This window comes from Molothrus aeneus, chromosome 10 (genome assembly GCF_037042795.1).
Source record: "Molothrus aeneus isolate 106 chromosome 10, BPBGC_Maene_1.0, whole genome shotgun sequence".
NCBI classification, from domain to species: Eukaryota; Metazoa; Chordata; class Aves; order Passeriformes; family Icteridae; genus Molothrus; species Molothrus aeneus.
In genome coordinates this window covers 4478945-4754064 of record NC_089655.1, presented here as the reverse complement: position 1 = coordinate 4754064, position 275120 = coordinate 4478945, and the positions used below count along the sequence as shown (strand labels likewise).

Genomic DNA, 275120 nt, shown 5'->3' with positions numbered 1-275120 from the left:
GGATCCCAAGGCTGGTACTGACATTGATGAGTAATAAAACTTTAAACAAACAGGCTGGTATAGCCTAAAATTATATCCACCATCATTAAAGCATTCATAAGAAGCTTAATTACAAATACATTCTGTTAATCTCAGTAAAACACTGACACATTAACCCTTTCAGATACTCTTGCTATCAAAGGTATAAACTCATGACAGGGAAAAGGGGGGAAAAAAAACCCAAAGGTTTTTTAAAAGTTTATTTCTAGCCCTGAAAGAACAGTTATTAAACAAAGTCAACAAATACAGTAGTTAATATTGCAGTAACAATTAAATAACATAATGGGATTAAATTACACAAAAGGCAACATTAACATCTGAAGACAGTTAAAAAAATAAAAAGAAAGCTTGCACCTACTTCCATTCCCATCAACAGCATAAGGAACAGAGGGAAAAACAGACCAGAGAGATTTATTGACTCAATTCCAGCTGGAGAGACCCTTAATCACATTTTTGCTCTCTCCCCAGCCCCTCTGACAACAGGACCCATCTGCTGTAGCCAAAACTTTGCACCTCCCTGCACAGAGAGCCAGGGGGGAAGGCTCCAATTAATCTCATTAACACCTAAGGCAGGGCAAAGTGCTCATTCCCATGGTTATTTTTAATAAGAACTCTGGTTTGTTCTATGATAACATCCCAGGAATCTCACACTCCCTGCACACTTGTACCTCAGCCACAAGCTGCCCAGCTGACACTTCACAGGGATCATGTGCACATCTGATCCCCACTCAGATCTTGGGTGGGCACCCAAGAGATGCACAGGAATCCCCACATTTGGATGCAGCTCATCCCTTCCCATCATTTCCTCCAGCTCTGGCTGGTCCCCACCTGCCACAGCAGAGCTGTCAGCCCTGCGCCCACCCCAGGACTCTGCTCTGCTCCCAGCAGGGAAAACCCATACCTTGGAGCTTCTCACCTTGCAGACACCCTCAGAAAAGTGATGCCTGACCCTCCAGACACAAAAGCACAACACAAAAACCTTCTTCTCCTGGCTCTCCTCTCCTGCCAGCCCCACCTCTGATCCCCATGGAAACCTCACCACAGAACAGCTGCTGCGTGGGGCCAGGGAGATGCTGGCACTTCCCAGCCTTGGAGCTGAACATCATCCCAGGTCACACACACACAGTTTGGGAACTTGGGACTGGGCCAAGTTTTGTGCATTAGGATGGCTGAATCTTCAGAAATCGTCTCCAAAGCAGGCTAAATTGGACAAATTTTGCAACATATGTTTTAAACCGTTCTCATTCACCAGTCAAAGTGAACTAATAAGTTAAAAATTACTTATGATTTCTTGTTTTCTATTTAAAAAAGCTAAATTTATCTAGATTGTGCCATTAAAAAAAAAAAAGATGAAAGAAAGAAAAGCTCCCATTTTAACTCTGGCACAAGGAGTTTCACCAAGTCCATTGCCAGCAATGGACAAAGAGGGAACCACTGGTACAACAGGTTTTTTCCTCAGCCAAGCCTCCTCACTGCTCCATTTGACCAGGGAGCCAGGACACACTCAAAACAGGGTGATTACAGTGCCCATGGCTCATAATAAACTTTTTTCCAGGCAAATGCACTTGGATTACCTTACCTGGCATGAGACACTTCCTTGAATTTAAAATTTGAAGCCATAACTGTTCTCACACTTACAGCAAGAGAGATATATCCCTGTGAGGAACAGTTAAGATAATTAACGCAACACAGATATTAACTGCCACACAGGAGCAGAACACAAGCTGAACCTGCCCAACAAGGCACAGCCTGCTGGCCCCACAGGAGCTGTGAGACCCCAGCCCTGCTCCTTTCCACCATCCCCCCCCCCCAAACTGCCTCTGCCATCCTGCCCAGCCACTCTCACCTGGAAGTTTGTTTTGTCATACCTTGGCTACCAGTCCCCAAAATGTCATTCTCTCTAGAGAGATACTGAAATTCTCCGAAAATTATTTCTATCCCCCATAGCCAGCAATGTTTGGAAAAGTGTGCAAAAATTTTTATTCAGGGTCCTCTGTCCATACCCAACCGTAGCTCTGTCTGTCCCAGGCCCTGCCCCACTGGGAATGCAATACAATCCCACTAAAGTCACGGTTATTCTTTCACAGACTCATTTGGCACATTGGTACTACTTGGCTCTTCCTTAAACACTTGGGGAGGTTGAAATGCATAGACTGTAGCATTAGAAGGGGCACAGGCTCTGCTAAACTCAACCCTGGCAACACCCCAAGAACTCAACCGCTCAGGCTGTCGCTGTCCTTCAGAAGGAAGCCCTTATTGTTGTGTTGAAGGGTTGGCTGCAGCCATCCTGGCTAGCACAGAATCCGCAGTGACAAGATCAGAGTGACACCAGCCAGTCCAACAGGCCCCACGGTGGTCTGACAGCACTGCTTCCCCTCTGCTTCATCTCACAACTTTGGCATCTCCAGGTGTCATCATCATCTGTTCAGATCATGTTTCCAAAATCCTGTATCGTCAGTGTCCTCAGATCTGGTTATTTGTTCTTCTGGTTGCATTAGTACAAATGGAGCACATACAAAACTGGAAAAAAATAGCTCTAATACTTTAAACTCTGACAACTCCATAGGTTGATGCATTATTTGCTTGGCGGGGGGAGGAGGGGGGAAATTACAACATATACAAAAATGTATTTGATACAAAGAAGGGAAATGTAAAATAAAAAAGTCAAAGGCACCAGCATAACTTCCAAAGCCCAAGTCAGAGCACAGATACAAGTTTGTGAACCACCCACTGCACCAAGCACGTTATCCCTCAAGCTTCTGGCCAGCAAGTCTAACAGGGGAAAAAAGAGCAGACAGGAAGACAGCTGGAATTTTTTCTTGCCCTGACTAGAACTGATCATTTGATCATAAATAAAGTATCTGACCCCAACCTACACATCCATAACCCACATCCAAAGACTTGACCGATCATTAAGGTTCTACAAAGAGGCCACATTTTTGATTTAAAAAAATGTCCACAGAGCACAGGTATGAGAAACAGCTGAATACTTCTCTTCCCCCTCTCTCTCTTGCTCTCTCCTTTTTCATCATAAAAAGTGAAAAGAATCTCCATACATTGTGATTCCTTAAGTAACCGAGTTGTTGATTCTACAGTACAGCGACAGCTAATCCGAAAAAGAAATGAGGGGCAAGATGTACCTTCACATTCGCCACACCTGCTGTGAATCTGGTCACTGGGAGCTTCCCACAGGGATTGCAGGTAGAGGGGAGGAAGAGGAGAGTCAAAGAGATCAGCAGGTAAAATTAGTACTGCCCTCTGAAAGCTTGAATCTGTCATTCAAGTATTGAAAGTACCCAGAGGGTACAACGGGAGCTGTTACAGCGAAGTCGTTAAAACCCCTTAAAGCCCCGGGCACAGCAAGTGGTATTTCTGGGCTGTCTGGGAAACAAAAAAATCAGAATAAAAAAACCCCACAAAGGCCAGTAATTCAGCCCTCAATACCTTCTGGACCCCAGACAGGGATCTCTAGAGTCGCCACAATGTATTTGGGTGTCTTCTGGATGAGAGTTTCTTCCCTTTTGCAGACGTTTCCCACCCCCACAAAAACCCCTTCCCTCCCCCTCCCGAAGTGTAACAATTTCATATATTATAAAGATTTGTAAAATACAAACAAAAAAGGAAGAAGGCTGTGGCAGGATGTTAGCGGTTACTCTTCATTGCTTCTTTGGCTGCCAGGATCAGTGGCGTCAAGCTGGACAGAGGTTTGGCCAGTTTCAAGAAGGGATGCTGCCAGGAAGACAGAAACATGAGGAATCAGTGAAAGACACACTTTTAAAGGTTTTATTTCCAGCAGGATTCATGTTTCCATGGAGCTTGGCAGCAATGAATCTGCATTTTAACTGTTCAATTGTGTCATTTGTTTCTCCTGATGGTTACAAGGACAGCACGATCCCAAGCTGGCTGGGACCACACTGCCTTACCCAACAGAGTTCCTCCTGGAATATCTCACTGGTTTTGGAAAAGGTGAGTATTGAAACCACACTTGCCATGAGCAAAACAAAGATCTAAACAAGGAATAATCAGAGAAAGGCAAGAAGCAGCAGCTAGCTTTACTGGGAAAGCCTCTACACCATCTGCCTCAGAGCTACTCCTTGCTCTCCCCAGGAATGGCATCAGTGGATTCTCTCACACCTTCACACAATGCTGCCTACAAGCAGATCTCATGTAACAAACCAGCCTTTTTCCAGTGCACAGAAAGAATTTAAAAATCAAAACTAAAAGGAGAAATAGTGTCACTGCTCCAGCTGCTTAGCTCGTAGGGCAAAACCCAGCAGGGAGAAAGGAAACTTTTCTTTTCAAGGCTTGAACACTGATGTCAGACCAGCAGATTATTTCATCAGGAATTCTGAGGGGGACATTTGCAAGTGGAAGTACGAAAAGCAAAGCAAATGCTATCAGTGGCCACCCTCTAAAAGGAGTTCCTAAACTGCTGGACACTTTGGCAGTGGCAGAGTGAAATCACAGATTATGATGGAATAACTTTGGAGTATATTATAAATCTTTCCTGCCAACTGCTCTCACTACAGCACCCAGGAGAAAACACAAAAAAAAAAGAAAGGGTGCCAGTCTATAGTGCAGTTCATCACAGGCTGACCTTACTCTGCCTTCCGGACCTCACTGTGAGAAGAAGTGGAGTCTCACCTGTAGCAATTCTTTGGCTGATCCTCTTTTCTCCACATCCATCTCCAAACATCGGTTCAGGAAATCCCGGAATATTGGGGACAGTTTCTCGGGGTTCTGGAGTTCTGGTGTGCCATTAGTTGCTATCAAATATAAAGCCTGTAAAATGAAGAATAAGATGTAGCCAAAACCAAGCTTTAAAAGATCCCAAACTGACCTGCCTTGTGGCAAGCCCTGAGATGAGAGTGCTCTGTAGCTACTTGTCCTCAACTTCAGAGACTACAACTGTAAAAATGCCACACATGTAGGCACTCATGACCTATCCTTGCTAGCAGCAAAATAATGTTCAAGATCTTTAGGCAACAGATACTGACCTTAGCAAAGAAAACATCAGTTTGTGACACAGCAGCACTTTCCATAATATCTTGGGTTTACTTTCCACAGGCTATCACAGAGGCCTGAGGTCAAAGTCCTGCGTTTCATTTACAGGCAGGCAAATCTTCTAAGTACCATCACAGAATCCCAGACTGGTTCAGGTTGAAATGGACCTTAAAGCCCATCTTGTTCCACCCCCTGCCTCGGGCAGGGACACCTCCCACTATCCCAGGTTATTCCAAGCCCTGTCCAACCTGGCCTTGGACACTTCCAGGGATGGGGAGTCAGGGTAAGGCTGATTGCAAATTCAAGACAGATGTCTTCCTTTGGAAGAATTTTCTTGTACTGCTGAAGCTTGTTGGCTTTTTCATTTAATTTTCTTTTTAACACAGATGTAATTAATGAACAATTACTGACAGTGGTGAACACCCAGTTCCAGCAACACCAGGAGCTTCTTACCCTCAGGGGGTTCTCGTTGAGGTATGGGGGCTCTCCTTCCACCATCTCAATAGCCATGATGCCCAGGGACCAGATGTCCACTTTGGGGCCGTAGGCTTTCCGTGTCACCACCTCGGGAGCCATCCAGTACGGAGTCCCCACCATGGTGCTGCGCTTGCTCTGCTCAGGGGTGATCTGGGCACAGAACCCAAAGTCAGCTGCAGGACAACAGAAGTTTAACAGGTTAAACTGGTGCACCCCAAGAAGTGGTTTTTCTAGAAGACTTTTCTATTGCTACACATACATTTCATTGAGAGGGGTTTGGGGGCAGTTTCTTCTTTCCTCCCCCACTACATTCTCCGTATTTAAAAAGCCAACGTGCAATGAAAATACAAAACCTGAAAGTGCTTAAGCAGGGCAGAATTCCGTGGAGTGAAGACAAGGCTTTTGTCCTCTGGAAACAAGAATTACCCTGCAGAAGAATGGTGTTTTGCCCAGTCCTTCCTTCAAGAGTTCTACAATGGTAACAAGCCAAAATAAGCAATCGGGCAGAACACAGGCAGAGTGTTCTGCATATGGTGTGTTATATAGCCTGAATTAGAAGAAATCCATCCACAATCCATGGCTTCTGCCCTGCTAAACAGATTGTACTTGTGCAGCTACTGAGGTCAACATTTCACAGCACTTTGGCCATCTATACAGGTACTACAGCTGACAGACACGGAAACAAGGCTCCAGGGAAGTGCAGTGCTACCCCACTCAGCAGCAGGAACCTGGACAAACAAACCTTTCCACAAGGTAACTACCAAAGAGAACAACCACACTCAAGAAAAGGAGAAAAGTCACCTATTCCTATAGCCTTCAGGTGCAGCAGCAATGCATGTCCCATCATGTTACTTTATCCAGCTGCAGCACTCCCACTTCCCAGGCATGTAAAGCATCAATAAGAACACAGTTAAGGCAGGAGACAGATATTACCTTATCATTGACACTAAGTTAGAGAAAGAGAGAGAGAAAGAGAGAGGGAGAGAAGAGAGAAATTTAAATTCCAGGGTGATTTTGGAAGTGTTATGCCAAGCAGTGCTAAGGAAAGAGCCAAGGCATGGAAGTGCCAAGTTGTACCAAGACCATTTAACACAGAACTAACCCACCCTGACAGTCAAAAGGATGCCTTAAAAAAAAAACATACAACAAAACCAAACAAAAACCAACCCTATAGGAGTCACCAAGTTCCTCCTGCACTTTTTGGCTTATCAAGGTGTCACAGTCACCTCCCAGCATGGCCCATTTATGTGACCAGCCCAGGCAAGCAGCAGCATTGTGTTCTCCTGACCTTCCAGCCAGGCCTCCAGCACCAGCCACCAGCACAGAGGAAGAAGACAGGCAGGAGCACAGTTTCACCCACCAGCAGCATGTGTAGCTGCAGTGGTGACACCTGTCCTGTGACCACACTCCTTCAGAGAAAAGTTCAAAAAGAAGGTGCAGCTTCTCCCACCCTAAACTTCTGCTAAAGCACTATAACCACACAGCCCCAGAACAGCTTGCTCAGCACTGATTACACCACCTCCCCTTCACACAGGGAATTTTTGCAGCTGACTCCTGTCTTCTCCTGTGTCTCCTTCCTCCTCATCCTCCTCCAACCTCCTGGCATGATGATTTTGACTCAGATATTAACTCTGTCCTTTGGCCACTTTGCTTTGACACCTCTTTTGCAATTTTGATCCTTCTCTGGCTAACTCTTCTCAGCCACATCCTCTGCTGTAACTGTTCACTTCTCTTCAGCCTCTGAATCCACAGCTTGTGCACAGACACATCACATCCTTAAAATAAAATTCCCTATGCAAGCAAGCAGTGCATCCAACAATGCTGGCATGCAAATAAGATTGCTGGTAATCTTTCTTCACACTCCATCTCATAAATAAAATGAGACTGCAAACCATCTAGAATAGGAATATTGCTAAGACACATTTTCATGGCACTTCAGATTCCTACTGAAAAAACATTTTTGCTCCACACCTTTTTGCCTTAACTCTTTGATTTTTATATGCTTGGTACATTCCTACATACAAGAAGGGCAGATAATGCACCTGTTTCTCAACAGTCCTGACAGATACCAGTACTTTCACATCATTTTTATATACACACACCAGAAAAGGATTTATTGTCCAAGCCCATGCATGCATAACCATTACCTGAAAAGCAAGTGGTTTGTTTTGTCATGATTATATTAATAAAAGTGCTACACTTCCAGTCCAAGAAAAGGTACACAGTTAGACTAGATTGCAATAAATGACCAATATTGCCCAAGTTTCTTGTTAGTGGCCTTTTCATGAATGGGGCAAAGCATTAATATCAACTCCTGACATCCTAACAAAGCCACTGCAGTTTGCTGCAACTTTGCTCTTGCAATCATTCCCATTTTGTTTCACTGTCTGTGCCAGTTACTTCCTATTTACCAACGAATTCATGGGGCCACAGGTTTGCTTCATCATCCTTCTGGGCTAACACATTCACAGCCCCTGTCTGAGGTCCCTCAGAGTATCAACACCTGCTGTCTGATACATATTTTATAACAGAATTGGTTTCTATTACTCATAATCAATAAAAACCACCTTAAATTTCCCTGCTAATTCTCCTTCTACCAATTTACACACTCCAAGGCAGAGATTCCTGGAAAAGGGAAAACAGAACATGAAACAATTGTCTGCTACTCACTTAATTTAACTGATCCATCCATTCCTAACAGCACATTGTCACTCTTGATGTCCCTGTGGATCACCTGGTTGGCATGGAGGAACTCAAGCGCTTGCAAGCACTGGATAGGAGAGAAAAAAACACCACTGAACATCCAGGAACAAAACTGCTGCGCTTGAGCACAAATTCAAAGCCAAGTTCACACCCTCAGCCAGCTCTGAGTGCAAGAATAGAAAGGTATTATTGAAAATAACCAGCAGAGGAAGCTCTTGGGCTAAAAAAATACACTCTGGATTTCAGGAGCTCAAAAATCATTTCACCGTGGAGTTTCTCTGTCTTAACAAATGAATCCTTTAAACTCCTCATCACCCAAGATGCTCTCAGAAATCCCTGATGGTAATTTTGGTACATCCCACAGATTCTGCAGTGGAACCATAAAGGATTAAGTGAAAGCTTCTCAGGCTGAGGTCTCACCAAGAAGAACTGGTGAGGCTTCATGTCCAACATCCACACAACTTCTACAGTGAAGGCTGTAAAACATCTTCATTCTGAAAGGCACTAATACTGGTTTGCATTGTTTTCAGATGAAAACCTTTCACACTAAGTTGCTGCCCAAAACCATAATGCAATTTACTTTTGTTATTTGAGAATAAAAGGCAAAAGAACAAAAGCCAGATTTTTCTCTTTCTATCCAAGTAGAACATTTGCCATTTGCAGCTTGGCACAGATGTCCCCACTGAGTTTTCTTTTTAACCTTGGTTTGCTTTAGCAAAGTGACACTGATTTGCAAAACTAAATGTATCTAAAACACTGGGCAGCAGAGTTTTGACAGAGAACAATAGTTCAGTATTTGATTTCTTCCTCAGAAAAGTTGATTACTGTCACAGTAAATAGTTACTCTTTTGGTTCTTTGCTTCCAGCTCTGGTTTCTCTGGAAACCATTCCCTGTCCATACACGTTACTGTGCAAGTTTGCTTTCCCTCCCCTCCCTTGGGGTGAGTCACAAAACCTCTCGTCATGCTGATGGAGTCAGATGGGCTTTTCAAAAGCCTCCAGTTTCTCCTGCACAGCAGATAACACAATTCTCCTTCTGCCATGATAAAATCAAGCCTGAGCTGGATACTGGCACTTGCTCAGGGCAGAAACCACTGATAAGATGTGATATCAGCTGCTTTTAACACTTTCATTTGAAATCTTACTGCAACCTCCAAGTTATTCCATCTACAACCTTCTGGAGCATTATTTTCCTGAGAAATCCACAAAGAAAGCTTAGCTGGCACAGAACTATGGATGCCACACATTAAGGGAATGACTGAAGTGGGAAAGGGATAGTCTGCACTCAGTTCATCTTTATTTTAGTGTATGTTTAACATACTCCTGTTTCAGCAGATCCACTTTCAAACTGTGAGCAAACATCATTCCCCTTCTTCCTTCTGGAAAACACTTCAAAGCTTTCAGGAGTTTTTATTTTTCTTTCTTTTTTCTCCTTTCTACATTACCCATACATGAATATGCAGATTTTGTCTTAGTGCTCTGAATGTTCTTTGTTAGTCCAAATTAAAAAAGCCATTCCTTCCAGCTGCTAAACTTCCCTCTTGCTCCTCCCTGAACTTTATTCATATTATTCTGTTAATAAGAGTCCACATTATTACTATCTTTCTGTTAACACTGTCAGCAGGACGAGGCACCCCAGGTACCAAACCACAGATTTTATTTGCTCCATCACCAAACATTCTCAAAAACCACTGTAGCTCTTTTGTCTTACAACTTGCAAAGCCCCAGTTTTCTGAGTTAACCTAATTTTGTTATTTTCTGCACTTCTGATTTCTGCTCATGGTACCATTCATTCTTTACTCAACAGCTTCAGCAGCAATTGTGGCAATTAGTGCTAACCTGAGCATGCCATAAAAATTTAGGGAATAGGGAGCACCTTGATTCCTCCACCCAGCCCCTCACACTCACCTCTCTGCAGACAGCAGCAATCTGTGCTTCATCCATACATGTCTCTGTGACCACATCTGTTAGAGAGCCTCCAGCCAGATACTCCATCACCACAAACAATTCATCCCCTACAAGGTAACTACAAAGAAAAAACCAAAAGCATGTCCCTGTGCCACCAGGGTGACAGTCCAGAGAGAGCCTCACCTGCTTCCAAGACCCTCAGGTAGAGAAGAGCAGGTGTGAGCAAGGGATAACCTCCTGTAACCCTTGGGATGAGGAATCAGCCAGCTGGCTGCATTTACCTGTCCAGGAAGTTGACTATGTTGGGGTTCTTTAGCTCCTTCATTACCAAGATCTCATTAATTATCAGCTCCTTCTTGGGCTGTTTCTGCAAATTGATCTGTTTAATAGCCACCTGAATAGGGCAAAATAAAACAGCAATCTCAAACCTCAGCACCCAAACCTTTCAGTCACACTTAATACAATGAAAAGGCAGAAGGAATTATGTAACAGGATTAAAGGAGTTTAGAACAGTTTGTGGCTGGCAAATTGTTAATTTATCAGCATACAACTTAAAAGAATTCAGCTTGATCAGCACACAACTTGCACCATGGCCAACATCATCCTCTTGCAGCTGAAAGGATCCACAAACAGTGAGAGAGGCCAGACCACACAGGAAAGGGCATTCAGGAGACAGAAGGACATTCACTCAATTCCATATTAACAGGCCTGAAGCAGAACAGAATCCTGTAGCAACTCAGAGATAAAATTTGAGCCCACCAATGCAAGATGAGGCAATTTATTGTTCGTTATTCTGACCAAACTGGTGTTTGGATATAAGGAATGCTGGGAGGCAGAAGGAATTCCTCTCAAAGCCATTAATGAACTGCCCAAGACAGAAAAGGGAAGATAAAGGCCCACCTCATCCAGGAAATAAGCTAACAAGGACAAGTACAGAGTTTACAATGGAGAAGAATCATCCCAGCTCTGTTAACTCCAACACTCTGAGGAGGCAGTTTGGAGTTCTGCAAGGCAACCTGGGCTGACTCCAAAACCAAACACAAGAACCAACATAAACCTGTAAAAATGATTGTTATTATATTGCTAAGGACTTTGAAGGAAGAAATTCTCATAATTCTGCAGCACACAGTGACAAAATAACTATGACTGGTGGTGGAGCAGGTTGCTGAGGATCTTGTGGGAGTTTGGAATGGAGACCTCAATGAGCAGATATTCCACAACCCCTCCAGAGCTCCTGCACCATGCCCAATCATCCTGTCTGAGAGGGAAATAATTCTAATATCTAACTAGAATTTCCCTTATGGCAATTTTTGTCTGTTCCCTCCTGTCCTGTCACTGTGTAGCTCTAAGAGGAGTGTTCTTTTTACTGAACAAACCTAACTCTGTGCTCAGGCATTAAGCAGAGGAAACCTGAGCGCTGCATGAAGTGGCAAAGTGCAGAGCAGGGCACAGAAAGGCCCTGGACCCCAAAATTCACTCTGCAATCAGAAAGAGGACATGAATAGTGCAGTGTGTAGAGAGTAAATTAAGAGACACTGAGGTGATGGCAAGGCTCATGTTGCATCAAGATGTAGTGCTCCACTGCAGGACTGCTGAATGTGGTTACTGCTGAAAGGACATTTATTTATCAGTGACCTAAAGAATGCCTATTGTGGATTTTTAAAGGAAAATTTAGGAAAGAAAGGAAATAAAAACTGAAAGAATATTAAGGAAATCTGAAGTTAAATAGAGACAAATAATTCCTAAAATCTGAGTCCCAAAAGCCCTCTGTCTCCCAAGATATGGACACTGGGTGACAAACATGCAGAGTACTGCTGATGCCACCAGTTCCACTGGAGAAACCAAGGGATGAAAGCAAAGAGTAGGATATGGAGAAGACATTCTGAGGGCATCCCATGAGACAAGCTTGCTTCCCTAGAGACAGACACAGCCAAGTGTGCCAAGACTAAACAAAATTTTATTTCTTGTTCTACAACAATGCCTGCAATTCTTGAAGGATAAGCCATTTTACAAAGTCACTTCTGGAACACCTCACTCTCTCTGCTTTTCATTGGAAAGGCTGTTTTTAGCTTTCACCCTCTGATTACTATAGAACAAGGCACATTGTTAAAACTGACTATGACAAACAGATCTGAGAGGTGACAGCAGCAATGGGAGCCACTGAAGGAAATCACTCAAATCACTCTGGCCACCAACAGAAGAACATTTAAACAAAAAATGAACATAGAAATCTTACCTCCTGCCCTGTTGCCACATCAATAGCTGTGAAAACTGTACCTGAAGCCCTGTGAAGAGAAAGAAATATCTTACAGCAAGTTGCACAGCCAAGTCACAAACACAAAATGGTTTCAGTTTTCAATTCAAAATTTCCACCACTTTTCCAGTGATGCCTTCACTGTTTATTTACTTTACTGTTTGCTTCCCAGAGAGGTCACAGCTGCCTCATCCCTGGAAGTGTCCAAGGTCAGGTTGGACAGGGTTTGGAGCAACCTGGGCTAGTGGAAGGTGTCCCTGTTCATGGGAGGGGGTGGAACTTTAAGGGATGGGCTCTAAGGTCTCTTCCCACCCTAAATAGGGTGGGATTCTGTGATTTATCTGCTCAATGCAGCCAACATCTCTGCCTGCACAGGCAGTGGTGTGAGGCAGAGAACAGCACCCTGCTGCTAACACTGGCCCACTGGGGATAAAAGTTGGGGTCAATACTTACCCCTGCCCGATTTTTTCATATCTGGTGTATTTTTTCTTGGGATCTCCTATGCTTACAATAGTGCCTGAAAGAAAAAACCAACCAAACAGTCAGTCCAATCCCACTGCCCCCCAACAGCAGGGCTGGCCTGGCCAAGATAGGCACAAGAGTGGGTCAGCTCAAATAGCAAAGCTGGTGCACCAACAGCCAAAGCTGCAGGGGAGCATTAACACAGTGAAAAATCATCACCAAGATGATTATGGAACAAGCAACAGCAGAAACTATTTTGTTACTATGGTTTGATGGAAATACAGTTGTGACACTGTGATGTGCATGTATGATACAACCCCAAACCTGCTCTATCCCTGTTGTCCACCCCACAGGGCTCCAAGCATTACAAACCTCCCCAAGCCAGAGCTCTCAGCTGCTGCTGCACACAAAGCCACCCAAGCACTGCACACAAAGCAAGGCTGAGGCCAAAACTCTCATACTGCTCCCCTGCTTATCTGAAATGAAGGCACCTACGTAGTTTCTCCATGATGTCTTCATCTGACATCTTGGTTTTCTTTTTCTGTTTATCCCCTGCTTTGGAGGCGCTGTCGGCGCAGGTGTCACCGGCCGGGGCAGGGATGGGGTCAATGACAGAGCGGGTGTAAATCTGCAAGGGACACCAGAGACCTCAGCAGCTGCTCTGCCACCACTGACCTGCAGCTGAAACCCACCACAGCCCTGCAAAGATCCCCAAGCAACATTTTATAACAGGTATGAGGCAGAAATTAGAGCTGAGACACATTAAAGCTCCATCAAACAAGATGCTGGCAACATTACTGACCCTTCAAAGAGATCCAGGCACCTCCTGAACAGAGAGGATGCCAGGAGATTCCACAGTGGGTTGCTCAGATTTTTATCTGCTTATTCTTTATAATCCATACCGGTTAACAGAGCAGAAAGCACTATTTAATAGTGAGATCAACTTCTACTAAGATCTAAAGGAAAAAGATGTTTGATTGCCATAAAAAGAAGGACGAGATTCTCAAATACTTCCCAGTTGTCCCCAGTTTAAGGTTTTTCTAAAGGGATTTAATTTCTTGGAGCTTTATTTAATTTCCTCCTGAGCTGTTCACAGATCTACACAGCTACTCCAGAAATATCCAGCTGTGGATCTCTCACCTTTTATATGTCTAAATCCCAAGAGTGGGAAATTATCAAGCAACATCCCTAGACAAATAAACATAATTCACATTTGCACTCCTGGAAAAAGTGGGCAGCAGAGAGGCAAAATGTACAGCTCCCACAGCCAAAAGAAAAAGCTGGAGTAAGTGGGATCCCTGGGACACCATTACCAAGGTGTGCAGATGAGGGCTGCCCTAAAACTTAATTAACATCTTCTCTAGCATTTCCTGTAGTAATTAACATCTTCTCTAGTATTTGTTCCTGTAGTGCTGATGACTTTGTGAGTGAAATAAGCTTTTAAATCTAAAATTTGCATTGGCTGGGGTTTAGGTGGTGTACTTGGGAGGGGCTACCACACTGCAACCCAATCAAATAAAGGAAAGCAAATACATTACACCTGTATCACTGTGCTGCACAAAGTTCCACAAATGGCCTACAGGTTTTATTTAGGAGTAAGAATCCTCCTCCTCCTCCTCCTCACATGTTGGGTTGAAGGATAAGCATAACTGGATATCTTCAACACAAGCTGACAAACAAACTGACAAATTTCAGTGATCTGAGACGTTTTTTTCAACCTAAATGATCCTATGATTCTATTAACTACAGGACTTCTAATCCAACTGATGTTCAGAAATTAGGTATTTTCTTAGCAAATTCAAAAACCAGAACTTTTCCCTAAAAACTAACAGCAGCTTATTGCCCAAATAAAACACTTCCCTAAAAAGCAGAAGTTCTGCAATGCTGAGAAATGCAGGTCTGTCAGTTTTCCAGCTGCTCACCGATTTTGTGTGATCTGGCCGTGGAGCAATCACAGGAGGAGGAGTCTCTTCATCATCCTCATCATCATCTGCCACAGCTGTTGATGGTTCTGAACCTTTGGCATTGGTCTACATTTTTACCAAAGTTTAAAAAAGACAGATAAATGAATTCTCTCCCACAGAATTAAAGACTTTACTTTTTTTTTTCTTCACATGAAGAGAAAATAATTCTTACCAATGTCAAAAGAAAATAACTTAAACCACCAGTCTACCACTCAGTTATTATATTTTATTATCAGACTCAAACACTGTTGCTGCAGTAAAATATGTGATTGACCACCCAAATTTATGTTTCTATTTCACAAAAAAAAACCCTCTTAATTTTTATACTTTTAATCTTTACACAGTTTAATACTTCAAGATTCAGGATATAACAAGTATAGAAAACCTGAACTTGTATGCAGCACAGAATAGCCAAATAATAGTAAACACACTCACCATTGGTGTTCCTGAAGGGAAACCATCTTTTTCTAAACAGGACAAATAGCAGAATACATAAAATCATCAGAAAAAAAGTAATACAAAGTGAACTTGTCAAGTACAGGGTAAGAATATTACAAAGCCTTACTACTAAGCAACTTTTGCAAAGAATTTGGAAGAAAAGTTGTAAAACTGCACCTGTTTGTGGGACAGTCCTCTCAGCCCCCAACTAGGAATCACAAATTATTCTGCACTGCTGATGTCACCAGCTGGTGACATCAAGTTCAGAGACAGCTGTGAAGAGCAAGGCCTCCAGCACAAAACCAGTTCATCCCAGTCCCAGAGCCCCAGCTTGATAAACACAGCCCATTCAAGCTCATTTTGGCTGCTCTTCTGAATGATGCAGTTCCCTTTCTTCCCCTCTCCACTTAAAACAGGAAATTAACTGGACAACGCCAGTTTCCAGTCAGTTTTAAATCCATCTTTGTGTATTTGTGCCTCATTGAAATGCACCTTGATTTTAGCACTTGAACCTCATTTATCATTCTGACACAGAGGAAGACAGTGCTCCAAATTCCAACTCCAGTGTCTTGCACACTTGGCTCTCACCTGGAGCAGAAAAACTCAGATATTTCTGTTTTGCTGTGTCTTTGGAGTCGTAGAATTTCAGCACATCTAGTACCGCCTGGGGGTTTTTCTTCTGTTCTAGCTTGGTGATATTTGAGGTCTGCAGCAGCCTAGCCCATTGTTCTGGCATTCCCTGAAAAAAACGGGATTTAAAGCATCCTTTTTGTATTTTAAGGTTTTTTGAAAGCAAAACAAATTTCTTTCCTCTATAAAAGTATAACATGCACAACCTTATGCACACAACTGAGTAGGATGGGGAGGCAAAGGTGGAAATACAGATCACAGGATACAACTCCTCCAGGTGAGGAGTGGGAACACAAAAACACTCAACAGATCCAGTGTTACCCAGGAAAGAGAGCAAACTGAAGTGGGTTTGTCAGGGAGGGCTCTCCCAGGTGACACAAAGCATTCAGATGTGACACTGGCATTGCAGAAGAAATAACAGGTCACAGTGCACTGTACAAGCACAGAGGGAAAACAGTTCCTTGGTAGAAACAAGACTCAATTGCACTTTATTCTAAAGCTCTGCCTTGGCTTCACTGCAGCACTGACCTATGGTGTTCCCTGAGCTGCTCCAAGGCAGGAATACTCACAGTGAACTCTCCAGTGACAGCATCAAAGCCAACATGGATGGTATGTTCAAAATCTGACGGTGGGGAGATTTCTGGCCTTTCCTTTTCCTTCTTCTTGCTTCCTGAAAAAGATATTCAAAAATCTCAATGTTAGAAAGAAATCCTTCCCTGTGAGGGTGCTGAGGCCCTGGCACAGGGTGCCCAGAGAGCAGCTGTGGGTGCCCCTGGATCCCTGGAAGTGTCCAAGGCCAGGTTGGACAGGGCTTGGAGCAACCTGGGATAGGGGAAGGTGTCCCTGCCCATGGCAGGGGTGGAACTGGATGGGCTTTAATTCCCTTCCAACCCAAACTGTGCTGGGATTCTGTGATTCCTTGTTCCATTCAAATAATTTATACTCAGGTAGCAAGAAAAGAAAGAGATTAAGAGCACCAGAGTGATGAAATCTAAACATATTAAATGTTTACAATGCAAAAAAGGACATTTTAATATAGATTAAGAACAGCAGAAGAGACAACTTCAGTTCAACCTCAAGTTCACCCTAAAGACACTTAAAACTCAGTTGCCTCACTGCTTCAATTCAAGGTAATTAATGCAAACTAAGACTTCCTGTGATGAAGATAAGAGTTTATAGCCTCAGAGCAATTACCTAATTTAAATTAAAGGTGGGGGAAGCATAATAAGTACCAGAAGCAGGAACAAATAATTAGAGGGACCACATGCACAATCCAACCTAGAGTCAATTGAATTTATAAGATATTTTCTAACACCTCGGGCTTTGGATTTTTGTTTGTTTGTTTTGGGAGTTTTCAGGGTGTGGCTTGGGGGGGGGTTTATTTTAATTTAATTTTTCTGCTTTGTTTCTAAATTCACCTTAAAAGTCCTGTTGTTTGAGTATAGAAAAAGCAGGTAAAGCAGCACTCTCTTGGTTACTACACAGCAAGCAAAGCTGGTGCTGCTCAGAGGCAGGAATCCATGTGAAATCCCCTCCTGCTGGGAAGGGAAGCACGGGGAGTGAGGACAATAGTCAGAATGAAAAGCCATGTGGGCTGCCTGCAGCTGAACAATGCCATGGAAAGACACGGCTGTTATAAACAGGATATCTTTAATATGGCTGCACAGGGCAGAGCCAAAAAGCAAACAGGCTGTCAGATGTTTCATTAACACACAGGAGAAACTCGTTGCTGTGAGAAGCAAGGGAAGCACCATTTCTGATCTATTTCTTGCAGTTTTTTATGTGGAAGCAAGGGAGAACATGATATACATATATAAAGTTGTATTTCTTAGGAAAGCCCCTGTTTGGGAGCACTTGACACGCAGTGAACAGGAGCTGGTGCTCAAGCCCTTCAGCATGTGCTGGGTAAATAAACCCACTCCTTCCAAAAATACACAGATCCCATGAGTAGGCAAGGCAAGGAGACTGAAACCCATTGCCTCCCAGCCCACAGGAACAGCAGAGCAGCACTTCAAACAAACAGCCCCAGCCAGAGGCAAGCCCGGTGAGTCATGTGCTGGCAGGACATCCTCAGCTCTGAGAACAAGGCCATGGTGAGGCTACGCTGCCTCCCAGCCCTGGGACTGAAACAGGAATCCTCCCAGTGCAAGGCAATGCTCCTTCCCAACTGCACATGGTGAGCCCCAAAGTACAAAGTCTGTAAGGAGAACATGAGAAGCTACCACAGGTTGGTGGCTGCACCCCAAAAGAGACTCCAGCTCGCTGAAGGTGCTGAATGTGGCAGGTCTGGGTGCTGTGCAGTGCTCTTTGTCTGGAGGAAGTTCTGCCTTACCCCTTCAATCCTGCAGAAATGGGTGTTTGACCATTTTGTTATTGGTTATGGGACCCAGAATTTGGCCCTTGGCCCTGCAGAGACACACAGGTCCTTTGGAAGGATTTGGTGAGCTGGAGAAAAGCTCTGTCTGGTTAAGAAGGTGCTTCAGATACAACTGGACTCTTCCCCCAGGGTAGCCACAGGCACTCAGTACGGTGTCAGCCTCGGTACTTCCCAGGGCCAAGTACCTCAGGGTGCCCTTGCTTGCCACCAACCAAATTCCATACACAAGGCAAGAAACACAGCTGTTTCCCAACAGCTGGAGGCAGCAGGCAGCTGATTCCAGATGTGCACCTGGAGTTGCTGAGCTCCAGCTGAAACCACACTGAAATGTGCCCCCAAACACGTGATGTGCAGGATCTGGGTGATGCCCTCAGCATCAATGCTTTCTGCTCAAAGACAAACATTTCTGGTTTTAGGGGACTATTTTAAAGCTTTCCAAAACCACACAGAGGTTCCTTTCACTTCAGAAGTCAGGCCAAGAAAATTCATGGCAATAAAGTGCTCTAGTAAGAAGATGACTATCACTCCATTTATCCTAAACAATGGAACCAGGGGGGGAAAAAATCTTCCATGACTGGTGATTAAATAATCCCTTCAAACCCTTAGGATTATTTCAGCACAGAACTAGCTCAGACTTGGGACAGAAACTGTGTAATTGCTAAATCTCTTCATCTGCAAGTCCCCCAAAGCACAAGAACCTCCCAAGAGAGGATCCAGAAGCAGATGAGGCTGGCCAGGAGGGACCTTGCAAAATCATATGGACAGAGATGTGCAGACAAAGCCAAACAACATTCCTGGATAATTTTTTCATTTTCTGAAAAGGAACACTGAACATTTCTGTAGTGATTTGTTAAACTTACTCACTGCCTGGAGACATTTTTCCCATGACAAAATTTCTACCCCAGGTTGACAGATTATTTTTCATTTAGTCCCAATGTATTTTTTAAATCTGAGCATGAAGTTAATATTTCTGTAAAGCTTCCCAGCAGCTGAATTTAAAGAAAAGAAGGATTTAAAAGGGCATTTCTGGGGAGGGTGCGTCCCAGCCATGCTAATGAACAAAACAACTAACATCTGACCATTGTGTGAGTGCCAGAAAGACACTGGGCCCACTTCTGCTCTGCTTACATTCAACAGCCAGTTTTGCAGACTTGAGGGCCAAAATCCCTTCTTTGGATATTTATATTAGCCTTGCTGCAGGTCATGCAATAGACAAGTTTCTTCCAAATTGAAAAAAATACAACTTCCAGATAGTTTCTCTAATTTGGGTAATTCAATTTCCATTTTTCCTAATATCTTGCCATGCAGGAAAGCCTACTTTTCTTTCAGGAGGACATTAATTGAATTACTTTTTAACATCTAGAAAACACAAACTGACACTAATTTCCCCTAAAATGCAATTTTCTCAGAAGAAATCCTTTCTCCTACTTTCAGTTTGCAACACAAAGTATCAGCAGGTAGATGCTAAATAAATATGCAGATTAATTTGCCTAAACTTGGTACTTGTCAATATCTAGAGTGGTCTGAATAATCATCAAAGGACTCCAAAGCAACTTTAGATGAGCCAATACAACTTTAGATAATTCTTCAATCACCTCCCCATTCCAGCAATGAACAAACCCACCATCAAAATGAAAAGAGAAAATGTCCCTGGAGAAAAAAGGTGTCATGGAATGTCACAAAGCTCTCACTTGCATTCATAATCATTTGTTACTAGTTCAGAGCAAGGACAACCTTCCTTAATGTGGGATTTATGTTCTACTTCAACATGTCCTATTTCATCCCCCCCTGTAAAAGGGCTCAAATGCTCTGATGAGCCACCAATGCAACAGCATAAAGACAAGTGCCATCCCAGCTCCTAAACTATTCTCCTTGCCTGAAGATGGACAGATTTGATCCTTCCATGTGATTTTCTTCCAGTATTTCCTTGTGAGACCAACAAGAACATGGTCAAACACCCACTTCTGCAGGACTGAAGGGCTAAGGCAGAACCTGCTCCGGACACAGAGCACTGCACTGACCTGACAGCACCAAACCTGCCATCTTCAGCACCCAAATTCTGCACCCCAAGGGCTGGAGTCTCTCTTGGGATGCAGCCACCAACCTGTGGTAGCTTCTCATGTTCTCCTTACAGACTTTGTACTTTGGGGTTCACCCATGTCAGTAGAGAGACCATCACTGCTACAGCCATGGACAGGCTATTTCACAATAAATGACCTTGTGAAAGAACTAATCTGCCTCCAGAAATTACACTGGCCAAATCCTTCCATCCCCCATAAAAGGAAACACACCTTCTACTGCTGAGAGCAGAAAGCTAGGCCTTGGGAACAGAGGGAAACCTGTCTCTCTGGGTTTGATCTGCAGGGAGAGGCAGACTGCAGAGCTGCTCACACAGCTGAGAGAGAGTGAAAACCAGCCCTGGGGAAAACACTGAGCCAAGAGAATAATCAACCAGAGGAGCAGAATCTCTTCAAACAGCCAAACCTGTGTCAGCATGACTGAACCAGTCCTGCCCAGCACACCAGCAGTGAGGCACAGGGAGCCAAGAGCACAGAAGGCATCAAGAGCAGCAGGGTCCACTCCAAGGTGCATAAAAAGTCATGTTAACCAGTAGACTAATAAAATGCTGAGCAGATTCAGGTCAGGCTTAAGTTCCTGTGCAGTTTTACCATCTCAGATGTTAGGAGGTGTTTTTATCTGTTTTGTTGTACATGGACACGTTCTTGAGAGCCAGAAGCAAGAGCTCCACTGCTGTACATGCACTCCCCATACAGAAAAGAGGACAAATAACACACAAATACAGTCTAGTATTCATTATAGCAACTTTCTTTCTCAGAAATAATCTTTTTTACAGCAAATCAGGTTTATCTATCCATTAGTAATCAATCCTAACAGTGCAGTTCCACAGACAAAAATATGTAATTTCTCTGAATTTTCTTTCATGCAACTGCACCTTCACCACTACTTCTTTACTGACTTTTTTTCCTCCTCAAGGTGCCACATAAATGACCACCAACATGAAGTAACTTCCAAACCAGCTGGGTGCTCAGTTTGAATCAGAAATCTGCATCTAAGTAACATGATCCCCAGGAATGCCAAACATGGATTAGGGCTGTTTGGAAATGCATTACTTCAAGCTGGGCAGCAAACAGGGGCTGTTCTTCCAATCCCCTACACTTGGACAGGCTGGACTCTGACATGTAAAGCACCACCAAAACTTACAAGGAGAGTAAAGAATAGGAGTGGATAAAGGAGGCATCTTACCTTTTTCATTATAGAATATGGAGATGATTTTATGCCTGGGTTTCCTCTCTTCTGGGACAGAGGGCAGGGGTTTAAAGCTGTTGTTGGTTGGTAACTGGTCTTTGCCCCCTGCACTGAAGATAGCGCTGCTCATCCGCACAGGAGGGGCAGGGGGCTTGTCTTCCAGTTCTCCGTTGTCAGACATGGTTCTCAATAGCTAGGGGAAGCCCTGGAAGAGAAAAAAAATGTGATTTGAACACAGGAAAAGAGCATGGAGCACATGAATGTACCGTTCCTTCTGCTGGCACAGGGGAAGGAGGCGTGAATTCAACTCTGAGGAACGCAGACACTGCCGCCTCCACCAAAGGAAGCAAATCCCTTCCTCATTCCCACTTCTGGGCCACCCATTCATTTGTGCCAGCAGCAGCATTTGTGGGATGGAGCCACAAACATTTCCAGTGATAAAAGTAATCCAGACCAAATGAACAATTCCCTGATCTGGCTCTCTGTTCACACAAAGGGCCTAAGTACAACATCCTTTGGGGGTAGCTCTAGTCCAAAAAGCTTCATGCTCTAGTACCAAACAGTTTTAAAAGCCTTCCCCTTCTTGTCATTTATCAGACAAAAGAACAGCTTGTGTTTGTAAGCCATAATTCAGCACGCTATCCACATTAAGTGGCACGCAAAACATCTCTACCAAATCACACAGTCTACATTAAAGAGCTCAGCACTGAGATCCACAGGATCCACTTCTGAATGAGGCTTGCTTTGCTTCTCCAATTGGTGCCAAACTTTCTCCACTTGCAGAAAATAACACATAAGTATCACCACAATGCTCTGAATCCTCAACAAAACCATGAGTGAAAACACGGACAAACAGCTGCTAGAGCTGCAACCACAGCACAATAAAACATCTACGTGACACATTCCCCATTCAGAAAGATCTCTGCTACCATTTCCTCCCTCCTTGTAGTATTTCAGGGATTTTTTTTCTGATCACCAGGAAACAGGCAGCCTCTCTGCTACAGAGTAAAGAGCAGAAAGAAAGACTGAAAATACTTCTCAATGACAGGTAACAAACAGTAACAAATGTACCCTCAGTTCCTCTGTTCACTCAAATGACAAGTTACTTCTTTGGGACAGGAGCCAACACATCTTTGTGTTGACTTCCTTCTCCTCTCACAACAGTTGGAGAGGGAAATGGGAATCTCATTGGGAAATGAATGGCCTCCTGGTGCCCACCAGCTTCCCATCACATCTCAAGGCATGACTCACATGGTCAGTGCCATTCACGAGAGCCACAGCAAGGCAGTGCCCTCCCCTGCCAATTACTGTGCTCCAAACAGCACAACACCTGCATCCTGCCCAGCAGCACAACTAAAACAACGTGGGCTGTCATTCCCTGGCATTTCACAGGGTGGCTGAATGCTGCCAAATCCCAACAGAGAGACACAAGCCAGGCCAGCAACCTGGACTGGAGCAGCACTCTGGTTTATGTTGTGAAGCTCAAGGAGATTAACATTAATTATCCCCATAAATGACCATGAAGGAATGTAATTTCTGTAATATATCATCAGAGGCACAAGCAGCACAATGTTCTGGCAGAGCAGCAAAAACTGGACATGTGCTGGTTGCTCCATGACTTGGAGGGCAGGGGGAAAACCAATCCAAACTGCACAGCCCTGCCTTGGAGCCTTCTCTGCTGATGGAATTATAAACAGACCTGACACCTGAACGTGGCTGCAGGGATGCACCTGTAAATCAGGCACTGATTCCCAAGTATGGAGGGGCTTGACAGCTGGCCTGCAAGCAAAGCTGAGTTAATAGAAGAAATAACAATTAATGATTTTCAAGTGTATCCATAGCTAAGAAGAAGACAAGGTCATCTGCATGGAAACAGATTAGAAAAAATAAATGAAAAATTTTGTAAGCTAAACTACGTGCCTAAGTAGATGTGCACAGGTGTCTTATTAAATTTCTGTAAAACTTTTGCCAATTATATTGATGCAAATTGCTTTACACCAATGAGTATAAGAAGTTATTGTGATGTAGGTAATGACTTAAGATCACGGTTTGTTAAGAGTATAGAAGCTAAAAAACACGCAGAATAAAAAACTTTTTTCTTCTTAAACCCTGATCACGTGTGTGTGTCACATCCAGCCTAACAGTAACACCAACACTCTTCCAAATCCACTTACTGATTGCTATTTCAGTTGTGGCAAGTTATCTGCAAGATTGTCTTTTTTCCACCACAATATGGGGTACAAAAATTAAGTATCCTACAATCCAACAGCAGGCTTGAGCAGCCAACCCATATGGATTTTAATTGCAAATGCTTCCCTTACAAGACATTGCAGCAAGGACATGCCACCCATTTCAGATGTATAAATCAAATAAGGTATTTGCTTTATTAACATATAATAGATCCACCAAATCCAACTGATATATTCATATATATGTATATATTCCTATACATGTATATTTATATATACAGATATATATTGAAGTCGAGTCTGGAGTGATGGTAATACAGGGAACCATAATCTATGTCCCTTCTGTTAATCAAACCTCAGAGAAGAGGTGGATATAGGGTCATTAGATACCCAAATGGGGACAGGTAAAACAAAAAATCTCCTCTTTACAGCCAAATAAACCACAGCAAGTAAATAAGTGCATCACATAACTTGAAACCCAAATTGGTACACTGGGCAAAGAAAACAACATAATGAGTGGCCTTTTGTATTTTTCTAAAGGAAACCCTATTAGTACCTCCATCTGTGCAGTTCTTCTGAGGTGTCTGATAAGAGCAAGAGGAGGATGGAAGGATAAACAACCCACCTGCACCTGAAACTGGACAAGAACAGACTTGGCACTCCAAACCCACAGCAATTCCCCACACACTCCCTCAGAGAGGCAGTCACTAAATTAACAACACTGCCATGTGATACTCAGGCTACAGATTTAAAAAAAAAAAAAAAGCAACACACCAAAAAAAACAACCAACTGCACTTCCGCTGATTTTTTAAATAAAATTAAAAATAATTTAGAATTTTATTTTAAAATAAATTTATTGTGTTATAATTCTAAAATAAAATTCTCACTCTAGCAAAAATCCTTCATTTTCAGTGACAAGCAGCTCATCACATACTCAGTCTTGAGCCAAAACAAATTATTCCTTAGTATCTTGTGTGCTCAAGAGGAGAGACTGTGAAACAACAAGTTGGAAGGAAGGATATGGAAATCCAAATCTGTTTCTGGAGAAAATCAGCACTCCAAGGAACTGGTGTAGAGCATCTGAGCAGAACCCTGAGCTCTGAGGAGCTGCTGACTGTTCAGAGTGCTCACCAGAGATCCTTGACCTCGCTCAAAGTACAGCCCAGGAGCTCCACAGCAGGAAAACAACCTGTGGGGCTGGTGGGGCAAACTGCAGTGACAGAAAGAGCTCAGGCATCAGCTTCCACCTAGAGGACTGCCTCCAGCACCAAAACCCTTCCAGCTCAATAAATCTGTGGTCTAGGAAAACCTCAGCTGCAAGGAACAATTTAAACTGTGATTTATTTAACAAGACATGGTAGAATTTCTCAGTGGCCGTTTCAAAGATCATTAATAAAATAAAGTGCTGAATTCAAACCTAGTTTGCACAAAGGCCTATTTCAAAGCTTTCAATTCATCATTTAAATAAATGACAACAGATCCACTCAGGCCAAGAACATCATGAAGCACAGTTCTGATTCTTCAGTCATCATGGGAAGTAAAAAATCAATCATTTTGTCCAGGTTCAAATTCAAATAGCCCTCTTTTTTTCTGCACTCAGCTGTAGAAGAGAGCAGTTCCCCTCTCCTTTATCCTTATCCTGTCTTTATCACGCAAAGAAAGTTTCCACAGTGTCAGGAAGTTTTTGGAAATGGCTACAGAGGTTTGGCATTATAGGCAATGACTGGAGCAGGGACTGAAAAAGGAAAAAAAATTAAAAGAAGAGTGCAAATACCCCCCAAAGCTGTTCCTGCTCTCTCAGGCTCCAAAGAGGAGAAGGAGCCTGTTCAGAGCAGCAGCCAGACAGAATCACTCCTGCACCATCACCCACTGCCTGCCCTGCTGATTTGCAGGGAATTGCAAAGACATGGGGGATTTTTTTTCCAGTGTCTGCCAGGAATCTGTCACCCAGCAAAGGGGATGTCAGGCTCATATTTCTCTGACACAATCAGACAACACAAGTAAGTAATGGTTGTTTTTTTAGCTTGGTTGAAAGACATTCAGCCAAATGGTGAACCTGAATTTGAGCAGCCCTACAAAAATAGGCTAAAGGTAATACATGGAAGAGGGATTCACTTTCATCTTTGCCAGTGAAGGAAATACCAGTAATAATAATGTATTCAAGCACATCAGCAGCTCCCCCACAATCACTACTCACACTACATTTCGTGCAAGAACTAGAAAGCAATGGATTGAACCACAGAGAGCGGAGAAGCTGCAAATAACACTTGACTACAGCCTTCACACAGGTTCAGTCCCACCACAGGACACAACTGCAGCCCAAAAAGACAGACAAAAAAAGCTAAAAGCTTTTCTCCCCACAGTTCTGCTGCTTAACCCACAAAACACAGTCACAGGTGCCAGTGCCGGTGACCACGGTGCTCTGATTCTCAGCCCTCATCCCCAGGACATGACACTCCTCTCTCCTTTTGACAAAAGTTTCTTGCCCTGCACTGGGGCAGTGAAAATGAAGTGCTCTCTCCATCCTACACAGCCAAAGAACAAATGTGCTCTTCTGCAGAGGCAGCAGAGAGGGTCCAGAAGGGTCTGGGTGTCCTGAATCCCTCACCACCAACACTCGGAGAAGCTGGAGAAGTTGCTCACAACTGCAACTCCTCTCTCCCATCAGATCACTGAGTCCAACAGTTAATTCAGCACCATTACCTTTCCCACCTTTGCCCAGAGAGGCTGAGGCAAGACAAGCACAGGGAGCTCCTTGTGTGGTTGAACCCACCTCTGGTCCCTCCCAGCTCCTGCAGGGACCTGCCCACCACGTTCACATGCTCCAAGTTTCATTTTTACAATCTACATCCTGCTGCTCACTGTCTTTCCTCTTTTGGGGATGGAAAGGGCCCCAAAACTCAAGGTCATGGCCAGGTCACAGAAGAGAGACAGCCATTCCTGTCCCTGGTGGGGAAACACCCAGAGAAACGTAACCCTGCCAGTGAGTAAAAGCTAAAGTGAGGCTTGGGCAGCGCTTTCACAAAGCTGACAAACACACACTGCTGCAGCACGTCAGTCTCAATGCTTTGGCTTTGACTTGCCCTTTTTTGTTGTTTGTCCCCCCCAGTTCCCCTTGTGTGAGCATAAAGCTGGCTGCTTCCTGAAGGACTTCCTAAGCACAGCTCTGGTGCCAGCCCAGCTCCCTCGTGATAGGGATGGAGCGTGACACGCACTCCCATCCCAGCTGAAGCTCTGTGCTGCCCTTCAGGCCCCCTGATTCTGGAAAAAAACAAACATTTTTCTTCTCCAACTTGGCTTGCAGACAAGGAAAGGAAATAAAAGGAAAATTGAATAAAAGGATGAAAGGAAATAAAACAAAATAGAAGTCAATCATTCTGCTATCTGCTATTAGTGCACACTCACATTTTCCCTGGAGCACTTGTATTTGAGCAGATTCAGTTTTAAATCTGGATTACAGTGCAAACAAATGAGCTTTACAAAGCCCTGAGCAGGGGGAGGAAGATGGCACTGTGTGCCAAACCAAACAGCTGGTGTAGAAAGTTCTCACATCACAATGACCTGAATTTGTCCTCTTAAGATGTTCAAATTAATGAATTTGAGCAGTCCAGGCTGCACCTGTATTTCACTGCCTGGGATGCAATGCAAAACTACATCAGGCTACTGCTTGGAAAAAGAAACCAAAACAAAACAGATCCAGATTAGAGCTGCTTGATAGCATGTCCCTAAATTCCTGCTGCTGGCACACAATACTGTGCTTTACACTGCCACTGATCTCTGAGGAGTCAGAGCTGAATCAGTGAAATACATCAAATAAATCTGTCACAGGAGCCACAGAGAGCTGCAAACTGAACTCAGCTCTTCACTGCAGGTAAATATTACTCAGCTCATTTACTATCAGCAGCACAACACAGAAGGAGCAGCACAAACATCACATTTAAGTCCATTTGGCAGGGCTGATCAAAAAAGACGAGGAACAAATTTGAGGCTAGTAAGGCATTAAGAAACAACCACTTTGCTTTTAATGTGCCACTACAGCTGCAGGATACTTTTGGGACAACACCTGAAACACTTGGGCCATGCACACAGCTTGAGGGCAACACAGCAAAACTGTCTGTGGCCTGGCAGAAGGAACTGAAGAAAAGAGAACAGGCCAAAAATGAAGGAAGGGCTGCTGGTGGGTGCAGTCCCTGCAGAGGACACCAGGGTTCCACTGCAGATCCCCAGGCAGAGCCTTCACCACTTCCCCGGGGGCCTCAAGGGGCCACTGGCCACACGTGTCACTGCATCAGAGACAGCCACAACCAGAGCAGGGGAAAAGAGCAAAGGAGGCGTCCAGGAAAGAAATCTCCAAGGCAGAAGGTGCCACGTGAAAAGGAGCACAGAGCACAGAACAATACAAGAGCCAGTGTGTGATGCTCCAAGGGAAGACTGACTCGTGACAAGGCAGATTTAAGGTAGTCATGTCCCACTCTGGCTTTACATTCTAAAAATCCTTGCTGAAAATGCCTAGGGACTCATTCCCATCCCCTCAGGACTCCTGTGCTAGTGGTAGTTTCCTTAAACACAGCCTCCCCACACCACCACCTCCTAATACCTGAAAATCACCACACTGCAAGAGAGGAGGCTTGATGCTTCATTATTCTGGAAAAGAGGTGCAGTTTTAAAGTGGAGATTGAAGGGTTGCTTGCTTCATCAGATATTCCATTTTCTTAGATCAAACAGATTTTGGTGTCCAAAAGCAGAATGAAAAATCTCCATGGGTATTCTTCTTTTCTCCCTGCCCCCCTCCTTTTTTTCAAAGGCTCCTGTTGAGCAATAGATTTCCTGTGATTAGCTCACTTAGTGCTGATTATAGCTCACTTCCTCCCAGGGATTAGCAGAGAGCAGCTTTCTGACAAGTTTTTATTCAGATGGTGCTACCTAGCCACAGCTTCCTGCCCCATCACTAACAGCCTCTTAGTTCAGCAGCTCAAAATTATTTCACTGCTGCAGAAAAATTCACAAAACCAGCACATCTCAGACTGCCTTCTCCATGAAAAACAAAATAAGTCTTTTGGGATGTCTAGCTTTCCAACTTGAAGCATTTGGATCCACGAGATTTATTTAATCAGCTCCAAAAAGGAGTTTTTTGGAACAGAACGAGACTACCTTCAGAGCCTGAAAATACTTATCTCATCATTTCAACTGAGAAAACCGTGCAAAAAAAAAACCCAGCAGAGGCAGACAAAGAATTGCTTTCTTGCAGACTTGGCAAACATAGTCCCAGATCTTCTGCCTGCCAAGAGAGGACTCGTGCAAAAGCACGGACAAGAGTAACTGTGAGAGTGGCCAGGAAGAGGCAGAGGGATCATCTGTTCCACCTACGGTTATTGGAAACAGCGCGGATGCTCAGAGCCAGCCCGGGAAAAGCAGGTACCCACTTCCAAGGGACGTGCTGGAACCTCTCCTTCCAGCTTTAGGGGGTCTCAGAAAAGAGGATTTGGTCAATGCCAAACCACACACCCGTGAAAACCAAGTTATTTTTATTTAGTTTTCTTTATAGGGAGCATAGAGGAACCTACGCTGACCTAAAATACTCCGACCAAGCTCAGATTTACAACCACAAAAAGGCAAGATACTCACCCTTACAAATGATGCAGCTAAGAAAACAGCTGAAAAAAAAAAAACCCCAGAAATAAAAAATATCTGAGCCAAACCAATCTGTCATTAAGATTTACAAAGGTGCAGAGTAACCAAACCAACTACCATGAAGTTTATAGATAGGTCAGGTCCCTCCTTGCCTCTTCCCTTTACTGCTACAGGTGGCAGAGAAAACACACAATATTCCCACTCCTAACAAGGGTGTAGGAGAAACTCAGCCTGACTTGGCAAAATCCAACTGGATGACACACAGAACATACCCAGCTAAATTCTTTCCAATTTGTCTTTTTCCAACCCATTAATTTCCTTAGGATTTTTGCTGAGTCACACAAACAGCAGGAAAACATAGCACAAACAACTGTTAATTGCCAAGTGATAAAGAGATTTAGGGGAAAAAAAAGATAAAAATCACAGTTGAGTGGAAGGAATAAAAAAAGCAGAGAGGAAATTATCTTTAGCACAGAACAAGGAATAGCCAAAGATGTAATAAATGTGCTTACCATGAACTGAGTTACACAAGACAGATGTGTATTGAGGGGTATTTGAAAGGGTTCCTAAGCTTTCCTAAAGGAAAATATTCTTCAAACCCACTGCCAAAGTTCATTACACCCTGAAGCAATTATTGACTCTGTAAGGTGCTGATCAGATGTGCAAAGTCTTGCACGAAAAATGAGTGACCAGACTGCAAAAATGTCATTTTTGAAATCAAAAAGGGATCTCAGTCTTTTGAGGAGGATCATGGCTGAAAAAAATAAACAGGGAAAATCTGAATTGGCCCAGATGCGCAAGAGTCCTGGTAAAAACCAGTAAGTTACTAGCTATTAGTAATAGCAAATTTAAGCAAATTAATGATATTTGGCTCACTGAATACTGGAGCCACCTGTAAGCAGTGATTCATCTTCACCTTGTCCCTTGAACCCTGCAGAGCACTCAGCGCCCACCCGAGTCATCACTTCTGCTTCATGAAACAAATGTGGCTCCGCTGAACTGTGGTGGCATTTCACCATCAACAAACCAGGAACCTCTTCTCTGCTTTATTGCCTCTGAAAGACCTCAAACACTACAGGTGACAGCACCAGATGGGCCTTAGAAGTGACTTCCTGACTGCCCCGATTTCCCATTTCCCCTAAATTTGGCAGGAAAGCTCACTTTGGAAGGCAGCTGATGAGAGCAGCACACAGAAACAAGGCAGAGGGATGTGCTGATGGACACAAACACCCATCCCCACCTTCCTCTGAGGCAGCCCTTGCAGGAATACAGAGCTCTGAGCAGTGTGGTGGAGGAGGAATGAAACCAGAGGGATCCAAGGGATCCATTCCCAGCCTGTGCCCCAGGGCTGGGGAGTTGCCGCCTACCCACCAAATTCAGGCCACGCTCTGTTTTTATCCAGCCCCGCAGCCAGAGTTTTCCCTTCAAGGAACCATTGTGCAAAGATGCATAATGATAACACGTGCTCCAAGGTGTTTGAACCAGCCTGTTCAGCAATGAACAAGGAAATTATCCTTCTTCTGCCTACTGAAAGTCCTGAGTCAACTAAAGGCAGACAAGGCAGCCGGCGGCGCATGCAAATCCGTGAGTCGAGTCGGGGTGTTTGTGCTTACTCATATTTCACCACCTAGCAGACACTTTTCAGTTTTTATTTTTATAGCTGAGGTTTTCTAAAGATCAAAGGAGAATAGGGAAAAGGGCAAGTATGGAAAGTTTACAAGAAAATGAAAAAAAAATAATAAAAGGTTTGCATCTCATTGTTGAGATTCTCTCTTAATTAAAGCTGACATTTACAGGCAGGGAGGGACCACACATTCCAGAGCAAAAGTTATTTGACTAAAGGCTGCCCTGCATGAGGCACCTGTACAGTTTGGTGCATTTCTGTGTTAATAAGAGCATTCCCAGCTCTTAAACCTGGAGATTCACCATGCAACAGAGCTCTAAAAACCTCAGGCTGCTGGCAAAGTGCAGAAGGGTCACCAGTAATGCCAACGCAGAATGAAAGTGCTTTTTAAGCTTTTTTTTTTAACCTCTAGAAATATTATTGGGCAATGGTAAGACAAGGCCATGGCTTCCCCATCCAGATTAGAGGTAAGTGGAAAAAGAAAAGGTAACATCAAGTGTTTATGAGGGTGGCAGAACCAGAAAGAATCCAAGGTTAAGGGATCTTGCACTCCCCCATCACACTGGAAGAGCTGTCAAATGTCAGCTAAGGGAAAAAGGAGTAACAAGGAAGAAGACAAAGGGGAAAGATGAAACACCTCCCTCCAGAAGAGCTGTCTTTTTCACAGGCATGCAGAATAGAGCTCTTTGTTTCTCTCTAGTGGCTGCCCAAGGCTGCTCCAACCACAGTAACCAGAGGATACTGGGAACTTCAGCTTGGCAGAGAAGTCCTGGGGCCAAACCTTGATTCTTCCAACAGGAGTGCCAACCTGCCACACAATGCCACAGGGGAAAATCCCAAGGGACATCAGTACAGCTGCTGACCAGGCAGTCACAGCCCCTGGGAAAGGTTCACCAGTTTGCTGAAACCCTTGCATGACACAAGTTCAAGGTGTTTCCTTTCTCATAGCCACACTGGACACAAATCTGGCAGAGAGAGAGAAAAGGCTTCAAGAAATCAAATGCAGGAGCTGAAAATACCAAAAGCACTTGAGCATGGCAAAAACAAATCCCTTCCAGAGATGGCTCTGGTGGACACAGCTCATTTCCAGTGTATTCAGCAGCACCACACAGAAACTAGAGACCATTTCTCCTGGGAGAGCTTTATTCCATTTGTGTCACAACAGACCACACTGGCTTCTTCACACATGGAAACTTCTACAGGACTTGGGTTCCCTGCAGCATCCCACTTCTGCACCAGGAATTTCACTGCTGATAGCTGGGAAAGCTGTTTGTGGAAGGGACCATAAAGCTCAGCTCATTCCATCCCCACCATGGGCAGGGACACCTCCCCCTATCCCAGGTTGCTCCAAGCCCTGTCCAGCCTGGCCTTGGACACTTCCAGGGATCCAGGGGCAGCCACAGCTGCTCTGGGCACCCTGAGGACAGGGAAGAACTTCTTCCCAACATCCCATCCAAATCTCTCCTCTTTTATTCTAAAACCATTCCTCACTGTACTGTGTAAAAAGCCTCTCCCTCCTTTTTGTAATCCCCCTTTAGACACTGGAAGGTCTTTCCTGGAGCCTTTTCTTCTCCAGGCTGGAGACCCCCAGCTCCCCCAGCCCAGAGCAGAGAAGCTCCAGCCCTTGGAGCATCTCCACAGTCTCCTGTGGACTTACTTGAACAGGTCCACATTTCTTGTGCTGAGGACTCTGGAGCTGGATGCAATATTCCCAGTGGGATCTTTTCATTAAATGAGATTGCAACACAGGAAGGATCATCCCAATATTTCCCTGCCAACAGCAGCTCAGGATGAAATCAGATCTTAGTAAAATACTCTCACAGAGCTGGGTGGTGAAACCTCACTCACATTTCTGCACAAGTGTTTCAGGACTGCCACATCTTCCTTACACTGCTGAGGTTTGAAGGTTTACAGATTTTATACAAGGACACAACCCCTCATTTTGTTTTTTCTTGGCATCTTTAGGTCTATCAGGAGAGGTGAAGTACCTAGATGAGGTATACAACCGATTCTGCAGCCTAGGCAACCCCTTCCCCATTATTTCAAGACAAAATAAACAGTACAAAAAGTACAAAGCACAGCTGCCACAAATTCAAATTATCCTGAATACTCAGATACAATTCTGAACATTAGACCTGGATTCCTCAACAGAAAAACTAAATACTGTAATCATGTTTTCCTTAAAAAAGGGGGGAAATGAGCAAGGCAGAGGTGATCTAGAAATCACACACTGCAGTTCACACCCAGTACTCCTGTTGTGACATTGCCAGAGTTTTCCTTGTGTGCTCTACAGATTTTCTACTTTAAAATTACTTGCACACATATAAGCAACATATTCACTTACAGCCTGATGCAGCAAATTCCCTGAAATTTGGGGTAATGTTCCTGTATGCTTTTCAGGGAGCCAGAACACTCATTTGGACACTGGAAATAACAATTTTCTCTTAAAATGCTGGCTGCCAGAATGAGTTTTTAAACTAACTTTCTGATTTTTCTTTTTTAAGTCATTCCTTGTAAAACTACCTCTCTCACTCTTCTTGCCCACAAACAGGTTTTATCTGAAGTGCCAAAGGAAACAAATCCAAACCAACTAGAACTGTACACAGGCTACACATCAATATATATTAAACAGTCAGGAAAAGCCTGAAACTATATCATCATTCAAAATATATAAATAATTCTTATGCTGATGTGGAAATTGATTTTTGCCAAGCCTACAGGACAAGTACAAGAAAAAATATGAAAAGACCCAACATTTGTGTTAAAATGACTACCCTCTACTTACAATCTGCAAATCAAATATATGATAAAAATGCCCTAAACATAGATTTTTAAATAAATGTACAATGCTTTAAACACCAATTGTGAGTGGTTAAACAAACTGAATTTTCAAAGTGATTTAATACATCCCACCAATATTAGTACACTTTGAGGGAGTTACTATCTATGGCTGTTTATATAGGATGCAGCAGCACCACAGCCACAAAAATTGATTTTACAGCTCAGGAATGAAATGCTTTTTAAAAAATAAAAAATACAAAATGAAGAACACAGTTACCAATTGAATAGACAGAAGGCCTGTGAATACTACAACCAGCACCCTGGGAATCTGAAGAGCTTCCAAAGGAAGCTGTCAAGTTAAAATAATATTGAAACAGTTGACAAAACATAATACTGCATTTAGAAAGCTGCAAAAGGCTTGGAAAGATCTACTGATATTGTTGCACAAATTCTGAGTTTAACACATAAGCATAGGTAACTGTGCCTGCTCATTAAACAATAAATGGCATTCCTATAGGCAGAATTAGAAGATTTCAGTGAAATATGACAGAGCAGGAGTAAAGCTCCATAAAATGCATTTTCATGAGGCTCAGGCATTTACACACCAGAAGAATGCAGCTCTCAGACCTTGCTCCACCTTATTCTCTCGCCCCAATAACAGCTGTGCAATTCTAAAGCAGATGAAAATATTTGTGAGAGACTGAATTAATGTCAAACAGACCTCCAAGACCAATGTCTGACAGCCACAAAACACAAACTCGGTGAGGTGACAACACTGAGGTGTCTGTCCATGATGTCCCCACACACAGACACCACCCCAATTCCAAATTAGAGCTGTTTATTTTAATAGAAATAAGAGAGACAGCACTTATCTGAGTGGTCTAATTCCACTGCAAGGGATGCATGATGATAATTATGGAAAAACATCAGACAGCACTGCCTTCACCTCCAGCCTCACTGAGCCCTCATCACAGGAGGGTGAGTGGAGGCAGCACTAATGATCCATTCCTTCAGCCAGAAGAACACAAACAACAGCCCAAGAAAATCCTGGGCCACATCCCAGCTCCAAAAACCAATCTAACAGAGTGCTCCCACTAAGCTGGTACCATCCCAATGACACTGCAGTCACCACATGGGGCAACTCACGTCACCCAGCACAACAATTTGATGCCTTCCAAATCTTCCTCTTTTTAATTCAAAATACCAGTAGCTGCTACCAGCAAGGGTGAACATAGAAACAAGGGCATAAAACATTTTTGCTGCAACAAATGAGCATGGAAGGCTTACACTTTCTGTGTTTATGAAAATTCAAATGTATATATTTTTTAATTTTAAAAAAATTATTCTCTTAATAAATTTTATTGTAACTAGGGAAGAAGGTCATACCTTTAGAAGTGGTCAGCTTTCCAAGAGTTTGTCATCTAAAGGAAAATTTTCTCAGGTCCTTTCAGTTGTTAAGAAAACAGGAAGCAAATTTCAGCAAGCCATTTCAATAGAGTAAAACAAGAGATAAAGATCTCTATTAAACTTGGCAGCAAAGATAGAAGCCACAGAGTATCAGTCTGAGCAACCCCTTGCCACCACCCTGTCCCACTCTGCTCACTAGGGAATGAACCATCATCCACTGCCAACCAGCTGTGGCTGCCCCATCCCTCTGGAAGTATCCCAGGCCAGGTTGGACAGGGCTGGGAGATGCATGGGATAGTGGGAAGTGTCCCTGCACCCAGCAGGGAGTGGGACTGAATGGCCTTTAAGGTCCCTTCCAACCCAAACCACCCTGGGATTCTACAACCAGGTATATGTGAGAGCAGAGGCAGTGAGTGAGAAACCAAAAGAAAGCACTGATGACATCCTCATCTCATTTATGAAATAAAAACATGGCTAAGAGAAAGGGAAATAAAGACCCCAAGTGCTGAGGATTATTGGCAAGTTATTTGACAAAACCCTTCAGGGTTGGGCAGCAAAAGCTGCTGCAGTAGTGCAGGACACATGGTCACCTGTGTGTGGAATGAAAGTCACAGCTACCTCAAATCTTGACCAAGATCCTGGAAACAAAGAATTCTCCAGTTCAGATGTGTTTGAAATTAGAAAGCTGCACCTCTCACTCTGGTCCATGGGCTTTGGAAGTGCTGAGGAAGTGAAGTGCATCCAGCATCAGTCTCTCAGCCAAGCACGAGCAGGCACAAAGGTGCTGCCAAAGACTTACGGCCAAAGATCTTCAATCCCAGAGCAAGAGAGATCTCCAAGGAGCCCTGCCCAAAGTGTTACAAGATAAAACCCAGTGCCAACCATTGTGTCTGACAAGTATCTCTTAGGAGCAAGGAGGGAATGAAAAAAAAAAAAGTCATTTAAATCCTGACGGTGTTCGTAAAAAATTTGTTTTGCAGGAGTAACAGTCATCACTACCATGAATTAAACCAAATTAAAAATAATTTCATCTCAGTATTTTCACTTATCTTTCATTCTTTCAGTTTATTCCCTAACCCTTCATTCCAATTCTTTTAAGACACTAAAATTTTATTATATGAGATGTTCCAAGTTGTAGTCAGATTGATGTGGATGTATAGGTTCACCAGAAGTCTTAACTTCTTCCACAGCAAAACTCCATCCAAGTTTACCAAGACTGAGTACATTTCCTTTTGCTGCAAAAAGACTTTCCAGCATGCACACAACAAGCCAAGGAGAATGAGAATTATGCCTCTCAGAAGTAAAATATTTTACAATGGAATAATTATTAATGAACAAGGAAATAAAAGACATCACAACTACACATTAAAACACAGAGCCCTGCTTGTGAAGAAACCACCCAAACCAGCTCTACTGAACTATCCTGAATTTTTATTTTTCACTTCCAGCAGCTACCTGGGAAAATAATCTACATCTAAAAATCTCAACAGCAATTCCCCCTAAAAATATATCTATAAAAATATAAAATCCCTGTAAATAGGCCCAAAAGGGCTGAAAAGAAAAAGCAATGAGTCCTCAGCCAACACATGCTTTGGTTACTGTAAAATAGCTTCATCCCAAAAATCAGGAGGAGGTACTTGCCTGAACTTCCTGGCTGCAGCAGTCAAGGCTCTCTTCACCACAAAGAATGAATTCCTAAGCTTGGGCACTGGTATCAAAGAGCCTTAGCACATTGGCATCAGATTAAAATTAACTGTTCTTGCTGCTGAAGAGCTTTGAAAATCCCCAACTTCACTCTCCTCTTTGCTTTTTCCACTGAAGGGGTAGAAGCAGAAAATATTTCACACTTGGTGATAATGCACCAGCTCTGACAAATCAAAGATTTCACATAATTTATTTTTATAGTAGTGACAGCTAGCACTTCACACATTGGAAATAAAAGGCTGTTGCAAAGCCAAAAATCATTTAACAACATTAGGGACCTATTTGCTAGGCCACAGAAAATGATGGTGGTATTTTGTGAGATCCTGCTCATTTTTATGTGTTTGATCTGAAGCAAAAGCTCAGCAAACACCTGAAAAAGGCAGGAAGAGCAGAAAACACACTCCCAGGTTGTTACAGAGAATTAGTGTCAGATCACTCAGCAACATTCCCAAGCCAAGTTTAACATCAGGGATTCCTTTTCCAGCAGCCAATTCCCTGATGTGGATCCCCACAAAGGGACTTTGGGATCACTGGAATAACTGGTTTGGGGCCAGGGGAGGGCAAAACCCAAACTGTGGCTGCTGCCACCTGCCCAGGTGGCCCCAAGTAACAAATTCATGGTCACATATTTTTGTCTCAATTAATGCCAGCAGGTGGATTTAATGTCCTGGTAAAATCTCAAGCATTCAGCTTATTTAACACAAGTAGAAAATACCAAGTTTACCTTTTAAGTAATGTTTTTGGATTTTAAAAGTTGCTCACTTTCAAACATTAAGATATTTTTATTTTATTATTTTGGTTATTTTATTTGGTTTTATTTTATTATTTTGGTTATTTTTCAGGGTAAAGCAGATAACTCACAAGCTGAAGCCCCTGCCAAAGAGCTATTTCCACAAAAACCTGCCCAGCCAGGTCCTGCCTGGAGCCCAAATCCCCAGATCCCTTTAAAGAGCCTTTTGCTGCAGACAGGCTTAGGGAAAAGATACTGTCATTCTTCCAGGTTCTCACTTTACTGGAGACCTTTTCAACAGGAAATGGGTTAAATATTCAAAGGTGACTTTAAAAAGCATCTTCCAGAAGCAGTTTTTTCTTGCTCTTGTGCAGGAGATACCTCTGCTAGCTAAAGCAGTTCTAAAATGACTGTAAATGAAAAACTAATGCAATGTAAAGTAGAAACCATCCCATTTCTAAAACCCCACACTATCAGATAACTCCAATTTTACTCATTAAAGAAGCTGTGGGAAAGCTGACAGTGGGTACACACTGAGTCAAACATCCAGCACCTAAAACAGGAAGCAGAAAACTTTAGGGGGAAAAAAAAAAGTTGAACTGGAAAAACTTTTCAGTGTATTTCCATTCCTTACTACACCTGCCAGCGGCCCTCTCTCTGATTCACATGATGTTAAATCCCTCTCTTAACACTGAGCACCACTGAAATCACACTCAGCACTGCCCCAGTATGCTGGCTCCTTCCCACAGCTGCTTCTGTGTTAAATCAAACTGCAGAATTAAAAATAATTCAACCTGTCTTATCAAAATCATTCCTTTCAAGATATAAACCAACTTTTGCTAATTAGCTGAGAGAACAGCCCCAACCTAATGTGCAAATATCACTCAGCTTTGGGTTACACCACCACCAGTGCTGGGCTCCGATCTTTTGGGGAACAGTGATCTATCAATTCTACAAAGCCCCCAGTACTTCCATGAGTATTAAAAATATTCTATTTCTCTAGTAAAATGTATTCATTCAAACAATTTTAAGCACCAATACATCATTAGAGGCTGAAGATTTTTAAAAGCATTTTCAAATTCAGAAATATAAACTAGATATATCCATCTGAGAACTTCAGAATCCACTTGTTTTGCCTGAAGGTAAAGAGCTGCCTCACCAATTTTTGGAGCATTTCAGTGTACTGTAACCTTTAGAGAGCACAAGGAATTCCTACTATGAATTCACAGTGTATCTAATCAAAATTTATCTCAACAGAAAAACTGAAACTCAGTTTTAAGTCATCTTCTTAACACTTACATCCCTCCCTGCCAGGTGAGACATTTTCAAAGCCTGGTTAATCCCCATTTCCAGCTGAGAAAACAGAAAAAAGCTGAGAAAACATTAAGAATGATCCACTTAAAAAGCCAGCAAGTCAGATAGAGAACTAGGACCAAAACCTGCATTTCCAGCTCTCAGTGACACTACATCAGTGAAAATACAAACACTGAAATGTGTATTTTCCCTTTAAAGGAAACAACTTTAACAGCTTTAGGTAAAATTATGCTCTGAGTTCTCACAAACCCTAAATAGTGAATTAAGGCTTGAACTAAGCTCCATTTGCACTTCATACCTAGTGGGTCACTAGGAGATTTCTTCTCACCTGCAAGCGTCTACTACCTCTTACCACCTGCATTTAAATGCAAATAAGAGCTTTCAAAAGTCTTATCAAGCTCAAGACACGGGAAAGCAGAGCATGATAAGAATCCTCCAGGAACACTGCAGATTTTCCTTGCTAAAATGAACCAGTGCCTTGCCCAAGGCCTTCTTGTCCTTTGCCCCCAGGTGAGTACTCTGGACTCTTCTCTTCCCCACCTCCTCCTGAGAGCTGGCAGGAGATTCTGCCTCCTCCAATGGTGCCTTCCTGGTCAAACTGCCCTTGCCAAGAGGCAGAACCAATCCAGCTCGGCATTAACTGGACTTTTATCTTTCCTTGGAGCCAGCCTGGCAGCTCAGCCTGGCACCCAGCTGCTTGGTTATCTCTGGGAGGGCAAGTGGCAACCGGGGGGCAAGGCACCTGCAGAGGTTCAGTCCCTGGCACTAAAACCTCTCTGAGAGGACACTGTGCCCTCCAAGCCCAGGGCCAGACACATTTTGCTCAGAGAAAAGGAGACTCAGAGGTGCCCTCATCACTCTCTACAGCTCCCTGAAAGTGACTGCAGTCAGGTGGGGCTGGGCTTTTTCTCCAGGCAGCACTGACACAACCAGAGCACACAGCCTCAAGCTGTGCCAAGGGAAATTCAGGTTGGATGTTAGGAAAGAGTTTTTTACAGAAAGGTGATAAAGTTCTGGAATGGCTGCCCAGGGAGGTGGTGGAGTCCCCATGCCTGGGTGTGTTTAACAAAGCCTGGATGCGGCACTGGGTGCCAGGGTTGAGTTGAGGTGCTGGGCCTGGGTTGGACTCCGTGGTCTTTAAGGTCTCTTCCAACCTGCTCATTCTGTGAATTCAGATTTAGGAGGGAGGTACCTGCATGGAAACTGAAAATGAAGCACTGCTGAATTAATCCCAGCCCCAAGGAGTGCCTTTGCTTTGATCATGCTTCCGGGGAAAGAAGGAGAAGAATAAAATCAAAAGATCCACCACCACCTTACTTCTGCCTCTTCCCAGCTGCCAGCAGTGGCCAGGATGAGTTTAACCCACAGGATGAGTTTAACCCATGAGTTTAACCCACAGCAGGTGCCTGGCTGCTCATGTCCCCTCCTTGCCCTGGCTCCCCCCAGCACCAGCCCTCTGCTCCATCTCCCCAGGGATTCCTGGAACACTCAGCTCCCTCCCAAAGCTGTGTCCCGGTGTGGGAGGCAGGACTGGGAGCTGTGCTGGTGCTGTCCCTGGGCTGGGCCATCCAGAGCAGCCTCTGTGACTGGGGCTTGTTTGCAGAACAAAGAGCTGCTTCACAGGCACGCAGGAACTGTGTGTGTTGTGAGCAACCAGAAAACACTGGCACAAACCTCAGAGCACAGAAACCTCCTCATGCACAAAACAGATAAAAGGAGGGAAAACCCAAACAAAACCAACCCAAGACAGATGTGAGGGCTCTGAAGCAGAAAATCTTACTAATAGCACACAGACCTACACTGGGCTCCTACAGCTTTTCTTGTCACAAGAACAAAACCAAACCTGCAGCATCAAGCAATACCCTGAATTATGAAGTTATTTTGAAATCAAAGGTGCTTGAATAATTTCCCTCTTTAAACACAACCAGAATTTTGACCAACAACAACCCAAGTTTTAAAACTTGGGATTTTAAGAGGGTATTAATTTAAAATGTGCCCAAGATTGGAGCTGCCTCACGTGGCTGAAGCATCCACCCACCTAGGCCAGCATCCAGCCCAGAGAGGCAGCACCAGCAGGTGCCTGCAGGAATCAACTCCCACTGTTGGTCAAAGGTCCAAGATGTATCCCAGCACAAACTTCATCCCAGTAAATCTGCCTCTGACAAGCAGCTGCCCAGCAGAGCACAAGCCTCAGATGCACTGAATAAGCTGTGTGGTGATAAAAAGTGCAAAATATGCAGACAGAGCCAATATTCCACAGTTAACAGCCTGGTATTTTTGTTTTAACAACCACTTCTGTACAAAGACCAGCCAAATTCTATATGCAATTTAGCACAGAAAATCCAAGTTACCCTCCCTCAAGCATTTCTGTTCTGCCCTCCAGAACTGCAATATCCGACCAATGAACTTTAGAGTGAGGTTTTTCCTGCCTCTGAAATACATTACCCAGAGCATTTTGTTTAAAATGCTTTTACTAGCTCAAAGATTCTACTCAAAAACTCGTAAAACAATGACTTTGCATTTTTGTATTTCAACTTTTCTTCTATTTTATTTCAGTCTGTAATGACCAACCAGATTCCTATGCTTTAACCTGCCTACATAATATCTCTGTAAGGTTAATTACTTCTGTCTCTAAAATGAACAAACCTAAGCACAAAGTAGCTAACCCCAGGGTTTTTTAAGGAGATACCACACCAGAACTCACATTATGAGAACACTCCAACTGCATAGCAAATCCAGACTCTTTAGAGCAGGCATTGCTTTAGGAAGTATAAAAAAAAAACACCAAAAAAAAAGGCAAAACCTGAAAAGACAGAAACAATAAAAACTTCACAATATACCACGTCTGAATTGCACCTTACATTGCTATTACTGCAGGACCTCCAGAGCAATGTTTATATTCCATATCCAGACATTGCTGGCCGTAGGGCAGCTGGTGAACTGGTTTATTTTGACTACAGCAAAGCACAGCCTTGCTCCTCGAAAGCAGCAGATGAACTCTCTGCTCCCAAATCAGCCTTTGGGCACCTGCCACATGGACCAGGCTACATCCAACTTTACTTTCCTGGCTCCCCACTGCCATTAACCTACTAAGAGTATATTTAAATCAGATATTAGCAAGAAATAGTTCTCTGTGAGGGTGCTGGCACAGTTATCCAGAGAAGCTGTGGCTGCCCCTGGATCCCTGGAAGGGTACAAGGCCAGGTTGGACGGGACTTGGAGCACCCTGGGATAGTGGAAGGTGTCCCTGCCCATGGCAGCGGTGGAAATGGATGAGCTTTAAGGTCCCTTCCAACACCAACCATGCTGCATTTCTGTGACTCGAACACACTCTGCTTGGCTTTCACGGGATAAACACAAAAAGCAACCACGGAAAGCAGGCAGAAGCACAGGGAGCACTAAAACGCGGTGGGTGCGGAGCCCAGGGAGCAGCAGCAGCTTTTCGCAGGGACAGACAGACGGACAGACGCGGGATCGCCAGCACCGGGGGCCGGCGGGCTCTGACAGCGCGGGGCCCGGAGCGCGGCTCTCCGCACTGACTCCCGGCGGGGCCCGGAGCGCGGCTCTCCGCTCTAACCCCGGCGGGGCCCGGAGCGCGGCTCTCCGCACTGACTCCCGGCGGGGCCCGGAGCGCGGCTCTCCGCACTGACTCCCGGCGGGGCCCGGAGCGCGGCTCGTCCGCTCTGACCCCCGGCGGGGCCCGGAGCGCGGCTCTCCGCTCTGACTCCCGGCGGGGCCCGGAGCGTGGCTCTCCGCTCTGACTCCCGGCGGGGCCCGGAGCGCGGCTCTCCGCTGTAACCCCGGCGGGGCCCGGAGCGCGGCTCTCCGCACTGACCCCCGGCGGGGCCCGGAGCGCGGCTCTCCGCTCTGACTCCCGGCGGGGCCCGGAGCGCGGCTCTCCGCTCTGACCCCCGGCGGGGCCCGGAGCGCGGCTCTCCGCTCTGACCCGCGGAGCGGCCCGGAGCCGCGCTGTCCCGCCGCTGCCGGGGCTCGCCCCGCTGCACGCAGCGCCCGGCGCGGCGCTCCCGGGGGCGGGGGCCGAGGCGGGGCCGGCGGGGCCCGCAGGAAGCGGGGCCGAGCGGCGGGGCCGCGGCCGGGGCGCGCGGGGCCAGCGGGGCCGAGCCGGAGGGAGCGGCGGGAGAGCGGGGGAAGGAGCGAGGGGCGATCCGCGGCCCGGGCGCGCCCGCCGCAGGCCCGGCCCGGCCGGGGCCGCACAAAGGGCGGGGGGCGCGGCCGGCAGGTGTTAGCGGACTCACCGGGTGGGGCGGCGCCGCCGCCTCGGCGGACGGACGGAAGGACGGACGGAAGGAACGGGGCTGAGCAGGGCGGCGGCAGCGGGACCGGGAGCCGGCGGGGCGGCGGCGGCGGCGGGGCCGGAGGGGAAGCGGAACCGCCGCGCGTGGCCACAGCCCGCGGGGGCGGGGGCGGGGCGGAGCATTGCCGCGGGGGCACCGCCCGCCGCGCGCCGGAAGCTGATTCACCGCGGGGCATGACGGGAGTTGTAGTCATCTCCAGACTGGTGGGGAGCGTCATTTATATCTATAAACTATATCTAATATTTATGGATCTTTATTTATAAATATATATTATATAAATATATATTATGAATATATATTTTAATATATAAAAATATATATAAATGTATATATATATATATTGGTTCTTTCTATATATATTTTATATATATAGAAAAAATGTTATATTTCTCTGGACCAGAGTCACAGAAAAAGAAAAGAGCCTGACAGCATTTAAAAATTAATTTTATATATATATATAGTATACATAAAAATATTTATATTACGTGCTTTATAATAAATGTTATATATATCATGTGTGGTATAGTAATTAGATTGTAACTATAAAATACATATATTTAATGTATATATGTTATTTAATTTACAATGCATATTTTTTATAATGAAGGTTATGCACAATATATGTATATTATATATTATATACATATATCCAAGAAATCCAGCAGGAACACACCATATATGTGCCCTCAAGGCTTCTCCCCCAAAATTCCCCTGGTCCATTTAATCTTCCATGATTTCTCCAAGCTTCCACCTGCCCTGGGGACTGGATCTCAGCTCCTCTATGCACCCAGGTTTGCAGCAACATCTGATTTTCCCTGTGGAAGGAGCAGGACAGCAGGAGTTTCCCTTCCCCAGCTCTCAGGGAAAGGATCCACAGACACCCCAATCCTCCCGCAGGTCCAGGCACATCCCAATTTCCAGCTTGTGGCTTCCAGCCAACACCTGTTGGCTGTCTGCTCCCTCACTCTGCAGAGCCACAGAACCCCTGTCCTGCAGATGTGCCCATTTTCTAGGAACATTCCCAAGTGACCCCCATCCAATCCCCTGCAGGCACAGCCATGCTTTCACTTCTCTTCCCACGTTTGCTTTTCCCTTTCTGACTCAGCCCAGCCACTGCTAATTCACCTCTGCAACACCCCTGGAGAAGCTCCAGCTGGTTTGTGGCTTCACCCTTCCCTTGGCCTTCCTCCCCATCCCTCCTCACCTCTCCGTGCTGCCTTGGCCTCCTACCCCCAGCCCCTCTCAGCTCAAGCTCCATTTGCAGGATCCTGACTCCCCTCCCACCCTTCTGTCTCCCTCCCCAGGGAGGTTTTTTTTATTTTGTTTTTTTCTTGTTGTTGTTGTTTTATTGTTGTTGTTGTTTTGGTTTTTATACCCATTTCTTTGTGATTCAGAAAGCCTTAATTCCCAACACAGCCTTTAATGCCCCATCCCCTTTTCTTTCCCTGCTCTGATCCAGTCCTTACACATATTAAGGATGGGGATGTTTGTGTCCAACCCTCCTTGTGGTGATTTCTTGCCAAGAACTCCTGAACACCTCATTCCTGTCTCCAAAACTGCCAGAATTTTTGCACAGGACTTACAGCTCCTCCTCTGATCTCTGTGATCCCTCTGGAGCTGGCACTTGAATACTCCTGCATGGCACACCTGCTAAATTCTGTGCTGCCTCAGTGACAGCAGTTTCTGCTCTGAGAGAGAGATTCACTGGCAAATTCCTTTGTAATTAACACTGCTATGATTATCAGATTATTTACAGCTTGTAAGGAAAAATGTATCTGCTATATTTATAATACAAGTGCAGTGGGTTTAAAAACAGCAAATATTTGCCACAACAAAACCCACCCCTTGTGAAGCTCTGTCATTCCTCTCATATTTCACATTAATCAGAATCAATTAGTTAGGTTCAGTTGAAAAGGTGATTGATGGAAATCTTGATATACACTTTACCTCCATATTTTTTCCACCTGCAATAATTTTTGTTCCATTGCCATTCCCCTGCCCTAGGTTTTGTCAGGGAGATTGATTTAGCTGAGGGATTCAACCTATGATTTTCAACTAGTGTTTAAAAACAGGCAATGAAATCCTGTCCCTCAGCTCTGACAATCTGAGATGTTGCCATTCCAAGGGTCAGGCTCCAAACCTACAGAGCACAGGAACAAACTGAGCTCTGGGAATGAAACATCCCACTTGGAGACAAGTGACACAGTGCTGGCAGGGCTGGACAGCCCAAATCTCTCTTTGATTGTTTCCCAAGGAATTCACTCTGTTCAATTCCAGCAGGAGAAAGATGCCCAAGGGACATGGATGAATTTTCATTCACCCCCTCAAACACACACACTCACCCAGATTCCCTGCTTTGATTAATTGACTCGAGGTTAATGGGGAATAAAATCTCTTTCTCCACACGGGGTTACCGTGGGCTCCCAGTGCCACCTACCGACAGCTGCAGACAGTGCCCGAGCTCTGCTGCTCCAGAGCCTCTCGGCTTTTCCATTAGCTCATTTCCTCTCCATTTCCTTCTGTTTATCAACTGTCCTGGAGACTGAATGTACATCTTCTAAATATTTGCTTCTGGTCACTATCCTGTCCCTCACTTTCATCTTCCAAGGGTTTCTTTGCACTCATGAAATAGGGTGAAATTTCTTCAGATTTTCTAAACTCTCAATTCTGACCAATTGTTCAGCCTGGAGAAAAGGAGGCTCAGGGGAACCTTCACTCTCTCCAGAACTCCTGACAGGACATGGAGCCAGGTGAGGGTCAGGCTTTTCTCCCAGGAAACAGGGACAGGACAAGAGGAAACAGCCTCAAGCTGTGCCAGGGGAGGTTCAGGTTGGATATTGGGAAAGGTTCCTCTTGGGAAGGGCTCTCCAGCCCTGGCACAGCTGTCAGGGCAGTGGTGGAGTCCCCTGGAGGGGTTTCACAGACCTGTGGATGTGGCACTTGGGGACATGGGTTAGGAGTGGCTTTGGCAGCACTGGGGGAATGGTTGGACTCAATGACCTTAGAGGGCTTTTCCAACCTTAATGACTCTGTGATTCTAATTAGGACAAGAGCAGCCAATCCCTCAGAGTCATTAGGATAGGAGAGAATATTGAGGTGTCCCAGGTAGGCACAGAATGTATCTTCACAACTTCATACATAACCCATCTGCACAACAAGCTTAAAATTCAAAAATTTTAATGACTCGATGATGTTTTTCATACCTTAATAACCAATCCCTGAGTGAAGAAATACAAACACCTCTGCAAGAGGCAGCACTATATTGGAAGCAGGTTCTGGGCCAGGAGGAGGGAAGAGGAGCCCCAAACCCACTCCTGATTGTTGCCTCATTGCCCACAGCAGTGCTTTCAGCTTTTTGAGGCTTTTTCCTACTCTCCATCTGCTTTGGATATTGATAACACACCCAAAATGTTTTGTGGGCTGTGAAAGGCATTTGTAAGCATTATGAGCCAAAGGAACCATAATCCATTATGGGACCCTGGCACCCCCTAAGAGATCACTAACAGCAGAGCAGGATCCATCCAGAATCCCAGTGCAATGTGCAGTCAGTTGTGCTGGAGGGAGCTCAGCCATCCCACATTCCTCAGGTCACTGTGAGAAGTGTCCATACTTGCAGGCAGCAGCCAGGATCAGGCCAGAACAGAGCCCTGTGGTGAGCAGGGTCAGGGCACACACCAGGGAATTGTGCTCTCTGAGCCCCACAGGAACCCTCAGCATCAATTCCTCATATGCCTACAAAGAAAAATAAATATATAACACTCATTTGGCCAGCTGTTTCTTTTTGACAGGATGAGGAACCAGAAGAGCAGCCATGCTAAAGAGCCAGAAGACCACAATCCCTGTAAACACAGCAGAAGGGCGGGATGACCCCCACTAAAAGCCAGTCAGAAAGGGAAAAAGGATTAAAAATTAATCCAGAAAGGTGTTAATCCCAGCAAAAAGGCAGCAGTTGTTAAAAAGAACCAGAGGGAGAACTCACAGGTCTGTGTTTTGTGGTGTGCCACTGACAGGAACTGTTGGTGTCAGATGAGCAGGGAGTGTCCACTTCAGCAGGTTCCCAGCACTCAGCAGACAGCTGACCTAGGGAAAGCATTCCTGCATCACCAGGAGCCAGGCAGGATGAGCAATCAGCCTGCAAGCTTTTCCAAATAAGAGATTTTCCCCTACAACAGCTCAACAGAATCAGTTCCCTGGGAGCCAAGTGGTGAAACACCTCTGCATGGCCAAAGTGACACTGGGCAGTCTGTGCAGTGGACTTTACAACTCTTCCCTTCCTGATACAGGAGGAACCCAAGAAAGAATCTCACCTGTGAGGTATCTTGGCCCTTCTGTCCTTAACAGGGCAAAGAATTCCTGGTTAGCCTGCAGACCCCTCAACTTTAGCCATGTAGTTAGAATTTCCCCCAAAATAAGTAATGCCATTTCTCTTCTTGGCCTTCTGTCAGCACATAAAAGATCTCCCTTCCAATACTTCAAATGCCTCCCCATTAATCATTAATAATAAATATTTTCCTGCTTATAACTGTAAATGTGCCAGGAAGATTTAACACCCCTTTTTTAAGGGACCAGGTAGTCCTGCCTGTCCCTATGCTTATCCAGAAAATTATTGCTCAAATTATGCACAAGTAAAGAAAAAGGAGTTGAAAATCATGAGTGTGCTTGACTTGGCAGGAATGATTCTGTGAAGGGACACAAAATTTGTAACAAAAATATAGGATTTCATTGTTCACATAACTTGAAATACTAATTGTAGTGGATATTAGGTTCTTGTTTCACCAGAGTTTGAGACTCCAGCCATTCCAAGCTTCAGGCACAGTTTCCTACATTCTCCCTTTATATAAAGGGAATGCAGCAATAGTGTCAAAAGCCATTTGAACACTTTGATTACTATGAATAGGTGACAGTGGCTACTGAACACACCCTGCACAGCTCTAACTGCCAAGAGAAAAGTGGTCAGAGCAGGGGGCCTTTGGCAAACCAGGATCATGACAAACACAGGTTGTGACAACTGCCACATCTTCCAGCTGGAAGACCCCAATCAGCACAAGGATACAATGGCAGCAGCACAAGACAGAGCAACCTCTGACAAGCCCCTGCCTTTGGCCAGGCAGCAGTACTCAGTGAGAAAGACCTTTATCATATCACAGAGGATTCACAAGAAGAAGGATGGGAGGTCACAGATCAGCAGTCATATAATGCCTAAAAGGCAGGTTGACAGTGAGGCACTGCATGGGATTTTTTTTCCATATCATTAGGGCTATCCAGCCAAAAAGGAGCAGGAAGGAATCAAAAAGAAGGAACCAAAAATTCACAGAACTACAAAACTCTCTCAGCAGTGCAAACGCATCTTCACAGTAAGCACAGAGCAAGTGAAAGGTGTCAAGGAGCTCAGTGGGGTGCAGAGGGAAGGCTGAAGGGAAAAGGATGCTAGGAAGTTGACCATAAGGGTTTCTCCATTCCCTCATCATCCAGAGGACCGCAGCAGCCTTTTCTAGTCCAACTTCCTCCTCAAGGATCCAGTGCATCTGCCTCTACCACTTCCTCACCTTCCAAATTCCCTTGGCTTTGGTTATAAAATGTGGTTATAAATTGGGGAAATAGGATCACCTGATCAAATTCTGACAATTGGAATGATGCTGACTTAAAAGTATCCAGCAAGATAATCTTTATCATGTTCCTGAAGGAGAAAAGTCTCTAGATTTTAGCATCAAAGGGAAGAAAGGTCTTTATCAGGGCCATGCCTTCTGCTTATGTTCACTACCAAGAGCCCCATCTCAGACACAACTGTTGGAATTCAGGACATCCCTCTGGCTGTCCTGGACTGCCAGGACCCCTGCCAGGGGGCTCAGAGACCCTGGCACAGAGCCCAAGATGTCTGTGATTTTGATTATGACCCATGGAGAAAATTACCAACCTTACATGAAGATCTGCAAGCCATGACAGTTTAAGTAGAATGATAGTGAATTTATCATGGGGTGAAAAACAGATGTTTGGGGTTTATAGAATGGGGGCTCAGAGGGCAAGATGGAGGGATCTGGGTGTGTCCAGCCTTTCTCCTTCTTCCTCTTGGCCTCCATCTTCTGCTGTGATGTTGGCACTTTTGGATTGGTTTAGAGCAGAAGCTCATTGTCTAACATAGGTGATAGGTATTGGAAAGTAACTGCAAACATTGTACACATAATTTTTAGTATAACTTCACTATTATTCTACCTAAACTGTCATGGCTTGCAGATCTTCATGTAAGGTTGGTAATTTGCTCCACGGGTCACAATCAAACCCACAGGTGTTTTGGGCTCTGTGCCAGGGCTTCTGAGCCCCCTGGCAGGGGTCTTGGCCGTTCTGGACAGCCAGAGGGATGTTCTGGGTTCCCATAGACAGGAGAAAGAATTTTATAGATAAGACACAATAAACAACCTTGAGACCAAGAAATTAAGAGTTCTGACTCCTTCTTCAAGCGCTGGGCTGGGAAAAGAGACTTTCAACGCATCTTGGGGTTACTGTAACCAGCTAGAGACCCCAGACACAGCCAGATTTGGGACTGCCCAAGAGCACCCATGAGGATCTCACCGTGGCAGCAGCAGAGCAGCACCTCAGGGCTCTGCAGAGCCACCAAGGCCTGGTGTGTGGCCCGGGCTGGGCGGTGGTAGCGGGCGTGCACGGGCACGGCGCCGCGGAAGCAGCGGGAGCAGCGCGCCTCCGGCTCCAGGAACAGCAGCAGGACAACAGCCTTGGCCAGGTACTCGGGAGCCTCCACGTCTACGGCATCAGGGAATAGCACTGCCTGCAAGCAGGGAGAGACACAGCAGTGGTGGTGATGGAAATCAGAAAGTGCTTCCCCCCCCTCGTTCTGACACTGAGAGTGATTCTGTGGTCAGGATGATCAGGTTGGGAATTCCTTAATTCCCAGCCTTAAGCTGTTCCAAAATACCTTTCCAAGACTGTCCTCAAGGAGTGTGGAGAAAGTTCACAGTGCCACTGTGTCTACAGCCAGACCTGTGAGGTGTCAGCTCAACAATGGTGCCCACAGCCTTTGCACCCATGTTTTAGACCAACTAAGCACCTAAGCAGATAAAAGCCACAACCTTTGCACATCTCCCTAATGTGAAGCAAAGACTGGGCAGCAGCACAGAAAGCTGGGATGAAAATGAAGCTGGGATGAAAACCAAAGGAGCTGGGAAGCTCCTCAGTCCAACCACAGCACACGACTTAGAGCTCACCAGCACTTCTCTGGGCGTTTCTGTGGTGGTGTTCATAGGGGTCCCAGGATGAGGGAAGAGATGAGAATCTTGGCTCCATGTTTCAGAAGGCTGATTTATTATTTTATTATATATATTATATTAAAACTATACTAAAAGGATTTCATCAGAAGGCTAGCAAGGATAGAAAGGAATGGAATGATAATAAAATCTTGTGACTAACTAGAGTCTGAGACAGCTGGACTGTGATTGGCTATCAATTAAAAACAACCAACATGGACCAATCAAAGATGCACCTGTTGCATTCTACAGCAGCAGATAATTATTGTTTTTCTTTTCTTCTGAGGCTTCTCAGCTTTTCAGGAGAAAAATCCTGGCAAAGGGATTTTTCAGAAAATATCATGGCTACCGGTTTCCCTTTCACCTTCTGAACTCCAGGCCCTTTTACCACAGCTGCTCACCTGGGGCTAAGAGACGAGCAGCAGCTCCCTGGTACATCCCCTGTGTGTGACAATACCAGCAGCACCAGGGGATGCCAAGCAAGCTGGGCTACAAGGAGACACCAGGAAGATTATATTGTTTGGCACCTCCTTCCAGGAATAACCACCTTGGTTCAATGAGCCAGATAATGAGCAGACATTCCAAGTCCCTGAGTCCTTCCCTGACTCACTGCCACATCTCCTGGTGCTGGGGCCATTACCTTGGTCAGGTTGTGCTGCTGCAGCGTTGCCAGCTCGTAGGGATCCACGTAGATGCCAGGTGGCAGATGCACCTGAGCTGCCACTGCACATCCTCCTGCATCCTCCCCCAGCTCTACCTTCACCAGCAGGTCCCTTCAAACAGCAACAGGAGCAAAACATTTACACCCACACTTTCAAAAGTAGGGCACAAGTCCCGTGAGAGACATTTCTCAGAGGAGATGAGAGATCTCACACTGAGTGCAACTCATTCTGATCACATTTCCCTGTCCAGCCTTCTTAACCTCAACCCCACATCCACGGCCAAAATGAAGTTTCACTTCTTTGTTAATGTCTCAGAACCACCAACGGCCTCCACAAAAGCTTTAGAAAGGGGCCTCCTATTTTCCCTCCACTACAGCTGGTTAATCCCTTGGTGCTGTTAATACATTCCCAGGGATCATGGCCCAGGGAGTTGCTACAATTCCACATGAAAAGAAGAGCAGTTTCTTCCAACAGACAATCCTGGGGCACGTTATGGTGATGGAGGGCAGGGAGAGGACTCACCTGTGAAACCCCTCCTTCAGCAGCTCCTGTGTGACAGAGGTGACCCGACAGGCTGCCTGCACATCTAAGGTGACACAGAGCCAACAGTGTAACAGCACAGCGACCACAGAGGCTGGAGAAGTTTTATAACTCACAAATGCCTCATCTGCAAACCCTCTCCCAGAAGAAGGGAAGCAGTACTTGACTGTGACCAAAGAGCAGAAGAGCTTTCTGGGTTCACTGGCTGAGCCATAGTTCCCAAATCCAGAGTCACAGGATGGTTTGGGTTGGAAAAGATCTTCAAGCCCATCTTGTCCCAACTCTCAGCTTTGGGCAGGGAGGGATCCCCAAGACCAGGGTGCTCCAGGTCTGTCCTTCAACACCTCCAGCCACAGCTGCTCTGGGCAACCTGTGCCAGGGCCTCACCACCCTCACACGGAAGAATTCCGTCCCAATATCCCATCTAACCCTGCCCTCTGGCAGTAGGAAGCCATTCCCTTTGTCCTGTCGCTCCATTCCTTTTCCCTGGTCCCTCTCCAGCTCTCCTGGAGCCCCTTTAGGCACCGGCAGGGACTCTGAGCTCTCCCTGAATCCTTCCCTTCTCCAGGCGGAACACCCCCAGCTCTCCCAGCCTGGCTCCAGAGCAGAGTGGCCGGACCCCTCCCACCCCGCGCTCCTTTCGCGGCGCGGTTCCCCGCGGGCACTCACGGAGGGCGCAGAGCAGCGCGCCCAGCCCGGCCCCGACCCGCACCGGCCCCCGCCGCCCGCCCGCCATGGCGGCCGCTCCTCACGGCCCGCACGGGCTGCCCCTCGCGCCGCCTGACCGCGCGGGGCCCGCCCATCCCTTGCTCTGCGGCGCCGTGATCCGCAGGCGTTGATGAGGGCAGCCCGAAGGGGGCCTTGAGTAGAGGGGGCCTTTACCGCCGGGCCTCGGCGGCGGCGGCGGAGCCATGGCAACCGCCCGGAGAGGCCGGACCGCCCAGGGGGAGGAGCGGGAGCGGGAGATAGAGCTGGAGGAAGAAGAGGAGGAAGGAGAAGAGGAAGAACCGGGTTTCTGCGCCCCCCGAGGTGAGGGGACGGGGCGAGAGTGTAAGGGAGACAGGGAGTGCCTGGAGCAGGGCCAGCGGAGGCTGTGGAGGAAGGGCCTGGAGCATGTGGGTGCCCAGGAAAGGCTGAGGGAGCTGGGGCTGCTCAGCCTGGAGAGGAGCCCCAGCTGAGAGGGGCCCTCAGCCCTGGCTGGCCCTGGCTGCAGGGAGGGGCAGAGCAGGGCCGGGCTCTGCTCCAGGCCCAGCAATGGCACCAGAGCCACGGGCAGGGCCTGAGCCCAGGCAGCTCCACCTGGACATGAGGAAGAACTTTCCTGGGCAGTGCCTGAGCCCTGAACAGATCCCAGAGAGGGTGTGGAGTCTCCCTCCGTGGGGATATCCCAGAGCTGCCTGGACACAATGTGTGCCATGGGCTCTGGGATGGCCCTGCTGGAGCAGGGAGGTGGCACCAGATGGACTCACTGTGCTCCCTCCTGCCCCTCCCAGGATGGGCCCGGCTGGGAGGGACCAACCCAGCCCTGCCCCGCTGCCCCTCGAGCTCAGAGCTCGGGCTTCGGCCATTCGTGCGGCTCAACAGCGGCTCTGAACGGCCCCAGCCCTGACCCACACCCGGCTGTGCTGCCGGAGCCGCCGGTGACGCCGGCAGGGAAGGGCTCAGCCCGGTTACCGGGAGATCCAAACGCTCTTTGCCGCAGATCCGAAGAGCTGCTCCCGTTTGTGCTTCTCATCTTCGTAGAATCCCGGAATGGTTCGGGTTGGAGGGACCTTAAAGCTCCTCTCGTTCCAGCCTCTGCCATGGGCAGGGACACCTTCCACTACTCCATGTTCCTCCAAATCCCCACCAGCCTGGCCCTGGAAATTTTCACTATTAAGGACATTACTGCATGTTCGAACTCTTTCCTATGTGATTTTATACAAAGGAGGAAGTGTTTCCAATTCTGCCTCAAAACAGCTTTTCAACATTAATGCGATTTTTCTTGATGTGGAGAAATACATTGTTTTTTGGGGGTAAAATATGTTACTTTGCCTTACTACAGTCTGGAAATCACATTCTTGTTTGACATATTTTCACGCATTTAAAACCAAATTTTTCTTTGGTTTTAAACCAATAAAAATATTTAAACCATTAAAAACATTGGGTTTTAACCAATTTATTTTATTCAAAATAAAAATAACACCTGCACTCAGTGCTGCCCTCTGAGCTGGAAAACAGGATCTGCAACTCATTTGGATTTTTAAGTCCCCTCTAATTTAATTTCATAATTAAATTAGAATAGGTTTTAAGCCCATTCTGACCCAAGCCACTCCTGACAAAAGGAGCACCACTGAGTGTCACTGCCATATTTTCTGGAAAAATCCCTTCACCAGGATTTCTCTCCTGCGAAGCTGAGAAGCCTCAGAGAAAAAGGAAAACATCATTATCTCATTTGCTTCTCCTGTGTTTTGCTGCTTTGGAATGTGGTTGGAGATTGTTTATCCAACGTGTGAATTGTTTTTACTTAATGACCAATCACTCTCAAGCTGTGTCGGGACTCTGGAAGCGGTCATGAGTTTTTCATTAGTATCTTGTTCTGTAAGTATCCTTTCTCTATTCTTTAATATTGTTTTAGTATAGCATTCTTTAATATAATACCATAAAATAATAAATTAGCCTTGTAAGAACATGGAGTCAGATTCATCATTTCCTTCCTGCCACAGGGTACCCCAGAAAATACCACAACTGAGAGACTCTGTTCCCTGTTTTCCTTTTTCCCTGTTTCCCAGGGACAGCTGCTGGGGACTCTGATGGAGCCAGGATGATTTTCAGTGCACAGAAATGTGGGGTCTGCTTCCAGCCCCCCTCCATCATCCTCATCTACAGAGACAACGTCCAGGACAAGACTCGCCAGCGCATCATGCCCATCAGGAATTTCTCCAGGTTCTCAGGTGAGGGGCATTCCTTCCTGAATGCATTCCTTCCTGTCTGCAGGAATGAATTCACTCCTTTCCTCCAGCTGCATGCAGAGGAGCCCATTGGTAGCAGCACACTGAGTGCCCTCCCAGCACCCTGCAGGGAGAGGCTGTGCTGGGGTTGTTGTAAATCAAAGGCAACTCCGACATTGGTGAGGGAGAGAGAATGATGCTTGACTCCATCATCAGAAAGCTAATTAATTACTTTATTATATTGTACTATGTACATTGTATCTAAACTGAATCTGCCATGCACTCACAACTGCTTGCACTGCTTAGAACTGCACTCATCTCTGGTTCTCTCGTGACTGTCCCATGACAGTCTGACACACACACACACTCTTGGCCCTGATAGGCCACGGGAACAAAACATCCTCACTTTGAGTAAACAATTTCCATATTGCATTCTACTTCGGCACAACACAGGCACAGCAAGTGATAAGAGTTGTGTTAAGTTCAGAGAATGTGAATCTCAGAAATCTTTGAGAAGAATTGTGCCTTGCTTTTCTCTGTGAAGAGAAATGTGGCAATGGGGTAATGTTGCCTCTCCCAGGAGCCCACATTTCAATGGCTCTCTGAGCCTGGAGGGTTTGGAGACACCCCTGGGGAGGGTTTGGGAGGAGGTGTGTCAGTGGGAAGAGGTTTGTTGGAGCTGTGTTGGCTCTCCCCAGACTGCTGCAGGGCTGCTGAGCAGCTGAAGAACAACCCTCGGCACAAGCCCTACCTGGAAGGGGTCTCTCTGCGCCAGCTAGAGAAGCTCTACAGCTTGCTGAGAGATCATCTGGAAGGACAGAGCCTGTCTGAGAGCTTGGGAAGGTACCACCACGAACACACCATTGACCCAGAGGAGGATATGAACAAACTGGATGACAAGGAACTGGCCAAAAGGAAGAGCATCATGGATGAACTCTTCGAAAAGAACAGGAAGAGGAGGGATGACCCTGACTTTGTTTACAACGTTGAGGTGGATTTCCCACAGGATGAGCACCTGGAGGCCTGTGCTTGGGACACGGAGTCAGATGAAGAAATGTGATTCCAGACAAAGACAGGATGTTCAGAGACAAGTCTCAGTGTCCCAGCAGAGAGAACAATGTCACCATACACTGGCTCAGGAGAACCCGAGGTGCCACAGCAATCCCAGGCTTAAGTGAGCTTTAATTAAGAAGCCAGACTTGATTAAATGGAAACTGCATAGCTGAAATTGTTGGCTGGTTTTAGTCTTTTTCTACATAAAAGAATTTTGAATTATTTAATCTTTCCATTTTTTACATTTCAGTCAGCTTTGGCTGAAAATGAGGTGTTAAATATTCATGTCCTGAGGACACTGTTAAAGCTGTACTGTACAAATAGGGTGATTATTTTTGCCTGCTGGGAAGTTAAATATGTATCAGTCATTCTGGATAAATCAACTCTGCATTGAGAATATTACTCTCACATTTCCCTAGCATGATTAAATCTCTAGTTTTATCTTACACAAAAATAAGTCCTTACATGTAAGAGAATAAGAATATCTTGAAAATGAATTAGTCTTGAAAGTACTTTTGAAAACACAGTCATTTCAAACTGCTGAAATGGGATGATTGGATCCTTACACTCCTGGGTGATGCTTCCTCATAAGTGCTCAGTTCTGGGAGAATGTGCTTAAAGTATCTGAAAAACCAGAGTGGTAGAAGGTCAGAGGCTGGGGATGGTTCTAGAGTAAGACAAACTCGTCCTACTGAAGGTTTTAATCCAGCTGTCTACCTTTGCTGGCCTCTACTACATCAGTCTTGCTCTCATGTAATACCTGGAGGACTAAGATTAGGATTCTTTGGGAAATTTTACAACTCCAAAAGCTTCCTGGGTTTTGGCTTTCTGAACCCAGGCAGCTGTGAGGGCTGAGGGTGAGATGGGCCTTCATCCCAAACTGAGGGGCCTCAACACACTGCTGAAATAACTAAGAGGAGTGGCTGGAGGAGCAGCTGGAAAAGCTCTGCTCCTACACCCCAAAATGAGTCACTGCTGTGAAAAACATGGAGCAAGTGTCAGTTAAACCAGAGTGCTTTACTAGAGAGGACAAGGGAGCTCACACTTGGCCAAGGGGGTCTTCAGTCAGGAGAGAAATGAAAGATGAGGCCTCACTTGCCAAAATTTAAAAAAATGTAAAGGCTGACTCAGCTCTCCCAGGACAGGAAAGGGCGTGCAGGGGTCTGGCACAGGCCTTGCCTCAACAATTGCAACGTAACAACACAGAAAGATCTCCCACTTGGGAGGGAGAGGGCCCCTGGGAATTTCTCCTCCACTTCCAGCCTCCCCCAGCTTCATCCTGCCCAGGACATGGCCTGTGCCCAGCCCCAGGCATGGCCCCCTCTCCAGTGAGGGCTACATGAGGCCAAAGGAGTGCCTGGATTGTGAGGTTCCTCCTCCCCATTCCTCCAGCCCAACCCAGACCTTCAGCAGGGAGCCATACTGGTCTTCCCAGTTTGGGATCCTCTGGGAACATGACAGGAAGGCTCTTGACAGCCAGCTTTAGATCATGCATAAAGACATGACATGGGACAGATCCCAAAACAGTCCCCTCAGCAGCGTCCTGGTGAGCACATCCCACCAGCCACAGCCCTCTGCACTTCACTTCCACCGATCCTGACCTGCCTGGCTGCCCACCCATCCTTGACAAGTACAACTTGTAGGCAGAACATTGTGGGACACTGTGTCCAAAGCCTTGCTGAGGCACAGGGAATCCACCACTCTGCCCTTGCCTACACACTCATCCATTTCATCCTGAGAGGAAAGGTTGGGTCATCCTGAGGGCAGGTTGGGCAGGCATAACTTAGCCTCAGCAGCCCATGCTGACTTCTGACTTTTCCAGCCACCCTCTTTTTCTAGAGCTGTGCTCCAAACAAAGAACATTCCTTCCATGGGTTTCCCAACACGAGGGTGACTGCTCTGTTGCTCTCTGGGATGGCCTTTTGGCTGTTACTGAAGTTGGGTGGGACCCCTGGGTTCTCCAGTCACCAAGGACCTTCCCTGATCACCATGGCCTGGCAAAGATGCTGAGAGCAGCTTTGTAAGGACACCTCAGAAAGTGGAATCTCCTCTTGCTGCCCCAACATCCCCTCACATCACAGCTCCAAGTGAGCCATGGCCTTCCAGGCAGCATGAGGGAATGTTGAATATCCCCATCAGCTCCATACAATTAAGAATCCCTCCTTCTTATCCATGCCCTGGGCAGTGCCAGGTGCCTGGGTTCCTCCCTGTGTATTCTCCCACAGCTGCACCCCATGCCAGATGGAGCAGCAGCATTGACATCCCTCTCCAGCTGTGGAGGTGAGGAAGGACACACATCCCTCTCCAGCTGTGGAGGTGGGGAAGGACAGACATCCCTCTCCAGCTGTGGAGGTGAGGAAGGACACACATCCCTCTCCAGCTGTGGAGGTGAGGAAGGACACACATCCCTCTCCAGCTGTGGAGGTGGGGAAGGACACACATCCCTCTCCAAGCCCAGCCCCAGAGAGAGGGGAGCTCGCAGGGGCACCCGCTCACCCTGCCAGCAGGGAGACACCAGAATGCAGCTGGGGGACGGTGTAGGGATGTATTTATAGGTCACTGCTGTCCCCCAGGGTGCAGCTTACAGGCAGAAGGGTTGAAATAGGCTGAGGGATTCCCCACTTGGGGCCTGCTTTGGTTTTGGCTATTTCAGTCTAAAACTGGGGCAGAAAGCGGTCATTTCCCAGCCAGATCTGACAGATGGGTCTCCAGAGCCTGTACTGCTCTCAGCCCCAGTGGAGCTGCTGGCTGGTCTAGCAGGGTCTGACCCATGCATTTTCCAGCCTTGCACAGCCAGCAGCCACACCAGGCTCCCCCATGAGCCCAGTCCCACACCCGTGCCTGGGAAGGGTTTGCCCTGCTGCCAGCCGTGGCTCCCCTGCCTGCACCATCCCTGGCATCCTCCCAGCTTCAGACCAGCCTTGGGCATCTCCCTCCATCACCTCACAGGACAACTCCACCAGGCTTGATCCCCAGCACACCCCATATCGCTGACTGAGCCCACCCACACCCAGGCAGAACAAGCCCCCAGAATTCCACTCCAACTCTGCTGCACACTTCCCTGTGCCCTGTTCCCATTAAACACGTTTCACTAGAAAAATCCCAACAGTGCCACAGGAATAAAGCCACTCCTGTTCTCAGAAGGGTTTTGAGTTAGCACAAACCACCATCACTTCTCCTTTCCCCTCAGTGACCCCCGAGGAGCAGAGCAGCACTTCCCCAGGTAGTGCTTGCTGCTCTGGCAGAGGCAGAGCTGCTGTGAGCAGAGCTGGGTGGAGGAAACCCCCGGGCACTGCCCGCCAGAGCAGGGCTTGCAGAACAAGGAGGAAGGATTTCTCGTTTCCTTTGTATGTTTAATCCAGCAGTCACTGGAGAAATATAAATCCACGATAAAATATCGCTGAGGGATGTAATTTACTCTCCTGCTTTTCAATCGATATTTCCTGTTGCTGCAACTTGGGCTGTTTCTAATGGACTTTTCTAGCCGAGACTGTGACTTAGTGGAGAAACAACACCCCAAAATGTGTCTTTGAGCCCTGCTGACAACACCTGTCTTTATCAGCACACCCACATGGTGCATGAGCAGGGTTGCCTGCAGTGCTGGCAAGAGCAGCGTGGAAAGCTGTGGGTACAGAGACCCTTCTCCACAAGTGATGTTTGCTCCAGCCTGGGGCACTTTATGGAGGCTGGTTGCAGATCTGGAAGACTTTTTGAGCTGGCTACAGGTGGGAATAAATAAAAGGAACTGCTGGAAGGTCGGGGGCAAAGCAGTGCTGGAGAAAATTGTCACAGAATCCCAGAGTGGTCTGGGTTGGAAACAACCTTAAAAATCCATCTGGTTACAACACCTTCCTCTAGATCACATTGCTTCAAGCCCGCTCCAACTTGGCCTTGTACACTTCCACACATGAGCATTCAAAGATTTTCTGGGCAACCTGTCCTTTCAGCCAAGGCATGTTTGATGTCATGTCCACCCAGCTCTCACCAGCACCAGCTGAAGGTTTCTGCTGCAGACACGTTCCTCGAGGATTCCCAGCGCTCCATCACCAGACACAGCTCTCACCCTTCGGTACCATGAGGGCAGGAGTGGCAGCTCTCCCAGCACCTCCTGTCCTGCATCCATCAGCTTTCCATCTTGGCCACCTCGGAGGGGTTATCACCTGCACTCCTGACCACCCCCTATTATTGACTCTTCCCAAGCCCTTCCTCTTCCTCAGCCACTAGTAAGGGCTGGACACCCCACACCGATTTTTCACCATTTTCAGCAGCTTCTCCTTGAGCATGAGGAAGACAACCACGAAGGCCACCAGGAGCGTCAGGCAGGTGGGCAGAGCCAGCACCAGGTAGAGCAGCTCCATGTTGGCCGTCTGCCATTGGCAGCTCTGCAGGACGGGCTGGGGCAGCGCGCCGGGGCTGAGCGCGCGGGGGCCGTGCCTGCAGGTCACCTCCTGCCTGTCAGGGACATGCAGGCCCTGGGCCTGCTGCAGGGCGTCCCACCAGCCCAGCGTGCAGCAGTTGTAGGGGTTCTGGCTGAGGTAGAGCTCCCGCAGGCTCCTGCCCAGCGGTGCCTGCTGTGGCAGGTCCCGCGGCAGGGCCGGCAGGCAGGTGTCCCGCAGGTCCAGGCTGCGCAGCCTCAGCGCGCCCAGCCAGGCGGGGAACGCGGCCAGGCAGTTCCCAGAAAGGTCCAAGCGCACCAGGCTGCTCAGGGCAGAGAAGTCTGTGGTGGAGGAGAGGCTGGTGTTCCTCAGAGACAGCACCTGCAGTGTCAGGACGAGGTCCTGCAGCCAGCCCAGGTCCCTGGACAGCAGCTGGCGGTTGTCAGAGAGGTCCAGGTGCATCAGCGATGTCCCCTGGAAGGGGCGGCCACCCATCCCCTGCAGACCACAGCCAGCCAAGGAGAGGTGGCTCAAGGTCTCCAGGCCCCTGATGTCCACACAGGACAGACTCTGGGCCTCACCTGGCTGGGGACAGAGGTCAACCCGGTTGTAGCTGAGGTCCAGTGTAGTGATCTTCCTGGTGTGGGTGAAAATCCCAGGAGGAAGAGCCTGCAGCCTGTTGGAGCTGAGGTTGAAGAGCTGCAGCCTGGGCAGGATGTCCCCAGTGCCCACCTTCACCCCCAGCTCCACCAGCTGGTTGTGGCTGAGGTCCAGCTCTGTCAGCATGGCCAAGGGGTCCTCCTCCGACAGGTGAAATGCCTCCAGGCAGTTCTGGTTGAGCTTCAGGTGGGTCAGGGAGGGCATCTGGGCAAGGAAATCATCTGGCAGGCCCCAGACCTCGTTCTGGCTCATGTCCAGGAGGCGCAGGGAGGAGAGGTTGCTATGGCAGAGCTCATCCCAGAGCCTGACCGTGGTGATGTTGGTGGAGTTGCCATCAATGATCAGGAACTGCATGGTGACGTTGGCCAGGGAGGTGCCGTTGGGGAGCCGCTGGTAGAAGCTCATCCTGTTGTCCTGCAGCAGCAAGGAGTGCAGCTTGCTCTGCCTTGGCAGCACAGGGAAGAACAGCAGGCGGTTGTGGGACAGGTCCAGCACCTCCAGCTCAAAGAGGTCATCAATTTCCATGGTCAGAAACCACTCAATGACATTGTTGCTGAGATTGAGCACCCTGAGCTGGGTCAGGTCAAACCCCACCAGACATGGGAGGTAGTTGTAAGCTAAGTTCAGCCTCTGCAGCCTCTGCAGCCCTTCAAAGGCATTGTCAATCTCAAAGATGTAGTTCTTCTCCAGGTTCAGCTCCAGCAGCTCTGTCAGGTTTGTGAAGGTGGACGAGTCCAACCTCATGATGATGTTCCTGGCCAGAGACAGGGACTCCAAGGAAGAGATGTTCGAGACTAAAACTGATACCATGTCCTCCCTGAGCTGGTTTCCAGTCAGATCCAGCATCCTCAAGGCTGGCAGAGCAGAAAGAGCAGCAGCTGTCAGCGAGTAGTTGGTGAAGAGCAGGTTGTCTGTCAAGGAGAGCACCTCCAGGCCTTGGCTGCTGAGGAAGGCACCGGGCTCAATGAGCTCCAGCCGGTTCCTGGTCAAGCTGAGATGCCAGAGCTGGGGATACAGTAGCAGGGAGGCATTGCCCAGGACCTGGATAGTGTTGTCATCAAGAAACAACTCCTTGGTATTGCCTCGAAGGTTTCCTGGGATGGAACTCAGCCATCTGCCAGTGCAGTCCATGATGCTCTGCACCTGAAGAAAGAGGAGGATATCTAACACCACCTGGGAGGCAGGAGATGAAGAGGGAGCAGTCTGGGGAGCACAGGAGGGGGGGAGGAGGTGGCTCTTTGCTTGTAGCCTTGGCACACCAGTCCGCTCCAACCAGTAGCTGGGATGGAGAAGGTCTGGAGATGCTGAGCTGCCTGGGCTTTGCCAGGCAGGACCAAGCACTCAGACGGGTGAGGGTTCACAAGAGAGGACTTACAAGCTCACAGCCCCCAGGAGATGATGCCCAGGCTGCATCCATCCTGCTTCCCCATCCCACTGCCAGGACGAGAAGAAGCAGGGAGAGACCAGGGAGCGGGGCCTCCATCTCAGTGGTGGCACTCCTGTGGAGAGGGAGGCAGAAGGGAGGAGGTCAGGAGCTGCAAACTGTCCACCCCAAAAGCCCCAGGTGATGCTGCCCGTGGAATAAGGGGCACAGAGCCTTGGCACTGAGCCCACCCACCCCTGCAGAAGCCCTGGTGGGGCTCCCCCAGTTTGGGGAAGGGCAGGCATGGGGGTGGCAGCACACGGGGGGAAGGCACCGTCACTGCTGCACAGCTGCTCGTGAAGGCCACTGAGCTGCATCCTTCCAGCAGGGTGTCCCCCCAGCAGGGCTCATGTGCCCCCTCTTGGCACCAAACACTCCCCCAGGGGACACCAGCCCACCCCCCCACGTCCCCCCAGTGCCCATGCCTGCTGGGGACCCTTCCAGGGAAGCAGAGGCTCTCCAGCAAGAGCTGGCCCATCACTGACCTGGTGGGAGCGGAGCTGACGGCATTTGCATCTGGGGAAAAGCTGAAACTCAGGCAAATGAGCAGTGAGGGCTCAGCCAGTGTTTGACACACAGCACTTTCACAGCTGCCACTGCATGAAGGAGAAACAGGGTTATTTTGGGCAGCCCAGGGAGCCAGAGCCTCACAGCACAGAGGGAGCAGGGCATGTCCTGGGCTGTCTCCTTCCTTGGGACAGCCAAAGTGTTGAGCTGGTGCCTTATCAAAGCAGGATTTATTTCTCTGGGGGACATGGATAGGCAGTCCCCTTTCCCCAGGCTGCAACAGACACACAGCACCTTTCACCCTCTCAAATCCTTGGGGTCCAGCAGCAACTCCTACCCAGGCACGGTGGCAGGAGAGGAACCCTGCTGTCCTGGACCTTGGTCCTTGCTGCACCCAAAGAACACAGTTTTGGTTCTCTGCAGAAACTCCCACTTTCCTTCACCCACCTCAACCTTCCTCAGCTTCTCCCAACACCAGAAGCACCTCCATCCTCCCAGTGCTCCCTGGAGCTGGTGGGATGGCACCTGGCCAGGCGGGAGAGGAGGCAGCAGCCCCAGCAGGAAACCCTTGCCCGCAGCCCTACACCAGAGCCCACATCCAAGAGCTCTGGGAGCTGCCGGGCTGCTCCCCACACTTCACACCAACCCCTGCATGAGCCCACGCAGCCACAGCCCTTCGAGCACGGCTGTTGGTGACACACAGGTCCCCAGACGGGCTCAGGAACCCCCACGCTGGGTGTTTCCCCCAGCACAGGTAAGGGGTGCAGTTACTCACCGTGTGGGCTTCGGCACGCTCCATCCTGCAGCCCCTCAGCTGCTCTCAGGGGGTCCTGGGGACAGGGCTAGGGGTCTGTGTGCCACCCTCAGGGTCTGCGTGCCACCCTGGGGGTCCGTGTGCCACCCTCGGGGCCGTGTGCCACCCGCCCTGCGGCTGAGCACCAATTTAGGCTTTGCGGAAGGAGCGACGGAAGCTGCAGTCACATGGAGGCAGCGAGCGGGCCCTGCTGCTCTGCTCACTGAGCACAGCACTCCCTGCACGGGTCATGCACTCACTCACACCCTGCAGGGAGGAACCACGGGGCCCAGCAGGCAGCCAGGGTGTCACACAGCTCCTGGGGACAAGCCTTGCATGGTGACTCCTCTACGCAGCTCCAGGGGTCTCAGCCCACAGAGATGGTGACCAGGGTGGTTCTGCCCTGCACAGCCACGCCATCACTCCTGCAGGATGGAGAAATGCCACCCCTGCATGGCATCTATTGTGTCCCTCCAGACCCCTCTTGCCTCCAACCCCCAGCTCAGGTCTTTGAGAGGAGCCAAGGGATGTGTGTCCCATGGGGGAAGAAGGTGCTGGTATTTCCTGTTGCATCCCAAGCCAAGCTGGACATGTCCCATGTGTTGAGTCTCCAGTAACTTTGGGAAGCCAGTGCCTGTCCCTCACATTGTCTAAGTGAGATTCAGGACACTGCTATCCCCCTGCTCCCAGACCTTTGGGTGTCCTGGGGCTACTGGGGATTTCAGCAAACCCAAGTCAGAGACACCCGGATGCAGCGACCTCCTGAGCGCTAACCCCGGTGTGAAAGTCAGCAGAAATGGCTTTTCAGGAAAGAAAGATCCACATTCCCAAGGCAATATGCACAGGGAGGTCCCCTTCCTCCTCAGCCCCATCTACCCCTGCTCTCCATTTCCTCACCCCATGCCTCCCCCTTCCCAGGGTCCTCACACACCCCCAAGTCCCCAGCAAACCCAGCCTCTGAGGAGGAAAACTTTGCCCAGATCTACCCACCTGGGAAAGGGTTCAGAACTATGGAGAAAGGATCCAGCCCTGCAGCAGGACCTGTCTGGGATCAGCAGGTCCATGCTCTACATGCCACATGTTCCATGGTGCCCATGGGATATTTGCAGAGTCAGGAGATGAACTGCCAGACCACGTGGCCCCCAAACTCCTGAAACCAGCAAAAATGACCAGGGAGATCATTTTCTTGCCTTCCCCCTAAATTTCATTTCTTCTCTGGAAGGAGGCTGACCTCTTCCTTGTCACTCACAAAAAAGCCCTGTGGTTTCATTTCCTCCATTTTCAAGGAAGTTTGATGTATAAAAATCAAGAAGGAGAAGAGAGAAGCGAACAGGAGTTGGCAGAAGCTCACAGAAGGGCAAAATTCCCATGGCATTGCTCAAGGGCACACAGAAAGCTGAGAGCAGCTGATAAGCACAAATTCCTCACCCAAACCCTGCCAGGAGCCCACACTCAAACCCCTCACCTGGTGCTTGGAGACACAGGAGCTGGCAGAGCTGTAGCACCTGGGTATCCTCCACCCTCTGGATCAGGAGGCTCTGGGAGACCTTCTGGTGGATTCTGATGGATTTGGGAGGCTTCTGATGGATTCTGATGGATTTGGCAGGCTTCTGATGGATTCCTTTCTGTGGTGCCACCCTCAAGGTGATGCCCTGGGGGGTCAAACAAGCTTCCTCCTGCAGCCCAGGAGGAACTGGGAGACAAAACAACCTCCTTCATGCCCTGCTTTGCCCCCAGCCCATCCCGAAGGCCAGGGCAGTGCAACCCCCATCCCCAGCAGCTCCAGGGGCTGGCAGAGCCCCTGCAGGGCCCATCCAGGTTTTCCCCACGCTGCTGTTCCTGGAAAGCAGCCCCACTTCAGGGCTGACCCCACGGCTCTGTGCTGCTGCTGCTCTTCACACTTTCCCCACATCCTGCAGCCGGATGGCTCTGAAAAGGTCCTGAAGCTGCTGTTGGGTCCCCTCCTTTTCCTCCCCTCACACCCCCACCCAGCCCTCTCAGCAAGGATTTGATGTGTGCTTCGAGAGGGGGTGTGAGAAACACCAATCACTTGGTTTTAACATTTTAAAAGTTTCATAGTAATAAAATGGTTATAAAAATAGTCATATAATTAGAGTAATAATTTTTGGACAATTTGGATTAGGACAATATGAGACAATAAAAACAAAGAGTTACAGAGAGTCCAGGTACCTCTTTCTGGGCAACATAAGCCAGAAAAAGGACCCACGTTAACAGAGGATTAACCCTTAAGAGCAATAACTTGTTGCATATTCATACACCTCAAACATGATGCATAAATTCCATTCAAACAAAAGATTCTGTCCTGTCAGTTTCAGCTTCTTTCTCTTAATCCTGACAGCATCAGTTTGTTTCTTCTGATAAGTGAGCAATAAATTCTCTTTCTCTGAAAGATTTAGGTGTCCTGTGGCTGCTATCTCAGTGGGAGTCCCTCGTTCCTCTCTTTTAAAAAAAGTATCCTACAGAGCATAGTTTCTATTTTAACATTATGTTATAACCTAAAACTATATTTAACACACTACTTAAGAGAATTAATACAGCATTAGTTTCTAACACAACTCATATAATATTCATTTTAATATTTGCAAAAAGCCAAATCATAAAATACGCATTTTTCACAGGGGGTAATTTATTATTTAATACCAGCACAGGGAAGGGACAGGGTTTGAGCTGCTCCTCTGATCAGCCCTTCAGGAAGCTCCAGTGCAGCTCAAAGGCACGGGTGGGTTAAACTGAAGGAGATTCAGCTGCCTGGAGCCATGTCCAGACGCGCAGCTGCAATTCCTGCAGCTGTAGGAGAGGACTGGGAATCCCCTTATGGTTTTACACCCAGTGAGCTTCTTCTGTTCCTCCCCCCTCCTCCTCCTCCCCCAATCTTTTTCCCTTAACAGCCTTCAAGTTGTCAAACCCAGCCCAAGGGCAAAGCTGTGATAAGAGGGCAGGTTCCCTTCTGGTCTCTCCTGGAATGCACCCAGCACAGGACACAGGAAAGGGGAAACTGCAACAGGAAACAGCAGCCCCATCACTGAGCATGTGTTTTCCTGCAGGAAATGTGATTTATTCCCAAGTGGAAGCAGCAGAAGGGTCACTCATGGTTCACTCAGCAGCAGGACCTGTTGAGTGGGGGAAAAGGGAAACAGGAATATTTCTCCATGGGCTTCCTTGACTCCCAGTGGGATGGAGAACTGGCAAGAATTTTAAAAATGGTTCTGCAAGGGATGATGGTGCAAAGCATCATTAATTTAATTTATTTTATTTAATCACCTCTCAGGATAAAACAAGCCTGAGGTGTCCTGTATTTCTGGAGCTGCCAGCAGCAGTAGTTGCCTTCAATTTAAGAGGAAACATGAACACAAAAAAGAAAACAGAATTTGATCCATGGGCAAAAGGGAAAAGCTGAAATGGACAGATCGATGCCTGAAGCTTAAACTTGAGCTCTGGAGTTTCATCTGGCTGAATTTCCCAAAGGGAATTTAACCTCAGGGGTAGCCAGGGATGTGTCCCATCCCAGGATGGTGCATTGCTGACCAGGACTGTGGGCTCAGAGAGCTGCAGCAGGGCTGGAGCTCTGCAGGAAGCACAGCTCCTCTGGGGCAGTTCCTGCAGGGCAAACCAAGGGACAAAAACCAAGGATTTGTAATCAGCCTCAAAACCAACTTTTCCCCCAAGCTGTGCCCAAACCACCTCCCTGCTGCTTTACCTGGGTCCGAGGAAAGGCACGTGCCAGCTCTTACATCTGTCAGTAAAGCTCCAGGCTCTGCTTTTGCAGTGACTTGTGTGTCTGGGAGCCCCTGGAGCCCCAGCACCCCCCTCTGGGAGGCCTCCATGCCACCCCCTGCCATGGGCAGGGACCTTCCTACAGCCCAGGCTGCTCCAAGCCCTGTCCAAGCTGGCCTTGGACATTCCAGGGATCCAGGGGCAGCCACAGCTGCTCTGTGCCAGGGCCTCACCTCCCTTACAGCCAGGAATTTCTTCAGCATATTTCCAGCTGTCAGCAATCTCCTAGCTCTTGCCAGGTTTTCTGATGGAAAGCAGGGCTCAAAGAAGGCTTCTTTGAAGCCAGGAGTAGTTCTGGGTTGTTGTGAGCAGAGCCCTGGGCTGGCTCAGCCACCCTTGCAGCATCACACTGGCTGCCAACACCAGAGGAGTTGGGGCTGTGGGAGATCAGGGAGGAGAGGGAGACAAAAATGCCCCCAGACTGACAACATGCAACAAGCCTACAGGGATCCAGGTGAGCTACAGCAAAAACAATTGGGAAAAATCATGTCTTTGGGCTTGGAGGACATTTGGTGAAGGATCTAAACACCGATCAGGATCCCACCTTTGACCCCTCAGTGCCCAAAAGGTGCCCATTTCCTCTGTGGGACTCAGAAGAGAGGGAGGAACAGGATTAGTGGGAGTCAAACCCACGTTCCTGAGAGCACAGGGTGGGAAGGGGAGAGGGATTTTTGACTGAACACTGGTATGGATGCTTGGGAGAGCTGCCTGCAAAGGGAGTGGACCTCCATCTGCTGAAGCCTCAGAGGGCTGCGGAAGGCACCAGAACTCACCCAGCCTTCACAGTTAGCACCAACATCTTCATGTTGTTTTCTTTATTACCTGTTTATTAACAGTTTGGTTTCTCAGATAAGGGTGATGTTTTTCATTTCCTCAACAACTGCTTTTCTTGCACATGTAAAGCCACAGCAAGGACATTCAGATATTCACACACAAGAACAGGTTCTAAAATCTGCTGTTAACAGCTCTGGCCTGGCATTACAGTGCTTAACACATCCCTGTTCCAGTGAGCCAGGGATGTGTTAAGCATCCCTCTGCTTCACCCTGATTCCTACAAGCAGCTACGGAAGAAATAACAATTGATGATTCTTGATGGATACACTCATCATAACAAATGATGAGTGTATCCATAGCAAGGAAGAAGACAAGGCTGTCAGCATGAAAACAGATTAGAAAGGATACATGAAAATTTTTGTAAGCTAGACTACGTGCCTAAGTAGATGTGTATAGGTGCCTTATTAAATTTCTGTAAAACTTTTGCCAATTATATTGACGTTAATTGCTTTGCACCAATGAATATAATAAGTTATTGTGATGTAGTTAATTACTAAAGATCACGCTTTGTTAAGAGTATATAAGCTGGAGAACACACAGAATAAAAAACTTTTTTCTTCTTGGACCCAGATCATGTGTGTGTGTCACATCCAGCCTAACAGTGACATTAGCCAGCACTGGAGGGCTCTGTCCTGAGATGGCTCTGTGGCTCGGTTTGGAAAGACAGGAGGCTGCTAAGGAAGGAGCCTCCCCTGAAATGGAGAATGTAAACCCTCTCCACCCCTCCGAATTGCTATAAATTTTAAATTAAGGGGCTCTCAGGAAAAAAATATGGAAGCAGGAAATAGCAGTTCTTTAATAGGGAAGAAAATAAAAGGATAAAATAAACAATGCAGTACACTGGAACAACACTGACAGAGTCAGAACACAACCTGACACCCTGTGGGTCAGGGTGTTGGCAGCAGTCCCATTGGAATTGTGGCTCAGCCCTCCTGCAGTGCCAGGGCTGGTTCTGCTGGAGCAGGGATCCTGTAGAAAGGTGCAGTCTCTGCCTCTGAAGATCCAGGGGAAGAGGCAGCTGCTTTTCCTCTGGAAAACCCGGTAGAGAAGCTGTGCTGGTGTTCCAGAATCTCCAGATTATATCCAGGTAGGAATGCTTGGCTCCTCCCTCTGGCCTCACATCTCCCAATGGGATGCTGTAGTTCTTATCAGCCATGCAGGGACATTCAATAGCTGCTATCAGCAATGTCCCCTCCTGAGGGAGGAGTGATCGTGATCACTCAGAGAGGGAGATAAGGAAAATTGCCCACTTGACAAGACAGCAGCCGTACAGATGGTAATAGAATACATCTTGCCTTGCAATCTGGAACACTCAGTCAGTGGCTGGGCCACAGCCCCTTCCCAGACCCCATGCAGGGGGTGAGGCTCTGCCCAGTTCCCTTCCCACAGGCAGGTCCAGCCCAGGCAGCTCCATCCGTGGTCATGGCTCTTCCTGCTGGGGCTGTAAATGAGGAGGAAGCGGCTGGAGAGGGAAAGCTGCAGCAGGGATCTCATTTCCCCTGCCCCTCCCTGCAGCACTGCTCGCAGCCCTCACCCTCCTGCTGTTCCCAGACTGGGGTCTGGGGGCTCCTCAGGATCCACATCACGAGGATGAGGTGAATTTCTCCTGGGAGAGCAGGAGAACATCTGGATCTCTTGGTCCCCAGAGTGCTGTGGTATTTTCTGGGGTCCCCCGTCGTTGGAAGGAAGGAAAGATGAATCTGACTCCATGTTCTTAGAAGGCTAATTGTGGGAATCTACAAAATTAGAGGGTTTTGGGAAAGCTGCAAAAGGCAGGCCTCAGATACAGCAGAACTGTGAGTAGAGCTAAAGCAGCAGCCATGAGATTGGTCAGCAGAAAAAGTATTTAAACTGTAGAAAAGCAAGAGCAAATAGAACAATGGCCTGTGTATTAATGCTTGTCTGAATAGCTCTCTAAGCTGCAGAAAGTTTATCTAACAAGATATTAGGAAGGTTGAAACTTAATAATGGAGCTCTCTGCGTTGAGGCTTACAAGCAGGTATTGTATTGGAAATAAGCAAGCATTGTTTAACCAAAGGCACGAGTGCTTATGGTGATTGATAGAATTACTGCCAATGTGCTTTTGCTTTGTGTGATTGGTCAAGAAGCTTATGAAGTAAGTTGTAACATTAAGTTTTTTGGTCTGCTACCTGGAATGTGAGCTGCTGGCATCTTCCCATTGTCATAATTATGGAATGAGACTGATGCTGAAAAATGAACAGCTCGAAGCACTGTCCATAGCAGCCCCGTCTTGTTCGCGTCTGTAAATAGCCCCTGGCCGGCGTCACTAATTCATTATTTTATGGTCTATATTATATTAAAGAATACTAAACTAAACTATACTAAAGAATAGAGAAAGGATACATGCAGAAGGCTTAAAGGTAATAATGTAAATTCGTGACCCTCTCCAGAGTCCCAACACAGCTTGACGGTCATTGGCCATTGAGTAAAAACAATTCACCTGTTGGATAAACAATCTCCAACCACATTCCAAAGCAGCAAAACACAGGAGAAGCAAATGAGATAATATTGTTTTCCTTTGTCTCTGAGGCTTCTCAGCTTCCCAGGAGAGAAACCCTGGGCAAAGGGATTTTTCCAGAAAATATGACAGTGACAGAGCACAGAATGCAGCAGGATGTGTTGGACGCTGAAGCAGCAGGACCTCGTATTTCTGAGCAGCTGGAAGCCAAGTGCATCCCCTCCCTTGTGATCCAAGATAGTCCAGATGCTCTGGAGAACATCTGCAGGAGAAGCCAGTGCCCAAAGTCAGAAAAGACCTCTGATCCTTTGCCAAGAGTGGCTGTGGCTGCCCCATCCCTGGAAGTGTTCCAGGCCAGTTTGGACAAGGCTTGGAGCAGCCTGGGACAGTGGAAGGTGTCCTTGCCCACGGCAGGGGGTGGGACTGGATGGGCTTTAATGTCTCTTCCAACCCAAACCATCCTGTGATTCCTCCTAGATCTCCTCAGGGGCTGGAAAGTCCCAGAACCAGGTTGCTTTCATCTAGTTTGGACTTGGATTGCAGTTAGAGCTGAAGGAGCTGCCCAAGCTTTTCCCACAGGATTGCCAAACGTGTGGATAAATTGACCTTTGTTGTACTGTACAATAAAATAAACACTGAAAGCAACAAATCCCCCTGACCCAGCTACCCCAGTACATTAACCAGTCTTTTATCACAGAATCATGGAATGGTTTGGGTGGGAAGGGACATTAAAGGCCATCTTGTTCCACCCCTGCCATGGGCAGGGACACCTTCCACTATCCCAGGTTGCTCCAAACCCCTCCAACCTGACCTGGAACATTTCCAGGGATGGGGCAGCCACAGCTGCTCTAGGCAACCAGAGAGGGAAGAATTTCTTCCTAATATCAAATCTCAACCTCCTCTCTGTCAGTTTTCAGCCTAAAACTCTCAAGACTGGAGACTGTAAGTCACCAGAAGGAGAAGGTTTGGACAAGTCACTGCTGTGACATCATTCAGGAATGCAAATTTTGACCAAAAAAAAAAATAATACCCCCATCTGCAGCCCCACAAACTCCCTCCCTGCTGCCTTTCTGCTTAAGAGAAGTGAGGAATTCAGTCACAACCCCAAAGGGAAGTGAAACTCTCTCAGCTCCTTGCAGAGCTCAGCATGTCCCACCCATCTTCCTCTCTGGCCACAAGGGCCAACATCCCTGTGCCACAGCCTGGTGTGCCAGGCAGACCTGCTGGAAGCAAATGCACCCTACAAAATTCTCTTTTCTCAGCTTTTCAGCCATGGGACACAGCATCCCTGCATTTCTAGCAGGCTTCCTGAGGGACCAGGACAAAGCCTCTCTGTGGGTTTTGGGTTTGGAGCTCGCTCTAGCACCTAGGACATATCCCTTGGTCTTGGGTAAGAAAACAGGAAAACTGCCAGGATATTTCTGTGGGGTTTTAAAACAAACTCAAACATGTGACACCAGTGTAACAGAGGTGACATCACTGCTGTATCTGAAATGCCATCTCTGGGAGAGACTGAAAGCAGCTCCAGCTCTCGGTCGGGGACCTGAATCAGCACAGGAGCTCAGGAGGGGGAGGTTCAGGCAGACTCAGGATCAATATCACATCTCCCTCCTGCTCTCCACCTTCCTGCCAGGAAGAGCAGCTCAGCAGAGGCACATCCCAGAGCTCCAGAGCACTGTGGGGTGAGGTGGGCACTAAAAACCACCTGGTTTCCATCCTGCACCCTCTCCTGAGCCCCACTGATGTTCCAACTCTGATCCACTCTGCTCATGTTGATTATTTACCCAGGAATAGATCAAACCTTATGCTGAAGCTGAGATAAAGTCTTTTGGCTGCTTCCAAAGCAAGATGCCACCCTCCAGCTCTGCTCTTGCCCAAGAGCCTGTGGAAGGGGTCAGGTGCCCAGTGTCAGATGGGACCTGGTGTGAGGAAAGTGGCCTCTGTCACCTGAGCACAGAAAAACAAACAGAAAGCCATCAAAGAAGCCCAAAAGGTGATTTGGGACTGGCAAAGGCTGTACAGCCTGGTCTAGTGGAAGGTGTCCCTGCCCATGACAGGGGCTGGAGCTGGATGAGTCCTTTCCAGACCAAACCAATCTGGATTCCACGAAAAATGTTAACCCCTGCAGTATTTGAATGCAATAAAAAAGCATTTTGGCCAACATCCATTTTCCTTACTAGAAGGTTTGTGCAGCACTTTATAAAGCCACACATTGGGGCAGGCAGAATTTACTCTCTTAGATTGCTATTTAAAAGTGATGGGATATGGCTGAGTTCTCCTAAGCAAGGGAAGCTCCACATTAAAATAAAAAAGTCAAAATAAATCAAGCAGACATGAAACCCACTGCAGGTAGCTCACACCACACCTGCCAGTGCAGGCATGAAGGGAAAATCCCTTCAATTCCTGACTTGGTAAAACTGCAGAAGAATGAACAACACTTGTAGCATACGAGTTTATTTTCAAAATTCCCTTTCAATAACTCTGATTTTTTTTTTTCAATTGCAATGGATTTTTTAAAAATAATCTTTTGCTGATATCACTATTTCTTCATCAGAAAGGCCTGAGGGGAAGAAAACCAAGTCTTGGGAAAAGTGGACCTTGAACAGCAAATCTGACATTTTGCTTGAGCCTCTCAAATCCCTTTCAGTCCTTTAAGGTGATCTTGGAGTTTTGGCTCACTCTGGTGTCACTAAAAATAATTTTCTGAAATGCAAATATTTGCTCAGCCTATTTCAGGACGCAGGGCTCAAATGAAGGAGTGAATTTTAAAAAATTTTATGTCCATCACCCACTTCTGTTGAGGTTTTTTAGTTTGGTTTGGTGTTTGAAAAGAACAGGAAGTAATTGTTAAGGGGGAAGGTTCCACATTAAAAACATTTATTGTACTCAGCACTTGTCTGAGCACAGGTCAAGGCTCCCACAGCTTTGCCCTCTCGTGGGCAGATGGGAGAGTTCCTTTGGTAGTCACACAGCCTCACCCAGCTGTAGGAAAAAACTGCTTAAGGGATGAAACAGCAAGTCCAGCAGGAAAAGCTTTCTGTGGTCATTCACTGCTTCATTCATTTTTTCTTTCAATCATACTTTAGCACAAGGTGGGCTACTGTCACTTACAGAGTCAAGCATGGCCACTGCCAGCCCCCTGAAAAGCAGCTTTTTAAGTGTACAAAGGATCATAGTGCAATTTCAATAATGCTGCTTTCTGTCTGCAGATTTCACTGCAAGTAAGTGAAAAAAATTCACTTGCACATCTAAGAGCTATTTATAACATGTAAAAACTGAAATATTCACATGGAAATACATAGCTCAAGGAATGACTGAGGGCTGCTCACCTCTTAAATACTTTGAAAAAACCAGTTTTGCATGATCAGACTATGATCAGGCCCAGGGTTATTTTAACTCAAGGCTGCTGTCATCAACCCAGCCAAAATGGAAGAGGAAAAAAAAATAGAGGCAGCCATCTGGAAACACACCCAGTGTGCTCAGGGAGTTTAGAAATGTAGATCAGAGACAGGCAGGGAGAAAAGTTGGATTTCTCACTGTCACATTGGGAGGCAGGCAGGGAAGAGCACAGCCACAGCACCGGGGCCATCTGCTCCTGCCTGGGTTTGTCACCTGAAACGTGGCCAGGAGGGACAGGACCAAGGGGCCTTTGCCAGGGGAAGAAGCACACAGGGCTCCCAAAACTGTACACCCACTGCAGCCTTCCAGCTGGGATCAAAGCATTTTGCAGCAGGGAGTTTCCCAGCCCACCTTGATTTATCAGTGTGTCAGCAGCACCTGAGGTGTCACACAAGTGGCTTAGGGTCAGCACAAGGTGCCACCAAGGCCAGGAACAGCCTTTGTCCCCAAACCAGTGACCACATGGAGCTCCTCGCCTCCCCAGAGATATGGCAGGGACAGAGGACTGACTGTTCAGCTCCCAACAGATTTCCCAGCACACTCAAACCACAAGGAATTTTGGATTTTATTAAAACGACAGATAAAAGGCTCACTTATCCCGAAATCCTGTAAGAGTCTAAAGCCAAGACCTGTTAATCTGACTGATTTCTGTTATGGGGGTTGTGAACACTTGATGTTCCCCCTGACCAAAGCCCTTAAATCCCTTGTCAGGGCAGGAAAAATAGCCCAAACAACTGCTCAGCTGACTCTGAGGTACCTCAGGCTAAAAAAACCATCTCTGCCTTCTTGGCAAACCAGCACAAACCTCTCTGCTCCTGCAGGAGGTGTGTCACAGACATCTTTTATGGAAAATCCTTCCCTTAGGATTTTTCTCCTGAGAAGCTGAGAGGCCTCAGGAACAAAATGTAACCAATGGTTATCTGCTGCTGTGGAATGCAACAGGTGCATCTGGGATTGGTCTCATGTGATTGTTTCTAATTAATGGCCAATCAAAATGAGCTGGCTCAGACAGAGAGTCCGAGCCACAAACCTTTGTTATTCATTCTTTTTCTATTCTTAGCCAGCCTTCTGATGAAATCCTTTCTTCTATTCTTTTAGTATAGTTTTAATATAATATATATCATAAAATAATAAATCAAGCCTTCTGAAACATGGAGTCAGATCCTCATCTCTTCCCTCATCCTAAGACCCTTGGGAACACAGTCACAGAGGTGTCAGCCAGGATTTACTGCTTAAAAGCAAACTCTTGGTGCAGAGAGTTTGGAAAGTGCCTCAGAGCTCAAACCCACAATACTTCTTCCTAAAAGCACTGTGAAATATTGAACTTTTACAGGGAAAGCAAAGCAAAGAGCAGGAAGCTGAGGGGGAAGGAGACCCCTCGGTGCAGCAGTGGTGCCCACACCACCCCATCTCCAACCCAGAGGTCCCCAGCAGGCAGGAATGTCTTTCCCACAGTCAGGAGAGAGCATCCCTGTTTCAGAGGAGGCAATTTCCCATCAGAGCTATCAGATCCCTGAGTTTCCAAGCCCTCCTTAAGCACTCAGACTCTGTCTTTCCCAGCAGTCACACAGCAGATCACACACCCCCAACACCTCTGTCCTCTTGGGGCACCAAACTGCAGCTCCCTTCTTCCCATCTGTGGGGTTCTGCAGATGCCATTCCAACAATCCACACCAATAGATCCTTCTCAATGATAGCAGAGTTTATTTTAATATTTTGTACAGCCAGCATTGGTCTCCAGGAATAAGTTATAATCACATAAGTGAGTCAGCCCAAACCCACCCTTAAGGAATGTTCAACTTTCAGCATTTCTGATTTAGAGGGAAATTATTTAGAGGGTAAGATGCAGTCTGAAGAATGGGAATCAATCTGAATTTGTGATTAAAACTCCTCAGAATTCTCAGGGTTTCCTTGCCTCTAACTGGATCTGGACAACAGCAGAGGTTGCATCTTTCAGGACTGCACTGAGGATACATTCATCCTGGGGACTATTTATTTTCCTACACTGGGCAGGGTTTTGTTTCCTTTATCCCCAACTCTATGCCCCACGGTTCTGCTCTGCAGACACTTCACAGTCCAGTACAATCAATGCCTGTAACAGATTTGTCCAGGGACTTGGATGCCTGTCCCACATCCTTTATTTGGCTGCTCTCAGCACCACCCCAAACACCTCCACTGCTCACAGCACATTCTGTCTGCTGCAGCAAGAGGAACACACCTTGATTTGCCTTTCAGCAATGAACACACAGAACAAATAAATACTTTAAAATCCTTTAAATTGTAACAACTTACACAGTTCCAGGGCAGAACCTGGTGATCTACCTGGCCAAAAGCACTCCAAGGCAAAGCCTCACTCACTTCCTTGAGGAACAGGGAAGGGGATGAGCAACAGCCCAAGAGGAATTCCTCTTTCTTCCATGCTCAGAGAATTGCCAGTGTCTGGTACCAAGCAACTCACATTCTCTAGCACAAAACAAAAAAAAAAAACCAAAAAAACAAGCAAAAGAGGTTGTATAAACATTTCCTTTCCCTCTCTGAAAAGCAGCTCTGAAACAGCCCAGGCAGCTCTGGGAGATGCCAACCAGCACCAAACCAGAATCAGGAGCCATGGGTCTCACAGCCTTCCTGCCCTGCTAAAGGGCCCTCCCAGGGCTCCCTACAGACCTTCCAGCCTCACAGCAAAGTGGTTTCACCAGGAATTCCCTCCTCACTACACCTGGCAGCTTCCCAGCCTGCACAGGCCAGCACACAGACACGCCTGGGGGAGTCTGGACATGGCTTTGAGAAAATCAGTGAAGAGCACAAACACTGAATGTGACCCAGAATCCCCATCAAAGGGCTGGTGAGAGTATTACTAGTCCTGGGCAGGTGAATGTGGGGGTGCTGGGGGATTTCATTCAGTTAAGAAAGGTTCAGGCAAGCCTTAAAGCTTTATAAAGCCACTGAAGCTGAAAGTAAGGTCTGGTTGCAGAAGCCAAATGCTCCTTCCACATTAAGTTGAGACATCTCACAACAGTGATCAGCAAGTGAGAGAATGCTTTGAAAAGGTGGCATTTTTGACATGGAAAGGAAGGCAGGCTCAGTGCTGTGCTCAGCCTTCCTTCCTGAGGGGAGCACGAGCTCTGTTGAAAGGAAACTCATGGGGAAACGTTTTTGTTTCCTACAGAGAACAAACCTGTCACTGAAGCCATGGAAACTTTCACAGGAAACAACCCAAAGCAGCACCTCACTCCACAAGAGCATCCCAAAACACATTACAACAGAACTGCACTGACATGAAGGCTCTACACCTGCCCCAGCTGTGTGTTCTGGTGCCAGGGAGGGGGGGTGATTTTTTTTTTTCCCCTTTAAGAAATTCTGTCCCAGTTAGAATAAAGCAAACCCTTTCTTTTAACTGTTCTTTTCAACATTTTCTTTATATACAATCCTTAAAATACACTTAAAAATAGCTGCACACGTGTTGTATGGTAATACCAGAGAAGGGCAGTTGCACAGACCGTGCCTCTGAGGACACTAAAAACTGTAAATACCCCCAGCTCTACTCCAGCCCCCATGCTGGCCCCAAGGAGGGAAGGAGGGAAGGAAAGAAGGAAGGAACAAGCAGTTTGGAAATGGGAGTCTCTCACAAAACACGCCACTTACAAATCCCAGGGTAATTTCCTCAAGCATTTTTGTATCAAGTCCTTTTATAAATGTTTGAGGTCACACTGCCATTTTAGCAATAAAATCTGTTGCGACATGCATGTGTCAGCTTCCCACTCAACCAACTGCAGCCCTGAGGATTTTTCTGGCCTGGTAGAAAGAGGAAATGTAACACAATTTCTGAAGTACGGCTGGTCCTCCGTTTCCAAACTCCATGTGGTTCCCTTGATGGCTCTTGGACACACACCCACACTTTTTTGTTCTTTTTTTTTCCTCTAATACACGTTTCCCTCTAACCAACATGCAGATTTCTCCTCCCAAACATCCACATCTCGACGTCCCAAGGAAACAATCCATGTCATCCATCCAGAGGCTTTCCCAGGTAGACCAAAGTCACTTCTGTGTTACCATACACAGCAGACACTGCTGGATACAGGCAAACTTTTGGCAGTCCTCTGAAGGCAACTCCCAAGAACTCATAGCCCCTCTCAAACGCTAATGTTTTGTCTTCCATGTCCAGGATAACTCGAATCCTTTCACCTATCTGGAAACAGAGACGGGAGGGAGAGTAAAAATAACACAGAGAGAGTCAGCATGTTCAGATGGAAACAAAAATAATGCAAAGTGTAACATAGCAGAGAAATGTAAAGCAGGACTGTCCTGTGTCTCATGATTGATTGCTCTTGTGATGGGAATTTCTCAATTTCATCATGATCTGAAGCAGGACAGCATCCACCACCTGTTTATAGTAATAAAGATGATCTTTCCCATATGAACCTGTGAGAGCACTGAGAGCAGGCACTATGTGCTGTGTGCTTTGGAAATACTGCAGAGCTCTGGAATCTCTGCAATGGGCTCCAAGTTACCTGAACTCTGTGTTCAGCTGCTGCTATCACTGAGCAGCAACTGCTCTGTGAGGAGCAGCTTTAAAGACAATGGGTTTAAGAAAGACAAGTGCCACCTACAAAAAAATCCCAGAATAGATTGATATGCAGGTGCTGTCGCTGACAGAGGTGTTCCCTCACCAAGGTAAAAGGAAATTTCAGTACAAAATGTAAAATGAAACCCCCAAATATATATATATACATACAGACACACAAGTGAAACCAGCACTGACCACAGCAGGAGCCTTAGATCCAGGCAGGCCCAGAGCTCCCTGCATTTATCCAGCACACATTATTTCAGATACCAACAAAAGTCCCAGACAACAGCCACAAACAGAGCAGGCACCACACAAACTTCTGACTCTTCTCCAGCCAGTCCCAGCACTGGGAATTTCTTCTAGCCAACTCTAACACACACATGTGTTTCCTGCAAGCACGTTTTCTATGAGCAGATCACTGCACAGGGCTTAATAAACACAAAATACATCAAAGGGTCACCGACTTGAACTTTCACACAAAATTTAGGACTATCAGATGCAAGGCACTACACAGATCTTCACTCACAAGTGAAACAAAGCCACGGCACTGGGGGTCACGCTGGATTATTTCTGAAGTCCCTCCTAACCCATTCTCTGAATATGAGATGGAAATAACAATGATCCAGTTTAAGTTGTAACACGAGCAAATCCAGCAGTGAAAAGGCAGTTGTGTGAGCAGGCAGAATGACAAGACAAGCACTTCTACAAAGTCAAAAAGGTAGGGTGGCCTCTGCTCTTTAACACCCTGAAGTTATCTGAACATCAGATTCCAGATAAGAAATGTCGCCCACGGAAGGTGGCCAGTGAGCAAAGCAGCAGCAATCAGCACTGCTGCAGGTTTTTGGAGGAAGAATCTCACCTAAGCACTAACTTCAGCTCACCCTGCCAGACAACAAAGCCCTCAGACACTCACCTTGCTGTGGGGCAAGTCGCTACTTCAGAAAGCTACAACAGTCTTTCAGGTTTTATTCCAAAAAGCACCACGATGTCTAAGCAGACAGCCACAGTACAGGTTTCACACTCAGTGTTTGAGATTAAAGTTGGGAACAACCCAGGGTCAGGTGCACTGAACACCAGACAGGTGTAGCCTGCACAAGCAGTAAATGAAGGGGGGAAAGAGTTCACAAGGTAGAATCATTTGCCTTCTGCAGGGAAGGCAAAGAGACCTTTGAGAGTCACTTAGGAGCAATTCAGCAGCCAGCCGGGACAGTGAGGGACAACCAGCACCCACCCCAGCCCACTCCAAACCCCCTCACCTGGTATTTGGGCGCGTTATTGCACTGGGGGAAGCTGCCGTTCACCTCCCCGTTATGCAGCAAGTTATTGTCCACCAGGTTCCAGCCCCAACTCTGGTCGTCGCTGCCCAGCAGGGCCACGTAGCCCTGGCACTGCATGGGGGCGCGCTTGGTGGCGATGCCGATGACGGCCACGGTGCCCAGCGGGCCCTCCCACCACACCTCCCAGGCGTGCCGGCCCTCGCTGAAGCCGATCTTGGTGCGCGCCCCGTCCGTGCTCTGCGCGATGGGGTTGCGGTGCAGCGTGAAGCCGTTCTTCTTGATGTACACGTTCCTCGAGCAGTCGTTGGTGCTGAAGGCGTGGTGGAAGGCACGGACCTGGGCGAGACAAGGCGGGAGGGGGAGATGGACGGGGCTGGGAGCAGCCTGCTCTAGTGGGAGGCGTCCCTTCCAACCCAAACCATTGTGGCTCTAGGAGATAAAACCCTGTCGTGTTCCCCAGCCTCCCGCCCCCTTCGTTTCCAATGGCGGGTGGGCCGGAGGGCTGCGGGGGTGTCCCCAAGCGCCGGGGCAGGCGGTGAGGGGGTGTCTCGGCGGGGCGGGGGTCCCGGCCTCACCTTGCCCTTGTAGGTGGGCACGTTGCAGAGGATATCGGTGCGCAGGGCCTCCTCGGCCAGGCAGCGGGCGGCCAGGCTGCGCCACACCTCGCTGTTCTCGTCGCCGTGCAGGACGCGGTGCCACAGCTTGCAGACCAGCGCGCAGCTCCGCAGCTCCCGCAGCTCCAGGTACGAGAACACCAGCTCCAGCACCCGCCCCGGCAGCCGCCAGCCCGGCCCTCCCCACGACGCCGCGGCCGCCCCGGGGCCGGGCCCGGGGCCGGGCCCCGCCGCCATCGCCCCCCGCGCTGCCCTCGCCCGCCCGGTGTGGCCGGGGCCGCCCGAGGCCTCACGGCGCGGGGGCGCGCGGCGCCGCCATCTCGGCCGCGGGCACCGCCCCGCGCGTGCGCGGCGGGCGCGGGGGGCCGGCGAGGGGCGGGGGCGGCGGCGGCGGCGGAGCCGAGCGGAGCCCGGGGGAGGCGAGGGGAGCGCGGCGGAGCTGAGGGGAGCTGAGGTGAGAGCTGCGGGGCCCGCGCCTCCCGAGCCCCCCGGGACGGGCCCGGCAGCGCCGCGCCCCGCGGGCCCGGCCGGACCGGGCCGGGGGGCGGCCGCAGGGCCGGGCCTGCCGGGGCGGGGGCGGTCGGACCGAGCTGCCGCCGGGCCCGGAGGTTGGCAGGGTACGACTCACCTGGGGCTCCCGGGGACCGGCGGCCGCGAATCGGTCCCGATACGAGCTGCGGGGAAGTTATCGGCCTTCTCTGTGGTGTTATTTGATCGCCAAGAGCGAAGTTCCTTTGGTGGAATGAATGGGAGAGCTCTGGCTGCTCTTTAGATCTGGGTCAATAAGAACCACATGGAAAACATAACGTGGTAAAAAAACAAAAGAAGGTAAAACCACCAGAAACAAGCCGTTTGTTGCCCAGTAGTTAAATTAATGCACGGACCTTAGGGCAGCGAAGCGGCTGCTGGGCTGTCACACAAGCCCCATGTGCCTCTCTCCTTTTTTCCGAAGCGTCCCAGTCCTTCCAACACTTTTGTGCTACCCTTTTTCGCCCTTCACTTAATTTTCTGCTGATGTGCTGCCCTAAGCAGTGCTGTGACACAGGCGCTGCGGGCAGTCACACCAGGGAGGGTTAAGGTTGGTGAGCGCCATGGGTGTGCTCTGAGAACCAATTAAATATGTTGCAACCTGTTTTAAGTTAGTAATACTTGTGAAAAATGCGTATTTTGTGATTGGCTTTTCGCAAATGTTAAAATGAATGTTATGTGTGTTGTGTTAGAAAGTAATGGTGTATTAATTCTCTTAAGTAGTGTGTTAAATACAGTTTTAGGTTATAAGAAATGTTAAAATAGAAACTATGCGATGTAGGATACTTTTTTTTAAAGAAAGGACTCGCAGTGAGATAGCAGCCACAGGACACCTAAATCTCCCAGACAAGATGAATTTATTGCCCTCTTATCAGAAGAAAGGAACTTCTTCCTGCCTCGAAGGCGCTGTTAGGATTCAGAGGAGGAAGCTGACATTGACCAGACAGAATCCTGTGTTTGAGTGGAATTTGTTCATCATGTATGAGGTGTATGAATATGCAACAGGCTATTGTTTTTAAGGGTTAATCCTCTGTTAACGTGTGTCCTTTTTTGGGCTTATGTTTCCCAGAAAAACGTACCCAGACGTCCGTAACTCTTTGTCTCTATTGTCTCATATTGTCCTAATTCAAATTGTCCAAATTATTGTTACTCTAATTGTATTAATACTTTTATAAGCATTTTATTACTATTAAACTTTTAAAATTTAAAAAAAAAGTTTGGTTGGCGTTTTTCACAATACTTCTTTTACAAAGTCTCATTGTATTATTTAGGTTGGAAAAGACTGGTCAGCACCGTGGCTGTGCCTGGTGTCGCGAAAACTCCACTTGGGTACTGAGCTGTCCTGAGCTGTCGAGGTGCCCGTTTTAGCTGGACACCGGAATTTCAGGATGATCTTCTTGCTTGATAAGTTTCTGCTGTAACCAAACAACCACCACCTCAGCTCAGGGCTTGTTTTCGTTTGTTTCAGGGTGTCCGTGGAGCATGGCAGTGAAGTGGAGCGGTGGCCATTCCTCCTCTGTGCTGTGCCTGACCGTGAGCGCGGAAGGGCTGGTGGCCTCCGGCGCGGAGCGGGGCGAGCTGGCGCTCTGGGACGGGGGAGGCTCGCCCGTGGCTCAGCTGCGGCTCCCGCAGGCGGAGGACGTGACCTCGGTGCTGTTCTCCTGCCGCCGGCCCAGCACGCTGTACACGGCCCACGGGGAAACCATCAGCGTGCTGGATGTGCGCTCCCTCCAGGAGCCCCTGCAGCGCTTCCACGTGAACGAGGAGGAGATCAACTGCCTCTCGGTGAACGACACCGACGGCTTGCTGGCTGCGGCCGATGACTCGGGGGCCATAAAGGTTGTGGACTTGGAGAGCAAGAAAGTCAGCCGGTCCTTGAGACACTCCAACATCTGCTCATCTGTTGCCTTCCGACCTCAGCGGCCTCAAAGCCTGGTTTCCTGTGGACTGGACATGCAGGTGATTTGCATACGTTTGCACGGGTATTAATGAAGTGAAACAGTAATTACCCACCTGTGTAGTGAGGTGCCCAGACTTTCACTGAGCACGAAGGTGTTCAGCCTGCAATCACTGGAAAGCTCCCTCACTATTCTGAAGTAATTTTGGCCTAAAACCTTACTGTTGGGGCTGTTTGGGCTATGTTCCACTGAGCAGCTTCTGCCCCTGTTTTTATCTTCGTTGACATTTACAATTCAAAAGTGAGTGGGGTGAGGGGCAATCAGAATACAGTGCAAAGCTCACCTGTGCTGTATTAGCTCTTTGATGGACTGAGCAAAACCAGCAGCTGTCCCTAGGGATCAGTTGTGGCTGCAGATCAGATGCAAATGATGGTGAGGAAAAGGCACAGTGCTTGAGGCAGGCAGGTAGAGCAGCATCTTTCCAAGTGGAGCATATCACTGTGAGGACAAGTGATTTGTATAATTTATCCTTTGTTCTGTTAGCATCTTGGAAACGTGAAATGTTCTTTGCCTTTTAAACTTTCCTATCCTCATCAGGAGGAAACTTTGTCCTTTGCATTCTGAGAAAAGCCATGCTGGTAGTTAAGCCCAGAACAGATATTTTTCAGTAATTTCTTTCCAGTGGTTGAGGTGTAACCACATTCCTGGTTTGGCCCAATATGAAAACTGTCACTTCTCAAAAGTTTCTGTGGTTCCAGCGGTGTCAGGGTGAAGTTTGTGTGACAGCTTTGAGCAGTTTCACCCTGTGTTCTTGAAACCAAAGTACATCTCACAACCATTGGAGCAAATACATGCTAATACTTAGTTTAAACTCTATTTTTCTGTGTTAAAGCCACGATGATAGATCCTCTTTGGGAGGAGTAAACACTCAGTCCCTCAGCTGGCTTAATTTTGGTCCCTAAAATACAGATACACAAGCTTGTGGCTGGAAATTTTTAATCAGAATTGTAAACATTTATGTACAACTCAGTACAAGTGAGCTGATTATTTTTTGTGACTTTTTAGTATTAGTTTCAGTTATTGTAGCTCAGCAAGTTGGTTTTTAGGTGAAAGTCAGTATCCCAAACCAGGATTTCATTAGTGTGCTTTTGTACAGTGAAAAGAGCATCATTCTGCATTGAGGCTGCATTTAAGATACATCATTTCCCAGAGGGGAGCTTTGCTGCAGAACTCTGAAGCCCTGTGTTGCACCATGCCTTTGGACAAGTTATGAGCTCTACAAAACATGTTCTGGGCTTGTCAAACCCTCAGGGAAGCTGTGGCTGATGAGAATTGAAATTCAGGTTGCTGGAGTTCTTTCAGGAGTTTTGATGAAGCAGGGGAAATGCCGTGAGGACAGAAAATACTTAGTTTGCAGAAAACTCTTCAGCAGTTGATGGATTCATCAGATTGTTGCAGTCCTGTCTCTGATGAAAGCAGGAGTATTTTCTGTAAGCATCACCCAGCCCCTCTGATTTACAGTAAATCACAGTTGTTGTGGAAGTAGTTTTAGTGCAGCAGCAACAGCAGTAACTGAAACAGGAAAGTGACAGGAAATATGTTTCAGATGTTTTAGTGTGATTTGGATTCCAGAAATGCAGAGCCAGGCTCTTTTGTGAACTAAATTTAAAGACTCCTGTACTTCTTATTGGTGTTTACTACTGAAGGAATATTTTTATTAATAACAAATTGAAGCTTAGCTTTATGAAGCAAACAGTACACCAGTGCTGCATTAGACTGACTTGTGCTTTTTTATTTGTTGGCCTTGAGAATGCTCAATGTCAATTCAGATCCTACAAAAGTCTTGAGAGCATTATTTTTAATTGCTCAGTATAAATCTGTAGTGCTTGAACTGCTGTACAAGAGACACAGGATTCTTCACTTGGAGGTGTGGTGGCATTGGAAAAAGAACTCTAAAAGCACGACCTGACCCCATGGAGTAGGTAAAGCATGCCCTACTCCATAGCACAAACCAGATCTACTCACTGGATATGAAAATAAATACAAATATGCCTGTTTAAAAACCACAGCCTCAACTGCTGTTTGCCTTTTGCTGTCCCATTTTTCAGACACGTTCGTGGAAGTGACTATTATAGGCCAAGTAGCAGAGACAGAAATCCAGAATGATAATGATCTCTATTCACTGCTAGGGTTTCCCTGTCCCTCCTTCTCAATAATTGATGTGCAGTATGTCATGATTACTACTGCTGAGATGAATGCAAAAGCTTTTAGAGCAGTGTTTGCATCTCTTCCGTGGTCTAAAGGTCTGAGTCATTGACTGCAGAGTGTGGTGGTGGGGCTTTAGAAAGCAGGCCAGAAAGATTTGCTACATTTATTAGGGCAAGTTTAACCACATACCTTACACCCCTTGGAGTCACACACAGCCTTTGTTCTGCTTGGACAAGAACTGTGGTTGCTTATTTTACTATTAAACATCCAATTTGAAGTAAAACACACAAACAATTGATTTTTTTTTTCCAGGTGATGCTGTGGAACCTGCAGAAAGTTCGTCCTTTGTGGAGCACCAACCTGCAGGAGTGTGAGATGGAGGAAGAGAGCCCCCAGTCAGCCGGGCAGTTCTTCAACCCACCTCTTGCACATTCCCTGTCCGTGGCCTCTTGTGGCAACATCTTCAGCTGTGGAGCTCAGGATGGTAAAGTCCGACTGTTCCGAGTCACTGGTGCCAGGTTTGAGCAGGAGCTGGAGTTCCAGGCTCACAGCCTGGGAGTCTCACAGGTGCTCTTTATGCCTGAGGGCTACTGGTTGTTGTCTGGAGGAAACGATGGGAAAGTCTTGCTCTGGGATCTCAGCAGCAACCTTGGGAAGCAGCAGAAAAGTCCAGCAAAATCTCTGCACAGGAAAAAGGCCCAAGCAGCTGCTTGCAGCAGAAAAGATGGGAAGCTCAACAAAGCAGCCTCAAATGAACACCCTGGAGTTGTGCCAAAGCTCAGCATTGAGCACGGAGAGAAGGTGAACTGGCTCTCGTGTGCAGAGATCAAAGGCTCCAGGAGAGTGTTGGTTGCTGACCAGAGCAGCTCTGTATCAGCCTATCCATTGCCAGAACCTTAAGGCACCCAGGTGCTTACAGAAGTTTGGGGGATAAAACCACTTCTGAGAGCTAGTTACATGCACTGACAGTGAACTGGACAGTGAACCCCTCTGGGTCCCTGGGAAGGGAAGGGGTTTGCTGTGCACTCGTGATGTCCCTGGCCTCGTGCTGGTTCTTTGTGGCTGTTGTGCTCACAGCCACTCTCTCTTGCAGGGTTGGCAGCTTGCTGCTTGAATTTAAGTGAAACGGGTCTCTATATTTAGGGGTAACATTAGTTCATGGCTAAGCTGACGTAATTAAGGCTGGAGGAGAAAATTAGTGCTCAGGAGACACCCACAGTGCCAAGTGAGGCTGCTGAGCAGTAGCAGGGCTGTCACTGGCTCAGCCCTATGTGGTTTGGGCTGTTGCAGTGCTCTGTGTGATTTCTCCCATGAAGCTGTGTCCCAGTTGGCTTAAACTGGTCATGGTGGAATCTGGTTTTCATCACACTCTGTCAGCAACTGCATAAACTAGAGATGCATCAATTAACCAGTAATCAAATGACTTTCCCTGTGGTTGCCAACTGAATTTTTTCACTGCAGTAAAAGAAGGAGCAGGGGAGCTGTTACACCTGTTTGCTTGGTCAGCTGTCAGTTAGTTGTGTATCCCAGGGAAAAAGAACTATTACATTTGTCTTAATAAATGCTTTCTCTCTCACTCTTCCCTTGTCCTTAGAATCACTCTAATAGTGCCAGACTCACACAAAATTGTGTCCAAAAGTTTATTTTACCCCCATCACAGGGTGAATCTGAAGGGCCAAAGGCACAGCTTCTCCTTACCCAAATACCTCCTGTCTTCCCAAAGCTTTGAAACACAATGAGCAGAACTTGGCTTGCTAGAAGCTTCCCTTCACTTGCAAATTGAAGGTAGGAAGACCTAAGTGGAAATATTACAGCTCTGGGCATGTTCAGTTCATGCTGGATTTCCCATGAAGTGGGCAAATAATTTTTTTAAAAGGGAATTTTTCCTGGGTTATCCTTATCTAGTCACAGAACTGAATTCCTAGTGCTGGCTGAGGACCTGCTGCACTGGTGGCAGGTTTGGGTTTGTGCTGCTGTGTTTCACCAACTGGGCTGTTACCATACTCATATTATATTGGAAAAATTTCCAGCTCAATTCTTTTACATACTCAGCTCTGGAAAATCATTATCTGGTTATGCTGCCTCTTTCCATCCTTTACGGAAGAGATTCCAACTGTCTTGGCTTTGCTTAAAGCAGCTCCCTGCAACCAAACACAACTCATTCTCATCCAAATCAGATTTTACCTTCATACCTTTTTAATTAAAAAAAAAAAAAACAAAGGCAATCTGCTTGTACAGCCTTTCCCAGCAGGAGACTTTGGCCCAAGACATGATCTGGTGGGTGCAACAGCAAATCGAAGCCAAAACACAGCAATAAAAAAAAAAAAAAGCAGAAAATTGTGGTTGCTCCCTTTTGTGTTAGCTGTGAATTAGTTCACGTGTGAAGCCATGGGATCAGTGGGGCAGAGGAAGGGGCTGTGTGGTTCAGTGTGTGACATGTCCATGGTGCATCCATGACCTATATTTGGATATACAGGCTATAAAAAGCCTGGAACAAACAACCTCCTGCGGGACTCGGATCCCCTGTCCCTGCTGCCGGCTGCAGCAGAGAGCAGCGAGCCCACTCCAGCTTTTATCCCTTCTCTTGGTGTTCTCCAGGAAGATGGCGAAAGGCAGCATCTCCCTGCGGTCCCTGAACGAGACACTGAACAGGTGCTGGGGGGCTGGGGAGGGGACAGGGAGGGCTGGGACATGGGACACCACGCCAGGGTAACCTGTGCTTCTCTGGAAACTTCTGTGGGCAACGGGGTGGGCTGTAAACAGGGAGAGAGGAGCTCATGAACAGGCTTGATCTCTCCTTCGCTCACTGGGGAGGAAAGAGGGACAGAGCCATCAGCTCCATGGTGGTGTTCATTCCCTGGCTGCCATCCTGGCTGTTTCCTGCAGGATTTGGGCAGTTGCTCCATCACCCATGGCCTGCAGCTGCATGAGGGCATTTGGTCTGTTCAGCCTGGAGGAGACTGAGGGGAGACCTCACTGAGGTTTACAACTTCCTCATGAGGAGGGACAGACACTGATCTGTGGTGCCCAGTGACAGGACCTGAGGGAATGGCCTTAAGTTGTGTCAGGGGAGGTTTAGGTTGGATATTGGAAAAATGTTCTTCTCCCATAGGGTGGTCAGGCACTGAAGAGGCAGGGAATGTCACAGCACCAAAGCTGCCAGAGCTCAAGAAACATTTGGACAATGCTCTCAGGCACAGGGTGGGCTTGCTGGGGGAGGCAGGAGTTGGATCCTTTCCAACCCAGCATATTCTGTGTTTCTGTGAAATTCAGGCTTGCTGTTCTAATTGGAGATTTGAGGTGAACTTCTGATTTTCAGACCATGCCTCAGAGTCTGGAGGGTTCAAAGATAGGGAGTAAGTGGTTATCATGAGCAAAAAAAGACCCCTAAGAATGGACCTTTCTTAAAAGTTTCAGGAAAGCAAATCACCACCACTGGGGAATCAGGTGACGCTGATTCACCCTCCATTTCCAAAGCCTGCACTTGGCAGAGCAACGTGACCAACAGGTTCATGGACTTCCTGAAAAACAATCCAGCCTCAGCTGCCCCCACTGGCACTGCTCTGTGCTGGGCTGTGCAGCAGCAGGCACCAGTGGTGGTGGCTCAGAGCAGACATAAAGATATGAGTATGGATCTTCAGGAAAAAGAGTCAAAAGAGGGTCTGAAATTCTCAGCAGTTAGAGGCAGGCAGGATACTGTCCCCACTGTCTGGATTTTCACATGACTGGGAGGGAGGTGAGGCCCTGGCACAGAAGCTGTAGCTTCCCCTGCATCCCTGGAAGTGTCCCAGGCCAGGTTGGATGGGGCTTGGAGCAACTTGGTCTAGGGGAAGGCGTCCCTGCTCATGGCAGGGGGTGGAATGAGCTGAGCTTTAAGGTCCTTGGTCCTTCCAACCCCAACCATTCTGGGATTCTGTGACATGGTACATTTAAAGGCAAACTATGCAGTGTTGAGACATTTAAAAGTCAAATCAGGTGTCAGACATACAACTGTGGTTTACCTGCAGTGAAAAGGATCCCAGTCCAGAGTATCACAGCTGATGGGATGCAGTACTTCTGCTCAGGAAATGAATGATTGTGTTGACAGACAGACAGCTGACAGACTTGGAAAGAATCTGCTCCTCCTGTCGAGGTACTGCTCATACTGTTGGTTCACCCACAGCCTGGGTGACTGATTCACACAATGGTGAACACAAAAGTAGCAACTGGAGACCTGACCAGAGGGACAGTGAAACAACTCCTGAAAGAAAAAAGTGAAAATTAATTCTGTGGGAAACTGCTTGAAGAAGTGTGTGTCTGATGTACCATGGAGTGAGGGAATGGGGAGAGCTTGGAGAAGTGTGGGATGCTGCACTGGCCTGGAAAATCAAACCCACAGAGTGACAGCTCCAAAATGTCATTTTCTGTAAATGCCTGAATAACAGAAATAAGGTTTCACATAGAACCACACTTGCAGAGAATTGGGAATGCTGGAGCTTCTACTGCATGGCTTCCAAGTATGTTCTGTGTGCTAATGAGAGGAATTTTAAAAGCTTTCTGGTAAAGAATGGGGATGTGGTTTGTGTGTACACTAGTCAGAGTCAGAGGTCACTGACTTAGTGGTAACTTCACTTACACCAAAGGAAAAAGTGTTCAGAGGTCATGATGGAAATGAAAACAGGAGGTTTAATCCATTCTTCCTCTTTTCATTCCAAACTTAGATCAAGAGGCAGCAGCACTCAGTCTATCAGAATTCACTTAGAGCTGTGGGAATTCAGTGTGGTATAACTGAACAGACATTTTTAGATCCAAAATCGGCAAATGCTGAAATGTTTGTTGCAGATGCTTAAAAATACAGAAGATTAATTTACAGACAGGCAATAAAAACAATGTTTGAGAGACAAAACTGGTCAAATAGTAAAGTGATGGATTGAAGGCTGCTGAGGAACTACTGCTGCACTGAGAGTAGCGTTAGTGATGAGATCTTAGATAACTTCACTCTTACTTACAGAGGAGGAAGTTGGAGAATGGGCTGTGAGGAAGCTTATTTACCATGATAAAAAGCTGCAAACCAACAATTCACCGGCAAGAACACTCATTATCTGACAACCCAGCTCTGAAAGTCACTCATAGCAAACCCCAACTCACCTCACCTCAGTTTCTGCACTTGCTCTCTCTGTACTGACAGATTCAATCCAATTATGACACATCAATCCTTCCAGCTCTTCTCAAGTCCTTACATTTCTACATGTCACCAGCTTAGTTTTCCAATTAAAGTTCTATTTTCGTCCCAAAATTCTTGCTGAAGCGAGAGGAGTCCTACATCAGTAAGAGGAACTTCACCAGGCTGCAGAGGAAGCCTCTAGCCTCAGGAAACAACAGAAAATCGTTAGACAAGCATCTCCACAATCGGCCAAACAATGAATTAAGGCCGGGGATACTTAGTAAAATATGCCACTGTTGAAATATTTTTATTTTCTCCTCATTCAGGTCAGCTGCAGACAGAATCCAAAGAAGGGTTTGGTTTGGAAAAGGGGGAGGCAGGAATAGAGACAGGCAGGGAGAGGGAGGAGCTGCTGCTAAGAAAAAAAAAAAGGCATTTTTGGTCCATCTCTTATGACAACAGGCATTAAAATACTGTGGGATGTATGTGAAAGAATGGGAAAATATTTGAAGGGTTTTGTTTTGGCTTTTTATCTTTTAATGTCATCACCAGCTGCTGTGTATTTTGTCCTTACAAAAAGTTCATCCAAAGATACAGGCAATGGAGTGTTTAACACAGGTAGGTCACAGAAGCAGTGGAGCAAATTAGGAATGAAAAAAGGAAAAATATGTAGGTAATAATATTTGCTGATAGTGTAGTTATTGTTAGCTGATACAGCCTGATGTTTTGCCAGTAAAATAAAAAGGAAAATCACAAAAAATTCTATAAGGAGTAGGTGATGTTCTGCTAGTAAATCACTATTGACTACATGGTACTGAGATAGTTGTTTAGTGCTTAGGAAGGAACTTTGAATTATTTACATTAGCTTTCAGATCCTCAGGATTCTCAATAACACACCTTGATGTCAATCAGGTAACTGAGGAAAATGTGGAGAAAACTAGGTTTATACAAACCACCCACAGTGACAGAAGCCCAGCACTGCCTGTATCTCCAGGAAAGAGAGAAATGGATACAAAAATAAATACTGGCATTGCCTTGTACCTTGTCTCAATACAGCAAGTTCTTTTAAACAAGGCAGTTTTCTTCAGCAAAAGTGGAGTGGCTTAAAACTCAAAACCTCATCTTTATAATTTACAGTTTTAAATAGGCAAAACCTCAACAGATCCCAAATAATGAAAAAGCAGTTAATAAATACAAGCTATGAAGTAGTTTTTATCACAGTCATTCCGTGGAAGGAGTTCTATTTAAAAAAAAGACTGCTGGTGGCTTGTTTATTATTTGCATAATTTTTAACCAGAGGAATAATGATAAGTTCTGCTCAATGTTAAATGAAAATGGTTCAAAAGACCATGACATTACAAATAAAAACATAAATCCCCTCAAAATGTGTTAGAGAAAAACCTATGCCACTGATAATGCGTATGGTTGAGAGCCACAGATATGTCTACATACTAATTTTGCAGCTGTATTTGGAGATGTCAGGATCTCTGCACCAGCAAACTGCCAAAAAGACCTGACAACAAACCTTGACTTTTACTGTTGTTTGTTCTCACAAACCGTGGGAGGACCCCCAGAACGGGGTCTGAAGCTGTTCACAATGCAATGCCACAGCAGAAAGCCCCAATTCCTTCTGAAATTCCCTTACTCTCGTTTTCCACCGCCCAGAGTAGAAAGCAGGCTGCTGTCCCTGGAGGCTCGGTTCGCTCAGCTCGACTCCAGCCTGCAGAGCCTGGAGCACGAGTTTGACCGGCAGGCGGAGATGCTGGAGGAGGACCTGAGGCGGGATGTGCCCTGGGCACCTGCGGCCAGGTGAGCTCAGCCAGGGAACAAACCGGGAAAAACGCCAATCACTTGGTTTTAACATTTTAAAAGTTTAATAGTAATAAAGTGGTAAAAAAATAGTCATATAATTATGACTATAATTAGAGTAATAAGAATTTGGACGATTTGGATTAGGACAATACGAGACAACAAAAACGAAGAGTTACGGATGTCAGGGTACCTTTTTCTGAGAAACATAAGCCCAAAAAAGGACACACATTAACAGAGGATTAACCCTTAAAAACAATAACCTGTTGCATATTCATACATCTCATACCTGATGCATAAATTCCATTTAAACATAGGATTCTGTCTGGTCAGTGTCAACTTCTTCCTCTTAATGCTAACAGCATCATCCTGCCTGAGTGAGGCAAGAAGTTCGTTTCTTCTGATAATGGAGCAATAAATTCATCTTGTCTGGGAGATTTAGGTGTCCTGTGGCTGCTATCTCGCTGCGAGTCCTTTCTTAAAAAAAAAAAAATCTTCCATACCATAGTTTCTATTTTAACATTATGTTATAACCTAAAACTATACTTAACATACTACTTAAGAAATTTAACACAGCATAGCTTTTCAACATAACACATCTAATATTCATTTTAATAATTGCAAAAAGCCAATCATAAAATAGGCATTTTTCACAAAACCAAGGACCAAAGCCAGGGAGCAAAGCCCGGCTTCAAGCCCGCCCGGCCGGCCTTGGGCACTGTCGGGCATGGACCGGCCACGGCTCCCCAGGCCAGGCTGTGCCGGGCCTCAGCAGCCTCACAGGGCAGGATTTATCCCGGCCACGGCTCCCCAGGCCAGGCTGTGCCGGGCCTCAGCAGCCTCACAGGGCAGGATTTATCCCGGCCACGGCTCCCCAGGCCAGGCTGTGCCGGGCCTCAGCAGCCTCACAGGGCAGGATTTATCCCGGCCACGGCTCCCCAGGCCAGGCTGTGCCGGGCCTCAGCAGCCTCACAGGGCAGGATTTATCCCGGCCACGGCTCCCCAGGCCAGGCTGTGCCGGGCCTCAGCAGCCTCACAGGGCAGGATTTATCCCGGCCACGGCTCCCCAGGCCAGGCTGTGCCGGGCCTCAGCAGCCTCACAGGGCAGGATTTATCCCGGCCACGGCTCCCCAGGCCAGGCTGTGCCGGGCCTCAGCAGCCTCACAGGGCAGGATTTATCCCGGCCACGGCTCCCCAGGCCAGGCTGTGCTGGGCCTCAGCAGCCTCACAGGGCAGGATTTATCCCTCCCATCGCACCTAACGCTGCTCTCGGGCTGCGCGAAGCCATTCCCGCCCGACCTATCACAACAGCCGAGCCCGCCTTCCCTCTGAAGGCCTCTGTCTCCCAGCAGGCTCGGCGGAGCAGGTGGAAGAGGAGAAGGAGGAGACAGAAGAAGAAGAGGAGAAGAAGAAGGAAGGAGGAAAGGAGAAGGAGGAGAAACAGGAGGAGGAGGCGGAGCCCTGGGGCGGGCGGCGGGAACAGTCCCTGAGTGAGGGGCGGAGCGCAGCCCTGCGCCGCCGCCATTGCGGGAACCGCGGCCTTTGCCGCCCTCCGGAGCGGTGGGTGCCGAGTCCGCGCTGGGACCCTCAGGGGCTGGGGGTGACGGGGGGGCCGCAGGGGGACCAGGGGCTCCCTTTTCCCTGGGCGCCGACCTCCTGGGGGTTATTTTTTATCAATAAAAATAGCGGAAATAATAAAACTCGCCTTAACGTATATTTGTCTCCATGGAGAGTTTTCTGTGAGGAATGGCAGCCTTTTTTTCAAGGCCTCCTGTCTCTAAAGCTGCCTGTTTAAGAAGTTTGTAGCTTAAATATCAGTGGGTTTTTTATTTTGCTGTATGTGTCTTTTGTTTTGTCTCCCACAGTATTGCTGGGCCAAGTGGAAAAATCGTGTGAGGAGACAGATGACCCCCACAGTTTCAAGTCGTACAAGAAGGTAGAGAAGTTTTAATTCTTCATTTGTCTTAAGAAAAAAGGAATTTTAGCTTTATAGTCCTAGCTTAAGCAAGCAAATGAATGAGGAAGAAGCTGCTCTGCTCTGTTGTATTTCACCTTCAGAACGTGCTGGGATCAAGCTTGTGCCAAAAGCAGCTCTCAAAGGATGTGCATATACTGAAAAAAAATGAGTGAATGGAAAGTTAAGGTAACTGGAGTAACAGTTATATCCAGCATCTCTTATCATAGATAGGGAGAACAGGGGAGTAACAGAGGTGGCTGGAAGAACTCTCACCTTCTTTTCCCCCCTCTCCTTACCACCTCCTTGCTATTCCCTAAAGCATCTGTTACAGCTCACAGGGAACTGCAGTAGGAAAACCTGGTACAGTTTTTCCATGAGTTCTGTAAAGCTCTGCTTCCTCCTCAGGAATCTCTCAGGCCCAGAGAAAAGCAACCACTTAAGCAGGCTTCTAAATCCACTAACATTTTCTTGAAGTAGCTGTAAAACATTTTGTATTTTCCTGTTATATTTTACTTCCCGTAAGGAACATAAATGTTTCTTTTTGCTCTCAGGCCCTGATGTTGTCCTAGTGCTGTTCCTCTACCTCGAGTCAGTATGTCGAAGAAATCCAAGGCCCCACTGTCCTTGTCCGACTGCCTGTGCCAGATTTGCATGGAGATCTTTGTGGAGCCTGTCACGCTGCCGTGCAGCCACACCCTGTGTAACTCCTGCTTCCAGATGACAGTGGAAAATGCCAGCCTTTCTTGCCCCTTTTGTCGGCGTCGAGTCTCTTCCTGGGCACGGTACAACACCCGCAGAAACACTCTGATCAACTGGGAGCTCTGGGAGAAGATTCAGAAGGATTACCCAGAGGAGTGCGAGCGCAGGATGAATGGACAGGATTTGGATGAGGAAAGTAAGTGAAATGTCACTTGTCCTGGGATGTCTGTGCTTTGTCACAGGAATTGCTGTGGGTGACTTCAGATGTTGGGAAATACAGAGCTGTGGGTATGCAGGTGTGTTAGAAACTGGTAGAAACAGAATTCTCCTGCAAAAGGGGCAGGGGAAAGGTGGGGAATGCCTTCTTCATTTGTAGCACAGAGGATAAGAATTACATTGGCTGGTGATTTCAGTGGGTACTTGTTCATGCCTTTGGTGTGGGGTATCAGTGCCTGGCCTTGTTCATTGCTCATTTGCAGCTGTAGCATCTGCATGCAGTGTGTTTGAGTCTGTGGGTGTGTTTCTTTATCATTGTCAAGTGAGTGAAGTGGTTAAAAGATTTTCAGGTGTTAGTTAGTTTGGTTGAAATTCCAGGTGTTCAGTCAATGCAAGAATCTGTGAGCTGAAAATTGTGGTGTCAGAAGGAAGTAAAATCTGATTAACTTTTTGAAGAAGGATTTTGGGGTTTATGATGTTGCAAGCACCCTTGGGGGACATTTTGATAGGTTTCCCTTAGGGCAACTTGTTCCACTTGCAGTGTTCTGAGGTCTTTTTAATGAAAGAGAGGGAAATACACAAATTATGGTCAGTGTACCAACAGAGAATGAATGAGGGAATGGTTTGGGTTGGGTGAGACCTTAAAGTTCCTATTCCACCTCCCTGCCATGGGCAGGGACACCTTCCACTAGACCAGGTTACTCCAAGCCCTGTCCAACCTGGCCTGGGACACTTCCAGGGATGGGGCAGCCACAGTTTCTCTGGAGACTTGTTCCATTATATTTGCTTTATATACAGTGCTTGGGAAACACTGCCTGTTCCTGCCACTCTGTAACACCACACTTTTCTACTGTGTAAACTTTATTCCTTGGTACTTTTTGCTTTATTCCTGCCTTTTTTCAATCACAGCACTTGATTTAAGTCAAGTCATTCTCATGACAGGGTATGGAGTTAAAATCCTTTGTGGTTGTTAAAATCCTTTGTTGTTGACTGTCATGACTTTGTTGACTTTGGTTTTTTCCTCTCCTTCCAAGTCTGTCTCCCCAAGCCACAGCACCAGCTGAGCAAGCCTGGGGAACTGAGGCAGGAATATGAAGCAGAGATTAGTAAGGTAAGTCTAAAAATATGTTTAAAAAGCATAAATGCTTTTTATCCAGTTATTTGAATCGTTCCTACAAACAGCTGTAATTTTCTTTAATAATAAAGACACTTAAAAGGGCACTGCAGCTGCAAGAACATACTGGTCACTCCTGAATCATGAATTAAATTGGTGGAAGAGATTTCTTTGTATTTGACATGAGGTGACATTCTTGATCTATACTTCCTACCTCATCTCTCATTCAATGTACATAAAAGTAGCAAATGTAGAAATTTGAAACTGTTTGGGCTTTGGTTTTATATTTGTCTTTTTGATTTCCCTCCAAGTAAGAGGCTGCAACTAGATAACTTTCAGTAATGACCATAGAGCATTTTCTCTGTTCTTTGTTCACTCTGTTACCTTTGCATATTTGAAAATCAGTAAAGATTTTAAAGAATTCTCGATTCTGGCCTATTTAAGGATCCTTCCTCCAATTCAGACACAGTAGCATTAAGATTTAGAGCTGGAATGTATGGGAATGCACCTTTCCCTGACAGCCCCTTGCTGGTGATTGCAGGAGCACATGAAGCAGAGGACTGGGGGAATTTCCAAAGACAGCTTTATTCTTGAAGTACTTTGCTCTCCTTGTGGAGTTGCTGGTACCTGATCTCCCAGCATGTCTGCTGTAAGAAAGGCAGATGTAAAATTCCTGGCCTGCTGCTTTGGGTTTTGCATGTTTCAAGAGAGCAGCACTCTTCAAGAAGAGAGATGTGCTGTCTTTGGGATGTATAATGATAAAAGCAGGTTGAGCAAATGCTGTGGGACAGCTGGCATCCAGCCTTAGACAGAATTCTAGTCCCACTTTCTCTGTAGATCCATGTACTTGGAGATCTTAGCTTTGTTACTAACACTTTGAAAAGGTGAAGAATGGAGTTTAACCTTGCAGTTTGATGGTATAATCTTAGAGAAACCAAAAGGTTTGCCACTGTGGTCAAACCCAAGGCTCTACACACAGCATCCATGTGATCCCTACATCTTTGAGACTCCTGCAATGAAATGCTGCTGAATTTTGTGAACAGTGAGTGGTTCAAGTTTAAGCAGTGTCAGCTGAGAGGTCCTGGTGTAAAGTGTGGCCCTGCAGTAGTAACCAGGTGGGTTTTTTCAAACACCTGCTTTAGGTGGAGGCAGAAAGGCGAGCACATGAACAGGAGGAGAACAAAGCGAGTGAGGAGTACATCCAGCGGCTGCTGGCAGAGGAGGAGGAGGAGCACAGGCTGGCAGAAGAGAGAAGGAAGGAGATGGAAAAGCAGCTGAAGCAAGATGAAGAGCTGGCCTGGCAGCTCAGTAACAGCCTGGTGAGTTAGGATCGAGTGGGACAGCAGCAAATATCAATATAGTGCAAGTAACTTGGACTTCTGAGAGCAAATGAAATTTGGAATAGTTCAAATTTATTTTAGTTGTAGTTGAAAGCTGTTGTCACCCCCCAGTACTTTAAAGCCTTGATTGACCATTGATTTTTGAAGCCTGTGTAATACACACTTGAAATCCAGCACCCACCATGTGTGCTGCATGTTTTCATTGTGAAACATTTTAAAGCATTGATTTTCTGCTGTATGCTTCCTTTTCCTCATCTTTTTTAAAATCCTTCTTTGGAAGAAATGAATATGTGTAACCTGTACTGGCAGAAAGGAACATACAGTGAAAATGTACCTTACCTCTTGGAGTTTTGGTTTTGGGGGTTTTTTTTGTTCGTTTGTTTGGAATTTTTTTTTTTAATTAATTTGTTTTGCTTAGTTGAATTTTTACCACTCAACGATGAAACCTGTGTACTTATTTGAGCAAAGCCTCCTGTCCCTCAGTGCTAGATCCAGGAAAGGTAACATTTCTTTCTCCATAACCTGTGTTACTCACAGTTCTAGAATTCTTTGGACAACAGTAACTGATTCTGCAGCAAAATGTAAGCAGTTCCCTGAGGTTTCTGCAGTTAGTGTTGTGTTTTGTTTTACCTAATGCTATTTTTACTTGTCTGGAAGAATGAAGATCCTGAGGGACACGTGCCTGGCAGCCTGTCACCAGCACACAGCCTCTCCCTTCCAACATCCCCACTGAACCTGAGCAAGGCAAAGAACAAACCAAGCAACTCTGGAGACATTCAGAAGTAAGGGATTCAGCCAAGTGTTTCTTTAATTATTGGCCTCTGCCCCATTTGCTTTTTTGGAAAGCTGTAAGCCAGCCTCCTGAGATAACTGGGGACAAATGTGAAGTTTTGAAGTTTAAAACATTTCCTCATAGGAGGAGAAGGGAAACACTTGCCTTCTTGGTTTTTTTTTGTTTGTCAGAATGAACCTGATGACCTTGAATAATACAAAGGACTGACAATTCAAGGACAAAATGCTTATCCTTTTTTTCTTTTGAAGGTATCTGTCTCCAAAGAATTATGGTATGTTTGGATCAGTATCATCCTCCAGTACCACAGGAAGAGGCAGGAGCAACTCCATCTCTGGGGTAACAAGAATCATTTTGTTACAAATCTCAAAGTTACTAATGATGGGATATTTTCCCCTTGCCTGTAGGGTTCCAGTCCTCTATTCCCCTTGCACAGTGGCACTGGGCAGGTTATATTGCCCTTTTTAAGCTACCTTTGGTATTCATGATTGGCAGTTCTGGAGCCTGCTGGAAGAGGGTGCACCCTGATTTGCATCATTCCATGGCTGTCTGATCATTCCTGTGAGGCCTCCAAAGAAGATGAGCAGGCTTGCACATTTAGTCTGAATCACTGATAAGAGGAAAATGCTGTGGTTGTGGTTTCAGTCCTTTAGCTGGGCTTCTGCAGTTATTTTAAATATTTTCATTGTTATTAAACAGGTATTTTTAAAAAGAGAAGTATCTGAGTTGCTATCCCAGAGCACTCAGGCAATGCAGCCATGAGAAGTGAGTTTGGTATTTAATCACACCCATGGGCTTTTGATAAATTTACTTCATTAGTGGTGTCCTCCTTTTCTTCAGGAGACCAACAGCAATGAAGGCAGCAGTTCTGCAGTGCAGGATGAGCAAGAAGAAATGCCAACCCTGTCTCCACAGCTGACCAGTGTAAATAAAGATTCTGGAGCTAAGGATTCATTTTTGGAATCATGCATGAACTATTTCAGTGCCTCAGCTTCAGGTGAAACTGCCACTGTCAAGCAGGAAAAAACACCAGGACCAAATGGTTTAGAAGATGGAGTTCCAGATGCACTTCATGGAACCACAGAAGGGGAAGGGTCTAGGACACTTCTTCTTAGATCCAATGGAGATGATGATGGAATTGAGTCAGACAGTGGCAATTTGACACATGTCCAAAGGGTAAACCTTGAAAAGGCTGGTGGAACTTGTACCTCTGGTCAGTTAGGAATGAATTGTGTGATGTCTGTGTTGTCTGGTCTGGGGAAGGAGGCTGGATGCTCACAGGAAGAGACACCAGAAAAGCCACAGAACTCTAAGGAGACTCCCAAAAGGAAGTTAGTGGAGGTCCCAGCTGATGCCATGATTGACTTGGACATGCTTGATAAGAGGAGAAGAACCTTTTCAGAAAGTGTAGAAGACCAAGGAGAGCAGATGAATGATTTTAACTTGCAGACACAAAGAGCCTTTGAGCAGGAGTTCTATGAAAGGCGCAGGCAGGAGGAGCAGGACAGGCTCTTGGCTCTGCAGCTGCAGAAGGAGCTGGACAAGGAGGAAAGGACACTGAACAGACAGAAGGGCTCTCCTGATGAGTACCTGCTTCGTACCAAACCACCTCGCTCTGGGAAAGACTCTGCTGCCAGGAAGGGAAGCTCCAAGGGGGCAAAAGACTCAAAGGGATCAAAAAGTCAGGCTGAAAACAATCACCACAAGACTAGGAAAGGTTCCTGCAATGAAAACTGGCAGACCCCTGCCAGGGTCCGGGTGAAATCCCCCAGCATCAAGGAAGGAAAGGTTTTGAATTGTGTGGTTAATACCAGTGACACAAATGATATTTGTTCATTGCCTAAGAACAAGCAAAAGACAATCCTGCAGATGTTTAAAAGCCCTGTTGCAGAGTAGATGAGAGCCATGGACACATGGTGGAATGGGAATGGGAATTGTGGTGATGTTCTCCTGTGCTAGACAAAGCTTCCCTAAGCAGTTTTGAGTGGTTGTCTTGGAGGGGAACCACTTTGGGCAGCAGTTCTGTGAGTTCTGAGAAGTTCTAGCAACATACACCACCAGAATTTGCCATTTTTTAATTGTTCCTTTCTTGAATATTATTTTCTAGCACTTGCAGCACTTCTTGCAGGTATGGGAGTATTTCTTATTTTCTAACTTGAATTTACATGGTTTGGAGTGTGAATACTGGTAGTGTTGGAAAGCATAAGTGATGGTCTGATCTGGAAATGAGAATCCGAGGCCTTGAATGGAAAAAATGCCCATTCCATGGAGGAAGCAAATGAAAAACGAGTTTGTATTCCCAGCTGGCTGTCAGCTGCAAGGTTGAAGCTTCCCTCAGCACAAGCACTGTTCTGTAAATTGAAGCACCTTGCTGGAATTTAGGCTGTTGCTGCAATTGCATTGTTGGCACACCCATTAACAGGAGTGTAAGCAGACAGCCACTCTTTCCCTCTCATGTGCTAAGCCCTCCCTTCAACAAAAAGGAAACAAACAGGTCATTCTCCCCTGGCAAAGCCAAGGATCCTTCATGGATGCCAAGGCTGTGGGCTCCCATTCACCTCTGTTCACAGAGATCCCTCCTGCAGATCCCATTTTCCCTGTTACGAACAGGATACTTTTGTTTTCTTGTTAATATCCTGTTAATGGTACCTATGAATGTACAATGGTGTTACTATACTTAATGCTGTTTCATTTTCATATCAAACTGGTTTGAATGTGATTAGAACAATAGTCCAGAAGCCAGTTATGATGGAGTAAGTTGAAAGGGAAAGAAGCAACTGAAGGCTGGAGTTGTCAGTAATGATAACTGTAATTAGAAATTCACATAACTGCCCTGCCTGGCTGTAACTGTTCCCCTCCATTTTTAGAGGCACTACTAAATACTGTTCCTGTTGGGTTTAAAACTAAACACCTCAAAAATTATAATTTAGATGTGGAAGTGCTGAGGCCTGTAGGAAGTTGAGGCTGGGGAAGAGGCAACCAGATCCTACTATGCAGAGGAAGTTTTCTTGTTTCATCTGTTGTTTTATGAAGTCATATTTTGGCTTTTTACTTCTTTGGAGCTACTTTTGCACTGTCTGTGTTTGAAATGGAGCCAAGTGCCAGCTGCAGTGCTGAAGAGTGTGTGCTAGTCATCAAAGTCAGCAGATGTTTGAGTTCTGTCCTTTTTTTGAACCCCATTGATGACTTTAATTCTGTTCTAGGACGTTCCTAACAGACTTGTTTCTTCAGCAGCATCTTCTGATGGTTTAAGTTTTTAAAAAACAAATTTTATGGAAAGCATGACCAGCACACTGAGCCAAAAATATGAATTGTTGGGATTTTTTTTTTCCCCAATGCCTGCACATCTTTATCATTGGTGGGCTCCTCATAAATAAATAAATATATGTTCTGTTCAGAGATGTTTTTTGAGAAAGTTACAACAGGTGACCAGTGGCAAATAATTTGCTTTTTCTCCTGCTGCCTCAGCCATTGTTCTGGAAGCTTTCCTTCAATATGGGTCTGCTTTTCCTTAATCCTTAACACAGTTGGGATTATTTTCTGGTTTACCCATGATGTCAAAAAAAACTTAATTAAAGGGTTCTTTTTTAAGGCAGAGCTACTGACTGTTTCCATGCTGGTGACTCAGCCTGTCCAGTCAGGGTAAACCTGTAAAAAAAACAAACCCCATTTTCAAACCAGAATGCAAAAAAAACAAAACAGGACTAAAAATTGATTGTTAGTTAAAACTCAAACTTAACTGCAAAATGTACAAAACCTGTCACCTACAGCAGCAGCCTTATCCGAGGTGGGATGCTGCAAGCCCCCAAATGATCCCATTCCTCACCATATCCATGGCACAATAATCCTCACCAGGCATAATTTGGCTTATTCTTTTAGAACTTCATTGTTAGAGGGTGGAATTTGGCTGAGTTGATTTTGGTTGTACCAACAGCTTTTTTCTGACCCTGTGTTCTGGGAGCTTTTTGAAGGAGGTGAGATCAGCTTTGTTTTACTGGTGTTGGTGAAGCAGGAGTCTGTATTTGAGATGGCTGAGCTGGTGTAACAGTTCACTGCTGCTCACCTGCCTTCAGCCCTGGTGATTAATTTGTCTTGTTTGTGAACAAGCTCAGCTCATCCAACTGCCAGGAAAAACAAAAGTGCCAAAACCCCAAATACTTCACAGGCTTGGTTGCGTCTCTGAGCACCAGAGCTGCTGTGGGGATGGGAGACAATAAGAGAGGGAACAGATGGACCTGTTTCCATGGCAGTGAGGTAATAAATTATTAGAATTCTTGGGAAATCTCAGCTTTTTGTGGTACTCAGAGTTGACAGGTGTTACTGGCAAGGTGTTCAGCCTCAAGGCAGCCACATTCCTGCTGTGTCAGGAAACTGGAAAGGAGTAAAACATTCCTTTCCTGACATTCCTTCGGGGGGGCCTGGGGATCAGAAACACCTGGTACAGTAGGTGGGGACAAATCCAAGGGTTTCCTCCTCTGGCTTTGTGACTGTGATGGCAGGGATGCCCTATGGGTGCAAATGAGCTGTTCCTTGACCACCTCAGGTGCTGCCCCACAGAATCCCAGAATGGGCCAGGCTGGAAGGAACCTCAGTGGGTCCATCTGCTCCAGCAGGGCCATCCCAGAGCCCATGGCACACATTGTGTCCAGGCAGCTCTGGGATATCCCCACTGAGGGAGACTCCACACCCTCTCTGGGATCTGTTCAGGGCTCAGGCACTGCCCAGGAAAGTTCTTCCTCATGTCCAGGTGGAGCTGCCTGGGCTCAGTCCCTGCCCGTGGCTCTGGTGCCATTGCTGGGCCTGGAGCAGAGCCCGGCCCTGCTCTGCCCCTCCCTGCAGCCAGGGCCAGCCAGGGCTGAGGGCCCCTCTCAGCTGGGGCTCCTCTCCAGGCTGAGCAGCCCCAGCTCCCTCAGCCTTTCCTGGGCACCCACATGCTCCAGGCCCTTCAGCATCTCCACAGCCTCCCCTAGACCTGCTCCAGCAGCTCCACGTGTCTCATCTCCTGAGGGGCCCAGAGCTGGACACAGCACTGCCAGGCTGGACAGAGGGACAGGATCAGTTCCTGACCTGTTGGCAGTGCTCTTCCCAGTGTCCCCCAGGGTCCCACAGGCCCTTATGGCCCCCAGGACACTCTGCCGGCTTGGGGACAGCTGGGTGCCTGTCAGAACCCCCAGGTCCTTCACCGCAGCGCTGCTCTCCAGCGGGTCAGTCCCGGCCTGTGCCGGTGATCCGGGCTGTTCCTGGGTGGCTCCCTGCTCACAGCACTCGGCCCGCGGCCTGCCCAGCCCCTCGCTGCTGTGCCGCGGGCCCCTGTGATGGGGAAAATCCGCGTGGGAACCCAGGTGCGTGTCCTGGGAGTGCCGCTCCGCCTCTCAGGCCCGTGTCCCCGCTCGGAAGCGGCGGCGGGCCGGGAATTCCGCGGGCATTCCCAGGGAAAGTCGCAGAGGCGGCGGGGGAAGGAGGGCGTTGCCACGGCAACTCCCGCCTCCCGCGCGGCAGGAGGGGGCGGGGCTTGTTCCCACGGCAACCGCGCCCTCCTCCCGGCCCTCGCGGCGGCGGCGGGCGGGGGAAGGGGCGCGCGCGCGGGCGGGCCCCGCGCATGCGCAGCGCGCGCCGGCCGGCGGCGCGTGTGTTGTGGTGCGGCGGCGGCGGCAAGATGGCGGCGCCCGGGGGCTCGGCGGGCGCCGCGGCGCTGAGGGCGCTGGTCCAGCAGTTCACCGCCATCACCGGTGGGTTCGGGGCGCGGGGCGCGCCGAGGTCGCGGGGCTCACGCGGGAGGGTCCCGCCGGTCCCCTACCGCCGGCGGGCCGGGGCCGGGAGGCGCGGGCCGAGACGGAGCGGTTCCGGGCGCGCTGCCCCTGCCCTGAGAGCGCCTCCCGCGGGGCGCCGGCGGTGCCGGGGCCCGTCCGCGGGCGCGCCCCGGGGCCGGCCCCGCTCCCTGCGCGGCGGAGAGCTCGCCTCCCTTTGAGCGGCGGCTCGGAGGCTCCTGTCGGTTGTCCCGGTGGCGCGGGTGCGCGTCCTGCTCCCTCCTGCCCCTTCCCTCCGTCCCTCCCGCCCGCGCTCCGCCCCGGCAGCCGCTTCCCGCTCCCGCCGGTGACTCTGACCGCCGGGAGGGACCCGGGAGCTGAGCCCCGAGTCCGCCTTTGAAAAAGCAGAAACGTCCTACAGCGCGGGCGGCTCGAGTTGGGGAACGGGGAGAGCTGGTCGCTTTTCCGTGGAAGTTCGCGTCAGGTGACAGCTCCTGCTTCACGTTGTGTGCTCGGAGCTCTTGACCCACTTTGTGTTTAATCTGCTTCGCCGTAGTTACTAACCCCTGGCTGATGGCTTTGCGTGTCAGATGCTGCGGGAGTGGTTAATAATATGTGTCAACTAAACAGCCAAAGGGAAATGAAACTGCTCTAATTCCGTTGTCCACACCAGCTCCGTTTCAGATTGTGTCCCTGTACTTGGACACACTTAAAGCCTCGACAGGATGTAAGCAGGGAAATTACTGATCTCTTAGCTATTCCTAAAGAATCTTTATAGAGTAAACCCTTTGAACAAAAAGAACCTACAGCAATTCTATATCAGTAGTATGTGCCTGTGTGGGAGATTTTTGCTAAAAACGTGACCCAGAGCAGGCAGAGCTGTGCTGGTTTCCTCCTCCTGACGCCTTTTATGTTTAGACACATATTTTATGCATAACACAAGAGAACCCTTCTATGCTTTCAAAACCAAAAAAGAAATACCCTGCTGGGCTTCAGCCATCCACTATTAAGTGGAGTTTTGAAGTTTTGTTTTTACCTTTAACAGAATTTAAGGTTGCATCTAGGAGTGTGTGGAGCTTGTCTGTGGTGTGACAGGTGCTCACACCTCAGTGCTTTGTGTTAGTAGCTTTTTCAACTCAGAGTTGTAAGTGTTTCCAGTCACTCCTGTCTGTGGGGAAAAGGCTGAGGGAATAATCTCCAGCATCAGGGATGAGGAGAAATAGTCCTTGATGCTTTTCTTTGATCCTGGTGGCAGAATTGTGTTTCTTTGGTGCTCTCAACCAGGAAAGTACTGCTAAGAGAATGTAACTCCTGTGTGTCTTGCTGCCTTAAGTTTCAGTTTTCACATTTTCCAGATTCTGTTCTGCATTAGTATATAACTCTGAACTGCATATAAAGTGTTAGCAAGTTATCCTCACAGTTTAGTCAGACAAAACAATCCTGTTCCAGCCCAAGAACCAAGGACACCATTGCAGCTTCAGGCCCCAAAAGTATAAAGAGCAGTGAATTGAGGAGAGCAGGCTGAGAGGATGGGACTTCATAACCTGCAGCTGTAATTGGACAATTAATCCCGGTATGGAAATGGACCAAAACTTATAAAAGTGTGGAAACTTGTGATTCTGGATCCATCTTGGATGTAGCCTTGGCCAGGCTCTTGTACTCCCAAGGTGTATCCTTTGAAGGCCTTTTAATAAATCCCTACTTTATGCCTTTAACTCTGCCCAGCCTCTGTCCTAGGTAGCCTCTCAAGACATGAGTCTTCCCCAAGGAAATGATGGGATATCTGTGAATTTTGCTTTGAAACTTAACAAATATTTAGAATTTTCTGTTTTCCAGCACGAGGACTGAAAGCTTTGATATGCTGGCCCTTTCCTCAGGAATGATGAGGACTCAGTGAAGGCACTTGCTGTGTCAGTGTCTCTTTTAATAACAACAGAGGGTTGAATATCATTTTTCTTCCAGTTCTTGCAAATGAATCTTTGCATGACTCTGCAGGGAGGTGTAGAGTGGGGTCTGTGTGCTCCAGGCTCACAGGTGTGGTTTCATTGCTACAGCTAACATTGAAAAGTGCTGAAAATGCCAAAAAATCATTTGAGTGAAGAACTTGAACTTCTTGGTTTTTTGGGATGTTACTAGTTTTTATTTTGTGCTTTCTTCAGCTCAGTTAAGGTCTTAAAAATACAGCTGCTTGTCATCCCAGTGTGCTTGTTGTGGCAGGTTGGGTGTTTTGGGAAACCTGTTCCCTCAGTCAGTTTGGCTTTCTCCGTGGTTTGATGTGCAGGTTAGTTAGAACTGATTGACCTCCACAGTTTCAAAGTGTATTCTGTGCTCAAACCAGAGCTTTTTGAGTCTTTCCCAAAAAATCTGAGAAATACCTGAAGATGTTTTGCCCACACTGACGTTGTCTGTGAGCCTGATTTTGGGCAAAGTGTTGGTGTCATTTTGGTGACTTGCTGTGAAATTAGGAAGAGTTCCTACATATCCCAAAGCTGCTCCCAGACTGGTTCAGCTGCATTTTACCACTCTTCCTCTCTACCAGCCTTTCTAAAGGAAAAGAAGCTCTTTGGCAGTCCACCACCTAGGGAGGAGATGCTGTAAAGAATTGGGTTGCAGGAGAGCTACTCCTGAGGGAACTTCTGCTGATGGGATGGTTTTTGAGGAGAAGTTGGGGCATAGAGGCTCATCCTCTGAGGAAAGATTTACAGGTTGGGAGCAGCAACATCAAAACTGGGATTAGTTGCACTTTAGATGTTCAAAGCCAGTCTGGACAGGGCCTGAAGCAACCTGGGGTAGTGGAAGGTGTCCCTGCCCCTGGCAGAGGTGTAGAACTGGATGAGCTTAAAGTTCCCTTCCACCCCAAACCATTCCATGATTCTGTGATTTGAATAAATCTTAATCATTATACAAAGAACTCTGTAGAAAAGTATTACTTTCTCCCTCTTGGCTGCTTTTTTCCCCCCTTCTTATATAAAGTGAGCTTCTGCTGGTTTGATTTTGCCTTTCAGCAGAATCAGTAAATCAGAGTGTCTTTTCTTCCCTCTCTAAATGTCTGTTACAAGTGGATAAAAATTTTTAGCAGTTGATTTAATATTCTTCCTGTTAAAATGTTAAGTCAGGTTTTCATTTTTCTTTGTGTATGCCTACTTATGTTGGAAAATCCACAGAATCATGGAATGGTTTGGCATGGAAGGGACCTTAAAACTCATCTTGTTCTACCTGCTGTGGTGGTCAGGGACACCTTCACTGTCCCAGAGTGCTCCAAGTCTGGCCTTGGACACTTCCAGGGATCCAGGGGCAGCCACAGCTTCTCTGGGCACCCTGTGCCAGGGCCTCCCCACCCTCACAGGGAAGGATTTCTCCCCAGTATCCCACCTAACCTGCCCTCTATCAGCCATTCCCCTTGTCCTGTCCCTCCATCCCTGGTCCCTCTCCAGCTCTCCTGGAGCCCCTTTAGGCACTAGAAGGTGCTGTGATGTCTCCCTGGAGCCTTCTCCTCTCCAGGTGAGCACCCCCAGCTCTCCCAGCCTGGCTCCAGCCCTCACAGCACCTTTGTGGTCTCCTCTGGACTCATTCCAGCAGGTCCATGTACCAGGAAAATGCCTGACCTCTAGAAGAAAATCCACAACCTGCTCAAACCCCTCAGATGGTTTCCTGTAGGTTTTCAGTTGCTGACAGGAAGAAGCCTGGCAGTCCTGACTGCAAACATCCCCTTCCCCCTGAGCTGTGTACGTTTGTCTCCTTTCACAGTTGTGCTTCAGGGATAAATGGCAGCTGATGAACTGTTCCTCCTAATTATTAATGCTTTGAGAGAGAAAGCTGTTCTGGGCACTTCCAGTCAAAATGCTGTTGTTACTGCTGTATTTTATGAAAAATCCCTCAGCTAGGATTTTTCTCCTGATAAGCTGAAAAGCCTCAGAAAAGAAATGTAAACAATAATTATCTGATTGCTTGGAATGTGGTTTAGAAGTTGCTTACCAACAGGTGCATCTTTAATTAGTTCCATGTGAATTGTTTTTACTTAATAACCAATCCCAGTCCAGCTGTGTTGGGACTCTGGTCAGTCAGGGGATTTTTATTATTCATTCTTTTCTCACCTTCTGATGTCTCCTTTCTGTTTCTTTAGTATAGTTTTAATAGATCATTTTCATTTCATTTCATATAGTATAATATAATACAATATAATGTAATACAATGTAATGTAATACAATGTATAATATAATATAGTATAATATAATATAATACCATGTAATATAATACAATATAATGTAATACAATGTATAATATAATATAATACAATATAATATAATACAATACAATATAATATAAAATATAATATATCAGCCTTCTAAGAACTTGAAGTCAGTTCTCATCTTTCTGCTCATCCTAGAAACCCTCACCACACCGCAACAATTAATGACCACTCGTTGTGATTTCTTTGCCTCTGGCATTGCAGGTGCCAGTGAAAGTGTGGGGAAGCACATGCTGGAAGCATGCAACAACAACCTGGAGATGGCTGTCACCATGTTCCTGGATGGAGGGGGCATAGCAGAGGAGCCCAGCACCAGCTCTGCAGCCGTGTCTGCTGCCCGCCCGCACCCCGAGTACGTACCCTGGGCATGGCTGTGCCAGCCAGCCTGGCCCTCTGATGGCACTGAGATGGCACTGTGCAAAGCACAGCAAACCAGGCAGCTGCCACTTCTCAGCACAGCATTGCACACTGCTTTGCTCTTGGGCAATTGATTGCTCCAGTGTTCTGGTTTGTGAGTCTCTTGCACTTCAGAAGTTTTCTGGAGCTTTCACCTGCTGTTTTTAACAAAGCCCGAGTCGTTAAAGTAGGGATGCAGTAATAACTAATTTGGCAGTTAGAGAGTTCTTTTGATTCTTATAAATGCAGCTTTGGTTCTTATAAATGCAGCCACCTTACTCCCATTTTATAAATTTAAGGTTGGAAAAAACCTCTAAGATCATCAAGTCCAGCCATCAACCCAGCACCATCACCACATTCACCACTAATCCATGTCCCCAAGTGCCACATCCGTGACTCCACCACTGCCCTGGGCAGCCCGTGGCAGTGCTTTACAACCCTTTCTGTGAAGAAATTTGCCATAATATCTAACATAAACCTCCCCTGGCACAACTTGAGGCCATTTTATCTCATCCTATCTCCTTACCTGGGAGAAGAGTCTGACTTGTGAGGGTTTTATAGTGGTTGTTTAACCAGTTTGACACTGGAAAAGCCAGGCCTGTACACCAGTATGCAGAGGAATCAGCAACTTCAGCACCTTCACCAGTCTCTTACACATCAGTTGCCTGCAAAGGGAAGAGAATTTCCACTTGAGCATATCAGAGAATCTCAGTGCTACCTATTAATGTGACTGCTTGAGATAAAGGGAATATCTTGAGTGATATAAATCACATTCATTAAATATGGTAAGTTAAACATAAGCCAGGCTTTTGTACTTATGAAAATCTTCCACTCCAGGAAAAAGACAGCTGACTTATAGAGGAAAATCCGTGCCTCTCATACTTCTGAAGCACATGTAAAAATTTAAATTTAAATAATTATTTTAGTGCTTTATAGCTGATGTGAGGTGCCTTCCTACTTGAACCTTTAACAAAATTAAAATAGGTATATAGGTTAGTGTTCTTATTTCTAGACAACTTCTGGCACATCAGTGACTCCAGATTTTTCTTGGAATACTTTCTTTTTTATACTCAACACTCTCCAGGTGCTGATCAGCTCAGCATTCCTCATAGGAGGAGAGAACAGTAAATATGCAAATGGAGAGTAACTAGCTGCACAGAGCAATGAAAGTTGTGGAGGGAAAGAGCAGGGTCAGTGCATCCTGCTGACATCCTGAGTTACCTTTTGAAACCTGCATGGTCAAGAGCTGCAGAGTGCACTCTTCACACCTTGGGAGTCTGGGGGAAGAGGGAGCTCACAGACAAGATGTAGCAATGGATGAATCCTGCACATAGATCTATGGGCCAGGTGACCACACTGTTGTCACAGAGCTGCTTGTGATTTCTTTGTGATTTCCTCTCTTCTCCTAATTGTAGTTTTGGATTACCTGTAAGTGTCTGCAAGTGTAACTGACTGAGCTGTGGACATGTGAGGGAGCCCAGTTATGTAAGCCAAGGACTGCTTCAGAAATGGGGGAAATGGCCATCTTGACCTGGTTTCCTCCTTCTGGAAAACAGACAGGTGTGACTTTCAGGTGGAAGCAAAAAGTCTTCTGACAGACAAAAGCTGGTAAACAGGAAGATAATAGTTTTTTCCATGTAGCTAGCAAGGAAAGTAGGATGGCAAGTAGATTATTTAACATCTTTTGGTAAGGTTTTAAAAACTTCCAAGTTCTAACAAAGTTATTCAAGAACAAAACATGTTTAAATATAGATTGACAGAGTCTGGGATCAAGTCACTCAGGGGTTTGTGTAATGTTTTATCAAAGGTTATCCATGCCAGCTCTCAGTGCACAGGGTACCAGGTCCAGCAGCAGTGCCATGAGTGGGAACAGATGCTCCCATGAGGTCCCACTTAATCCCAAACCCCTTCATTCTGTGCAATGGTACCAGCAGCATCTTTAACTGGTTCAAGTTGCAGGAGCCTTGGAGCATAATGAGATGTGGTTTGTAAGCACTTGGAATATTATCATCTCTCTGATTTTTCTTTTTTGTTTCCTCTCCTTTGATAGGGATGAAGTACGAGCTCCAATTCCTCAAAAGCAGGAAATCTTAGTAGAGCCTGAGCCCTTGTTTGGAGGTAGGCTTGTGTTCTTATTTGGTTTCTGTTTTCTTTACCTTGAGGTGAGCTAAGTGACAAAAGAAAATCAAAACTTGTTTAATAAGAAGAAATAACACCAGTGGTATTAAAAATCTCACCCACAAGAGATGCTTTATTCCCAGGGGTACTAATTTACTAAATCTTGCTTCATGAGACTTTGTGAGGTGGCAGCCAATTAACTTAATTAAGTATACATCTGGGGACCTAGAACTGTGGGGTACTGCTGTGGAAATGTTTGAGGTGCTGGGATGGAAGATGGAGCTTTGGCTGATGAGTGAAAATGAAGAGGACAAATGGCTGTATCTTGAGATGACAGATCAGAAAGAAGGGCTGAACTCTGTGATTGCTCATACCCTTCTCCATTTCTCATGCAGGAATTTAATTTGCTCTTTAAGCTGTGCTGTGCACAGCTCTTCTTGTCTCTGTCCTTCTCATGTGGACCAGGTCATTTCTGGGCTGGCCTTTGCCATGTCAGATGGATTGAGAGCTTTGCTCTTTTCACCAAGAAGGCTGTGCAAGTGCTTGTCACTGCAGTGGTCTCACCCCATGGGAAATGCTCTTTCCTATCTTTTAGTAGAAAGGGGAAGGAGGCCAAGCTTCAGGTGTACCCTGGAACTGATTTTTTCTTGACTCTTTTTCAACATCAGAGAGGTGTTTAGCCAGGATGCACAAGTGGAGGGTGGTTCAGAGGGAGCACACAATGCCAGGCAGTACAGGTGCACACCACCTCCCTTTTTGCTGTACTTGCACTGATAGCAATATTAGCTTTTCTAGTTTTAGTCCTTCTAGCAATTTTTTTTTCCCTGTGTGTTTTAGGAGCTGGACAATTTTGACTCCTTTATTATGTTTCAGTCCCCAGTCCCATCAGAAAATGTTTATTCCTTAGACAGAATATGAATCACTGAAATGGACTAACTTAACTTCTACTTCTACATACTGATGTGAGATGCATAAAGTAAGAACAATTTGAAAAACTTAATTTGCACTTGGGCAAAAAGGGAATGCTGTACAAAGTATCTGCTTTCCTTGAAGTGTTTTTGCACTTCTGTGAGCTTCATTGATGTAGTTTTGTGACATTCCCCTTGCTGCTGAAAGGCCACCTTGTCAGCAGCAGTGAAACTGGACTTTGAAGGTCTCAACCATAAGAAGCAGTGACTTGGAAACAAGGACACACTGTGTTTGTCTAATCCTTGCACTTCCCATCCTGCCTGGATTTTGGAAGTGGGGAGTTTAGTAGTTCTGCAGCAGGAAATGTGCATCCAGAGGAAGATGCCCTGCTGATGCCTCTCTGAAGATAGAGGAGCTCTCTGCACTTTTTCCTGTGTCCCAGCAGTGTTTTTGACACAGATCTGTTCACTCCTGTGGGTTATTAGGATTCAGATCTGTTGATCCTAACGCTTGGTGTTCTTACGCCTACCTGTTCACACTGATCCCAGTGACATGTCACTGCCCTGGGTCAGTGATTCCCTCCTGGCACTCTCTGATCCAGCAGTGCCACTTGTGTTTCTGGCACAGAGCAGCCTGACAGAGTAGCTGAACCTGAAGAGATAATTGGTCTCAGCTGTAGCCTTACAGCAGGGGAGGTGACAGTTTCTGTTTTTAAGGGTCATACTGAGGTGGTTGTATAAGCTCAGGTTTTTCCCAGCTGAAGAGGTGACCCTGTGTGTTTGTGCCCTGCTGGGTACATGGATCCCATCATTGAGTACAAAGGATCCTCCTGGATTGCTGAGAGCCTCTTCACCTGTTCTGCCTGGCAGGGCCATGCTGCTTTTGCTGAAGTGGTCCTTCAGTTCCTGTTCCAACTGAGTTCAAGTTGTTCTGAGGTTGGCTTGTGCCTAAGCACTCAGGGTGAAGGAGACCTTACTCCCTGGAGTTGAGAGGTGTTATTCCCCAGCACATCCCTTCTTCAGGCTTGCTTTCTGCTGTATAATCACATTTCCACTGGGTATAGGTTGTATTTATTTGAATTTGTTTTTATTTATTATGTCTTGTAGCAATTGGGCTTTGAAAGTTCTGTCTTTCAGTTGATGGGAAAGGAGATAAGTAGCTGCAATAATCTTGACAGGCAGTTTTGTTTTCCTTCCAAGTTCAGTGTTTGTGCTGTACCTTAGGATTTTAGTGGGACTTGAGGGTGCTATTTCTGATTCCCTCCTGGGCTCTCTGCAGATAATCAGTTCTGAAAGTTTCCTTGCAAACAGCAATGCTGGATCTACTGGAAGAGTGTAGCTGGGACAGGATCAGGATAAGAGTTTAGAAAAGAGTAGAAATGCATTGTAGAAAAAACAATGTGCTTCTTCATAAAATAAAAACAAAACAATTCTCATGGAGTTTAATCTTTTGAAGTCTTTCATCCCTTTGAAGGCCTTGGGTAAAATCTTGGCTGGAATTGTGACAAGGTGATGCTGTGACAGCACTGCCACTCCATGCTGAAGGGTCTTGGCAAGCCCATCAGAAGGGGCTTTAAGCCTCTCTGTATTGTTGGTACATGTTTTGTTTCTGGGCTAAGGTTTGCTGGAGGGAGGATGTGTTAGGAAATGGAATTTACAAATTACCTTCTGCTTATTTCCATCCATCTCCAGCCCTTCCCAATGACCTCTACTCCCACATAGTCCCTGCTTGGGGTTCCTATTCTCTTCTCCTACACATGTGATGGAAAGTACTAATATGTATTTATTTTGATAATATACTTTTCAAATAATTCTTTCCTGTGTTTTAAAGCTCCTAAAAGGCGCAGACCTGCTCGCTCAATATTCGATGGCTTTCGGGATTTTCAGACAGAAACCAGTAAGTGTCTACAGATCAGTAAGCCTGATATTTTATTTTATTAGTTTTAATGCAAATAAGATGGAGAAATCATTCCTGTTGTAGGCTAGGACAGCTTTCAGTTGTTGAAACGTTTTTAAATTGTCAATTGTGTAGCAGGGTACATTATTAGAAGTATAGAATTATAGAATTATGATTATCACAGTATATTCTGTCTGCTTTGGTGTTGCTAACTCTCAAAAAACCCCTTTTTCTGCTCTAGAGGGAACTGAAAAAGGGGAAGAATCCTAACACCCAAGTAGAAATTAAATTAATCCACTGGATATTTCTTGGCTAGGCAGTGGACATTCTGGCACTTGAATTACATTGGAGTAGCCCTGAGGCTTCCTCCTTGAGCAGGAGGTTCTTGTGGCTTTAATTGCTGTTTGCCCTTGGCTGTTCTTGCACAGAATCTCCAGATGCCAAAGCATGGCTGTTATTTCATCCAGGAAGTGTCACAAAATGTGATTCTGTGACAGCACAGCACCAGGTGTTTCACATGGCTGTTGTGCTGATGTTGCTGGAGCGTTCCTGAGGTGTAACCACAGAATCAGGAAAGTTGGAAAAGTCTTCTGAGACTGAGTCCAACTGTTTTCTCAGCAATAGCAAGGCCACCACTGCCCCATGTCCCACATCCACATGTCTGTTAAATCCCTGCCAGGGCTGGCCAACCCTTTCCATGAAGAAATTGTCACTAGTATCCAATCTCAGCCTCCCCTGGTGTGACCTGAAGCTCTTTCCTCATCCTGTCACTGGTTACTGGGGTCCATGGACCATGTTCCCACACAGTTAGGGGTTGGCTGCCAAACTGAAAATAGGTGTTGATAGTTACTTTCTTTCCCCTTTTCCAGCAATGATGAACACAACAAGTATTGACATCAGTGGCAGCTTTAGAAGTGAAAATGCACCATGTGCAGAATCAATACCCTTAAATTTTTTCTCACCATCTTCCAGCCTGGACTAGCAGAGGGTGTTCCAGCCCATGGCTGATCTTTAGGGTCTTCCAAACCAAACCACCCTGTGATTCCATTCTTAAGACATTTAGAGAATGCCCAACATGTGAGAGATACACTGTAAGGGTTTATGGTGAAACTTTATCATGTTTTTTGGCAGAACTTGACAGATGGACATCACTGTCTGGCTGTCTCTGGAAAAACAGCCCTGGCCATGAAATTCCAGATTATCTCCTGGCTCATAGGGCTACTCCACAGGGATGCTTTACTCCCTGTATGTCTGCTCAAGCATGGTTTTTATGCTTTGGCCCATTGACATTTTTATGCTTTGGCTCCTTCCACACTGGAAAAGTTGTGGCCATGGGATTGTTATTGCCCATTTCAGCCTAAAATGGTTCCATAAAGTACATCATGTATTTGCTGTGATTTACCTTTGTTGTCCATGGTCCTGTCTGTGTAGGAAATGTGTTCTGTACTATTTCAGATGGAATTGATACTCTTTGAAAGAGTATCAATCCAAATCCAAAGAGATTTCTCCACGTAAACTAAATCTGTTTCTTTGTTTCTTTGCTGTGGGATTGCCCCACAACCAACTAATGGAAACACTACAATAGAAACATTCCTTTTAAAAGTTACATTGCTACAATCTAGCTGAGTTTCCCATTTAAAAGCATCACTGGGGACAAGTCACGGCTTTTTTTGGCTCCTTTGTTTTCAAATGTTGGTATGTGACCCCTCAGGTTTATTAAGATATTGTTTAAAAGAGAAAGTTGAGACAGGGAGGTTCTGCCCTTCCCCACCAGCTAATCTTGTTCAGTGGGGTCTCACCCTGGCACTCTCTGTAAGAGATATCCTGGGATTGGCACTCACTAGCTGCCCTAGCCTGTTCTCCCCAAAGCTCCCAGGAGCTGGAGAGAGTTTCACCCCAGCAACTGTGTGTTTGAGCATTTAGGCAGTGATGAATGGCCCTGGTGAGTGTGTGTGTCTAACTCCTGTCCCTTTCCTCCTGGGGCTGTGCAGTCCGGCAGGAGCAGGAGCTCCGCAACGGAGGGGCCGTGGACAAGAAGCTGACGACGCTGGCAGATCTCTTCAGGCCTCCCATTGACCTGATGCACAAAGGCAGCTTTGAAACGGTGAGGGCTCACCCTTGGGGGTCAGCATGCATCCATGGCTGGACAGTCAGGAAGTTGCAAAATCCTGGGCAGTGATAAGTGTTTGGTGGACTGCCCATGGGAATGTTGGTGATGTGTTGAAGGAGTTCACTGGTGATGGTGTCACCTGGAATGGACCCATCAGATCTCTTCAGGCCTCCCATTGACCTGATGCACAAAGGCAGCTTTGAAACGGTGAGGGCTCACCCTTGGGGGCTGAGGGGAAGGGGGTCAGCATGGATCCATGGCTGGACAGTCAGAGGTTGCAAAATCCTGGGCAGTGATAAGTGTTTGGTGGACTGCCCATGGGAATGTTGGTGATGTGTTGAAGGAGTTCACTGGTGATGGTGTCACCTGGAATGGACCATCAGGATCATCAAGTCCAAGTCCTCACCATGCAGACCACGTTGTTTTGTGTTTCAATATCAGTGTGGCAAATCAGATGTGGTGAAAGGCTTCAGTGAGCAAGGGAGGCTGGTCAGGATGGGAAAATTGCATCCCTTGCACTGTCTCCGTAGAGGACACAGAAAAAGCTGGAGTAGGATTGCTTTGCACAGGTGAGGGAGGATTCTGCAAAGGTCAGTGTGGTTTTGCAGCACAGCCCTGCTGAGAAGCTCAGGTGGAGTTAACATGGCTGAGTGGCTTCTGATACCTGAGTGAGTAGAAGTATTTGAATGTGTCTTTGCCATCAAGCCACAGCTTCATCCTCAGTGGAGCTGTTGTTCTTCTATAAAATCACAGTGGTTCTTTTACCTCTGGTGGTGCTAGGGAAAGTATCCCAGAGATACAGGACACTGTCAGCTTTAAACAATCTCAGGTGTCACCTTCTCTGACTGTGTTGGCATGTGTGGATCTATCCCTAAATTGTTAAGATATAGATCAATGACTTAAGTAATGATTAGAGAACATGCAGATTGGTAGATATTTTTAATTTTTGAGTCTGTAATTTCCAGATATTTTTCAGAAATTCCAGTCACTACTAAACTTTCTCCTGGTCACCTTTGAATAGATGAGCTTGATGATGGAAATTATCATTATTTTTACTGCATGAGAATGCAAAGTAATGAATAAATGGTGCAATACAACTGCACGAGTCTGCAATACAACTGACTGACTGAACAAAAATATTATTTACCTTGTTTTCACATGTGCCTTGACTGCTGTGCACAAGTACAAGAGCACTGCTGGAGAGCTTTTGGTGAAACACTGTGTGCCTTTATGGAGTCTCCAGCTCTCATCCCATTACCCTCATCCCTCTTTTTATGCTTCCCATATCACTGGGGATCAGTTGCCTTGTCACTAATTCCTGTGTTCTGAGGGTGCCCTCCACAATCTCCTTAACAGAATTCTAGCTGTGAGAGGATGCTGGCAGAGAACAGCAGTGTCCACCTTGGGGAGGAATTTGGTGCAGTGGGAGCAGAGGAGCAGCCTTAAAAGATGTGTTTCAGGTCTTCCAGCTGATGGTGCTTGCTGGGCCTGGGGTCCAGAGCTGTTGGTGACTGTGGTATTTTCAGAGACCCTCATGGAAGGGAGGAAAGGGTGAATCTGACTCCATGTTCTTAGAAGGCTAATTTATTATTTTATGATATTATGTTGTATTAAAGAACGCTATACTAAAGAATAGAGAAAGGATACAGACAGAAAGCTAAAAAGATACCACTCAAAAACTTGTGACTCTTTCTTCAGAGTCCAGCACAGCTTGGCCCCTGATTGGCCAATAAGTAAAAACAATTCACTTGCAACGAGCACCTCTTGGTAAACAGTGTCCAAACCACATTCCAAAGCAGCAAAACACAGGAGAAGCAAATGAGATAATATTGTTTTCATTTTTCTCTGAGGCTTCTCAGCTTCCCTGGGCAAAGAGATTTTTCAGAAAATATGTCAGTGACAGGTGACACCAGCAAATGTGTGGTTAAAGGCACCAGTAAGGGGAATTCACATGGCAACAGGCAGTGCTGCTGCAGGAGCAGTCAGCAAGTGCCCTCTGAGCTCTGCTGTGGAGTTGGAGATGGGTGCTTGTCTCTCCTTGGGTCTTGTTGGAAATGTATGAAGGCTTCAGCAGTGTTGATGGTGGCCTCTGTCACAGTCAGAAGTGGTGTCAGAGTGTGAAATAAATGATTGATGGATTTGTTTGTCCTAAAGTCTCTGCATTCTTATTCAGTCCTGAAAGGTAATTTAAAAAAGGGGTGGGCTGGGGTTGGGGAGGGGGTTTGTGTATACTCACATTGCCCTGCTCTGTGCAGTACCTGCACACTTTCTGGTGTTGGCACTCACCCTGCTGTGTTCTTGTCCAGTTCCTTGTCCCATGGGATACCCTTCATTTCACACTGATGCTCCTCAGCTTCCTTGCAATGTCACTCTTCTCACCTTCTCACTGTGTTGACCATTTCCCTTTGCATTTTACCTTTTCTGACTGCAAACTGCTCTACTGCTTCAGCCTGGAACAGTGTAAGGCCCCAGTGACCACAGCCTCCCAAAATTCATCTCTAGCAAGCTGCTCTTGGCTTCTCCCTTCTCTGTATGCTGAGATAAATGGATATAAACCATATGATAAACCAGAGATGCTCATCACATTCCAGAATATCAAAGACCAAATCCTGTCATTGTGATGCTCTTGTAGTTAAGCTTAGATCTAAGTGGGGTTTTCTTTCCAAGGCTGGTGTGTGGTGTGTTCCAGCCTCTGGAGGGGTGGGCAGGAGCACTCTGCCAGGGTTGAACCAAGCTCATTTATCAGAGAACCATTTAGGATTTAGGGCTTCCTTGGCAGGAGTAGTGACATCTGGGTTTATCTGAGTATCTTTGTCACTCATCAGCTGCTGCTGCTCTTTGGGTACTTTAAGATTGGTTTTTGATAGTAAGTGCATGTAACTATTTTTATTTTTCCCCAAGAAACCTCACTTTTCTTGAGTTACAAGGAAACTTTGTTACCAGTAAGGCCCAAAAAGTTGCTGTTTCATTTTAACTTAGTAATACTAGCTTTAGGAATAGGTGGGGTTAACTCCATGGGAAAAATTAATTTGAATTAAAATTCATTTCAAAAGTAAAAACTTTGGTTTGGGGAATAAAGTAATTTTTGAGTGTTGAATGACATTTTTTGGGGTTTTTTTACCTGCTTATATGAAAAAGCATTGTGCTCCACATGCAGAACAGCTTATGATCACTGTACTTGTAAGGTTCAGTGTGTGACTGACTAAACTAGAGTTCTCCCATTAATGTGGAATCTGTTAGGAATAAATCACTCAAGTAAAATAAATAAATTACACAGCAAACATGTCTGATAGAGGAGAGTGTGGTTTTGTTCTCATCTCAGGCTGCTCTCAAGAATTGCAGGTGTTCTCTCTACATGCCTATGATGTGAGAGATGATTGAATTTGAGGGGGACACACCAAAGGGACTTAGCTTGCACTTCTTGTGGGCAAGGATGGGTCTGGTGTGTGGAGTTCTGTGCTTAACACTCAGCAGGGTTTCAGTGAAGTGACTGAATGTCACATTGCAGAGTTTCAAGTCTGTCTATAAGATTTCTTTTTCCCATTTAAGAATAACCTTTTTTTAGCTGCTGCCTGCTTTACAGTTGAGACTGAGGGGTTTTTTGTTTCTACTTAAAAAGCAGCAATCATTTGGAAGCTGACCTTGTATTCAAGTGGAGCAATTACCTGTGCATAAAGTGCTTCTGGCCTGGTTTGGGTCAGCAGTTGCAGGTGCAGCTGTGGCTCAGGGGTGCCTGGGTGCTGAAAGGATCTGTGCCCTGCCCCAGGTAGGAAGGAGAAGTGTGGCCTAAACAGGAGATTTCTTGTTTGGTTCTGTCTTGCTCTGACTCTCTGTCAGCTGTTATCTTCCCCACTGAGTCACAGAAATGTCCAGAGAATCACAAGGTGCTGGCTCCACTTCCTTCTTCTCTCTGCTGCCTTGAAAGGATTGCATTTCAAAACTGAGCCAGCAGGAACCACCCCAGCATTTCTAAACCATACATGTTCAGAGAAGTCAAATGGGAGGAAAACTTATTTTTAGTAGTGCAGGAGCCAGTTCCACAGAGATCCAGCACTGTGCATAAAGCAAGACTTGTCTCACAGATTGTCTCACCAGGTTGCTGGTGTAGTGATGAATTGTGTGACTGGGCAGAAAGGGTAAAGGCACACTTAGGGCAGATTGGATTGCTTTGGGTTGGTTTTTGCATCTGGGCTCCACTGGCTCTGCTCTCAAGGAGTGGCTGTCCTGTACTGCCCTGTCTGTGGGCTCTGTGAGTGCCTTTATACTTCAAAGGAGGAGGGGAATGGGGGGTTGCACTTGGTCTTGGAAACAGAGGATCTAAATCCATCAGATCCCAGCTTTTGGGATACACAGGCCAGCTCTTGAGCCTTCCCTTGTTGCCTTGTCACTTACCAAAATCACCCTAATATAATCTCCAAATCCACAGTGTTTCTTCTCCTCACACTGTTGTCCTTCCACCCTCTCAGAAGAACCCTTTGAGCTGTGTAAGAACTCTGTGTATGAGATAGCAGCAGTTTAACTTTGCCCTTTAAATGTTAAATCCAAAGTTTGCCTTTAGAAGGAAGTTAAAAGTAATTTCAAAAGCTCTGACTGTTCTGCAAGTGAAAACTCAGTTTTATAGTTTTTCTTTTTCGAATTTCCTGCTTGCATCCTTCCAAGGCCCTTAGCTGGACAAAGGAGAGGTAGAGCCAGAGGTTTGCATTAATATTAAAATATATAGAGAGTGAGGGTAGAAGAAGGAGATTCACTTTCCAGCTTTCTAATTACATATTTTTGGAAGTGTTCTTTTAACAGACTGCATGAGAACACAGGACTAAGGCAATCCAATTGACTTAAATAACATAAGGATTTTTATTCCCTTTAAACTTGGGCAGTGCCTCTAGGCCTCATATCATACTGGTTTCTTAGAACTAATTCTCAAAATGCAGTTAGCTCAAAACAAGTCCTTTAAATAAAAGCATGACAATTATTTATTATTTAAGACCCTTGCCAGTTACTTAGGTGTCACCTTCCCCACTTTTCTCACCTGGTGACCTGGATGCTGGCAGTGTAAATTAGTGGTGAGTAGTTAGTGTGAGGCCCCTTGTGGGAATAGGACTGTTCCATGCTTCTGCCTTCATTTTTTTTTCCTTTTTAGTAATACAAAAGCTGCCTCTGCAGGGCACTTGGCCACACAGACTGATTTTGTAGGCTGAGATTCTTGCCTTGGTGAAGCTGAGTGTGTGGGGTTCACTTGTCTGTCTGTCACACAGGTGACAGGCAGACTGTTCCAAACTGCACAGGCTAAAATTCATTTCAAAAGTACAAACTTTGGTTTGGGGAACAAAGTAATGGCCAAAGAGCAACATCTTGCATAACATCCTGATTCCCCTAAATTTTTTTATCCTTTGAATTCCTTAACAGTAGATTACCCAGCAGGATGGTGAGCATAACTTTTAAATTTATTTTTTTTTTAAGCAAAGAGAGTTCCTATGTCAGCTCCAGTCTTTCCAGGTGGTAAGAGCATTCCTGCTGTTGATCTAGCCCTCTTTTTTTCAACAGGTATGACAGTTCAGCGATCAGAATTACATTCTTGATCAAACTCCTACCATTAACTTGCAACCAAGCAATCAGACAGTGCCAGCTTTGTGACTCAAACCAGTAAGATTTCTTCCTGCGCCTTCCTGTCTCCCTCCCCACTTGCAGTCTGGATAAGCAGCATCAAAAAAGGATGCCTAATTGGGCAGTTGGACAGTCACAGAGTAACTCAAAACTCGGAGAGAAAAAGAAAACGTGCAGAGAAGGGGTGCTGTTGAATCAATGCATGTCCTCTGTCAATTATGCAGCCTACTTAACTAGATGGTCCATGGGTTTATCTTTAGACTGAGCAGGTCTTTGTTGTCAGATCAGTGGGACTGACTACACTTTTCCCTGAATAAATACTTTATTCAGCAGTGCCATGTGTGTCCCCCCTCTGAGTTGCTTTTCCCTCCCTGTGCTTGGCTTGTTGAAACGCAGCAGCTCTGTTCATCGATGTGATTCTGTAATTCAACCAGGCTCATTTAAAGCAGATCCTTCAGCCCTGCCTTCTTTGTTGTGGGTGCCTTTTCACTAGCTCTGTCCATCCTCCTCACTGTGAAGGGGTTTGGTGGAAGGCCTGGCAGTGGTAGAAGCCATCTCTGATCATTGCTGGCATCGGTGCTGTCTGGTCCTTCATTCTCATCTAACCAAGTTTTTCCTTCTGCTTCCAGGCCAAGGAGTGTGGTCAGATGCAGAACAAGTGGCTCATGATAAACATTCAGAACGTGCAAGATTTTGCCTGCCAGTGCCTCAACCGTGATGTGTGGAGCAATGAGGCTGTGAAGAACATCATCAGGGACCACTTCATTTTTTGGCAGGTGAGAAATTGCATGGGGATGGATGTGTGGTTGACTCGGTGCCTTGGTAGATGGGACAGTGGGAAAAAAAAATTGAATTATTTGGAAAAGATGGAATTCTCCTGGTGAATCTGCAGAAAAGGTGTGTTTCATGGAGTGTATGTAGTTTATGGATGGAGGTGGAATTCATGGATATGCATTTGAAGGCATAAACTGCCTTTCACTACATGGAGAGCTAGAGGCTTAATTCCAGCTTTTCAGAGTTACAACTGTTTGTACCATTTGCAGTTTATACTGTAGAAGAGAGAAAAACTCTGTGCATTTTCAAGGTACAGTTTGTTTTGTTCCCTCCCCAGCCACTAATGTGCCCGATTTTGCAGGTGTACCACGACAGTGAGGAAGGCCAGCGGTACATACAGTTTTACAAATTAGCAGACTTCCCTTATGTCTCCATCCTGGATCCCAGGACAGGTAAGACAAGTGGCAGCTGCTTTGCATGCAGTTATCCCATGGGAAGCACTGACAGTTGTAGGCTGGAATACTTTCCACTGCAGTTTGTGTTACACTGGGCTGAAGAATCTCAAGGACTGACTCAGCATGTTCCTGGAGGAACTAAGGGAATTAAACACCCAAAACTTGCAGAAATTTTGTGTATTTAAAGCTTGGCAAGTATTTTGCTTAGAAAGTGAAAATAGTTCCATCTGGTGGAAAAACTCTGAATTCTTTTTTTTGAAGTCTTTCAAAAGCTTCTTGAAGTCATGTGATAAATAACTACAATATTTGTAATTGCTGCATGAATCTGCTTTCTGCTCCTCCCACAGAGCTTTGTGAGGCTCAGCAATGACTTTAAATTGGTTCTTAATTTTGAAATACCATCTTGGCTTCGAGTTTTTGTTTTGTTTTGCTTGGTTTTTACCTGAACAATCACACTTCTCCCTCTCCCTACAGCTCTTTCAAAGTTTTTGCTTTTTCTTCTGTATCCAGCAGATTCTTTTATCATCATATAATGCAGCTGCCTGGTTATATAATGTTGGTCTGGTCTCCTGTGTCTAAGGACTGAAATAATAGAGATGAGACCTCTGTGTAACTGACTTAAACCACCTAAAAATACATACATTTTTTAATACTGCAACAGAAGTTAGAAAACTCTTCTTAGCACTTTACTTCTGGGAACAAATGCTGTTTGCCAAGGGTTAGAATCAATTTAGCAAGAATGGAGAAATCCTTCTTCATAAACTCAGTGGTTTTGTTTGAGGCCAAATTCACCATTCTGTGCTCACATTCGCATTGGTTAAAGGACAAGAATGGAAATAAACTGTGTCTGTATCCATGTCTGTCCCTTTTCAAGGGGGTGGAAGGAGGAAGCTCCATAATTATCAGGTGGTTGCCTGTAGGAAGCTGCAGTTCCTCAGACAGGGACTTCTGCAGCAGTGATTTGGTGTGTTTGATGTGAAAAATGTCAGTCACTTGTTTTTAAATTTTTAAAAGTTTAATAGTAATAAAACGGTTATAAAAATAGTCATATAATTAGAGTAATGAAAATTTGGACAATTTGGATTAGGACAATATGAGACAATAGAAACAAAAAGTTACAGACAGTCCAGGTACCTTTTCTGGGAAACATAAGCCCCAAAAAGGACACACATTAACAGAGGATTAACCCTTAAAAACAATAACCTGTTGCATGTTCATACACCTCATACATGATGCATAAATTCCATTCAAACACAGGATTCTGTCCCATCAGTGTCAGCTTCTTCCTCTGAATCCTAAAGGCATCTTCAGGGCTCAGCAAGGCAGGAAGAAGTTTGTTTCTTCTGAAAATGGAGCAATAAATTCCCTTTCTCTGAAAGATTTAGGTGTCCTGTGGCTGCTATCTCAGTGGGAGTACCTCATTCCTCTCTTTTAAAAAAAGTATCTTACATAGCTTAGTTTCTATTTTAATATGTTATAACCCAAAACCATATTTAACACACTACTTAAGAGAATTAATACAGCATCACTTTCTAACATAAAATATCTAATATTCATTTTAATATTTGTAAAAAGCTAATTATAAAATACACATTTTTCACATTTGACCGCTAAACTGCAGCGTTTTGCTGAAATTTCGTTTGATAACACCTTTTGTTCCCTAGGCCAGAAGCTCGTGGAGTGGCACCAGTTGGATGTGACTTCTTTCCTGGACCAAGTGACCGGGTTCCTGAGCGAGCACGGCCAGCTGGACGGCCACTCCAGCAGCCCTCCCCAGAAATGCTCCCGCTCTGTAAGTGTGAGGCTCCCTGGGGACAGCCTGGAGCAGCACTGTGACCTGTGCTTGTCCAGCTCTCCTGATTTCCCAGACATGCTCAAGGAGTTGGTGCAGGGGCGTGCAGAAACACAGCGTGCCAGGGAGTGCCTTCTCCCAGGGTCACTGTTTGTGCTTTTGGCACTTGCTTTGGATTTAGCAGTCAGAGTGTGAAAGGAATATTGATTACTCCATGCAGAACTCCAAGGAGAAACCACTAATTACAGCATGCCTAGCTTTCCCTGCTGTGCATTCCTGACAGGCTTAGTGGCTTCCCTTCTGGAAGACTGATGTCCTTTTGGTTTTCAGTACATGTTTGCAGGCAGTTGTGATGTGTGTGTTGTTGAATTTGCAGGGTCCTCAGGACAAAGGGGGAATTGAGAATCTGACTCCATATTCTAAGAAGGCTAATGTATTATATATCATATGATAATATTATATTACATTACATTATATTATGCTAAAACTATACTAAAGAATAGAGAAAGGATACAGACACAAGGCTTAACAAGAATGATAATGAAAATTTGTGACTCTTCTCCAGAGTCCAACACAGCTGGATGTGATTGGTCATTAAGTTAAAACAATTCACATGAAACCAATCAAACAACCACCTGTTGGTAAACAATCTCCAGACCACATTCCAAAGCAGCAGCCACAGGAGAAGCAATCAGATAATTATTGTTTTTATTTCTCTCTGAGGCTTCTCAGCTTTCCAGGAGAAGAATCCTGGGCAAAGAGGATTTTTCAGAAAATATGACAGTGACATGTTGTGTGCATCCCACAGGAGAGTCTCATCGATGCCAGTGAGGACAGCCAGCTGGAAGCTGCCATCAGAGCCTCCCTGCAGGAGACCCATTTTGATTCCTCCCAGGCCAAGCAGGAGAGCAGGTCGGATGAGGAGTCGGAGTCAGAGCTTTTTTCTGGAAGCGAAGAGTTTATTTCTGTTTGTGGATCTGAGGAGGAGGAGGAGACAGAGATTCCAGCCAAGCTGAGGAAGTCTCCACACAAGGACTTGGGGTATAAAAAAGAGGAGAGCCGGAGGCCTCAGCCTGAGCCCTCTGCAAGGACTGAGCCTGGGACAACATCAAACCACAGAGTCTTGCCCTGCATTGAGGCAGGGGCTCTGGAGGAGTCACCTGACAAGCCTGAAAGTACCTTCAGGGGCCTGGACGTGAATGGTAAGTGCCCCTTTTTATTGCTTGTGTTGGGGCTTTTTTGCCTGAAACTGTTCATAGGCTGCCAAGCCTGGTTTCATCCCTTCTTTTAAAAATCCCTTCTGATTTCCTCCCTCCTTGCCAGCAGACCTGTGAGTGGTTCAAGAGCAGTACCACTTGGGCACAGCAGTGCCCCAGCCTGCAGAGCCCTCTGGGTTCCCTGACTCAGGGCCTGCCCAGGAGTAAAATCCACTCTGGTGTAACACAAGTGCTCTGGGCACTGCCTGGGGTCAGTCACTGCTGCTTTGGAAGAGTCCTGAGCCTTGAGCATTGTGATAGAAATTTATCTCCACAGCCTGGAACCTTGTGTTTGTCTCCAGTCCCTCACCCTGCTGTGCTGTCCCACCTAAAATCTACCCAGGAGCTCAACTCAGCTGCCCTGGTGTTAACTTGTGATAAATTCCTTTGTGTAGGACCAAAGGCACAGCTGATGCTGAGGTATCCAGATGGAAAGAGGGAACAAGTTTCACTGCCTGAACAAGCTAAACTTCTGGTGAGTGGCCTTAATGGGAATCCTTGTCTGAGTAGAGGAAAGATGAAACTGGAGGATTTCTGTGCCTGGGGAGACACTGTTGAAATCTCTGGTGGGAGACTTGTATCCAGGGAGTGCCTGCACTGTGTTCCATGTCATTCTCTCTGGTTCTGTGTGTCTCCACTGCAGCTTGGGTTTTGTGTACACTCCAGTGTCTTCCTCAACCCCCACACTGCTCATTTCATTGTAAAATGACTCTAAATGGCTTTTGCATGAATTGTTAATTACCATAAAATGCTCTCAGCTTCCTCATTTCTGGGGCTTTGTTTCTAAAGTAGTTGGTTCCCATGGTAAAATCAAAGGGAAAACTCCTCATTCTCCATCTCTCCCATCATACTTCCACCCTCCCTTCTGGACATGGATGTTGGAGCAGACTTTGGAGGAAGTTCTCCCCAAACAAATTTATTACACAATGTGGTGGTTTTGCATGGGAGGTAGAATTTTGATCAATTACTGTGCCTCAGGTGTGTGTCTCAACTGTGCTTTGGGCTCCTTACTTTGGAGAATTCCATGTGAATGGCATTTCCTTCAAAATACTCCAGGGAGCAGAGTGTAAAGAGGTTACTGTGCTCCTGTTTGCCATCAGTTTTCAGGACACAGTGGCCATTTAAGCTCATTTAAATGTAGTCAATCTAACAGCTGGAGTCATAGGGAAGGCAAAAGCACACCTCATCAGAAGGATTTTATGTAGATTTGGGAGAAAAGTGACAGAAAATGGGGCTATTGCCTAGCCAGCAGCTCTAGGAATATACAGTGTCCTCAGCTTATGTTCTCATCCTTGACTCTACTGCTTGAAAATAAAAGGAAAAAAAAAGCTTGGCTGCCTTTTGAATGCAGATTGTTAAGTAAATTTGCATTGCATTGTTAAGTAAATTTGCATTTTATCAGACATGTAGCACTCTTGAATACTTGAGCAATTCATTTAGGCAGTACAAAAGTGTTAAATTGAAATAAATCCTGACTTTTGGTTTGGCTCCTTTTATTGACTGTGGAAGTTAAAGGAAATTTATCTCAGCATATGATTTCCCTTTTGCTCTAGAGTCAGCAGAGGAATTTAGCTGAGTCAAGGTTTGTGGGTAAAGACATCTTTTGGTTGCAGAGCTGAACAAGCAGCATTTGTGCTCATCTCATGTGATCTTCTGGAGCCTTTCAGTCAGATCCAGATTGATTCTCAGGTGTTTCTTTGTGAACATCATTTCCATACTGATTTTTTTCAGCCTTTAGTTGTTTCCATTTTAAAGCTGGCCAGAACTAGCAAAAGAAATTGCTTAAGGAGACAGTTGCACTTCAGGAGTTTTAACTGATGATACTGATCAGTTTTAGCTGATGATATAAAACATAAAAAAAAGTTTTATTTTTAATAATTGTGTTGTTATTGACAAAGCACTGGGTTCCTTACACACATTATTTCCAGGAGGTGCTTATGCTTCCAGTATTACCATGATGCCCTTTCTTCCTCTCAGGCCAAGGAAAAAAAAAAAGAAATGGTGACGCTTTTAAAAGGAAAACAGGATTTTTTTTCTCATTCTGACTTCTGTGACAGTGGTTTGCCTTCCTTTCTCCCCAGGCTCTTGTGAAACACGTCCAGTCCAAAGGATACCCCAACGAGCGCTTTGAACTGCTCACCAATTTCCCCAGGAGGAAACTCTCCCACCTGGACTATGAGATCACGTTACAGGAGGCAGGCCTGTGTCCTCAAGAGACTGTCTTTGTGCAGGAAAGGAATTAGCACTGTGGCCTGAGTTCTCCCAGCCTTCCTCCCTCTCCTCTTTGCCTGGGACAAGAGTGGTTAAATATGCAGTTAAGGGTCATGGGATTGCAGTGCTGGAATCAGGCAGCTGACTGGCCCTTCCTTCTCCCTCCTCCTCTCTCTCCCTCCCTTCTCCCTCTCTAGTGACCAAATGAGAGTGCTCAGAGTTTTATTTTCTTCCTCAGCTGCAGAGAGCATTGGGAAGAACATCTTTCCTCTGCTTTCCTGGAATAAAGTCAAACAGTGATCTGTGTATCCAGCACGCTGGAGCTTGGAGTGGCCATAATACACAAACCCTTCTCGCTGCTATTCTTAAATCTGTTTTGTTTAATTTATTTTTGAAAAGAGTGTGTGATGAGGCATGGAGGCATCTCTCTGGAAGGAGAGGGTATAACCTTCAGGACACTCTTTCCTTTGTTTGGATTCCCCACACAAAAGGTTTCCATTAACCTTCCAGCCTTCTCTTATCCAACACTCTGGTTTTGGAAAGGAGTTGGGTTGAGCCATGGCAAAATGCTCTGCTCCATCTCATTCAAAGGCTTCTAGATTGCCTGCATGTTTTCCTCCTCCTTTAAATTGCCAGTGGACATAGTAAAAAAAAAACAAAAAACAAACAATCCCCCAGAAATCCAACTGTGCTCCATATGGGCTTGACTGCTTGGCCCAGAGGGAAAGCTGTGAGTCCAGTGCTGGAGCAGAACCAGCTCCTTTGTGGGGGTGGGTTATCCATGTTCCCTTCCCTGCACCCTCAAAGTGTCTCCTTACTTGCTCTCAGGATTTTGCAAATAGTAACAAGGGTACTGTAAAGGTTTTGGATTCTCTGAAAACACCTGCCACAGAGACCTGACAGTCAGATGGCTTTTTTCCCTCTTTTTCTAGGAATGGGTGGCTTTACAGGGGTTTTACATCACTGACAGCATTGACCATCAATTAATGCATCATAAAACACTTCCCAGCCTGGTGGCTTGAATTCCCTGGGATGATTTTTGTTCTATTTCTGTGTTCATCTACTGTCACTTACCTCTAAATTTGGAGGGCTGCATGGAAAGCTGCTCCTTGGTGCAGGCTTTCCTTTCAGCTCTGGAAACTGGCACACAAGTCAGTGCCCTGGTTTTCCTCCAGTATCTCCACCAGGATGTCATCCTTCAGAAGGATTTTGGATTTTTCTGATGGACATCTTGGCCAGTTGGTGTTTCAGCAGATGGGACAGGAGTTAACTGGCACAGCCCTCAGCACAGTGTGGTGGATTTGTGTATTTACTGCTAAAAACTCAGTTTAACATGGTTTTCAATCACTGAGGAGAAAGCACATGGGACCTGGCATAACTGCTGACTTTTTCTGCCTCTCTCAGATGATTGTCTTTGTTAAAGACTTTAGTAGTCAGAAATTTACATTTTCCAGTTTTTCAAGATATTTTGCCTTTGATTTCATACTAGCATCAGTACTTTGGAACCTTTAAATGCAAGAAATCACAGAAAATGCCTGGCATTCCCCATGAAAACTTCAACTCACAGCTGTCTCCTGCTCCTAATTGAGCTTTGACACGTAATCATGCAATTGTAGAAGTTGATTTCCCTTTCTGCTGCAGGATGTAGTGTCAGGAAAGCAGATTCTCATCTCAGTTTCCTGATCAGTGCTTGATGTGACACCAGATGTCCTCTTTGGTTTGTAAAGACCCCCAGGTGTGGAGGCTGCTCCCAGCAGGGGGAAGTGAGGGGGGGTCTTGTGTTTGGCCTGTGGAGCAGCAGTGGCACCTCTGGACTGAAGGATCCTTTAGATCCTGCATATCCAGACCCCTAACTCACATTTCCATGTAGTCCTAAAGCTCCCAAAGCAGCTCCAGCTGTCTGGTTGGAATAACAAGAACCAGGTGTGGTTTATTGGCACCTTTCCTCCCCTGCCTCTCCTGGGCCTGCTCCTGTGTGTGGGGCTGTGATGAGACCAGGAATTGCTCAAACAGGGGAAAGAAGATAGGGAAGTTGAACATTTACACTGAAAATGGCATTTTCTCATGGTTTCTAGGAGTTTGTTCTGTTCCAGGAAACTGAGTTGGAGTTTTTCTGTCTCACGGTGTGGTTTTTTCTATCACCTTTCTTTTGCTTTGCTTTGAGAACAAGAAACAGAGAAAAAAAATTTAAGGAATACATATCCCTGCATGTGGCTCTTCTCTTTGTTCATTCCTCTCTCTCTCCTTCCCAACCCAAACAAACCCAGTGCCACACATCAGCTGTGCTATGGGGGCTGAAAGCTGATGAGAAACTGCCCCAGCCAGGATACAGCTTCTTCAGCTCTTCATCCCTTTGGAGGAATGTGTTTTGCTGGCCTGAGGAATGTGGTTGAAAACACAAATCAAGTCCTGCCTGGGACAGGACAGCTCATGGCAGTGAAGGTGATGGGTTGGGCAATGCTTAAAGAGTCACTTCTAGATGTGAAATCTGAAGCTCAAATTGCCTTTGCTGGAAAAAATGTGTTGGATTTGGTTGAGAAATCCAATGTTGAGCTGTGAAGGACAGAGGAAGCCAATCCTTCAAAAGCTGTGGTTTGTGGCTTCCTGTGGGTGTCACTGGGTCAGGATTTGCTGCAGGGCTGGTGGCAGCAGAGCAGCAGCAGTGCCTGTGGGCAGGGCAGGTTTTCCTGAGTGAGAACTGGCAGGGCTGTTTTGTTTGAAGCTGGAGCTCCTTGCTCTTTGGAGATGTTCCCTTTGCCTGTGCTCTTCATCTGACACAGCTTTGTTTTGAGATGTAAAGCACATCCCATTTGGTCACAACCAGGATCCTGGAACAGAAGGGGGAACAAGCTCTGGCTTTCCCTGCCAGGTGCAGCTGACACATTTACTTCCCATTTCAGAGGCCCACAGAAGGATTTTGGATTTTTCTGATGCTATGTGCTCTTAAGTCAAGCTGGTTGACCAGCTTCAACCTTAGAGCATTCCCCAGTGACCTGAAAAGGGCAGGTAGAGGCTGGGCCAAACACTTCTGGCCATACTTTTGTTACTTTCTTTAGGATTTAACAAAAGTCTGTGACTGTTATGATTTCTGACATTCATGGACTGCAGTGCATTGCTTTTCCTGATAAATCAGTTCAGTTGACACCACTGATCTTGGGGGAGTGTCCAGGATCTGCAGGTGGCTTTGTAAAATACAGTTGTCTGTAGAAGGCATCCAGATGTACCATTATTCCTAAGTGGGTCTAAACAGGAATTTTCCATCAGCTCTTCCCAGAGCTCCCTGACCTTCTCCTCACTGTTAGGAGAAGTGACACCTCTCCTTTGTCCAGCTTGTGTTTCACAGGGTCCACGTCCTTCAGAGCTGATTTGTACACTGAGCCTGCCCTGGCACTGCTGCTGTGGTTTGTACCTCTGCAGAAAAACTGGGTTTGGTGCAGGTTTTAGTAACTCAGCCTCTCTGCTGAAGGGTCTCAAATTCCTGTTCTGTCAGAGCACCGAGCTGCTTCACTGGGACTCGAGCAACAAGGGCTAAATTAAAACCAGTTTTCTTTTGGGGGCAGGGCAGCATTTTGGGCTGTTTGTCAGGTAGCAAACACTGCAGAGATGCTTGAAACGTGGTGGTTTTTTGGTTAACCACATAAAAATGAAATATGACCACAGGGACCTGTGTAGGAATGTCCATGTGAGTAGGAAGATCTGTATCATTTCAGGGCCTCATCACTTCATTTTTATTCCCTTTTTAGTTTGTACTAGGTGTCATTATCTTCTGGTTTAATCCCTGTTTAGTGAAGTTGATTATCAGGTGTTCCAAGAGGAGAAGGGGTGGCAGAGATGTGCTTTAGGTGTGTAAAGGGCAAAGTCTGTCCTTAAGGACTGGCTGTGCCTGGTCTGGCTGTTCCCACAGGCTCAAATCCAGCCTCTGCTCTCCCTCACCCTTTCTATTTATTTATTTTCACCAGTGATTTTCTGTAAGTGGAACAGCTCCTGTTTCAAAGACAACACAAACTGATGCTGAGCCCTGTGCTGGCTGCGTTGGTGGAAGCACCCCCAGGCCCGTGTGGGTTTGGAGCTGGGCAGGTCAATGGATGCCCTTTCTGTGCTGACTTTTTTCCCTGTCTCCTCTTGTCCTTGGGATGCTCGGTGTCTGTGCAGTCCCCACAAACAGAGCCATATTTATTTACACCCACAGGGCTTCAGTCAGAGACTGCTGCACCTGACAGCAGTGCCTGGACCTGCCTCGGGTTATCCCCTGTGTTCCATGGGCACCCTGGGAGGGAGGACAGAAATTGGGGATTTGGGCACTGACTGATCACTAGGAGTGTCTGCAGTGCAGAGAAAATCACTTTGTAACTCTTGTGAAATGGTGCCCACGTTGAAGGTGTGGAACTGAAACTCTGTGGAGCAGGGGATGAGGTGCTATTTTATAGACCAGATTTATATGAAGAACATCTGGGTAAAACTCAGCTCAGAGACACCAGACTCTAGGACAGATGTTTTTTAAAAATGAGGCTGTTTCCTGGAACTGGGGAACATCCAGTTTCTAAGGGACAGCTTTTCACAATGGTCAGTTTATTCAATAATGGCAACTTCACATGGGAGGAGGGAGAGGATTAATTTGGAAGTTTTCAGCTCACTGTGCTGGGAGGGACCAAACTCAAGGAAACCTCTGATCTATATACACAACTGCTGCATTTTTTTATAAATATATGTAAATGTCCTATTGTAATATTTGATCCTGGAAATAAAACAAACTGTTTTCAGTAGCTTTCTTCAGCTCTTGCTTTTTTGGGGTTGGGGTTTATTTGTTGGTTTAGTTCTAATGGAAGTCTGTCCCTGTGTTATTTGTGGAGTTCCTGAGTTTTTCCTTAAAGATACTGGGCTAGAAGGATTAGAAACTTGATGACAGCACTGCCCAAGAAAGCTTCAGGCTGTTGTAGAGGATAGAAAATCTTGAAGTGAGACAAATTTACAGGACCTTGACAGGAAAAATACCTGTATGAAAACCAATAAAAACAGGCAGGGCTAGGATTTCCTATCCTTCCCAATGAAGGAGCAGAGGAAATGGGGGTTTCTATTCTGAGCTGTCAGTGTCTCCCAGTACAGGTGGTGACAAGGCAGAGCCTCTGACTTAGGGAGTTTGGGTTCCTTGGGACATTCCTGTCATGGCCTGGCATGAAATGCTGAGGAGCAGGGACCCTTCTGGCCAGGGCTTGGCAGGTACAGTGGAGAAACAGAAATTAAGAAATCAGTTTTGGGTCATGCTCGTGTTCCTGACTGTAGGTGGGACTCTGCTGTGGAGCTCAGCCCCTGCCAGGGTCTTGAAGCTGGAAAACCCTGAACTCTTCACACAGCCTAGGAAAATATTTCCAGTTCCAACTGAGTCAGGAATCTTTTTACATCAGGCTTCAGGTCAAGGAACTGCAGGGATATCTCAAACTCAAAATACCTCTTGGGTTTCATTTACCTGTTCTTCCTTTCTGTAAACTTCCAGCTTTTCATGGGGTTGGTTTATCTGAACTGTAAATTCGGGTGACATTTCTAAGCCCTAAAGGGAATATTGTGCAGCATTGTGTTGGTGTTTCCTCAGTTAGTTCTAGCCACAAACGCCCTGCAGGACTTTGTCTGAGGGGATTTTGGAGAAATCTTGGCTGAGTAGTGGCACAAACAGGTTTGCAGGTGCTGAGGAGAGGAGTGGAGAGCCAGAGGGGTGCTGAACATCTTCCATCCAGGAGCAAGGCGGAGGCTGCTTTGGCACAGGTTTCCTTCTCACCAGGTCAGACTCAGCTCAGTCTCCTTGGTTCTCCTTGGAGCCAAACCAGTCTTGAGACCCAGGCTGCTGTGCAGTTTCCCCAGCCCCAGAGGAGCCTGGGGAGGCAAAGGGCAGGGGAGCAGGGAGGTGAAGGCTCCTGTTCAGCTCTGAGGAACCAGCAGGAGCTCCTGGCCAAGCTGGAATTGGCTTAGCTGGGACCACGTTTGGCTGCACCAGGACTGGGTGACTTGGCAGCAAATTCCTTGCTGTGCTGACACTTTCACAGTTGCACTTTGGTGTGAGAAAGGCAAGCACTCAGCTCCTCACGTGCAGGGCTAAAATTACCCCTCCATGAAGATTATTCTTATAAGGAAAAGATCAGCAGCCCAGGGAGCAGTGTCAGCTGGATGCTTCACACTTCCTGGCGTGGGGTTTTCTGTGGGTGATGGAGCAGATCATGTGTGTGCTGGGAACCTCAGGCTGCTGTGACGTAGGAAAGGCACAGGATGAGGTTGCAAAACATTTTCTTCCAGCAGAGTGAAAGATGGGTTCCCCTCTTTCGAAGTGAGAAAAGGGAGGAAGGAAAACTCAGACTCTGCTTATCCTGCATGTGTTGTCTGTCTGCATTTTGGAGACTGATCTGTCTAATTTAAGGATGAAATAGCCTGAGATTAACTCAGGTGCTTGAGCCCAGTGCCAAGGAATGCCAAGGTCTCAGGTTCAATCCCTGCATGGGCAACTCAATTCAGTGTTGGGCTCCACGATCCTGCTGGGTCCCTTCCCCCTCAGACTATTCTGAGATTCTGTGACTAAAATGGGAATTCCTCTCCTGGTGCCAACTCTGATTTTCCTTTCACAGGGACTGTCTGATAACCTGCTCCTCAGTTTATTTTTGCAAGAGGAATGGAATTGCCTGCTGTAACTCAGCCTCGCCCATTCATCTTTTCCCATGTGGCTCTTGGAGGGCTCTCAAAACTCTTCTTTGAGGAGGTTCTTCCTTGTGCCTGCACAGCCCATGAGCCATTCTTCTCTTTGCTTGTGCCACCTGCAGCTCTTCTGCCGACAGAACTGCCCCATTTTTTGCCCTTTTTGGTGCTGTTGTTTCCCTGACTCCTTTTCTCAGACACAGAGATCATTGATGTTCCCCTGCTCCTGTTCCTGACCTCTGTGGGAATTGGAGTTTCCCATTGCACATTAACTGCCAGCCATGGCAGATAGGAAATGCTGATATCTGATAACTTTTAATAATGAAGATACCCAGAAATAACCTTCCTCTCTCAATCTCATCACCAAGGCATGAGATATATGTGTTGGGGATGCACTCACCACCTGAGGAAAAGCTGAGACACCTGTGAGGAGCAAAAGGTGGGAGGTAGGAGCCAGTTAACACGAGGGAATGTTTATTCTGAACTTTTATTGAAGTATTAGAGAGGAAAGCATTATCCCAACAGGTTGTTCCAGGAGCAACAATGTTCAATACTCAGGCAGTGATTGAGGCAATTAGTGCAGACGTGGTAGAAGCCTTAAAGTCTGAGGGTGTGCCTGTTTGGGTGAGCTCTGCCAGGGTGAATTCTGAAATGGGGAAGAGCAAGGCAGAGGCTGGCTCATGCAGCCACTCATCCTTCCCTGGGATGGGGACATGGCCAGAGGGTCACGCTCTGGTGGGCGGCCCCTGGGGGCAGAGGGAGGGGAGCCCAGGCTGAGGTGCCATAAATATGGGAGATCCTCAGGGCTCAGCAGGGCTGGACACTGCTGCTCCTTGAGGCATCACTCCAGGTAAGCTGGGAAGGGGGGAGAAGCTCCCTGGGCTGTGCTGGAGTCTCTGTGCTTTTGGTCATGGGGCTGTGCTGGCAGAGGGAGCCCTGCTGTCCACATGGACACGGGAGCACCTGCACAGGGGTTTGTCTGTGCTGGCTGAGGAGCTGCGTGCTCAGGGGATGTTTGGAAGGGACAGCATTCCCTGGGAGATTCCCAGGGGAAAGAGACTCCTGCCATCCCCAGGGAGAGGGCAGCAGTGGTGGGGGGGAAGGAGAATGCTTGGAGAGGTGGAAGGGAGATGGGCAGAAAGGTGAGAGCCCAGGCTGTGAGCTCAGAGGAGTTGGAGCTGTTCCAGGAGGTGGAGGGGAGGTGGGACTCTGCACAGGACACTCATGGCTGTGGCAGGAAACAACCACACACAACCCCTGGATTGCAGGCAGGGATTGAAGGGGGGAAAGAGGTCCTAAATTCCCTGTAACCAAGGCAGGGAGGATGGAAATCAAGAGAGGTGGGATTCCAGGGTGTGTGGAGCTGATGGTGCTGCTCAGGTGTCTCAGAGCCCTGGCCCTCCATGCTCAGCCCTCCCCAGTGCCCTGCTGGGACTGGTCCCAAGCAGATCCCTTGGACTGGTGGGCAGTGCCAGGGCTGGATGTGCTGCCCTGGGCTCCTCCCTGGCCCCGGGGCCCTGCAGGAGGGGCTGAGAGCTCTTCCACAGAGCCAACCACAGTGCCACAGCTGCTGCTGCTGTGCAAAGCCAGAGCAAGAAACATCCTGAGCTGGGAACTTGTGCAAAATGGGCTGCAATCGAGCAGGAAAGGGGGAAATGCATGAGCCCAACTTCAAGCCAAAAAACTCAGGGTAGAAAAGAGCTGGGAGCCAGGACAGCAGCAAACCATGCTGTTTTCAGCAGTGCCAGAGTGACCAAAGGACATCCTGTACAGAAAGGGTCTTTAGGTGCAGAAGAGAGGCAATTTTGGACAAGGTATCACCTGGAGATGGGCAGGTGCTTTCTAGATAAACTCATAACTTAATAACTTAACTCATAACTTCCATGCCAGTGGAACTGGAGGATAGGTAATAATGTTTTCTTAATTAAATTTAATCGGTTTCATGCTCAGACCTCTGGCAGGGACAGGGATGGAATTGCTGTTGGATTCAATTGGAGACTGATGTGCTTTCACAAGTTCTGTATAAGGATTTTGCCTCTTTCCTGGCTCCCTCCTGCTTGCTGTAAACCCTGAAAGCCAAGCTGAGCTGTGGTGGGTGCTTGGCTCCCTGCAGTAACATTTCCATACAATCTCAGACTGGTTTTGGTAGGAAGGGACCTTAAAGAAAAAAACCCCCCATGTTCTCCTGCCAGGAGCTGGGACACATTTTGGAAGAGCCCCGCAGGTCTTGGGGCTTGGTGTAGGAACACCAGTGCCCAAACAAGAATTAGAATTTCCATTGGAAATTGCCCCAAGTAGGGGCAGTGCCAGCAGGGTGGGCTGACACCCAAAAGCACAGCCCAGCAACTCCCACCCACCCACAGCTGTGAGATGGGCTCAGGGTGGGGAACCCTCGGGGCCCTGCAGGGCCAAATGCAGCCCCTTCCTCTCCTCCTCCTCTTCCTCCCCGTGCCCATGCAGGACAGCCATGTGCGTGGGGAAGTGCAGCCGGATCGTGGGGCCCTGCCTGCTGGTGCTGGGCACGCTGTCCATGCTGGCCAGCGTCCTGCTGCTGTTCCCGGCCGGAGCATCCCGGTACCTGCTGCAGGGACACCTGGGCCGCCACGCCCGCGCCCTGCCGGGGCTCTGGGGCGGCGGCATCGCCGTGAGTACCGCGGGGCACAGCGCCCTTCCCGCCGGGCCAGGGGCGCGGAGCGGGGCCAGGGGCGCGGAGCGGGGCCGGTGGCTCCCCTTGGTCCCCCAGCTCTGCTTCTGTCCCCGCAGGTGCTGCTGGCAGCGACCCAGGTCACGGCGCTGGGCTGGCAGCACCCCGGCTGCTCCGGTCGCCACAGCGTAAGCCAAGGGAGCCGGGAGGCGGCGGGGACGGGGCCGGGAAGCGGCGGGGACGGGGCCGGGAGGCGGCGGGGATGGGGCCGGGAGGCGGCGGGAATGGGGCCGGGAAGCGGCTCCTCCGTGCCCTGCTGTGGGACACGGCAGGGACCCTCCTGTGCCATGGAACCGCTGTGGGACAGGGCAGGGATCCTCCTCTGGCCCCACCTGGGACAGGGCAGAGATTCTCCTCTCTCCCGGCCCCGCGGTGGGACAGGGCAGGGATCCCCCTCTGCCATGGGACAGGGCAGGGACCGTCCCCTTCCATGTCCCCGCGGTGGGATAGGGAAGGAATCCCCCTCTGCCACGGGACAGGGCAGGGATCCTCCTCTTCCAAAGCCCCACCTGGGACAGAGATCCTCCTCTGCCATGGCCCCAGGGCGGGACAGGGCAGGGACCCTCCTGTGCCATGGGACAGGGCAGGGATCCCCCTCTGCCCCGGCCCCCGGTGGGTTGTGTCGGGTCCCTCTCTCCTGTGCTGGGCACAGATCCCTTTCTCAGGTGCCACGGTGGGGTGTGGAACGCCCCTGTCCCACAGCGGGTCCTGAGGCAGGGAGCTGCTCTCCAAGGGCCCTATGGCAGGCTGTCCCCTCCCAGGGCGTGCCGGGATGGGCTCTGCAGGTCGCTGCCTCTCCCTGCCCGCTTCTGCCATCCCAGCGGTGCCTCCATCCCCAAGCACAGCTGGGCAGGGCAGTTCCCCCTCCCAAACAGGCTGGGCTGGTTGTACCCCCTGACCGTGTGTGCCCCCGCAGGCGCTCCTGTCCGTGCTGCTCTCCAAGCTGGCGCTGCTGGGCGCCGCCGCCTGCTTCGTGCTCTGCGGGGTGGGGCTGAGCACCGGCCCGCTCTGCCTGCACAACAGCACCGCGCTGGGCCCCGGGCACGCCGCCCTCTGGGGTTACCCCTTCCTGGATCCCATCGACCTGGGGGCTGGTGCCAGGTGAGGGCTGAATCGCTGCCGCCTCATTCATTCATTGCTAATTAAGTGGATTAATGGAGGGGGTGGGTGGGTGCTTGCTGGTGGTGGTTGATGCAGGACCCTCGTAGCTCGAGGAATCCTCACCTTCCATGGGTTTCTGAGTGGTGCTTTCCATCTTCATCACCCTCCCACCTCCTAGCTAAAGTAATTGTAATAATAAGTAACAGAATAGAACTCAAATAAGAAGTTGCAGCACTGTTTGCTAGTTGATTATGAAGTGGAATCATCCCTTTGCATTCACTGTTTGAACCCCACTGCCCCATTTCTTTACGCCAGACTCTTGCCAACATTTCATCTTATCTGAACCCATGGTTAATGTTTTATTCCAATGATTTTGCACTGCAACATCTTGACATTAGCTTCCATGAGTTTGCCTCCAGTGGCCAGGTCAATTCTCGGAAAGATGGCAGAATTATTGTATAGGTTTCTTTCCCTCCTGTCATTGTATGTGCCACAAAATAATTCTGTTCTCTTTTTAGATTCACACACATGAGTACATGTGATTCTTCTAACCATTCTTTTTCTTGCCTGCTCCTTGCTGTTTTGCTTCTGAGCTTTTATTCTGCTCATCCCCTGGATGAAGGGTGGGGTGTCTGGGGGATGTTTCACGGCAGAAATCGATGGGATCCTGCACTTTATCCCCTTCCTGTCACACAGGGCTGAGAACTACCTGTACAACCGGAGCACCTGGAGCACCTGCCTGGAGCCCGAGGGCATCGTCGCCTGGCACGTGGCGCTGTTCTCGCTGCTGCTGCTCATCAGCGCCGCCGAGATGCTGCTGGCCCTGCTCCAGATCCTCAACGGCCTCCTCGGCTGCCTCTGCGGCTCCTGTGACGGCAAGTAGGGCCTGCCAGGAGGAGGTGCCACCCCGGGTGTCCCTTGGCTGCTGGCACAGAGGGCACAGCAGGAGCTGTGACACCGGCCCGGTGCCGGAGCCCTGCGTGAGACGGACAGAGCCCCCGAGGGGCTGGAGCAGCTCGTGGGGATGATGAGCCAAGGGCTGCTCCTGTGCAGGTCCCCTGGCCTGGGCCGTGTCCCCTCCCTTGGGGCTGGGACTGGCCTGGTAAGGGACGGAGGGGAGGGCCTGGCTGCCAGCAGCTGCCTCAGCCACCCCTTGTGATACTGAAAGGAGAAGAACTGAAAGGCAGGCAGCCTTGAGATACTGCAAGGCAGAGAACCAATTTCCTGTCCCAATCTGGAGCATTAGAAAGCAGGCACTCCTCATCCCAGAGCTGGACACGCAGGATGTCTCCTCTGACCCAATGTGTGCTGTGGAGCCTCACAGCAGGGTTTGTTCCCCCATGGTCACACAGGTTCATCACAAGGGGCTTCCTGGAGAACACAGAAGCAGCACTTTGCCTAGAAGCAGTTTACATGCCTCCATCCCTTCCTGGAAAAGGGATTTTTGATCCTACAGGGTTGTCTACAGGGGTGTGTGCTGGTTGTACTCAGTGCCCCAATACTGTGACCTTGCCTTGAACCTCTCTCAGGGCACGAGCTGCTGTTTCCTGTTACATAACTTTGCCACAAAAGTCACCATGTTCCAAAATGTTAATTTTTGAATCCAGAGGAGTTATTTAATCTGCTACAAAACTATAAATATAGCTTAATTGTTTGAGGTTGACATCCTCACTAAGAGATAAATAAATCTGTGGCATCACATACAAACAGTTCAGTGAACAGCCAGCGTTACATATTAGCACCCAAAAAGACACAGTCAGATCTGAAAGCTCCATCAGAAGACTTGGCCATTTGTTGTAGCTTTGAGTTTTCTAAGAAAACCAACACCCTGAAAATAAATCTCCATTCAACACTCACCATGTGTTGAATGTTCCCAAGATAACACAGCAACAACAGTGGTAAAGGGATTTGTCCTGATAGAGAAGAAACAAGTTTACATGAAATGTTTTAGGGATTGTCAGCAACCATCAGGTGTAAACCAATCACCTTGACAGCTCATCTGTCTCATTACCTGTTTCTCCAGTGGTTCCAGATGTATTTAGCATCCTGTCTGCCTGCTTTTACATCCTTTTGTCTCACTTGCTAGTTAGTCTTTAAGCTCTATTTTGCAACTTCCAGGGAACAGAAAATTTCTATTCTATGTGTTGTCTGTCACTTGTCAGCCTCCACCCACCCTGGTGGAAAATGAGGCATGGTGATGTCACAGACTGAAGAGCTGGACACTCCAGCTAATCACTCCAGATTAATCCAGTTAATCAGTTTTGTTAATCAGTGCATGTTTAGGGCAGCTGAGCTGGTGTTTGTCACCAGGCCAGGACAGGTGAAGGAGCCTGAGGCGCTGTGCTGGGGGAGGCAGAGCAGGAATTGAGGTGCAACCCCCAAAGTTCACCCACACACACGTGGCAGGAGCAGCTGCTGCTCGTTCCCTGGAGCAGGACCCCCCTCCTGTGCTCAGCCCCCTCCCCATAACCTTTATAGGACCCAGCGTGGGCCTGAGCCTGATGGGCTGGGAGGGACTTTGTCCCCAGACTGACAAGGGTCAGAGAGCAGTGATGGCCCTGGCACACCAAAAACCCAAATCCCAGAGCAGACAAAACAGTTACTGGGCCATTGGGGTGGTTGAACCCCAGCTGGCACCTGAGGACCACCCAGCCACTCACCCCCATGCCATGGGAGGGAATTGGAGGGGTAAATGTGAGACATCTCCTGGGTTGAAATAAAAACACTTTAATAATGGAAATAATAATAATAAATTGTAATGAAAAGGGAAATAACAAAGAAAAATCACTAAAAGCCCAGACAGACAAGTAATGTAATACAAAATTTTCTTTATCATCAGCCCAAATATAAAACCCAGCCCCATCCCAGCTACAATGAAGGAACAGAACTCTACCCCAGCCCAAACCCTCAGAGTGATTTCAGAGAGACCATTGAGAAAAAGCCTTTTCATGAAAAATAAAGAATTTAGCATTATATACCACATTTATATAGCATAAGAAGGGGAGGAAAGCCCTTGGAGCAGGGGGGTGGTACCAGCCATCCCACATGCCCCTGAGCCAGCACCTGGCACACGGGGGTGGCACAGGGCACCCCTGGCTGCCTCCCCCCTGCACTGCTGCCCCCCAGTATTTGTTTCCAGAGGTGGATCTTGCTTGGAGAGGAGCCTGAGGCTGGGCTGGCTGTCACAGACGTGTTTTATGAAAAATCCTTTTGCTAGCATTTTTTCTCCTGAGAAGCTGAGAGGCCTCATAAATGAAATGTAACCAATGGTTATCTGCTGCTGTGGAATGCAACAGGTGCATCTGGGATTGGGCTCATGTGGTTGTTTCTCATTAATGGCCAATCACACCCAGCTGGCTCAGACTCTCTGGTCAGTCACAAGATTTTATTATCATTCCTTTTCTTTCTATCCTTTGCTAGACTTCTGATGAAATCCTTCCTTCTATTCTTTTATTATAGTTCTAATATTTCATTTTCTTTTAATATATTATATTATCATAAAATAATAAATCAGCCTTCTGAAACATGGAGTCAACATTCTCATCTTTTCCTTCGTCCTGGGACTCCTGTGAACACCACCAGAGCTGAGGGCAAAAGCCTCCCCACCCAAAACAGAATTTAAAAAGCAGCAATAAAAATGAGACAGACCCCAGTGTGGGGACAATGACACCTCCGTGTGCTGGGGCCGTGCTGGACGGTGGCAGGACCCAGCCGAGGGGCTGATGCTCCAGGATCCAGCACTGGGGTGGTGGTGGGGGGAGCTGACCTAGGCGGGCTCTAGGAGATGAAGCAGCTCCTCCTCCTCCTCCTCTTCCCGCCGCGGGGCCGGGGGGGAGCAGCGGCTGTCAGGGGGATGTTCTGGAGCACATCGTGCAGCGTGAACATGCTGAAGGAGATCTGCTCGTAGGGAGACCTCACGCCGTTCTCGTAGAGGCAGGCGAAGGCGGTGGCGGTGCCGCCGGCCACGGGCGCCTCCCGCTGCGGCAGCTCCAGGTACGCCAGGTCCGAGTAGGCGCTCGGGCCCTCGTAGATGACCCAGGGCTCTGTCCAGCTCTCGGCGTCCCTGGGGAAGGTGCTCAGGTGAACGCCCATGTTCACCCTGGACATGGGGCTGGTGGGGTGCGAGTACAGGATCCACGTTGGCGCTTGGAAGAAGGGAGCGGGGCTGGGGCTCGCCGCAGAGTCCCCCTGCACCAAGGTGACACCGTGGGCATCCTCATGGGGCTCAGGGCGGCCGCCAGCGGGGAGCTCAGCTCCTCCTGCCTGTCGGGTGGGCGGGTGCCCAAACGCCCGGAGCGCCCCGGGGAGCAGGCGGCCCCCCGAGCCCCGGGAGGGCATCCCGGTGTCCCGGGAGGCAGCGGGGACGTACACGAGCGGCGCGGGGAAGCCGATGACGCTGCCGTGGCAGCCGTGGGGCGGCTCCACCAGCCGCTGCACCAGCTGCCCCCCGTGGAACACGGCCCCGTCGTCCGTGCTCAGCGCCTGCACCCTGAAGCCCAGCGGGCTGCGGGCGTTGCAGTAGAGGACGTTGGAGCCGTCCTCCTCATCCACGGACACCAGCTGGCACTCGCCCGACTGCAGGTTGGGGATGAACTCCCCGAAGCGCCAGGCGCGGCCGTGGTCGTCGCTGTAGAAGGCGAAGGAGTGCGGGGTGGTCTTGCAGAGCTGCCCGAAGCACTCCTTGCAGTCGATGTGGTAGCTGTAGGCGGGCACCAGCAGCCGGCCCGAGCGCAGCTGGATCCCGTGCCCGGGGCCCAGCGCGAACGTCGCCCAGTCTGGGGAGCAGAGGCGGCATGGGGTGAAGGTGGGATGGGGTAAAGAGGGAGCACCATGGTGCCCCGCCATGCCCAGCGTGGGGGGTCCCCGGGGCTTCCCCTCGAGCGGTGGGGTGGGGTGGGAGGGTAACACAGCCCAGCGCTGCCTAGCTGTCCCCACACATGCCTCTCCATCTTCTCCCCACTCCCACGAACTGATATGCAGGCTCCCTCCATCCCTTCTCCCCTCTGCCTGGAGTCCTCCTCCACCTATTTGGAAGCTTGTGGGATTCCTGTGTCAAAGTCACCCCCAGCAATGTCACAGGTGGCTCCAGGACAGCAAAAGCCAGGGCCACCACCATGCTGGCTGCTGTCCCCTTGTCACAGACATCTTTTATGAAAAATCCTTTCCTTATGATTTTTTCTCCTGAGAAGCTGAGAGGCCTCAGGAACAAAATGTAACCAATGGTTATCTGCTGCTGTGGAATGCAACAGGTGCATCTGGGATTGGCCCATGTTGGTTGTTTCTAATTAATGGCCAATCACAGTCAGCTGGCTTGGACAGACAGTCCAAGACAGAGCTTTTGTTATCATTCCTTCTTTTTCTATTCTTAGCCAGCCTTCTGATGAAATCCTTTCTTCTATTCTTTTAGTATAGTTTTAATATAATATATATCATAAAATAATAAATCAAGCCTTCTGAAACATGGAGTCAACATTCTCATCTCTTCCCTCATCCTCAGATCCCCTCAGACACAGAACACGGTCACATCCCCTCTCCCCCAGCACCCCCTGCCGCTGGGTACCTTTGATGGTGGCACCAATCACCTGCTGTGTCAGGTCTGTGGCCGTGCTCCAGCTCAGGCCCTGGTCAGCGCTGGTGACACAGCACAGGCGGGTGACATTTTGGCCAGTGACAATCTGGTAGGCTTCGGGCGTCCTGCCCAGCACCGTGATGAAGAAGAGGAAGAGGGTGCCTGTGAACTCATCGTAGAGCGGGCAGGGGTTCATGGAGCGGTGGTGCTGCAGCGTTGCTGTCTCCAGCACACGCATGTCTTCCCACTGCCCACGGAGGAGGAGGAGGAGAGGACAGACAGGGGTAAGGACCATCCCAGATTTTGCCCAGAGCAGCTGTGGCTGCCCTATCCCTGGATTGTTCCCAGCTGGGTTGGATTGTTGGAACCCTGGAAATTCCTCTGGCTGCCCTGGAGGACTCGAGACCCTGACAGGGGGCTCGGAGACCTTGGCACAGAGCCCAAGACCCCTGTGCCTTTGATTTTGACCCATGGAGCAAATTACCACCTTTATATGAAGAATCACAAGTCAAGAGAATTTAAGTAGAATAACAGTTAGTTTGTCACGGGGTGAAAAATAGATTTTTGAGGTTTTTAGAATGGGGGCTCGAAGTCCCAAGATGTGGGAATTTGGGTGTACCCTGTCCTTTTTCCTTCTTCTTCCTAGCCTCCATGTTCTGGGTGATGCTGGCACTTTTAGATTGGTTTAAGGTAGAAACTCACTGTCTAACATAGGTGATAGGGTATTGGGAAGTTATTGTAAATGTTCCAGGTGATGTTGGCACTTTTAGATTGGTTTAGAGTAGAGACAGACTGTCCAACATAGATGATAGGTATTGGGAAGTTATTGTACATAATGTACACGTAGTTTTTAGTATAAAAAGACCCTCTGAGGTGGGCAGTGTGCCTCAACCTGACCTGCCAGACAGACCTCGTCGGGTCAGAGAAAAAATGTTATAGATAAAAAATAATAAACAACCTTGAGAATGAGAACAGAAGAATCCTGACTCCTTATTCGACTGCCAGGCTGGGAAAAAGAGACTTGTACGTATCTCAGAGTCACTCTGACCAGCAGAGATCCTGAGACTGGATGGGGCTTGCAGCAGCCTGGGATAGTGAAGGTGTCCCTGCCCCTGTCAGGGCATGGAGTGAGATGGCCTTTGAGATCCGCCCAAAACCAGCCCGTGGCCCTGTGACTCCACCCAGCCATCCTCCCCTCCCCGTGTGGCAGTCCCCACAGCCTGGCTGTGCCACGCCAAGCGATGGGGACAGCCCCAGCGTGTCCCCAGGCTGGCACACCGCGTCCCACCTGCACGTAGCTGCCGTAGATGGAGCCGCGGCGCAGCACCAGCAGGTTGGCGTGGGCATCGTCGGCGCTGAGGCGCTCCTCGGCGAACGCCAGCAGCTTGGCCACGCAGGGCAGGTAGAGCAGGGCGGGCACACGGTAGGTGACACCGCTGGATTCCTTCTCGAAGAGCACGGTCCGCGCCGGGAAGTGCCGGGAGCCCATGGCAGCTGCTGCGGCACAGGGATGCGGCGGGCCTGATGAAGGCGGGGGAGCGGCTGCTGGGTGTCGCCCTGATTTTTTGGGATTTTCTAAGCTTTCTAATATTAACATTCTTGTAGCGAACTTTTTCACACACTTTCTGTAAATAACTCATTGTTTTGCGTTCTTTTATGGAGGAGGAGAAAGTTGATAGACTGTTGGTTTGTCCAGTGGCATTGGAGAGGTGGCACTGTCACCCTCCAATTCACTGTCACTTTTAGAAAACTATAAATGCTGGAGTCAGAAAATAAACTTCCTTTTTTTCTTCCCCTTAGGAACAGCGGTGTGCACTTGTGTTCTTTTGTGTCCTATAGCGACAGCTGGGCATGGCCAGGGGTGTGGGGCTGTCCTTGGAAGGGTTTGGGGTTTAACTCGGTGGGCTGGGGTCGGGGTAGCCCCCGGAGCAGGGGCCGGGGTGGACAGGGGATGATGAGTGTGTGCTGGCGACTCACCACAGCTCAGGGCTGTCAGGGCATAGGGTACCAGCGAGGAGGCTGAGCTAGGGACCCCAAAATAAAATGAAATAAAATGAACTTGATCTTTAGGATGTTTGTCTGGGAAATCAAGGCCAGTGAGCAGAGAGCAGGGTGAGACCTGCAGCTGCACACCTTGGGAGGGCAGAGCCCACAGAGGAGACCCCCGGAGCAGCCCAGGCTCATCGTGACAGGGTCAGGGGTGCTCCTGTGCCCCTGCTGCCTCCAGTGACACGGACCCGGCTGAGCCCTTGCTCCCCCTCCTCTGTGGGGGAACCTGAGCACGGACAGCGGCGTCCCCAGCTGGGCTGTCCCTGTGGCACTGGCTGAGAGCTGTCCCCAAAGCCTTTCCTGCAGGGACAGGTCAGCTGTCCCCTGCTTACATGTCCCTGCATTTCCCTGGAGATTAGAAGGAGATGGGCACCCACTCCAGGCTCAGCTGGAACTCTCACCTGTGGATTCATCAGGAGCTTTTGCTGATTCAACCCCCCGGAGAAAGCGATGGCACTCACCGTGTCCCGCTCAGCTGAGTGTCCCCTCTCCGTGTCCCTGGCCCCAGCACGGAGTAACGCCGGCTCTCGGCAGAGCTGTGGCCTCCCTGCTCGGCCCCCTTGTCCCGCAGGGTCCCCCCTCCGCTGGGTCACGGGGCTCCCCCGCACGAATCCCTGACTCAGCAGCGGCGCTGCGGCGGCGCCCGGGGCACAAAGGAGCCCTTATGGGCAGAGCGGGGCCCGCGGCTGCCCAGACACCGTGCTCGGACCCCCGGAGGGGAAGCGAGGGCATCCGTGCATCTCCTGCCTCAGTTTCCCCCCTCCTGCAGGCTGGGAGAAGCCAGACTGCCCTGTCCAGGGGCTCCAGCCCATGTTCACCCCAGTGCACCCCACTGTGAGCTCCCCAGCCTGGGAGCTGTGGGACAGAGGGTCCCAGCCCTCCCAGGACCCCCAACCTTCCATGGAGCCCCAGCCCTCCCAGGACCCACAAACTTCTGTGGACCCCCAGCACTCCCAGCCTCTCCAGGATCCCCAGCCCTATCAGGATCCCCAGCACCACAGAATCCACAAACTTCCCAGGAACCCCAGCCCTCCCAGCATCCCCAGCCTTCCCAGGACCCCCACCTGCACATAAATCAGCTATGAAGAAAACATTTTTATACCTATATTCCAATATTCCATCTCTGTGATCAGTTTAGCTAAGAGGGTTTGACAAAATCCATATGGCAAGTCACAGGTCAGAAGCTCCAAGGGGAAAACAGGTGGAGGCTGCAGAACTGTTCAGGAAGGGCCCCTGGGATGGCCCAGGGTGACCAAGTGTGGCTCCTACAGCTTCATCTGGCTGCTACAAAAGCCTCAGGTTAATTTTAGTGAAGCAAAGTGCTGTTAATCTGGGTTGTTCCTGCTGGGCTGGTTAACCCCTGCCTCAGCAGCTGCTAAACACAACTGAGGAAAATCCTGGCTCTGCTTCTCACCCCCCTCCCTCTGACAGCATCACCCCTGCTTCCCAGCTGGAGCTGCTGCCCCACAGCTTCACCCCCAAGGCAACATCTGGACCCCAGAGCCATCCTCCCCGTCCTGCCATCCAGGGCACTGCTGCTGGGGCAGTGCAGGAAGGTTTGTGAGGGTGGATTTGGTGTCACTGTCACCTGTCCCCAACACATCTGTCAGTGCCAGCTTACCCTGACAAAACCCCAGTGTTTTAAAGCTGGGCCAGCATCTCCTCCTGCTCGTGCTGGTCAGGGCAGCAGTGGGGACCTGGATGCACCAGTGTGCCCAAAGCTGTGCCTCACTCCATCCCCTCCTCATCTGTGCTGGAGAGTTTGGCCAACACAGCAATGGGAGCCCCAAAAAACTGTCTGCTTTGCCAAAAAAGGGCTTTGGGGATGCTGCACCCAAAGGAACATCCATGCCCAGGCACCCTTGCCTGAGAGCAAGGGGCAAAACCACAAAACCTCCTCCCAGGGGAGCACTGAGCTCTCCCACGTGGGACAGAGGCCCATTCACCTGGTGACACATGTGAGAGGCACAGCTTACATGCCACTGGGCAAGGCAGCCAGCCTGCCTGGCTTTGGGCAGGACGCCTGGGGCTGCCACAGCAGAGGCAGCTCCAGCAGCGTGTGCTGGTTTGTCCTCAGTGAGCGTGGATGCTGCTGGATGGGACAGCCACCATCTCCCCTGCTCCTCTGAGCACTGTGTCCCCTTGTCACACCCCCCTGACTTCCCTCCCCCTCCCCTAAACCCTCCAAAATCAGGACCTGCTCCAGTGAGCTGTGACCAGACTGATGCAACGATGGATATCAAATAAAATCAAATGAAGGCAAATGATCACGCTCCTGATTAATGATTAAGAGGCTGGAATGTCTTGGCCAGCTGCAGCCAGCCTGGCTCCCTCCAGCCAGGAGCAGGCAGGTGGGATCACCCAGGACCTGGACAATGCAAAGCCTTTGGCTCAAGGTCCCCAAAGAGACCAACCACCAACTTGGTGTCCCTAAACAAAGCCCCCACTGCCTCCCCCTCATGCACAGGAGTCCTGTGGGTCAGTTCCATGTCAGACAAGGGGGGATGCAAAGCAGTGGGAAGCCACAGTGGGCTGCCACATGTCCTAGTCGGACCCTGGGAGCTGCATCTTCTCCTGGAGACTGGTCCACAGCAATGGCAATCCCACATTTTTCCTCTTCTTGTATGGGTGCTGGACAGCATAAAGGTAGGAGGTGTACTGGAGCTCTGGTATGACCATTTTCTGGCAGGTTCTCAGAGTTGTGTTGTCCAAGTCTTGTTTGAGGTTGTAGCCCAGGATATTTGCAGCCCCTGACTGGAAAGGCAGGAGAGCTTTATTCCTGATGTGATCCTTCCTTACTGCCTCCTGCTCTGACAGACAAGTCTCCATGAGCTCCTTCTGTCTGGTCCGCAGGTGATCCACCTCCTTTGCCAGCACCCCCAGCCCTATGGTCTCCTCAATTCTCCTCCAGAAGCTCTGGTTGAAGTGCAGGTAGAGCTTCCAGTCCAGTGAGCACCAGGCTTTTATCTGCTCCTCACTTTCCGGAGTCAACGTCTGGACAGTGTCCTGGCTTCTGGAATTGAGCTTGAAGTAAATCACATCATCCAGATCCCAGCACAAGGTGTGCTTCAGGAGGATCATGGACTCATCAAAGTAGTCTGCTATCAAGATGAGGTGGAAGTTGTGCTCGATCTCCTCCAGGACAGCCTGGGTGTAGTTGGTGTCATCCTTGGCGTTGTTGTTGTAGCCAAAGTCAAACCACATGATATTCCTGGCGTAGATGTTGCTCCTGTAATCTGCTGGCTGGTAATACCTTGTGGGTGACTGCAGGAACTCGTTCACGTTCTTGGAGTTCCTGAAGGCAGGCACATAGTCCTTGTAGTAGATGTAGGAAGACTCCAGCAGAGGAATGGGGTTCCTCAGGATGGAGAAGTAGAAGGTGTTGGCTGCCATCACCTTTTTTACCTATTTGTGGGAGGAAGAAGAGGTTAGTCTGTCTCAGAGGAAAAGAAAAACCAATAATTATCTGCTGCTGTGGAATGCAACATGTGCATCTTTGATTGGTCTCATGTGGTTGTTTTTAATTAATGGCAATTCACAGTCCAGCTGTCTCAGACTCTCTGGTCAGTCATGAGATTTTATTTTCATTCCATTCCTTTCTATTTCTTGCTAGCCTTCTGATGAAATCCTTTCTTCTATTCTTTTAGAATAGTTTTAATATATCAATTTCTTTTAATATAATATATATCATAAAATAATAAATCAGCCTTGTGAAACATGGAGTCAAGATTCTCATCTCCTCCCTCATCCTGGGACCCCTATGAACACCACCACTGTTAGTCCTGTCCCAGCCAAGTTTCTCCTCAGGTGTCGTGGCTCTTTCTTACCTCCGAGGGGTTAAACCGCAGGTGATTGCACATGATGTTGTAATTTTGGCCTATGGTTTCAAAGCCCTCCACAAAGTGGGCCACGAAAGTGCTTGGGTAGCCCAGGTGGAGGAGCTTGTCAGCAGGGAGGGCGACAGTGAGGTTGTACCTCTCTGCAAACCTGAACATGATGTTGAGCACAGTGCTGCTGGCAGTCTTGTGGGTTTTGAGGAACATGACGTTTGTCTTGGCATGGCACGGCGTGGGAGGGATCAGCAGCTCCTCGTGGCTCTTTGAGATTCTGCAGGGAGGTGACAAATGGGGCAAAGAGACTCTCTGGTGCTGCACCCCATCTCTGAGACCTGGCAAAGCCAAACCCAGCTGCTCCTCTGACCCCACACCTGCAGTGGTCCAAGGCTGCACCCAAATCAGCCCCAGCCCTCCAGTGTAGGTGTTTTCCCCCTACAGTTTTCCCTCTCTCCAGACTCTCACTTACCAAAGATTCCAGCTCAATCCCCTTTTCCCACACAGCTGATTTTGTCCCAAAGAGGCTGAGCTTTGGCTAATTCCATTCCTTCCCCAAACCAGGACCTAGTTTTGAGCCACCCCCCTTTGAACATTAGCACAAGGCCTCATGAGAAATAAATCAGATGTCAGAGGCCACGTCCTGGCTGCTCCAGGTACAGGAAATTGTGCAACCTTGCTTCAGCCTCCCTTACCTGTAACTCTTACTCTTCATGTGGAAGAATCCCGAGAGGCAGGAGAGTCCCAGGCAGAAGCTGAAAATGATGAGACACCTGGCATGCCTGGAAAAAAAAAGAGTTTCAGTGGATTTTTACCCAATAGTCCTTTCCCAAACCACCACATTTTGCATCTTGCCCTCAGGAATGTGAGCACAGTTTTATATTTCCGTTTTGGCAGCCAGCTTTGGACCCTGAGCAGGTATTAAAGGCCAGATAGTGAGAAACTGCACTTTCACTATTACTCTCCTAATTTTGCTTTTGGCAAGACACAGTGTGCTTCAGGCAGAGCCTGAGCTCTTCCCACAGCCTCCTGCTCTGCTTGGCTGCCTTTTGTTTTGCTTTTCTTTTGGTTTTCTGGGGCTTTAGAGCTTATTCACTATTCAAACTCCTAGATTATTCACCAGAAAACGAGCCCTTTGTAGGGGTATAAAGACTTCCCTGGTGAGAAACCTGAGCAGCTCCTGTAATCACATCACTCCAGAAGATGAGGATTAGGAAAAAACCCACTAAACTGAGGAAAAAAATCCACTAAACTGAGGTACTTTTGCAATATAAATACGATTTTTCAAGACAAAAATCTGTACAACACCTATAATGGATTTATTACACCCCATTTTGAAATGGGGGGGTGGATAATGATGAGGGAGGAGTCTTTTCCAGCACTAATTAAGCAACCATGATGCATCAAGGGTTCCCTGCACATTGCAGGGGGTTGGAATGGGATGGTCTTTAATGTCTTTTCCAATTCAAACAATCTATGGTACCATGATCATCACCAGTGTACTCCAGCTGGGACACAGAGGGGATCTTTTGAAGGTTTGGTGCCCACCTAAAAGGAATTTTTCACCACCAAGTTTGATCTGACTTCTCTCACCCTGGAAGCTTTTTTAGCTCTGTGTGAATCTCATATTTGCAGACATGGCCAAAATGCAGCAGATCTGGCTCAGGTTTTACACTGTTTTAAGAAGATATCATCCCAATTTCCAGCATGCTATGGTCACACTTGTGGTTTCCTCTCTCCAAAGGGAGCAAGCAAGCCTTCAAGCCCTCCTCCAAAAGCCCTTCCCAAGGCCAGGGGAGACCCTAGCTGGTACCAACCTCTGTCAGGAATTTGCAGCACAGCTTCTGCACACAGAGTTTCAAGACAGACCTGCAGGCAAGATTTCATCAGGATTTCCTAAACTTTTTGCCCCAGGCCTGTTAGGGGGATGGCAGTGGGACAATCCCCTGTCCCTGGAGATGAGGTGGGAGAAGAAAGACAGAGGAGCCCATGGGCAGCGAGCAGGCTCCATGCAGCCCCCACACCAATCTTCTTGGTCTTTCATTTAAACTGAGGCTGCCTTCTATCTGATGGTTTTCCAAAGCACACCACCCTGCCTGCCTGCCTGCCTGGAGGTCCTTCCTAAGCTGACATCCTCCTGCTGCACCTTTTCTGTCGAGTTTAATGGGTGCAGTAACAGTCCATTTATTAATTTAGGTAGTGTCCCCAAAATGGCAACTCTGAATGATGTTTTATGGGGCAAACAAATCACATACACCCAAAATCATCCTGAGGGCAGATACAGATCACAATATGCTCTAGAAGACCCAGAGCATAGGTCCCCCTTCTTGTTCTTCTGGCTCAAGCTGAAAATAACAGACATCTGCATCAAACTAACAAGGTTCTTTTAAATTCAAAGACCTGGAACACAGGCAAGAAATACTAATGGCAAAATCCCTTCTACTGCAAAAAGACAGGCTCTGTAGACCTCTGCACCTTATCACCTCAAGGCATCCCACAATATTTTAATAGTTGTTTACTTAAATGAAGGATTACACAGTGCCATTCTGCCTCCCAATATTCAGACACATTCAGCACACCAAGCCCAACCCCAGCCTAAGTGAATGCTCCCAGAGACCCATTTTGTCTGGACATGCCCCAAACCAAACAACAGCTATATTTTGTCCCTGGAGACACAGGGAGGAATGAACCTTTGAATTGTCTAGACCAAAACTATTTCTTCCTGGAATGGTGGGTTTTAAGAAGCAAGAGTGACTGATCTCTGCAGAACATGGTCCATGCAGGTGCCAGTCCCCAGGCAGAAAGGGCAGGATCCTTGTCCCAGGGGTGACAAACAATGCATTGTCATGGCATGGTGCTTGTTCCTGTGCCTGGGATGGATGGATGGAAGGATGGATGGATGGATGGATGGATGGATGGATGGATGGATGGATGGATGGATGATGGATGGATGGATGGATGGATGGATGGATGGATGGATGGATGGATGGGTGATGGATGGATGGATGATGGATGGATGGATGGATGGATGGATGGATGGATGGATGGATGGATGGATGGATGGATGATGGATGGATGGATGGATGGATGGATGGATGGATGGATGGATGGATGGATGGGTATCTGCCTTCCTGTCACCATGATATTTTCTGAAAAATCTTCTTTGCCCAGGATTCTTCTCCTGGGAAGCTGGGAAACTTCAGCTTCTCCCTGTTTTGCTGCTTTGGAATGTGATTTGGAGAATTGTTTACCCAGCATGTGAATTGTTCTTAATTAATGACCAATCCCAGTCCAGCTGTGTCAGACTCTCTGGTCTGTCATGGGTTTTTATTATTCATTCTTTTATAGCCTCCTGATGTATCCTTTCTCTTTCTTTAGTATAGTTTTAGTATAGCATACAATATAATACAATATAATATAAATAATATAATATAATACAATATAATGTAATACAATATAATACAATACAATAAAATACAATACAATATAATACAATATAATATAATAATAAATCAGCCTTCTGAGAACATGGAGTCAGATTCTCATCTCTCACCTCATTCTGGGGACCCTCATAACACCACAACACCTTCCAGCCCAGGGAACAAGCAGGGAGTGGTGACATGGAGGGAACTCTGCTGCACCTCAGCCCAGCAAAGGTGAGCAAGGAAAGTGTCCAGAGGAAGAGCCAAGGGCAGGGATCCAGGAGATCCCCAGGGAGGAGTGTGGGAAACTGGGGACCCTGGGGATGAGAGGAGGGCTGCAGGTACACAGGGTGCAGGTTAGTGCACCCATGGTGTCCTGTGCCCATCACCCCTGTCAGGGCACTGCACTGTCGGCTGTCCCTGGCTCCAGGGTGACATCCCCACACACACTGGGGGAATAAGGTGGCTGAATAAACAAATCTCTCACACAGCAAACTGATGGCACTTTTCCCTCCTCTTGCAACAAGCCTCCATCATTTCTGCACATCTTGTGCTTGGAAACAAACGAGCTCCTGAAATGTTTCAGGGTTTTTACTGACAGAAAGGGTGTAGGATCTTCACCTGGAGCATACACAGTGTTTTGAACACAGTGTGACTGCTCTCCCAGAAAACAAGTCAGAGCCAGTGTGGGATTTGCTCCCAGACCTGCTTCCAGTGTTCAGTACAGAATAAGACATGACAACTGCTTGAAATTCTGCAGAGAATGATTACATCTCAGGCTCTCTATGTTTCAAATGCATGCAATGGAAATTATGAGAATATCAAGAAGCACTTGGAAAATGCTGTCATGCACTTGGTGTGGTATTTGGGATCGTCCTTTGCAGGACCAGGAGTTGCACTCAATGATCCCTGTGGATCCCTTCCAGCTCAGAATATTCTGATTCTCTGTCTGCAGACCTGCACTGGGGTTTCACCCCAGCTTGGCCCCCACCACCCTGGCACATCTCTGTGAGAGCCTTAAGCTGTGTTCCCTTAGTATCACACACCCCCTTTGTCACAAGACTGCAAGGCTCTGACCTGCACAGCATCATGGAATTGTTTAGGTTGTGAAATACCTCTAAGATCTGGTGCAGCGAAGTTCAGGAGAGAAAGTCCAAATCTGAATGCTGTGCTGAAGTTACCTGAACGAGCCTGGAAAACCTTTGAGCAGCGCATGGGAGACACAAAATTCTAAGAAGCCAAAAAACCCACGGAGCACTTGGTGCCAGAGGTTCCACTTGCCTTTCCAGCCTCTGCTGTGCTTTTTTCCCTTCTGGGAAGAAAACATGGAAATCTATCTCTCTTACACAAAATCTACCTCTCTTAGAGGTGCAGCTATAGATGCTTTAAGGCTTGTGACCCCCTTCTTGTTCCTTTAGCTTAAGCCAAAAATAACAGACATCTGCATCAAACTAGCAAGGTTCTTTTAAATTCAAAGATCTGGAACACAGGCAAGAAATACTAATGGCAAAATGAATCCCTTCCCTGGAGCAAATTGTAACTAACTCTGTGGGTTATTAACAACTTCCAGGGATGACTTGAAGCAGACCTTCCTGCAAAGCAAGTTTTAGTTGGGCACCCCCAGCACTCAGCACCCTCTGCCCTTACCTTGGAGTGCACCCAGGGCTTTTCATGCTGCTGCAGGCTGGGAAATCTCTCCTTTTGCAAACTGACTCCAGTGCCTGTTTGTCTCCTCTGGCTCACAGTGGCCAAGTCTCTATTTCTAGCATCTGTTCACTGCTATAAATGGCTGGGATAGGTGAGGATGAAGGGAGTGGCTAGGTGTTCCCAGAAGGGGGTGGGAGTTAATTAATAAGCCATGAAAAGTGCTGGTATCCAGGACATCAACATGGGCATAAAGAGCTGCCTCGGGACACGGCGTTTGCAGCAGCTTTGCTGGGAAGGAGAGGCTGAACTGGGATTCCTTAGAAGGGATCCTTTTCTCTCCTGGCTGCAGGAGGGAGGCTCACAGGGGCTGCTGGAGGGCACTGGACCTTTGTCACCCTGCACCAGGGGCCATGGTCAGTGACTGCTGTCCCTTTTATCTGCTTCTTGCTCGATGGGTAAGGACAGGAATTCACTGCCAGACACATTTGGCAAGAGCAAACAGGAATGGCGTTCACCTATGGGAAATTCCTCTTAAAACATTTAGACTTCAAATTTTTGGTAAAAATGCAATTACTGTAGCTGGAGGTTAAGAGCTTAATAGACTTGGCTATATGCATGCCTTGGGAGGGAGAAATCTTGTCCCTAAAGGGGCATTATTTTATCTCTGGTGTCATTAACAACTATTACAATTCATATTGTGCAGGAATTTTAGATTCCACTGAGGCTGCTGTACACCAGGACTTCACAAACTGGATTTGATGGTTGCAGTTTGCCCTGGGAGAGCAGAATCTGTCCTGCAGGTCTGGAGGGGGGGTCATCTCCCTGCTCCCCATACTGGGAGGAAGCCACTGCTCTCCTCATTTGGGCAACTAGAAGTGTACCCACACCTCCCAGCCTGGATTAGGGGGCTCTGAGTTGTTACTTTGGTCTTTTACAGCCATGCTGAGTTCCATGCACCTCCTGGTGGTCCCCTTTCCCTCCCCTCACACAGTGCCACCCTTCTAACCCTTGCATACTGTTGGACCCCCTGAACAGCCAAATCCTCAGCACTCCAGGATCCTTCACCTACATTGCTGCATTTCCAGAGCACCGAAATTCACAGCATTTCTTTTTAAATCACAGCTTCCCCAGACCAGCCCCAACTCCAGCACTTTACCAAGATGCAGAGATTAGCAAGGTGTAGGGTTGCTTTCCTTGAGTTTCTTGGTAGAACCTGTGTCAATGTGCTCTTTTATGGAGAATTTCTAGGGTTACTCTTGGCACAGCACCAGCTGCTGCTGGCAGGGAGGGCACATTTCAGCGACCTCTTTCTCCTGTTACATTACACACGTCAGCTGTGGCATTTCTCACTCAGGAGCTGGTAGAGCCCGCAGATCACAAAAGCCCATTTTTTACACTTTTACAATTGATTTATTGCTCTCTCCTGGGGTGTTGTACACAAATTGTCAGCTTTGGTTACACCAAAAAAAAAAAATTATGCCAGGCATGAATACTTGTTCTGATGTGGAGGTGGGCTGGGGTAGGGAAGGGCAGCCAGGTGACACAGAGTTAGTGAGTTGGGGTGAGATTCATCACTCCATCCTGCTCTGCTTCCTCTTGGGGGTCAGGCCCCGGGAGAGCTGCCCCTTGCAGCAGGATGGGGAGAATCAGAAGGAGGACATGCAAAAACTCGTGGGTTGTGATAAGGGCAGTTTAACAGGTAAAGCAAAACCTGCACAAACAAGTGAATCAAAAGGAAATCATTCCCTGCTTCCTGCCGCAGGTGGGTGCTGGGCCATCCCAGGAAAGCTGAGCTCCATCACCCGTAACGGTGACTTGGGAACACCCCCTTCCTCCTTCCTGCCAGGTTTTATTGCTGGGCGCCGCCTCCTCCGGCGTGGGAGAGGGCTGTGCTCAGCCAGCTCGGCTGGGTCCCCTCGCAGCTCCGCACTGGTGAGGAGCAGAACAGACCTTCATGTTGTGTAAGCACCACTCAGCAACAGCTACAACATTCCTGTGCTTCCATCGCTGATCCAAACACAGATCCAGACCAGCCGCTGTCAAGAAAATTAACTCTGTCCCCGCCATAATCCTGTACAGAGAAAGACAAAACCAGTAGAGAGAGCCAAGAAGACCACTGGTTCTAAGTGCAGAGCATTCACATCATTCTAGCGTTTAAGTCTGTCTCAAAAAAATTAGAATTTTGGACAAGAAATGCCTGTCACGCTGACTCTTTCTAAAAATACACATACATGTACCCACCCTGTCTCTCCCTGCTACAAACAACAGTGCACCACTATGTGAAAGCATCACTGAGAACACAGAAGTAAGGTCTAGGAAAGATAAAACAACCCTACACTGCCTCCTCCCTTGTATTCCCCCAGGGAACTGCTCTATTGTTCAGTGCAACAGTGCAACTTACACGGGGCTTTAAGATCTGCAAGTGTAAGGAAGATGTTAAATGGAGCTATGCCAGAACTCCCCTGGCCACAGCCCAGGGTTGTGTGTCTCCTTCCCGAGCACCCTCTCTGTACACAGCTGAAAAAGAGAACTATGGAAAGTTCCACTTCCCCAAAAGAGCTTTTCATGTGGAAAGTCTGTATTTTACACAGTGATGGTCAGTAGTTTAGGGGGAAAAAAAGAAAGAATGGTGTAGGAAAAGGGCAGAAAATATAAACAGCTTGATTCAGAAAGAACTAGCTGCATCCTGGCAGATTTCTTTTCCAAGGACATCATGAACTTCCCATAGCTTTTCATCACCCCACACCCAAGCAGCACAGACTGTCTTCTCTTTTCACAGAGCCACAGAATTCCAGAACCATTTGAGCTGGGAGAGACCTCCAAGACCACTGAGCTCAGCCTGTGACCAATATCCACCTTGTAACCAGGCCAGAGCACTGAGTGCCACATCCAGGTATTCCTTGAACACCTCCAGGGACTCCAGCACCTCCCTGGGCAGCCCCTGCCAATGCCTGGGCACCCCTTCCATGACAAAATTCTTCCTCTTTGCAAGTGATGGCATTGTTCACTTTGCTTTAGCCCAGAAGAGGACAATCAACTCCTCTCTGACTGGTCCTGAAGGATGAAGGGAGAGGTGGGGAGTGTCCCATAATAAAGAGAAAGGGTTGAATGGCCAAGAGTGGAGAGCAGGACTAGGTACTGGCAGGCCATGGAATATATGGAGGTATTTCTGTCAAAAGCATCCACAAGACCAAGCTGAGAGAGATGTGGTCTTAGGAACTGTATTGAGAAGGGCATTGCAACACATTGCTGAGCACAAGCCAGCATCCTTAGTGCAGTCTGACAGTGTGCAGCCTTGTAGAGATTGTGTTCTGCCTACAAACAGAAGAAAACACTCTTTAGGATGGTTTTTCTTTGAAGAACAAGGCTCTGGACGGAACATTTATTTTACTGCTCTGTGGAAGAGCCAACATCACAGAAAAACAGATAGTGGAGAAGATGGCTACTGCATAGGACACAACCTTCCCTTCCCTACTCTCATGGCATCCAGTAAGGCTTTCCAAACCAGTACACCTGAGTAAAATCCATCAATGGGCTCCCTCTGAGCACAGCCTGAGCCAGCTTATTACCTGTCCCCCAGCCCACCCAGGCAGCCCAGGAGAGTCACAGAATCACAGGATGGTTTAGGTTGGAAGCTCACCCTGTTCCAACCCCCCTGCCACTAGCAGGGGACACCTTCCATTAGGCCAGGCCACTCAAATCCCTGTCCAGCCTGGAGAAGATTGTGGGAAAGAGCATAACAGGCTTTGCTGACATCCACTGCTCTGCCCATGTTGAAAGAAAACATCCTTTTGTTGTAAAAAGTTATCAGCTTAGTGAGACGATTTACTTTTGGGAAATGCTCTGGCTCTTTCTTATTACCACCTGCTTCATTTGGATACAAAAGAGCCTAGATTATGAGTGACACATATCAGTAAATAAGGATATAACTAACAAACACCAAGTAAGCCAGAAGATAAATGACTCACTGCCTCTGTAGCAGAAAGGTGACTGTGGTTTTGTACAACAAACCATACATTACAAGACACTGTAGCAAATAAAACCAAACCCCAAAACCAACAAAACCCTTCATGTTAGAATAGAACAGTTCAGCTGGAAGGAACTTAGGACAACCATCTGGTCCAACTGCTTGACCAGTTCAGGGCTGCCCTAAAGTTACACCACTGCTCAAATGCCTCTTGAGCACAGACAGTCTGGGGCATCAACCATCTCTCCAGGGAGCCTGGTGCAGTGTTTGATTATCTGCTCTATAGAGAAACACTTCCTAATGTCCAGCCTGAACCTCCCTGGCCCTGCTTTGAGAGCAGCATTCCCATGAGATCAGCCCTTCCCTCTCCGTGCCCCCTCCTCAGGAAGCTGCAGAGGGGATGGGGCTGTGCCTCAGCCTCCTTCTGTCCAAAGCAGACAAAGCCAGAGCCCTCAGCCTCCTCCCAGGTCACACCTCCCAGCCCCAGCCTGGTTCTCCTCTTCTGGGCACACTCGAGCCCCTTCCCCCATTCCTGACCCTGGAGCTCTCTGGGTGAGGCTGCCCAGAGCTGAGCACAGCCAGGCCATGCCCTCTCCTGTGTCAGTGTCCCCAGGATGCCACCTGCCCTCCTGGCCATGGCTCCTGCTGAGCTGCTGCCCCAGCACCCCCAGACCCTTCCAGGGGCTGCTCCCCAGCCTCTCCCCTCCCAGCTCAGCCTCGTGCCCAGCCTTGCTCCCCCTGAGTGCAGAGCCCAGCACTTGGACTCAGCAGTTCTGTGCCACTGGCATTGCCCCGTGGTGCATCTGTGCAGAGCCCTCTGCAAGGCCTCTCCTCCCTCCAGAGAGCCCACAGCACTCCCAGCACAGTCACACAGTGGTTTGGCTTGGAAGGGCCCTGAAAGCCCATCCCATTCTACTTCTCTGCTATGGGCAGGGACACCTGCCACTAGACCAGGTTGCTCCAAGCCCATCCTTTTGGATTATCACTTCAGGTTATCCCAGGTATTATCCAGCCAGGTTGGGAGGGATAATTTCACACCTCTATGTGAGAGCAAATCCTGATTTGCTGTGAAGAACAGACTGGAAGTCAAGGAAGCAGGAAACACTGGCATGCCTAGAGCCTGCCCCTGGCCAAGCAGGAGGGCTGGGATCCCCCCCATCATCCTGGCTGCTGCTATTTCTCCTCCAGGTAATAAAATCCAGAAGCTGGGTCTCCAGAACCCTTTCTTCTCTAGGCAGTCCTTCCAGCACTGCAAACCTGTACATGGGACAACACTGGTGCTTAGTTGGGATAGCCTGGAGGTGGCATCACTAAAGAGGCCATGGCCAGATGTTGTTGTGGGCTTTGGGATAAGTGTATTAGATAAAACAAGTGAGGAAGTGTCTCAGGTTTGGCTGGGTGTGTATTAAATTACCATCTGTTAAAGGCAGGGCAGTTATCCTCTGTTCATTGGGCAGTTTGTTTTATCTTTTCCACACCCACTCCTCCCTCCAGGAGATCTCTTGTGAGTGTCCCTGCAGAGCTGATCCAATTCCATCATCCCATGGGGAGATGCTGCGCCCAGGGGAGGAGCCAAGCATTCCTACCTGGATCCAATGTGAGCCTGGCACAGCCCAGCAGCCTTTGCCCAGTGCATTGCCAGAGGAGCAGCTTCTGCTGCCCTGCATGGCCAGAGGGAGCCCAGGCCCATCTCCAGCAGCCCTGGAGCTGCAGAGGAAAACTCCCCCCTTGTGCAGGATCCCTGCTCCAGCAGAACCACAGCTGGCACTGCAGGAGGGCTGAGCCCCCATGGGATGGGGCTGTGCCACCCCCCTGGCACACAGGGGACAGGGCATGGTCTGACTCTGTCAATGGTTTTGTTTGTTTGTACTACTGCAATTTTATTTTAATTTTCCTAGTAAAGAACTGTTATTCCTATTCCCATATATTTACCTGAGAGCCTCTTAGTTTCAAAATCATAACAATTCAGAGGGAGAGGGTTTACATTTTCCATTCCAGGGGAGGCTCCTGCCTTCCTTAGCAGACACCTGTCTGTTCAAACCAAGACAGGAAGAGCAACACCTTCACTTGGAAGACTTACATCCACAGGCTCTCCTGTGTCTCTGATGCTTCACTTGCACAGCCCAAGTGAGAAAACGCCTCCTTTGGCTGCTGTCACTGATAAATCAAAGCAAACCCAAGGAGACAGAGAGTTGGAATACTCATACACACACAGTATCTCCATGTTTGGTTTCAGTGTTCAGACTAAGTAGAAATCCCAGCAGTGTGTTCTTCAGCAAGAGCAGGCACCCCCAAAAAGAGCAACCCCACTCCTTTACTTGTTCCATCCCATTAACAAAATCAAACACAGAGCACTCCATGTTCTTGCTGATCCAGGATGCTTATGGCCCAAGTGCAGGTACAGAGCTGGAGCTGCCCTGCTCTGCTGCCTCCTCAGCACGTGCTCCCCTCAGGAGCTGAGGGCAGAGTCTTGTAGGGGTTGAGGATCCCTTTGGGGTCCAGCATGGCTTTGAACTGCTGCATGAGCAGCACTGCCTGGCGTGGTTTGCTGTAGTGAATGAAGTGCCTCTTCTTGAAGCCCAGCCCGTGCTCTGCACTGATGCTCCCACTGTATCTGGCAGTCCATTCGTACACGAAGGGCTCGATGGCATCCAGCAGGGAATGGCTGTAGGACTCTGCCGTGATGTTCAAGTGCAAGTTCCCATCTCCTGGAAGAAAACATTGCACAGCTGGGTCTGGGGGAAAAACCTGGTGGCCCTGCAATGGATACTCATTCCTGTTCTCAAACAACAGGGCCTTTGTTAGTCTGCAAACTGTGCAGAAAGGACAAGCTCACTGTCCTACAAATGTCAGCCTCTCCGTGCACAAATAATTCAAATGGGATCTTTGCTTTTCCATGCTCCAAGTGCAGTATTTGAGGAAAGGTTCTGAGTTAAGCTACTTTCAAACTCTGACTTTTGTGATTTTCAAATTCCCACTGTGCTGCATTAATGTTTGTGCCACCACCGTGATGCAATGACAAAGACTTGCCCAATGGCATTTCATAATGATTATTAGATTTTAACATGGTCCTTCATCACTTTTTCTCTCCCTATTATGTTTGTGCAATGCCCTAAATGTGCTTTGGCACTGTGTCAATAGAAACAAAGAAAGCAGAACAACTTCTCCTTTTGCCACTGTGTGTGACAGGATTTGATTAAGCACAGAGTTGCTGGGTACTCCAAAAGACAAAACACACAAAGAAAAATACAACTTGCTCATCCTTCTCCTGCATCCTAGCAAACCCTCACTGCACACAGCTTAGTCCTCAAAGAGCTACCAACAGGAAGCCTTTGTTATGCAATGTGTCTTTCAAATGATCCCTAATCAAGTGTGCTCAACAGTGTTCCAGATTTTTTTGTAACAGAACAGCTCTCCTAAATGACCAGTTTACCTGCTTGTAAAATCAGATTAGTTTCCTAGCAAGCCGACAAATCTATCAGCCTTTCTGTGCATTTATCACTCTCTGTTGGAGGGTTAATGGCTCACAAAAAAATGATTTCCAGTAGGATTAATCACTTTGGACAATAAAGTGGTTATCTGCCAAATGTGTCTAAGTTCATCCACCAAACTGATGGCCCAATTGAACAAATTACATATTTAAATAGAAAGTACACATCCAGAAGATACAGATGACCAGTTCCATGGCTCACTGGCCAGCAACCTGCCATCAGTACATGGAAAACAGTCTGAAAGCAGTGAAATTCAAACACAAAGATCCTGATGCATCCTCCTCTTCCACAGCCCTCAATTTAAGCCTCTCACCCACAGCACAGAGGGGCCATCACCTCCTTTCCCAGCACCCCTGTGGCATTCACATTCTCTGAAAAAATCCCTTTGCCCAGGATTTTTCTCCTGGGAAGCTGAGAAGCCTCAGAGAAAAGGGAAACAATTCTTATCTCATTTGCTTCTCCTGTGTTTTGCCCCTTTGGAATGTGTATGGAGATTGTTTATCCACAGGTGATTATTCCATTGGATTCTGGTGTGAGTTATTTTGACTCATTGGCCAATCAGGGTCAAGCTGTGTCAAGACTCTGGAAGAGTCATGAGTTTTCATTATTATCTTTTGAGCATTGTGTAAGTATCCTTTCTGTATTCTTTAGTATAGTTTAGTATAGTATAATACCATAAAGTAATAAATGAGCCTTCTGAGAACACGGAGTCAGATTGGTCATTCCTGCCTTTGCTGGGGCATTCCCTGCAAATCCAAGAGACCCCCACTTACCCAAGTGGCCATAGCCCACCACGTTTTTGGCAGTCTGGCCCAGCCGAGCCCTCATGTCAGTGACGAGCTCATAGAGCTTTCCCAGGGGCAGGGAGATGTCGTACTTGTACACATAACCCTCGTGAGTGAGGGCCTCGGTGATCCTCTCCCGCAGGCTCCACAGCACCTGAGCAATGAGGGATCACAGAAATCCACATCAGCCAAGCAGCTCTTGGCTTCCATGCATACACCAAACCTGAGTCTGAACACTTGCCTATATAAAACACAAAGAGATTTGTGGGAGAGGAAACACTGACTTGCCTTTATTTTCTTCTCATCCGTTGCCACAGTTCCATCAGTGACCAAACCAGAAGCCATGGCCTGTTCTAGGAAGCTGTTCAATTTTTCTTCATCGTGAGTTGAGTTGGAGCCCGAAGTTTCAATTAAAACATAAAAAGGGCTGTCTGAGAATGAGGGTAAACAAAGTAAGTAGATGCCCTGGGGCAAAACAGAGGAATTCAGGGCAGGTTTTTGAGTTTCCCCCACATGTTAAGTGCCCAGACTCCCTGGTGCCAGAGAGAGCACTTCACTGACATGCTAGATCTTTTATTAAGCAACCACTTCCCAGAAAGCTAGCAGTTTTGTGAGGACAAATACAAGTAAAAAGTCTCATCTTTAAAGATAAAAGGTGTTTGGAATGGATATACTAGGTACAAAAATTATGAGGGATGCCCACACAATCACCAACCTTTTAAAAGTCAGTGAGTCAACTTTTTAAAATGAGTCAATTTTTAGAAGTGTTTAAAAGTAGTCTAAAAATCCCCAAGAAGGGGATTCCCTGCCCCTTTCTACAGTGTGAATATCACTGGTACCTGCCACTGGGCTGGATAGCTTGAGATGTGTCTCAACCAGTTCCATGCACTTCTCATCCATGAACTCGTAGGCAGACAGGATCTCACCCAGCATGGCTCTGCAGGTTGTGAATGTTTCCAGAACCTTGGCAAAACTCTGACACCCTTCAGACAAAACAGACAGGAATCATGACCAAAAAACAGACACCACCCCAAACCCTCTGGAGGTTTCTGAGAAGTAAACCAATCTCAGTGAAGGCTCCCCACAAACAACTCTGGACCTGCTGAGGGACATCCAGAAGCAGCTTTTAAGCAGCCTGGCCACATACTTTGCTGATCCAGAGCCTGACCTGCAGATGTGATTTCTCAGCCTTGCCTCATCACCTGGTCACTCACCTGACTCCTGGATGGTGGCTGCCTCTGCCTGCTGTCACAGTCTTGCCCTGCTCATCTCTTGAGCCTGTCAGACCAGGCCCTCCCTCACCAGTGAGGGGACTGTCCTGCCTGCCTGCTCACCCTGCTAAGCTCCTGGCTCCACTTTCCTTACAGAACAACCTGCCCTTGCAGATATTTCAACAGGTATTAAATACCTGCACAGGTATTTTAGCACAGAGCCGTACACTATTTCCAAGAAACCAGTTGATGCTGGCAGTCCAGCTCAGCAGGCTGAGCAATGCTTTCTCCTCTCTATCCCTATTCCCAGCCTTTGAATTCAGGTGTGAAGTCATTCATATCAACTTCTACCTAGGAATGCCACATTCACAGCCTTGGGCTTCTGAGGACAGAGTATGGAGACAGCAGTGATAACTCCCAAGGTCCCCTCGGATCCGATGAAGAGCTGCTTGAGGTCATAGCCCGTGTTATCTTTGCGCAGAGAGGTCAGACAGTCCAGAGCTGAGCCATCAGCCAGCACCTGTGGGAACAGGGGCCCAGTCAGAGCACCTGCCTAGGAATCTGCTGCCTTTGGGAATGAACTCATCACCAAGCTGATGGGAAGTGTCACAGTGTCACTCCCCTTGAGCACGTGACACAGTTGCAGCCCATTCCCACACTGCTCCTCCATTCCCAGCTCTTCCCCGTCTCTATATCCTACCCCAGTAGGATAGAGTAGGTATTTCCTTCCTACTTCTCTACTTCCATCAGGAGAAGTAATAGCAGAAGATCCACTTTGCTCTGCTTTTCATACTAATGGTGGAGAAGACCAGACATTCTCTGCAGCCCTAGCTCCCACTATCCAGCAGAAAAGGAAAGCTACTTGAAACAGTGAACAGTTAAGCAGAATGAAGTAAACCCTCTGCCACTTGAGCCTTAAATTAAGGCTGAGTATCTCCAAGACAGGTTACTAAAGGCTTTTTGACATTAGAGCCAAACTGACCTCAGACAAATGCTCTCCTTTCTAAGTCTACACAGTAAAACAAAGCCATGCTTTTGTTCCCTGCCCAAATTTTGTCCCCAGCCATGAAAACTTTTAGAACTCCTAATCCAGCCTTTACATCCCAAGGCACTCGCCTGTAGGACAGGAGCAGCTGAGAAACAGCAGAGACTCTAGGACACAGCCAAATGAACCCAAAGCAGACAGCTCTGTTATGGGGTGGGCTTTAAACCCTAATCTTCAAAGTCCCATCCAACACAAACCAGTTTGTGATCCTATGATTCTATTAAAATCCGAGTGAGCAGCCACTAGAAGAGAGTGTTGCAGGATGGATTTAGCAGAGTGTTCCAGAGACCCTCTGCTCAGAGGAACCAACTCCATGCAGATAACCTGGGATGGCCCAACCTCTCCCTACCTTCTTTTCACTTATCTGGATTAGAAAACCACCTAACACCACCTCTGTCAGCAAGCAGTGGAAGTCAGGAAGCTGGAAACTGCAGCAGCAATAACACGCTACACGCATGAAGACATGCGCTGACCCTTCTCAAAAGAGCCCAACAAGGAAAAGATAAAGAGTGGAAGCCTGGAGAGGAACCTGGCAGTGTGCTGGGCAGTCAGAAGAGCAGGAAGCAGTACAGCAGAGGATTATACAAGAAGGGAACTGCCAGGTACTCGCCTTACCACTTCCAGGCCCAGCACGGTCCCTCGCAGAGAGCCGTACCTCAGGAGCCGCAGGCCCCCGGCGTTGGTGGCCACGTTCCCCCCGATGTGGCAGCTGCCCTTGGCTCCCAGGTCGAGTGGCATGATGAAGCCCTGCTCCTCCAAGTACTCACTGAGCCTCTCCAACACACAGCCTGCCTGGCACACAAGGATTCCTGCAACACAAACACCATGCTACAAGCTGATGGCCAAGAAGAAGGTGCCTCCTCAAGAAGCAGGAGCAGTTTGAGCAGATACAAGCACCACTTTCTTCAAAACTTCCTGGGATTCAGTTTAAATGCAGAAATCTGTGCATGTTCCAGGGAGCTGCCCCCTCCTCAAGCCTCAGGGAGCTTAGCTATTGCCTCAATATCCCATCACCCACAACTGTAGACTGGTAAAACACAGTCACATGAAATGTGTCTCTGTCTGTTGTTCTCCCTCTCTGAACAGAGATACTCACACCAGCCTAACCCCCCAAATCCAAACAAACCTCCTTATGATGCTGCTGGGCTGAACCCTGCTGATCCTGCTGCTATCTGTTCCCAGGAAAATGCCTGTTTTGTGTTTTGGGGCTCATTTCTGTGCTTCACATCCCTGGAATATTTACCAGACACCTTGTCAAAGCTGATGATCTGGTTCATAAGAGCAGTGGAGAGAATGATCTCGTCAAAGACAGGAACGCTGCCCCCAACAAGGCCTGTGTTGCCCCCCTGAGGGTTCACTGCCAGGTTCCTCTCATGGCAGTACCTGGAAGGAAAAAGTTCTCTGAATTTTTATGCATTTAAAAGCCACAATCAGTCTGTCAGACAAGTTTCATCTCTACATGAATGACAGTGCTCCTTAAAATTAAGCAGCATTTCACTGAAAGAATAAATTGATGGAAGGAGAGAGTTTCAATGACAAAGTGAGAAAGGGCAATTTCTGTCTGAACTCAGCCTAGGGCTGAGCAAAGAACCAACACTTGAGGTTAGACCCCTACACATGTGGCACACATCATCTGCCTGGAAAGCACTGCTTCTGTTTCTATAGCAGTCTGTTCTAACAGCTTGGGCTCCCCAGTGGGCTCTGTCAGCCATCCTCTGGCAGTGCTTTCAGACATGAGTGCCCTCCTCCTCCCAAGAAATTCATGTCCTGTAGGCAACAAAATGTGCACCTGTGCCTCAGCTGCTGCACCTGCCACATCCCTGCCAAGCAGCACCCACCACATCCCCTCTGAGCTCACAGCAGCTCCTGCACAAGGGATGGCACAGAGCCCACGGCACCAGAGCTCCCTCAGAAGCCCTGCCTGCCTCTCCTGTGCTCTGCACCCCTGTTTGAACAGAGCCAGGAGCACGTTCCTGCAGCTGTCAGCTCCTCAGCCAAACAGTGATCTGGCATAGCACTGCCCAACCAGAGCTGTGCTCACACCAGGGTGGATAAAACAGACCCTCAAACTGCCTGGTTCTGCCCTAACCTTCTTCACCTTTCCAAACAGACCCTCCTGAATCTTTCACGAAACTGCTCTTTTCTGAGCACCTGTACAACACCTAATTTTAGCCAGTTATCAGAGCAGAAAAGTCATGAAGAAAACTAACTCAGCAAGTCCAGTGCTTAAGGAATTGGTGTCTGAACACCTACAAGCTGCCTTCAGGTGCTGGATCATCCCTGGCTCGACCCAAGTCTCCTCAACACCAAGCCCAGCAGAAAAGGTGTGTGTTACCTGAGAATCTGAGACACCTCTGCTGTGGTCTGGGGCTTCAACACCAGCTGGCTGCAGCCTGCAATGAAAGCAAGGGACTCTCAAGGCAAGCTGTGGCTCTGCAGAGGTCAGAAAGAAACAGGGGGGAAAAGATGAGGTGGGAAATAACGATGCTCCCTCCACTGTTAGGCATTTCAACCACTTTGACAACAAACATTTCAACAGCAGCCTTTCCCTTAAAGCCCTGCAAAAAACTTTGCATGTATAGGCAGACTTGGGTGCCAATGGAGGCAATGGGAAACAGTTTAAATTCTCATGAAATCTATGAGAGAAGGAACAGAGAATTCACAATGCTTGATTTAGAAACACAGAATCACAGGATGATTTGGGTTGGAAAGGACCTAAAAGTTGATCTCATTCCATGGGCAGGGACACCTTCCACTATCCCAGGTTGCTCCAAGCCCTGTCCAGCCTGGCCTTGGACACTTTCAGGGATCTAGAGGCAGTCACAGCTTCTCTGGGCACCCTGTGCCAGGGCCTCCCCACTCTCCCAGGGAAGAATTTCTTTCCAATATCCCATCTATCCCTGCCCTCTGGCAGTGGGAAGCCATTCCCCCTTGTCCTGCCACTCCAGGCCCACATAAAGTCTCTCTCCCTCCTTTTTATAAGCCCCATTAAGGTACTGGAAGGCTGCAATCAAATCTCCCAAAAGCTTTCATATTCTTTTGTGAGGTTTAATCAAAACTGTTAGCTGAATCAATTTGTCTCAGGAAAAAATTAAGTTAGAGGGTTTAGATTTTTTTTAAATTATTTTTGAGAAAGCCTATAAGTTTTCCAGCTTATTCTTATTGTCAGGTAATTCTTAAAGGAATAATTTTATGAGAAAAACTAATTTTGGATGGGGAGGCACTCATCTGTTTTCTGGTGACCAGTGACAGGACCCGAGGGAACAGCTGGAGCTGCGTCAGGAAAGGGTTAGGGCGGGTATCAGGGAAAGGTTCTTACTCCAGAGAAGGCTCCCCAGGGAATGGGCACGGCCCCAGGGCTGCCAGAGCTGCAGCAGCATTTGGACAATGCTCTCAGGCACAGGGTGGGATTGTCGGGGTGTCCGTGCAGGACCAGGAGCTGGACTCCATAATCCTCATGGGTCCCTTCCAACTCTACGGCCTGTACAGACGCGATCCGCCATTAATAAAGATAAGCTTTCCTTTGGCAAACTCCTTGTTCCGGTAATTAACGGAGGCAGGAAGGAGGTTTCACCGCGCGGCTCGCTTACCTCGCACCGACTTCAGCCAGTCCACATTAAATGGCTTCACCTCCTCCTCGCCGGTGACCACCCTGCCGGGCATGAGGCGCTCGAAGAAAGCCACATCGCCATCCGCCAGCCGGCCGAAGGGCAGCCTCCGCACCGCGTACCGCTCGCAGGTCGGCACCACCTCCCGGGAGCCAGCACAGCCCCTGGCCCGGGGCACACCGGGGAGCTCCCGGTTCCCTCGGCAGCTCCTGAGCCAGGCGGCCCCGCGGCGCCACACGACTGCGGCAGCCATGGGCAAAAACCGCGGCTTCGCTCCGTGAGGGCGGCTCTTCCGCTGCTCCCACCGCCACACGCGGCCTTCTCAGTGTGGTCTAGCGCGGACCGGGAGGGAAAAGTCAGGCTTCTCCCGGTAAAACGGAAGATTCCAAGGACGCTCCGGGGCCTGGAAGCGGCGGGGACGCGCCGCTCGCCTCACTCCGAGCCGCCAGGGGGCGCTGCCGCCCGCCGCGATGAGCGCGAACGCGCTCAGCGCGGGCGGGCGGCAGCGCCCCCTGGCGGCCGGAGGTTGCAACAGCACCCCCTCACATTTCTTCCCGCCAAAAAAAACCCCTCACACATTTATTCCCAAAAATACTTTATTTATAATATAATTCAACATCTCCAAGATCCAAAAATACAGATATACATTTTTTTTCTTTTAAACATTACATTCCTTAATTATTTTTTTTTCCGGGAATTGGGTGAAAGTCGGTATGGACCTCCAGTTTGGATGAGCTGCAGTAAAGCTGGGCCCCCTCTCTTTGTGTGGGGTTTTTTTTTTGGGGGTAATGTTTAGTGGGATATTCCTTTAGGGATCACCCTTTTGTAGGAAATATTTTAACACTGTACATTCAAAAGTCAGAAGATTTAAATCTTTTATTAAGCAAAAATGAAGGCTGCTGGTATTTCTGTCTACAAGGAGTCGTAAAAATTCTCTACGACCAGGTGTAAGAGGGCAGGAGATGCTCCTGAACCCATCCAAGCCCTGAACTGGCATGTTCCCAATGGGAGAGTTTATTGCTGGTTTCAGATCTCAGATGCTTTACACATCACAGGTGTTGTAAAGAACAGAATGTTGTACCTCCCACTATTCATCATTCCTAGCAAATTATCCTTCCTTTTGAGGGCTCTACCTTCCAGACCTTGTTTTCCTTTTTGCTTTGCTGGTTCAAGAAGAAAATGCTCTTCAAAGCCCCAAAAGTACTAATCGAAATGTGTTTTTTTTATCCTACCTGACCAGAATTTTAGAGCTGAGGGAAGTCAGCTCCACATTGGCTCACCCAGAGCTGCTCTCCCCTCATGGCACACTTCCAGCAAGATCTCCAGAGTGGAATTCTGAGGTTGTTTCCGATCAAATGCTTAATCCACAGCAATGCCAGTACTAACAAAGCTTAGGAAAATCAGGAAGAGAAGCTGCCTACAATACCATTGGGGGGGAGGGGAAAACAAACCCTGGGACAGCATCAGGGACTGGATTACAGGCTGGCTCATGAGGTACCACAAATTTGCTCTCATGAAGAGGCAGGAAGAAGAAGAGGGCTCACTGAACTCCAGGTTTTTGTGACTGATGTTCCTTCTCCTTCCATTCAGCACTCTGGCTTTAATTTCCCTGCCTGCTGTTGTCCATGTACTGCTCTGAGGCAGCAATGACAAATGTGTATCACAAATGTGCTTTTTCATGCACACAACTGTGGGAACTTCATCTCTCTGTGATGCAATGCAGTAAAGACACCTGCAACACCACACTGGAAATGACAGCACCCTGAAGACAGGGATTTCTTCCTAAAATCCATCCTTTTTTCCTGCCACAAATCAATGTTCATGGAAAAGTTGCCTCACAATTGAGAGGTCTGTTCTATGTCAGCAGCAGGCAGAAATCCCCACAGAGGGAAGGAGAGGTGGCAGGAGCTGTGTTCTACTTTCCTTCATTGCAAAACATGAGTAAGAGGCTCAGTGTAACAGGAAAAGCCACCTTTCTTTTGAAAACAGGTGCCAGAATCTGAGCAGAAGTGTTTTTAATCTTCTGTACTGTTTTTTCAGCAGAAGAAAAGTTTATCTGGGAGTTTCTCGATGCCTTCCCAGCAGTCTGTACCAAGAGCTCCTGCACACTGGTATGGGAAGCAGCACACAGCCCTGCGCATAGCTGCCACCAACACCCACTGGGAACCAGAGCCAGCAAAGTCCTTGAGTTCTTGAGTTTGGGGCTTTTTTTTCCTCCTTTCACCAGCAGGAAGGAAACCTGGAACACCTTCCCCCACTACATCTTTCACTGAAGGCAGGGAAGCCTCATGATGCAGGAGACAGATATAAAAGCAAGAGTTTGCTCTTCCCTCAACTTCTGTATCTCAGAGGAAGAAAAAGACAGATTTTTGCTGTCCAGCTCCTGAGTTCCTCTCTCTCTTCTGCTGCAGCCACTGACACTGTGCTAATGCAAGGATTCACATTCATCATCTGAAAGGCAGCTAGAGAAGTCAAGAACATGCTAATGTGGCCAATTAAAAAAAGACAAGAAGTTCTGTTAGAACATTCCTGATGGCCTTCTTCAAGAGCAGAGCCACACCATCATGGGAACAAACAAAAAATATCCTCATGGAGCCTTTCCCTAAAACCTGATTTACCCATGTGCCACACAGGCAATCACAGCCAACAATTCAGGCCTTCATCTTATTTGGTGAATAAATCTGACCTTCTCTCTCCAAGAATACTGCAGGTTTCATCTTCACAGTGATGTACTTAAAGAATCTTCAGGGAAATGGAAACAGCCAGAAAAGGCAACACCCTCCCTCAGTATTATTGTGCAAGACTAACATAAATAAAATCTCCGTGGCAAAGGGATTTGGGACTCCCTCCCAAAGTCACTGTCTTAGGAAAGAACAGGAATTTCAACTGGCCACTGGATAATTAAATATCATACCAGAAAAAGATGGAGGAAAGACTAACAAAAAATAATCAAAGGTAATATTGCAACATGAATGTAGGAATATATTAAATTCTTCTTGCCTCGACAGTGTATCCCCCTCTACTGCTTACTTCTTTTTCTTTCTTTCCTGAACACAACGAGGACAAAACCTGTAGGAAAACAAAAAAGAGGCAGTAATTAGCTCCTGAAATTACCAGCACAGAGCCTGAGAACTGTTTTTAACATTTGGGCACAATTAAGTTTCTGACTGACAATTGGTAATTTGATTAAAACAGTCCATTAGATAAAAATAACAAGCCCACAACCCTTTCCAAGATAAGCAGAGAGTAAAACCCTGACAAGTCTTCAAAATTTGCCTCCAGAAGTGAAACAAAGAGGTGCCTGGGTCTGTTTTAAGCATAGCCACAACTAGTGACAATGGAGCAAACATTGTCAAATGAAACATGTCCCTGTTTACACAAGCCTCAGGTCAAAACCTGCTCTGTTTATCAGGCAGTTTTGCTCCCATCAGTACCTAAGACTTCTGTGGAAATGATTTTTTTAACAAGAAGATTCATCTTGTATCTTCTACCCTCAAATTAATCCCCAATCACAGAGGATGCAAACTGTCAGGGTCACAGCAGGGTTTTAATTCTTGCTGAGGCAAACTGCAGCCTGATAAAAACCCCAAAGCTGAATGCTGTCACACTCACCATTTCCCTTTTGGTTTGGTGGTCAGGTCCACACATGCAAAGTGGAACCACTCGATTGGGCACTGCAAAAGAGAAAGGAAAAACCCACAGAGGAGATTCTTAGTGACTCACAAACATTCCCATAATTTGGTATGAGCTAAGTGAGCAAGGACTGAGCTAACTGAGCAAGGACCCCCTCCTTGGACTGTACAGGGTTGGGAGGCAACAAACACCTGAAAATCAATAATCTCTCAAGTGCTTACATCTGGGTTGTCACAGCCAATCATCTCTCCATAGGACACCTGGTGACACAGGCAGTAGGTGGGCTCGTTGGGATCCACTGGCATGTCCAGGACATCTGAGGGATGCACTGACAGGATGGTATCAGCAAACTCAGACCTGTGGGCAAGGACAGAGTCAGGATAAAACACTTCTCAACTGCAGACAGCACTGTGTACAAGGGCATGGCTCCCCACTGCCAGAGGGAAGGGTTAGATGGGATACTGGGAAGAAATTCTTCTCTGTGAGGGTAGGGAAGCCCTGGCACAGGTTGCCTGGAAAAGCTGTGCCTCCCCATTGCTGAAGTGTTCATGGCCAGACTTGGAACAACCCAGGCTAGTGGAAGGTGCCCCTGCCCACTGCAGGGGATGGTCTTTAAGGTCCCTCCAAACCCAAACCATTCTGGGATTTGGTGTTTCCAAGATCCAAATCCTACTTGGGAAAATTAGTGTTTTACAGTACCTTCCCTAAACCACACTGAGCCTGTTTTAGAGTTTGTATTACATTACCAGTAATTAAAATCATACGGTAGGTTGGATCAAACACAGTATGACTGGAATGAATTAAGAGAGGGATTTGTAGCTGTCATGAGTAAAGTAACAAATTATCATACAGATCACTCCTGGTTGTGGGTACAATAACCTCTTTGAGGTTTATTGAAACAGGTTTTTCCCAACCTGTTTCAATACAGATTTTTTTCTCATTGTCAGGCATGAGTGAACCCTCTTACCCTGATAGGGATGTGCTGACATGCCAGTAGCAGTCCATAGAAACTACTTTTAGTTTCCTGCCACCTAAAAATATCATAATAAACCGAGCCCCTTTAATATAAATCCCACCTCAGAGAGGGGACAAGCTTTCCTCCTTGCCTCTCAAAACCAAATCAGATTATTCAAGGCTATCTAGGACACAATTCTGTGAAAACAACCCCCAAAATTCTCCAAGATTTCTAGAACAGCAGCACAACATCAGTTTCTGTCCTGATGGCGAAGTTAATTTCTTTTACCATCAAGACCACAAGCAACTGTTAAAAATAGCCCTGTGACAAAAATCAAAGCTATTTTCTCCCAGCTTGCCAACAGCAACAGGATCTTGTCCTTCCAGTCAGAGTGCTCCAAGCATGCTGAGCTTCCACATGCCAACCAAGGAGTTAATTAACAATGCTGGCCTGTCCTAAGCAGGACATTAATGAAATGGAGTAAGACCAGAGCACTCCTAACACTGCTCTCCATCTGGACATGAGTCATAAACAGGGTAACATGAGCCTGTGGAAAATTCATCAAGTGTCACCACCAAGGCCCTGGAGTTGTGCCTGGCTCTGCCTTACCCTCCTTTGAGCTTCTTTTTCTTTGGTGTATCTTCTTCAGATGTTCTCCTGCCTCGACCACGAGAGCTTCTTTTGTCTTTCTGACTTCGTCCCTCTAGAAAGGAAAAACAAAACTTCAGCCTATCTGAGTGGCAGAAACATCCCCAGCTGTTCTTTTGATGCAGTTACTGGCTTCAAATCCCTATTTCATATGCAACTGAGTAATCCTTATTATGTACGTAACTGAATATGCCAACTGAAATGCATTTGTAATCCACAAGTACACCAAATTAATAACAACTGAGCACCAAGCTCTTGTGTTTGTAGTTTTGGCAACAAAGCACTGCAGTGTGTCATAAACAGCATCACACTTGATTAGACATGAAGTATTTTTTTTTTCATCTCAGTGTATTTTAAAGCACATTTAATAGATTACTCAATAACTAACATAACTTTTATCCCCACCTCCTTGCTCCTACCCCTTATTTCATTGTTCAAAGGCATAAAGCTGTGCTGCACTGCTGCTTTTAATTTTAAATCTTCTTTTAATTCCTAATTTCTCCCAAAACTAAGACTGTTACAGCAGTGCAGTTTTGGCACAGCACCCTCCTTAGAACCAGTAACAAGCTCAGGATGAAACAGTGACAGTAAATTTGATCCCAGCACCACATTTCTCTTCATCTCTTGCCCACTGTAAGAGCATTAAAAACAAACAGAATGACACATTTCTTTCCTTCCTCCAGAAATAACAGCCTATTTTACATCTCAGCCTTCCTTCTTTGATACTCTAAGTGCTGGAAAAGGCTGCCAACTGTGTAAAATTCACCCACTTTTCAGGCTCCTGGATGCAGGGGTTTCAAAGTCGCTGCCTTCCAGTTTATCTTTGAGATCAGCTTCAAAGCGCGCCAGGTCCGCATCCAGCCGGCGGATGTGCTTATCCACCTGCCCCGAGAGGAAACCACAAACTGAACTGCAAAGAAACACCCAAAAAAAGAAAAAAAGAGCCCCAGACAAAAACAGGAAGGGCTCAAACTTGGCTGTTATCAGCAGGAGCAGTGTGGTGGTGCAGAGTGAGGCAGGAAAGGGGTATGGGGTGGGGAAAGGGAAATGGCACACGCAGAGGGAACGAGGAGGAAAAGCACAAGGATCCAACCCCTCCACAAGCAGGCAGAAAGGAAGAAGGGAGGCAACAGACACTCAAAGCAACTCAGAGTAATGATTTTCAGAACAAAACAATGTGAGAGAGACTAAAAAATAAATGGTTTTGTCCCTGCGATGTTCAAAATTGAAAGGCAGTCCTTGAAATGTGTCAAGCCGAGCAGTTTGGGTTTTTCCCAGGGTACTCCACTGTCATGTGAATCAAACTTTAACAACAAATACAGACAGAGTCTGGCTATCCTCAGTATCAACTCAACACACACTAATTAAATACCTGGAACTACCCTGGCTGCAATAAAGTGACTTTCAGAACAGGGATTTCAAGCCACCCCCCCAAACTGTGCTGCTACAATAGTTTGTCATTAAATGAGTGCACTAATTATCAGGGCATTGATATCCTGGGACATCATTTCCTTTTTTGCAGTGTTTGATGGCAGCCAAACACCTACTGCAGCTGTAGCAAAACTCAAAGCATCTCTGCAAGCTGGACAACAAACATTTATTACAGTCAAAAGGATTCCCCTCACTCAACTTTCATCCAGGGGGTAAAACAAGTGGAGATAAGAAATATTCAAGGGATAGAAGGGAAAAAAAAAAGTGGAAAGCTGCATCTTAAGAAATGGGATTTTCTCCCAAGGTCCATAGAGGAAATTTTGAGGTCCAATAAACCAAGGCAACTGAGCAGAATTCCTGCTGTTCCTCCACAACACAGCACAGCAACTGGCTTAAAAAAAAACCAACCAATTTGCTTTCAACTAAGTGTGCCCCAAATAAATTATCAGTGACAGAGAGCTGCTGGGGAGGAGGGAGTGGGGTAAATTTGCTGGCATCATCACACAGCAGACGAGTACTGCTGATAAAGCCACCTCCAAGGGGGGTAAACTCACTAATTCTTCAGCAGAAGAGAAACCTGATGCCAAAGGAGAAAGCTTTTTGGGGATGGCAACAGAGAGAAACAAACTTGAGGACTAAATTTCTTTTGGTAAGAAATTGAAGTCAAAAAGAAGAAAAAGTGAAGGGAAGCTGACACTGTGAAAGCATCTCCATGTGTAGCATTCCAGAGGATGCCCATTTTTCCATGGCTCACCATCTCATAGGTCTGCATGGCCAGCTGCACTTTGTCATCACTGTACTCCTTGCACTTGCTGTAGGCACTCTGGATCTTCCTCAGGTGCTCCACCCTCTCCTCAGGTACCATGTTCTTCACAGACTCAATGTATGCTGCTGCCAGGCTGTCAATCTCTGCTTTCTTGTCTGGAGAAAAGAAAAAAAATCTTTTTTTTTTTTTTTTGGTTTTCTATTTCCATTTAGGAGACCCTTCCTGGCAGCTGTGATACTCCCCTCAATTCCTTAATGCATTTTCTTTTTTAAAAACAAAACCTGTTAAGTTAAAGGTGTTCACCGTTTGTCACTTGTGATGTGATTCTGCTTTCTCAAGTGTTCTACAGCTAATTCAGAAGTTAATTTACAGTTAATTCACAGTTAAGATCATGACCTGAACCCATGGGTTCACAAGTTTCAGCCTCTCTTCCCACATACAGAACATTTTACTTGTTGGGCTGTCACTTACTGCTCTGATGGCTCAAAATTAAAATAATTAATGTGCAGCCAGACACCAACAAAAACTTCAAAAAGCAAGAAAAATCATCCTGCAAGGCACAGAGGAATCTAGAACTTGTTAGATATGGGAACATGTGGAAGGAAGGCCACTGAATAGAGTGATCACAGAGCTACGAATTTAAACTGGAAACAAAATCAAGCCCTGCCATGTGAGCTGCATCCTCACAGGAAAGAGGCAAACACTGCAGAGCACTCAGCCTGAGAGAAGGAACAGCCACGGCCTCTAAAGCCCGGCCTCCAGGGGGCTCTCCCGGCTCTGCTTGCCGGAACACCTGCACGTACCTTCCGTCCTCTGATCCAGCTCCCGCATCAGCTGGAAGTTCCTCTGCAGCTCGCACGGCAGATTCTCAATACCTACAATAAAAATGCTGCTAAATGCTCTGAGCAACCTTATCAACAGAATGTGTCCCTGCCTACGGCAGGGGCTGGAACGAGATGAGTTCTAAATCAAACCAACCCAACTCAACCCAACCAAACCAAACCCAGCCTGCGAGTCACGCACCGTGAGCCGCCCGCTCACCTCAGCAGACCTTGAGCACCTGCCTGGGTTTTGGAACCACCCAGAACCACGGCCCAGCCGAGGGGGCAGCGGGGCGGTGAGCAGAGGAAAGGGACGGGAGCAGCGGGGCCCCGAGCAGCGGGAGAGGACAGAGAGAGGGGACAGGAGCGGGATTCAGAGCAGAGAGAGGGGACGGGAGCGAGATCCCGAGCGGAGGGAGGGGACGGGAGCGGGACCGAAGGCAGAGAGAGGAGAACAAGCGGGACCCCAAGCAGAGGGAGGAGACGGGAGCAGGACCCAAGGCATAGAGAAAGGACAGGAGCAGGCCCCGAGCGGAGGGAGGGAACAGGAGTGGGATCCAGAGCAGAGAGACGGGACAAGAGTGCGACCCTGAGAAGGAGGGGACAGGAAGAGGATCCAGAGCAGAGAGAAGGGACATGAGCAAAACCCCCACCCCGCTGACCCCCACAGCCGCCATGGCTTCACTCCCACTCCCCAGCGCACACCGCCGACGTAGCTCGGCGCCGGCTGATGACGCAATCACCGTGCCGCGCCCCGCCGCGCCCCCCCCCGCCCCCCACTCCCCCGCGCTGTCCATGGCGCAGTTTTAATTTCCGCGCTGCCGCCGCCGCCGCCCCCGCCCCGATCCCGCCGCCCCCGCCCCGTTCCCCGTCCCGGCCCCTCCGCCGCCCCCGCCCCGCGCTCACTGTCCAGGTAGTGCTCCAGGTACATGGCAGTCGCCATCTTGCGGCCCGCGCGCCGCTCCCCGCCGCCCGCCGGGCCCGCATGACAAGGCCCGCGGCCTCATCCCGTATTCACGGCCGCCCGCCTCCCATTGGCCGCCGCCGCCGCCGGCGGCGCTGCATATTCATGAGGGGCGGGGCCGCCGGCGATTGGCGGGCGCGGCGGAAGGGGCGGGGCCGGCGGGCGGCGATGGCGGCACGGCGCGGGGCGCTGATCGCGCTGGAGGGCGTGGATCGGGCTGGGAAGAGCACGCAGGGCCGGCGGCTCGTGGAGGCCCTCCGGGAGGCCGGGCACCCCGCCGACCTCCTCCGCTTCCCGGGTACGGTGCTGGGGAGGGAAGGAGCGGGGGCCGGCCGGAGGAGCTTCCGGCGCGCCCGAACTCTGCGCGGGCCCGCATTTGAACGGAGGGACCGCCCCAGCCCTGAGCGATAGAGCCCTCCCACCCTGGACAGACAGACAGAGCCCCGGGTGGATAGACCCCTCCCGTCCCGGACAGACAGACAGAGCCCCGGGTGGATAGACCCCTCCCGTCCCGGACAGACAGACAGAGCCCCGGGCGGATAGACTGCTCCCGTCCCAGACAGATAGACAGACCCCCGGGCGGATAGACTGCTCCCGTCCCGGACAGACAGACAGACCTCCGGGTGGATAGAGCCCTCCCGTCCCGGACAGACAGACAGAGCCCCGGGTGGATAGACCCCTCCCGTCCCGGACAGACAGACAGAGCCCCGGGTGGATAGACCCCTCCCGTCCCGGACAGACAGACGGACAGACTCTCATCCCGGATGGACCGAGCTCCTCTCCCCCAGCCTGTCACAGGCAGGTAGATCCAGCCCCTTATGGACCGGCCTTCTCCCACTGTGGCAAATAAACATCCCCCTCACCCTGGACAGACCTCCTGCCACCTCTGATGGACAGACAGACTGACCTCAGCCCATCCATGACTGACAGACTGACCCTGCCCTGCTCAGACCAACCTCCCACCTGTGACAGACAGACTCCCCTGGACAGACGGACACCCCTCTGGGAAGAGCAGTTTGGGGCAGCCTTTGCGTGTTCTGTGTTTCCTGCAGACAGAACGACAGAGATTGGGCAGCTGATCAGCTCCTACCTGGGCAGGGAGAAGAACCTGGAGGACCACACCATCCACCTGCTCTTCTCTGCCAACCGCTGGGAGCACGTGTAACGTGATGTTTGCTCACTTGGGAGAGAAAAATGGCTGGGGTGGGGTCCCACAGGCTTTGAGCTTGCAGTGGGCACAGGAAGTACAAGAATGTCATCCTAGTCAGACAGGGGAACAGGCTGGAAATGGGGTCTTAAGGACTCAGATTTAATCACAGGATGGTTTGGGTTGGGAGAGACCTTAAAGCCCAGCCAGTGCCACCCCTGGCATGGACAGGGACACTTTCCACTAGCCCAGGTTGCTCCAAAGCCCTGTCCAGCCTGGCCTTGGACACTTCCAGGCATCCAGGGGCAGCCACAGCTGCTCTGGCCACCCTGTGCCAGGGCCTCCCCACCCTCACAGTGAAAAATTTCTTCCTAATATCCCATCTAACCCTGCCCTTGTAATCTTAGATCAGATCCCACAGTTTGGGATTTTTTTTGGAATCATTGATGCCATATTCCAACTCCTGTGCTGTGCTGGATTAAAACATTGGGCAGCTGAGACTGAACCAGTTCAGACTGTGAATTTATTTTCTTTCCTGAAGATAACCTTGCTTTGCCAGGCAGTCCCTGTGAGTGACAATGCTTAAGGAGTTGGCTGTCCTTGCTTTAGTCACAGAGCCTGTGTGTGGACGTGGGGAAATCACTCTTGGCTGTTGTTTCTACCTGGAAATACAGATTCCAAAATGTTCTCATTTTACAGAAAAGCTTTGCTGGCTCTGCTGTAGTGGCAGTGCCAGTTAAGCAGAAGGCACAGAAGTGAGCTCTAAGAAGAAGTGTCATGAATAAAGGTGGCAGAGCATGTCACAAAATCTGCTGTACCACCTAAAAAGGCAAGAGGACTATCTGTCCATGTCAATATAGTTCATCTTTGATCTTGCCTGGAATCCCTGGAGCTGCCTAAAGCAGTGCCCAGTGCTGGCACCCTGAGTTTGGGTGTCATGAGGGGGTATTTGGTCAGTGCCTGGTGGGGAATACAAACATCTCTTCACCTACCACCTGCATCACAGCTGACCTCCCTTAATGATGATATATTTGGAGTTTTAAATGAACTCCTTCCATTCCTGTCACCATAAAGGAGTGCAGCTTTGTTATTTTATCTCCCCCATGGTTCCAGACCGATGATGAAGGAGAAGCTGCAGCAGGGGATCACGGTGGTGGTTGACAGATATGCCTTCTCTGGAGTGGCCTTCACGAGTGCCAAAGGGGTGAGTGAGACCTGCAGCAGCCCCTGCCCCTCTCTTGCTTGGGGAAGCAGCCCCAGGCTGTTGGTGTGGATGGCCCAGGGGCCGTTCCTCTGGGAGGTGAGGGGTGGAAGGGTCAGCTCAGATTTTAACATGGGCCCACCCTTCCCCACAACAAGCAGAAAAACTTATTTGGTGACTTTTTGTAAGTCTGGACAGACTGCTGGACTGGAAGCTGACCTGTAGACTCTCTGTACTTGCTCAGGCTGCTGGCCCATCAATTTGTGGAACAGAACCACATACATTAGAAGGGACCTGTGGAATTCAGCCTCCAGCAGGGCTGACATAAGCAGGCTGCTTGGGCCTACATCCAGCCAAGGTCTGAGTATCTTCAGGGATGTAGATCCATTCCTTTCTGGGTTCTTCTCTGCTCACCTTCAGAGGAAAAGTGGTTTTCCTCATTTAGCCTGAATTTCCCACTTGTCCTTGCCAGGGCAGGGACACCTTCCACTGTCCCAGGTTGCTTCAAGCCCTGTCCAACCTGGCCTTGGACACTTCCAGGGATCAAGGGGCAGCCACAGCTGCTCTGGGCACCCTGTGCCAGGGCCTCAGCACACTCACAGGGAAGAATTTCTTCTCAATATCCCATCTAACCCTGCCCTTGTAATATTAGATCAGATCCCACAGTTTGGGGTTTTTTTAAATCATTGGTGCCATATTTCCAACTCCTGTGCTGCACTGGATTAAAACATTGGGCAGCTGAGACTGAACCAGTTCAGCACCCTCAGAGGGAAGAATTTCTTCTCAATATCTTGGGAATTCCCACTTGTGCCTTTTGGCTTTCAGAACAAGTCAGCTCTGTCAGCCTCTCTTGGAGCCATTCTGCACAGACACTTGTCCCACTCCCTCAGAAGTGTCCTGTTCCTGCTGAGCAGCCACCAATCCTCTAGGAGTGGTCACAGAAGCTCCAGCCATGCCTGCAGCACCAGCTGTGACCTGCATTCATTCCTGCCCAAGCCTTTCTTGCTTCCTGGAGGGACTGTGGAGATCCTGGGCTCCCCAAGCCCTGCACCCTCACCTGCATCTTCTCCCCCCCTCCTGCTTGCCTGGATATTGTGTAGCTTGAGACAGATGCATTGAAGCATTTAGGTGCTAATTAGGTGTCTGCAAAAGCCCCAAATTAAGAGCCAGGATGTGTAACATGAGCTGATCACCCCAAAATAGTGATCCCAAATCCACATGGGCACAGCAAGGAATGCTCTGCTGCTTTCTGGTGGGGGAAAAAAAGGTGTCTTAAAGTGTTTGCATTTCTTTGAATGTAGCTGGTGAGCTGCAGGGCTCAGCCATGTGGATGCCACCCTTGGGAAGCAGGGATGGCATCCTTTGCTGCTGGAATGGGCCTCCTCTGCTTCTTATAAGACTGGAGTTTGGCATGTTTTTCACTCAAGAAGCATTTCCAGGAGAAGGGGAGATGTTGATGGCCATACCTAACACAAAAGTCTGCTGGCTGCCAGATCTCACACCCAAGATGTTGTGGCACTTTCAGCTTCTCTTACCCCCTCATGGGATTGAAAAACCCACTGCACATACATCCCAAAAATACCCAGATTACCAGGATACAGAACATCTGGGGAGAAACTGGAGGGGCAGATGTGCCAGCTCCTCCTAGAGGGATTTAAGATGTGGATGAGCAGTAAGTGGACTCTGTAGTCTCACCAACATCAGGTATTCATTCATGGATTCCCTGGTGAAACTCTTCAGACCTGTCAGCAAAATCCAAAAGCTGGAAAACTGCATCTCCTGTGTCTGGGCTGAAATTCCTGGGGAGGTGAGTATTGGGAAGGAACCTCCAGGGGCTCAGAGAGATCTGCATTGCAGCTGTGTGGTCTTTGTGTTTGGGAGCAGCTTTCTTCTGGACTGAGCAAGTTCTGGAGTGGCACTGGCTGTGTGGAGGCCCAGAACGTGCCTTGGTAGAGCTCAGATGGGATCTGCAGCAGAGGCACAAAAAGCTTCCACTCTCTCCAACTTGAATAAGCACAGGAGGTGCTGAACACCTGACAAAACCTGCTCACCCCCAGATGAGCTGAATTCCCACATGGCCAGCTGGGCTATCACCTGTGCACTTCATGGCCTGTGCTGAGTTTTGGGTTGCAATTCCTGCCATCCTTGGCAGTTCCTTCCCCACCTCACTCTCCAGCCAGTCTGCTGCTTTCCTATCTCTGTGTCTCACCTCACACTCTCTTGTCCTTGCTTGGGGCAGAACTTTGGCCTGGACTGGTGCAAACAGCCTGATGTTGGGCTCCCAAAGCCAGACCTGATCCTGTTCCTCCAGTTAAACCCAGAAGCAGCAGCAGAACGAGGCAACTTTGGACAGGAACGTTATGAGACCAGCTCCTTCCAAAAGAAAGTTCTTCAGTGCTTCTATTCCCTCATGGAGGACAAGACCCTCAACTGGAAGGTGAGGAATTTACTCTAATGGGCTTGTCATGGACTGAGGGTCTCTAGTGACAGCTCCCAGATTTTGCCTGTCACATCCCTGTGCTGCCCCTTCCCACTTTGCTCAGCAGGACATGTTGGGGACCAGCCAAGAGCATTGTGAGATGTGGCAGAGAGGGCACTTCCCTGTTCCAGGAGACCCTGGTCAACTCTTGGTGCACCTGGGATGAATCCCCAGCTTACCTGCCTCTGTCACACACTCCAGACACTGCCAGCAAACAACATCCAGCAGCAGCTCCTTCTGTTTACCTTCACCCACCCTCACATCTACTTCTTAAATGTCTATTCCTACCTATTTTGATTTCTCCTAAATGCACTCCAGAAACTGCAGAGAGGAGGTGTAATTAGCTCATTTCACTACTCAGGAAGAATAACATATTGAGTAATGGGGGGTAAGCAGATGTTAACAGCAAGGTTTTTCTCATTTCTGTGTTCTCTGTTATCTGTCCTGTGTTTTTGTTGTCTTGGAAACAGACGGTGGATGCTTCAAAGAGCATTGAAGACTTGCACAGAGAAATCAAGTCCATTGCAAAGGAAACTATGCAGGAGGTTCAGAATAAACCTTTGGGAGAACTCTGGAAATGAAACTTCATACAGGTCTAAAAGAATAAAGGAAAGGTCACTTTTTGTATCTTCTGCACTTGGATGACTGTGACATCCCAGCAGCTTAGGTCCTGTGTATTCTTTTGGGTCCAACATGCTGCTGATGTCCTTTTTATTTTCTGCTCCTCCCTTCCAGCCTGCAGAGTCCCTTCTGCATTTTTTAAATGAGCATGCCATGAGGGTGTATCAAATTCCTTGTCAAAACCTCCCTCTCCCAAGCTCCTGTTCCAGCTCCAGTCCTGGAGTGCAGATGTGGGTATGGAGCCCAGGCCACCCCTGGACACAGACAGTTCCCATTTTTAGGGAACTGCCACGTTTCTGATCATTCATCCTCTCTAGAAAATGCATCCCCCCATGTTCAAACCAGTTTGTAGAGGATTTGCTAATAAATTACTCTTTTAAGCATTTGGCACAGGGCTTTTGTTTCAGTATGATCATTTATCTTCTAGAAGGATATATGGGAGGTGAAAGTGCTGCAGTTCAGGCATGAAATCCAAGGAAAACTGTTTGCTAGAGCTGTGGAAAAAAAGGGGAGAGGTGAATTCAAGCCTTCTCCCCAGCTGTGAACAGGTAAGAACTTGAAATAGATGGATGAGCTCATAGCAAGGCCAGGCTGGAGGACAAGAGGCACATAAATTATTTTAGACTGCCCAAGATGAGAGGAGCAGTCACTGGTGGCTCCTGCACACACCTCAGTGCAGTTTGAAAGCAGACCAGCTGTGAATCACCTAAATCACCAGAACAAACTGGAATATTTATCATTTCCAAGGAACACTGAGAGATGGGCATGGCCAGGGGAGTTCAGGTCTCTCTGCTGAATGTTTGAGTCACCTTCCAGCAGGGTGGACTGCTCTGATCTCCACAGACTAAATCCTCTCTAACTCAGAGAAAGGCAGATTGAACTGATTCAGGAGCAGGGAGAGGAAGCTAAATATTTAAAACAACATTGCTAATACAAGCATCAGCTAGAATGGCAACAGTTTCCTTCCACAGCTGCCCAGCACTTGGCAGCCAGACACTCCTGGTGAAGGAGGTGAGCCCCTGCAATGCTGCATCAGGCCCTGACAGTAACACTGGGACAAGGCAACACACTGAAAAGCCAGAAATGCCTGTTAAAGATTTAAGAGAGAGAGCTGAGCTTAGCTCTGCTGTTGGGGTTGTGTGAACACTCAGGTAAAGTCTTGTCTGGCAGAGCTGTCCTTAAACATAAAACCATGAATGTGAAATAAACAGTAGAATCACAGACTGATTTGGGCTGGAAAGGGATCCTGAGGATCATCTTTTTCCAAGGTCAGGGACACCTTCCACTAGACCAGGCTGCTTCAAGTTCTGTCCAAGCTGGCCTTGGACACTTCAGGGATGGGGCAACCACAGCTGCTCTGGGCAACCTGTGCCAGGCCTAACCACCCTCTGAGTGAAAAATGTCTTCCCAGTATCCTATCTAAGCCTGCCCTCTGGCAGTGGGAAGCCATTCCCCCTTGTCCAAAGTCCTTCTCCAGCTCCCTTGGAGCCCTGTACACACTGGACTCTCCTGGTGTACTCCATACTACCCACACTGCCTTCAACGTGTGCAAGGACATCAGGCCAGGCAAAGATTTTACATCTGTTTATTCAGATAGAAATTGAAAGCAGATGAATGGAGCACAGCCCCACTTCCTCTGCTGCCTCTTCCCCTGACTACAAGAGAGAAGAGGAGAAGCAGGCAGAAAGCAGCAAATAATAATTTAGTGACAGAAGCATTGTGGTTCCCAGTTCAAACCTCTGCTTTTGGGTATCACAGGGACAGTTAGAGCATCAGTAGGTCAGTCACAGGGGAAACAGGTCATTTCTAGCCTGGTGGCACCACCCTTGGGCACACCACCATCAGCTGACAGGTTCCAAACCTGAATGCACAAACCAAAGCCTTGTAAACAGGGTTGAAGTGTGCAGCACACACTGAGGAAACCATGGCAGCACTTCCCTAGCAGTGTGCATGGAGACAGCTCTCCTCCACGGTTTACCCTTCTCTCTGTGGAGAAGGGCCCCAGGCAGAGCTACCAGCTTAAAGTAGCTAAAATTTCCAGTATATTTGGACCTTCTCAAGGCACTCTGCCCTTCTTGGGATGGTCACCTGACAGGGGTTTCTCCAGGTTAGCTCCTACAGCACCTCTAGGCACACTCCACAGCGAGGGGAGCTGGCAGAGGCAAGGCAGCAACACAGCTCAGAAACTTACTCAACCTTCAGGCACCTCTTCTGCTTTGGAAAGGTAATGTCTGACAGGAGGAGCTGCAGGAAGTGCTGACCAACCCACCCAGGGCACCTCAAGAGGTTTTACAGCTTGGGTTTTTGGCAGGACATCACTCCCTAGTCACTATGCCAGCGTGGTGGCACAGGCAGAAGCCTGGCACATGCCTGGCAGATAGATCTTTGTTGCCTTGTTTCAGCTCTCCCAGCTCTGGACTCTTTTTTTCCAGGGCTGTGGAATTCAGTTTTCTGTTCAAAGCAGCTTTCCTGAAGGTACTAGTAGAGACTATTCCATTGTAGAAGCACAAGGACTGACTCACTGAGCAACACACACATTTTCTACTCTTCCATTCCTTCTGTTACTTAAACTGGGATTGAGATGCTACCCCCAACAGCACAGCACTGCTCCACACTTCACTTACTGAATTCTCAGTCACTCAGAAGTTCCCTCAATTCCCTTTCTATAGGTTGTGGACGGGAGAGGTAGTGCTGAGTGTCCTGCAGAGCATGAACAGGAGTTGTACCGTAGGGACCTGCACTCCGGAGGCTTCACAGCTGTCTGGGGGACGTGGCTGCTGTTCCCTGGCATTGTGAGCTGCTGTCCAGGTTGGCCAGTGAGAAGGGAAGCTGCTAAAGGCATTAACTGGACCTTTCTCCTGCTAAATGACAGGTGGGCTCTACTTAAGCTTCAGAGGGGAGTCCCCATGGGAGGATTGAGGATTCAGCGCTCTAACGATTTCCGTGCCTCCCCCGGAAGGCCCAGCTGACCTGCTGATGTAACAGATAGGCTTTGAACTCCTAAGCACCACTGCATCCACTTCCAGCAGCTGTTTGCTGCTGAGCAATTGCAACTGCAGCCAGTAAGGCTGGAACACCCTCTGGGTTCTTCATCCCACTGCAGACACCGCTCCGAGGCTGCACGGAATGCCGGGATGGACGGGAGGCAGGGATGGCAGCAAGCGCCTATGAAAACCGGTAGCCCCAGGCTCTCGAAGGAGCTTCCCTCCCCCCTTCTCCCCACACATACACAAATTTGCAGAGTCAGTTTCCTATTTGTTTTCAAAGGGACAGGATTTCAAAGTCTTCATCTTCTGAGTCAAAGAACCTTTCCAATCTGTCGGCATCAGAGGAGTCTGGAAGAGAAGAAGCAGAAAGCGCTGCCTCAGTGGGATGCTGTGACTGTCAGTGAGACCAGCAGCTGGAGAGCATCACAGTTTGAGTGCCAAGTGCCTACAAGTTCTAAAACTCAGTGACAAACCCTAGTGAGGGCTCTGAGGAGGGTAAGAACATGTCAGTGGTATGGAAAATGCCCTGGAGAGAATTACATGGAGCACAGAAGCATGGCATCTTTCACAGATCCAAACACATTTCTGCTGCCACTGTTTTGTACAACCTTCCTGTGCCCCAGCTCTGCATTAGCAGGAGACTGTTCTGCCTCAAGAGGATCAGAACAGGAGAACTTGCCAGGTCTGGACCAATACCCATGAAGATTTCTGTCCCAGTTTAGAGATACATCTACCCCTATGTGTTAGGGAATAGTTTCTACTATAGTGTTTTTGGATGCAACTGTTAGGGAATGTAATTACAACATGCACTCTCCTAAAAGCAATTAGCACAGTTCACTTTGTGAGGAAAAGTAATGTTAGTTGATCCCACCTCTCCATCCTTTCAACTATATGGTGAAGAAGGAGCTCACACTTAAAGCAACTTTAGCACAGGGGGAAGGAGAAACCTTTATCAGTTCAGGCTGGAAAGTTACAGAATCCCAGAATGTTTTGGGTTGGAGGGGACCTTAAAGATCATCCAGTCCTGCTCCCCTGCCAGGGGCAAGGACACCTTCCACTATCCCAGGTTGCTCCAAGCCCTGTCCAGCCTGGCCTTGGACACTTTTAGCAGTGGGGCAGCCACAGCTTCTCTGGACAACCTGTGCCAAGGCCTCACCTCCCTCACAGGGAGGAATTCCTTCCCACTATCATCTAACCCTGACCTCTGGCAGTGGGAAGCCATTCCCACTTATCCTGTCACTGTGCCCTCTCCAGCTTTCTTGGAACCCCTTTAGGCCCTGAAAGGGGCTCAAAGTTCAATTACTCCTTCTAGTGAGAGACAGGACTAACAGAAATGAATGGCCTTGGCAGATGGGAGAGGCTCTGCAAGCCAGGGAAGAGGGAGAAGGACAAGTAGTCCATTACAAAATTTTAAGAGTAGGAAAGACATTAGGGACAATTTAAGACAGGCAAAGATCAATTAACAGTTTAAGGGAATTGAGCATGCTTAACAGCAAAGGACAGTGTGATAATGAAAGCTTTTAAGGGAGGGCAGAGAAAGGGAGAGAAAGAGAGAGAGAGAGCAGAAATGCAGGGTGCAGGTTGCCAGGAGGCCTCCCCATGCCTGGTGATAGGATAGGCTTGCCCACACACTCACTGCTCTTGGCAGAAGCAGCCAATGGCTTTATCTCCTGCAATGTTTGCTCATGTCATTAATGTGATAAGCAGAGCCTGACAGGCAAGGTTAGGGCCCAGCACTTGTCCTTTTTCCCACTGGTAATGGTACATGCCAAGAAGGAGGGAGTGCCTTATGCTGGAACTAAGTGTGACCAGCCCTGTCTTGGAGCATTTTCATTACCTACAAACTCGGTTTTCAGCCTTTTCACTGGACACTTTTGATTCCTTCAAGCATCCCCTCAGAAACCACAGGGTCACACTGCCATGACAGCCTGTGAGCTTGTTTGTTCTTCTGCTCAGTCATCATCACCATTCACAGATTATTCTAAAAACCATCCTGAGACACTGTGGGATCTGCAAACCTCTAGCTGAAAGCTGAAGAACGACACCAACTGACCCAAGAACTCCGGGTTAAATTCCAGTGGGAACAGGAACATACCAGAAGTCACCATGTAATTCCACATGATTTGCAGACAGCCAGAGGGAGGTGCCCACCCTCAGCTGTCCCTCCTGGTGGCCTCACCTGGTGTGAGATTCAGGACATCGGGGTTGGAGAAGTGGGAGGGCTGGCGCTCCACCAGCTCGAACATGGGCAGCGCTCCTCTGACCAGGGACAGCTGTGGGGACACAGCACAGCCATGAGAACCACAGCTCTGCACTGCTGGGGTAACAATCATCTCCTGGCACTTCACTCCAGCTGGGAAAATGTTTTTTAAAGCTTTTGAATTACATCATCAACAGGGTTTCAGAGCTATGCCTCTTTTGGTAGTTTAAAAAAGTATTTTAATATGCTTAAAAAAGGGTCATGCTGCTGCTATATGGTCTCTTTGCAGTGGTTTGGAAACAAAACAATCCCTGATATTCCTTTCCTAGGGACAGAGAATCAGAGAGAGGGAGAGAGAGGGAAACTGGACAATAACTCCAAGATCTTCGAGTCCAACCACTCCCCCAGCACTGCCAATGTCACCACTAAACCATGTCCCCAAGTGCCACATCCACATGCCTTTTGAACACTTCCTGGGATGGGGACTCCACCACTTCCCTGGGGAGCCTGTTCCAATGCCTGACCAGATCTATTAACACAAACCTTTTTGATTTGTTGGCACCAGTCATTAAAGTCTGCCTCTGTGTTGCAGAAAAAGCCCTGGAAAAAAAAGAAAAAGACTTTATCTTTCTATATTTTAGATTGATCATTTCAGACTTAAGGCCCTGTGCCAACACTGAGTACCATGATCATGACTGGGAGCAGTTACTACTCCTGACTGCCTCGCTTTAAAAATGTGCCTCACACTGCCCTGTTAAACTGAACACTCCACAAAAGGCTTGATGTGACCAGGCTATCCAAGTGCTGGAATCATCAATATTTTCTTTACTGCAGAAGGAAAACCAGGAGGAACAAAGGAAACAAAGTGCAGGCATCTCAGGTTCAACAGAAAACAAGCCATGGTGCATCATCAGATGGTTTCAGGAATGGATTCAGATCTGCCCATCAAAAGGCTGGAATCAAAGCCCAAACTAAAACCCAGAGAATGACACTGGCTCCATGAGGAATGAATGGTATTTAACTGCCATGCAAGGGGGATGTCACTGTCAAATTTTATGAAAAATCCCTTCACTTTTCTCCTCAGAAGCTGAGAAGCCTCAGAAAAGAAATGTAAACAATAATTATCTGATTGCTTGGAATGTACTTTGGAGGTTGCTTACCAACAGGTGCATCTTTGATTGGTTCCAAGTGAATTGTTTTAACTTCATGACCAATCCCAGTCCAGCTGTGTCGGACTCTCTGAGTCTGTCATGGGCTTTTATTATCATTCTTGTCTGGCCTTCTGATGTCTCCTTTCTCTTTCTTTAGTATAGTTTTAGTATATAATTTTCTTTTAATATAATAGAATATCTTAAATAATAGAATATCTTAAATAAATAATAGAATATCTTAAATAAATAATAGAATATCTTAAATAATGTCTTAAATAATAAATCAGCCTTCTGAGAATTTGGAATCAATTCTCATCTCTCACCTCATCCTGGGGACCCTCACACCAACACCACAATGACTGGTGACCACAGGGGGACTTTCCCTGACACAAGCCACTCTCTGTGAGGAGCTGCTTTACCAGTGTCACCAAAACCCAGAGCCCAGCAGCACAGAGTGCCCAGCCCATGCCCAGCCCTGGGGAGCAGGAGGAGCAGGACCCACCACAGCGATGGAGGGGTCGAGCTCGGCGATGCTCATCCTGCACGGGGGGTGCTGGCAGTGGAAGCTCTCGTCGGGGAGGCAGCCGCTGTCACCGGGCTCCACCGCCGGCTGCGTGGTGTGGGGGTCCAGGTAAATGAGCTCCTCACCTGCCCACAAGGCAAGGACACATCAACAGCAGGCCACAGGTTGTGGAGAGCTGGGATACGAGGAGGAGGAAGAGCAATGGCAGAGCCGGCTCTCATAACCACACAGAGGAATTCACATGCCAGGGACACCTTTCAGCCACTTCCCCAAATGCTTCTCAGCCAGGCACAGCTGTCAGCACAACCACAGTGGCCACTCCACTGGGACATTGGCACTGTTTGGGGTATTGTTCCTGCTCATCCCTTCCTGGGTGAGCTCAAATAGACCCCAGAAATCTAAAGCACAAATAACCTAAGATCTCTGGCAGACAGGAAACCAGTTCTTCTGCTCAGTCACCAGAGAATAACAGGAGTTTGTAGGGTTTGAGGAACACCTAAAGAACAGTTAAATCCAGCCAAGCTGCAGAGGGAGGTCAGCTCTGAATGCAGGAAGCAGGCTCTATGCACTCCACAGACCAGATTTCATGTTATGCAGTGGAAGTTTATGGCCACTGTTCAAATCTACATCACTCAGCCCACAGCAGCCTTCCACACTTCCAGCAGGAAAGGAGAACCCTGCAGCATGCACCACAGGCTAAGCAGGAGAGCTGTGCCACCCCACAAACATTTTTTAGCCAGGGGGAGATTCTTTGGACAGTCTTTGCAGTCCTGTGGGCACTCACCTACATAGCCAATGAAGTAGTGAGCACTGTTTGGCTTCCCTCCGATCACTCCCAGGGACTGGGGCATCATGAAGCAGTGCTGGAAAAGCAACACAGAAAACACACAGCTGACAGACAGTGAAACAGCAGGTGGCAACAAAGGCAAACATCCAAAAATGCAGTGGGAAAGATGGACAGGGATATGGAAAATCAGCAACTCTAGCAGCAAAACCAGCCATTTCTGGAGAAAATCTCCATCAGGCTGCAACACAGGGCTTTCTAGGAACATGGAAGCAGCTCAAAAATACTTTAAACTGCTGGCAGGAGTATACAGGTGGCCCAAATGAAAGAAGCTGCACTGCTCTAGGACTTGGCCCTGCTGCAATCAGTGGCAAGATCCCTGAAGCTGTCATCAGGTTGCAACAGTCCTCTCAGGAGGGAATTCAGGAAACAGTTTAAGTAAGTTCCTTATGCACCTGGAGCAGCCAAGCATGATCTACTGAGTTAAGGGAAGTAACCTCCCACAGATCTGAATCTGGAGGTCTCTTATCCTAGCTCAGAGCTTGCTAGCATTGTGCTCCCTGTCTTGTGCACACTCTAAATTCTGCAGCTTCTCAATACTCCAACCTGCAACCACCTGACAGCTCTTAGCCTCAGTCTGCAGCACAAACTTCAGCATCTGAGCCAAGGGGAGTGTGCAACACTGTATTAATTAGCACTCAGGCTACCACCAAGCAGGTATAGCTGTGCTGAACAAAGGCTTCAGCAGGTTGGGACCATCTGCACACAAAGAGAGGCTGAGATCTAAGCTGTGAAGTAAGATTATTGAAAGAAAAAAAACCCAACCCAACCAGGAAAGGCCCGACCAGAAAAGGCCCAACCCCTCAAGCGCCCCTCATTTTCCTGACTACAGCTTGCAAGACCCTATATCCTGACCTCTGACAAGGACTGTCTCTGAACACATTTTTCTTTTGCAATAACTTCTGAGCAATTACTTAATTCACAACAGGATCCTTTAGCATCCCCCCAGCAGGAATTGAGCTCCAAATTCCCTACCTTTAGTGTTTCAATGTAGGCTTCATTGATCTCTGTGAGCCCGAGGCGGAGAGGTATCAGCAGCACCAGTGGTTTCCACAGGGGGAGCCTCCCTCTGAGCCCCAGGTCCTCTGGGCACCCATTGTAGAGCACATCTGAGTCCAGGGCAGGGCATGCTGCAGCTCCAGCACATGGCACATTGGACTGGCACAGCCTCCCTATGGGAAGGGAACAGCAGCACAAAGCATCAGGACTCTGTTCCCAGGCCTTCAGCCATTCCTCTGATCAACAGCTGCTCTTGACCAGAAGCCTACAGCATTTAAACCAAAGAAGAGCTTGAAGAGGTTGAGTGCTGGGGCTGTGTGATGTGTGCTGAGCTCACACCAAGCCACAGCAGCTTGTACTCACAGCTACCAACTGCTGGGCAGTGAAAATGCAAATTGTTCCAGAATGCAAATTCTTTTGAGCAACCACCTGTGCCAACAAAGCTGGAGGGGTTGATTAGCTGGTCAGACAACTGTCCTGAATTCACAAAGCTTGTAGGCAGAAAGAAGAAAGTTCTGGAGTGTTCAACTCCAGAGGAGTTCATGAATGAACAGCATTATGAGTTAACACAGGAAATATTCACCTGTTATTAAGTGCTGCAGCAAGACACAAACATGGTATCTGTCTAGAGTAGTTATAACTTTCCTAAAGGTCACAAAAAGCTTCATAAATTTTCTTAGAGATCATTCACAAGCTACTTTACAGACCTAAAGCAGTATGGTCATTAAACTCTGCATTTTCAGCATGAGCTCTGCCTCTAAGATATGGGGCAGCAGAACTCCTCAGGGCATACACATGACATAAGCACTCTGCATCCTCATCCTAAAGGCTTGACAGACACACAGCCAGGCTGTAATGCACCCAGGTTATGTAAATTCTGGTCCAGAAACAACTCCAAGCCTACCTGTCTCACTGGCCAATTTAATTACTTGCTGGGTGTGTAGAAAAAAAAACCAAACAAACCCAACCCAAACCCCAAAGAAACCCATAGCATGATTAAAGAATCATGAAGCCAAGGCAGTTGGACAGAATGCCAGAGGCTCATTTAATTTATTCCCAGTTTAAACTGAATGCCAAGACACTCTAGCAGGTAGGATGTGATGTAAACAAACACCTTAATCACCAGCCATTTGCCATTTCAGCTGGGCATTTGTTCACTTCTGACAGCTTCAAACCCAGGTGAATGAAGACAATATTACACCCAAAATTAGAAGAAACAGGACTTTGATCTAAAGCCTCAGGAGGAGAGACAACCTGCACAGATGTTTGCAGTTCCTCAGGAAGGGAGAAGGTGTATGTGTGCATCTGATGCACAGACATGGTTACCAGAGGTTCTGAGGAAACTCAAAACCATTATTTGTAGCCATTTCTCCTGCTAAATCAGGTTTTTTGTTGCAGTAGCCTGCCTGTCCAGATGATGTGAAATCAGCTGCCAAGCCAGGGCTGTTGCTGAATGGGGTGTCACTGCAGGTCTCCTCATCAGGCAATCCTGCACTGTGGATGAACATATTTACCTGCAATTTAAGCAGCAGAGAGCTTGGCACAGGCTAAATTCCCCCTGCTATCTGGCAGGCTTTGCAGTTCTGTGGTGCCCCAGCAGAGCAGAACCTACCTAAAGCTTCCCAGCTGGATCCAAAGCATTTACTGCAAACATATTCCAACAGATCTGACATGACACCTCTCCTGCTGGCAGGTACTGGCTTCAACTGCCTTGGATTTTCACCACCTTTGTGATTCTCCTCCATCTCAGGTCTAGCTGAGATGCCCTTTCTCATGGATAAAGATTTATGTTTCTTCACTGCTGTAACAAAAGGCATTTCCTCTGAACCTTTGGCTGAACCCTATCAGTGACAGAATGAACAGATGTATGAAACAACATTACTTTTATCCACAATGTTTGGGGCACAAGGTATCAAACACAAACCTACAGACATGTAACACATCAGACCCACTCTCACAGTGACTTTCAGGCCCTGACCACGTAGATTATGATCCACATTTGAGGGAAACAAACACACACACCCCTGCCCATGACAAGCTGTATGAACATGTCACTTGAAGCAGCATCAATGCTGAACAGCCAGTGCCACACAGACAGAGCCTGCAGCACACCTGAGCCTTGTAGCCAGCATGCTTCAGCTCTAGAAGTGATATCTGCAGGCTGAAGATGAAATAAAATCCAATTTCTGTTTTAAAACTGGCCTTTATTTAAGCCAAGGGCATCAGCACATGCCTTCAGCTAAGGTTAGGCACACACTTCTCTGTCAGGCCCAACTGAGCCTACCTGACAAGAGATGTGACTTTACAAAGTGACTGTCCTGCACTCCAGGCAAAAACTGCCTGGTTATTGATCCTGGCCTGTGGCAGCCAAGCCAGCCTAAATGGTGCCTGCCACCATCTCACCTGTAACACCCTACCCCAGCTGTTTGAGAGCACTGCCCTGGCAGAAACACTGCTAGGTTTGTGCTGGGTGGGCTCATTGCCTCAGGAATTAGCCTGAAGCCAGCCATGGGAAGGCTGCTGAGGCCAGGACCATGCAGGGCTGCAGCAACCACCAGTGCAGGAGCTCAGCTTTGTAGCTTTGGTTACTGCAGTGCTGCAGCCAGAGCAGGCAGGCTCAGGATGGGCAAGAAGAGCTGCTCCAGCCTCCAGAGCCTGCCTGGGGGCAGGATGCCCCAAAAAACAAAGAAGGAAAAAAGAGGAAACCATCAGTGAATATTCCTTAAAATAATGAGAGTGGTGGATTCCCTTCTTATCCTCTCCCCCTGCCAATTTTGGCCCTTTTCATCTTCAGATCTGTTCTGGCTTTCTTACTCTGTCCAACAGCAGAACCCGCCCTACCAATTATGTGACAGCCATTTACTGCTTGCTCCTTGTGGCCATAAACAAGGCTGACACTGCCTACCAAGCAGCTCCCATAAGCTGTCTGAAGGTCAGCAAACCTCTTCTCCAGATCCAGAGGCATCAGCAGATGAAATGAAAGTCAAACAAGGCCCTTCCTTGCCCTAGAACAGCAATTCTCACCTTGTTTTAGCACACCTGGACACAGCTTTCAGAGATCATGAGTGTTGGAAGGGACCTTAAAGCTCATCCAGGCAGGGACACCTTCCACTATCTCAGGGAAGTCTAAGCCCCATCCAACCTGGCCTTGGACACTTCCAGGGATGAGGTAGCCACAGCTTCTCTGGGCAACTTTGCCAGGGCCTCACCACCCTCACAGAGAACAATTTCTCCAAGACAGAATATGTACTTCATGCTTGTTGTGCTCTCCAGCTTTTTTCTGGCTCTTGCTGCCCAGGATATACCAACCACATTCCAGCTCCAGGTGACACTTACGGATTTCTTCCATCACCACTGTGTTGTCCATGGCTATGTGTACTGCCAGGGAACTCCAGGTATCAAAAGTTGCAAGTTTTCTAGAGGAAAATTAAAAAAAAATAAGTAATGAAGGATTAATACAACTGCAAGGCAGAGATGGTGGTGTATCAGAGAGGAGAAACTGGATTAGGAGAGACTGGTGTTATCAGTTATGCTGTGAAATGTGCTTTGAGCTGGGAAAACTGCTGTTAGGCAATTCCAGCCTATTCCAGGGAGCTGCCTGCTCATCTACTAACATGAGGGGAGAATGTGAGAAGAGGGAGGGTGTTATTAAAGGCAGAAGGTGCCAAACACCAACAGCCCCTGATCTGACAGAGAAAAGGAAAGGGCAGCACTTACTTGAGCACCTGTGCCACCGTGTTCGGGCCGTACCACTGGCCTATGGATTTTCCCTCCCCGACTCCCATCTGGGCTGCAGCACAACAGAAAACCAGAACAACAGTCAATAACTTCATCCACACTGCATCCCTTCCTAATCAGCCTTGTATTTAATAGGGAAGAGTTCTCACTTGGAAACTTTATTGAATCAGCAGTATTTAGTATTTCATGGGGGTGAGAAGGACATCCTGAAGGACTGCAGAGCAAATCCTTTCTCTAAAATGCAGCAGCACAGAAGTTCAAAGGGCAGTGTTGCATCAGAAGAAGCTTTGATCACTAGACCACCCCTATGACCTGAGTTCTGGAAACACTGGAACAGGCTGCTTCTCTGATTTTTCAGGGAAGTTTGTATCAAGGTGAGAGCCTTCCTTAGCCCATTTGCTACATCTGAGCATTTCTTTCTTCTTACCTATCTGGTGAATGGAGTAGTAGCTGTCTTTTTTGTCAATGAAGGCATTAAGAACGTTGAAGTAATTATCCATCTGCCTCTTCCCTTTTATCCACCTCCAGTCTAGGACAGACAAGGGATATATGAAATAAACATGGTACTTATTAGCAACCAGAGGCTGCAAGCTGCAATTCTCTTCCTGTGTATTGACCAATCAATTTTCATGTCATCCTATTATTACTAAACATCTGAGGCATTCCCAACAGTGAAGGGGTAATTTTAAAATAACAGAAAACATTCTTACAGCTGGGGTAAGATACCATCACCCATAGAAAAGCAAATAAACAAGCATAAAATCAAAAAATATAAATATCCCCAGAGAGTTCCAAGTAGACTGTTCTCTCAACAGCCCTGAACTTGAGAAGAGTGAAGAAAAAAAGTTACAGAACCCTCAGCAGTTCCCAGCTGTGTCCTTGTTATCCCTGTTCTTCCAAGTGCTGCACTCTGGGAGCACATGGCCCTGGAAGTCAGTGTGGGCTGTGCACTGCTTTACCTCTTCCCAAATGCCTGCAGACCAAGGCCTGAGCAAAGATCATCTGGCCACAGCGCAGCATGCAGCCCCAGCCCGTGTCAGAGGTGGGACCCGTTCCTCCTGGAAACAAGGACAGAAAATAAACAGGGGGTGAATGGTGAGACAGAGCCAAGAGGGAGGAGAATGAATGGGCAGCAGGCTCACCAAGAAATGAGGCAGGGAATGAGGATTAGCTTAGCTCACACAGCCAAGGCTGAGAACCAAAAATGTGGTTACTGATGAGTAACTTAGTGGTGTCCTTTAAAAACAAATAAATAAACTCCTCTAACACTATCTGAAAGGGGAAAAGATTCCAAGGGAAATCTAAACAGCCCAAGGGAGAGCTGAATTTCTCAGGAGAACAACAGCCCTTGAGCCTGGCTGCAGACTCTCAGCCCATTGTGACATTCGTACATGAAGGTGTTTGTTAAAGATGACTCTTGTAATCCTCATCTTGAGAAGGCAACTCACCCTGCAGAACAAACCAGTCCCAGGGAATTCCCACATCAAAAGTGGCTACAAATAACATTCTGAAGTGAACAATGTAGTCAGGCCAAAAAAATAAAGGCATCAGCCAAAAAAAACCTACCCAAGCAGTGAAAAAAGACACATCCTACATATTGTTGGAGAAAGCTGGATATCAGCTTGTGCTAGAAAGTCTAAGACAAAGGACACAAAGCTGAAAGCATTTCCCTGACAGACCTTCCAAAGGAAACTGCTGCTCCTCCACTCCAGCTCTGGCTGTTAGTACAAATAACAGAGATCAAATGTTCAGTGTGATCACAGCAGGTAATCTGTGCCTGGGCACAGCTTCTGCAAGTCTTTGTAATGCTGCTTTCTTCTTTTGGTCCTAAACAGGGAGGAAAAGCACCTGGAGGACTATTTAATCAGCTTCTTAATGGTCACCAGTTGTCTTCTATAATTTCACCAGTAATTCATAACATGTACATACTCCAAAAGTGATAATGCTTTACAAAATTAGCATTAGACTAATTAGTTCCCTAAGCCTTACAATAATTAAGTGGGCTAGCACAGAGGGAAGGGATGAACAGTAACAGGGGTGACTGGGAGAAAAAATACTGGAAAAGGTTTACTGTATATGACTTGCAGATCATATCTATGGTGTAAATGGGAAATGACTCAGAAAATGGGGTCTGTCTTCACCCCACAGCCTTTAATGACTCACAAGGAAACCAAAACTCTGTCTGTGAGCCAGTTAAACATGTGCTAACCCTTTGTTCTCAAACATATGTTTAACTATGGTGTACAAACATGAATTTAAAGGGATTAAACTGCATCAAAGATGTCTCAGAGCTTGTGAGGCAGAGAGATTCCCATCAGGGAAAGAATAGCCCAAGTCAGAAGGACCAGTTAGGAAGAAGTCTCATTTCCAATGATGAGCCATGTTCCTTTCCCACTGACTGCTGGGCATGACAGTGACAGAAGGGGCACATGGAGTCCTATTTACCTGCTCTTAGATCTCCTCTATACACCTTGCACCCAGCACACAAACACCAACCCCAGAAGAGGCCATGCAGAGTATCTTAAGGAACCCAGACATCCTCCTTTGAGCTCAGTGGGAAATACTCCCCTGTCACTACAGCTCCTGTGTGTAACAGACACTGCAGGCACATAACTCCCCCTAGACAAACAAAACCCCCACGTAGAGCCTGGAGCAGATGCACAAAGGCAGCAGATTCTGTAGCATTCTCTAGGCTTCATCATTTTAATCCACTTCAAGCCCAAGACCATCATTCAGCAATATTTCACACTAGAATGTGATGTAGGATGTGATGAAGGATGTGATGAAGTACAAAAATACTCCCATGTTGCCTAAAAAAAGAGCAGACTTCCCAAACTTCTCCTTATGTCCCTTTAGAAACCACTTCTATCCCTTCTACCCAAGGGGATGAGGAATTCTCATTATCAGATAAACAAAAAGTCTGTCTAATCAATTAGATGAAGCACATTTCCCACTCTCATGAATGGAAATGATGCCATGTTTGTGGGGACTGTTTTATTAGGGATATCTAGATTATAATCATTTCCTTTAGACTCCCCCAGAGTACATACCAATAGCAGGGAAGTTCTTTCTGTAGGTGAACCAAAGCCTAGAGGTCACATCCAGCAGGATCTCTTCCTTCTCTGCAAAGTGTTCAGCATGGAAAGGCACACACATGAGGAGGGGCACCAACACTGCCAAACCCACCTCCCACCCACCTTCCCTAGGAATTCTGCTCCTCACAGTCTGCAGGCCCAGAGAGGCAGAGGCTGCCTGAGGAACAGGGCAGTACTGCTGTGCACAAAGTACTTCCTTTCCCCCCTAAAACAGCTGCAATCAACCCAAAGATACTATAGCCAGAGGCAAATTATGAAGCAGCAAACCATCCTCCTGCCCCCTGCCTCCACCATGCTGCCCTCATGACATGTCCCAACAACTCCCATATGGTAACTTCCTGCACAAAAATATTCCTGAGCTCACAGAAATGGCCAGCCAGACAGAAGCATGGCAGCTAAAACCCAAGTGTAACACTAACAAAGTCCTGTGAAGCTTTAAAACATTGCACTGTGCACAGAAAATACCTGTAAAAACACTGTATTTCCTGCCAAGGATCCAAACAGGTTCTTTGGTCTCAGGGAAGTCTTCATACTCAAACCTGAGGGTGTCGTAGGTAAGCGTAGCTGGAAAGAGAAAGGAGAAATCACAGTCCTTTGATAGCTTTTCCTTTTGTTTTTAAAACCAGACAAAGCTGCAGAATCAGAGCTGCTGTGGCCCAGTGAGTCCCAGCCACCCCCAAAGGCCCTGGGCTGGCAGGAAATGGTCCCAGTGCTCTGCACTCAGCTCTGGGAGGCACAGACCCAGCCCTGGCCTGCTCCACAGGCAGAAGAGCAGCAAGATTCCCAGGTTAAGCCAGCTCCAGGTTCTGCCTGGGGCAGAAAACATCTAAAGCTTCACCTGGCAGCTACACCATTTCCCAGAACAGGCACCATCATGCACAGCATCAGCTAGAGCATTGATGTTGAGGGCCTCTTTTGCATCCAGCAAAGTGGTTCAAATCCTCTTGCAGAGAACACAAATTTTGAGGGAAGAACATGCAAAACACAGATCACTTTAAGGTGGACACTCAACCTTGCTCAGTCCCTTCCCAAGAAGCACAAAACCCAGCAGAAGCCTTTACAGGTGTCACCCCACCAAGTGAGGAACGCAAGCTGTGAAGATGTGCTCATGCAAAGGTGACAGGCACAACTTTTGTCTCTTTTACTGACTCCCTTCACAGCATGGCATCCATCAGTGCCTAAAAATCCATCCCCTTCCAGGACCATGACAGAACAACCCAGCAGCCCAGGTTGCCCTTGGATCAGGATTCAGCTGCTGTGCACAGGGTACAAACCACACGGAGGAAAAACCAGAGGAGCTGGATGAGCTGTGCTCCACTAGATCTGTGTTTGGAACACAGACTTTAAAGTAGTCTGGGAATTCTGGAAAAGACCCACATGATTTTAAAGGTGACAATTCTGTAACAAAGTACGTCTAAAATTTAAAGCAGAGCTAAGGCAGACTGTTCTGTAACTGTAAAAGTAGTGACTGAAAATATCTCTCACAGCAAATGCAATAAAATCTGTGGTAATGTGATGTGAGTTTAAAGCAGGACAAAGGAGTACATGGCCACAAGCTCCTGTCAGCCCAGTTCTCTGCACAGCCACCCCTCTCCATGGGACACACTTTTGGCTTCTTCAGAGCAACCTGCAGCTACAGAAGACACTTTGGCCTCCTGAAGTAGCTCAGCCTTCTAATGAGGGCTCCCTGACCTGGAATTCCAATTCCAAATGTCCAAGAAAACACTTGAGCAGACACCATCACTAAGACCAACAAGCAGGAACCCCAGCAACAGAAATGACAACAGGCTCCTAAATCAAATTTTGAATCAGACTCTGCCTTAATTCCAGCCCACAAGACTTAAAGCACATTCTTTGTGTGAATTAGTCTTTAAGACTAACTTTAGGCACCTTTAGGATTGCACAGGCCACATGGTCCCATTGCCACCCCATGATGTGACTCCTCTGCAAGCTGAACAAAACAATTCTGCTTGCACAGAAATGTGCCAACAAATCACTGCTGCAGTCTGCTCCTCTAACAAACTTCAGCAGGGAAAGGAAGGATTTCTTTCCCAGCTACTACCCAAACTTGCAAATGTCCAGATTTGAAAAGGTAACTGGCATGATCTTAACAGAAAAACTGAAGTTCTCAGGAAGGTTTTGAAGCTACAAGGAATATTCTGTGGTTTGTCATGTATCCAACTCTCTGTCAGGAGTCTCAAATAGCCTAAAGAAAATGAGTGAAACAAGGATGCTACACAGGAACATCAAGCTATCCACAATCCCTCCTTCTCCTTCCCAGCAACATTCCCTGACCTGCTCAAATATCACAACCTCTGCAGCTGCACAGTTTGCAGGGCACCAGGTCCTTAGCAAGGACAGGATTTGCAACTGGACACTTCACAGCAAGGATCAGCAGCTGGAAAGGAGCTGCTGGAGCCTTTCCCATCCCACCAAAGCTCAGAGAGGAAGGGGGCAGCAGATAGAGGGGGACCAGCCACGTGTTCAGGGAATGCAGCACATGTGTCATGACACAGCACATTGGGGAGGAGAGTCCCAGGCTTGCAGCCCTTCAGCTGGATGCCCAACATCTGGCTCTGTACAAGGCTCTGTGTGACCAGCTGTGCATCCAAAGAGGTGGTCAGACATTTGTGTTGGCATTTGGGGAGAAAATAGTTGAAAAGGCACAACTACTAAATGCAGGAGTTCAGGTTTTCCCACCACAGGGAAGAAAATTCAAGAGGTTGCTCCCAGTGAGTATCAAGGACATTCTAATGGGAGCAGTAAACTCCCCACAAGGCCTGAGGTCACTGAGTGCTTCCTTTACAAGCCTCCACCTTCATATGTTCCAGCACTTTTCCAAAGTCCATCCATGGTGCTATTTGCCCAGATAGGTTAAATTCCAGCCAGTGGGACCCAAACAATTCAGGCAGGGCACAAAGAACATCAGACTGCACAGGAGCCTTTCTCTCCTTCTTACAGCCAGAGATGAAGAAGAGAAATCCATCTGGAAATTCACCAAGCAGAAATCCTGTTTGAAGCTGCTCCTCTCAGAGCTGCAGAAGCTGGGTGAGATCAGCACATTTCTCAGGCAGTGCTCCAAAACTTCACCTTCAGAAAGCCCTCAGTCTATTTTAATTACTGACCTCTGAGCATCCAGGACAGTGGAGCAGCAGTTTCTGCAGAGAAGGATGTGCAGTCTCTGCACATCAAACACAGCAGCTCAACTTCACAAGGCTTTTAGAGTAACAAAGCAGAGTGTGAGCCCTGCACAGCTCACCCTGAGAAAGGCAGCCTTGCTCTCCAGGAGCCTTGCACACACTGGGACTGAGGGGAGGCTGCCTGGATTGTTGCCCCTTGGGATCTGCACAACACCTCATCCCAGAAAGCCTCAGCAGGAAAGGCAAAGCTTTGTACATGCCACAGCAGAATCCCAGAATGGTTTGGCCTGGAAGGAACCTTAAGGCTCATCTCATTCCACCCCCTGCCATGGACAGGGACACCTTCCAATAGACCAGGTTGCTCCAAGCCCTGTCCAACCTGGCCTGGAACAATTCCAAGGATGGGGCAGCCACAGCTTCTCTGGGCAGTTGTGCCAGGGCCTCAGCACCCTCCCAGGGAACAATTCCTTCCCAATATCCCATCCATCCCTGCCCTCTGGCAGTGGGAAGCCATTCCCTGTGTCCTGTCACTCCATCCCTGGTCCCCAGTCCCTCTCCAGCTCTCCTGGAGCCCCTTTAGGCACTGGAAGGGGCCCTGAGGTCTCCCCAGAGCCTTCTCCTCTCCAGGTGAGCACCCCCAGCTGTCCCAGCCTTTCCTCACAGGAGACGTGCTCCATCATCTCTAAACACACATAATTAGGGTAGAAAGGGACATTTCCCATCTCCCCTCCTTTCTCATAGCCTTAATCAGCACAATGAAACACTGGAGATAAAAACATTGTCCCAACTTGTATCAAACACACCCAGAGGCACAGCTGGGCGCTGGGAGCAGCTCCTGGGTGCTGCTGTCAGTTTGCAAACGTGCTGGAGGCCAGGCCTGTGACAGCCCCTGAGGGACCACAGCCAAAGCCATTTGCTTCACCATCAACTCTGGGAAACAAGTAACAACAAGTGCAGGCTTGGGTGACTCAAACAGAAGCACAGCAGGTGATTTTCACAGCACCAGCTACCACGGTCAGTCTGATGCTGAAGAACTCCTCACACAAAATGCAGAAGCTGAGCTTTGGAGCCTGGCACTGAAGGAAAGCCAGGCTTTGCCATACCTCCCTTCCCAAACTGCTCCTGGGGCTTCTCCTTTCTCTGAAAAGGCTCTCATGCCTTCCCAAATCCCTTAGTATCCAACTAAGGCCACCACAAAAGGGGCAGAAATGAGGTGGATGATCTCTCCTGTAGCTGATACAGGTACCTCACCCAAGGCACAGGAAGAATGCAACTGGATGTAGAACATTTTAAAGATAGTAAAAAAGAGAAGGTAAATTTACCACTTTAGTAAAACACACTGCTGGAAAACACCAAACAGCTCAAACCCTTACTTCTGCCCTTTGCAGAAAAAAAAAAAAACTAAATCTTTTCTTTCCCCCAAGCTCTTTCAAACAAGACAAATCCTGATTATCCATGCACTAACAAAGAGACAGACAGTGACGAAAGTCAGGCTACTGAAGGATGGTGCTTTCTTGAAGGCCTGGAGCAAATACTTCCAAGTTTTGCTGTCAGCTCCCCGACCATCTCAGGATCAGGGCTGGACACCGAGGGGCTTGAGCCCAGAGATTCTCCTCCTCCTCCTCCTCCTCTCAGGGAGGAGACCCAGCCCCACCATCCACCACAGCCAAGTTTTCCTTTGCCCTCGCCCCAAGGGAAAGCAGACACATCTCCCGGACCGGGGGCGCAGGTTCAGGTGTGACACGAGCCGGGGATGCTCTCAGCCGGACCACAGTGACACCAACAGCGGCACAAAGGCCGAACCAAGCCAGGAGAGCCCTGCGGAGGGACAGGGATCCCGGCACACCATGCGGAGGAGGAGCCCAGGGAAGCGTTTGTTGTTGTGGAACAACACTTCTGTCTGCCGAGGGGGTGGGAGCCGCTACTACGCCAAGGCTGGAGGGAAGCGGGTCCCAACACAAGTGCAAACACTTATTTTTACTTTACCCCGCACGAAACCAAAATCTCTACCACGAGCAGCTGTGCTAGAGCCCTCTGTGAGGATGATGAGCGGCTGAGTCGCCTTTTTACCCCCCGAGGACACCTTCTCACCCCTCTAAAGGCACCCTCTTACCCCCACGCTACCTCCCCGCTCCTCGAGTCCTCATGGGGAGCGGGACACAGCGACACCAGCCCTGTCCCCGCTCCCCGCTCCGGTTCCCCCCGGGCAGACCCGACCCGGCAGAGCTCCGAGCTTTCGAGGAACGACGGCAGCAGCGGGGCTGGGGAGGGCAGGGGGACTCGCCGCCCGGCGGCCCCGCAGCCGCCACCTTCCCCTTCGCCCCACCGGGGAGCGGCCGGTCTCGGAGGGCCGCGGCTCCCAGGGCCGTGCCCAGGGCGGAAAGCGGCGCCTTCCCCGCCGCCCGCCGGGGAGGCCGCCCGCGGAGCCGCGGGCCTCGAGCGGCAGCCAGGCTGGGCTAGGCCGAGCCGGGAAGCCCCGAGGGGAAGCGCGGCCGCCGCGCCACGGGCAGGGCCCACCCGAGACCCACCTGCGTCCATGGCGGCCCCACCGAGGCTGCGGCCGCCACCGACTCTCACGCCCGGCGCGGCCCTGCTGGCGCGACGCGCCGCTTCTGGCCAATAGGAGCGCTGCTCGCCGCCGGCCCCCGCGCCGATTGGCTGCCGGTGATTTCGTCACAGCGCGGCGCCACGCGCCGCTACCTGCGGGCAGGGAGCTGCCATGTTGCCGTACGGAGAGGCGAAGCGTAGCGCGGGGCGGCAGCGGGCCGGCGGTGGGGCTGAGGTTGGGGAGAGAGGGCGGCGCGGAGTGTGACCACTCCGCTCCTTGCGCAGAACGCCGACGGGCTGGTCCTGTGACACGTACATCTAGGAATGATGTGATAAACGGGCGCCGCCATGGTGTTGTACGGAGCCGGCCCAGCCCCGCCCCTCCGTTCCCCGTGAGAGCAACCCCCTCCACCATGCCCGCCCCACTCGGAGACGCCTTTCAGGGCTCGGCTGCCACGGACCGAGCGGCTCGTCGGGAGGCGGACGCCCAGCTGCGCCGACGAGGCAAGCGAGAGACGCTGGGAGCGAACCCCCCTTTCCCCACCTGCCCCACGCCGTACAGCTGCTCCCCGGCCAAAATGGCGGCGGCCATGTGGCGGCCGCCATGTTGTGCCGTACAGAAACCCCTTCCCCACCGGCGAGGGGCGCCGGGGTGACCCGGCTCCGCCATCTTGCCGTACGGCGGCGCGGCGGGGCCGGGGCCGGGGCGGGGGCCGGGGCGGGCCCGGCCGGCCGAGGGCGGCGGCGGCGGTCGGAGATGGTGATCTGCTGCGCCGCCGCCAACTGCTCGAACCGGCAGGGCAAGGCGCGCCACGGCGCCGTCTCCTTCCACAGGTAAGGGCGGCCCGCCCGGGCCGCCGCAAGTGCCGCGGCCGGGCCGCCCGCGCCCCGGTCCCGCTCCCTTCCCCGGGCCCCCACGGCGGCGACCGCCCTTTGTTTCCCTCAGGGGAGACCGGCTCGGGGCTCCCGGGTCCTCCAGCCCCGGGCGGGCAGCGGGAGCGCCCCTCGCCTGGGGACCGGGCCCTCCCCGGCCTGTCACCCCGACCCTCCCCCGGGCTGTGCCCCCGCCGCCTCAGCCCTCGCTGAGGATGCTGCCGGCCGTGAGCCCCCGGGGAAAGTCCCTGTCTCGGGAGTCCCATTGGAAACGGAACCCGGCTCCCCTGCTCAGGGGCTTTCTTGCACTGCAGGCATTTCTACAGCTAATTAAATGTTATTAAGCACACCCGTGCGAGCAGCACCCGGGTCACGCTGGGCAGCGCGCTGGCTGAGCTGGGTGCTTTGGTGGTGGTCACATCCCCCTTCCTTGTGGACAGGCTGTTTGTTCCTCCTGGGGCTGGTGAGGGCAGTAATGGATCGATTGCTGATGGAAATGGAAACAACACCTTTTAGTCCTACGCTTGTTGTAAAGTGGAGCTGTTGACGCAGCAAATGAATATCAAATGTTTCAGCCCAAAGTGAACTAATTCTTAAATGAGCGTAATTTAATTTGTAGATGAGTGTAACTTACCAAAACACAACTTTCTCCAAAACCTCCTAAACCTAGCCATCGCCTTGGACTTGGTCACCTCAGAGGTCTTTTCCAACCTCAACTGTTCTATGATTCCATGGTTCTGCAATTCTTAAAGTACCAACCTTTCTGATTCCCGAAATGTAGCTTGTTTTTCAGTGGGTTTTCTCTGTTCCCTTTTCAGATTCCCTCTGAAGGATTCGAAACGCTTGATCCAGTGGCTGAAAGCTGTTCAGAGAGACAACTGGACTCCCACCAAGTATTCCTTTCTCTGCAGCGAGCACTTCACCAAAGACAGTTTCTTCAAACGGCTGGAAGACCATCACCGCTTGCTGAAGCCCACTGCTGTCCCCACCATCTTCCAGCTGGTGGAGAAGAAGCACGGCAAGCTGGATTATGTCAGGAGCAGAAGGAAAATAGCCAGGCAGGTGCTGGTACAGGATGGGGAGGCCCCGCAGGAAGGAGGCGGTGAGGTAGCACACAGGTCTCCATCTTCTGGCCAGGACTTCATGGTGATGCAAGGGACGAAAGAGATGGAGGAGGCCACTCTGAAAGAGGAAATAGGATCCATGCCCAAGGAGGAACAGGCCCTCCACAGCCAGCTGGACGGCCCTCGGAGAAGGACGTTAGGGGATCATTTGGGCACCAAGCCTGGGGTGCAGGTAAAGCCCGAGAGGTCTCCTGGCAAGGACTGTGCCAGGGGCAGCTGGGCAGGGAGCTGGGTGGCAGACAGGAGCGGCGTGTCCGTGGACGATTTCACCCCTCCTGCCTCAGGTGCCTGCAAGTTCATCGGCTCCCTGCACTCGTACAGCTTTTCCTCCAAGCACGCCAGGGAGAGGCCGTCTCTCCCCAAGGAGCAGCTAGAAAGGAAAAGGCCAAAGAGAGACGTGGAGCCCAGCTGCAGCAGCCAGCCCTTGGGGCACGACAAGGCCGTCACAGAAGTGTCCCCGACATCATCGCTCACGGCCACCCCCCAGAAACCCTCGCAGGGTCTGTCAGCATCCCCAGCTGACCTGACCCCTCGCCCCGCCGCCGAGGCCGTGCTGGGGCGCAAGGGGGACACGGACGCCAACCCCATGTCCATCAACGAGGTGATCATGTCGGCCTCGGGCGCCTGCAAGCTCATCGACTCCCTGCACTCGTACTGCTTCTCCTCCCGGCAGAGCAAGAGCCAGGTGTGCTGCTTGCGGGAGCAGGTGGAGAAGAAGAACGGGGAGCTGAAGCTCCTGAGGCAGAGGATCAGCCGCTCCGACAGCCAAGTCAGGAAGCTGAAGGAGAAGCTGAATGAGATGAAGCGCAACAGTTTCCCTTACTTGAACAGCCTGATATCCCAGGACTGTGGTCAGTATTGCCAGGGGTGCTGCGCTGAGGTGGAATTCCCTGCTTTCTTAAGTTGGGGGCTGTGAAAGGTGTGATGGGGAAAAGGTATGATGCTCTGGGAAGGAGAAGTAGCAGCTTGGTAAGACCAATGGATACAGATTAAAGAATTCACTCAGTGGGCACACGAGTTAATTCTTACATCCCTAACCTTCCCAAGATGTGGAATCAGAATTTAGATTGTGGTGTTACAGGCAACTCTGTTCATGAATTTATTTTCTTTTCTTTCTGAATTATTTTAACTTGTTTATGACGCAGTGGCTCCTGCTAGGATTTTCCTTCTTCCTTTGGCACGTGCCTGTGATTTTTTTTTCTGGTGTGTTAATGAGCTGTCCTAGCAGCAGGTATCTGGGAAAGCTTTTATTGTCCTCAGTGGCATAAGAAATAGTTTTGATATTGGATTTCATATACTGAACTCAGTACTGAGGATACAGGAAATGCAAGTGAGGTGGGAGGTATCAAATATGACAATGTCATGATGCACATCGAGGTCACAATTTGTAAGCAAATGTCTGTCTTTGCTTTGATCATTTCTTCTCTTGGAAGGCAGAAAAAGTTGGGAAACATAATAAAGCAGGGAGTGATGGAAGATGTCTCTCTATCAATTACAAAAATAATAATTAAGCACATGAAAGCATAGGGGAACTCAGTGATGGATGAGGTCATGTAAAAAGTTTGTTACCTAGAAGCCAAATGGGGCCCTTCTTGCAAAAAAAAAGCATCTTTTAACGTACAATATGCACACAGTGACTGTGATGGCAAGGTGCATTTCAGGGCAGGAGTTCAGGACCATCTGATGCTGGTGTGCGTGGCTGCTGAGAAAACATTGGGTTGCCTTGGGAAGGATCTGGGATATGGGACTTGCTTGGAGAAGTTGTCACCTGGGGAGGAGGGTTGGGTGTCTCCTGATGGCTAATCCTCACCTTTCCTTTAGGAGAAACACTCCATGGCTTCTTCTGGAGATGCTGGGAAGTCAGAAGAGTGATGCTGGCATAGACAGGCACATTCTCCAGGCTGTTATAGCATGGCCAACTTCCTCACTGGAAGAGGAAAGTAGACTCTAAAATGCATGAAGCTCGACACCCAGCACTACTTTCCCCATATTTATCTAATTTTTCACAAGATGGGGAAACTCACGCTTTTATTTAGGTAGAGGGGGGAAAGTTTTGCCCTAGGAAATCAACATAGTCTTGTTTGTACCTTCTGGTCCGTGTTTTTGTATTGTTTAGGTGTCAAACGAAAGAAAATAATGAAATATTTTAGGGTTCCATAGTTGTCATTCATATATATAGATATATTTATGTATGTATAGGAAATATTTATTTATACATATATTTAAAAAGGTGTCTGCCTTTGTTGGAATACCTTAGTGGAGATACTAATTGCAGAAAGAGTATCTTTAAGGATATTTTTCTTTTTTCTGATAAGCACTATGATTCTTCTCCTTTTCCCAAGGTTAGTGTTTTTATAGATATGTCTTTAAGAAATGAAAATTTAATGTTCTTGTAAAAATATTCTTAATATATGAGCTACATGCTCTATTTTACAAGGGAAAATGTAATTTCCTTAATGAATTGACCAATTCATTACCCATTCTCCCATCTTTTATCAACAAAACTGGAGATCAGTGTGTGAAAATGAACCATTTTGGCAGTTGTAGCTTGGCATGATGGGAAGTTTATATGGAACCCTTTGGCTGGGAACTTTTTTAATGGGTTGGTTGGTGACTGACTGGCTTTTTTTTTTTTTTTTGCTTCATCTTGGTGTTTTTCTGTTTTGGAGTCTTTTTTTGTGTGCTTGTAGTACTAGTTTATGGCAGTGAAAATAGCTGATGAAGTGCAGCCAGCTGAGTCTGGTTCATGCCCAGACACCAAGTTTTACTGTAATACCAAGCTGAGTTAAGAAAGGCTTTTAATATTCATAAAAATACAGTCAGGTAACACATCAGGTTAATAATAGTCTTTGTTAGCAGCCCTGTCTCAGTTGTCCCAGCTCATCTGATGTGTGGTTGAGGTGATGGCTTTAGCTGTGAACCTGAGCCTGCATATTTTTTTCTGCTGAAGGCAGTTCCTTGAGTGTAAGTACCAGGCTGGAGTGGCTCTGCAGGTTGTTACCTGTCTGCATCCCTCACCTTCAGCTGTTTCCACAAAATCCTGAGCACAAAACACCAACTTTAGGCCCACACCCACTCAGCAGGACTTCATTTCAGTGCTAGTTCTCACATATTTTCCTCTAATGAGACCAATAAATTTCTGCTGGCTGTCTCCAAGCTGCAGCAGGCTGGGAAGAGCAGGTTTGTGCAGGACTGCTGCCCAGCACTGCCTGCCAGCCACACTTGGGGCCAGGTGACTCAGGGTGGCCAAGTGGCTCCAACTCCAGCTGTCACAATGTGCTTGAGGGCTGTTTCCCAACCTGTCTTACCAGAGGCATCAACTGGTGTTGAGAAGTCCCAGGCTGTCTACAGCACAGCTGCCATGGTGGCTTTTTCCATCTAAACTTTTTGAATTTAGGTGTTTGTTTGGTAGAAAAAGATTTCCTTCTGCTTCATGAGGTCCATGGAGGCTGAGGAATGCTGCTGGTGGACGAGTGGGGTTAGGCACAGTGTACCAGGCAGGACAGGGTGAGATGTGGCTTTTGGAGGATCACAGGATGCACTGGAGAAATGAGGGAGAGCCAGCAAACAACCAGAGATGTGTCCTGGAGAAGTCATGGGTGTGCTAACAGCACTGTCTGACCATCTGCTTCTGCATGAAGGTTTCACAGCTCTGCTGTGTCAGCTCTGCTCACTCAGACAGGAGATCCCAGCAGCTCCTTCCACAGCACCACCTCCTCTTGCCGTGCCCCAGTTTGGGCTGGTTGTAAAACTACATCTCCCAGCAGGCAGCAGGATCAGTGTTTTACCCAAATATGAGCTCATTTCCCTCATAGCCATCTTGCCACCCTGTGCTTTCTGGGGCAGGGAGGGCTGCAGGTACAGAAAATAGCAAAATATCTACAAACATGGCTGGGCATGGAGCAGACACAGGTAGGATTCCATGGGATTTGAGTTTCTGTGTGCATCAGAGAGGTAAAACTCTTGGAATTCAGCTGCTTGAGGGTGTGAGGAGCCTCTTCCATGGTGCATGTCCGTTTTCATGAAGGTCATATTAAAGGCAGGAGAGTTTGCACAATGAGTTCATGTGAAAAACAGTTAGAAGTTTACTAGGAATCCCTGGGGAATCTGGCTTGGATTTGTCTTTGAATATCTGTGCAAAGCCAGTGTAGAAATGGGGTCGTTTACAGTACCTTTTACATGCAAATGAAGCAGAGTTGGCAAACTTCAGGCAAGCAGAAGGACAGAGCACTTAATGTGTGGTTTTGTGCTGAGGTGGAGTCCTGAGACCTGGTCTGTGAGGCCTGAAGTGGTGCTGCCCATCCTGGTGGCAACAGATTTCATTCATGTTGCAGAAAAGGAAAAGCAAAATCCTGTTCCTGACTGGCATTGAGAAGTGGGACTGTGCATGGTTGGAGGTGCTGTGCTTTCACCTGGCTGGGGATTGTGCATGGTTGGAGGTGCTGTGCTCTCACCTGACTGGGGATTGTGCATGGTGCAGGTGCTGTGCTCTCACCTGGTTGGGGATTGTGCATGGTGCAGATGCTGTGCTCTCACCTGGCTGGGGATTGTGCATGGTTGGAGGTGCTGTGCTCTCACCTGGTTGGGGATTGTGCATGGTTGGAGGTGCTGTGCTTTCACCTGGCTGGGGATTGTGCATGGTGCAGGTGCTGTGCTCTCTCCTGGCTGGGGATTGTGCATGGTTAGAGATGCTGTGCTCTCACCTGACTGGGGATTGTGCATGGTGCAGGTGCTGTGCTTTCACCTGACTGGGGATTGTGCATGGTGCAGGTGCTGTGCTCTCACCTGGTTGGGGATTGTGCATGGTGCAGATGCTGTGCTCTCACCTGGCTGGGGATTGTGCATGGTTGGAGGTGCTGTGCTCTCACCTGGCTGGGGATTGTGCATGGTGCAGGTGCTGTGCTTTCACCTGGCTGGGGATTGTGCATGTTGGAGGTGCTGTGCTTTCACCTGGCTGACAAGGACTGGACCAGCAAGGGGCTGGTGTCCAGCTCAGCTTGAAACTGAAATGTGTCTGATGGGTCACAGAGATGTGCTGTCAGGAAAATTGCCTCCACCAGGGCAGGCACTGTTAGCCTGACAGTTGCATGTTAACTTGGAGCTAGATTTTGGAAGAAAACTGCTTTTATTGTGAGATAGCAGGTGCTGCTTGGGATTTTTTTTTTTGTGCCCTGTCTGGGGTGGGAACAGCCAGGGTAGAAAGCTGGTCTGTAGGGTGAGCATTGCAAAGAACAAGAGAGCCATAAAGTAAATTGAGAGTGAGATAAAGAGTAGAAATATGTGTGCACAGGGGCTGAATCCATGGCAGGAGGCATCTTGAGAGATTTCATCATGGCCTGAGCACTTGGGTAGGAGGTGAACTGTTTTGTGCTCAGCATGGGAGCACAGTGTGCAGGAACACCAACTCTGGGACTTGATTGAGGGAGGTGGCTCTTTGACCTCCCCCTTGGAGAGAAAGTTGGTTGGAAGGGAGGAAACAAGACTTTTTGCACTGCTGTTGGTTTGGTTTGTTTTTTTTTTCAGTGGGATGGTCTTGTTCTTTCCAGGGTTTTTTTTTGCCTAATAGTCTATAGAGTTTGTGCATTAAGCATTTAATTTTGCAGTGAGTTGGCAATGACTCACAACAAAAACCCAGCTTGCAGCTAGGAAGCAATGAAACAGCAAACTAAGGAAAACTCGAGAGAAAGTCAGGCTGAGCTCAGGTAGGGTGTTTGGTTTCTTATGATTGAGTAGAAATTAAAAAAAAAAAATTTCTCTGTGTTTTGTAAAGCAGAACTCTGGCAATGACTACAGGCACTGGAGCATTACCACCTTGGAACTTGGCTGTGAAATGAATTACTGAATGTGTAGCATGAACATTTGTGAATATAACCCCATTTCCAGCTTTTGGAGCAGAGATGGGATGATCTGTTCAACAGCTGATCTGCTGGCACCTGGTGGGATGCATCTTTCTTGGGGGAGAAAGAGTTCTAGCACAGGAGCTGCTAGAGCTTGTTGATAGGGCCTTAAACTAGCTTGGAAAGGGGAAAGGGACAAAACCAGGGTCACCAGGGAAGAGCAGTGGGCTGGAGTGCCTAAACTTGAGGGAAGGAGCACTAATGGGATCCCTAAATCTGCTTCACCAGGTGCTGGTCACAGTGCACCACAGCAGAAATGTCTCTGCATTAATGCACCCAGCAGGAGGGACCAGTGAGGAGCTGGAGGCTTTGGCTCAGAGGTCTGGCATCACTGGCATGAGTGAAACCTGGTGGGAGCTTTCCCTGTGACTGGCGGGCCCTGAGGGACAGTTCCAGGCTCCTCAGGAGAGGCAGAGGGGTGGCACTGTATGTGACAGAAGGGCTGGAGTGTCTGGAGCTCACAATTGGCTGTTGAGAATGTTGAGAACCTTTGGATAAGAATCAAGGGGCAAACAAATAATGCCATTTCACTGTGGGAGTCTACTCTGGACCTCCCAGCCAGGACAATGACACTGACAAATTATTCCTTGAGGAATTAAGGGATGATTTCAAGTCATCTGCCCCAGGGGACTTCAACCTGTCAGGAATTAACTGGGAGCATCCCACAGCTGGTACAGCCTGTGCCAGAAGGCTCCTAAAACACCTGCATGACAACTTTATGGAACAGGTCCTCAGGGAGCTGACTTGGAAGGATGATCTTGATCTCCTGCTTGTCATCAGAGAGGATCTCATGAACAAAGTGAATATTGGGACCAACTTGGCCACAGAGACCTCAGAGCCATCACCAAATCTCTGGTGACAGGAAGAAAAGTGCCTGAAAAACCTCAGTTCTGGCCATGAAACCTCAGGCTGCTCTGGGAATTAGTGAGTAAGGTCCCCTGGGAAATGTTTCTGCAGGTGCTGGGGTCTGTCAGTGCTGGTCACTTTTAAACATCATCTCCTAAGGGCACAGGAACAGCAATTCCTGAATGTCAGAAGTCAAGCAGGTGAGGCAGAAGGCTTGGCTGACCAGGGATTTCTCTTGGAAATAAGATGGAAAAGGAAGGTGTGTGCCCAGTGGAAGCAAGGTCAGGTGATGTGGGAAAAACATAGAGATGCTGTTCCCCACTGTTGGGAGAAAATTTATGCAGGCAAATCTCAATTGGAGTCAAAGCTGCCAAAACTGCAGAGAAAAATATTTTTTTTTCAAATATATAAATGGCAAAAAGCAGTTTAGAAATAACATTGCCCCATTCCAGGATGAGAATGGTCACCTCACAAGCAGGGACAGGGACAAGGCAAAGATGTTTAATGCTTTCTTTTAAACCCAGTTAGCAACTGTGCTGAAGGAAGAATTTCAGGGAACTGCCCACTTGATGCTGCAGACCCCACACTTTGAAGACTCAGGGATTTTGTTTTGGGGATTTTTGGTGGGTTTTTTGTTGTTGTTTGTGTAGTTTTTTCCCCTCAAGTTTTCTGCAGGAAGTGTTCCCCAGCTCAAGGAAATGGGTTAGCTGCCTTGTTAGCAAGCAGCTGGCCACTTACTGTGGCTTTACTGATAAAGCTGTGTAGGAATTTGTGCCAGCTCAGCTTTCTGTGCCAGGGATCCCACTCAGAAGCAGGGAGAACTCAGTATCTCCTGGTGCAAAGCCTGGACAGCCAGTTCCAGTGCAGGGTGGGATTTGGCTTGGAAACTCTTTGGGGCTGGAAAAGATGTAGGAACAGTCTGTCTGTGAGCTTGGAGGGGTGGAGCAGGGGCAGGTGCTGAAATGGAGCTGACCTGTGTGCTCAGGGCCTGGCTTGTGGCCTGAGTGACTTCCTGAAGGAAAGAGATCAAGGTGATCAGGTTGCTGATGGGTGTGTGGCTTTGTCTCATGAGTGTCATGTGAGATTTTGTAGTACCACAGGATGGTTTGGGATGAAGAAACCTTAAAGCTCTTCTTGTTCCAACCCCCTGCCATGGGCAGGGACACCTTCCACCTCACCAGGTTGTGGAGGAATGGGGTCTTGGAGATGCAGGTGCAGGAGAAGGTGACTCCAGGAATGTTTTTGTTAAGAAAGAGGATGCAGAGAGAGCTTCCTTGTAGTAGGCAAAAGAGGAGCTGTGCATATGAATGCAAGAGAATCAGCATTTAAGAGGGCCCCCTCTGAGTGAGAAGCTTTAAGTGTGCAGAAGGGTGACCAGGGTCTCTTGTGCTGCAAATTCTCAGATGTCATTTGCATTCTTGATATTATCATAGACTTACCTTTTAAGCCACATTAGTGGGGTTTTTGTACACATGATGTGCTAGGAGTTTAGACCTGTAAAAAGGGACATACAGGCTCCTTCACCAGTGTCTTGACAGTGACTGTATCTATAAACCTGAAATTTGAAACAAAGCAGCTCAGCATAGAACTTCTTGTTGCTACAATAGTCTTGCATTTACCTGCCCCAGCCATGACATAAAAAAGCAAACTGCTTTTCAAATAGCTGCCCTTTTTTTTTTTTTCCTGGTGGATTCAATCAGACTCTCTCCTGTCTCCCCTCCTGCTTTTCCACTCTCCCAACCCAGCCTTCCAGCCAGGAAGGAAAAAATTCTTAGTCCACAAGTCAGAGACCAACACTGAAGGTAAAAGAGCATGGGATGAGATCAGGATACCTGCACTTACCTGCACTTCACTGAGCCCCTGCTCCTTATTCACTTCTGCTGCTCTTGACTTTTCCAAGCCACATGAGAATTAAAGAGCTCTTTAGCTTTGCTGCCATCTAGGTAATTTAGAAAAGGAATAATAATCACTTGGCTGTGCTGTTTGCCCAACTGCCAGAGACTCCAGGATGTACAGTTCCATCTTCACTTCTCAGCTGGCTGCAATTCCAGCCCTTTGGAAGTGAGACCAGGTCAGGCACCTCCAGCCAGGCTGGGTGCTGCACAGCAAGGCAGTGGGATGGTGGAAATGGCTTCTCTTGGTTTATAATCAAGTCTATAGAGTGGGAATGGCTGCAGCCATTCCTTTCATCTATTGTTTTGATGCTTTCCCTGAAGTGCAAGCAGGAGAAAAGGAAGTGCCCTATGGAAGCACTGTGGTGACAGAAACTGTCCTGCTCCTGGCATGCTGACCCAGGAGAGGGCAGCAGCAGCCCAGGCTGCAGGCTCCTCCAGCTTTACCAAAGCTTTGCTTTTCACTTCCATCATGGGAAATGAGCCTGCAAAGAGCTTGTAAAGAAATGCAGCAGAGAGTGAAAGGCAAACATCAGCTGGAGGGAGGAGCAGTGTGCTCCTTATCTACAGAACTGTGTGCTCCCCTCATGGGACTGGAAAGGTGAGTACAAGGAAATACTGTGCAGTACACTGACACTGCTGCACAGATTGTGGGAACCCCTTTCCAAGGCCTGGGCAAGCTGCACAGTCTGTCAGGCTGTTCTACAGATCCTGGCTCTGATGCTGTAGACCTTTATCACTGATTTCCTAGTGAGCTCTCATGTTTCCTCATGTTGCTTCCCTTGCAAAATACTTCAGCATAGAGCAGAGCAAGCAGCAGCACTTTGCTGACATGGGCTGGCTTTTCAAACCTGCTGTCTGGGGGAGAATGAGTACCACAAGTGGTCTCTCTTACCCAGGAGAGCTGCTCTTCCTTCTCCTCTGGCATTTCAGGTCTGGACTGTCCTTCCTCCTTGCTCAGTCTCTTAGTCTGACATTTCATAAAGAGCACAGTGAAACTCACACTGGTTAAGCAAATTTTGGCCACAGCCTTATTCTTTTAGGTTGTGATTTCTGCCTGCAGTTGAGTCTGTGCCTTTTAGGTCAGCCAGGCAGCTTGCTCTTGTATTCTTGATCTCACTAGGTGTGGAAACACCCCCCTGCAGCACCCACCTTGCCAGGATGCAATATTTATCCCATGAGGGGGAAGAGGACATGCTTTAAGCTGACTTCAGTCATATTTCTCTGCATAACAGACTACTGAGAGTAGCAGGCACCTTGTTTGTGTGGGAATCCATCTTTCCCAACATCCTGTGGATGATGTTTGGCTTTCCCTCCTTACACCTTAGTAGTGGATCTGCTCTGCTCTTCATGTGGCTTTAAGTTGTCTGTCTCCATTTTCCTGATGTATTTTTTTCAGGTCACAGCCTCTGAAAGTAAAATGCAAAACTGTTTCTCAAAACTCTCCTACAGCACCAAGCCTGACAGAGTTCAAGAAGCATTTGGATAACACTCTCAGGCACATGGTGTGACTCCTTGGGATGGTCCTGTGCAGGGCCAGCAGTTGGACTTGGTGATCCTTGTGGGTTCCTTCCAGCTCAGCTTATTCTGTGGTTCTGTAAAATGATTTGTTAAAGAAGTTTTACCTTTGTGAAACAGGCTTTGGTTGCTTTTTCATAGCTGCAGTGACAAAGGGAAGTATCTTTCTCTTCCGTTTACTCTTTGCCTGACAGGCACCCAGGTATTTTTAAGATGTTTGCCTTAGTCCAGAGCCTTAGTAGAACAGCTTCTGAATGATCCTTCCTTGTCTCTTTGTACAAGTTCAGGCCATTGTTAACCTCTTAAAAAATATTATAGCCAAACCTTGATCTTGAATATGTACACAGCCTGATTTTCTTTTGAAATGAGGACTCATTTCCTCAGCCTCTGAAACAAACAGGAACAGTATGAACTCAGTGCTTGAGAGAGATGAGCCCAGAGTGTTAGAGGTTTCATTATCATTTAATGATTATTCTTTGTGCTGAGCTTTCAGTCATCTTCTTCCCTGCATGTGTTTGGGAGAGGGCTTTTCTTTCAGATCAAGCTACAGAGAGGAGTCAGAAATGGACCACCTGCAAGAATGCTCTATGTATGACTGGTTTGAGGGCTGGTTTGGGAACAGACCCACTTGCCATGACTGTTCATTGTTCTCCATCTCCCCCCTTGGAGCTGGCACTGCTCTGAAGAAAAGCATTTCTGTGGTGTTGAACCATTTCTGAGGTGTTTTGTGCTCACCTCCAGCCAGCTGGAGGCTGCTCACAGCAACCTGCAGGGCACAGATCCTTGAGTTTTCATTCTTCCTTCTTTCTTTTCCTCCACAGAGACTCCCCAGCTGAACCCTGTGATGGAACCCCTGTCCTGGATGCTGGGCACCTGGCTCTCAGACCCACCAGGAGATGGCACCTTCCCTACAATGAAGCCCTTCCAGTACCTGGAGGAAGTGCACATCTCTCACGTGGGACAGCCCATGCTCAACTTCTCGTAAGTCAGGAGGTCTGCCTGTGTTAGCAGCAGCTCCTGGATTGGAGCAGGCATGGATTTGTTAGTTGGGTTTCTTTTCCAGTGGCAAAGTACATAAATTTTCACCTCAATTCCCCAAAGTACATAAATTTTCACCATAATTTTCACCTCGTTTTCAAAACAAGATGATGCTGTGGTATGTGACTGCATGGTCTAACTTTGATTTTCCTTGAAGACTTGTGATTAATTGGCATTACAAATGCCAATTACAGTGGCCCTTGAAGGGTAATTTTAGATGATTGGCTTTAAGGCATTTGCAACATAGTGTGGCAAAAGCTGATAGGCCAAGAAATGCTTATAATATATTGCAATTAAGAAATAGTTAGCTTCTGATTGAGATAACATGAATTATAACATCTGTATTGTCTCATCCTTCACATGAAACTGAAAATGAAATAAAAGTTTTTAAAACACCTCTAAGTTGCCCCATATCTGAGTAAGAAGAGAGCATAATCTAACAAAAACTTTGGATTAATTGGCATTCTTTGTGAAATTCCCACTTAGAATAAATGAAGGAGCTATGGCATGGCTACCAGGTTTCTCCATTTTAAGCTGTGGTCCTCAGTCTTCACCACTGTGAAAATCTGAGAAAAATTAATGCTTGTCAAACAGGAGGCAGGTAGCTTAACTACTTGCTTTGGCTTCAAGTGGTTGTTCTAAGAAAAATCAAAAGGAATCCAGAGGGAGGGAAGGGACAAGTTGGCTACTGCTGAGCAGTGTTCCAGTGTTCCTTCAGGAGGGGTGAGTTGGAAAGTGTGTTGCTTTGAAAACCAAGAAAAGAAGAACTACAAGATGGAAGTGCTGTGTGAGAGATGCCCTGTGTTCCTGGAGTGTGCTGGAGCTGCCAGCTCACCCTGGGACTGCTTTAGTCCAATTTCCAAAAGAAACAAAGCTCTGACAGTCTTGCTCTGGCTGCACCTCCCTCCCCAGCTTGTGAACAGTTCCTTATTTGAGTCACCTTTTTTTTTGCCCCTCCTTTTCTTTGTGCCAAGGAGTTACACAGCTGTGAGCTGTTGAGCTTTAGGAAGCACCAGGAAAACAGGCAGCAGTCCTGGAGGACAGAAACCCTGTGCTTTCCTGGAGCAGTGGCTCTTAAGAGACAGTCCCTGTATCCCTTAAAGGCTCCAAGCACTGAAAACTGCCTGATTTAAGTTTGTTTCTCCTTTGATAAGTATAATCACCCATGTTATGGGTGACCAAACCTACAGTTCTTAAGGCCTCCTGAAGAATAAATAAGAGTCTGAGCTGAATTTGTTATCTTTTTGAAGGGGGTGATGGGAGAAATATGTCTGCTCTCTTGCTTCCTACAGCAAGGAATATACAGACAAAACAACTTTTCCAGGTGTAAAAGCTGAATAAAGATGATACAGTAATTCCAGATATTTATTTGAGAAAAGGAAGTTTCTGAGACACACGTGGCTTCAGCATCTGTGAAACATCTTGAGTTCCTGAGGGCTTTCTGAGCTAGTTCTTAGAAGGACCTGGGGGTCATGGAAAATCTAAAGCTTGAACTTAAACTTAAGGACTTAAGTCTTTAAGTCTTTAAGTTAACTTGAACCTAAAGACTTGAACTTACTTAAAGACTTGAACTTACTTAAAGACTTGAACTTAAAGACTTGAACTTAAAGACTTGAACCCCAGCTCTAAGAAATAGCTGTGCCTCTATAAAGTAAGTGTATTTTTCCAGGTTTTCATCTCTCAGCTGTGAAGTGTTGTCAGTCTTTTACTCTTCAAAGAGTACTGCAGGCAGTCATGTGGTTAAATAAGAGGAAACCAGGCCAAAAAATGTCTTTTGAGTACAAAACACATGGGGTTTGTGCTCTGGTTTGCCCTCAGGTTCAACGCCTTCCACCCGGACACCAGGAAGCCCATGCACCGGGAGTGTGGCTTCATCCGCCTCAAACCCGACACTAACAAGGTGGCCTTCATCAGTGCCCAGAACACAGGTACACTCCTGATAGATACCCACTCTGGGGAAAAGAAGAGGTTCTTACTCTGCTGGGCCATTTCATCACTTTTCCAGACAGTTCTTGAACCTCTCACAGTTTTATTTTATTAATTTTTGCTGTTGGAATCGCTGCTCTTGGTGCTGGACCCACAGCAGATCCTAAACTAGGAGAGCCTCCAGTGTGTAGATGCAGCACCTTGGTGCTTCTTGCCTTATGGGGACTGAATGAGAGAGAACCATGTCACAGACACATTTTATAAAAAATCCTTAGGATTTTTTCTCCTGAGAAGCTGAGAGGCCTCAGAAACAAAATGTAACCAATGGTTATCTGCTGCTGTGGAATGCAACAGGTGCATCTGGGATTGGTCTCATGTGGTTGTTTCTAATTAATGGCCAATCACAGTCAGCTGGCTTGGACTCTCTGGTCAGTCACAAGATTTTATTATCATTCCTTTTCTTTCCTTTGCTAGCCTTCTCATGAAATCCTTTCTTCTATCCTTTTAGTATAGTTTTAATATATAATTTTCTTTTAATATAATATATATCATAAAATAATAAATCAGCCTTCTGAAACATGGAGTCAAGATTCTCATCTCTTCCCTCATCCTGGGACCCCTGCAAACACCACCACAGAACCACATCTCAGTTATTATAAGTGAAATTGTTAAAGCCCAGTTGATGCTTAAGTTTGCATCTAAAATGAAGGTGCTGAAGGGAGGAGTGCCAGTTGTGCTGTGACACTCATCCTACATAGTGTGAATAAGTCCAGCTGGATTTTTGTGAGCAGCATTCCATGTCTGAGGCTGTGTGGATCTGCAATTGTCAACAAATAAAATTAATTAGGGCAAATAAAACCATTCTCCACAGGGAGTGCTGGTCTGTTAAGCAGCCTAATAGAGCATGGAGTGGTTTGGGTTGGAAGGAACCTTAAAACCCCTCTCATTCCACCTCCCTGTCATGGACAGGGACACCTTCCACCAGACCAGGTTATTCCAAGCCCTGTCTGACCAGAGTTTGAATACTTCCAGGGATGGGGCAGCCACAACTTCTCTGGCCTCACCACCCTCACCGTCACAGGGAAGAATTTCTTCCCAATATCTAACTTAAATTTTTCCTCTTACAGATTAAAAACTTTTTCCTTGTCCTGTCCTTATCTGAATGTGTAAAAAGTCCCTCTTCCTCTTTTTTATAGGCTTCCTTTTAAGTACTGAAAGGTCAAAATAACAATTGTGACTTGCTTAAATAACCTTTGTAGCCTAATAATATGTGTGCCCTTGCTTTTCCCTAGGTCTGGTGGAGGTGGAGGAAGGGGAGGTGAATGGACAAGAGCTGTCTATAGCTTCTCACTCCATAGCCAGGATCTCCTTTGCCAAGAAGCCCCATGTAGAGCAGGTGAGTGCACACAGAATGAGCCATTCCCACAGAATTGCTTGCCTCAGGAGGAGTCTGGTTGAGAGGATGTGTTATTTAGCATGCTTTAATTGCAGAATGCCATCAGGGGTTCTTGGAAATACTGCATGGCATCCTGGCTTATTCTTTCTGTAAGAGCCTTCAGAAGAGATTTTGTACATTATGAGACCCAGAGGGATCATTATGATAAAAACTGACAGGCTGGATCAGAGCAGCTAACCCAGAATCCTGTCTCCAAAATGGCCAGTAGCAGGTCCTTAGGGAAGAAAAGGGGAAAGTCTGGACTAAATACTCTTTTATGGCAAAAAAAATGGGATTAGTTATTAATGCTGGTTTTCTGGATTGATTGCAGTATGAGGATGCAATTTAAGGTATGGTCAGTACTGGGCCTCATGGGGATGTTTCAGGAACATCTGCAGTTCTTGCTCTTTGCTTTTCAGAGCCTTCAGACCTTTTTCTGGGCTCTTTTCCCATCTGTGGCTGCAGGGTAGGGCTGGCACTTGCTGTCATCTCCACCTTTGGTTGGCTGCTTTTGGGGGTTTGACTTTTCTGGGTGTGCACTGGGGGTTTGTTGATACAGCTGGAGGGGTACAGCCAGCTGTGAGTGCAGTGACACTGCTGGAGTCAGTGTGGCATCCTGAGGTCACCTCTGGAAGTGTCACTGTCACATCTGAAGCTGTGGTGGCTGAGCAGCAGCTGAGAGACAAGCTCTCACAGCCTGGCTTTTGAGTGCTATAAAACTGGCCCTTAGACAGCAGAGAGCACAAGTTTGTGCAGATGTAGGCAAAAATTTGATTTGCCTACACAGATAGTGTCCTAACTTTGGGAAGTCCCAACTCCCCTGCCTTTGGGTGCATGTTTTTAGTTGTTGGGTTTCCTCTTTCCCAGAAACAGCTGTTCTGCCTCCTTCCCATAGCAGAAGTGAAGCCATTAGATACTGTGGCTGTCAGCAGGGAAGCAGAGCTCTGGATTGCAAACATTTAAATTAAAGGGACTGTCCTCTTTGAGTCACTGCCTGAACTGTGGGCAGATGGACTGGCAGGAGGAGAGGGCAAAGCACAGAAAGCCAGCAGATGTATTCCTAATTGAGGGCTCCAAGGCTGGCCTTGGCTGGAAGAAGGAAGGAAGCTCTGGGGCTGGAGGTCTGTGCCCATCTGGCACCTGTGGGAAGCTCAAGCCCAAGGACTGGTCCTAGTGAGTATCTGTGAGGCCCTTGCTGGTGAAGGAGGGTGTGCAATGAGAGGGGATGTCAGGAAACCAGCTCCCAGAGCCTTTTCCCCTTTACCAAGAACAGCTTAAATTACCTGTGGAAACAAAGAGGCCACAGGTTTGTGAGAAGGACGTGTGTGCTGCTGCTGGAGTTGCTCATTTTGAGAAAACTTCACCATATTGTTGCATTCCTGGTGAAAAGTGATTCACGGTGGCTGTGGCTTGGCTGAGCTATCACTGAGGCAGGAAGGCTCATTTCCTGCACCAGGCTGTGTCATGAGTGGTTTAGGTTGCTTGAAGAATCACCTTTAAAGGTGTTATCAATGCAGATTTAATACAAATTTGTGAAAGCACAACTTAACAAAATTTAATGGCAAGGTTCCCTCTGTTGCTACTCATGGATGAGGAGGGGCAAGGACAACCTCCATTCTTTATTGGATGCAGGGGGAATATGCAGGAGAAGAGGAGGCTCAGAGGAGACCTCATCACTCTCTGCAACTCCCTGAAAGGAGGTTATAGCCAGGTAAGGGTTGCTCTCCTCTCCCAGGCAACCACTGACAGAACAAGAGGACACAGGCTTGAGCTGCACCAGGGGAGGCTTAGGTTCGACATTAGGAATAAGCTTTTCACAGAAAGGGTGACTGAGCATTGGAAGGGGCTGCCCAGGGAGGTGGCGCAGTCACTGTCCCCGGAGGGGTTTAAGAAAAGCCTGGATGTGGCACTCAGTGCCATGGTTTAGTTAGTAAGATGGTGTCAGGTCTGGTATTTAGTTAATAAGATGCTGTAGGCTGGACTTGATAGTCTCCAAGGTCTTTTCCAGCTTAGTTAATTCTGTAATTCTGTGAAGGTGCCTTGTTCCATGGGTAATGGGCTTGGAGCTGGTGTTGTGGAGAGGGCTGCTTTCTTTAGGAGAGAAACCTCCTTGTTTATTTGCCTGCTGTAGTGAGGATATCCTTCCTTGGTGGATGGCAAAGGGAAGAAAGCACAGCTAATGGATTCAGCTTGTGGACACTCATTGCTTGATTTCCTTATTTCTTTTTCTCCCCCCTGGTTTAGATTACCAGAAAATTCAGGCTCAATTCTGATGGGAAACTCGAACAAACTGTCTCAATGGCAACCACTACACAGCCCATGACTCAGCACTTACACATCACCTACAAGAAGGTGACACCCTGATACCAGGAGTGCTGGGTCACCTCCCTGAGGGCAAGGAGCAAGGACATCATGCACCAAGAGCAGCAGCAGCAGCAGCTCAGGAGCACAGCATGGCAGACCCCAGATGTGGCTGCCCGTGCTCATCCCTTGGGCCCCAGAGCTGCCTGTCCTGTTGAGAATGTTACTCAGATGTTTCTGTAATGGTATATAAAAAAAATAAATAAAAAGCTTTTATTTTTATGGCTGTGTCTTTGGTGTGACTGCAGGGTGATGTGTGCTGCCTGCTGCTCAGCAGTGCTCTGGAGGGGCTTTGTGGTGCCTGTTCATTAGTAGGTGTTGGGGTGGAGATCCAGCCTCCTGGACAGCCTGGAGAACTTTGGGGAAGCCACAGGTTCTGGAATGGGTTTGCACTGCATGGAATGACCCTGAGAACTGCAGAGCCTGTCCAATAAAAATTGGCTTGAATATCAAGAGAGAGCACCTACACCTTGCTCTGGGAGTTTGTCGAGCAGTTTGAGGGGAATTGCTGCAGTGTGGGAGGGATATCAGAATATCACAAGAGTTTGGGGGACAACTGTGAGCCAACAAGCAGGAGAAACTGCTAACAGTGGGTTTCAATCTCCAACTCTCAATTTCCAGCTTTGGAATCAGGATGCAGCCTTTGTGAGATCTGTCATCAAGTCCCTCAAAAATGAGGGAGCCAAAGGACTGATCACTGCTGGCCTACAGCAGAGACTCTTCACCAGGGGCTTGGGCCAGATGGCCTCTGGAGGTCCCTGCCAGCCCCAGGCACTCTGGGAGTGTAACAGTGGCACAGCCCCACCCCAGCAGGGACCGCCTGGAAGGGATCTGGGCAAACACTGAGGTGTGCAGCCCACTGCCAGGTGGGCTTTGTGCCACAGGATCTGCCTGTGGATGTGGGAGCTCCTGGCTGTGCCCCTCAGAACCCCGTGATGCCACCAGAGCCAGGATCACTCACCTGCAGTGGGTAACCATAAACAAACTGTGACCAGCAGCGCTGGGCAGTGCCAGAGCACCCAGGCTGTGACCCACGGCAGCCGAGGAGCTTCAGAGTGACAGCAGTGACTGAGGAACCTCTGAGTGCTCCCAGTGACTGAGGAACCTCTGAATGACAGCAGTGACTGAGGAACCGCTGAGTGACAGCAGTGACTGAGGAACCTCTGAGTCCTGCCAGAGACTGAGGAATCTCTGAGTCCCACGAGAGGCTGAGGAACCTCCGAGTGCCCCGAGTGGAAGCCAAGCCTTCGAGTCCTGCCAGCGCCTGAGAGCAGTCAATTCCGGGAGCAGCAATGTCGGAGGCCAGGCAGGAGCCAGCGGCGCCCCGAGCCGTCCGGGTGTGCCGCATCTGTGTGGATTTCCTGCACAGCCCCGCTGCTGCCGTGGAGCCCTGCGGACATGTGTTCTGCCACGCCTGCATCCAGCCCCAGGCTGCCCCTGATGCCGCCGCCACCTGCCCGACCTGCCAAGGGCCCATCGGGAGCATCCGCGTCCTGCAGGATCAGGAGAGCCGCCCCGGGCCGGTCCCGCGCCGCCCCCGCCGCCGCCTCCATCCCTTCGTGGTGCGCTGGCGCCAGCGGCGGCAGCGGCGGCAGGAGCAGGAGCAGCAGCAGCGGCAGCAGCAGCAGGAGCGGCAGCAGCGGCAGCGGCGGCAGCGGCGGCAGCGGCGGCAGCGGCGGCAGCGGCGGCAGCGGCGGCAGCGGCGGCAGCGGCGGCAGCAGGAGTAGGCAGCTCCTGGAGGTGGCCAGCCCTGGACATTCTCTGATGGGGACAGGGTGCCGAACCCCCCTGGCCCCAGCAGCATTCCCAGAGAGTGTCAGGGGAGCTGGGCAGAAACGGGCCAGGGCAGGAATGTCCATCGTGGCCACCGAGGGAGTGAGGAAGAGCTGGCCTCGGGACCACGTGCACCTTCCTCCCCTTGATCCCATTTGATGTGGATCCTCCATGGCCCCTCTGAAATGAAAACCAGGATGCTGAGAAGGGCCTCGCCTGGTTTCTTCTGTTCCTTTCTCATTAGTGCAGGACTGGGGGAGTGGGAGCTGTGGGAGAGGGAAGGATATGGCTGTGGGAACTTGGACAGAGGGTGGGATAAGGCTGAAGAACTGGTGGAGAAGGGTGAATGTGGATGTTGAAAATGGGAGAGGGGCTATTCCTGGTTGCTTCTGTGCTGCTTTGCTTATTCCTGAGGGGATGCAGCCCAGCAAGAGAAGAGGAAGGGGAGAGCCCCCTGGATCTCTCAGCAGATTCCTAAGGGGGTACTGTCTGCTCTTCCCAAGGGCCAGGGTGAGGACAGAGACTGAGATGGAGATTGGGGCAGACCCTCCTCTCCTTGCCCCACAACAGCTGGAGGAGGCAGCCCTGGCACAGCCACCAGCTGCAGGGCACTGCCTGTGGGAGAAGGGACAGCCAGGACAGACCTGTTCAGGGCATCTCTTCTGAAGAGTCCCAGAGCCCTTCCCCATGTGGCGCATCACCAGGAGCTGTGTGGTGGCTCCCAAAAGCTGCCAGGTCCTCATTGTCACCCTACTCCATCCCCTTCTACAACCCAGGTGGCTGCAGAACTCTTGGCATTGGGGCTGAACTTCTGCCCACGCCTCCCTGCTGCCTTGGCAGACCTTGTTTCCCAGGAATAGCCCTCAAACACGGGTTTCAAGAGTGTTGGGGGCTGTGTCTGCCCCAGCCAGGGCAGCCAAGCATGGAGTGAGGCTTCTCAGGGCGACCACAGCCTCATGGTGCCTTCTGCCCTGGAGGTGGATGGAAATCTGGAGGTGTAGGTGGGAAAACCCTGGCAAGCAGGAATTGGCTCTTTGGTACTTCCCAGCACCCTCCTGCTGCAGGTCCCAGGCTGTCTGTAACAGATCCCTTGGAAGGAGACATCCTTCATGGGAGCTGCTCAGAGACAGGGATCCAAATGGTGTCTTTGGGGCATGGAGGAGAGAGGCAGGAGGGATCACCTGCCCCTAGCAGGCCAGGCACGTGTCCTCCCTTGCCAGGACATCAGAATGGCTTCACCCCCGAGCAGAGGGGAAGGGCATGGACTCCCCTGAGGTCCATGCTCTGCAGAGAGGCTTCTCCTTGGGAACACAGGACAGCCTGTGGCACCCAGCAGTGCCAAGGCAGCACCACGATGGCTTCTGGGGGGATGGAGAGGGGTCATGGCTGAGAGAGGCTTGGAGTGAGATCCCAGCTCCAAAAATCCCCATGAAGCTCCAGATCCTCATGAAGCTGATCCCAGCTCTGCAGCACTGGCAGGAGGTTTGCTGTGCTTTGGCAGGAAAAAGCACCCTGGATCCCAAACATTCCTATGGCTGAATGTGACCTGGGGCAGGGGATGTGTGTGATGCGTGTGCAGGCACAGCCCCTGGAGCACAGCCAGCCCTCCATGCTCCCACTCCTGCAAATGGGTGTTAACTTGCTGGCAATTGCTCTCAGCCTCGCTGGTTTCTAGCTGGGCTTTTAGGAGGAGCGGTGGGAACCACCCTAGAGCTGGCTCCAGGCGAGTCCCACTGGCCCATGGTGGTTTTGGCATGTGCAAAAATGAAATAAAAGCCCTGTTCTCTGGGGAGCCAGCCAGCCCAGAGCGGATGAGCACTCCCATTAATGTGTCATTAATGTGCAGCCCTGGCATCCGCGCTCTTGGCACTGCAGAGGTAATTACAACCCAACTATAAAGCCCTGCACATGGATTTATTTACTGCCTTATTAGCAGCATCTGTTCTCCCACAGAAGTGGCTCAGCTGTTTGCTCTTGTTCAGGGAGAGCAGTGGAGCTCACCTCCTTGGGCTGGAGAGTGAGCTGAGCACACCACTGTGGTTCCATTCCCACCCTGCTTGTTGGTTTAGTGCCTCTGCCCAGCACAGCATGAGGGGGGCACAGAGCTTCACCCCAAACCTGGAGGACATGGCTGTGTTTGAGATCCAGCAGCATTTCTCTTCCCACCTCTCTCCTAGCACATCCCCACAATGTTTTACCATCAGGGAATCCCAGAATCATGGAATCATCAAGGTGGGAAAAGCCCTCTAAGATCACTGAGTCCAACCATCAACCCAGCACTTCCACTAAACCATGTCCTCAAGTGCCACATCCACACATTTTTTTTTGAACACTTCCAGGGATGGTGACTCTACCACTGCCCTGAGCAGCCCATTCAAATGCTTGACAAGCCTTTCAATGAAGAATTTTTCCTTAATTTTCAGCTTAAACCTCCCCTTGTGCAGCTTGAGGCCACTTCCTCTTGTCCTGTCCCTGTTCCCTGGGAGCAGAGCCTGATCCCCCCTGGCAGCCCCCTCCTGTCAGGGAGTTGTGGACAGTGAGAAGGTTCCCCCTGAGCCTCCTTTTCTCCAGGCTGAGCCCCTTTCCAGCTCCCTCAACCATTCCTTGTAAGGCTTGTGCTCCAGATCCTTCACATCTCTGTTTCCTTCTCTGGACACGCTCTCTCCTCCAGCAGGAGCCATGGGATGAGTGGCCCTGGTGCTGCAGGACCCTCAGCTCTCTCAGAGCTGCAGCTGCCCAGGCTCCCAAGTGTTTTTCTGCTGCTGCTGCTGAGCCACAGCAGCCAAATCACTGCTGCAGCATCCACTGCCTTGGCTGCTGGCCTGGCCTGGCTTTGCTGCTGAGCACATTTCCCAAGGAAAACGGATGCTGGGTTTGTTAACTGAGTGCTGTGGCAAATGCAAGTTAAGTAGCTGCAAATCCACCAGAGAACCAGTTCATTCAGACCACAGAGCATCACAGCAGGAGGGAAGCACCATCCAAAAGGCTTTTGTTGCCTATGGTGGGACATGAGGTTCCTCAATAAAAATTCAGATGTGGCCCATGCCAACCAAGGTGCCAGGTTGGGATGCAAAGCTTGGAATTACAAAGTGTCAGTATTTATTCATGGGTGTGAGATGTCCCAGCCAGATCAGGGCACCCAGGTGGGGTTTTTTATGAGGTTCTTTAGTCCATCCCATGCTCGGGTACAACACAAATTGACTGAGCACTGACACCCACACTAACAGATCTCAAATCACAGTAAAACTTGGCAAAGCTGCTCTGTTTCTGCTCGTCCATGGATCCAGGTGTCCTTGAGTCCCTCTGGCTGCAGTAACTGAGCTGTGACACCAGACCAGCCTGGGAGGGTCTCAGAGCCTGGGATGCTGTGGTACCTTGGTCATTCCAGGGATAAAGCTGTTCTTTAGCCCTCAGGGACTGCTCTAAGCCTCCAAAAGCAAAATCCTTCTCTTCAGGGCCAGCCTGTTTGTTTCACTTCAGCACAAACAATCCCAAAGTCTTCAATAACGCTCAACTGCTTCTTTACATCAGTGTTTAATTAATACATATAATATATGTAAAGTTAATATACTTTTTCACTATAAAGGATATTTGACAGTTAGAAAAGCAATTTTTCATCACATTTACCAAGCCTGTCACACACCTGGGCTTCCATCAGCACCACCAGGCTGCTGCTCCTTTCTGTCACCATCCATCCCCCAAGTAGCCCCTGCTCATCATATCAGCCAGCAGAGAATGAAACAGCTCATGCCTCAAACACTAATAGCTTTTTCTCATTATAAAAAAAACTGTATAAAGGAGCTACTAGAAAAGAAACCTCCCTGAAGATGCCTGACTGGGACTTTGGACTGAAAGTCAAACTGCTGAGATTAGATAAAGGGAAAACCCTGTCACAGCACATGTCACAGTTGAGATGGCCACCATACACAGAGCATCACCACACAGTTTCAGAAAGCTTCAACCCAAACAGAATTAACACCTTACCTCATCAGAAGGCTGCAAGGGGCTGCCCTCCTTGCTCTTTAGCCCAGCCTTTTACCCCCTGCTGTTGATGCCCTGCACCTGTGTGCCCTCTGCTCCCTTTGGTGGTGGGTCAGTGCCCCTGGGCACTCCATGGCTCATTGCTGTCAGTGCTGCTCACCTGCTGCTCACAGCTGTGCCCATTGAGGCTCAGCCCCACTCCCAATCGCCACAAACTGTGTGCCTCCAAAACCCATTCCTCAATCACCTGAAACAAACAAGTAAACAAGGAAAAGAATGTGAGCCAGCCCCAGCAGCTGTGCTAAGAATCATCTCTGGCTTTCTTTGGGATGGGGGAGGCCATCGCCCACAGACCCATTTGCTGGGAGTGGGTTTGCACAGATTTCTCCCCCAGCTGAGGTGGAGGAAGAAGTTTGGGTGTGCTGTGACCTCTGCTCAGGGGTGAACCCATCCATCCTCCCTTACACAGATTGCTGTGGAACCCCCAATCCCAGGAGGGCCACATCCACAGGACATTCATATGAGAGGCAGCTGAGGTTAATTAATCCATTAATCCATCAAAGGCCCCCCCAAGTCATCTCTGAAGCCTTGCACCACAGGGCTGCACGGGATGCAACAAACCCAAAATCTGTTGTGAGAGACAATGGCAAACTCACCCCTGCCACCCCCACCCTTCCCCCGGGGAATTACCTGGATTTTCCTACCTGGCTTGAGCATATATTAAACCACTGAATTCTATGCTTTTTGGAGGGGATCTTCACCACCAAGAAGACCAGCAGGAGAGAATCAGCAGAACATCACTGAGATCCACAGAGTGCTGATATTTTCCTTATTCTGTCCCTGTTTCTGTCCCTCTTTCTGTCCCCCACCACCTATTTCTTATTTCTTTATTTCCCATATGGGGTTTACTTATCAAATAAACCCCATACCATTGTCACTGGCCTATGTGACAGTGACATTTGCACTTCTGACAACCTCAATAACCCCATCCCGACATCTGCCCCGAGGGGTTTGGGTGCAGTGAGCCCTGCCTGGAGCTGGGGGCAGCGGGGCTCACTGCGGGCACTGCCAGGGTGACTCAGCCACTCCAGCAAGCTCGGGACCGCCTGGGCTCTGCGGCTCCCCGGCACGGATCGCTCCTGCAGCCTGATTCGCTGGGAAGCTGCCAGCGACTGCCGCCTCCTCCTCCTCTCTGCAGGCAGCTCTGCCCCGCTCCCCGCCGCTGCCTCCGGCGACAAAATGACAAAATGACCCGGCGGAGCGGAGGGACACGGCGCTGAATCGCTGTGGGGACACGGAGCGCAGAGCCGGGGATGCGGCCGGAGGATGCGGCACGAAAGGTGCGGGCAGCGCGGCGGGGTGCGCTGGGGAGGGGCAGGAACTGGGGCACTTTGCAGGGGTTTAGGAGCAGGGGCAGTTTTCAGGGGGTTTAGAATCGGGGGCAGTTTTCAGGGGGTTTAGGAACAGGGGCAGTTTTTGGGGCAGGAAGCATCACAGGCAGTTTTCAGGGGGTTTAGGATCACAGGTGCTTTTCGGGGTTGGCAGGATTATACCGGCAGTTTTCATGGGGGTAGGGGTAGTTTTCAGCGGGGGCAGAATCAGGGGCAGTTTTCAGGGGCTTTAGGATCACGGGCAATTTTCGGGGGGGCAGAATCAGGGGCAGTTTTCAGGGGGTTTAGGAACAGGGGCAGTTTTTGGGGTGGGAAGCATCACAGGCAGTTTTCAGGGGGTTTAGGATCACAGGCGCTTTTCGGGGTTGACAGGATTATACCAGCAGTTTTCAGCGGGGGCAGAATCAGGGGCAGTTTTCAGGGGGTTTAGGATCAGGGGCAGTTTTCAGGGGACAGGAGCAGAGGGGCAGTCTTTGAGGGTTTTAGGATCACAGGCAGTTTTTAGGGGGGGCAGGATGGGGGCAGTTTTCAGGGGGTTTAGGAGCGCAGGCAGTTTTCAGTGGGGGCCGAATCAGGAGCAGTTTTTAGGGGGTTTAGGCTCAGGGGCAGTTTTCAGCCTTGCACTCCATCCTGCTGGGTGCTGTGGCCACCCCATGTGACCCAGGGCTGACCCGACCCCCTCAGGCTGGGGGGCAGGCAGTGTGTGCCACGGGAGGGGCTCTGTCCTTGTCCCCAAGCCCCTAAGGACAGGAATTCCAGGTGCTGGAGGATGGACAGGTATTCCAGGTGCTGGAGCCCTTCCTGCATGGGCTTATGAGCTGTTTGTGGCCATGCCCCAAGCCCCCACGAGCCTGTCTGCCTTGAGGGGCCATGGACAAGAATTAGGAGTGCATTTGACCTTATTTCAACTGCTCTTTCTCCAAAAATCAGATCTGCTGGGGGTTGTGCTGATGCAGAAATCCAGCCTGCCAAAATCTGCCTCCCAAGGTCAGTGGGGCTGTGGGAGATCCCAGGAGGGAGGCTGATAAAAGAGCTTTTCATTGCTACTCCATGATTTAGCATCAGCACTCCTTTTTCCCACAAGGACTCCCCACCCCTGGGTGAAATGCAGGATGTGGCTTGAAGAAAGCAGAAAAAATCCTCCTTAAAAACAGACACCACAGCTTGACCAGAGCATCACCTGAGCCTGGTGCTTCTTCCTCCGTTACCTAATCCCAGCTCTCCTGAGAGGACACCACCCCCCTTGGGCTCCAGAGACCCCAGGAGCATTTCCACCTTTGCTCCAGCAGCTCTCCCATCTCAGCAAAGGAGACTGTGGATGGTCAGGGGGCTCAGGAGTTTTGCAGCAAGCCCATGTGCATCTTGGGGCTCTCAGGGCACCTTTGCAGGGGACACAGGACTCCAGCACTGGGTCCCTGCAGCCTTCATGTCCATATCCCCAGATTTTCCATGCAGGGCCATGCTCAGGCTGCTCACACAAGAGACCTAGTTTCTGCTCTCCCTGCTGCCAGAAATATCCCAGCTGCCTGCAGTGGAGAGCAGGTGAGAGAGCCACAGGCTGGCCGTGCTGGGGCACTTTGTGGGCATTGAGGGGCTTCCCTGGGGAAGAGTGGTGCATGCTGGGGTCACCACACGCAATCCTATGTCAGGATTGTGCTGAGGAGATGGCAGGTGGACCAGTTTCCACCCTGGCAATGATGATGGATGGAGCACCTCAGTGCTCTTAGCTCATGGGCATCCTTTATTTCTTTGAAGGCCAGGTTGGACGGGGCTTGGAGAAACCTGCTCTAGGGGAGGGTGTCCCTTCCCTTGGCAGGGGGGTGAAAGGAGATGAAATTTAAGACCACTCCCCATCCAAAGCATTCTGGGATTCTCTGATTCTCCTCCATTGCCCTCAGGATGGGGATGTTGAGGCGCTCCCAGCCTAGGAACAGGAGAAAGGAGGCCGAGAAGGCCGAGCCACAGGAGCCATGTCCGCGCGCAGCCGCTGCGCCCGGGTGCTCCCCTCCGAGCTGAACAAGGTGTGCCCCGAGAGAGGAGATGAGCCTGCCACGCACCCCAGCAGGATGAGCGACTTCGAGGTGGTCCCCAACCTGCAGCAGAGCAGCAGCAGTGTCTCCAGGAGCAGGAGAAAGGCTCATTTCCCTGCTGGCAGCAATGAAAAGGCAAGTTCAGGAGGTGCTGGAAGAGGGGGTGGTTGGGCACACGCATGAAACAGCGTTAATGAGTGGCTCACTTACAGGAGCATTAATAACTGATCAGGTTGGTTTTAGGGATGGACAGAAAACCTGCAGATGCCTGAGGCACATGGCCAGCACTCATATTATCCCTCCTCCTTGGAGTGCATCTGGCTTTGTGCTTGCAGACAGCGATGAAGCTTTCGTCCTTCACACCCCAAGGAGCGCCCAGATGTGCTCCCATCCCCATGGTGTCTGACCCCTGGAATAACTTCTGGCCCTTTCCAGAAACCCTGACCCCTGGCTGCTTTTCTTGCTCCACCAGGAAAATCTCATCTCCTGGATTCCTGAAAACATCCGAAAGAAGGAATGCACCTATTTTGTGGAAAGCTCCCAGACATCAGATTCTGGGTAAGTGAGGCACTCCCTCCTTCCCTCCCCTGCAGGAGAGCAGAAGTGAGGGTTGGTGATAAAGCTACAGCACCAGAAAATCCCAGATTTCTGTCACAGGGATTCAAAACCCTCTTTTTAACTGGTTCTTCAGCATGAGGTGAGTCACCACGTGGCTGAGATTCGTGTCCCAGGGAAAAACATTTCCAATGCTTTTGCAGGCAGTCATTTCCACCCTAAATATTTCCGTCCTAAATATCTACCCATGGAAATATTTAGATTTTTTCCTTTAATTTCCCCCCAAACATTGCCCTTGTTTCTGCACAAGTTCTGAGCTGGAGGAGCAGCTGGGTGGGAGATGTGGGGTCTGTGATGTTCCTGAGGAGAACAGCACCTCCTGCCCAGGCTGAGGCCGGGCTTTGCCTTTGGGGTTTCTCCATGGAGCTGTTGGTGTGTTTTTCAGGAGGATCGTTTGTGAGTGTGGCTATCTCAGGGAACAGCACCTGGATGATGCTGCCAAACCTCCCATCTTCCTGGGGAAGGAATGGGACCCCAGCAGGCACATCCAGGAAATGCCAACGGATGCCTTCGGTGATATCCGCTTCACAGGGCTGGGACAGAAGACAGGGAAGGTGATCTGCTTGTCCCCCTGTGGGTGTGTGGGGAGCCAGTGCTTGGGTCAGTGAAGAGCTCACAGGTGTCATGGAAGAGGACACTCAGTTTGCCCTGGATCAGGGCGATGGTTATCTTGGCCATGGGCAGGTTGGCCACCTGCACGATGACATGGGAGATGGCACAGGAACATTTCCCTCCTGGGTGAGAGGACATTGGGAAGGGCTGGAATTGCCCCAAAGGCAACCGTGACTCAAGCAGTGGAGGGGCTGAGACAGGACCCCTCCTCCCAGCCTTAAACCCTTTCTGAAGCCACAAGACTTGTGATTCAAGGAGGGACTGTTCCATGTCCTTGACCTCAGATTTGTCTGGGGAATGCTTGTTCCAAGGAAAGTGAACAGGAATAGGGTCATGGATAAAGACCTGGACCAGCAGCAGCAGGACTCTGCTGTGGAATGGTGTTGGGAAGCCTCTGGGGTGGGACAGGAGGAATTGTGTTGGAGGAGGTGTCCTGTTACCCTGACCCTGTTGTTTATACCCAAAATGTGTTTATGGTCCCTTTTTCTGCAGTACGTGCGTGTCTCCTCGGATACCCCCCCAAGGGTCATCTACCACCTCATGACACAGCACTGGGGCCTCGACCCCCCCAACCTGCTCATCTCAGTCACTGGGGGAGCCAAAAATTTCGTCATGAAGCCAAGGCTGAAGAACATCTTCCGGCAAGGGCTGGTCAAGGTGGCCCAGACCACAGGTAAGAGACTTCAGAATAATCAAATTGCAGAATCATAGAATAGTTTGGGTTGAAAGGGACTTTTAGAGGTCATCTGGATGCAGAAGGTCTGTGGTGGTGTCCACAGGGGTCCCTGGAAGAGGGAAGAGATGAGGAGCTGACTCCATGTTTCAGAAGGCTGATTTATTATATTCTAACATATATATATATATTATATTAAAACTATACTAAAAGAATAGAAGAAAGGAATTCATCTGAAGGCTGAAAGGAAAGAGAATAGAAAGATAACAAAAGCTTGTGACTCTCAGAGAGTCTGAGACAGCTGGACTGTGATTGGCCATTAATTAGAAACAACCACAGGAGACCAATCACAGATGCACCTGTTGCATTCCACAGCAGCAGATAACCATTGGTTACATTTTGTTCCTGAGGCCTCTCAGCTTCTCAGGAGAAAAAAATCCTAAGGAAAGGAGTTTTCATAAAATGTGTCTGTGACAAGGGTCTCCCTGTGGTTGTACCTGGCCAGGCCAGGTTCAGTAAGCTGGGCTGTTCTGGTGATGCTGAGCTGCTTTAGGAGCCCTGTAGGTCCTACCTGGACCACGACCACCAGGGATGGGCTGCTCCTTCTCAGTCACTGCAAAGAGGCTCAAAAGGAGCTGGACTCAGAGAGGTGCTGAAGAAGGCATTGCCTGTGCTGCCAGGGCAGGGAAGAGACATCTTATGGGGGATGGAGCACCCCAGGGACCCACAGCCACACGGGGGAGGCTGGGAGATCACCGTGGGCAGAGCCTCTCCCTTCCCATGGCCCTCTGTGACCCCCAGGAGCCTGGATCATCACAGGGGGGTCCCACGCTGGTGTGATGAAACAGGTGGGCGAGGCAGTGCGGGACTTCATGCTGAGCTGCAGCCACAAGGAGGGCGACATTGTCACCATTGGCATTGCCACCTGGGGGACCGTGTACAACCGTGAGAGCCTCGTCTGCCCCATGGTGAGCCAGGCAGCCCAGGAAAACCCAGCTGTGCCACAAGCAATGCTCACAGAACTCCAGAATGGGTTGGGTTGGAAGGAACTGTATGGCTCCCCTTGTTCCACCCTCTGCCATGGGCAGGGAACCTTTGCTTAGACCAGGCTGCTCCAAGAGCCACCCAGCCTGGCCTTGAACTCTTCCAGGGATGGTCCCAGGCTGACATTTGCTGAGAAGCCCCTCCACCCTGCCCAGTGGTTCTGTCCTTCTCCTGGGTGGACTCTTGTGGGTGTGAGGGCCAGTGGAGCATGGGGCAAGGCTGATGTGAGCACTGTGGGGGCACAGGGACAGTTTGGCCAGACTGTCCCCACGTGCTGGTTACCTTGGCTATCTGCTGCTCCTCTGCCAGGCTCCTCCCAGAGTGTCTCCTCCTGCACCTTACAGGGGGGCTTTCCTGCTGAGTACGTGCTGGATGAGGAGAACCAGGGCAGCCTGTCCTGCCTGGACAGCAACCACTCCCACTTCATCCTGGTGGATGACGGGACCCACGGGAGGTACGGGGTGGAAATCCCCCTGAGGACCAGGCTGGAGAAGTTCATTTCAGAGCAGACCAAGGTGAAAGGAGGTAATGGCAGCACACAGCCTGGCCTGAGGCAGGGATGGGCCATCCCCCTGGAACGGTGTCCTTCCTGGGCTCCAGCAAGGGGCTGTGGCTTCCCCAGAGGATCCAGGCACAGGGTCTGAGAGGATTGCCATGATAAATGTGGAACCTGGTTCCTCCATGACACAGAGCAAAGAACCTTTCTCTGCCAGACTTATGGGATCACTAAAGGAGTCCCCAAACCTTGTGATGCTGAGTTGTTCAGGGAAAGTCATTTCTCCCAGAGGGCCAGGTCCCAATGGAGCTTCCAGGCATCATCCTCTCACTGTGCAGATGATCTCCTGCCATAACACAGGCATACCTGTTCTCATAGAACCCCAGAACCCCCTGAGCTGGAAGAGACCCTCAAGGATCCTCTAGTCCAACTCCTGGCCTTGCACAGAACACCCCCAAAAATCCCACCATGTCTCTGACCTGCCATGCCAGACAAACACTGGGCATGGTTTTCCTCCCCTCCCCTGAAGCCTGACATGTCAGGGACACTGCTCCCACCTTGCCTTCTGCACTCCAGCACTCAGAGGAGACCACATGGGGGGATCAGCCCTATGGGAAGGTCACCCTGGACTTGCTTCCCTGCAGGTGTTGCCATCAAGATCCCCATCGTGTGTGTGGTGCTGGAAGGAGGCCCTGGGACTCTTGACGTAAGGAACTGCTTGTGGCAAGCTGAGGGAGAAGGCAAAGGAGGGACAGCTCCTTCCCGGGGTGCTGCTCCTGTTGGTGCTGCACTGACAGGAGCGCTGGGAGCAGCAGAGGGTCCCAGCTCAGAGAGGGCCTGCAGGTGTCTGGTGGGGATCCTGACCAAGCTCCCTGCTCTGCTGCAGACCATCTACAATGCCATCACCCACGGGACCCCCTGTGTGATCGTGGAAGGGTCGGGGCGCGTGGCCGATGTCATCGCACAGGTGGCCAACCTGCCCGTGGCCAAGATCACCATCGCCCTGATCCAGAGCAAGCTCAGTGTCCTCTTCCAGGACACCTACGAGCTCTTCACTGAGAGCAAACTGGTGGAGTGGACCAAGAAGGTGAGTCCCTTGCAGCCTCCTCTGGGCTTTGGGAGACCAAAGAGCTCCCAGGGTCATGCCCTATGAGCAGCAAGGGTCCCAGTGGGGAGTTTAAGCCTCATCTGCCCCCAGCCACCCTCATCATTGTCCTGGTGGGCTCTCCAAGGGCTCAGGCTCCCTTTGGGCACAGAGGGAGTGTTTGTGACCCGCCCATGGTGGAGGACACAGCACAGGGGTTCTGCAGGAGTGGAGGGCAGTGAGGAATTGCCCAGCACAGTGGGGAGCAGCAGGGAGGAGATGCTGCTGCCCACTGCTTGCCTGCGGCTCTCCTTGTAGATCCAAGACATAGTGCGGAGCCGGCAGCTCCTGACCATCTTCAGAGAGGGCAAATATGGCCAGCAGGACGTGGATGTGGCCATCCTCCAGGCCCTCTTCAAAGGTGAGGGCTGGGGCCTCCCTGGGAGGGTGGGGCAGGGTGAACAGGACAGGCCTCAAGTCACCTCCTACCTCTGCTTGACTCATGGGGTCACCAAAGAAGTCCCCAAACCTTGTTACTGGGGAGAGATGATTATCCAAAGGGCCACACGTCCAAGGAGGCCCCCAGGTGGTATCTTCTCACTGGGTGATGCTCTGTTCTAACCCGTGCACTTTGCATGCAGCATCCCGAAACCAGGACCACTTTGGTCGGGAGAACTGGGACCACCAGCTGAAGCTGGCCGTGGCCTGGAACAGGGTGGACATTGCCCGAAGTGAGATCTTCACAGATGACCACGACTGGAAGGTAGGGCCATGCCTGTGCTGCTTGTCTGGTCAGGCTTACAGCTTGTCAGGCACTTCTCACCTGTGCCTGTGGGAGAGTTTTCAAGGGATTTCTTCGGGACCCTGAACTCCCAGTGCATTAACTGGGGCTGTTCTTCAAAAAATGCTCTCAAACACCCAGGGCAGAGCTAAACACACACAAAGGCAATTGGTATTTTGTTCAAAACCAGTGTTTTTAAAGATCCCACCCAGAACCTAAAATACCTCTTGACAGCTCTGCCCTGTGGTGCCTGCTCAAACAGCAATTTGTCTCTAAAGTCATCTCATCCAGCCTGGTGCTTCCCTGCTCAAACCTTACTACAGAGTGGGGCAGGGGCCAGCTCTGCCATCCCTGCCTGATCCTGCTGTTGAGAAGCCAAGGCTGAGCAGTGCTTTCTGTCCTTCCTGATGGGGCTATGGAACTTGGAAGGGATTTTCCTATAGCAGTCAACAGTGTGGGTTCCCCCAGCTCAGACACCTTTGGTGAGACTGGGAAGGGCTGGTGGGAGCTGGGAACCCAAAAGTGAAACATTGGAGGATATATGCCCCAAATGTTGAAGGTCAAGCTGGCAACCTGGACACCTGCAAGGTGTCCCTGCCCCTGGCAGGGGATTGGAATGAGATGAGCTTCCAACCCAAAATGTCCTGTGATTCTGTGATATTCCTGAACTTGGGATAGGTGGTCTCTACCCTACCCATCCCTCTGCCCAGCAGCCAAGGGGGCAGAGGGCTCCACTGCCACAGAGGAGTGCCCTCTTCTAACACCCTGGGAAGATCCCACAAGTTTTAGTGCATGCCACGTGCTCTTTCACACCCAAAGACTCCTCCTGTGCTCAGGGACAAAATCTCCCCCGAAGTGAGGAGCACGGTAGGGTAGTGCTCTGAGACCAGGGAGCCTCTCACCTCTGCCTCTGGCCTGCCAGCCCTCAGATCTCCACCCCGTGATGGCAGCTGCCCTGATTTCCAACAAACCCGAGTTTGTGAAGCTGTTCCTGGAGCAGGGAGTGCGCCTCAAGGATTTTGTCACCTGGGACACCCTGGTTTACCTCTACGACAACCTGGCGCCGTCCTGCCTGTTCCACAGCAAGCTGCAGAAGGTGCTGCTGGAGGAGAGGGAGCACACGGCCGGCTCCAAGGTGCCGAGGCTGCAGATGCACCACGTCTCGCAGGTGCTGCGGGAGCTGCTGGGCTGCTCCACGCAGCCGCTCTACCCCAAGCCCAAGCAGGCGGAGCGGCCCCGGCTCTCCATCCCCGTGCCGCACATCAAGCTGAACGTACGCATCTCAGGTTACCGCTGGGGAGGGGAGGGACACCGCCTCCGGGTCTCTGTCCTCCTGTCTGCTCAAAAATGGTACTAAAAGTGCCCTTTAGTCGTCTAAAAGGTGCAGCTCCCAACAGCTGTAGCACTGTGTGGATGCGCGATGCTGGTGGGGTGGGTGCACGGTGGATGCACAGATCCACCCGATCCCACTAGAAAAAGGGAAAATCCCGGGACTGATCCAGTCTTGGCCACCCCTGTAGCTGGGCAAAGCCCTTTGCATGGGTGGTGGAGGCAGCAGCAGGGGTTTGAGCATGGCACACCTTGCAGGTGCAGGGCTCCAGCCTCAGGTCCCTCTACAAGCGCTCTCCTGGCCGAGTCACCTTCACCATGGACCCCGTGCGGGACCTGCTCATCTGGGCCGTGGTGCAGAACCGCAGGGAGCTGGCAGAAATCATCTGGGCACAGGTACTGTAGGAGCCAGGGGGGTGGGACAGACAGAGACAAGAGATCTCTGCAGCCAGGTCAGGAACTTGGGGTTCATTGCAAAGGGCCTGGGTGTAGGGCCCTGCTGGGAGCTGCCACAGCTCAGAGCAGGACTGAGAGAAGAGAGGGGGAGAGAGGATGAGAGGGAAAGAGAGTAAAAGAGGCAAGAGAGCAAAAGCATAAGAGAATAAAAGGGGTAAGAGAGTAAAAGGCAAGAGAGCAAGGTTCCCGTTACAATACAATCAATCTTCTGTGTTGAATATTCTGATTCTCACTAACCAATCTAGTACAATATACAAATCCTATAGCATTTACATACAGCCTATAAGAATCATTACATTACCCCACTGTGTTACATTTTAAACCCTAAAAACTCCTCTTTGGCCCCTTCTGCCAAGCTGGCAGGGTCTGCTCTGACCCTTGGAGCTGCCTGCAAGCAGAGGGTGTTGTTCCATCAAAAGGGGATTACCTTCAGCCAGCCATACCATTGTTTTCCTGTTGTTCAGTAACTAAAGGATCTCAAAGCTTGCTTTCATTTCAATCTCACTTATAGTTTCCATATTCTCAAAATCTTTTGCCAGGCAATCATATTTGTAAGGCTTTCCTGTTTCATCTTCCCCAACAAGGTACCACAGCCCAGAGCTGAGGGGCTCACATGGAGCCAAACCTCACAGCCCCACTGGGATTTGGGGTAGTGGGAGAGCTCTCCTGAGCCTGACCCCAGCCAAACAGGAGCCAGCCAGCCTGATGGCACTTAATGTCCATCCCCAGCCACACCATGAGGCCAGATCCCTCATTTCTTGGCCAAAACAGGCACAGGGGATGTGCTGGGTCAGAAGTGGGCTGAGTCAGGCTGAGAGAGCCCCCAGGGACATGGCAGCTGGGGTCGAGAAGGCTTCCACCATAAACAGCTTTCCAGGAGAAGAGGCAGTGTAGCTGGTGGCACAGTGGGCATGCCAGGGAGCCACTCTGTCCCATCAGCTGAGGGCAGGGCTGTTCCATATTCCCCAGGCAGGGGGTTACCCACAGGTGAGCGTGGCTCAGCCCTTGTCATGGCAAACTGTCCACCCTGAGCACCAATCTGCTTGGGCCACCCTCCTTCCTTCCTGTGGCAGCTGGGCAGGGCTTGTCAAGGCTTCTGGGACGTGACAGACAGAGTGTCCATGCTTTCCTTATCCTCTTCTGTGCCAGAGCCAGGACTGCATGGCAGCTGCACTGGCCTGCAGCAAAATCCTGAAGGAGCTGGCCAAGGAGGAGGAGGACACGGACACCACTGATGACATGATGGCCCTGGCTGAGGAGTATGAGCACAAAGCAATCGGTGAGCAGGAGGGCACCAATGCCCCCAGATCTGCTCCTGCCCCCCATGGCTGGTGAGCCAGGAGATGTCTGGGGGGTGAGAAATGAGGGTCCCATCCCCACAGCTGGGGATTATGCTGCACAGGCCATGCCCACACGCTGGTGGGAGTACAGGGAGTGCCAGTGTGTGGTGCCATGTCCTGGCCCTGCTCAGAAGGGTGAGGACTCTGTGAGCCCCAGAGCTCAGGCTCCTCCTGCTGGTCCTGGCCCTTGCAGGTGTGTTCACAGACTGCTACCGCAAGGACGAAGAGAGAGCCCAGAAGCTTCTCACCCGTGTCTCTGAGGCCTGGGGGAAGACAACCTGCCTGCAGCTGGCCTTGGAGGCCAAGAACATGAATTTTGTGTCCCATGGGGGCGTTCAGGTGGGCTGCCAGCAGCGGTCCTTGGAGGGAATGTGCCCAAGATCTCCTCGTGGGTGGCTGTGTGACTCTGCCCTTCGGCCTCTGTAAGCAGCACTCCTCTTTGTCACCCTTCACAGGCTTTTCTAACCAAGGTCTGGTGGGGGAAGCTGTCTGTGGACAATGGCCTTTGGAGGGTGATCACGTGCATGCTGTTCTTCCCACTGCTCTACACCAACCTCATCACCTTCAGGTATTCTGGCAGCGGGGACACTCTTGCACTTGTCACAGACATGTTTGATGAAAAATCCTTTTTAGGATTTTTTCTCCTGAGAAGCTGAGAGGCCTCAGGAACAAACTGTAAACAATAATTATCTGCTGCTGTGGAATGCAACAGGTGGATCTGTGATTGGCCATTAATTAGAAACAACCGATGTGGACCAATGGATTGGCCATTAATTAGGCGCCACCAACATGGACCAGTTGATTGGCCATTAATTAGAAACAACCCCATGAGCCCAATCCCAGCTGCACCTGTTGCATTCCACAGCAGCAGATAACCATTGGTTACATTTTGTTCCTGAGGCCTCTCAGCTTCTCAGGAGGAAAAATCCTAAGGAAAGGGTTTTTCATAAGACATGTCTGTGACAGTGCACTGAGGCAGGGCTTCCTCCAGCCTCCCCCTGCAGCTGGCTGGGCTTGGGGAGCTGCTGTGGCACCTCCTGAGCAGCTGAACCCACGTCCACCCCTCCTGCAGCAGGGAGAAGAGGCTGCAGCCCCCCATGGGCTGCCTGGCGCGCCTCCGAGCCTTCTTCACAGCGCCCATCGTCATCTTCCTCATGAACACCCTCTCCTACTTCACCTTCCTCCTGCTCTTCGCCTACGTGCTGATGGTTGACTTCCAGCCCGTGCCCTCCTGGCGGGAGTACCTCATCTACTTCTGGCTCTTCTCCCTGGTGTGCGAGGAGACCCGCCAGGTGTGGGCAGGCACAGCTGGGGCTGGCAGGTGGCACAGGAGGGGACACAGCCCTCTGGGTGCTCTGGGAGGTGCCACCACATGGCTCATGGTCCCATGCTGCTTCTCGTGTCACCCCCTGTTCCGAGAGGTCCTGGCAGTGGAAACACCCGATCCCCCATCTCTGAGGCCGGGGATTCTCCTTGGCTGCAGCTGGCTTGGCCCTGTGTATTTGCAGAAGAAAATGCTGTTGGGCTGGAGGGCTTTTCCCAGGAGGTGTCTGGTGTCTGTTTTGGGAATGTCAGGAGATGGAGGGAGCTCATCCTTTGGGTGAATTCCCAGCAGGATTTCCAGGTTTTGCTTCAACATCTCAGTGCCTTTCTCCTCCAGCCTGAAGAGCCCCAATGTCCCAGGTGTCCTCATGCTCCTCCCATGCCCCTAGAGCAAACCACATAGGCTCAGGTTGCTTTTGGGTCAGCAGGAGTGTCCAGTGATGGCCAGATGATCTGTGTGGTCCCTCCCCTCCATGAGACACGTGAGTATCTTACACCCAGCCCCTTTTCTCTTCCCAACAGCTGTTGTATGATCCAGATGGACTCGGGGTTGTGAAAATGGCTTCTCTGTACATCAAGGACTTCTGGAATAAGCTGGATATCTGTGCCATCCTGGTCTTCATTGCAGGGCTGACTTGCAGGTGAGCTGCAGAGCTCAACAGTATTTTCACAGAATTATGGAATCTCAGAGTGATTTGGGTTGGAAGGGACCTTAAAGCCCATCCATGGGCAGGGACACCTCCCACTCTCCAGGTTGCTCCAAGCCCCATCCAGCCTGGCCTTGGACACTGCCAGGGATCCAGGGGCAGCCACAGCTTCCCTGGGCACCCTGTGCCAGGGCCTCACTTCCCTCTCAGCAATTCCAACCTAAGTGATTCTGCGTGGTTCTGTGGTGGCACTGAGGTGTTTCCTTTCCTCTCTTTCCTGTCCAGGCTGATCCCATCAACGTTATACCCTGGGCGCATCATACTGTCCCTGGCTTTCATAATTTTCTGCCTGCGCCTGATGCACATTTTCACAGTCAGCAGAACACTGGGGCCCAAGATCATCATTGTGAAGCGCATGGTGAGAGCTCCCCTCTGTCCTGGGGGGTGAGGCTGGACCCTCCTGCTGCAGCAGCTGGGTGTGCCACCCCTGTCATCCCATCCTGGAGAGGGGCTTGCTCCAGGACACAGCCATCCTCCCCCTCTGTCTTTGCAGATGAAGGATGTCTTCTTCTTCCTCTTCCTGCTGGCAGTGTGGGTGGTGTCCTTTGGGGTGGCCAAGCAGGCTATCCTGATCCACAACGAGGAGCGCGTGGAGTGGCTTTTCCGTGGCGTGGTCTACCATTCCTACCTGACCATCTTCGGGCAGATTCCCTCCTACATCGACGGTACAGGACACTGGCTGTGGCAGCCATGCCACGAGCAGGGTGGCTGTGGCAGCCATGCCACGAGCAGGGTGGCTGTGGCAGCCATGCCACGAGCAGGGTGGCTGTGGCAGCCATGCCACGAGCAGGGTGGCTGTGGCAGCCATGCTGTGAGCAGGGTGGCTGTGATAACCGTGCCATGAGCAGGGTGGCTGTGATAACCATGAGCAGGGTGGCTGTGGCAGCCATGCCGTGAGCAGGGCGGCTGTGATAACCGTGCCATGAGCAGGGTGGCTGTGATAACCATGAGCAGGGTGGCTGTGGCAGCCATGGCACGAGCAGGGTGGCTGTGACAGCCATGGCACAAGCAGGGTGGCTGTGGCAGCCATGCCGTGAGCAGGGCGGCTGTGATAACCGTGCCATGAGCAGGGTGGCTGTGACAGCCATGGCACGAGCAGGGTGGCTGTGATAACCATGCCATGAGCAGGGTGGCTGTGATAACCATGCCATGAGCAGGGTGGCTGTGGCAGCCATGCCGTGAGCAGGGTGGCTATGGCAGCCATGGGATGAGCAGGGTGGCTGTGACAGCCATGGCAGGGTGGTGGTGGCAGCCATGGCACGAGCAGGGTGGCTGTGGCAGCCATGCCACGAGCAGGGTGGCTGTGATAACCATGCATGAGCAGGGTGGCTGTGGCAGGGCTGGTGTACCAAACTCATGCCGTGCTGGCCCATGGAAGTGCCGCAGAGCTGGCAGCGAGCAGAGCACCTGGTATGGTGCAGATGGAGGTCAAGTCCCTGCCTGGTGCTGAGCTCCCTGGAGCTGTCTGAAAACAGAATGTGCTCCCCAAGACACCCAAGGTTTGGCCACCGTAGAATCACGCTGTGCCCTCCCACAGGGGTCAACTTCAACATCGACCAGTGCAGCCCCAACGGGACTGACCCCTACAAGCCCAAGTGCCCGGAGACAAACGGGGACAACAAGACACCCATCTTCCCAGAGTGGCTGACAGTCATCCTGCTGTGCCTGTACCTGCTCTTCACCAACATCCTCCTCCTCAACCTCCTCATTGCCATGTTCAAGTGAGTCTGGGGGGCCCTAGATGTGGTGGAAGCAGTGGGATCCCACCTGGGGATTGTAGACGTGGTAGGAGCAGCTGCAGCTCAGGGCTGATGAGGGAGCTGGGTAGAGCTGGGACACCATCCAGCCACGATGTGCCCCCTCATGCCCACGGCACGGCTGACACCTGGGCTGTGCCCCAGCTACACCTTCCAGCAGGTGCAGGAGCACACGGACCAGATCTGGAAGTTCCAGAGGCACGACCTGATCCAGGAGTACCACGGCCGCCCGCCCGCGCCGCCGCCCCTCATCCTGCTCAGCCACCTGCAACTCCTGCTGCGCCGGGGCCTGCTCCGCCAGCCTGCCACCCACCACAAGCTCAGTGAGCACCAGCATCCCCCTCCTGCCCTCTGCCCCCTCCTCGGGGCATGGTGCCACGCACCGAGGCACAAGGCTGGGCACAGGGGCTGTGTTCCTGGGGTTTGGGATGGCCAGGGGTGTGACAGCACTGCTGTCCTCTTCCCTGGGCAGAGGAGAAGCTGGAGAAGAACGAAGAAGCTGCCCTGCTCTCGTGGGAGATGTACCTGAAGGAGAGCTACCTGCAGCACCAGCAGTGCCAGGAGAAGCAGAACACGGAGCAGATGATCCGGGACATTGCACAGAGGTATGACTGCCCCCTGGGAAGGAAATTCCTACTGTCCTTCGGTGTCCTGGGCATGGAAGAGTTGGGATCAGGGCAGGGGTGGCTGCTGAGGGTGTTCCAGCCTGCACTGTCTCTCCAGGGTTGATGTGCTGGCAGAGCTGCTGGACTTGGACAGGGTGAAGAGGACGGGGGTAGTGGAGCAAAGACTGGGCTCTCTGGAGGACCAGGTGAGGCAAAACCAGGGCAAGAAAGATAAAATTTTTTCCAGGGTCTGAGTCAATTGAAAGGTGAAATTTTTCCAGCGTCTGAGTCAATTGAAAGGTGAAGTTTTTCCAATTTTTCAATTTTTTCAATTGAACCAGAACTTATAATCTCTCTGAGTCAACACCCTTTGAGACAGTTTGAGTTTCCTTGCTATTAGCCATCTGAGGGTTAAAGGTTTATAGGAAAAGCTCTGTTTGACTCCAAAGTAAACAGGATGCAGGTGGGAAGTGCTGGGATGGGCCACTGCCCCCACTGGTCACCCAAAGAGTTAGAGCTGACCCAGCTCTTCTCCTTTATTGTAAATCAAAGGCAACTCTGGCGAAGGGGAGAGATTGATGAGGAGGACTCCATGGATATCAGAAGGCTAATTGATTATTTTATTATACTATATTATATATATTTCATCTAAACTGAATCTGCCAAGCACTTCCTCTGCACACACCTGCTCACACTGCACTGAATCTCGTGAGTGTCAGTGACAGTCCCAATACACACACACACACGCCTGCCCCTGACAGGCCAAGGAAACAAAACACCATCACTGTGGGTAGATAATCTCCATATTGCATTCTACTGTGGCACAAACACAGACACAGCAAGTGATAAGAATTGTGGTTTTCCCTTTCTCTGAGGTTCAGAGAATGTGAATCTCAGAAATCCTTGGGAAGAATTGTGCCTTGCTTTTCTTTGTGAAGAGAAATGCGGCAACACTCCTTGGCCTGAGAGGGCCCTCCAGAGCTCCTGGGGACAGAGGCTCTCTGTCCCCTCCCTCTGGAGCACTGGGGTGCCCAGGGAGCCAGCCCATCTGTTTCCATCTCCCTTTCCACCTGCTCTGTAAGAATATTCCCCTGGAGAAGTTTTTCCGAGGCAAACACCAGGACACAGCCAGGCTCACAGGGCGCGGCGGTCGGTGCCCAGGGTGGCAGCGCCAGGGCAGGGTTCCGTGGCACTCGGGGGACAGTGGGGCTGGAGGTGACCCTGTGCTGTGCCCTGCAGGTGCATCAGAGCGCCCAGGCCCTGCGCTGGATGATGCAGGCGCTGCGGGGCAATGGCTTCAGCTCGGCGGAGGATGTGCCGCCCGTGGGTAAGCACAGCCGGCTCCTCCCCAGCAGCACCGGGGCTGGGCTGCCCCCCACGCCCCTCTGCCAAGCAGGGAGACACGGGTTCCTTTGCTCCTGGGAGGTTTGGTGCCTCCATGAGGTCATCCAGCCCCTCCTGAGGCCGTTCCACCCTCCCCGGGGTTTAATGCCAGAAGGGAAGCCAGGGGACACCAACATCCCCATGGAGAGACCCAGGCAGCCCTCTCAGCAGGGCCCCAGCCCACAGCGCTGGACGTGGGGCCCTGCTTTGTGGGACCCTGCAGTCTGTGTCTGCCCCACAGGCTCCTCCACAGCCCTGGGCACCAAGGAGATTGCCCTGGAGGGGAGAGCTGAGGAGAGGCAGCCCCCGTGCCACGTGCTGGCCCGGAACCTCCTGTATCCAGGGTCCCACATTCTCCGCTTCCCTGTGCCCGATGAGAAGGTGCCCTGGGAGGTAGGAGCTGAGAACAGGGGCACTGGGGCAGGGAGGAGAAGGCTTGAGGCACATCCTGACTGGTGGGAAGAAGAGCCCATCATCCCATTTGGGAGCTGTTGTTCTTCCCAGCCCTGAGACCCTTGGCTTCCCGGAGTCGCTGTTTGAGTGACCCCAGAGAAAAGGGCTGGGATCCATTCCTGCCAGGACCTGCAGTGCCAGGAGTGCCTGGGGATGCTTGGTGGGACACAGGGGGTACAACCAGCCACCTCTGCATTTCCTGAAGCACGGCTGGCTCAGGGGCAGGGACAGGATCCAGTACTGGCTTCCATGGGGGTGTGTGAGTCCTCCAGCCAGGACTCTGAGCTCAGCCCCCAGCAGAGCCTGGAGCATCCCACGAGCTGGGCAGAGGAAGAGACTGGGCCCTGAGGTGTCCCTGGGGTCCCAGCCCCTGCCTGCTGTGAGAGCAGGGGCACAGTTCAGGGGCCTGACCCAGCCATGTGTTGTGCAGGTGGATTTCCCGCTCTACGACCCCCCTGCCTACTCGGCTGAGCACAAGGACATGGCAGTGCAGGACCCCTTCAGCCTGTGAGTGTCCCCCCACGGCTCCCCAGCCCTCCTCCCTTCCCTGGGTGGCACAGCCAGCCCTCCCAGCCGGGCTGCCTCCCACCCTGCAGCTCCTTGGAGTCTCTGCTGAAGATCAACTACAACACCATGGACGGGCTGATCGACCGGCAGAGCTTCCACGGGCTGTACACCGTGCAGGACGGGCTGCCACTGTGAGTGTCACTGTCACTGTGTGCCACTGTGAGTGCCACTGTCACTGTGTGCCACTGTCACTGCCATTGTGAGTGCCACTATCCCTGTGAATGCCACTGTCACTGTGTGCCACTGCCACTGTCACTGTGTGCCACTGCCACTGTGAGTGCCACTGTCAGTGTGAGTGCCCCTGTGAGTGCCCCTGCCACTGTGAGTGCCCCTGTGAGTGCCACTGCCACTAAGAGTGCCCCTGCCACTGTGTGTGCCACCACCATGGCATCTGCCTGGCAGGACAAGCACGGGCACACAGAGAGGCCAGGGCTGCCTAGGCACATCCATCCCATCCCATCCCGTCCTCACTTTCCTACGGGGCTGGGATGATTGCATGCACTGTCCTTAGGGCTGAACCCCAAAAACACCCCCAAAATGTGGGGTGCAGGGGTAGGGAAGGGGTGCACAGAGGGAGCCCTCACTGTCACCCTGCAGGAACCCCATGGGCAGGACGGGGCTGAGAGGCCGTGGGAGGCTGCACTGCTTCGGGCCCAACCATGCCCTGCACCCCGTGGTGACCCGGTGAGTGTGGGGTGAGGATGTGGGGTGGAAAAGGGACCATGGGGTCACCCCAGAGACATGGCCCAACCCCACACTGCCAACGAGAGCACTGCTGGGCACAGGGGAGCCACAGCTGCAGCATGACAGGGGCCTGTCCCACAGCTGGAGGAGGAACTTGGATGGGTCCATCATAAGGAAGAGCCTGAAGAAGATGCTGGAAGTCCTGGTGGCCCAATACCCCCTGTCAGATGTGTGGGCTCTGCCTGGGGTGAGAGCTGGCAAAAAACAGGGAAGGGAAGGGAAGGGAAGGGAAGGGAAGGGAAGGGAAGGGAAGGGAAGGGAAGGGAAGGGAAGGGAAGGGAAGGGAAGGGAAGGGAAGGGAAGGGTCCCACAGAAAAGGGGGAATCACAGGCGTGTGTCCCAGCCTGGCTGAGGAGGTACCTCTGCCCCTCCTGCAGAGCACCTGTGTGACGGTGTTCACAGGGGTCTTAGGATGAGGGAAGAGATGAGGATCTGACTCCATGTTTCAGAAGGCTGATTTATTATTTTATGATATATATTATATTAAAACTATACTAAAAGAATAGAAGAAAGGATTTCATCAGAAGGCTGGCTAAGAATAGAAAAAGAAGGAATGATAACAAAAGCTCTGTCTTGGACTCTCTGTCCAAGCCAGCTGACTGTGATTGGCCATTAATTAGAAACAACCAACATGGGCCAATCCCAGATGCACCTGTTGCATTCCACAGCAGCAGATAACCATTGGTTACATTTTGTTCCTGAGGCCTCTCAGCTTCTCAGAAGGAAAAATCCTAAGGGAAGGATTTTCCATAAAAGATGTCTGTGACACACCTGCATGCCAGGCTGCTGGGGGAGCAGTGCTCTCCTGACATTCCTCCACTCACTCTGACTCCCTGCCTCTCCCTCCATGGTTTCAATCCTCACATCCTTCATGTGAGCCTGTTAAGCCATTGGCAGAGCATCCTTTGGCAGACACTGGATCAGGCAAACTCAGACATCAGCTTGGGCAGAGCTGAGGACTTTGGGCAGCAGAGGGAGGGTTGGACGCACCAGCAGACCTTGTGGCATCTTCTGCAGCAGTGGCAGGCCTGATGGCCAAGCTGTTGGCAGGGAGGGAGGCTGGAGTGTGCTGGTGGCAGCCCCCAGCGCTGACATCTGCTTTGTCACAGGGCTCCCTGGAGCCAGGGGAGACGCTGCCACTGAAGCTCAAGTGGATCCTGCGCAGGGAGTTCTGGCCCCAGTTCCAGAACCTGCTGAAACAAGGCACTGAGGTGGGGACACACAGGGGTCCCCGTGGTGTGGGGTCGCAGGAGGGCTCAGGGGTGTGGGCATCACCCTGGGTGACACACAGGTGTCATGGGCACATCACCACGGCACGGGGACATGTGGCATCATGGTGTCACAGGGCCACATGGGTGGGCCAGGGTACAGAGGCAGGGTGCATCCCTCATGGCCACTGCTCCCACCAGAGGGGAAGGGGCAGGGGAGGTGAGGATGTGCCATAATTTGTGTCTGGGGGTCAGGGAGCAGCCCAGAGACCCCGGGGGAGGGCTGCCCACACCAGTCTGTGCCTGCAGCAGTAACACCCCATGGCTCCAGGGGCAGAGGAAGGGGCAGGGGAGGTGAGAATGGGCTGCTCCCTGACCCTGAGACATGAATTATGGCACAGAGACTCTGGGGGAGGGCTGCCCACACCAGTCTGTGCCTGCAGCAGTGACTCCCCACGGCTCCAGCTGCACTGGGAGTGGGGCTCCGGTCTCCAGCAGGGCAGACCTGCAGGACAATGCCCCACCCACCCCCAGGGTGCCCTCAGAGAGGTGATGAGGGCTCTGCTCAGGTGTCATCCCCATGCACAGGTGCACAAGGGGTACCTGGACGACCCCCGGAACACGGATAACGCCTGGGTGGAGACGGTGGCCATCAGCGTGCACTTCGACACCCAGCACGACCTGGAGATGAAGCGGCTGAACTCGGTGAGGGGCTGCCACCCCCGGGGCTCCCTGGGCACAGCAGCCACATCTGCAGAGCCACAGCCCCACAGGACTCTGCTGCATGCAGCAGGAGAGGAACGGGGGATGAACGTGGGGTGGCACCTCAGTGTGTGCCCCAAAAAGAGGCAGGAGGTTGGGCATGGGAGGTGCTGTTGGGTGTGGCTGGCAACACACGTGTGACCGTGTTCACAGGGGCCTTGGGTTGAGGGAAGAGATGAGGATCTGACTCCACGTTTCAGAAGGCTGATTTATTATTTTATGATATATATTATATTAAAACTATACTCAAAGAATAGAAGAAAGGATTTCATCAGAAGGGTGGCTAAGAATAGAAAAAGAAAGAATGATAACAAAGGCTTGTGGCTCAGACTCTCTGTCCAAGCCAGCTGATTGTGATTGGCCATTAATTAGAAACAACCCCATGAGCCCAATCCCAGATGTACCTGTTGCATTCCACAGCAGCAGATAATCATTGTTTACATTTTGTTCCTGAGGCCTCTCAGCTTCTCAGGAGGAACAATCCTAAGGAAAGGGTTTTCCATAAAAGATGTCTGTGACACACATTTGTGCCATCTGTCCCCCTGCAGTTCCTCCAGGGCTGTGACCCCGAGCTGTGCATCCGCTGGCAGGTGCTGGACAAGAGGATCCCCCTGCACGCCAACCACAAGGAGCTCCTGCACAAGGTCTCAACCCTCCTTGGTGCCTACTACTGAGGCCTCCTCGGGCACAGGGCTCCTGCTGCCCCACTCCAGGCTCTGGCTGGGACCTGCAGCTCTGAGAACACGGGAGCTGCTGGAGCTGAGGTGCTCTGGGTGTCTGTGTGAATGTATGCTGCAGGTGTCTGGGAGGAAAAGTGTCCCCTCCCTGCCACCTGAGCCACCAAGTTCAGCCCCAGCTGGTGTCTTGGTGCTTCTACATCACCCCTCAGCACTAGCCCAGAGCTTGGGGCACACAGAGCCACAGGGCTTTTCCTGTGAGATGGTCCTTCTGTCCACTCCAGCCTGCTCTTGGCTTTGGGGTGGGCACTGGGGGCTCACCAGCCCCAGCTACCCCTCCTCCAGAATATCCATCCCTGCTCTCTGCTCCTGCTCCGAGCCCTGGCAGCCCCAGTGCCACAGATCCCAAAGGATTGCTCTGGGGAAGGCCTGGAGCCACTCCTGTGGTGGCTGCACCCGTACCTCTGGTTGCCTCAGACCCAACAACATGGTCCTGAGCTGTGAGCCAGCACTCCTGAAGGTGTGAGCAGCTCTTGGCTTCTATACCTATGGTTTCACAGCCCTGCACAGGCCCACCTGCCATGCCCCAAACTGTGTGTGATCCTGCTTGTGTATGCTGAGCACTGGCTTGTAGCTAAACTTCCCTCCTCTCTCTGAGCTAAGTGTCACCTGCCTGTCCCCACCCCTCGTGCACACGGGTGGGAGGTGGCAGCTTGCTGGGACACAGGTGCTCCCTGCTCTGTGGTTCCTTGGGCAGGTGGGGACAGGAGAGGGGACATCTGTGTGTCAATCCCAGACATCCCTGCTTTTTAGGGGTCTTTCACTCATGTTTTCTGCTGCTGCCTGCCATGGGTAGAACAAGGCACAGTGGACACATTTCCTGATCATCCAGAAGAGCCCCACGGTGGTGTGTTATGCCTGGGACTGCTCAGGAGGGGATTTTGGTCCCCCACCGCCTGCCCGTGGATCAGACCCTGGCCAGCCAAGGCTGCTCATCCCACGCTGGTGGCCACCAGAGCACAACTGCACTTTCACCAGTGCTGCACGGGGCTTTGGCAAGGGGCGGGGGCTCAGTTTGGCAATGTGTTCAACCCAGCTCAATAAACCATTATTAAACACTGCAGGCTGCTGGTGTCTGACAGCTGTTTAACCAGGGGCTGCTCCTGGGGGCCATGCTTGGAGCACACCTCAGGGATAAGCCCAATTCCCACCCCCGTCTTGCTGTACAAACTCACTTTGCCTGCAGACTCACCCCCAGGGATGGCTGAATCACAGAAGGGTGTGGGTTGGACAGGATTTCAGTGATGATTTCACTTCAAGCCCCCTGCCATGGGCAGGAACAGCTTGCAGCAGCCCAGGCTGCTCGAGAGGACTGGCCCCGTTCAAAGCTGGTATGGGAGCTGTGCTGGCAGGGCACCTTCTCCTACTGCTCCTGGACTGATGTCTGCTCCTGCTTTCCTGTCACCTCCAGGCCGGGGCCCGGCCGGGGAGGGACAATCGCTCCTTACAGCAGCTGATGAAGCTTCTAGACTGGCAGCCCGGACCGCAGCCTCCAAAACCTGCGGGAATCTCATTAGCAGCACTCAATTGTGCGCACTGGGCTCGGCGCGGCCACTCTCCCGCAGCCCCCGGCTGTCCCACCACGCTGCTCCCGCCGCTCCGCTCCCGCACTGCCCCCATCCCCATCCCCGCAGCGCCCCCATCCCCGCACCGCCCCCATCCCCATCTCCGCACCGCCCCCATCCCCATCCCCGCCCCTATCCCCATCCCCATCCCCGCCCCCATCCCCATCACCGCCCCCGTCCCCATCACCTGCCGCTGCCGCCGCGGCGGGACCGCCCGGCCCGGGGAGCGGCCGCAGCAACAGGTGAGGCCGGCCGGGACCGCGGCTGAACGGAACCGAACCGAACCGGCACCGACACCGGCACTGACACCGGCACCGAACCAACAACCGGAGCGAAGCAGAGCCGCCCTGCCGAGCCGGTAAGCGACCGCCGGGCTCCGGGGTCGGCGGTGCTGCGCGGAGGAGCCCCGGGTCCCCGGCAGGGCAGCGGGGCGGGCCGGAGCATCTCCCCCGACAGCCCCGGTCCGGGGAGGCTGCGGCTCCTGAGAGCCCCCGGAGCCCTTGCATGCGGTGGGAACCGGCATAACGCGTCCTTGTTCCCCCGGAGAGACGGAGCTGTGAGAGCTGCCAGAGCCAGGGGCATTTTGCAGGGCCGGAGGGATTCCCGGGAAGCCAAACTTCCTTTTTCCCGGGAAGCCCAACTTCCTTTTTCCCGGGAAGCCCAACTTCATATCCCGGGCTGAATCCACTGCTGTGGGCAGGGCTGAGGGCAAAGCTGCAGGCAGCATCCCTCGAGTATGAGCACACCTCGGGTGTGAGCATCCCTCGGGTGTGAGCATCCCTCGGTTATGAGCATCCCTCAGGTGTGAGCATCCCTCGGGTGTGAGCATCCCTCAGGTGTGAGCATCCCTCAGGTGTGAGCGTCCCTCGGATGTGAGCATCCCTCAGGTGTGAACATCCCTCAGGTGTGAGCACATCTCAGGTGTGAGCATCCCTCAGGTCTGAGCACATCTCAGGTGTGAGCATCCCTTGGGTATGAGCATCCCTCGGGTATGAGCATCCCTCAGGTATGAGCATCCCTCAGGTGTGAGCATCCCCCTGTGGTACCCTGGGCACACCTGAGGGTTGCTGCTGTTGCCAGGGGAGTGCCATTAGCAGAAGGATTCTGGTGCCAGAGGGACAACTTGGTGTCCATAATGACATCACATGGGACATTTAATTCCTGTGAGAAATGTTCCCTTGGCCTCCCAGACCTCCCCTCAGTGAGGATCTCTTCTGCCAGGCTGGCCAAGGCAGCAGCAGGGACATGAGCAGCACCAAAGGCAGAGGAAAGGTGCCCCACCTGCTCCACCTCCTGCCTTGCCACTGGCAGCACTGGGGTGCCCTTTGGGGCTCCTGCATCACCCCTTTTACTGTGCCAGGCAGTGGCTCCTCCCTTCCCCTCCCAGCCCCAGAGTCAGGCTGTCAAACCACACTCGTTGTTTACTTTAAAAACACAAACTCACCTCCAAACACTTCTTTGGTGAAACTCGTGCAAACTTGGCTTGTACCAGCTCGCAGACCAGAAGGGAAGGGAAGGGAAAGCAAAAGAGCTCCACATTTTGTTATTTAAAACCCTGGGGGAGATTAAATCACTCTGATGATTCTTGGAGTCTGACTCATAATTTTTTTTTTAAACATTCAGGGTTGGTGAGATAGGGATTTATTGCTGCTGTTCTCAGCAGCAAACCAATGCATGCCCCCTGGAAACTGGCAGCAGGATGGGGCAGAGGCTCCCAGCCCATCTCCACTCCCCATCCTGCAGCTCCCTTTGTCCACCTGGGTGCTCTCTGCAGAGACAGGGGTAGGGCAGCTGGGGTTTCTATTCCCAATTAATCCAAATTAGGATGTCCTGGGAAAGACAGCCAGTGTCACTCCAGCCTCATGAGCCCAGCCTCTCACCCCTTTGCCAGGCACATCACACACGAGCCATGCCCTCTGTTCCAGGCAATAATGCTGTGTCACATTGTGCTGGTGTTCACAGGGGTCTTAGGATGAGGGAAGAGATGAGAATGGTGACTCCATGTTTCAGAAGGCTTGATTTATTATTTTATTATATATAGTATATTAAAACTATACTAAAAGAATAGAAGAAAGGATTTCATCAGAAGGCTGGCTAAGAATAGGAAAAGAATGATAACAAAGGCTTGTGACTGGCCGAGACAGCCCGAACAGCTGGGCTGTGATTGGCCATTAATTAGAAACAATCACATGAGACCAATCCCAGATGCACCTGTTGCATTCCACAGCAGCAGATAACCATTGGTTACATTTTGTTCCTGAGGCCTCTCAGCTTCTCAGGAGGAAAAATCCTAAGGAAAGGGTTTTCATAAAACGTGTCTGTGCCATAACATCCCCTCCACCCACAGCTTCCCTCCAGCCATGGCAGAGGCCTTGCAGGGACACCCAGGGACCCTCCTGGTGCCCAGGAGCTGCTGCCATGCCCGGGGAGCTGCCAGGGGCCGTGCTCAGCTGCCTGCCTGCAGGATGACCCTCACCACCACCACCAGCGTGGCCCAGGCTTTCTTCTGCCTCCTGCTCTGCATCCCCTGGGGCAGCTCCTGCCCCCGCAGCTGCCGGTGCACGGAGCGGGCCGGGGCCAAGGCTGTGCTCTGCAGCTCCCAGCACCTGCAGGAGATCCCCAAGGACATCCCCAGGGACGCGGTGCTCCTCAAGCTGGATGCCAACAGCATCACCAGGATCCCCAGCAACGCCTTCAGGCACCTGTCCCACCTGCGGGAAATCGACCTGTCCGGGAACGCCATCGAGCACATCGACAGGGCGGCTTTCAGAGGGGTGGCAGCCGGGCTGAGGAGCCTGGACCTCTCCGGGAACCGCATCCGCAGCATTCCCAAGGAGGCGCTGCTGGCTCTCAGGGCCAAGCTGCGGCTGGCCAACAACCCCTGGCACTGCGGGTGCGCCCTGCAGGAGGTGCTCGGGGAGGCGCGGCTGGACCCCGACTCCGTGCGGGGCATCACCTGCCACACGGCCCCGCGCCACGAGTACGTGGGCAAGCCTCTGCTCCAGGCGCTGGACAGCGGCGCCAACTTCTGCAGCGTGCCACGGAGGAGCACGGACGTGGCCATGCTGCTCACCATGTTCGGCTGGTTCGCCATGCTCGCCGCCTATGTCATCTGCTACGTGCGCCACAACCGGGAGCGCTCCCGCGGCCACCGGGAGCACCCGCGGGCACTGCCGGGCACCCGGGGCCGGGCCGAGAGCTCCAGCACTGCCCTGTAGTGAGGGCTGGGTGCCAGCTCCAGGCTTAGCCACAGGGAGCCCACGGCAGAGAGCACCAGTCTCGGGGTCTCCAGCTGGTCAGAGTGACCCCAAAATAGGTTAGAAAGTGTGACCGTGTTCACAGGGGTCTGAGGATGAGGGAAGAGATGAGGATCTGACTCCATGTTTCAGAAGGCTTGATTTATTATTTTATGATATATATTATATTAAAACTATACTAAAAGAATAGAAGAAAGGATTTCATCAGAAGGCTGGCTAAGAATAGAAAAAGAAAGAATGATAACAAAGGCTTGTGGCTCAGACTCTCTGTCCAAGCCAGCTGACTGTGATTGGCCATTAATTAGAAACAACCCCATGAGCCCAATCCCAGATGCACCTGTTGCATTCCACAGCAGCAGATAACCATTGGTTACATTTTGTTCCTGAGGCCTCTCAGCTTCTCAGAAGGAATAATCCTAAGGAAAGGATTTTCCATAAAAGATGTCTGTGACAAGAAAGTCTCTTTTCCCAGCTCGGCACTCGAAGGAGTCAGAGCTCTTCATTTCTCAGTCTCAAGGTTGTTTATTGTTTCTTATCTATAAAAGTTTTTCTCCTGTCCAGCTGAGGTCCACTCAGCAGGACAGTCAGAGGCACTCTGCCCACCTTGGTGTTATCTTTTTATACTAAAATCTACGTGTACAATATTTACAATTACTCCCCAATACCCATCACCTATGTTAGACAGTGAGCTTCTACTCTAAACCAGTCCCAAAGTGCCAACATCACAGCAGAAGACGGAGGCCAAGAAGAAGAAGGACAAAGGCTGGACACACACAGATTCCTCTATCTTGCCCCCTGAACCCCCATACCAAAAACCCCAAAATCTACTTTTCCACCCCTTGATAACTTCACTATTATTCTACCTAAACTGTCATGGCTTGCAGATCTTCATCTAAGGTTGGTAATTTGCTCCACGGGTCACAATCAAACCCACAGGTGTTTTGGGCTCTGTGCCAGGGCTTCTGAGCCCCCTGGCAGGGGTCTTGGCCATTCTGGACAGCCAGAGGATGTTCTGGGTTCCCACACCATCACAGCAGAAGACGGAGGCCAAGAAGAAGAAGGAGAAAGGCTGGACACACCCAGATTCCTCCATCTTGCCCCCTGAACCCCTATTCTTAAAACCCCAAAAATCTATTTTTCACCCTGTGATAAATTCACTATCGTTCTACTGAAACTTTCGTGGCTTGTAATTCTTCATATAAGGTTGGTAATTGTTTTTTCCAAGGGATAAATCAAAGGCACAGGGGTCTTGGGCTCTCTGCCAAGGCCTCTGAGGCCCCTGTGCAGGGGCTCAAACCCTCCAGGGCAGCCAGAGGAATTTCCTGAGTTCTGACACACCAGCACCACCCTGTAGTGAGCGCTGGGTACCAGCCTCCAGCAGCTCCACAGAGAGCTCATCACCACCTGATGGGCATCAAAGCTTCTCAGCAGGATTCTCCAGTGCTTTCTCCAGACCAGTGCCCCAGTCCTCCCTCCCCAGCAAGGCTGGACTGAGTGTGAGCAGGTGACATGGGACCCCACGTGGGTCTGTCCATGGTGAGCAGCCTCTGGGGACAGACAGCCCCAGGCAGAGCCTTCTTCCCTACCAGAGCTGGCTCACAGGGAATGCAGCCCCAGGCACACCCTTGTGGTGGGAGAGATGCGTTGTGGGGCCAGGAGGTCCCTGCAGGGGTGCACAGGGGTGACCCCATCCTGGCTGCAGCGAGGCATCAGCCTTGCCAAGGGCAGGACAGGCTCCCCAAGGCCCTCAGCACCAGGGAAACTCCAAAACCTCTGTCTCCTCAATAAAGGCCTGCACTTAGGGAAAAGCCCTCAGGGTTTGTGCTGTGCTGGGAGATGGTGGAGCTCATGGTGCTTGGGGGGCTTATCTTAATCCAATCTGTCCCAAAGCAGACCAGCCTAAATTCAATGTACCAGCACAACTCCCATTAGGGGCCATCCCCTCCCACCCTCAGCCCAAATACATCTGGTCTTGCCTTATCTTGCCCTTCTCAGGGCTGGATTAGAGTTGTTGCTCAGAGCTCAGTGATGGAAGCAAATCAAATTCTCCCTTTTCTCACAAGGGAGAAATGGTCCTTCCTGGCAGAGCCAGCTGCACTGAACAGGGACAGGAGGGAGGGATGCAGAGGCTCACCCTGCAGCTCAGGACCCTGCACAGGCTCAGGCTGTGACCCCCCCAGCCCTTCTTGATGGGGCTGGCACCTCCTGAGTGCTCCCAGTGCTCAGCTCTGGGGAAGGCTGAGGTGCTCTGGGACACTCAGTGGGGCCTGGGTGGGGGGAACAGAGGGGCACCCCCAGCCCAGCACACTCCTGAGCTCAGGGCCACCTCATCCTCACTGGCCATGGCCATTCAGGGGTGATTTGATGGGTGAAGGGGTGCAGAGCAGCTGGGTTACCCATGTGGGAGAGAGGCTGGGTGCACACAGTTTATTAGAGCTCTGGTTAAGCAAAAGAGTCCCCCCCAGCAAAGGTGAGGAAAAGAGGCCACAGTTTCACCTGAAGCAGGTTTGGGTTTTTCCCCACTCCCATGCAGGTGGATGGGTCCAAATGCAAAGCAGGTTTTCTCAGGGGTCCCTAACCCCAGGCAAAGGTGCATGGAGCAGCAGTGGCCCTGGAGCACACCCACAGCTCTGTACAACACACACAACACTCGTTGAGGGACACCCAACCCACAGAGGGAGGGTGGGCAGGCCCTGTGGCACGAAGGTGACATGAAGAATGGCTGCAATGCCAAACCAGATGATGCTCAGGAACATCACAGCCCCAGGCAGACAGGGCCAAGCCTGGACACACTTTTCCCCCCAATTTCTCACGTGTTTACTCCCCTGTGCCATGCACCCATCCCAGCAGCTCCTGCTCTGCTCTGCCTCTTCCTTCCCTGCCTTTGTGCAGGCTCTGGGTCCCTCCTGGGCACTGGAAATTGCCAAGCACCATGGTCCTGGCTAAGCCAGGGGATGAGCCCAGGCTCCAGCAACCTTGGCTAGGACATGGCTCTGGAGCATGGTGGCAGAGCTTTCCCAGGAGAAACAGCCCCTGGACAAGGCTGCAGGGAGCCTGGAGCTCTCCCCTCCTCCTCCTCTTCCTCCTCCCTTCCTGCAGCAGCCCCTGCCCGGCTGATGCTCTGATGCTGCAGCCATTCCCGGGCTCCGTGTCCATCTGCGCCGATGGGCTGGGCGTGTCTCAGCTGCCTCAGGTGGTTTTCAGCTTGAGCACCTTGGAGAGCGGCTCCTTGGCGCTGGAGTAGAGCAGGAAGGAGCCCTCGGCGGTGTGGAACGCCTCCCAGTCTCTGCAGCCCACCGTGGGGAGCTGGTGGGCGGCCACGAAGCCTTCGTAGCCTTGCCACCTGCACAGGGAGGGCAGTCAGCTCCTGGGGGCGGGGAGGCACCTGGGAAGTGCCAAGGGGATGCCAGCTCCCAGCTGTGGCTCAGGGTGGGATGTCCCTCACCAGAGCTTCCATGCCTGCCTGAAAGCAGGGAATAATCCTGCCCACCCTCCCTGGGCAGGTGCAGCAGGGTGTGCCCGGGTTGTCCCTGCTGGGAGCAGCCCCCAGCCCGCCCTGTGCAGTACCTGTAGATGATGCTGTTGACAGAGAAGGTGAAGCCATCGAAGGAGTTGGCCACCACCAGGAAAGAGTCGTCTCCCACCGAGAAGAACTCCCAGTCCAGGGCACTGGGGAGGGAATGAGCAGAGGGACAGGTGAGGTGATCCCCATGTGGCCACCCCACCCCAGTCTCTGACACCCTGAGGACACACAGAAAACCCTGCTCTTCCCCCCAAGGCTGTTCCTGAAAGAAATCCACCCTCATTCCCAAATCTAGGCCCTTCTCCCAGTCCCCACTGGGATTTGGTGCCAAGGAGCCATCACCCACCACCCTCCCCACCAGTCCCAGTCCCTGGGAGTGTGAAGCCTGCAGGAACCCTCCAGGAGACAAGCAAGTGCAGATTGAAACTGAAAGAGGAGAGGCCCTGGCACAGGGTACCCAGAGCAGCTGTGGCTGTCTCTGTATCCCTGGCAGTGCCCAAGGCCAGGCTGGACAGGGCTTGGAGCAGCCTGGGACAGTGGGAGGTGTCCCTGCCATGGCAAGGGGTGCAATGAGATGGGCTTGAAGGTCACTTCCCACCCAAACCATTCTGGGATTCTGTGAGACCTTTGGGGTGCTCAGGGGAAGGGCACAGACCAAGGAGCACCCTGAATCCGTGCACAGGTACCTGTAGGTGAGAAGGTCCTGGAATTTAACAAACATCTGGGCCGTGATGTTCAGCTCATAGATGGAGGAGTTGATGGCATAGAAGTTGGAGGGTGCTGGCATCCCACTGTCATAGCTGTGGCTGTTGGCAACAGCCAGGAACACTCTGTCCCCAATGTGGAAAACCTCCCAGTCAGCTGCACCAAATGTCTGTGGGGAAGGAGGCCATGAGGAGCTGGATGTGGCTGCCCTGTGTAAACACAGAGGAGCAGGGGCCAAGCCTTACCAGGATAGACTGGAAGAGCTGGAAGGAGCCCCTGAGCCAGATGTAGATGTGTGAGTAGATCCTAGTGGACGTGCCATTGAATGTGTTGGCTACAGCCAGGAAGGAATATGGCCCAATGGTGAAGAACTCCCAGTCGTAGGCTCCAGAGGTAGGAATGGTCTGGTTAGTTTCAAACAGCCCTGTCCTGGGGTTCCACCTGTATATCACACTGTCTATGTTGTGGTTGTTCCCTGGGGGAGACAGATGGGCACCATGAGGGAGAGCAATTCCTGCTTTGTGTAGGAAACAAGACCTCAGAACAGGCTCAGCTACGTTAACATTTACCAGCAGGTCACGAGGCTGTTTGCAAGTGACCTGCTGCTCCCCAGGAAGTAGCCAGAGATCCTACAGCCTCCATTCCTACCTAAAGACCCCTCCATCCCTACCCAGAGTCTCCCTTCCTAGAGCCTCCATCCCATGGAACACACCAACAGCTTGGCCCACGTGCACAGTGGCAGCAGCAGCTTTGTGGCAGCCCTGGCAGAGGAGGGACAGGCAGGGGCTTTGTCCCCACTCAAGCAGCACTCCAGAGGCTCCCTGCCAGCAGCCCAGGGTGGACAAGCTCTGCTGGCTGTCCCACAGGATGCGTCCCTACACCACAGCACATGTCACAGTTGAGATGGCCACCATACACAGAGCATCACCACACAGTTTCAGAAAGCTTCAACCCACACAAGAGTAACACCACAGCACTTCAGAAGGCTGCAAGCTCTGCCCTTCTTGTTCTTTAGCCCAGCCTTTTACCCCCTGCTGTTGATGCCCTGCACCTGTGTGCCCTCTGCTCCCTTTGGTGGTTGGGCAGTGCCCCTGGGCACTCCATGGCTCATTGCTGTCAGTGCTGCTCACCTGCTGCTCACAGCTGTGCCCATTGAGGCTCAGCCCCACTCCCAATCACCACAAACTGTGTGCCTACAGCCCCAACATCCTGACACTGGGGGCTCCCCCCTGCCCTAAAGCTCCATCCAGCTCCTGGGCTCTGCTCGAGCATCTCCACCTCACGCCTGTGTGGTACCCAAAATCCTCATTGCAACAGGGACTTGGGCAAAGAAGGGCAGCAGGAAGAGTGGCAATGGCCACATGGATGAGTGGCAGCTCCTCAGGGACTGAACCCCCAGCCCCCTCTAAGGGAAACATCCCCAGCTTGGCTTGGCCATGATGGTCTCAAGCCCTGTGTGATGTGCATGGCTGCCACAAGGGAAGATCTCAGCCACCTGGTCCTGATGGAGTCCAGCAGGTGACACAGGGATTTTCCAGCCCAGCAACCAGCTCTGAGCCTGGTGCCAGAGGCAGTGATGCCCCCTGAGCCAGCCCTGGTGGCAGGGAAGGAGCCAGTGGCCATCACCTGAACCCAGCTGGGAGCATCCACAGAGCCAGGGCTGTGCTGTCAGCCAGGGCTGCACATCCCAGCCCAGAACGACTCCCTGGGGAGGGGAAGGAGGCTGGATCATGGCTGCAGGGTAGCCAGGGAGGGAGGTCAGCTGGCTCTCACTCAGTTTCCTGTGTGCTCACAAGGCTGAGGATCTGGCCTGACCAAAGGCTCAACCTGTGGCACTACCAGGTTACACAGAATTGGGAACAAAAATGAAAATAAGCAGAAAGATTCAGCACAGACCCCATCCCCACTCTTTCCTTGTCCCTTGCAGCCAGAACCCCTGAGGGTGACTGTGTCAGCCACCTGCTCAAGAGCTTTTCTCTCCTCCCATGGCATTGGGTGTCCTGGGGGACCCCAGGCTGAGTGCTCGCCTCCCCTGCCCTCCTGGGCATGCACGGGGAGCCTCCTCTGAGCAGGGCACTGCCAGGCTCCCAGGCTGTTGGGAAGGATGAAAGTTTGACAAGAAAGTCTCACAGATATGTGTGCTTAGCAGAAAGATTTTTGAATGGGGAGCCTGAAGAATAGAAATGAAAGCAAGTTTTGATATAGAAGAAAAGAATTGCTGAGCCAGTCTCACTGGGTAACCAAGGAGCCAAAGGGTGTGTGAGTTAGAAGGGGTTTTTATGCCTTAGAGCAAAGGATAAACCCACCCCAAACAAGAAGATCTTTTTACCAAGCACAAAGATAGCACAGGCAAACAAGGCAGCAAAGTTGCAAGTAGAAAAAAGGTCTCAGAATTTTCCTCTGCAAGAAAACTGAAAAACAACTTCTAGCTTAAACTGTAATGTACTAACTTTTAGTGATTGGAGAACAGTAACATGAATATGGTAATTATAGTAGTTATGATAGGCTATAGACAACAATTAAGGTATAGATTGGTTCTACTGTATGAAGATGCTCAGCAAAGAAAAGTATAAAATGCATTGTAACCAAAACCAAAGGGTCTCCAGGCCTGCCTGCAGCTGGAGCTGACAGCTGTGGGCACAGCTCTGTCACCCACAACCCTACACTGCTGTAATGTCTTGGATGGAATAAACTGCATTTTGGATGGAATAAACTGCATTTTGGATGGAATAAACTGCATTTTGAAGAGTCCCACATCCCTCATTTTGGCTCCCACACCAGACACCCCCCTGCAGGGAGCACTGAGGGCTGGCTACCTTCTCTGTGGTTGACCACAGCCAGGAAAGCCTCTCCCTGGATGACAAAGGCCTCCCAGTCGCGGGCGCTGTGCGTGCTGATCCTCTGGTACGCCAGGAACTTCGCCTTCCTGCGGCTCCACTTGAAAATCACTGAGAACTCCTGGCCCCTCTCGTTCTGCTCAAAATTCGCCACTGCCAGGAAGATCTGGAAAAGGAAAAGGCAGGATGGCTTGGGTTTCTCCTCTCAAAGCAGCATGGGCAAGGAAATGCAGGGGGAGGTGGGATGGAGGTGGCTGGTGTGGGATGAGATGGTCCTTGAGCTGTCCCCAAGCAACACAAAGTGGGGACAGGGACCCAGTGGCCTGTGGGGGTCTTCGTGCATGGCAGGGGCACAACTGGCAGCCAGCAGCTCTTAGACAAGGAGTGGGAGAGCTGAACTGTCTGCACTCACACCCTCCAGCCCCAGGAATGGGAAGCTTGGACATGAAATGCACTGGGGAAGGAGGGAGGTTCAGCTGACAAACACCCCTGTAAGCAAAGGTGGTTCAGAACAAAAAAAGGCAGGTGTGATAATAATAACAATGACAATAATGATAACAATCCCCTGAGACAAAACATCTTCCAGACCAAGAAATCCAGCAGAGATGGCCAAGTGCAAGGCAAGGAGCACATCCAAGCTCTGTCATGCTGTGCCAGCCCAGTGTCCTTCAGATGGAAGGAGATTATGCAGAGATTATGCCCCAGTTTGGGCCACAAAGAGGCACAGGGCCACAGCCCACAAAGAGGAAAGAGTCAGTGGGGGTGTCTGCTGCCTCCTGGCCTGTACAGGACCAGGGCTTTGTTCAGCCACCCCCAAGGACGGGGCTGTGCTGGGCTGTCCCCCTGTCCCTCCACAAAAGGTGAATCCCCAGCTCTGCTCTCTCTGCAAGCACCAGTCCAGGGAGCCCCTTTGGAGCATCTCCAGAAACAGCTTCAGTGGGAAGAGAAAACCCTGGGGACAAAGCCAGAATGGGTCACAGCAAAGGGGGAACAATCCCAGCTTCCCTGGGAGCCCTGCACAGAGCTGGCTCTCAGCTGATGGCTTTCCTGGGCTCCCCCAAAGTGCTAAGTAGCTTCCCAGGGAGAGAAACCAGGCAAATCCTCTGCTCAAGCCCCAGGGCAGATTGCCCAGGGGAGGAGAGGTAGCTCTGAATTCCTGGAATAATTTAAAAGCAAGAGAATTTAAAAATGCAACAGGTTGGACTCAGTGGGTCTCAAGAGGGAACTGCAGGTCCTGATGGCTCTTTAAGACCACAGGCAGAAGATCTCTGAGATGCAGCTACCTATATTCCCTAAACCTATATTCCCTAAACCACACCCAAGACTCCAGGCTTCAGAGAACCCAGTGTTGGGCAGCTGCAGTTTATACCTTCAGTTTATACTTTACACCTTCAGTTTTTATACTGAAACATGGGAGCACCTTCCTGGCAGCCTCACCTTCTTCCCAATGGTGAAATACTTCCAGGACTGGGCCTGGTGTGTGGGGATGTTCTGGTAGTGCACAAACTTGCCGTCAGTCCACCTGTAGATGGCTGACCCCGGGGGTGTCAGCCGGTTGGCCGTGGCTGCAAACAGCCCCAGCCTGGGGATGCTGAACACCTCAATGCCCATGGTCTCCGAGTTGGTCACCAGCTTCTGGTGCTCCTCCACGTAGTCCAGCCTGGGTTGGACTGGGAGCACACAAAGAGAGGGATGAGGTTAGAACCAGGTGGGTTTTAGCTGGAGAGGAGCGACATGAGGGGGGCTTAGTGTGGGTATTTTTGCCCCCAACAAGTGAGAGGAATGGTGAGGAGGACTCCATTGATATCAGAAGGCTAATTAATTACTTTATTATACTGTATTATTCTATAATATATTACATCTAAACTGCAGCTGCCAAACACTCAACTGCCCAGAATTGTAGCCATGATATTTTCTGAAAAATCACTTTGCCAGGATTTTTTCTCCTGAGAAGCTGAGAGGACTCAGAGGAAAAGAAAAAACAATGGTTATCTGCTGCTGTGGAATGCAACAGGTACATCTGGGATTGGTCTCATGTGGTTGTTTCTCATTAATGGCCAATCACAGTCCAGCTGTCTCAGACTCTCTGGTCAGTCACAAGATTTTATTATCATTCCATTTCCTTTTCCTGTCAAGGCTTCTGATGAAATCCTTTCTTCTATTCTTTTACTATAGTTTTAATATAATATATATCATAAAATAATAAATCAGCCTTCTGAAACATGGAGTCAAGATTCTCATCTCTTCCCCTGTCCTGGGACCCCTGTGACACCACCACACAGAATCTGGTGACTGTCAGCCCACAGTCCCAACAAACAATTGGATTCAATTGGTCAGTGAATCAAAACACTCACACCAGAATCCAATTAATTACCAATTCCCTTCAGGTAAACAATCTTCCACAATGCATTCCACTTGTGAACAACACAGGAGCAGTAAATGAGATAAGAATTGTTTTTTCTTTCTCTGAGGCTCAGAGGATGTGAAACCCAGAAATATTCCTGGCCAGAATTGTGCCTTGCTTTTCCCTGTGAAGAGAAATGTGGTGACCCTGGCTCAGTGGCACCTGCTGCTGTGCAGAGCTCTGTGGGGCACATGAAGGTCCTGGTGCCACTGGGGGTGAAGGGCCAAACCCAGGGGTGGGAAGAGGCTGACTGCAGCACATCCAGCCCTGTTCTCCAGCAGAGAGCAGAGCTGTGTCCCTGGGAGCAGGGAAGAACCACATGCCACAGATTTTGATCACTTTGATGTATTTATCCTCAAGAGAACAAGGAGGAGATGACAGCAGGAGAGGTTAGGGGAGGCTAAGACAGAATTCATGTCAGAAATTGGAGCAGAAACCTCCAGAGTGGCCCTGATAGCAGACAGATGGGGACTGAAGGGGCAGTGTTGGTGGCACCAAGGAGCACAGGTCAGTAAGACCCCACCATGAGCTCTCCTTGGGGAAAGAGGGAAACTGTGCCAATCCTGATGGCCTCCAGAGGTAGGGAAGGAAAGGGGGTCCCATCACTGCTGTGGGGAACAAATGGCTCATCCAAACCCACCCTGTGGGTATCAGCAGAAGAAATATGCTGGGAGAGGAGGGAAGGGAAGGACAGCTCAGTTAGGGACTTATCCCATCCTCCATGTCCTCTCCAGGGATCCTGGGAAGACAGCCTGGAGTGAGTGAGAGTGCCAGTGGATGAAATCCATGTCATTATTGAAGAACACCCATCCATCCCAGGCTCTGGTTGCCTTTCCCACCTTGGTACTCCCACTGATTTCCTTACCAGAGCCCAGATGACATTGAGACCTGTGTCTGCCACCCTCCCAGTCACCTCCAGCATTTCTGGCAGCTTTGGGGTCTCTTTGTTTCCCCTTATCCACCCCACAAATGCTTCAGCACTGGGGCAGCACCCCAACACCCTGAGCATGGCTCTCCATGGGGTAAGCTGTCCTGCTCAGACAGGTCAGGAGCTCATCCAGCCCAGAAAATTCCCAGGCGGGACAGATAACATGAAGAACATCCTTCTTCTCTGTGAGACAAGCAGAGAAGAAGGAAAACACAATTCTTATCACTTGCTGTGCCTGTACTAAAGTAGAATGCAATATGGAAATTGTTTACCCAAAGTGAGGATGTTTTGTTCCCTTGGCCTATCAGGGCCAGGTGTGTGCGTGTGTCAGACTGTCATGGGGGAATCAGAGATGAATGCAGTTCTGTGCAGCTCTGAGCAAGAGTGAGTGCATGGCAGATTCAGTTTAGATGAAATACACGTAGTATAGTATAATAAAGTAATTCTTTAGCCTTCTGATGATGGAGTCACATGCATCATTCTCTCTCCCTTTTGATTTACAATAGCAAAGCTCAGCTCCTGCTCTGCTGCAAGGGTCTCCTTCCCTTCCCCAGAGCCTCCCCTGGGTACCTTCCAGCATGGAGAGCCAGGTGCTGCCGTTGCAGAGGTAGAGCCCTCGCTGGGAAGCGTTGAACCAGAACTGAGCCTTCTCCTGCTTGGAGCAGCGGGGCCGGGCCCCCAGGGTCACCTTCATGTCAGTCTCTGGGCATGGAGAGTGTTATCATTACATTGCAAGGGTTCCATATTGCTAGAGTTTTTTGTACCTCCTTGATGTTTCTTGCAGGCAGCTCCTCCAGGCACTGACCCTTCCTCATCCTCACAGCAGCCAACTGACTCCAGTTCCCCCCTCAACCCACCAATCCACTCTTTTGTAACACTCTTCTTTTTGGCTGCAGCTGTGGCCTGTTAACATCAGGCCTGCTCCTAATCTTTAATAATTAACCCAGCTGCAACTCTTTAGGGGGTAAGATTATTTTCTATACTACCTTTATTTGCTTATGTTCTATCTCCCTACAGGAGAGGAGCCAGGCAGGAGCCTCTCAGTGCACGCAGTGCAGGAGCACAGAGGCAGGAGGGGTGAACATCCTGCTCTCATCCTGATGATGGGCATGGGGGGAAAATGGAATCCCAGCACAGATCTGGGAAGCCACAGACTGGCAGAATCTGTGTGGGGCCACTGACACGAGGCCAGGGAGCCAGGCAGGGCCACCTTGCCTGTTCAGGGAGATTTTGGACAGGGATCCCAACACACACACACTGAGAGTGCTGGGAACAGGAACACCCTCCTGCTTCATTCCCAGCCCCTTCCTGCCAGAGGTGGAGGAGGCCAGCAGAGCCTGCCATGGGGCACTGACCGTAGGGGTATTTGAGCACCTCGTTGCTCACTGCCTTTGCAGGCACATCCTGGAGGACACTGGGGACAGAGAGCGTTGCTACTTTGAAGTTCAAGCCGTGGCACATCCGGGGGGTGGCATCAGCTCCTGGCAGCAGGACAAGCTGTCTCAGCAAGCCCTGGGAAAGTGGGAGCAGAGGGATGGAGACCAAGTGCCACAGATCACAGGATGGGACCTGCAGGCAACCCATGCCTTGGACTTCCTGCCTGCCTCCTGCTGCCCTCCCTGCTGGCATGCACAAGTGCCCACGGGATTCGTGCACATCTGTCAGATCCCAGATGCACAGCTGGGGCAATCTAACAGCTGGAGTAAGGGGAGCATTGGCACGGGGCTTGGAGCAGCTGCCTTGCAGTGCCCTCACATGGGAGGGACCCACAGGAGGGACTCTGCCTCCTGTGCCATGGCCCAAGCCCTGCCAGCACAGGGGACTGACTGTGGGTCACCCCAGAGCAGCCAGGAGCAGCCCTGAGCCCGCTGGGCACCCTGGGGCAGCCCACAGCAGGGGCACCTACCGTGAACAGGCCTTTCCTCCTCCTCCTGTTGCCCAGGTAGAAGCTGGCTCTCCTCACGGACAGCGAGGCTGGAAATGGGGTCTCCACCACCCTGGGGACAGGCAGAGGAGATGTCTCACAGAAAAGGACAGTTTCAAAGCATCTATTGGTGGCCAGAGGAGATGTGGGTTAAATGGGAAAATAATCTAGGTGTCAGGTCTTAATTGGATAGTTTAGCCTTAAAAGATCTTATAACAAGAGATTGTTGGCCATTTTGTGCCTTCTAATGAAAAGCTGCCAAACTCACAGTAATGAGACTGTTTTACTGATAATAAATAATAAAAAAATAATAAACACCTGAGTGTGAACACGAATTACTGTCTCAAGTCTTCAATCCAGACCCAGAAAAACCAACGACTGGTACCCCCAGAGTGGAACAACATCACCCTGCCCACCCCACTGAGCCCCCCAGTGCTGCCCCAACCTACACATCCTTGGGGTTCTTAATTGGATAGTTTAGTCTTAGAAGACCTTGGAACAAGAGATTGTTGGCCATTTTGTGCCTTCTAATGAGAAGCTGCCCAACTCAGAGTAGTGAGACTGTTTTACTGATAAGAAATAATAAACACCTGAGTCCAAAGATGAATTACTGTCTCAAGTCTTCAAATCCAGACCCAGAAAAACCCACAACTAGGACCTTCACAATGGAAGAACATCACCCTGCTTGCCCTGCCGAGCCCCCCAACCTACACATCCTTGGGGTTCTTAATTGGATAGTTTAGTCTTAAAAGACCTTGGAACAAGAGATTGTTGGCCATTTTCTGCCTTCTAATGAGAAGCTGCCCAACTCACAGTAGTGAGACTGTTTTACTGATCAGAAACAATAAACACCTGAGTGTGAACACGAATTACTGTCTCAAGTCTTCAATCCAGACCCACAACTGGGACCCCCACAGTGGAAGAACATCACCCTGCCCGCCCTGCCGAGCCCCCCAGCGCTTCCCCAACCTACACATCCTTGGGGACGCTGCAATCCACCGTCAGGGAGAAGGACTGTCCGGACACAGCCAGGACGAGCGTGTGCCAGCGGCTGTCGGAGAGGGACACGTTGGGGAAGGTGACGCGGCTCTGCCATCCTCCGGCGCGCTCCTGGCTCCAGAAGAGGAAGTGCAGCTTGTCGGGGGCGTAGCGCAGCCCCACCAGCACGCCGGGGCTCTCCTCCCCCATCAGCGTGAAGATGTACTCGTTCCTCTGCGGGAGGGCACGGGCTGGCACCTGCGGGGCCGAGCCGAGCCGAGCCGTGCCCAGCCGTGCCCGCGCTCACCTGGGCGGGGCGGCGCAGCGCCCGCAGGGTGACGATGATGGAGAACTCCTCGGGGAAGCGGTCGCAGTGGATGAAGAGCCTCGAGGCGGGGAAGGCCAGCGCTCGGGGCCGCGATGCCGAGAGCTGCAATCCTCGCAGCCCCTGCGCCTGCAGGACCCGCATGCCCCGGGCCAGCCCCCCGGCCGGCACCGCCTCCGACAGCACGTCCAGCGGGCGCAGGTCTGTGCCGAGAGACAGCCCGGGGGGTTAGCCCCAGGTGGGATGTGCGGGAATTTATAAAATTAGAGGGCTTGGGGAAAGCTGCAAAAGGCAGGCTTTAGATAGCAGCAGAGCTAAAGCAACAGTCATGAGATAGGTCAGCAGAAAAAGTATTTAAACTGTGGAAAAAGCAAAGGCAAATAGAAGAATAGCTTGTGTATTAATGCTTGTCTCAATAGCTTTCTAAGCTGCAGAAAGTTTATCTAGAAGATATTAAGAAGGTTAAAACTTAATAATGGAGCTCTGTGCGTTGAGGCTTACAAGCAGGTATTGTATTGGAAATAAGCAAGCATTGTTTTAACCAAAGGCACGAGTGCTTATGGTGATTGATAGAATTACTGCCAATGTGCTTTTGCTTTGTGTGATTGGTCAAGAAGCTTATGAAGTAAGTTGTAACATTAAGTTTTTTGGCCTGCTGCCTGGAATGTGAGCTGCTGGCATCTTCCCATTGTCATAATCATGTAATGAGACTGATGCTGAAAAATAAAACAGCTCGAAGCACTGTCCATAGCAGCCCCATCTCGTTCGTGTCTGTAAATAGCCTCCAGCCGGTGTCAGGATGGGGTACCCGGCTCTGGCAGAGCAGCAGGATGGGCTGGTGTGCTGCAGGAGCATGCCAGTCCTTCAGTCCTTCCCTGGAGTCTGCCCCGAGCCCCTGCTCCAGGGCCAGAGGAGAGATTTGCCCTTCAGACACAAGGCTGGTGTCTCCATCGCCACAGGGGAACAGTGGGAGTGCAGAACCATTCACTGAGGCAGCTCTGAGTGCTGACACTGGAGCTGGGAGCTGCCAGCCAGGCCCTCCCTCGGGATCCCCCGGCCCCAGCAGGCAGGGATGTGCTGTGATCCCTTTGGGATCAGTTCTGAAGGGGATTGGGGGGAATTGTTCCCAGGGTGACATCCCCAGATCGCAGTTCCCCAAACCACACTGGGTTCAACAACTGGAACACCTTCCCCAGCACGGTGGGATGAGGTCTCCATCCTCAGCTGCTTCCAAGGCTGCCACAGAGCTGCTCTCAGGGCAGTGGGGACAGCTCCACCCCTCCGGTGCCGCTCGGGCTCTCCCAGCCCAGCCCTCATTGCACACACGCACACGCACTCTCCCAGCAGGCACCAAAACCACTCATTAGAAATAATTACCCTCTCCCCTAAGAAGAGGACGCCGTGCCCAGCCCCAGGGCATCGCCCCGGTGAGAGCACACAGCACAACAGCACCAGAAAGAGCCACCCCATGGAACAATGCCAGGTCCAGCGTCGTGGCATAGGAAGGGCTGGAGCAGCTCTGGGGACTTCTCCTGGCCTTGGACCCTCCTGGTTTTATTTTGGAATGCTTTTCTGGCAGAGGAGGGAGATGGTGCCCGAGAGATGAAGCAGCTCTTGGCTGCACTAACCATCCCTGATTCGGTCCCTCCCCGCTGAGACCTGGCTTTTAGCTCCAATTTGTACAAATAAATCCGGGCTGCCGGGGCACAGCAGGAGGGCTGGGAAGGAGGGAGCTGCGAGCAAGGCTGGGCTGTGTGTCTCAATCCAAACCAGCTGCAGAAGGGAAGTGCTTCCTCCAGACACGCCTGGCCAGCACCAGCCCCGTTCCAGGTGGGCAGAGCCAGGAGGAATCTGCTCATGTGGCTCCATCCAGACCAGAGCAGGGACATGGGTGAGGTCCTCCCCACCCTGGCAGCTCTGTGTGCCCCCTGCCCACCCCACTGCTGGTTTAAGCTGTTCCTAAAGCAAAGCCCTGGTGGGGGGGGTTAACTGGAACAGCTTATTTCAGAAATGCATTGCTCAGGCAATGGCCAGTTCCTGTTTTTCCCAGCAAAAAGTACAAGCTGAGCTCAGGCTTGGATTTGCAGAGGGGTTTAGGAGCCCCCAGTTGCCCCTGAGACGCTGAGGATGAGCTGGGGGAGAGCTCAGTTGTGGGCCAGGAAGGGGCCAAGTCCTGAAACCAAACCCAAATCCCTAACTCCAAAGGTGTGCCTCCCACATCCATCACTGCTAGGGCTGGCAGGGCAGCTGGGGTGCTCCAGCCCAGCTTGGGCAGCACAGGGGGGGCAGGGGGCCAGGGGGCCTCGTGCTGGGGTCCCCAGGATGATGCTGGGGCCTCAGCACCCCCAGGATCCCCCCAGCCAAGGCTGCTTGGGGACAGCAGGGACATTCCCAGAGAGACTGGAACCCCTCAGGGAGGAGGCAGAAACTCCAATCCCTCCCTGTTTTTCTTCTCACATCACCTGGGCTGGAAGAAAAAGCAAACACAATTGCCATCAAACTGGGACAAGCCCTCAGCAGCCCCAAAAACGGAGCTCAGGCTTCGCTGCCTGCAGAGCACAGGGGTGGGGAGGGGATGGCAGAGCCGGGGCACCGGGACCCTCCTGGGCTCGGGAATGACACCGGGGACGGCGGGACGGGAACTTCGGCTGCCGGGAGGGTGGGGATTGTGCCTGTCAGAGCACAGAAGAGTCCGGGCAGGAGGGACTTTCCAGGGGGACTTCATGGCTTTTTGCAGTCCTTCCCCTGCCCTGTGCCTCCAGCAGAACCCGGGACCAGCCCTGTGCAGCAGGGACAGGCACAGCTCTGCCCGCAGCTCCCAGAGGGCTGGGGGCTCCCCTGGTGGCCCTGCCGGGGCTGCAGGCCCGGCAATGACCCCACACCCTGCCACCATCCATGGTGCTGGCATGCAGCCCCTGAGGCATCACTGAGCACCGAAACACCAGGGCTGGGCTGCCAGGAGAGGCTGACCCAAAACAGAGCACATCTTCTGGGCTTTGCCCCCCAAAACAGAGCACATCTTCTGGGCTTTGCCCCCCAAAACAGAGCTCACCTCCTGGGCTTTGCCCCCAAATCAGAGCTCACCTCCTGGGCTTTGCCCCCCAAAACAGAGCTCACCTCCTGGGCTTTGCCCCCAAATCAGAGCTCACTTCCTGGGCTTTGCCCCCAAATCAGAGCACACCTCCTGGGCTTTGCCCCCCAAATCAGAGCACATCTTCTGGGCTTTGCCCCCAAATCAAATCACACCTCCTGGGCTTTGCCCCGGCAGCGTGGGGAGCAGCCCAGCGCTGGGAGCAGCCCGGTCCCGGCAGGTGAGCGCACCTGGCCCCGGTGCAGCATCCCCCGCGCTCGGCCCCTACCTGTGCAGTGCTGCCAGGTCCTGCCCGCCCGGATGAAGCCCCCGCCGCTGGCCCAGCGCAGCAGAACCACCCAGAGCAGCAGTGGCGCCGACATCGGGGCCCGCCCGAGGGGGGTCCATGCACCGGGACCCCCCCGTGTCCGCTCCGCCCGGCCCGGCCCGGCTCAGCGCCCCGGGGGCTCCGGCATGCGGGACCCCCGGGTCAGCCCCGGCGGCTGCAGCCCCGCTCTGTGCCCGTGCCCGGCCCGGGCATCGCCCCCGGGGCACGGCCGCAGAGGCAGTGCCGGCTGCAGCCTGCACACAGACATTTAAATGAGAGGTCGGTGGTGGGAGAGGAGGAGTCCCGGCTCCTCCGAGAGCTTTTATCTTTTGCCCAACCCTCTGGAAGGCGGCTTTGGGGAGGGATTTTTTAATCTTTTTTTTTTTTTTTTTTTTTTTTTTTGCTTGCTTTCTTTGCTTCCTTTAATTTTTGGTGATTCATTTTTCTGGGCTCACGTGGGAGTAGGTGAGAGATTCACCCCTGCCTGGAGAGAACCGGGTGGGAACCCTCCTACCCCTAAAATGCATTGGTTTTCAGCTTGGATTGGATGAGAGACCCTATGAGAGACCCTCTGGACCACTCCACTGTGGCCAGATCCCCAAAACCGTGTATTTTTCCCTCAGAATTGTCCCAGGCAGGTGATGCACATCCCCCAGGCAAGGCTCCCTCCGAAGGGCCAGCCACCAGACCCAGCCCTGCCACCAAAGCGCCACCGACTGAGAAACCCTCCAGGTTCTGCTGCTGCAAGGGAAGCACCAGCAGTGGGAAAGCTCCCTGCACACAGTGAGCTCTGCTGAGCTCCACCATTCCCCAAACAATTGAAACAGGCTCCCACCCCCTCGTCCCCACAGCCTCCCTGCGAGGCGAGCGCTGGAATGGGAAGCGGATTTTTGGCGAGGACCAAACGCCAAAAACTGTGTCGCAAACTGGGGGTTTTGTCAGTGAGGAAGAGACAGAGCCGGACCCACAGCCTTGTTTGCTGTCAGTCTGTCCTCACCCCAAAGTGCTGGGGCTGAGAGTGCAGCCCAAGGAGTGCAGCACCATGCCCACACCTCGGTCCCACAGCCCAACAGGAGCTGTGCTGAGCCCCATGAAGCACAAGAATGTTGGTGCCTCTGTCTCAGAGCTGGAGATGGCTGTGTGTCTGTCCAACAGCCCTAGCAGGGCTGCCTGGAGCTCCCCCCTCCTAACAGCCTCCCTTGGGCCATTCCCCAAATTTGGGTTCTACCAGGATTGTGCTTAAACAGAGCTTGACCTCTCTGCAAGAGACAAAACACTGCTGTCTCCTCATCCTCATCCTCATGCTAGGGATGGTGTCCAGTGGCACAGACCTAATCAAACCTGGGTGTCCCAAAAGGTAGGTGGGGGTCCTGAATGGCTCCTGGGAGTTCCAAATGGCACCTGGGGGTCCTGAATGGCACCTGGGAGTTCCAAATAGCACCTGGGAGTTCCAAATGGCAGCTGGGGGCCCTGAATGGCAGCTGCTGGAGGTGAACACAAGGCATGCAGGAGGACAAACCGTCCCATCTCCCCTGACAGACACAGTCCCTCCTGATACTCCTCACAGCCCTGAGAGCACCCACCAGGGCTGGGACTGGGAGCAGTCACCCCACTGGAACCCCAGGCCATCTCCAGGATGGATTTGGTGTTCCAAGCATGTCTGGCAGAGAGGTGTGCACTGGAGGGAAGGCTGCTGTCAGGTTGGAGCTGGGGAAGGCATCACAAACAAGAATCAGAGCCACCACAGTTCCCAGGGCTGCACACATGTGTCAAGTTAAGCGTGGCTTTGGGAGCTGGCAGAACTGCCCTGAGCAAGGGAAGGATTTGGGGAAGGCTCCTGCTGAGGCTCTGCAAGGGTCCAGGGAGGGAGGCAGGGAAAGTCCTGGCAGAGATTCCGAGTCCATTGGTTTTCCAAAGAGGATG

At 49.5% G+C, this 275120-nt stretch overlaps 19 protein-coding genes, 1 long non-coding RNA gene and 1 other non-coding gene across 33 annotated transcripts; 10 read left to right on the top strand and 11 right to left on the bottom strand.

Annotated features, from left to right (window-relative positions):
• Window positions 1-224: 224 nt before the first annotated feature.
• Window positions 225-43274, bottom strand: PAK2 (p21 (RAC1) activated kinase 2). Its single transcript, XM_066556455.1, has 15 exons — window positions 43161-43274; window positions 21521-21728; window positions 16449-16549; window positions 15838-15988; window positions 15247-15278; window positions 14770-14877; window positions 13343-13475; window positions 12839-12902; window positions 12368-12416; window positions 10413-10525; window positions 10132-10249; window positions 8191-8290; window positions 5497-5693; window positions 4684-4821; window positions 225-3768 (listed from the first exon to the last, which is right to left on the bottom strand). Exons 2-15 carry the CDS (start codon window positions 21702-21704, stop codon window positions 3682-3684), a joined length of 1575 nt encoding a protein of 524 aa, XP_066412552.1. The 5' UTR covers window positions 21705-21728; window positions 43161-43274; the 3' UTR covers window positions 225-3681.
• A 3106-nt stretch (window positions 43275-46380) lies between these two features.
• Window positions 46381-52424, bottom strand: PIGX (phosphatidylinositol glycan anchor biosynthesis class X). The gene is made up of 6 exons (XM_066556975.1): window positions 52348-52424; window positions 51661-51724; window positions 51117-51249; window positions 49788-50001; window positions 47200-47300; window positions 46381-46952 (listed from the first exon to the last, which is right to left on the bottom strand). The coding sequence occupies exons 1-6, from the start codon at window positions 52412-52414 to the stop codon at window positions 46809-46811; spliced, it is 723 nt and encodes a 240-aa protein (XP_066413072.1). The 5' UTR covers window positions 52415-52424; the 3' UTR covers window positions 46381-46808.
• Window positions 52425-52583: 159 nt separating this feature from the next.
• On the top strand, window positions 52584-56158 carry CEP19 (centrosomal protein 19). The gene is made up of 3 exons (XM_066556571.1): window positions 52584-52707; window positions 54450-54611; window positions 55307-56158. The coding sequence occupies exons 1-3, from the start codon at window positions 52590-52592 to the stop codon at window positions 55666-55668; spliced, it is 642 nt and encodes a 213-aa protein (XP_066412668.1). The 5' UTR covers window positions 52584-52589; the 3' UTR covers window positions 55669-56158.
• Window positions 56159-59881: 3723 nt separating this feature from the next.
• On the bottom strand, window positions 59882-62180 carry NRROS (negative regulator of reactive oxygen species). Its single transcript, XM_066556987.1, has 2 exons — window positions 62073-62180; window positions 59882-61840 (listed from the first exon to the last, which is right to left on the bottom strand). Exons 1-2 carry the CDS (start codon window positions 62178-62180, stop codon window positions 59882-59884), a joined length of 2067 nt encoding a protein of 688 aa, XP_066413084.1.
• Window positions 62181-75608: 13428 nt separating this feature from the next.
• On the bottom strand, window positions 75609-80619 carry FBXO45 (F-box protein 45). Its single transcript, XM_066556332.1, has 3 exons — window positions 80344-80619; window positions 79748-80104; window positions 75609-78113 (listed from the first exon to the last, which is right to left on the bottom strand). Exons 1-3 carry the CDS (start codon window positions 80617-80619, stop codon window positions 77928-77930), a joined length of 819 nt encoding a protein of 272 aa, XP_066412429.1. The 3' UTR covers window positions 75609-77927.
• A 135-nt stretch (window positions 80620-80754) lies between these two features.
• Window positions 80755-86592, top strand: WDR53 (WD repeat domain 53). The gene is made up of 3 exons (XM_066556331.1): window positions 80755-80836; window positions 82379-82869; window positions 85329-86592. The coding sequence occupies exons 2-3, from the start codon at window positions 82393-82395 to the stop codon at window positions 85914-85916; spliced, it is 1065 nt and encodes a 354-aa protein (XP_066412428.1). The 5' UTR covers window positions 80755-80836; window positions 82379-82392; the 3' UTR covers window positions 85917-86592.
• LOC136560486 (uncharacterized) lies at window positions 84080-90481 on the bottom strand. Its single transcript, XR_010784171.1, has 4 exons — window positions 90149-90481; window positions 89018-89256; window positions 85438-85664; window positions 84080-84380 (listed from the first exon to the last, which is right to left on the bottom strand). It is a non-coding gene; the product is annotated as an uncharacterized lncRNA (long non-coding RNA).
• A 2961-nt stretch (window positions 90482-93442) lies between these two features.
• On the top strand, window positions 93443-101679 carry RNF168 (ring finger protein 168). Its single transcript, XM_066556931.1, has 8 exons — window positions 93443-93528; window positions 93834-93904; window positions 94477-94820; window positions 95875-95951; window positions 97097-97273; window positions 97952-98076; window positions 98336-98423; window positions 98925-101679. The coding sequence occupies exons 3-8, from the start codon at window positions 94520-94522 to the stop codon at window positions 99978-99980; spliced, it is 1824 nt and encodes a 607-aa protein (XP_066413028.1). The 5' UTR covers window positions 93443-93528; window positions 93834-93904; window positions 94477-94519; the 3' UTR covers window positions 99981-101679.
• A 2055-nt stretch (window positions 101680-103734) lies between these two features.
• UBXN7 (UBX domain protein 7) lies at window positions 103735-132361 on the top strand. The gene is made up of 11 exons (XM_066556860.1): window positions 103735-103813; window positions 108285-108432; window positions 110527-110594; window positions 113334-113399; window positions 115391-115503; window positions 121740-121886; window positions 122246-122336; window positions 124004-124131; window positions 124940-125333; window positions 125783-125862; window positions 127469-132361. The coding sequence occupies exons 1-11, from the start codon at window positions 103741-103743 to the stop codon at window positions 127628-127630; spliced, it is 1470 nt and encodes a 489-aa protein (XP_066412957.1). The 5' UTR covers window positions 103735-103740; the 3' UTR covers window positions 127631-132361.
• A 4379-nt stretch (window positions 132362-136740) lies between these two features.
• On the top strand, window positions 136741-139009 carry TM4SF19 (transmembrane 4 L six family member 19). The gene is made up of 5 exons (XM_066557011.1): window positions 136741-136917; window positions 137037-137105; window positions 137894-138071; window positions 138612-138616; window positions 138782-139009. Exons 1-5 carry the CDS (start codon window positions 136741-136743, stop codon window positions 138959-138961), a joined length of 609 nt encoding a protein of 202 aa, XP_066413108.1. The 3' UTR covers window positions 138962-139009.
• Window positions 139010-140785: 1776 nt separating this feature from the next.
• Window positions 140786-146261, bottom strand: NEU4 (neuraminidase 4). 5 transcript variants are annotated; one of them, XM_066556908.1, is made up of 4 exons: window positions 146158-146261; window positions 144936-145144; window positions 143639-143894; window positions 140786-142853 (listed from the first exon to the last, which is right to left on the bottom strand). In XM_066556908.1, exons 2-4 carry the CDS (start codon window positions 145134-145136, stop codon window positions 141856-141858), a joined length of 1455 nt encoding a protein of 484 aa, XP_066413005.1. In that variant the 5' UTR covers window positions 145137-145144; window positions 146158-146261; the 3' UTR covers window positions 140786-141855. The 5 variants fall into 5 exon arrangements, with proteins under 5 accessions (XP_066413005.1, XP_066413004.1, XP_066413007.1 ...); XM_066556907.1 differs by having other exon boundaries at window positions 144936-145168; window positions 146158-146252; XM_066556910.1 differs by having other exon boundaries at window positions 144936-145141; window positions 146158-146189.
• Window positions 146262-146785: 524 nt separating this feature from the next.
• On the bottom strand, window positions 146786-150445 carry GAL3ST2 (galactose-3-O-sulfotransferase 2). Its single transcript, XM_066556523.1, has 3 exons — window positions 150222-150445; window positions 149524-149803; window positions 146786-149101 (listed from the first exon to the last, which is right to left on the bottom strand). The coding sequence occupies exons 1-3, from the start codon at window positions 150239-150241 to the stop codon at window positions 148241-148243; spliced, it is 1161 nt and encodes a 386-aa protein (XP_066412620.1). The 5' UTR covers window positions 150242-150445; the 3' UTR covers window positions 146786-148240.
• Window positions 150446-160416: 9971 nt separating this feature from the next.
• D2HGDH (D-2-hydroxyglutarate dehydrogenase) lies at window positions 160417-169112 on the bottom strand. 5 transcript variants are annotated; one of them, XM_066556937.1, is made up of 9 exons: window positions 168685-169112; window positions 167430-167487; window positions 166338-166477; window positions 165710-165903; window positions 164401-164569; window positions 163678-163821; window positions 163127-163269; window positions 162827-162992; window positions 160417-161270 (listed from the first exon to the last, which is right to left on the bottom strand). In XM_066556937.1, the coding sequence occupies exons 1-9, from the start codon at window positions 168953-168955 to the stop codon at window positions 160996-160998; spliced, it is 1560 nt and encodes a 519-aa protein (XP_066413034.1). In that variant the 5' UTR covers window positions 168956-169112; the 3' UTR covers window positions 160417-160995. The 5 variants fall into 5 exon arrangements, with proteins under 5 accessions (XP_066413034.1, XP_066413035.1, XP_066413036.1 ...); XM_066556938.1 differs by having other exon boundaries at window positions 167430-167527; window positions 168685-168796; XM_066556939.1 differs by having other exon boundaries at window positions 166345-166477; window positions 167430-167527; window positions 168685-168796.
• Window positions 169113-169280: 168 nt separating this feature from the next.
• Window positions 169281-177957, bottom strand: ING5 (inhibitor of growth family member 5). Of its 3 annotated transcripts, none has more exons than XM_066556869.1 (8): window positions 177863-177957; window positions 176939-177010; window positions 176124-176290; window positions 174709-174820; window positions 173900-173993; window positions 172557-172692; window positions 172315-172376; window positions 169281-171771 (listed from the first exon to the last, which is right to left on the bottom strand). In XM_066556869.1, the coding sequence occupies exons 1-8, from the start codon at window positions 177897-177899 to the stop codon at window positions 171729-171731; spliced, it is 723 nt and encodes a 240-aa protein (XP_066412966.1). In that variant the 5' UTR covers window positions 177900-177957; the 3' UTR covers window positions 169281-171728. The 3 variants fall into 3 exon arrangements, with proteins under 3 accessions (XP_066412966.1, XP_066412968.1, XP_066412967.1); XM_066556871.1 differs by lacking the exon at window positions 177863-177957 and adding an exon at window positions 177610-177628; XM_066556870.1 differs by lacking the exon at window positions 177863-177957 and adding an exon at window positions 177177-177577.
• Window positions 177958-178082: 125 nt separating this feature from the next.
• Window positions 178083-183758, top strand: DTYMK (deoxythymidylate kinase). Its single transcript, XM_066556977.1, has 5 exons — window positions 178083-178218; window positions 178973-179081; window positions 180181-180271; window positions 182508-182705; window positions 183218-183758. The coding sequence occupies exons 1-5, from the start codon at window positions 178089-178091 to the stop codon at window positions 183326-183328; spliced, it is 639 nt and encodes a 212-aa protein (XP_066413074.1). The 5' UTR covers window positions 178083-178088; the 3' UTR covers window positions 183329-183758.
• Window positions 183759-184937: 1179 nt separating this feature from the next.
• On the bottom strand, window positions 184938-204643 carry ATG4B (autophagy related 4B cysteine peptidase). Its single transcript, XM_066556342.1, has 13 exons — window positions 204574-204643; window positions 199371-199469; window positions 198861-198932; window positions 196770-196868; window positions 196238-196339; window positions 195790-195862; window positions 195409-195488; window positions 192049-192245; window positions 191014-191092; window positions 190209-190354; window positions 189099-189155; window positions 188535-188628; window positions 184938-186703 (listed from the first exon to the last, which is right to left on the bottom strand). The coding sequence occupies exons 1-13, from the start codon at window positions 204581-204583 to the stop codon at window positions 186630-186632; spliced, it is 1182 nt and encodes a 393-aa protein (XP_066412439.1). The 5' UTR covers window positions 204584-204643; the 3' UTR covers window positions 184938-186629.
• Window positions 204644-205309: 666 nt separating this feature from the next.
• THAP4 (THAP domain containing 4) lies at window positions 205310-223724 on the top strand. 2 transcript variants are annotated; one of them, XM_066556829.1, is made up of 6 exons: window positions 205310-205426; window positions 206284-207440; window positions 217564-217723; window positions 219599-219708; window positions 220999-221102; window positions 223386-223724. In XM_066556829.1, the coding sequence occupies exons 1-6, from the start codon at window positions 205350-205352 to the stop codon at window positions 223503-223505; spliced, it is 1728 nt and encodes a 575-aa protein (XP_066412926.1). In that variant the 5' UTR covers window positions 205310-205349; the 3' UTR covers window positions 223506-223724. The 2 variants fall into 2 exon arrangements, with proteins under 2 accessions (XP_066412926.1, XP_066412927.1); XM_066556830.1 differs by lacking the exons at window positions 205310-205426; window positions 206284-207440 and adding an exon at window positions 210387-210501.
• A 6743-nt stretch (window positions 223725-230467) lies between these two features.
• TRPM2 (transient receptor potential cation channel subfamily M member 2) lies at window positions 230468-252416 on the top strand. Its single transcript, XM_066556369.1, has 33 exons — window positions 230468-230596; window positions 232546-232812; window positions 233150-233235; window positions 233678-233846; window positions 234397-234577; window positions 235379-235545; window positions 235966-236146; window positions 236762-236823; window positions 237004-237204; window positions 237520-237622; window positions 237843-237964; window positions 238905-239255; window positions 239570-239707; window positions 240917-241046; window positions 241301-241446; window positions 241563-241675; window positions 242180-242399; window positions 242953-243071; window positions 243363-243495; window positions 243631-243802; window positions 244675-244858; window positions 245039-245217; window positions 245367-245499; window positions 245618-245705; window positions 246739-246826; window positions 247124-247275; window positions 247766-247842; window positions 247932-248033; window positions 248500-248586; window positions 248728-248833; window positions 249756-249857; window positions 250443-250559; window positions 251165-252416. Exons 2-33 carry the CDS (start codon window positions 232618-232620, stop codon window positions 251288-251290), a joined length of 4530 nt encoding a protein of 1509 aa, XP_066412466.1. The 5' UTR covers window positions 230468-230596; window positions 232546-232617; the 3' UTR covers window positions 251291-252416.
• Window positions 249714-249799, top strand: LOC136560959 (Z6 small nucleolar RNA). The gene has a single exon (XR_010784237.1). It is a non-coding gene; the product is annotated as a Z6 small nucleolar RNA (small nucleolar RNA).
• A 695-nt stretch (window positions 252417-253111) lies between the features above and the next one.
• LOC136560542 (leucine-rich repeat-containing protein 3-like) lies at window positions 253112-257349 on the top strand. The gene is made up of 2 exons (XM_066556431.1): window positions 253112-253276; window positions 255266-257349. The coding sequence occupies exon 2, from the start codon at window positions 255279-255281 to the stop codon at window positions 256134-256136; it is 858 nt and encodes a 285-aa protein (XP_066412528.1). The 5' UTR covers window positions 253112-253276; window positions 255266-255278; the 3' UTR covers window positions 256137-257349.
• Window positions 257350-258588: 1239 nt separating this feature from the next.
• TSPEAR (thrombospondin type laminin G domain and EAR repeats) lies at window positions 258589-273258 on the bottom strand. Of its 2 annotated transcripts, XM_066556429.1 has the most exons (12): window positions 273159-273258; window positions 269782-270002; window positions 269470-269708; window positions 268479-268569; window positions 267928-268084; window positions 267143-267274; window positions 264678-264910; window positions 263220-263406; window positions 260649-260878; window positions 260385-260572; window positions 259743-259844; window positions 258589-259518 (listed from the first exon to the last, which is right to left on the bottom strand). In XM_066556429.1, exons 1-12 carry the CDS (start codon window positions 273250-273252, stop codon window positions 259365-259367), a joined length of 2028 nt encoding a protein of 675 aa, XP_066412526.1. In that variant the 5' UTR covers window positions 273253-273258; the 3' UTR covers window positions 258589-259364. The 2 variants fall into 2 exon arrangements, with proteins under 2 accessions (XP_066412526.1, XP_066412527.1); XM_066556430.1 differs by lacking the exon at window positions 267928-268084 and having other exon boundaries at window positions 269470-270002.
• Window positions 273259-275120: the final 1862 nt, after the last annotated feature.

Excerpts from the sequence above, each read along its gene's own strand:
- PAK2 (XM_066556455.1), bottom strand. The coding sequence starts at position 21,704 with ATGTCTGACAACGGAGAACTGGAAGACAAGCCCCCTGCCCCTCCTGTG. Across the intron at positions 10,526-12,367 it reads ATGTGGCAACAGGGCAGGAG|GTGGCTATTAAACAGATCAA; the intron begins GTAAGATTTCTA and ends TGCCCTATTCAG. Across the intron at positions 10,250-10,412 it reads ATAGTCAACTTCCTGGACAG|TTACCTTGTAGGGGATGAAT; the intron begins GTAAATGCAGCC and ends TTTTCTTTGTAG.
- PIGX (XM_066556975.1), bottom strand. The coding sequence starts at position 52,414 with ATGGCGGGCGGGCGGCGGGGGCCGGTGCGGGTCGGGGCCGGGCTGGGC. Across the intron at positions 51,725-52,347 it reads CGCGCTGCTCTGCGCCCTCC|ATGTGCAGGCAGCCTGTCGG; the intron begins GTGAGTGCCCGC and ends GTGTCACCTTAG. Across the intron at positions 46,953-47,199 it reads ACACCACAAAACACAGACCT|GCATATGAGGAATTGATGCT; the intron begins GTGAGTTCTCCC and ends TTTTCTTTGTAG.
- CEP19 (XM_066556571.1), top strand. The coding sequence starts at position 52,590 with ATGGCAACCGCCCGGAGAGGCCGGACCGCCCAGGGGGAGGAGCGGGAG. Across the intron at positions 52,708-54,449 it reads GGGTTTCTGCGCCCCCCGAG|GGACAGCTGCTGGGGACTCT; the intron begins GTGAGGGGACGG and ends CCTGTTTCCCAG. Across the intron at positions 54,612-55,306 it reads GAATTTCTCCAGGTTCTCAG|ACTGCTGCAGGGCTGCTGAG; the intron begins GTGAGGGGCATT and ends GGCTCTCCCCAG.
- NRROS (XM_066556987.1), bottom strand. The coding sequence starts at position 62,180 with ATGGAGGCCCCGCTCCCTGGTCTCTCCCTGCTTCTTCTCGTCCTGGCA. Across the intron at positions 61,841-62,072 it reads CTCCTGGGGGCTGTGAGCTT|GTGCAGAGCATCATGGACTG; the intron begins GTAAGTCCTCTC and ends CTCTTTCTTCAG.
- FBXO45 (XM_066556332.1), bottom strand. The coding sequence starts at position 80,619 with ATGGCGGCGGGGCCCGGCCCCGGGCCCGGCCCCGGGGCGGCCGCGGCG. Across the intron at positions 80,105-80,343 it reads TGCCCACCTACAAGGGCAAG|GTCCGTGCCTTCCACCACGC; the intron begins GTGAGGCCGGGA and ends TGTCTCGCCCAG. Across the intron at positions 78,114-79,747 it reads ATAACGCGCCCAAATACCAG|ATAGGTGAAAGGATTCGAGT; the intron begins GTGAGGGGGTTT and ends CTCTGTTTCCAG.
- WDR53 (XM_066556331.1), top strand. The coding sequence starts at position 82,393 with ATGGCAGTGAAGTGGAGCGGTGGCCATTCCTCCTCTGTGCTGTGCCTG. Across the intron at positions 82,870-85,328 it reads CCTGTGGACTGGACATGCAG|GTGATGCTGTGGAACCTGCA; the intron begins GTGATTTGCATA and ends TTTTTTTTCCAG.
- RNF168 (XM_066556931.1), top strand. The coding sequence starts at position 94,520 with ATGTCGAAGAAATCCAAGGCCCCACTGTCCTTGTCCGACTGCCTGTGC. Across the intron at positions 97,274-97,951 it reads GGCAGCTCAGTAACAGCCTG|AATGAAGATCCTGAGGGACA; the intron begins GTGAGTTAGGAT and ends CTTGTCTGGAAG. Across the intron at positions 98,424-98,924 it reads GGAGCAACTCCATCTCTGGG|GAGACCAACAGCAATGAAGG; the intron begins GTAACAAGAATC and ends CCTTTTCTTCAG.
- UBXN7 (XM_066556860.1), top strand. The coding sequence starts at position 103,741 with ATGGCGGCGCCCGGGGGCTCGGCGGGCGCCGCGGCGCTGAGGGCGCTG. Across the intron at positions 110,595-113,333 it reads GCCTGAGCCCTTGTTTGGAG|CTCCTAAAAGGCGCAGACCT; the intron begins GTAGGCTTGTGT and ends TGTGTTTTAAAG. Across the intron at positions 121,887-122,245 it reads ACCACTTCATTTTTTGGCAG|GTGTACCACGACAGTGAGGA; the intron begins GTGAGAAATTGC and ends CCGATTTTGCAG.
- TM4SF19 (XM_066557011.1), top strand. The coding sequence starts at position 136,741 with ATGTGCGTGGGGAAGTGCAGCCGGATCGTGGGGCCCTGCCTGCTGGTG. Across the intron at positions 136,918-137,036 it reads TCTGGGGCGGCGGCATCGCC|GTGCTGCTGGCAGCGACCCA; the intron begins GTGAGTACCGCG and ends CTGTCCCCGCAG. Across the intron at positions 137,106-137,893 it reads GCTGCTCCGGTCGCCACAGC|GCGCTCCTGTCCGTGCTGCT; the intron begins GTAAGCCAAGGG and ends GTGCCCCCGCAG.
- NEU4 (XM_066556906.1), bottom strand. The coding sequence starts at position 145,244 with ATGTTAATATTAGAAAGCTTAGAAAATCCCAAAAAATCAGGGCGACAC. Across the intron at positions 143,895-144,935 it reads TCTACGGCAGCTACGTGCAG|TGGGAAGACATGCGTGTGCT; the intron begins GTGGGACGCGGT and ends CTCCGTGGGCAG. Across the intron at positions 142,854-143,638 it reads GATTGGTGCCACCATCAAAG|ACTGGGCGACGTTCGCGCTG; the intron begins GTACCCAGCGGC and ends TCTGCTCCCCAG.
- GAL3ST2 (XM_066556523.1), bottom strand. The coding sequence starts at position 150,241 with ATGAAGAGTAAGAGTTACAG. Across the intron at positions 149,804-150,221 it reads ATGAAGAGTAAGAGTTACAG|AATCTCAAAGAGCCACGAGG; the intron begins GTAAGGGAGGCT and ends ACCTCCCTGCAG. Across the intron at positions 149,102-149,523 it reads TGCGGTTTAACCCCTCGGAG|GTAAAAAAGGTGATGGCAGC; the intron begins GTAAGAAAGAGC and ends TCCCACAAATAG.
- D2HGDH (XM_066556937.1), bottom strand. The coding sequence starts at position 168,955 with ATGGCTGCCGCAGTCGTGTGGCGCCGCGGGGCCGCCTGGCTCAGGAGC. Across the intron at positions 163,270-163,677 it reads GCTATCCAGCCCAGTGGCAG|ACAGCCCTTTTTATGTTTTA; the intron begins GTACCAGTGATA and ends CCTCATTCTCAG. Across the intron at positions 161,271-162,826 it reads GGTGGGCTATGGCCACTTGG|GAGATGGGAACTTGCACTTG; the intron begins GTAAGTGGGGGT and ends GTTTTCTTCCAG.
- ING5 (XM_066556869.1), bottom strand. The coding sequence starts at position 177,899 with ATGGCGACTGCCATGTACCTGGAGCACTACCTGGACA. Across the intron at positions 173,994-174,708 it reads TGCATCCAGGAGCCTGAAAA|AGGGACGAAGTCAGAAAGAC; the intron begins GTGGGTGAATTT and ends TTTCCTTTCTAG. Across the intron at positions 172,377-172,556 it reads TTGGCTGTGACAACCCAGAT|TGCCCAATCGAGTGGTTCCA; the intron begins GTAAGCACTTGA and ends TCTCTTTTGCAG.
- DTYMK (XM_066556977.1), top strand. The coding sequence starts at position 178,089 with ATGGCGGCACGGCGCGGGGCGCTGATCGCGCTGGAGGGCGTGGATCGG. Across the intron at positions 179,082-180,180 it reads GCCAACCGCTGGGAGCACGT|ACCGATGATGAAGGAGAAGC; the intron begins GTAACGTGATGT and ends CCATGGTTCCAG. Across the intron at positions 182,706-183,217 it reads ACAAGACCCTCAACTGGAAG|ACGGTGGATGCTTCAAAGAG; the intron begins GTGAGGAATTTA and ends TCTTGGAAACAG.
- ATG4B (XM_066556342.1), bottom strand. Across the intron at positions 196,340-196,769 it reads CTGCAGGCATTTGGGAAGAG|ACTGGAGGTGGATAAAAGGG; the intron begins GTAAAGCAGTGC and ends TGTCTGTCCTAG. Across the intron at positions 189,156-190,208 it reads TCGACCCCTCCATCGCTGTG|GGCTTTTTCTGCAACACAGA; the intron begins GTGGGTCCTGCT and ends TTTTTTTTCCAG.
- THAP4 (XM_066556829.1), top strand. The coding sequence starts at position 205,350 with ATGGTGATCTGCTGCGCCGCCGCCAACTGCTCGAACCGGCAGGGCAAG. Across the intron at positions 207,441-217,563 it reads CCTGATATCCCAGGACTGTG|AGACTCCCCAGCTGAACCCT; the intron begins GTCAGTATTGCC and ends TTTCCTCCACAG. Across the intron at positions 219,709-220,998 it reads CATCAGTGCCCAGAACACAG|GTCTGGTGGAGGTGGAGGAA; the intron begins GTACACTCCTGA and ends GCTTTTCCCTAG.
- TRPM2 (XM_066556369.1), top strand. The coding sequence starts at position 232,618 with ATGTCCGCGCGCAGCCGCTGCGCCCGGGTGCTCCCCTCCGAGCTGAAC. Across the intron at positions 239,708-240,916 it reads CAGAAATCATCTGGGCACAG|AGCCAGGACTGCATGGCAGC; the intron begins GTACTGTAGGAG and ends CTTCTGTGCCAG. Across the intron at positions 245,706-246,738 it reads TGGGCTCTCTGGAGGACCAG|GTGCATCAGAGCGCCCAGGC; the intron begins GTGAGGCAAAAC and ends TGTGCCCTGCAG.
- LOC136560542 (XM_066556431.1), top strand. The coding sequence starts at position 255,279 with ATGGCAGAGGCCTTGCAGGGACACCCAGGGACCCTCCTGGTGCCCAGG.
- TSPEAR (XM_066556429.1), bottom strand. The coding sequence starts at position 273,252 with ATGTCGGCGCCACTGCTGCTCTGGGTGGTTCTGCTGCGCTGGGCCAGC. Across the intron at positions 268,085-268,478 it reads GGAGGAAAGGCCTGTTCACG|GGCTTGCTGAGACAGCTTGT; the intron begins GTAGGTGCCCCT and ends CCACTTTCCCAG. Across the intron at positions 260,879-263,219 it reads TGTGGTCAACCACAGAGAAG|GGAACAACCACAACATAGAC; the intron begins GTAGCCAGCCCT and ends TGTCTCCCCCAG.